At 36.5% G+C, this 243,793-nt stretch overlaps 1 protein-coding gene and 2 long non-coding RNA genes across 10 annotated transcripts; 1 reads left to right on the top strand and 2 right to left on the bottom strand.

The window, feature by feature from the left end:
- Positions 1-43,028: 43,028 nt before the first annotated feature.
- On the bottom strand, positions 43,029-81,783 carry LOC139075163 (uncharacterized). The gene is made up of 2 exons (XR_011525293.1): positions 81,545-81,783; positions 43,029-43,433 (listed from the first exon to the last, which is right to left on the bottom strand). It is a non-coding gene; the product is annotated as an uncharacterized lncRNA (long non-coding RNA).
- A 36,548-nt stretch (positions 81,784-118,331) lies between these two features.
- On the bottom strand, positions 118,332-170,903 carry LOC103546864 (uncharacterized). Of its 4 annotated transcripts, none has more exons than XR_011525290.1 (4): positions 170,769-170,903; positions 155,443-155,603; positions 148,279-148,397; positions 118,332-120,176 (listed from the first exon to the last, which is right to left on the bottom strand). It is a non-coding gene; the product is annotated as an uncharacterized lncRNA (long non-coding RNA). The 4 variants fall into 4 exon arrangements; XR_011525292.1 differs by lacking the exon at positions 118,332-120,176 and adding an exon at positions 146,263-147,023; XR_543860.2 differs by lacking the exons at positions 118,332-120,176; positions 148,279-148,397 and adding an exon at positions 154,092-154,707.
- A 13-nt stretch (positions 170,904-170,916) lies between these two features.
- On the top strand, positions 170,917-239,580 carry TMEM161B (transmembrane protein 161B). Of its 5 annotated transcripts, XM_070569753.1 has the most exons (13): positions 170,952-171,075; positions 192,143-192,246; positions 201,039-201,101; positions 203,848-203,931; positions 206,410-206,507; positions 210,214-210,370; positions 227,990-228,141; positions 228,667-228,727; positions 229,236-229,376; positions 232,068-232,181; positions 235,918-236,092; positions 236,975-237,071; positions 238,302-239,580. In XM_070569753.1, exons 6-13 carry the CDS (start codon positions 210,306-210,308, stop codon positions 238,577-238,579), a joined length of 1,083 nt encoding a protein of 360 aa, XP_070425854.1. In that variant the 5' UTR covers positions 170,952-171,075; positions 192,143-192,246; positions 201,039-201,101; positions 203,848-203,931; positions 206,410-206,507; positions 210,214-210,305; the 3' UTR covers positions 238,580-239,580. The 5 variants fall into 5 exon arrangements, with proteins under 5 accessions (XP_070425855.1, XP_008510868.2, XP_070425854.1 ...); XM_070569754.1 differs by lacking the exon at positions 201,039-201,101 and having other exon boundaries at positions 170,917-171,075; XM_008512646.2 differs by lacking the exons at positions 192,143-192,246; positions 201,039-201,101 and having other exon boundaries at positions 170,927-171,075.
- Positions 239,581-243,793: the final 4,213 nt, after the last annotated feature.

Consider the following 243,793-nt stretch of genomic DNA (forward strand, 5'->3'; position numbering starts at 1 on the left):
AAAGCACTTATCATATACATTAAAGTGTAAATACGTATGTATCTATACATATCTATAGATATTTATAACTATCTACATTCTATATTTATATCTAAAAATCTGTTTCTATACATATACATATACGTACATGCACAAAGATCTATATCTGAAACTGTATATATATGTGTGTGTCTCCACAAATATTATATTTTTCAGTACTGAATTTATTCTCCCAGTGTTGAGTCTTCCCAATGTTCACACAGCAACACATTTTAAAGATTGGTTAATTATGGTTTTCTTAATATGAAAACTGAAAACTCAACTGAAGTTTAAAATTGGGAAGAGTTGCATCTCAAGTCTTCACTGATGCCTCTTTTTTAATTATGCTGAAATGTAAATTGCAAAATAATGACTGAATATTTCATTCTGTCATGTTTCACATTGCTTTGAGAGTGTGTATGCCAAGATGGTATAAGAATGTTGATAAATAAGTGCCAAAGATTAGCCAATCACTTGTCCATTTGCTAATGTAAGGCACCTGCTCAGCTGCACACGGCTCCTTCCTGCAGGTAAACATACGCCAGCGCGTGGCCACGTGGGATTCCTGCAGCACACCAGGTGGCGGAAGGGCTCTCCTTGTAGAGAGGGACTCACTCCTGCGTTGGACCTGCTTTGGACCTCGCTGGAAAAATGAGTACAATGGAGCAGTATTGACCTAAAGAACTATTTTTAACAATAGCATTTGTAAGGAGTTTTCAGTCTAAAAATGACATGTAAAGTACGTATCTGCATTCTGTATCCTCATCAAGAGTTCTCACTCACTATTGGCTTCAACAATGGAGAAGGAGGAATTGATCAATATATCACTACATACGTTGGGACAGCCAGCCCCCCAAAGCAGTTGCTAAACTCGGTCCTAAATGAAAAGTATAGGACAGTTTTCCTAAAGTACAGGCTTTATCACTTGCGATTTCACCCATGCGAGATCACCCTTATGATTTCAGTCCTTTACTCTCACTTTAACTTGAGAAGCTTTGCAGGACTTTTTGCTAGTCCCAAAAGGTTTGCAACTTTTCAGCACAGTGCTACAGAATGTCTCCTTCTCCGCCACCTCAAATAATTACGGTTATTTTTAAGCTATTATAAACTGAGCACAGCATCATTTATCCAGGAAAGCTCTCCGGGCTTGTGTCACTTTAACCACGCTGTTCTCTCCGGCAGGTAAGACTAATCCTATAGCTTTTTAACTTCAAACCTAAAAGAGGAAAGTGCACAGCTGAGACACAAATGAATATAGTTCTTGTAACTCCAAGGGCCGTGTTGCCTTTAGTGCAATCCAGTCTCAAATGCTACCCCCTGTTCCTGGGCTTCCCTTCTATTTAGCATAACTTCTATTTTCACACACTAACACTCTGTACCAAAATCCAGCCTATGACTGGCCCCTCTGACAGAATCGTGGGCAAAGTTGTAATTATCGCTTAGTTAGGTGCCTGCTCCATTAGACGGACATGAGTCACTTTTGTTCTTTTCTTTTTTTGTCCCAAGACTCACATCCCTTTAAACTCCTTTTCTCTGTGTAAAGGGGGAAGTCTCTCTGGACTGTTCCCACAGTGTCCTCAGTCCAATAGGTTACAAAGGTACTAACACACTAAATAGAAGTGGTACCCTTGGGAAAATCCATTTCTTCTGAGGTTGTCCCTGTTCCAATGAATGAAGACTTCTTTGAGGTTACAAATATGTTTAGCAACATCTCCATACAAATGATTACAGGTTGTTTCATTCAGACTCCAAGGAGAAAGCCTCCTATCCTGGATATGCATGAGGTGATGAATACACTCTTTTGGAACAAGGAAGCTTTATTTAAAAGACTCTTTGTATTCTGCTGAGTACCCTAATGAGCTATCCAGGGTGGTGCATCAATGTGGGAGCAATCAGGGAAGGCCGTACCCTCTTTTCATTAGTCCTGCTCTCCTTTGTAGCTGTGCTTGTTGTTGACTCACAGTACTCATCATTCCCCTGACTGAATAGAAGGAAAAACATGACTTTCATTTTATGGCCCAAACCACCCAAACCATCAGCTTTTATATATGCAAACACCAGACGTAGGAACGTGATCTCTTGCCTCTATGCCTATGACAGTCTCTCCTGGTGCAAATTTTGCCACTTCAAAGATGGATGCAGAAACTATCAATTGGAAAGCTTGAGGGATATGCTTGTTTGTTAATTTCACCATGTTTAATGATCCTCAAACCCTTGGTACATCAGTTGCATATTGTCAGTCAGGTTGGATCTATATAAATAAAGTAAATAATTAAGCCACTTAGCCAGACAACTTGGGCCCCAATGCATATTTTAAGACCATATCTTTGGAGCTTGCATTATTCAGATAACGCCTCAATTCTTCACTTCATATAACACATGTAGATTTGGTCTTAATGGGAATGTTTTCTTATCCTAATAGTCATGGACTTAAATTCACACTGCAGTTCATTTATTTGAGACATAATTTATAATATACAAATTCATATTATTTTAGTAATATTGATCCGGTGGAGAAACAAAATAAAAATTAAATCAAGTTTTAGATAAGAGTGAAATAAGTTTCTTGCTTAAAATATGCAGATATTTAAGATCAGATGTAAGATGTTTTCCATGCGATTTACATTGATCATTGCCTTGAGTCTCCATTTTCCTTTGTAGGTGTAACAATAGCCTAAATTATACCCTGGCACCGTACTCGGAAACACCGCCACATCTACAGAGATCCAAGAAATATGCATCTTAGACCACATGAGTACAGATCATTTATTTTTGTAGAGTGTCATTTGTGCCAAAATATCACGAAACACCTCATGGTTGATTTGATTACAAGAAAGAGAACTAAGTGTGTCATCCTATCATCTCCTTCAGCTGGTAGCTGCAGAGAGATGGAGGCAATTTGAGGCGGAGAGCATGCTCAGTCCTGGAGCAGCCTTTTACTCATGGAACCGAGCAGCCCAGTGACTTTGTACAGCACTTAACCATTCCTTCATTTTTGTTGGCCCAGTCTACGTAATACTTTCCTTTTAAATGAGAGGCTGAAAACTTTTGGCAGAGAGTATATAAATGATTAGAAACATTGTATACAGGTAAACTCAAAAACTGAAAACACAATTCTTATACTTTTTGAAAAAGAAAATTGAAATTCTGACCTACAAATTGCAGGATGTTTTATAATCACTTAAAACCTCTACCTTTTGAGGCAAAAGGAGGCCTTGCCTCCTCCAGCCCATTAGCAGACGCTCAGTGTTTTAGGACTCTGTGCTATTGGTTTTAATTGAAACTTCAGTTATAATTAAACCGTTGTGAGTGGGGTTAGAATGCTGCTACCCAGATCGGTTTCCCCGAGTTCAGGTGCTAGAGTATATTATGAAAAATCAAATATCACATTCTCTACCAGTGCTCTGTAACTACGTGTCCACTGCATAAAATTTGAATTAGTGGTTTAAACCTCTGCCTTTAAAAAGGCAGCTCCCAAAGCAGATGAAAATTGTGTTTGAGGGTGAAGTGAAAGAAGCAATACCAAAATAGACCCCGAAAATAAACTCTCATGTGTTTTCCTGTGTTTGTGACCAAGGTGCTAATTACTCTAAAGACAAGAATTAACAGGGAGAAAATCGAAGATCCAGCGCTCTGAGGCCTAATTGTGTTTACACAGATAGAGAGAGACTAGATCGGAGAAGAAAAGAAACAACGGGGAAAAAGTTCCCCATTTAGTCTTCATAATTAGATAAGAAACATTTAAATTAATAACACAATCTGAGTAACGCAGCATGTGTGGCATATATCACATTTTAAATTAATTCTTGAAATAGTTACTAGTGTCCTACTTTATTTCAATTTTGATAAATTAGCTTACAGTCACTTTTTGATGGGTGTCCCATAAAGTAAAAATTAGTATCTCATCTGCCATCAACTACTCTTCTTGTAGCAAAATAATGTTAACATATATAAAAGGGAACATTTAGAAGAGATATCGAAAGTTGATCCTATTAATTTCTAAGTTTAACTATGGCATTCGAGGGGAAGAAAGGGATAACATGTTTTATTAGCTTTCTTGTATAGCCCTGTAGTTGAAAAACCCCCTGATTGTCCATATTTGATATAAAATTAGTCGCATTCATTATTCTTTGTTGAAATGATGTAAAAGTCATCTCTGGTATTTTGGAGTGTGGAGAAGAGGCCTGACATTGTAGGACTGCTTTTAAATGGCTAGCTTTTGTACTAGAATTATGTAAAAATTTATGATCTGCTGATTACACTATTAGGGAGCTGCAGGCTCATTGACCCGATGTCATAGTTACTTTTGGAATCCTTCACGTCTCAAGGCAGACTTTCCCATGATCAAGGGTGGTGCTTCCAAAAATTCTCTAATATGCTTTTGTCGCGATACATGTGTGCACAGGTGTGTACATTTAATTTTGAGTAATTAGGAAAACAAGCCATACGTTTGTATAACCTACTTTTTTTTTTTTTTTGAAGATTTTATTTTTTCCTTTTTCTCCCCAAAGCCCCCCGGTACATAGTTGTGTATTCTTCGTTGTGGGTTCTTCTAGTTGTGGCATGTGGGACGCTGCCTCAGCGTGGTCTGATGAGCAGTGCCATGTCCGAGCCCAGGATTCGAACTAACGAAACACTGGGCCGCCTGCAGCGGAGCGCGCGAACTTAACCACTCAGCCACAGGGCCAGCCCCTGTATAACCTACTTTTAAAAGTCATGATCTTTCAGCCTAGCAGTGAATCCAGCTACTTCTCTTAGTGTTGATTTTTTTATTTTGTATGCTTTCCCACCAAAAGACGCAATTAAACCAAGCATAGGTAACGATTGCGGCGGACTTGATATAAACTAGATAGTGATCATGTGTAAAGATCAGACAAATGATCTAGGCACAATAAAGGGAATTTAAGAAGTAGCTGGAAGAAATTATCAACTTTATTTCTAAGTTTTCTAACTTCTGTCCCTAAATGAAAGTATTGAATCTTGAGTGTACAGGCACATTTTTGTTAAACTGGTCAAAAATAAATCGGAAACGTTTCTTTTGATTTACAACTCTGTCATTAACGCATGTGTGTTGGTGAGTACATTCCTTTAAAAATATTTCTTTAGGGACTGGTTAATTGTATCTCATACTCCACTCTCCCCCCATCCCCACTCCCATATCTTTGCATTAATTTGTCTGTCTTCACAATAAGTGTATGTTTTAATCATATATGTTTAATCTAATCATCCTTTTTTAAAGGACGTATTTATGTCTCAGGAAACCAAAATAATTCCACTTTGTTACACTTCACTGAAGTATCTCTTTTTAGGTGGTATTCTTAGCAAGGCATTTTATTTACTAAATGACATTTACGCTAACCTGGAAAGGAAGATATCCATTCTTCAAATACCATCATTATCAGGCTTTAAAAAGACTTGATTGTACCACGTTAGGGTAACAGTGTCAGATTTTCCATCAAACTTTCTCCCACTGTAGTAACTGAGCATAAAAATGAACTTCGAGTGATGAAATGGCTACAAAGCAAATTAATGCAATCAAGTCTTCAGTAACAACTCTGTCTATATCTGTTAAATATTTTCAAACTATTCTAAAAAAACACACCCAGAAGGCAAACTAACAGTGAATAGAAACAAAATGGTCAGCAGCGTGTGTCGCATGTTATTTGAATGGAAAGTAATTTATCGCGTCTGAAATAAAAGCTGTTTATTCTTGTGTTTCACTGTCTGTAACAATCTTTACCATTTATCTGTGAAAAAGTGAGAAACTGTACCGTTATTAGCATATGAATACTTGACACATCAAATTGGCTGTACAATAACAGAAGGACATTTGCTATTGGTGTATGCACACAGACAAAGCAGCCATTTTGAAAAAAATGAAATGGTGTGGGTGGGTTAACCCTTTACTTATCTTTTAGGTTTCCCATTCCTGATTTTGGCCAGAACACTTTGGCAGTTAGAATATTTTTATAACAAAAAAAGTAATCAGGGGCCATTATGCTTATGATAATTATATTGATATTCACTCTACTAGAAAAATAGAAGCAGAATGACAATAAAGGAGTTTGTGTGCGTGTGTGAGTGTGTGTACATGCATGCGCGGGGTGGGGGACGGGAGTTGGGTCTGGCTAGCCGGTAGAGGGTACAGAAATGAAACAATGCCTACGTACAGTTTTATTTCATGGCAACAACATAGTGGTCCTTGGGTCAGATGTGTGAAACTATTTCTCAAAGAAGCTGCATACATAATTGAGGCCCTCCGAAGGGTTCCCAGTTGAAGTTGCCAGGCTACATTCATTTCAAAAGCAGAGCCATTTGTTATCAAATTTAAATTAACTCTCTGCACACTGAACTTGAATTTTAGAGCCCTGCTTACTTACAATTCTTAAAAATAGTTGAGAAAGGAGAAAACATGTGTCTGGAGAAAGGAAATAAGACAGTCCCACAGGAATTGCAGTGGTTCTCATGTAGACCTGCAGTGCAACTGTCTTTTACAGATTAAATTTGGAAAGTTCTATTTGGAATGACTAGAAACAAATCTGTATTTTCCCATGTAATTTCTGTCGATTGAAATTTACTGCAAAATCTTTTCTCTTGTGCATCTGTCTTTCAACTAGGTTTTTACCTTCATCAGGGTATACAACTCTGCCCCCCAGATTAATTACTCTTTGCTGTGAGATTAAAATAAGATAATTTATAAAGTTGTCCAATGTTAATACTATTTTAATCTGATATGTCAATTTCAGTTCTTCGCTGTAATGGAATACAGCTAGGTTTTTCCTAATCTGCCTGGCTGTATGCCTTATTTTAAACAAAGTTTATGCAAATCACTAGGTAAGATTTTTAGTAATTTTGGCAATTGTTGATACACTCATTCAAACAAACAACAAACAAACTCAGTGGAGTGTGTAAAATGACCTGCATTGGGACCTTCCTACAGCTACACAGAGGAGAAACTTTCCAAACTAGAATGGTGTGCATGCTTTTTTACAAGATGCACAAAGACACAATTGCACTTTATTCTCTGTCTGGTAAAAGGGTTTAAAGTTTAAGCTATCTTGATTATTGAAATTTTTTCCATGAAATATGAGTTGGAAAAATTATTTATGGGACAGACTTTTACTCCTGCTAAGTTTAATACACAGAACTAAATAGCCCATTCTGAATAATCCATGTAGTTTTTCTCTCATTTGAAATACAAGTTTAAAAGTCTTAATTGCCATGCCTTCATTCTTACAAGACATTGCTTTGCTATAATCAAGCAAACCTGTTTTCATTGTTGTAATGAAATTTTAACTTTTTAGTCTGAAATGCATAGTAAACTTTACTTTGAAGGAAGTAAAAAACAAACAAAAATTAAACAAAACAAAGCAAAAACCCCACAAAAATGAAATATCATTAAAGGCTGTGATGTTAAATGTAATCTTCCAAATACTGAAAGGCCTGTACCTAACATAAAGAACATTCTATTGTTCTATTTATTAGTAATTAGTACTTGTGAAGTGCTATCATAGCCATAGAAAACAAGAACTAATCATTCTACTGGCAACTTCTGTTAATAACGTAAGAACAACTGATAAGCAACGTGAAAGGAGAGAAGAAAGGAAGTTATGCAATTTTAAATTCCTCTCAAATTGTTGAATGAACGCATACCAAAAATGGCTGTTACTCTAGTTTTCTTTTCTACTAACATGTGTTATTTTAAAACTACAAACCATTTGCTTATTTAAAGCTCTCTGCAGCCAGAAATACTGCAAGGTTAGTATGCCCTACCAAGTGCTCTTCGAGACTCTTGTTTACTTACCGGTGGAAGTGATGTGCTATCCTTGTGTATCCATGACAACACTGCAACACAGTGGAGCAGTACTAGATCTTTTGTTTTGCGACTGCAATATGAGGTTAAAAGTAAGAAGCTAAATCTTATTAAATAGCAGAAGCTTTTCAAAAGATAAAATATAAACTTTATGGGAATACATAGGAGTTGCTTGTGGTGACGCATTTCTGCTATTTCAAAGCTTTACCCAGATCTATCCATTGACTATAGAGAGTTCTGAATGGCAGAAAAATTAGAATAGATAAAACTTTGCAAATTTTCATAGATTTTTTTCATAATCAGATAATGTGACTTGGCTGTGAGACTGAACAATTAACAATATCAGTTTTATATCCAATACTTATATTAGACTTTTGTCCTTTTTGAATGCTTCAAATTATTTTTCTTATGTAAAATTCTTTTAAATAAAACTGTTATATACTCCAAAGGATTATCAATATATTTGTTTATTAACATTTAGAAGCTATTTACTACCAACAGTTTGCCCCTATTGATATGTTGTTATTAGAATATCTTAATTAATGTGTAGAACAGAAACTTGAAAAATAACATATAAATTTTCCTTTTTCAGACTTGTTTTTGTTTGCTATAGGGTACATTTTTATTATTCTGCAGATTTGTTTAAAAAATTTTACAATTATTTCAGTGAGTCTAATTATTATGTAAATAACCATTTTTTTCCACTTGATGGCTCATTGGGTCTTAGCAAGATCATATTGCGTTTGAGGTTCTATTTCGGAATTTTTCAAAGTATGTTTTTTCTAAGTCCAAAATAAAATTTGAACTCAAGTGATTATTAATGCCTGTTTCACTTGATCATTTTATCAAGCATCATAGAAGTAAGCTTGGAGATGACTATATCTCAAAATATCTCAAGTCTTTTGGCTTACCTATTTGGTACCCTCACTATTTTGACATTCAATATCTTTGAAAATTACCTAGTAGTAGAAACACTACTGCAATGTGATGGGAAAATTTCTCATCAACATTTGCCGCAAAAGGGAGAAATTAAGTTTTAAAAAGACAAGGAAAAATAATTCTTTCCCTTCTCCTTCCTCTTCTTCTTCCTCTCTCTCCCTTTCTCCGCATCTTTTACTTCTTTCTCAGTCTGTTTCCTGCATGTTTCTCTTTTCTGAGTCTCTTAAGCTAAGCCGATCAACTCATCCCGCTCTGGAGAAATTGTGGCACACAGATGGTAGTGAACTGGTTTGGTAAACATATGTCTTCACAGGCATTGGATGTCTTGCCAGGAATGAGACGTTCCATTTTGGGGAATGAGGGTGGGAAATGCTTAACCACCTACAGATGTTTTGCAGCAAAAGCTAAAGAATTGTAGTCAAAGAGCTGCAAAATGTGTAATTTGGAACTTTTCCAGCTTTCTGTTTTTAATAAGAAAAAAGTTAACAGCTTTCCTATTCATCTCTTTTGAGAAAATTTACAGTCGTTTCCCAGTTCTGCCCCATTCTGAAGGAAGGACAATAGACTGGAGCTGAAGCTGTCCATCTGCTCCATAACAGTAATGTTATAATGGGTGCTGTCCATTTTTATGCTATTGCTCATGTGTGCCCAGGGGACTGGAACTATTTAATTCACTGATTTCACAGCTCTGTTGTGTGTCACAAAAGGTTAAAAAAAAATCCAACACACTTTTTAGCACCCTGTTTACAAGGACTCCCTGTAAATCTAACTGAAGTAACAGATTCCCACCCTGCCCCCATGCTAGCTCCCTATTTTTCCTTCTGATTTGGTGCATTCAGATAACAGGTAATAGATGGAACTCACACCATTAACGTATCCTTTACAAAAAGTGGATATTTCAAATCTGCTCTGAATGTTACTTTCAAAAGCTCGCAAATTCCAGAAGTAAATTTGAAAAGAAAGATGTTTGCCTTTAAGATCTTAGGATTAAACAACTCTGTTTTCCCAGAAGTCCAAGAATTAATGCTCTAGATTAGCAGAGAGTTAATGAAAACCTGCAGACGGAGACTGACGACTTCTATTCCTCTCCACTGGGCAGGAGGCTGAGCAGTCCCACACGCAGCTGGTGTGTGCTGGTGTTTTGCCAAGGCCGTAATGAATCCTGCACACTCTGGGGCATTTTCCTGGAGAGACGGAGGTGGCCAGGCAATCCCCACTTGGGTCCATTCTGTGGTCTTCTCAGAGCAGCGGTGTGGGGTATCGAAACTGGCACTCACGTTTGCCACCAAAGAGAGAATGTGGACGTGAAGTCAAGGATGTTTCTATCTATTCCCACCAAAAAGAGCCTCAATGAGAATGCTTCAGAATATCATATCCTTCCTGCAGCCCATTTGTGATAATATGTTTCTCTAACATTTTGGATAGTTAAAATATTAGCCATAGATAATGCACTATCTAGGTGCAATCGTCACTTACATTTTTATATCATTAACCTAACTCGCTTCCAACTATGGTAGCTATGAAGACACCTATAAATTCCCTTGAAAACCAGTTTGTGAATGGACAAGTGTAAAAGGCAGTGTGGCTCTCCTCATATGCCATTTAAAAAAATAGTATTGTTAAAAAGCGAAATTTCTTCATTTCCTTTTTTAGTAACAGTAGCAAATATTTATTTTGTGTGCATAGGTTACATGAAATTATTGGATGTTGCAGGCATCTGAAAAATATAAATTATAAGTGCTCTCTGACCTTAGAGAACGTCCATAAAATAGTATGTTTGTGTGTTAACACTTTTCAAACTCAATTTATTCGCTCATTCATTTATTCACTCATTTATAAATTCATCCAAATATTTCTTGAGAATCTACTGTGTGATAAGCACTGATTCTGAGAGACATTAACAGGGGTATCTCAAAAGATGAGTTCTGTTGTCAAATAAGTTTGGAAAACACTGCCTACTATATTTTCCTTTTTCGAGCTATAATAAGCATCTTCATGTACCAGGTAGGCCTGTTCCACTATATTAGATCTGAGAAATCTTTTAGTCCATTCATAGTTTCCCATAATTTTTGGAGCCTTTGTTTCCTCCAAATGCCCTTTCCAAAGCAAAGTAATAACATCTGGAATCCTTGAGTACTGCAAGATGAAGTTTGGCAATCATCAATGTAATACAGAGAAAAGAGCGTCAGGACTGTCCTTGTTGCATTCATTTCTAAAGGTGACTCTAGCAGACCTGTTAGCCAAAGTAATGTTAATGGGAAATCAAGGGCATTGTATTTCTTGAACATGGACACCTTAAAGAAGCAAAGTTCAGGACTGCCAGGTTGGCAGCCTAGAATCCTGGAACTCCTGGGCGCGTTGAGACGGAGACTAGTGTAGATGACTAAACTGATGTTTACGTACAATAAATTCCTCACCTGATTCAACCAGGTAGACGAAGGTAGAAGTTATTTCTTAAAAATTGTTATGATGTCTTCTGCTAGGACATATCCTTTCAACAACATATTAAATCCTTCTTAAAAATGCAGGGATGTGTTAAATTTTTAGAACTTGAGGTTTGGACAACAAATAAAAAAAATCCCTAAACTGGTCTAGCCAATGTGTCTAGATGCAGGCTAAGGTAATAGTATATTCCCAATCTTTTATTTTTAAATTTGAAAGCTTTGTTTTTACTCTATAAGAGCTAATGTTATAATGAAATACGTCTTTATGGATAGCTACTTTTTCCGGACCACACAAATTGGTGCTCAGGATAAGTGACAGTTTGGGCTGTCAATTCAACTTATGATGCTATGCTGAAAGGAAATTAAAATATGTACTTAATAGAACGTGACAGTAACAATGATATTCTACAGATCTATGTCATTTATGAAGAAAGAGGGATCCAACTGGTGAAGTTTACGGCTCTCCAAAAAAAAAGGTCTCCTCATAGAATTCTTACTATTATGTTTCTGATACTCCACTCAAAGTGAAACACATTCACCAATTCTCCAGTTCTCCAATTTCTCTTCACCTCAAATAAATCTTCCTTATAGGCCATATAAATAGAATTAAACTAGTTTATAATGTTTCCATTTGTTTTCCTGCAGAATAAACTCATTATAGTTAGTCCATTAGAAAATGATATTAAAAGATTTAATTGCCTGTGCATATTAAATATGCTTAAAATTTATGAAAATAAACATTTTGAAATTGAATAAATACTCTGCAATAATAAAAATGTTAATGTGGACTTCATATAAATCCGTAAGGTGCTGTAGACACACAGCACGACAATATACAATATGTACCTCTGTGAAGCATGTGGCAATTCTAGGGTATAGAATTTAAACCAAACGGGCAAAATTCCACTCTGGGTAACACATGTGGAATCACTAATAGATTATAAATGGCAATTTAGTTTATTTAGACAATATCTTTGGATGAATATCCCATTTGTGATAATGAGGAGAAATTTACAGCAATTGGCATGGTGTTCTGTTGGTCTGGGTATTCATCCCCAAGAGAGAATGTGTATTTGAATGCGTGTCCTCACACTTTCGGAATAACATGTTTCAAACTTGCCTGACTAACAGCTGCCAATTATCAAAAGTTTCTGTAACATGAAGAATCCAGTTGCCAGCCTGGCCCGGTGGCACAGGGGTTAAGTTCAAATGTTCTGCTTCTCAGAGGCCTGGGGTTCGTTGGCCCGGATCCCGGGTGCGGACGTGGCACCGCTTGGCAAAAGCCATGCTGTGGTAGGCGTCCCACGTATAAAGTAGAGGAAGATGGTCACGGATGTTAGCTCAGGGTCAGGCTTCCTCAGCAAAAAGAGAAGGATTGGCAGTAGTATGCTCAGGGCTAATCTTCATCAAAAAAAAAAAAAAAAAAAGAATCCAGTTGCCAATTTAACACTAATTAGGAGCATAAACAAAACTAATGATCAAGTAAACGTAATCGAGTCTCAAAGTCCTGGAGGTGCTAAGGAACCTATCCTTGCTGTAGTTCCGGTTTCTCAAGAGCTTCTGCGAGGATCCTTTTAGATTTTAGATTTGATGGCCAAGCAACGGTAAGAAGGAAAACTTGAAGCCATTTTCGAAGTCAGTTAAGCACTTTTATACAAACCCTGTGTTTATTCTCACACAACATCTATGCAAGACTGCCTAATACATTTGTAAGAATGGAGCAAAATTGCCAGAATGAAATGGGTTCAATTCAGAAAAATGAATCCAGACTTAACTTTGTAAGGTCATTTTTTTTTCAAAATGGGTTTCTTCAGTTTGAGAAGGAAAATGAGTGATTAGTTGAATTCTAATTTTCTGTGTGTTCTGCACTGGGGCAAAAAACGGTGAAGGAAGAAACCTTGAAAAATATATACTTAGGGAAATGTTGGATTACACATACAAATAGGTAATTTTTTTTCTAGAAAAGCATTAAACCACAGAGACACAAAACTTTGAAGATGTGGCTCTTAAAAAACCATTATATTATCTCTCTTCAGTTATTCTAAAAAACAAAACCAATCAAACTTCAGGAAGTAAGACGAGCCAGTCCGTGTCACCCTTCGTCCTCTAGCATCTAGTGTAACTGAGAAGGCAGAAGTTTCTGTCATACAAGAGGTGCTGGGTCTAGTGTTCCTTTGGTTTACGGATTGCTGGATTGGCTTTTGGGCTTCTTTATCCCCGTATTTCCTCTGTCTCATTTCCCTGAGCAGAACACCTATCTTCTGCTTGAGGCCACTTAAACAGAACTGCAGCAAAGATTCCAACGTCATCTGTCACCCATTTTACTTCATGTCAGTAGTGGATCAGCCACAGGACTTCTCGGGTGGCATGCTCCTGGAAGACAGAAATAAGTGTTTTCTGAATAAATCAAATGTATTTAACAAAGCTTACGGAGTACTTCACTTGACCCTGGGCAGGAGGGTCAAGAGCCCCTGCTTTAGGGCAGTGGCATCCATTAGAAACCTCTGTGATGATGGAAAGGCTCTGCACCTGCGTCGTGTCTGATGTGGCAACCACTAGCCACGTGTGGCTGCTCAGCATTTGAAATATAACAAGTGCAACTGAGGAATTAAATTATTAATTTCATTAAATTTTTATTAAGTCAAGTTTTCATTTAACTAGCCCAAAGTGACTGGTGGCTAGATGGCTTTAAGGATCCTGCCTTACTGTCCTTCAGTTACTCCCCTCCTCATGCCAGAGGACGCGTCCACTATAGTCCACGCTTCCTTTAGAGGCCAAGCTTCAGGTACCCAGAACTCCAGAATTTCCTGCCCAAACAGTCTGCACTCACTTCCAGACCTGTGTGGCCTTCTGCCCCGGTGCTCCTCCTCAGGGCAGACCTTGTGCTGGTGTACACACCCTATACCAAAGGGTGTCCAGGGGGTGGCAGTTTGCTGCAAGGGATGGCTGGGGGGAGGCAGTGTGACCAGGGCATGGACATGAAGCTGGACTCTCCCATACATGAGCATGAGGCCTCTTCTAGTGCTGGAGGATGGGACAGAAACTGCGATAGGGCAGGACAGGGTACAACTCTCCTAAGCTGCTGTTTCAGCCTATATACTTAGTAAGTTAGTGATTTTATTACAAAGCATAAGCAAGAAATAAAAAGTAATTCTTTGTACATCATAGGCAGTATGGTCCAACTACCATTCAGTCAGTCACCAAATATTTATTGAGCACTGTGCTCCAGACACTCTTGTTCTTGGCACCAGACATACAGCAGTGAGCAAAACACAGTCCCTTGGGCTGCATGACGCTTATACTCTCTTGAGGAAGACAAATAGCAAATAAACAAAATAAATGTGTGTGTAAGAAACTTAAGCCATCCCGAAAGGATAGAGTGTGAAGAGGTGTTCTTTTAAACAGGTGGTTCAGAGAACACATTTCTGAAGAAATTACTTTTGAAGAAAGATCTTAAATGAAAGGAAAAACAATGAAATATCTGAAGAAAGAGTTTTCCAAGCAAGAGAATGGCAAGTGCCAAGGGCCCTGAGGTGGGGACATCCCTGCCATGTTCCAGAGACAGAAAGGCATTCAGTCTGCTGGGAGTGCGGCAAGGTTGGTTGAAATGAAATGGGGCGGCAGCTCAGGTTCAGATCATGCGGGGTTGTGCAGGCTGCACCAAGGACTTAGGATATATCCTACGTTTTACCAGAAGGCATTGCAGCTCGCTATCAGGGTCTGGCTGCTTTTTGGAGAATAGGTAGTAGAGGATGAGAGTGGGAACAGGGAAATAGTGTCAGCAGCTCCCACGGTAATTCAGGTGGGAAATGCAGGCCTTTGATCTAGGCTGTCAACAGTGAAGTCTCAGTGTCAAGGCGTGAGCTTAAAATGACACAATGAACTTCTTTCACTCCTGTCAGAATGGCTCTGCAGCTGCATGTGTGACCTCATTTGGAAATAACATCAAAAGTCTAATTTGAGATCTTCGTGACAGTGAGTCCAGGGTCAAAAGTGCCTTCTACGTACCCTGCTGAAGATCCCGGAACTGGCCATATTGGCCTCATGGAAGTGGTGTACCTCTGTCTACGTACCACGACAGCTTCCTACACGTCAGTGGAGCGTGGACCCATCGCATCACAGTTGGTGACTTGACTCACAGCCCTGCTGTTTCCAGTGCAAAGGCTCTCGGGATCTTTCCCGGTGCTGACACGAATCTCTTTTCATTTAAAAAAGGGTACAAATTGCTCTCAAGAACTCTTCTCCCCTTCCTGCCCCATCGCTTCTCCCTCTGCCTGTGCTTTTGGGTCAGGTAGGAAGCTGTGGTCACACTTTGAAGAGGAAGGGGGTATTAAGTTACTCCAGGCCCATATTTTCCCACTACAAAGTCGGTCTCCTCCAAACAGCCAGCTTGAAGCAGCTTAGAGAGAAGCAGAAAGAAAGACTTTTCCCTCCGTCTTTTCAAAATCTTCTATAAAAGACAAGTCAAACCTTTTGCAAAAAAAGGAAAAGAGCAGTTTTGTACATACATTTCTATGCCTTTTCTAAGGTTTTGTTATATTAATTTTTTTGTATTTTTTGAATCACTCACTGTGATGTGGAATTTTTTTCCCTTCCCACTTTCGTCCAAGGACATAATATTATTGCAGGCTTTCTACTAAAAGATAAAATTACTGCCACAGTAGTGCGAAGTCACAGAGAGATCATATTCCAGATTGAATAGTTTCTGAACAAAGAAGATGTTTTTTAAAGATTCTACGAAATGTGACTTTTCGGGGGCCAGTGTAGGCAGTCTAGACACTGAAATCACGGAGCCCATCAACGGATGGGAGGGGCCACGGCTCTCCGGGAGGACCTCCAACAACATGGAGGGCAGCCTGCTGACACTTGGGAAGAGCTTACTGGGTGTCAAGCTTCAGAAGCATGAGTTTTCTTTCTCTCTTATCCCCTCCATTCTCAGTGACTTTCATATGTGAAATACTACAGGAAAAATAAAAAAACGTTTCATTTATCTTGTACTTTCAGTGTTTCAAAGTACCCTCATATCTGTTGTAACAAAACATATATGAAAGCATCTTGTAAATTGTAAAGCACTACCCAAAAGGCAGTTGTTAGAATTGTTAGTCTCATTTTTTTCTCATAAAATCCTGGGAAAGGCAGGTGTTAATGCAACTCTCATCATATAAATAAGAAATCAGGACCAGATCAGAAGACGTTAGCTCCGTGTCCTTTTAGTGAATGATTCGGGGATTTCAGAGAGCCAGTTAAACAGTCTTTGTATCAATTCTCCTCTAACTATAAAACAGGTTTGATGATAGATCTCTTTATGAATAGAAGAAGGATGCTGTGGAGCCATGAGGGAAGTGACATGTTCCAATTTGCATTTGCATGAACAAAGAATACTTTATAGAAGAAAAAAACCGGAGATGGGAGAACCGGGTAGTAGGCAGCTGCAATAGGTAGTAGGCAGTTTCTCTCTCTCAAGACAGAGAAAATGGTGGGCCTGGATGAGGTTGGTAGACATTGGGATGCAGAGAAACAGAGGAATTGAAAAGATGTTTTAAAGATAGAATTCACTGTTCTTGTGATGGATAGGGTGAGGGGAATGAAAAGAGTAGATTCTGTCCGTAATTGGATTGATGGTGGTGCTATGTCCTAAGATACAAAACGAAGGAGGAGGCATGGGTTTAGCGAAAGAAAATATGAAGTCACATTTTGGACATGTTGGGTTTTAGGTGCCTGAGGGACATATGAGCAGAGTCCGGTAAGCAGATGGATACATGAGTCTGGCATACAGGACAACAGACCTTAGCTGGAAGTATAAATCTGGGAATTAGCATATTGATGGTAAGTGGAGAAGATTCTATTATTAAACTGTGTGGAACAGGGGAAGGTGTCTTATCTTGTGAGCCATCTTAAATAATGCACAAAACTTTTTTCTATGTATTTATGTGCATTTTTCTGGAGAGAAGATATAGCTTTCTTCAGATTGTCAAAGGCATCAGTGACTCAAAAAAAAAAAAAAAAAAGCTGAGAACTCCTGGTATAAATAGTGAGAAGAGAAGACCAAACACGGAAGCACACACATTTTAAACAAATAGTCTTAAAAGGATATTTTGAAGTAGTGGCCAAATAGGTGAAAGGAAATCTAGAATCATCTAAGTCAAGGGGTGACACTGTTTCAAGAATACGGTTGCTACTGCTGATGTCAAATATTGCCAAAAGCTCAAATAGGAGAATGGAGAGGGTCCATTCGGTTTATCTTCGAGGTAGCTTTTGTGACCTTGTCAAGAGCAATTAGCAGAAATCTTTATGTTGAGGAGTGAATGAGAGGTGAGAAAGGGAACCCTCAAACCTTAAAATAAGAAAAGCCTACAGCTTAGCTGCTTCCAAAATTAATCATGAGGATTCATTTTGTATTTTTCAAAATGGGTAAATCAAGTTTCAATCTTTCTTGGACTCATTCTCTTTTCATTTTTCTTGGAAATCCTGCTTATTTTTCCCTTATTATATAGTCACATTCTGTTTCCTCTTGAAAAGTCAGGGGAACATTCTGCAAGCAAAACTTTGTCTTTAGGCCTGCATAGAAATCAAAAGCAGTAGAATTTACGTGGGGTCCTGAAACACAAACTTACAGATGTATATTTTCACAGCTACAAGTTAGCACTCAAATGATAGTTGAACTGGATTCAAATATATTGAGGGAATCACCTGGCTGGATAATGGCAAGAAACTCTGTAACTTAAGAAAGCTTAGGGCTTCCAGGCAAGAGTCTAAACTTTCCCTAATCGTGCCTAAACTAGTTGTTGTAATTATCAACCAAATGGTTTGAGGAGAGCATCCTGGTAAACCAAAGAATGAGTTGTTCAAATTTTTATTTTTCAAAAGATTGCTTTGGCATCACAGAGGCAAAACATTATTAAAGATAGCTTTTTAAAAGTAAAATTACTCAATAAAATGGATGAGGATTATGCTGAAAATGTGGTTTGTTTTTCTTGATAACACAGAGCTTTAAAAAGACACTTTTTCTATGAAGTCTATTGTGGCAGAATTAAAAATTCTTTCCTCCCTCCCTCAACATATTACCATCATAGCTCATGAAATATTTGAGTGTGCTTCCTCTTTTGTATGTCCATTTCCCTCTACTACATCTTAAACCACTTGGGAGTAGGGACTGTATCATATTCATCTTTATATCCCCAATCACTGGCATAATAATTGGGACTTAATCAATGCATTGAATGAATGAATGATTTTTTTATTATGTACTCAAATATATCTATTACTCTCATTTTGAACTTCCATTTGTGCAATAAGAATTGGAATTTTCTGTTGTTTTATAATTAGAGATGACTATTTTTCCCATAATGCATTTGGAACATTATTAATAAGACAATACAAAAGAAACTGTCACAATTCATTTGAAATGCAAAGAGTAAATAAACAGTGGTTAAGTAACAGACATTAAATGTTGCACATATGTCAAGTAATAACAAGAATGCTTGTCCTAAAATTTGAAATATTGATGAGTGAGATTGTTAGGGCATTGGAATTTTTTTAGGCTAAAAGGAGCCTGATGCAGATTAATCGTTATGTGCGTTAAAAGAAAGGAGAGAACAGTGAATTGGCAGAGTCGGCTCTACCTACAGAAGACTCCATAACTTCAACTGCTTATTTCACATTTCACAAGAGTGACTGGAACGCATGTGGCTGGGGGAGAGAATAAGGACAGTTTTCTTTGGTTTCAGTAGTTACACTTTTTATAGCTTCCTACCTCCTTGGGGATCACAAGTGGATGCCCTCAGGAAGCAGTCACTACCGTGCTAAAGCAAAACGCAGTTCAACAAAGAACAACACACATACACAGCGTCGGGCAAATTGATTGAATTGGACATTTATTTATTCGTCCAACTCTATCGTCAGTCATAGTGAAAGGGGCAATGAGAATTTTCAAAATGACTCTGATCTGATTATAATTAACAATGATGAAACCTCATTTCTGCATTCTAAAAACCTTTAATATGGCGAGATGTACTCGGTTAACACCAAAAAACAAAATTTGGATATTATACACCCAGAAATTCTTGTGGAATTTTAAAATATGGAATGATGGTCTTTAGCATGATTGTGTAGGATCACCAAGTTATGCATCTCCCTCATACTTAAGAGACTTCATTAAAAAGTGTCAAGGAATGACAGTGATCATTCATACTCATTATGTCATCACGTGTCTAGCATGTCATTACATATGCCAGGCCCTGATGTCACTCTTTTAGTGATAATAAACAAAGAGGCAATTTTAAAGATATAAAATGTGGTTTTTTTCTATAGAAAACCATGCAAATATTTATCTGCTTATTGGAATTCTGAGTGCACTTTTCTGTCTATAACATCTGCCAGGAAATCTTCAAAGAATAAGTTTGCTTGTGGAATTTCTGACCCTTGTTCTTGGATGATATACTGTGGTGTCAATAATATTTGCAGCTACTGTGTGAACAGCTTTTCCTACAGAGATGCTTAACTCAGAATCTGAGAGTGAGGAGAAGGTTCTTTTTCCCCTGATCATCGAAGCACATCAAAATGAAGTTGCTGTGATGAATTTTCCATCCTTAAAATGAACGCGCTAGGAAAAGAGCTACCTCATGGGGATGGCTTTCTGCATCCACCTCTACTTTCAGAGCAAAATGATTAGACTCCCTCCCCAATTCTCCCCGCTCACAAAAGAGAAAAGAAGAGATGATATTGAGTGCTATTTTAAAAATTGAAGATCTGAATGTATTGTCTTATTTGATCTCACTTATCCTTCCATATTTATATATCTAGCCCTGACCTCACTTGACCTCCAGACTCAACGTCCAACTGTCTGCTTGACATCTCCACTGGAAATTTAGTAGGCATCTCAAACTTAACACATCCAAAACTTGATGCTTGTTCCCTGCTCCTTCCTGCAACTTGCTTTTCCATCACCATTTCCCTTGTAGCAAACTGCACCACCATCCACCCAGCAGGGCAGGCCAAAAATCTAGGAATCATCCCTCACTTCATAATTCCTTTACATGCCATCAACTTTTCAGAAGTCTTATTAGCATTACCTTCAAAACATATCCAGAATATGTCCGCTTGTCAGGACCTCCACAGCTACCACCTCAGTCCAAACCACCATCGTCTCTCACCTGAGAGATGGCCAAGACCTCCTAAAACTCATCTCCCTGCTTCCACTTTTGCCACTCTACAGACTATTCTCCACTCAGCACATCATCTTTTAAAAATATAAATCAGAGTGTACATTCACTAAATAAAACCTTCTAGTGGCTTCCCACTGCTGTCTCCTTCCACAGTCTGCAATGCTCCATATGATTTGGACCTCGCCTGCCTCCCAGACCTCAATCCATTCCACTCTTCCCCACACTCACTGCCTTCCAACCAGAGGGCCCGTGGTGAACATGCCAAGCTCACACCTCCTTAAGGTGGTTGGATCCTCTCTAATCCACTTCAGATCTTCACATTTGGCTGGGGTTTTTTCTGGAGAGGGGGCGGGTAGGGTTGTCAGTTGGGGGTTAATCAAATGTCACCTCCTCAGGTATCTTCCATGACCACCTAATCTAAATCTGAAGCTGAAAACTTTCTAACCATTACCCTACTGTTTTTTTCTTCATAGCTCCTATCACAGTCTGATATTTTCTTTTTTAGTTTGTTGTCCAACTCACCCAACTAGAAAGTACCCTCCACAAAGATAAGCATTTGGTCTGCCACATCAACCACAGTATCCATAGCAGCTGAAATCTTTTTATCCTGGCAAATAAGTATATTTAAAAATTTAGCAATTAATAACATATACTAAATATGTTACTAAATATACCTATACTAAATATATATATACTTATACTAAATAGACATATACCTATACTAAAAATAACATCAGGCTGAGCCTTTGTAGAATAATTCATTACTAATGTTTCAACTGCAAAGGGGCTCATAAATCCAGCTGGTAGTATTTCAGTGGTCAAAATACATTGCACTAGCTCTGGGAAATGGGTCCTTCAAGTATCATAAGACACAAAATCAAACCTTTTGAGGTTGTGGTTGAGATGGACTCTTTAAAATAAAGCTGGGATGAGGTAGAAGAGGCTAATAAGGAAGCAAATATATAGAGTGAATGGAAGGAGAGCTGTCCAAAGTTCTGATGGTGAATGATAACCAGGAAAGTGGAAATTCACCAGGGGAGAACGGCATTTACGCGAATCTTGACCTAGGCTGACCTGAATTGAGCTGAGTTGAGATTAGATGAAGGCTTAGGGGAGAGGTTAAGAAGTATTCTTATGTAATAATGTTTTTCAAATACAGTAAGCATTATAAAGAGTTCTCTGTTTTGAAAGATCTCTCTCTTTTTATCATGACAAGTAACTCACAGAAGCAGAGAAGATAATACTCATAGGGTGCGTGGAAAACAAAGCCCCCTAAGCAATATACACAGTGTATAAAATTTACAGAAGGAAAGATGAGATCCTGACAACGTCCAAAAAAGCATATAAAACAGTAGACAGTAACCTGGACTCAAAATAGTTGATACCAAATTTAGAGTAAAAGACACACACAATCGATCCTAATTATCTGTGGCAACATGGCAAATGTTAACCCCGACTGCTTCTCCTCATCACCCGGCAGTCAGAATTCAATGTGTGAATTTGGAATAGAAACTCATTTCACTCTCACACAACATAATTATGAGGTAAATTTTCTGGAAAAACAATGCATGTAATAGATTCCAAAGTCAAGTGGAAGTGATTTTTAAATTATTTGCTATTTTGGGTTATTCAAACTAGCCAAACGTTGATTTTATAGCTATATCATCACATATTTGAAATGAATGAAAAAATAAATGAATTTATATACAGTGAAACATTAGATTGGGGTAGTAATTGGCTGCAAATAGAAAGGTAGGATGGTTTGATATATAAATTCTCATCTCTAGTATGAATTTATGTTTTAAAATTTATAAATGTTATATATATCACATATATACACATATAGAAAATCAAATGAATTTCAGGCTAGAATGCAACTCATAGATTATTAGTCCAATTCTTCAACATTATGGGCTTAAATATTCTGTTTTACCATTTAACGTGGACTCAAACATGTGATCAAAATTATTGTGACTAAGGAACCTTAACCCAGAGAGATTCTGGGTTTTGCTCAAGGTCACACTATTATTTTAAGGTGGAGCTGCCATGGCTCTTGGCTAACAGGGTAATAGTCCCCTAAGAAAAGTACATCACTTTGTCCATCATTAGATATTAAACCAATTTATTTAGAACTATTTGAATAGATTATTTCTTTACCAGGTGATTATTTTTATTATCATTTGAATTCCCTTTTCATTGTCGTCTAAAAGCACCAGTTAGGAAAAAAAGAAGTTTGGGCCATGTCCCCAACACTCTACTTAAAATAATTTAATAAAAATCCTAGTATTTGAAGGGAGTATTCGTAAGTTCCAGACCTATCTTTATTCTCCGGCTGACATAACTATGGTAGAACTTGTATACTTAACAAAATTATACTGTAAGTTCAACATTCTTAAATCAAAGAAATATACTTTAAATATGCTGTAAAAATGTGTCACTGTTTCATGGATTTCTTTGAACCAAAAGAATGTGTCTTTATTTCCTTCAGAATCTTTGGAACACAGAAGCGACTGTTGACACCTGATTTCCCTTTGGCAGATGACCAGATAGAATCAGCATTAACAACGTGCAGAAAATGCCAAACGCAGGGGAAATGACAAATGTGCCAGATGATTTAATATCGAGTAAAGGTAAAGGTTAACAGAAACGATCTTTTCCTCTTAGTTTGTAAAATAAGTTAAAAGTGGCTTTAGCTTTTGCAAAATCCTTTGTACAACATGACTTTAAAATGAAGATAGTGGTTTTTATAAATGTTCTGTAAAAGCACTATTACACACCTGATAGTAACCCAGCAGTTTTGGTCTGCAAATGTTTAATAGTCAAAGGGGATATTTAAGCTCAACATTTAGGGGAAAACTAAGTAATGGTAATCAGATAATGAGTGTCTTCCACCAGGTTGAGCAATCACAATCAAACCTAAGAACGTTGCAGGTATAGGCTCATAACCAGTCCTCTTTGCTCTTACTTGTCACCAAGGGAGCCTGGTGGCAGAAGAGGACAGACAAGCATGAACCCAGCACCATGCCGACTGGCAAAGCATACTAGCTATTGCCTCTGCACTCATTTTTCCCTCTTTTTTTTTTTTTAAGATTTTATTTTTTCCTTTTTTCTCCCCAAAGCCCCCCAGTACATAGTTGTCTATTCTTCATTGTGGGTCCTTCTAGTTGTGGCATGTGGGACGCTGCCTCAGCGTGGTCCGATGAGCAGTGCCATGTCCGCGCCCTGGATTCGAACCAACGAGACACTGGGCCTCCTGCAGCGGAGCGGGCGAACTTAACCACTCGGCCACGGGGCCAGCCCCTCCCTCTTTTTTTAATGAGGATATCTTAATAACTTCATCCTAATTTCAAAATTAATAAACAGCCAGTGCAGAAACTTCAAAAATGCAGAAGACCACAAAGACAAAATAAAAATTTAAAAAACAAAAATCATCACCAATCTGACTACTCAAATATAATCCCTGTTAAGATCTTGGTATCATTGCCATTAAGTGATACCTTCTATCCTGCTTTCACTTTTCTTATCAGTTATGTTATAACCAATTTCCTATTTCAGTGAATATTTTTCTGCAACATCCCTTAAATGGCTGCACGCCACTCCATTATATGGATATACTACAACTCACGTAAGCAGTCTCCGATAATTAAAGATCTAGACCTTTATTTTTTGCTGTTATTAATAATGTCAGCACATTCATTTCATTCTGAGTTATGGTTCTACCATGTAATCATAACATTAGAAAAATCAGCACATTTATTTTTGCAAAAGTTTTTATTGTCAGTGGTTGCTGTAGTTTGTCCAAGAATCTTTCTTAGCAGCCTATTAAACACACAGGCACTGAGGTTGGACTCTGAACTAGAGTGAAACTGGCCAAAAATTGTAGATTCATATGATCTCCCAATAACAAAGGGAACTAATAGGAATCATATTTTGATGCCGTTCTTGTATCAAACCACATATTTTTAAATATGATATTGCAATGTTTAGTAAAAAAGAAGCATTTAGAAAATTTCAGCAGGAAATCGAATAGAGACTGCTCAACTACAAGAGCTGTTAAAAGCAGCTAAACGCAATGATGCGGTAGAGCTCTACTCCAGTGTGGATTTAGGGAACAAAGGTAAAACCCTAGTATATACATATTCTGATAACCAGTGACAACTCCGGTGAACCGATTTCAACCATGGAATAACTGAATTTGTTAGCAAACAAGGTTTTTTTCTAATGAGTTTATTATATGTAAAACTATGTCCTGTGTTTTTTCTATCCTAAAAAATATCTTCTCACTTTACTACCCAAATTTCATGTACACTAAACTGTATGAACTGAACACACACACACACACAAAGAATTTTTGCAAATCTATAAAACCTTTCTCTACTACCTTGACGAGTTCCACTGTACTCAATTATCTTTATAAACTAGAACATTATGAATGGGGATGTTCCCATATTGGAGTTACAAAGTAGGTTAATAATTTCATATTAGATGCAGTTGCTCTTCCGGGCAGGTATATTTCATAGCCAATAACGCAAAATCAAGAAACGCATTCGAACGGAGAACACATTTTGTTGTTATCTTTTAAGAGAGGAAGTACTATTTTTTTCCCCTGGAATTAATTTCTTGACTCACAGCTGTAGTAACTTCCATTTTTCTATCCCCAAACCTAGTACAAATTCCACACATGTTATGGATCAGAACATAAGCCTTTTAAAAAAGCTATATAAACCAGCTGTTTATAAGTTTCCTTTTTTGTTTTATTGTTAGCTGCAAGTGGCTTTTTACGTAGACCCAGAAATGCAGAGACTTTTTTCTACAGCCACATCCAGCACACTGTGTGGTACAATATTGTGAGAAAAGCACATATCGTTTTCAAGATCAGATTCTTTAAAGCAGATGCACTTTACGGTAATCTGATAAGTATCCAAATGAAGCTGTACATTATCACGTTTTTGAACACTTTTTGCATTATACAGGTCATACACATCCGTTGTGCATTTTCAGATTAACGTGACCAGTGGGTAATGATGCCAGTGGCACTACAATATTAAAAACAAGAAAAAATATTCCCATTGCATTTACTCTCGATTTGGAGACACAATGATACCATCAATTTAAAAATGCCATATTCTTTGTCACCAGAATACATCTCCATAAGCAACGATTGTTTAAGACACTGAAACACTAGATCAGCATATATAGATATATAGATATCATGATGTAAGTTAAACTCACACTTTCTGATTTTGCAAAGGATTTTTAAATTATAATGACAATTTTTTAGATTATATGCATGGTGAATTTTCCCCAGCCTGTTCCCAGTCTTTATGTTCTCTAATCATCTAAGCAGAATTGCATGTGATGCACAATAAAATATTAGCTATAAAATCTGAAACAATTCTTACATCTTGATAATACTGTAGTTTAACACAAAAGTAACGCAGTCTTCCTTCTCCACTCCCTGAAAACCACAAAACTCTATTAGCCCTCTCAGTATATATATATTTTTAAAGATTTTATTTTTTCCTTTTTCTCCCCAAAGCCCCCCCGGTACACAGTTGCGTATTCTCCGCTGCGGGTTCCTCTAGTTGTGGCATGCGGGACGCCGCCTCAGCGTGGTCCGATGAGCAGTGCCATGTCCGCGCCCAGGACTCGAACCAACGAAACACTGGGCCACCTGCAGCAGAGCGCACGAACCCAACCACTCGGCCACGGGGCCAGCCCCCCCCTCAGTATATTTTTAAGAAGTATTCCAAAATTAAAATGACATAACTGGAGGGATTCTGTATGAAAAACAGTAAGGAACTTAATTTCTACAAAAGAACTCTCTTGGATTCTCATTAAACCAAAGCTAACACAGATTTGAAAATGAATAAATGAGTCAACGATTATAGTAGCCATGTAGTTTGTAACCATCAACCTGCGTTGAGTCAGATAACCTGAATATGAGTTCTAGCTGGAGAAGGGGGAGAAGGGAATTTGTGGATGTTGACTGTGCTCTGCTCTGTCCTAGGCGTTTATCCATCTCATCTTGCTTCATCTTCATGTCTCTTTCAGGCAGATATTACGTGTTCCATTTAACAATTGTGCAAACAGAGGCTCAGTGGTTTGAAGCAAACTGCTCTTCAGTGACAGTGCTAGGATGGGAACCTGAATTTGCAGGCGAAATCTGTCCTTGGCCATGATGAAATACATTTTCTGCCTCCATCACTTAAAAATGAACTTTTTGAATATTAGTTTCCATGTGTGGAAGAAGGATAAGAATGCTGCATTACCCATCTCCCAAGGTGTTTTAGGAATCAAATGCAATGTGAAACAACTTGGAAAACTATGTGGAACTCTATAAACATAGGAATGAATGGAATAAACAGTGAGATTTTATTTGCAATAACAGCCACAGCTCATATTCCAGCACAGCTCCTTCTCCCTTTCCTCTCTTTCCATTTGTTCTTCTGATTCCTCTCCTCTGATTCACCTCTTCCCTCCACAGTGAAAGTCCTTCCTTCTGAAACTGTGAAGTCACCCAATAAGATGACTGAGCTTAGACTCTAGAATGTACCCTCTTCCTCTCCTGTTTACTCTGTAGCTGACTGCAACAGGACATTGCCCCTCCTCTCCACTGAAACCACTGGTTTCTTCAGAAGCACATTTAGTGCCTTTGTCCCAATCAGGACAAATACATCCCCTTCTCTAGGGGATGATTTCATGAGCAGAATGCAGGCTGGCATCCTTGTTCAGTCAACAACTTGTACAACTATATTTGGCCAATGAACACTATTTTGGCAAGGTCATCAATGACCTCCTACTGGCAAAACCCAATGGACACGTTTCAAATGCATCTGACACTGTTGAGAATTCCCCCCTAGAACCAATCTCTCTTCCCTGTGAAGCTGATACCAGTGTCTCCTGATTCCCCTCCTAAAGCTGTGCCAGTCTCTCTTAGTCTCCTTCACAAACTCTTCTTCCTCTAGCTGGTTCTAGGTTCTGTCTATTTTGAGCCTCGTTTTTCTCACTCCATACCAAAAATGAGCAACTCATAGGGTGGCACTATATAGAGTTTGGGCCACATTCTGTAGCAGGCTGTAATCTCTGCATGCAAGGAACCACCCAAATCCAGCCCTTGGTAGTCAAGTTAGCGTGCCCTGGGAGCAAGACATTGGTGTCACTCCCATTTACATGGTCCACCCCACCTCCTGTGCACTACCATGCCCACTATTGTCCGAAAGAAGGCCCTACAGACATAATATAGGGAGAGCTGGTGGTGACAAGGGGCATCTCTTTCCTCCCCACAACTAGCGCTCATCACAAAGCCTGGCACAAAATTGGTATTGGGGGAATGTTTCACGGAACTGAAGGAATGATTCTAGCCATTCTAAAGTTTGCAAAGTACCTTCAAACTCTCCAGATCTCAGATTCCCCATGTGCAAAATTAAAATAATGCTTTCCTGGGGATATGATTTTCAGAATGAACAAATATTTTTGAACTTTGAAGTGTTATACAAATGTAAAGGTTAAAAGATTAGGAACTGCTTCTGTGTTGTTCCTTAACAAACGTGCCTAAAGTGTAATGATTTAATGACTGGAACAAAGGGTTCAATTTTCTCAGTTTTTTATTCAATAAAATAGATAACCCAAATGGTAGGAATTTATGTTATTTTCTAGGGAATTCAGTTAAGTTACTTTTATCTTGAATCAAAAAGTTATCACCTTTTAGCAATTCTATCTTTCCTGAATTCATCCTGAGGTTGAAAAATGTACTCACCTCTCTTCCGTCATTTACCTGAGCGGTACATGGAGCTCACGGCTTCTGCTCTCACCTCTGTGCTGCTGACGAGAATTATTGTCATCCAGCTTTTGTTTACACAAATCCTCTGAATTGTTCTCACCTAGGTGACCAAAATTTCCACCCTGCTAAATCCAGCAGACACTTTTAGCCCTTATGTTATTTGATCAACTGAGCAACATTCAACATGGTTGACCATTCCTCTTCATTGAAATATTTGCTTAGCTTAGTGTCTGTGCCATTGCACTCTCCTGATTTTTCTTCACATTTAAAAGAATTTCCCTCTGGACTCCTTTTCTGCATTAATTGTTCCTTGGGGTTATGTCCTGGGCTTTTTTTCACTCTACATCCACTACCCAGGCAATCCCATTCACTCTTAGACTTTTACTCATAATCTATATGTTGGTTATTCTCAAATCTTCCTTAGTCTAGACCAGTCTTCAGAGTTTCACACCAAAATAGCTGTCTTCTTGACGAAGCCAGTTGGACGTCCATAGACAAACTCAACACACTCAAAACTAAACCCATCATCTTTCCCCAGCCCCACTGCTTTTCCTGTTGTATTCTTGGCTTAATGAATGGGCCCATGGAAAAGTTACAGCTTGATGGAGGGAGAAGACACCAGTCTAGGTGTCTTAGGAAGAAGGAACATAGTTCAGGGCCTCTGCACATGCCATTCCTCCCGCCTGGAATCCTTCCTCCCTGCCCCATCCCCTGGCACCCTGCCGTCTTTGTTCAGTTAATCCCTACTAACCCTAAAGTTTCTAATTTATATGTAACCTAGTCCTGGAAAACTCTCCTGAGCCTCAAAGTCTGAGTAAAAAGCCTTTCTTACATATTTTGTCAGAAGTCAGTGATAGATACTTTTCTATCACAGATGCTTGTCACATTTTCTTATAATTATAAGCATGTCTGTCTCTGTCACTAGGCTGTAAGCTCTGTGAAGCCTGGGACCGTATCTGTTGTGCTTATCTTTGCATCCACACCTCCTAACACAATGGCTGGCACAGGCCATTTCATGCATCTACCCTTCTGCATGCTGCTTCAACTGCATCCCTCACGCTCCCACTGGTACACATTTTCTCAACTCGCCTGACTCAGGTCAGGTGTTATGTTCAATCTATATTTTTCTTGACCTCCCAGGTAGAATACATTCCTTTCTTCTTTAAGATCCCTGCCTTTCTTGGGGATTATTTATTTGTAATAATAATTTACATACATACATGTGTGTAATATTCATTTACATACAATAATGAGTTATGTAATAATCATAACTCATTTCAACTATTTTCAGTGAAAAGTGAGACTCTATTATAAAGACATAAGCAGCTATGCTCAGATACAGCCATAGCATTGGCTAAAATCTTGAAATATTTCCATAATAGTTGATAAATAGCCACTGCCTGAGTCCCTAGAATGGCCAACCCAACTACCACAGCCACTTCTCCTGGACCTTTCCATATCAACAGGAGCTAAAGAATTCATGCCTGGTATACCAGGAAGTCACCAGTATCCAGCTCCAGCACCATGGGTAGTGGTTACCAGAAACTAGAGCATAAAAAAGACTCTACCCAGGACTGATGGCCTCTGACCTCTTCTTCTCTTTGTGCATCTCCTTATAATTTTTGTTCTTTGCACACTGACTTTTCAGCATCTCTAAGCACATGAAGGCAAACCAGATGTCTAAGTCAGTTCATGCTGCTATGACAAAATGTCACAGATTGGGTAGCTTATAAACAACAGAAATTTATTTCTCACAGTTCTGAAGGCTGGGAAGTCCAAGATCAAGATTCCCCATGGTCACATTCTAGTGAGGGCTCTCTTATAGCTGGTGCCTTCTCATTGTGTCCTCACATAGTGCAAGGGACGAGGGAGCTCTGTAGAGTTTCTTTTATAAGAGCACTAATCCCATTCACAAAGGATCCACTCTCGTGACCAAATCACCCTCCAAAGGGCCCCCTTCCTAATATCATCCTCTTTGAGGGTTAGGGTTTCAACATATGAATTTGGGGGAAACACAAACATTCAGACCATAGCACGTGTCTGTCCCAACTCTCTATTCCTTCCCAACACTAGCAGAGACTGACTAGCATCTGTGATTGCTAATTTAATTCCTGAGAGAAAAAGTCTGATGCAGAATGGGTGTCAATTCTGGCCCAATAATTAGCGGCCACAGGGCCGGGTCACACGTTACAGAAATTATTGCCCATGTCCAACTCTGTGCCTGGTGGGCTGTTCTCAGGAAGGGTGCCTACACAGGGCACTCACACCAAAAGTCATCTTCTACACACCCTGAACCCTCCCCAGGCTGCTATCAAATAACCTAAAGCACTTTTCTGCACTTATTTTTTTATATATCTTTCTAATGAACTGTAAGCAGTTCGAGGGTAAAGCCTATGAGTGATTCATATGTTTATACCCCAGTGCCTAGGACAGCACCTAACACAAATGGATGCTCAGTAAATGTTCATTTAATGCGTGTATAAAATGATGGGGGGGAAGGAACTACCATAATCATCTAGACTGTTATTTCCTTAGGTGTGTTCCAGTAAGCACTCATCCTATAAGACATTTTACATTAGGGTTGGTGAACTTTTTCTGTAAAGACCCGGAGAGTAAATATCTTAGGCATTGCAGGCCCCATATGGTCTTGTCACATATGCTCCTTTGTGTTATTTTTTACGCAGCCTTTTTAAAACATCAAAACGTTCTTAGCTCATGGACTATATAAAAACAGGCAACAAGTTGGATCTGGCCGATGGGGCATAGTTTTCTAACACTTGCCTTACATGACCAAATAAGTTTGGTGTGGTAGACAGAACAGCGGCCCGCAAAGATGTCCACGTCCTAATCCTAGGAACCTCTGAATATATTACCTCACATGGCAAAAGGGACTTTGCAGATGTTATGAAGGGTACAGACCTTGAGATGGAGAGATTATCCAGACGGGCCCAATGTAATCACAAGGGTCCTTATAAGAGGGAGGTAGAAGGATTAGAGCCAGAGAGAGAAAGAAAGAGAGATTTGAAGATGCTACACTGCTGGCTTTGAAGATGGAAGAAGAGTCCACTAGCCAAGGGATTCAGGCAGCTTCTAGAAGCTGGAAAAAAGAAAGGAAACAGATTCTCCCCCAGAACCACCAGGAGGATTGCAATCGTGCCAGCTTATTTTGGACCTCTGACATCCAGAACTGTAAAATAATAAATTGTATCATTTTTAGCACTAAAGATGTGGCAATTTATTATAGCAGCAACAGAAACTAATACATTTGGGAAATATGGAAAAATATAGTCCCTTTCTTGTGTATTCATTCTGTCTATTACAGACTCTAAGAAATCTTGCTAGAGAAAACTGTTCACATTTGTTTAACAGAGAGCTTTCCAAACGAATTTTTGTCGGACGCTTGTTTGGGCTGTCCAGCATTTGTGCTGCTACCTGTACCCTAATTATTTTTTGCGGAAATCACCCCTCCCTATCCCATTTCATATGGTTTGAAATGAACCAAGTTCCAGGGTTAGGCCTGTGATTTATGTCAGTTAGCAAATGTGCCCCCAGCCACAGTGACTGCTCAAGGACGGGCACGTGACCCACTTCCGGTGGATGGAAATCAGGCCAGGAACCTTTCCGGTATTTATTGAGGAAGAGGCTCTTTCGTTTTAGATATGTCGTTAAGACAATGGGAAGGAAACTGGAACTCCTGGAACCGCCCGGGTCTCCAAAGGAGCAAGAAGGAAGGTGAGAGGTGACAAGTACCAAGTTGTATTAATTTTCTGTTGTGCCTTTATAACAAATTACCAGAAACCTACTGGCTTAAAACAGCACAAATTTGTCCTATAGTTCTAGGAGTCAGAAGTATGGTACAGGTCGCTGGACTAAAATCAAAGAGTCCCTAGGGTTGTCTTTCTTTCTAGAAGCTCTAGGGGAGAATGCATTTTCTGCTAATTTAGGTTGTTGGCAGAATTCAGTTTTTTGTGGTTGTAGGAATAAGGTCCTCGTTTTATTTCTGGATGTAAACAGAGCGCTGTTCTCAGCTTCTAGAGGCCTCCACAACCCTTGGCTTGTGGTCCTCTTTCTCCATCTTCAAAGGTAGCAACAGCAGGTTGTCATGTTTCCTTTCTCCTCTTCCACTTTTAAGGGTCTGTGTGATTAGGTTAGGCCCAGGACAATCTCCTCATCTCAAACTTTCATCACATCTGCAAAGGTAGGTACCTTTCACCATGTAAGGTAACGTATTCACAGTCTCCACTGATTAGGGCGTGGACGTCTTCGGATTCTGCCTGTGACATAGGAACTAATGATATCGTTCCAGCCAGTGAATCCGCCATGCCAAAGGCTAACTCTACCCCTGGACTTTTCAGCTCTTGAAGGGATAAATCCCATTTTTCAATTAGGCCAGCTTGAGTCGGGTATTTTTCATTTGCGCCTTAAAAAGGCTAATAGGAGCAGGCCCAGTGGTGTGGCGGTTAAGTTCGTGTGCCCTGCTTCAGTGGCCTGGGATTCACCGGGTGATCCCAGGTGTGGACATGGCACCACTTGGTAAGCCATGCTGTGGCCACATCCCATGTATAAAGTAGGGAAGATGGTCATGGATGTCAGGTCAGGGCCAATCTTCCTCAGCAAAAGTAGGAGTGTTGGTGGCGGATGTTAGCTCAGGGTTAGTCTCCTTAAAAAGAAGAAGAAGAAAAAATTTTTTTAAAAGCTCTAATAATACGTAATTTGACTTGACACTCCTGCTTTTTAAATTGTGTGTATTTATATGCCAAAGGGCTGCTGTTCCAAAGCATCCTCTTTGGGGAGTGTTGATTTTTTCTAAGTCCCTAATTTTGTGGAGGAAACAAAGACCCAAAGAGGAAACGTAATTTTCCCAAGGTCACAAAACTGTTCGTTTCTGAATCAGCAGTGAATCTCCAAATTCCAGACTCTCACTGCTCTGTTTGTCTACATGACAACTTCCACCTTCGTAATAGAAGTCTGGCTTCCCCTGCATGGCCAAGCTCCACACCTCCTTCTATGAGGACACGTCCAGTCCCTACCTGTACCCCAGCAGGCTGCCATTTGGATTTTATTTCCAATTACAATTACTGTTTTTATGTCCAGCTAGAGGAAGTCAGTTGACTCCTTGAATGTTGGACTGATTATTTACTTATTTGTTCATTCTTTCTTCTAACAAAATTACTTGACTGGCACTAATAAACCAAATTGCCATCTCATGTTTGTTAAATCTCCACGTTACTATGACTTTTCTTTTTTTCTTTTTTTTGTGAAGAAGATTGGTCTTGAGGTAACATCTGTTGCCAATCTTCCCCTTTTTGCTTGAGGAAGATCGTTGCTGAGCTAACATCTGTGCCAATCTTCCTCTATTTTATGTAGGATGCCACCACACCGTGGCCCAACAGGCAGTTCTAGGTCTGTGCCCGGGATCCTAACCTGTAACCCCTGGGCCATCCAAGTGGAGAGTATGAATGTAACCACTATGCCACTGGGCCAGCCCCTGCTATGTCTTTTATTTTGAAAGAAATGTTAGAAATCTTTAATGGTGATATTGTCATCTTTCTGTAGACGAGTGTCCGTTACTGTTTTAGTTCCTGAAAACCTGGGCCAAGATGACCTTGTTCTGTTGCTAGTGGGGAAATCTATCTGTTTTCCTGGCAAGGATGTACGAATGTACAATGGAGAAGGATTTCTCATTTCTGGGACTGAGAACAACGTCGTCTCATAGCCACTCATGACTTGCTCAAGTGGTATCTGTGATGTTTGATCCTGTTCCCAGCTATGAGCACCGGATTAAAAAAATGAAGTATTACATTAGCCTTAAATGACTACAGGAATTTTCACACAGTTATAGTCTCTGTAAAACATTATACCTACGAATTTCACTTTATACATTTTGTCATTTATTTTTGGAAAAGACATAAGCAAATATGTGCCACTTGGTGTTTTTCTCTCTTCCTAACCTCTTCTTTGCTCCTCACACCGCCAACCTAAATATATCGTGACGCTGGGCTCCCTTCCCACCTGGCAAACTCAGAACCCCACAGGCTCCTTTTCAGTGGTGGTTGAGGGCTGCTGCGGGGTAAGGTCTGTGGGGACCAGACTGTCCCACGGTGAATGGAGAAGAAAAAGCTACTCAGGACGGCACCCACTGTCCGAGTACAGTTATTTCTTTCCTTGTGTGCTCAGAGCTGCTGCCTTCATTTCAGAGAGTCAGGTTTTTTTCTTGAAATGGAGATGAGACATACAAGTTATCACTGGTCTCTGAGGCTTTGCCTTTCCCACTACTGCTAAATTTTGAAAAAATAAGGTAAGTGTAGTTTTCTTTGCATCTGTTTTCGATTTTAGCAGAGGTAAAACTGTGTGTGTGTTATCTACTTATCTGTCTATCATCTACTATCTTCTATCTATCATCCATCTACCTACTAGCTTCTGTCTATCTTTCTTTCTCATGGTTAACAAGAAATGAGATCCAGAGTCAAACTGCTTAAGTTTAAATTCTTATCTCCTCACCTACTAACTGCATGGTTCTAAGCTGGTTATTCAACTTCTCTATTCCTCAGTTGTGTCATGTGTAAAATGAGATAATAATAATGCCTTACATCTAGGGTTGTTGTGAAGATTATGAGATATTATACACAGAATGCTTGGATCAGCAGCTAACTCTTAGTAGCACTCAATAAGTGTTAACAATGTAAATCGTTGTTCTTTTTTAGTTTTTGTGAACTAAGGAAGGAGATAAACTCTAGGCAGAAGCAAAGGGAACAGTGATGGGAAAAAAAGTAGATATATCTAGGTTGCCAGGAAGAAAACCAAAGGAAGAAGCTTGAGACCGCAATTTTTTCCCTCCAGTCAAACCACAAGAAGCTATAGCGCATCCTTCCACTCAGCCCCATCTTTGGGTTTCCCATACAAGGGGATTAGACTCTGTAGCTGGAGAATATTAAATTGAGGACTTCTCTGGTCGAGAAGGCTTCTGAGAACTAATTTGGTTACCTCACTACTATGCTTAACATTATTTCTATGGGGAAATACCTTTCAGATTACAAACAAACCAAACTAGGAAAGAACTTTTGAAATGAGAACTATCAGTAAACTAGGATAGGCGAAAGAGTACATTTCCGGTTGAGGAGAAAAAAGGAATATCATTGTCATTTACATGGTTATGGTCTTGCCACCAGCATACTGGACACTTTCTGCAGCTTTTTGTAAAAAAAGAAATCAACATGAATTTTAAAATGTTAATTTAATTTCAAACAAGGACAGAAGGAACGTCTTCACTAAATATTTGTGAATGAAATATGTCACTATATTTGTCTTTCTCATGGAATAATAAAAACTGTAAACTTTTCTTCAAATGAGAATTCTTAGAGTATGTAATGAATTTGGCATTACAGGGAAATCAAGAAGTGTTTCCAATTTTAAAGACATAAGAAAAGGAGAGAAATAAGGATGATGATTATCAATCATTGCGAATAATCTGAGGAAATAATTATCCCAAAAGTGTACAGTGTCAGCTGACACTAAATGCTGTACAGTGTAAATTGTTATTTTAAATTTTTTTCGCATTTTACTTTTAGAAAAACTATAATTTAACTTTTCTTGATATCTTGATATTTACATGATAGAAAAATAGTATACTTAACCAAAGAAACACTTAATTGACATACCAAAAGTTCAGTTTTTTCAATTATTTTCAATTTTGGACAAATATCATGAACCACTATGGAACACTGGAGTAGGATATCTTTTTAAGCCAGTAGTAGCTCATGAGAAGTCTCAATCAATCAATCAACCAATCAATCATTTTTTGTATTATTGAAATACACTTCTTCATCATATCCCATTGGGTAGGTGCCCATGGGATGGGATAGATCGTGTTTCTAGAATGAGAACACTAATCAGCAAGCAGCAAAGCCATGAGATTCAGCAGAATCCCTTTGGAGGTGCAATCCCCATGTTACATCTCCACAAGGGCTCTTCCACTGCAGTAGCCAGCCCCCAAGATGCCTTCCAATGATCCTGTCTCCTGGTGTTTATGCCCTTACGTTGATTCCTCCCACACTGAATAGGGCTGACATGTAGCAAATATTATGTTGTGGAAATGACAGAGTATAACTTCCAAGTCTAGGTCATAAACAACATTGACTCTTCTATCCTCTTCTCTTGTATCACTTGCTCTGGAGGCAGTTAGCTGCTACACTGAGGAAGCTCAAGCAGCCCTGTGATGAGATCCATGTGCCAAGGAACTCTTCAGACTTTAAAGACCCTGAGCCAGAGCCACCCATCTAAACCACTTTTGAGTTCCTACTCAGTTTGGGGAAGTTTGTTACACAGCAAGAGATAACCAACATCCTCTGTCTTCAAACACCTGACTTATGGCCTGGCTGTGGCCATCATTTCTTCCAGCAACTCATCACACATCTTCCAGGGTGCGGTGATGCTTGCCTTTCATAATGCCAAATGCTTCCACCCATCTCTAATTACCTGTTGGCCTTCAGCCTCTATTTCCTCCATTTCCTCAAAGGTTTACATTTTAACATCTAGCCTAATGCCAATGGAATTTAGGTGAAACCTCCAGAACAACCATTTGCAATATTTGGTCTGTCATTATTGGCCAAAATTATTCATCACAACTAAATAAACCACAGAAACCAACAACACAGGGAAGTATCATTAAAGAAAACACAGAATGGTGCATGAATGCTGTCTAAAATCCTAGAATGACACTCATCAGATGTATCGGCTGACTGGCTGTGGGAAAAAAAAATTATATATTTTTATTTATATAAAGCATGTACCAGGCTGCCAGAATTTTGAGAGCAGAGTCAGAGAAGGGGATGGAGGTTTTCCAGTTCGGTATTGAACTTTCATTTATTTCTGTCCTATGTCTTAGCTCCAGCCTCTGCTGTCCCTGGGATCCTTGAAACCAGAGCCAGTACAGTTCATTTTCTTTGGGGAACAACCTCCTCTCTCCTGCTGGGGAGAAGGTGAAGGGTAGTGTGTGTATATGTGTGTGTGTGTGTGTGTGTGAATGTGTGCGTATGTGTGTGTGTAGGGAGGGAGGGGATTGTGTAGTTCACCTTGTCTGTATTCAAACTTTCCCCCACTCCTCTAGGTCTCAGGCCTGCACGTCACCCTCACTTGTGCATCCGGTCTCTCAGGACTTTTTGGCACACCTGGCTGTGCCCCTTTGATCTGCCTGTACTTCTCTGTCTGCTTGTCTTTCAAGCTGTTGAAATCCCGTGTCCACTATTTTGTTCTTTCTCATTTCCTTTTCTTATAGGCAAACACCTTTTTTATTTTTTGCTCTCATTTGGCAAAGGACAAGAAGAGATAAGTACAGGTGGTTAATTCATCATTTTTAAGCAAGAGCCTCTTTGGTTTTTCTTCTATAAGCATCAAGGCAATTAGAACTTTCCACAAGAGCCCTTGATCCTTGAATTCTTTTTCTCCCATCATTTGGAAAAGTAGAAAAACAAATTTACTCTTTCACCTAGTAACGTGGATGAAAAGTCTAAATAAATAATTGTCCACCATAAAGTGTTTTCCTCTTCAGCTATTTAATAGTACATTCTATGGGCACCCTCCACAACATTATTGTATGATTCCATATTTTGAGATTTTTGAAAGAAATGTAAAATATTATCAAATAGGTTTAAAATGCTATTAGTCTCTGAATAAATGTTATACTGTTCTAAACTATTTTTTTAAATGGGTCACCAAAAGGTGAAAATAAAAAAGAATTTTATAAGTAACTTGATTTTTAGGGGGGGCCCAATCTATTCCAATCTCTTTGGAACCATTTAAAACAATTAGCATTTCAAGCTCTCAAATTTTGGTATTTCTTCAATATAAATATATATATATACATATCGAATTTTTATGGAATTTTCATTTAATAATTTCTCTAAGTTATTCTCTTTGCTTGTCATCTTGCTTTGTACCTAAGGGTAAAGCATTGCATGTATGTAAATACTGATTGCTCTATTACTTGTTTTTTTACAAAAAGGTATTTCAATAGAATGTTTAAAAATATTCCTAATGTGTATGTAAGTTTAGACTATTTTCTGATCACAACTGCCAGACTGACACTCTTTCAGTCAGTTATTTATCTATAATTTCAAATTTCCCAATAGAAGTAGTCTCACAGTTTTCAGCAATTTATAGTTATTAAGATCATTGTAAAATATTTTTAGGACCCATTCTAGAAGACAAGCAAGTTTTCATCTTAGGGAAATTATAATTTAAAGTATGACAAGACAAATAAACGTAAAACATATAAGGAATTGCTAAGGTGAGGAAGGAATGTTCTCACAAGGAGGCAACAGTAGAAAGGCACCAAGTGAGGATGTGAACAGAGGTTTACCAACCTGGTTGCCACTCCTCTGACAGATGAGAATGTCACTTGAGAAAACGCCAAGGATGAAAAGCTGATTGTCTCCCATTTCAATAGTTGATCATTTCCCCGACTTTTTGTCTGACCCAGAAAAGCAAATTAAAGCAGACGGGAGATTAGGAGGAGCAGGTTCTAATGGTGGGCCTGCTTTGCTTGGGCAAGGCACCTAGGTAAACTAGCACTCATTTTTTTCATCTTTACAGTAAGGCTGGTGAATTACACAGTCTAATACTTTGAGTACATCAGTACCATAGCAATTAGTGTTAAGTGGTCAAGTAAGAGAAAAACTTAGCCAAATGAAGTCATTTGAGATGAAAAATGGCTTTCCATTCCCAATAAACCTGGGGTGCTACAATAAGACCAATAACATTATCAGCGCACAACTGGACCACTGGTTCTTCTAGAGTCAAGACTGAGCAAATCCAGGAAGTCTTCAGGCTCTCAGCTCAGCTTGCTTTAGATTTAACAGCAAATGAGTCTTTCAAATTTCAAGATGCTAAAAAAAGTGTGTGTGATATACTAAATGTTTGATTATAAGTTTGGGAAAATAAAAAGTTTGTCCTGATTAGTAACTTTTTCCACCCTTTGGATTTAATTTTTATCATAAAATGCTGGGTTTTTATAATATTTTACCTAAAGATTTGCTTCCAAAGTTGTGATAAAGACCAAAAAGATAGACTCAGATGAGAATGTAAAAGGAAGAAAACTGAAGGGTGATAGAGAATAAAAATACAGTCAGTCAACGTGAAAAGCAGTGTTTCGTCTCTATATTAATACTGCTATGAGTTGAAGACTTTAGGAGCAAGATAACTGAATTTTGAGATTCTACTCCAGAGTACACATGACACAGTTACAATGAAGTACAGACCTGGAATTTGGATGCCAGGAGTTCTCCATCCTTTTCTGGTCACGGTATTGGATAACTACCTGACCGGGATCCCGTCCCCTACCCCTTCCCCTCTCACATAGACACACAGAGGAATACTTAGAAACAGAGTGGGGCTGCCAGTGTGCCATAAATACGGTGGCAGATTTCCCAAGAATCGCACTTAGAGGAAACAAAGGAGGCAGCATGCTTAAAAAAGAAAACCCACAGAGATATCTGACCCTAACCTCGGCTATGGGAGCTAGAGAGAAGGGAAACAAAGACCTCGTTATACAGACGACATTAAAACAAACACATGTACAACATTGATAAGGATTTTGCTTAAAGGGAGAAAAGAACAGGAAGGGCGGAAAGCCTCCACACAGACCAATGTGTTTGATGAAAACATATTTCCTTTTTTCTTCTGGTCTCCTCTGTAAGACAGTGTACAAAGTGCTCCATTTATATTTTCTTTGTTTTCATCCCAAAGCTAGAAGATCAAAGAGTTAATAAAACCTCCTTGCTGTAGGAGGTCATTACAAAACTAAATGCAGCAATTCAAAGTGGAAAATAGAATGAATGCCAAGGAGATGTTTAACGAAGTAACATTCTAGATGTATTCTTTGAAGAACATTTGCAGTCTCGTTTGATTGCTTTAGAGCGCACGGGGCACAGTGCGTCCTGCGCAGAGCGAACATTGACTGATGGTTGCGTTCTGCCGAACCGCGGCCAGGGCACTTGGAATCACAAGCGTATTTGATAGAGAATTACCTCATATGGTGGAAATATTCATGAGTATTTTACATAGCAAAATAGTATTAAAAACCCCCACCTTTTTTTTCCCTTAGACCTAATTAAACGTCCAAACATAAGACATGAGTCTATTCATTTGAAAAATAATTTGAAGCACTATTTTTCCAGGAACTGACAAAGTTGGATGGCGAGATAAGGGGTTAGCTTGATGTTTCCCATTAGCTATTAAGATCCTTCTTCTTTTTCTTTTCTTCTTCTTTTTTGCTCTTCTTTAGTGCTGACATCCTTAGAATGGGAACAAATACAGAATCTAGAGAGGTAGCCCTGGAAATTGTCAATATTGCCATATTGATTTATTCAAAATAGAAAGGCTGGTACACTGGTCTTGCATTTCAAGGTGTCATGGCAGAATCTGCCATTCAGTGAAGCTATTAAATCTCAGCATTAGGACCCATTAAGTTTCTTCCTAGAAAAGAAGCACCAGAAAAGTCTAAACATCAGAAGTGACTATCCTGCTGCTGGAGCCATGGCTATTTGGCAACACAGAGGCTCACGACAGAGATCATTTAGTTTCTGACTGAGGTACAATAAAACAATTTTCTTCACTATTTGAAAACTTGGGAGCTACAGGTTGTTTTCATTTTATGGCGAAGGGAATTCTTTCCTAGGATAATTGAGGGATGGATTGGAAAACTGGCAAAGCTAGGCGTTCAGATGAATCCACTCAGAAGAGGAGTATAATTAAATAACAACATAGGAATTTAAAGATATCTGAGATTTAGTTTAAGCAATTAATTATTTGGGGCTAATAACTGACCTATTTCATTATAAAATGAAACTGTTTTGAAGTACCCTTGAATGTTGTGCTGATGCCGATAGTCTTTTTTTTTCTTTTTCCATCATTGGTGCATGTCACCTCCCTGCAAAGCAACCAGTTTGCAGATCTGGCCAAAAGGAAAATTACTGGGCAACAAAATGAAAAGGAGATGTAAGTTAGCCTGGCTGTCTGAAGACTAGGAAAGGCAGCTTCCCTCCCGCTCATGAAAGAGGACGATTGTGCTCAGTACCACTTATCCGGTGCCAACAATCTGGCAAGCCCTCTATTCAGCGCTACACCAAGGCTACAGCAAGGTGACCTGCAGTTTGGGGCCAAGGTCGGGGACAGGTCACTGCCTGAAAAATGAAACTAGTCAAAAGGAAAGAATCCTTGGAATGGTTGAGGTTAGTCACCCACAAAAGTAACCCAATCCAAGAAATGGCATCAAAAACCATTTTTTATGGAATCCAAAGTTCCAACTCTTTTAAATAATCCTACTGGCCCCTGCAAGCTGGTGCTAGGATGCTCTGAAATATGGTCTTAGGAATCAGCATTTTGTCCCTAAAATTCCTATAGAGTTCTTCCATTCCTTCATCGTTGCTTTTCAGTTTCCTCAATTCCCTCCTCCCTTCTCCTTCTCTTCCTTCTACCTCTATCCCAGCTTCAAAGCTGGAGACCAGACACCAGGTATGAAGACACTGCCACCCAGTTACCTGAAACTCTGTCTGAAAGCTGACCAGCTTTCTCCTCCCAACATCTTCCCGGTGCCTCCCTGCAAAGGCAGAGTGTCAAATACATGCCTTTATGGTGACATTAGTTGGCCATGTTATGCCATGAGTGCCCATTTTAAATAAGCCCTTTCAAGGTGAAAGGAACTTAATTTCTTCTTTTTTTTTCCTTTGTATATTATTTATGTTTTGCTAAGGAAGATTAATCCTGAGCTAACATCTGTTGCCAATCTTCCTCTTTTTTTGCTTGAAGAAGGTTAGCCCTGAGCTAACATCTGTGCCAACCTTCCCATACTTTATGTGTGGGTCGCTGCCACAGCATGGCTGATGAGTTGTGTAGGTGCAGGCCTGGAATCCAAACCCATGAACCTGGGCTGCTGAAGCAAGGCACACCAAACTTAACCACTATGCCATGGGGTAATGCTTAGACTATTTCTTTGCTCTTTTATAGCCCTTCTTATCTCACGTGATGTATGTGAGTCCTTACAGCGTGCCTGCTATGAAGAGAGGCTGCGGGATGAAAGCACATGGGTTCCTTATTTTCAGCCTTCCAAAAAAAAATCAATGTCATTTCTTCCCCTAGATGGCAAAATGAAAACATTTCACAAATAAAACTATATCACTTTAAAGATGTGAAAATACTAGGTGTACTTTGAAAAGGATTTTTATTTTAAATAGGTAGTCAGAAGCTGATAAGTACAACTAAAATGTTTATATTCATCTAGTTCCTTTTTCTAAGAAACCCCAAAATCATAAAGTTAGAAAGGGGTTAGAAAACCCTTACAATCATAAAGTTATAAGTTACTTCTCTTTAATGTATAGAAGGATGGGGAGAGAGATTTCAGCTTCTTTTTGTTTTATATTTGTTGTCAAGAATTCATATAAGAAAGTCAATTTTATACAAAATAATTTCACAAAATTACTTTTAAGAGAGTCAATTTCCATAGATCAATTTCACTAGGTCATATAATATAAGCCTTTTAATATGAGCTCCTTAGTTTTATTAGTTCACTATAAATTATTTATCTTGAGAAAAATACGTTAAAAACAGAATTAGAATGTCTGTAGTTTATATAGCTCACAGCATTAAGTTAAAATAGTATAATATATGTTATACAGAGAGAAATGTAAATGTGGCCTAAAAGAACATTTTTGAGTCAGTTTCACATTAAACATTGAATAGAAAAGTTGACTAATCTTAAAATAAAGCAACTCACTACATCACTCTGCTACAAGCAAACATTTCGTTTGTAAATAAGGATGAACTGACAGTGCTTGAAAGTGTAGTTCATCAAAATCACAACAAGAAACCAAATATTGTGAACATGTAAAATTCCATGTTTATTTAATATCCATTACATAGCCGGTTCATTGAAACCAGACTTCGTAAAGGCAAATAACATTTCTGATGAACATAAACAATATCATATAGTTGAAATTCATCCTGTATTTTCACATGAATAAAGATGTCATTATGCAAGAGTCTCAATAATAGAGACCTTGCCGTGAGTTGGCGTGGCACGTCTCAATGTTTGGAGGCAGCTTCAGCCTCCGTGAGCTTGAGAGGAGAGATTAGCAGCTGTGTGTCAAGAAGCTCAGTGATCAGCATGTCCACACTCAGCTGTCGAGGAACCTTCCCCCAGCATCTGCGTTGGTGTCCCGTGTGATCTGTGTCACGGGTACCTTCTCAGAGGACACATCCAGAGCTCAGGATGGGTATTCCTAGGATAAAAAAAAAAACGCAAAGCAAAACACTAAATCCAATATGCGGACAATGTAAAAAGACTCTACTCGGAGAGAAGTATGAGTGTTATACTTAATAATATCAATGGTTATTATTTTTATAGTTGCTCATATTTATTATTGTTTACTACATACGTACCAGGCACTGTGTTAAGCACTTAAAATTCACTGTCATAAAATGGTCACAAGAATACTTTAAAATAAGCACTGTAATTATCTCTGTTTTATAAACAGGGGAGCTAAGCTTGACGGAGGTCAAGAAAGTTGAATGTGGTTTCACAGTAAGTAGTAGAACCAGAATGCCCTTTGTAACATCGAACACAACCCAGGGAAAACCAGCAGCTTCTTGTACCAGACACTGTGGATGAGCTGATGGCTTCCTCAGAGCTGGTCATAGAGCTTTTCTCTATCTTTTCTCTTGTGTGGAGCCTGGAAAACAAAAATTCTCGACGTTCTAAAAAGACCTCTTTCGGTCTCCCTGATAATATTTTTCTATTTTCCATTTCTATTTCTCCCCATTTTTACATTTCAAACCACAATTCAGCTCTCCTTCCTCCTAGGGTTGGCCATATGATAGATAAGATGTGAGGTGAAGTTGCGAGCCGGGGCTTCACAGACGGTTTTTAAAAAGAGACAGACTCAGCTGGGCAGCAGATCTCTGATTAAAGGGTTGATCTCATGTTAAGTGTTCTAACCACACACACACACCTGCACGCACACACATACACACAAAGACACAGACTCCTGATGTTTTGGCTCCTCCACCCTTCTTTTTTGCCTATCTTGGGTTATCCAACCTCAATTTTGTTGATACATAAGGAAAAACACCCTTTCTGCTAAACCATGCTAATTTGATACTTGTGGCTGTCTATACTGATTACCTAAAACTGCTTTATAAAGTTTTGTGACTTACTGGGGAGTGGGAACAATAATCACTAATATTCATTCAATAAAAGGATAAAAGATAGTGTCATATATCTTAGGTATGGTATATTCTGTACCGTATTTCTGCGATTAAATTAATGTTGGATGGGTTTCCTTTCATTTTCAATACTGAACACTGGAACATCTGAAATAGGTATCAGTTCTTCTTGCTATCAGTATGCAGGTTAAAAAATAAGATAAGCCCTCTAGGCTATGTGCACAGAAAGAATGGCTACAGCCCTGATCAGAGGGTTCCAAAATCTAGAATTGGACTCATTGTTGGGCTCAACAGAGAAGACAAGGAGAAAATCCAGGAGAAAAAATAAATTTTTGGAGAGCGTGAGATACTTAGACAAATTTTTTTTCTATTAAATTGAATAAAACCTACTTTCTATCCCAATTCTCCGTTAGTGATTGAAATCCGATCTCCAACACTCACTGGGTGTGTGATCTTAGACAAGGTTGTTTCACCTCTCTGAGATTACTAATTGTTTTCAACCATAACATCAATGTTTTGCAATGCATCTCATAGGATTGTTTTTAGGATTAACTAAAGCAATGAATGTGAATTGCCTAGTACTGTGTCTGACATATAGAATACAGTTAACTGATTTTAATTCCCCTCCACTCCAGTTCCCAAACACCCATCCCCTTTGACAGAAGAATGACTTCAAAGAATTCTGTCTAATCTCTGAAAGCGTTTTTCCTTTTCTTACTTCACAGCCCACTCACCATATAAAGACAACATTTGGTTGGACACAGGTATTAGTGAAAGAAATGCCTCCTACTAGGATGTAAGCTTCCTGAAGGCAGTAATCATGTCTTATCAATGTTTACATTTCCCAGGAATTTGAATTTCTAAAGAATTTCCACTTAGGATATCTGAATAGAAAAGAGTTTTTGAGCCCACTATTTTACCATTTAATGATTTATCAATCCAAATGACTCATCTTTTTCAAGGTGCAATCTTGTCAGCATTTACTATCCATTAAGCACAATGCTTGAGGACTTGTAAAGCAATTGTGATCATGAACAAGGGCAAACCCATATTGTGGATGATAATATGAAGGCATGAAAATAAAACAAAAAACAAAAAATATCCTATAATATGTTGGTTGTTTACTGTGAACTATTCTCTATGCTAGGCACCTCCACACATTCTCACTAATACTCTCCACAGCTCTGTAAAATGGGCATCATTAGCCCCATAGTACAGAAAGGAAAACCAAGGATCTGAGACTTGACTGGCACCAACCAATAAGAATTCAGTGTCTTAACCAGGGCTTGACTTCAGTTCTCTCATGTTCCAATGTTTGAGCTCTTTGCACTTCACACACTGCATCTAAAAAGACATGCAGATTATGAATTTCTGGAAAAAAGAAAAAAATCAAGGAAATCATATATCTAGTCTGGTAGAAAACAAGGTTTGGAGACCTTAATTATTCAGCTCTATAACATCAAAATTATTTATTGTTAATAAAAAACAATGACAATGCCCAGTATTACCGTTGCAACATACAAAGGCCTCATTTAATCTTCACAACATCTCTGTGAGGTAGATATTATTATCTCCTCGTATGAATAGATGTTGAAATTCAGAGAGAGAATTGGCTTTCCGAAGTAACAGACGTTGGACCCACACCCTGACCCCATCGCCTAGTCGAGAGTTTTTTCTGCCATACCACATCATTCTACTCTCCGTGCTACTTTGCCTGAATTTCAGTGAAAAAAGGATGAAGGAAGCAATGAAGACATGGAATAACCACCGTCTCTGGTCCTTCTTTCTTCCATTGTCTACAATGTTTTCTGCTGAACAAGGATTCTTTTTTAGCAAGGTGTTCTGAGAAGGCATTCTGATAATGTATGGATCCAATAAAGCAAGTCTTCCCATGGAGCACGGTTGGGCAAGCATTAGAGTGATTTCTTAAAGGTCTTTAGGTCATGCTTGGCTTTCAGGGTGTCCTTTGTCTCCTCCTTAACGTCTGTTTTCAAATGAGCAGTGAGTAATCACTTTAAGGGTTCAAATAGCTCTGGGGTATTTAACAGGTGCTGGAACTTATGTGTAGGTCACCAGTTCAGATCCAAAGATACATGGTTCTCTCTTCTTCTAACTTATGACTTCAAGCAGTAAGATGAAACCAATATCTTTAAACTAGTATATTGTACCATAAAATCATTCCTCCCCACTTTGACTTAGAGGTGCTGGTGAGAAATCAACTGGGATTGTTACCACTGAGAACTAGCAGGGCAGCAACCACCAGTCACTCCAATGACACCCGATGTGTCCCTTGTGCTGTTAGAAGGAGGACAGCTGGATATAAGCAACCAGGTGGGGTGGGATAGCATATATTCCTTAAAAAGATTCTTTTTGTGTTTGTGAAAGGTGGAATTAGAGTGAGTAGCAGAAAGAGCAGCAAGGAGTAGTTGATAAGAAAGAAGATGATGATGCAAGTTTGGACTAAATTAGAAAGATCAAGAAGAATGATCAAATGAGTAAGCAGCTAAACGTGGGAAGAAAAAAAGAATCAAATGCCAAATGTATCAACTTTGAAAACTAGAAAACCCCAGACAATAAAGGTGAAGGTCAAAGCAAAAGGTAGTTACTTGAGCGCTCAGTTATAGTTTTTTTTAGAGGCAGATTCCAGACTTTTAATAAAGATATTGTAGAAAACTTAAGAGGTTCACAGTACTACACAAAATTGGGGGGGTGGGGGGTGGGTAGGAATTAGAATTGAATAATTGGTTTCGTTATGCTACAAATTCCCTAGCCATTCCCATCATAAGGAATTTCTCACAGCACCAAGTTATTCTTAATTAGCTTTCTGATGATCTTTTAGTGTTAAAAACATTGTCTTCAGGTATTATTAAGGGAAGATGCATGAATCAGGAAGACTCAATAATATTTATAGATAATATCCTGGTTCCTGGAGAGGACCAAAGATGTCAAGGTATGTCCTGCATAGCCTAGGACTTGCAAAGGCTTGTTTCTGTCTGGTTGTGCCACGTTATATGTTTCTCATTTTACTCCTTCTTGAACCCCTGACTACTATTGTGAAATGCCATATTCTCAAGACTAAACAGTCTGATTTCACCATTCTCTCTAACGGAATATTTACTAACTTAATCTTCACTATAAATCCCTGAGAAAAGATCTATTATTATCTCCATTTTACAGATGAGGAAGCTGACACAGAGAGGTACAGCAACTTCCCAAGGTCATGCGGATAGTTAGTGAAGCTGGGATTCAAACTCAGGCAGTCTTCTCCAAGTCCTTGCTCTTAACCACTACACAATAAGGCCTTGCTTGAGTATTTAATGCAATTAAAATATTTAATAGTCTTCAAAGAAGAAAATTTCAGTACAAACAAAGCTATAGGTATGTTTCCAAGTATTTAGTGGGTCCATAACTGACCTGAGAAATAGAATTGTTTTTTATTAAGAAACTATGATTTAATTCCTGATCTATTTATGTATGCAAATTATATTTTTTCCAAATAAAAAAGAATATTTTATCTATCTACATAGTGATAATAATTATAGAAAAATGAAAATTTCATGAAGAATCTAAAAGTTGTAATATTTTAAATGGCTCTGTTCAAAAAGCTAAGCTGGAGTGAATGGGGCTCCTCTTTGAATCAGGCCTAGTTAACAAATAACAGAAGACTCCTATATTCCTGCCTTCATTTCTGTGCACCGGAAACATTGTTTGTACTAATGAAAATGCGAGTTGGTGGCATTTCAAATAAGGAAACAGAGGCTGTAAACAGAGTTGAATACAAACGTAATCGGGAAAGGTGATATGAACTAAGCCATGTTTATCCAAGCATTTGGAATAACGGCTCATGAGTCCCATAGAATATTGTTCCTCTTTGAAAACAGCCATATACAGGACCCTATTGGTTCATTTCTTGGCATCTTATTCATGCTCTAAATCTCCCTGCTGGATAAGAAATCTAGTCCTTATCACTACCGTTTTTCAAATTAAGCTCATCTCTCTTGCTGGGTGCCTGGATGAAGTAAAATCTAACGATTTCTCAATTTGTTTCATTATTTTTTGAAATCAGAGTTTCAACCACTGTCGATTAGAATGACAAGCTCAAACTTTATGTCATGGTAAGTGAAAATGTGCATGGATAGGAATGTGCGTGTGTGTGCACGTGTGCGTGTGGTTTATTCATGAGCCCAACCAGAGACTATTGCAATGATGACAAAAACTTGGGAATAGAATCTGGTAAATATACTCTCTCTGAGGAAAAATGTAAATTTAAAATGAGGTGGACTTTCCTTCTATTGCATATTTATTTACCAAAGTCATAGAAAACCCAGACTCATTTTAGGCTTCTTGAAAAGTAAACCAAAAAATGATTAAGCATCTCTGATAAATGTGTGCATATGTGTCTGGAATGCTGAATATCACAGATGGAAAAAAAAGGAAACTTCCTACACTTTCCAAAAAAAAAATCTATTCTAACCAAAAATCATTTCCAGGCAATCTAGTGAGTAAAGTGTGAACATATTAACCTGAGGATTCTCTGAAGTTTTCCTGAAAGCTGCACACCTCAAGTTTCCATCTCTGGCCTTACTAGAAGCGTGAACTTTCCATCTATATATCCCAGACATATAGTGCCCAAGAAGACACCAGCAAAATGTACAATGGAGTAGTGGTTCTCAAAATGTGATCCAAGAACTCCTGGAGTTCCATGAAAATCCTACACATAGCTTATGGATGGTCTTTGTATTATGTAGGCTAACCAAATATCAGTGGCAATGGCCACCCTCTTTATTCTAGCATGAGCTAATAATTTACTTATAAGACATAGTAAAATTACATGCCAGTTCATTATTGCCTCATCAAAAAGAGCACTCATCCTGATGAATTACTTTCATGGGTATGGATGGAGTCGGAGAGGTAGGTAATGGATTCTTTGGTTTTATCTATTTGGCCTGAGGATTGAAGTACTTTTCTAGTCATGTCCCTGGACATCCACTTCTATGGCATCTTGAGATTTCCAGATTACAGAAGATGTGATGGTTTACTGATCTTGTATTCCATGAGAAAAAATTTTGAACATTCTAAAAGAGAGAGTTTTCAAGGGACTATGTGGGATGCAATTTCCATTGGATTGATTTCTCTTAATCTTGAACTTTAACCATTCCCACGGCTATAGTAACTTCCAAAAGTGAGCATGGTTCGTAAAGTCTTCAGACTGCCTTTCGGCACATTTACATATTCTTCCCAATCTCACAATTGTAGTACCTTAAGAGCAGGAATTATGGTCTTTTTCTTTCTTTCCTTCTTTTTTGTATCCCTAGCACCTAAGAGTCTGCTCCATAGAATTGGTTTGAATGAATGCATGGAGACACCTGAAGTAGATGATTTGTTGTGCAGTGACACTTGATTACCTAAATATAAAATTACTATCATAGGAAAGTAAAAAACATAATCCTAATGCTTTTTAAAAATGTACAACCACCTCACACCATACCAGAATGTCTCCTGATATAAAGGGCCCTTCTGTGACAACCTCACTACCCTGCATAATCATTTGCAAAAGAACACTGATCTCTACTTTCATATCATCACCTCCCTGCCTCACATATATGATTCTATATGAACTTAAAAACCTTCTTTCAACCCCAAGGTTTAGACCCACTAACCTTAGGTTTCACTAACCAATTCCTTGCAGTTTTATAATAGCATCTATACTACAGTGCTCAAGCATCTTACAACGTGTTCTTTCATGAGCACCCATGTTTTAGAGAAAGCAACAAGTTTGTCACCATTCAAGGATCCTAATGTCCACTCAATTCTCTGCTGGCACCTTTCTGACCCACCAGATACCGTGGAGGATGGATACTGTGAAAAAGACTATTTAAGTCATTGAAGCAAATAAACAATGTATCACATTCAAATGGCATCACTATCTTAACAAATTAGACTTCTTAAAGAACTGGAGGAGAGAATAAGTTTTTAATGAAACTATTGTAAAATTTGAGTTTTTGAAAATGAATAAGTGAGATTACATCAAACTAAAAGGTTTCTGCACAGCAAAGGAAACCATCAACAAAACAAAAAGACAACCTAACAATTGGGAGAAGATATTTGCAAACCATATATATGATAAGGGGTTAATATCCAAAATATATAAAGAACTCACACAACTCAACAACAAAGAAACAAGCAACCCAATTAAAAAATAGGCAAAGGATCTGGACATTTTTCTAAAGAAGATATACAGATGGCCAACAAGCAGATGAAAAGATGTTCGTCATCACTAATTATTAGGGAAATGCAAATCAAAACTACAATGAGGTATCACCCCACATCTGTCAGAATGGCTGTAATTAACAAGATAAGCAATAACAAGTGTTGGAGAGCATGTGGAGAAAAGAGAGCTCTCATATACTGCTGGTGGGAGTGCAAACTGATGCAGTCACTATGGAAAACAGTACAGAGATTCCTCAAAAAATTAAGACTAGAACTGTCACATTATTCAGCTACTCCACTTCTGGGTATGTATGCAAAGAACACAAAAACATGAGTGCGTAGAGATGTTTGTACCCCTAAGTTCATTGCAGCATTATTCACAATAGCCAAGACTTGGAAATAATCTAAGTGCCCATCAGTGGAGGAATGGATAAAGAAGATGTGGTATATATACATAATGCTACACTACGCAGCCATAAAAAATGACGAAATCTTGCCATTAGCAACAAATGGACAAGATGGACCTTGAGGGTACTATGCTAAGCAAAATAAGTCAGACAGAAAAAGTCAAATACCCTCCACTCATATGAGGAATTTAAACATGGGGACAAAGAGAACAGAGTAGTGGCTACCAGAGGAAAGGGGGTGGGGTGGGGGTGGGCACAAAGGGTGAAGGGGTGCACCTAAAACACGACTGACAGACAATAATGTACAACTGAAATTTCACAAGATTGTAAACTATCATCAACTCAATAAATATTAACTTTAGAAAAAAGAAAAAGTCAAATACCGCATGATTTCACTTATAAGTAGAAGATAAAAACAAGAACAACAAACAAACACGTAGATACAGAGATTGGATTGGTGGTTACCAGAGGGGAAGAGAGGAGGCAGGAGGGCGAAAGAGGTGATAGGGCACATGTGTACAGTGATGGATAGTAATTAGTCTTTGGGTGGTGAACATGGTGTAGTCTACACGGAAATCAAAATATAATGATGTACACCTGAAATTCATATAATGTTATAAACCAAAGTTACATCAATTTAAAAAGATTAAATTTAAAAAAGGTCTAAGAGATCTACTGAATACCATAGTTTATACAGTTAACAACACCGTATTGTACATTTAAAATTTTAAGAGGGTAGATCTTATGTTAAATGTTCTTATCAAAAATAAAAAAAGAGGGAGGGAGGAAATCTCTAGAGGTGATGGACAAGCTTAGGGTGTTGTATATGGTGACAGTTTCATGGATATATGCTTATCTTCAAACATATCAAGATATATACATTAAATATGTACAGCTTTTTGTGTGTCAGTCATACTTCAATGAAAGATAATTGCATAAAAGCAAAATAATAAATAAGAATTTTTAAAAATTGAGTCTTTGAGATATTTACCTCATGAACTTAAACACTGCAACTTTCATACTTCTGCACTTCTGCATAATTGCTCCCCCTGTGTGGACTATTCTTCTTTTTTTTTTTTTTTTTTTAAGATTTTATTTTTCCTTTTTCTCCCCAAAGCCCCCCGGTACATAGTTGTATATTCTTCGTTGTGGGTCCTTCTAGTTGTGGCATGTGGGACGCTGCCTCAACGTGGCCTGATGAGCAGTGCCATGTCCGCGCCCAGGATTCGAACCAACGAAACACTGGGCCGCCTGCAGCGGAGCGCGCGAACTTAACCACTCGGCCACGGGGCCAGCCCCTGGACTATTCTTCTTGCCTCCTCTGAGACAGCAACTCAGTCTTCTGGGACTATATCCAATGTGATCTCCTCTGTGAAATCTCCTCCAATTTTGTCATTAAAAGACATGCTTGTAATTAATTTTCGTTACACACATTTCTCCTTGGTCAAACTCTAAGGCCTGTATCTTATTCACCTACATGTCCATCTACATTCATCTACACGTCTACATAACATTGAGTAGAGAGTCTGACTAGCACATATTAGATACTCAGCAAATATTATGCTGCATGTAAATAATTAATGAATGCAACCACTTCTCAGAGATTTCAACTCCTCCCTAGAATGAAATGTAGAATTAAGCCACGAAAAAGGAATTCATCTTAAAATTTGATATTTTTTATTATTATTAAAGAAACCACCCTTCAAGGAGGGATGAAATACAGAAAAATTTCTCCTTTGGTCTTACTTAGGAAGGTCACATCCTTGTCCTTTCAGATGGGCAAAAATCAAACATTATTATTATTCAGTCTAATTTAATTCTCATGGTCCTGGGCTATTTGTTCATAATTATCTGCTAATAAAGAAAAGAAAAATATGTACAAGGTAAAGGCATCTGCCTTGACAAAACCAAATTCCAAACAATTCCAAGGTCTTCACTCTTTCCATGATCATTATGTATCTGAGGGGTCAGCATTAGAACAAATTTCAAGCTCCTGGTCATTTCCTCAAGCAAATATGATGAACCAAAGAATCAAATAACGTTTTCAATTTATAATATCTCACTACAAATTTTTAATTTTTTACAAATGAATTATTAAAGTTGCAAATGATAGTGGCTTCCTTTGAAGAATTATTTAAAGCTCTCTTTAAGAACTTAAAGGATAACAGAGAATAAGAAAATTCTTCTGTGACTGGTTAAAGGGCAAAAAGGTATGTGTGCTATTGAGGGGGGGTGGGCGGGGAATCTGCCAGGGGCCTTCAATTTAGCTGAATAATGTGACCCATATTTTTTTAGTAGAAGAACCAAGCAGTAGGCCCGTTAAGGATGATTGACATGAAAGATAGGAGACCACTGAGTCAGAAACCCTGGAAGCAAAGACAAGTGATTTTTTTACCAAAAAGAATCAATAACCTATATAGCTAACCAAGCTGGTTTCTCCTCTATCAGCGAAGGCATATCCTTTACCCTCCTTGAGACCTAGTTCCCTCATCTGTAAACGGGACCACTGTAACACCCTTCACAAATGATGAGGAGATGCAGACCTGAGATAACAACCCTTTCTGAACTACCTGGGAAGAGTGAAAGCTAAGATAGAGAATGCTACTAGGAGCTGTACTGTAGAAGGAACATCTGAGTGGAAGGCTGAATATTGGAGTTGATTCCAATTATGCCACAACTATGGGATGGCTTGGTGTTGATAAACAAATAAATAGCTCTTTGTGCATGATTCCTCACTGATGAAACCGAGGAGATCTCTAGGACACAGAAAGCAGCTGAACCTTCTCAGCAAGAGCAAAGTCATAAAAATCATGTGTGGGTCACACAAACTAAACCAATGCACACTGACACAGATTGCTAAAGAGGCGTTGTGCAATCTTCACACACAAATAGTGTTGCTTCTAGGCTACCCGCCTCCCTCTTTTTAGGGGAGGTTACAGCAGAGAAGGTTATAAAGATTGGCCATCTAAAATGGAATCCTAAATGGAGTGGGGTGCATGACATGACGTTCCTGGGAAAATGGCAGTCTCATGAGTGAGTCAAGGAGCTGTAAAGATGAGTTCCAGGCCCTTGTGAGAATGGTTCACAAGTGATGCGCAATTTCAAATGGCTGTCATTTCTTCTCTGCACGGATATTCTGCATCAGAAACAAGTCTGTTGATGAATTCTCAGAAGAAAATCTAAGAGGGTACAGCAGTCTTCCTTCCCTGGTGGGCTGTGCCCAGCAGCCCCCCTCCCCAAAGCCCATGGCGTGCACGGAATAAGGCTCCTTGAAATTCCCCAGAGACTGAAACTTCTCTAACAGCTATTCAGCTGAGCTCTCAGAATCAGGAATGAAAATGTCAGAGCCAGAGGGTGGGTCTGAAGATGGGAATCCTCAATACGGGACAGTATTAGTTACTTGGAAAAGGTAGTGAATTTCCTCTGTCCCTAGTTTACAACCAGGACATGATTTAGGCATTAAGAGAATCAGCCTAATTATTTCCCACTTCAACCCTTGGTCTTTATACTTTATTAATAGCTGTTAGACAACCCAATAGCACAGACGTCTGTTAGTCCCATTATTTGAATAAAGGAAACTGAGGCAGAGCAAGGGTAAGGAATTAATCCTCACCCTGCTGGAATTTTAAAATATGTTAAACGCCTTACCCTGTTTCATATACAGCACAGATCTTAACATCCTATTCATTGATTAACCAGCTTGACTCTGCTGTCCATCTCTTTTCTTCCTCCATCCTTCTGTGAGAGACAGGCTTCAGTTAATAGATATAAGTGGACAAGATGATAAGAGGAAGGCTTTGATTTAATTTTTTAAAAAATCGATAGTCCAGTGGCCATTCTGTCATGCTGAAATTTTATTCCTTGTCCTCCAGAATGTCTACTCCCCTGGAGTGGCCAGGGCATTTGGAGGCCATGAGCCTCTGTCAGGAGAAGAAAGTTGCTCCTCCATCCCTTTCAGATCTCGAAGAAATACTTTTTGTGAAGAATCTTTAGATATCACAAAACCCTCTAGAGTCCTTTTCTCAAACTGCAAGTTTAATTATAATATTTTTCAGATTTGCAAGACATATAATTTCCCCTTAATTTAAACCTTTTTCTAGTAGCATTTTAGTTTTGTATTTCAATGAAAGCCTGTATATGTTAAAAAAAAAAAAAGTATTGGTTAGAAAATTAGTCTTGCTATGTTTCCAAGTATTCAAGACTTGTAAATTTAAAACAAAAAACATTTTGATTTACTTAGGCAAACTAGCCTCAAAAGAGGAAAAAACCACTAGTTTAGCTTTGAATTTAAACTAAAGTTTTATACTGGGGAATTTTTTTCCTCTTCCCTTCTTAACTAACTCATATCTTGCAAATTGGGTTTAATTTTCCTAATACCTACGGTTCCTCTTCAATAACCTTATCAAGTCAGTCCTGTCATGGGAATGAAGAAAGAAGTTTTATTGTTTTTCAAGTTCAAGCTTAATGTGTATTGTTGACAAAGCAATGGAGAACAGGCCATTTTGATGAAAATGATTCAAACTAGTCATTTTTGGGAAATGATTCCAATAGAAGTGTGACATCCACTTGGTGAGTGGCCTGTGAACCGCAGTCCTGGCTGTGAGATTTCCTGCCCTTCTGAGGCTTCGGGTTCCCATCTGTACAGCGAGGGGCTGGTCTCCGTCTCCCCAGGCTGCGTCATTCCTGATTTCTACCCTGTCAGTGACGACAGCCTTCATGTAATGTTTGCACTGCCCTATTCGCCCCACTAATTTTTACTTCATTTTTGCCTTTAAATTAACTTTTAAAAACTTTTTATCTTAAATGTGTGTTTTAAAAGGAAGTTTTGTGTCCCTGCCACAAATAGATGGTAACTTGGAAAAACCATACAGTTTTATTAAATTTTAGTTCCACATAGTTGTCTGCTGAAGACTCTGAGCCTGAGGCTTGCCTTCTATTTCTTAAACAGGAGGAGAAAAGTGTTAGAGAGTTCTTTGTCAGCACCAGCCTGAGACTTTCTTCTTAATTAGAAGTCTCAAAAAACCTGAAATGAAGTGAATTTTCTCGTTGTGCCATTCAATATCCATATGCCTCCTAAAATTATCTTGTACGCACTAGTGGTACACATCCCGCAACCTGGGAAACACTGGGTTGAATGTTGTCTGAGGCCTCCGCCGGCTATAACAGTTTACCATACTGCAAATCAGAAATTTCAGTTTGCAGACAGCAAAAGACACAGAGCTTCATTCCTCTTCTGGTGCTTCAAAAAGCTGAGGCACAAGCGTCTTACCACAGGAAGAGCTGACTCTTCTCCATGACTCTGGGTAACTTGTTCAGACATGAAAAGGTAATGAGGAAGTGTGAATAAGGGCAGGAATAAAGAGTCAACTGGTCAACTTGATTTGGTTGTTGCAAAAGACCTTTATCTAACAATCAAATTAAAAAATGTCATTAAATCAGTCTGAACTATTTTTGGCACAGCTGAAAAGCAAATGCTGAGATCAGTTTAACAAATCAGCTGTATTGTGATAGAGAATTGAAGCAGTTTTAGTAATACTGCCAAACTTACTCAAGAGTCTCTAACTTGTTCTAACTGCCCAGTGACCATTTACATGATGAAAGTGAATATTTTAAAAACTGAAATGAATAGTTATTTCCGTTTATAATTTTGTTTGTGTTAGTATTTTGCTATAAGCTTGTGAAATTAGACACAGAGTAAAACCTCAGTTCAAAACCTTTACTTTCTCCTTTGTAGGGTGTTGCCAGAGTTACACAAATGACCAAAGCTTAGAATCTTTTTGTTGTCCAGCATGGAATAAAATGAATAATTAAAACTGACTCATGTAGGAAGTAGCAATGGGAAATTAGTGGGAAAATTCGTTGTTATTTTTTGACTTCTCCAGCCAACATAAAACACCCTAATGGCAATCGAGATATCAATATTTTTCAGTAATCCACTTTACTTGGCAGGAGCTCAAAGGAGTTCCATTCATCTGCCTGGGACTTAGAGGCATTACTTTTCATAAGGTTAAAGTTGGTGCTCGTCATTTCAGACACTCCTTTCTGAGTGGGAGACAGGTGGCTCACCCCCACCAAGGGCAGCCACGGCGCCTGCCACTGAGAGAGAGCTTCCAGTTAGCGCAAGCTTCGGCTGCTCCCTTATGCCTCCACCTGCCCCACTCCTGCTTCACTCTGCTGAGAAAACAGTGAACACAGCCCAGGCCCACAAGTTGGAAGGCAAATCACCCACAGTACCTGCAAACCAGACCCTGGATTGGGATCTTGAAATTCAGTGGTTTGGCGTTTTGGAGAGCGGTGGCCTGGGAACCCGGAGAGCCGGGTTTGAGGTCCAGCTCCACCACTAACTGTGTGGCATCGAGCAACTCCTGCCTTCACTGATTTTTAATGTCCCCTTCTCTAAAACAAAAGGTGAGAAGGGATCTATATAGACGTTTCTTGCTTTACCATCCTATGATCCTGTCTACCTCCTATAGTGTTATAGCGATATCTAGCGTCAAAAATAATGTTCAATAATCTCAGATTTAAAGTTGCAACCCAGTCTGGCAAAAGGTTTTAAAAGAATAAGCAGCATGAACTCTCATCAACAAGTCGTGCACATTATTAAGGAATTAATAATAGACCCACTATCAGACAGATATTATGTGACTCTGCTACATACTGACCTTCAGAAAGCTAAAGAATGATAGATATGGACCTAACCATTAAGCAGTTGATCTTCAAACATACCTGCATTAATATTTTATTGATTGTATTTCATTTTAATTGTAGTGTGGTTAAAATTCCAATGAGATAAATATCTTCCTTTATGTGAGAACCCCAGAGAACAGTGGCTTTGAAACATTTATCATAAAAATAAACACAGACTATTACTCAACAATTACACATAAAAATGTCTGTGAGTGACTAGAGTAATATAGGCCTTCATGTAAAATCAATGATTTACTTTGAGCTTCACAGGAAGAGCATGTTTCCCCAGATATGCAGAATATTCCCCGCCTAGACGGCTACCTGAGAAAATGCACTCTAACCATTGTTCATGTAAAGCCCTTACCTTTCCACAACAGCTCCATCCTACAGCCCCAAACTAAAAGCCAAAGACGAGGCTTTCCAAACATTTTGTCAAAACCAAAGGAACATGTTTATTTATTTTAAATTTAAGCCAAAATGTGATCATTTGTAACCACACGATTTTTAACTGTAAAATTCTTCTCTTTCCAAGAGCGGTAGTCTGACTTTAAGAAAGGTAGCAGGTTATAGTAATTTCAGTCAGCCAACACCCTGTTGCAATTTGGCCATTCTAAATAGATACGTGGTAAACTTCAATAGGAGTTTGACTCAGCTTATTATTAGTCACTCCAGAGAAATGATCTTCAGTTTGGTGGCATTCCCTTCCTCTGATTAATCATTCATCAAACTATTGGGGGCCTGCTCTGTACACATAATAATCTTCTCATGCGCATTCTTTATCACACTGCATTTTTTCCATGGAGTCAAATATCTAGCGACTCAAGCTTGGAACCATACTTCAGAGGCCCGGGATCAACCCACTCCTACAAAGAGAAAAGAAAAGGAAATCTGAAGCTAGAAACCGTGAGAAAGTATTCTACGGCAGAGATCCCAAGATCTCCTCCGCTCTCCTCTGACTCACTTTCCTGAGTTACGTCCTTTTCCACGCCTGATTTCCTTCAGCGAAGAAGGCAGCACAGCCACAAGGAAGAACATTGCCTCCACAGCCAGACTGAGTTGCTTTTGAATCCTCACTTCCCCACTTACTAGATGTGAAACTTGGCAAGTTTCTAAAATCTCTTTAAGCCTAAGTTTCTTCTCTAAGTTGGAAATAATAATATCTTACTCAAGGCTGCTGCAGGGATAAAATGAGATAACGTGGGGAAAGCTCTTAGTACTGCGTCTGCAAATGATAAGCACTCAGGAAAGTGTAGCTTCAATTTAATCTTGTCATTAGCAGAGCATAGAGATGACAGATGAACTGAGATTTATTAAGTTCCTAGTACTCCTTGGGCAAAAGGAGGTTCTAGAAATTACCCTCTCTCCATTCCCTCCCCACCCCCACCTCACTCGAGTTTCTTCTTTATGCATTTAAGAGCTAATTCTCTAGCTTGTGTACAATCTTCCCCTTCATCTCCTCCTTCTAATTCTTCATGATTAATTTTATAAATATTACTGTACATCGGCAAAACCATCAGCAGGGAAAAAGGAAACCAGTAAAAATTCAAATCATTACCTAAAAGATATTTATTAGTAGATACTTCTAAATGGTGGAATTAACGATTTGTATCCTCTTGACTTATGCTTTTTTATATTTTCAAAACTTCTACGTTGACATGCATTACTTTTATAAGAGGAAAAAAATGTATTTAAAAAAGTATGTGTGGGTGTGTGTGTAGCTGGGGAGAGTTACTTATTAAGCCCAGTAAAGATGTGGTTGTAGGAGATGGTCTGAAATAACAGGAACATGCGTGAGTACTAAAAGAAAATTATTTTAGCAGAAAGCCCAGGACTTAAAGTTAGAAGACATTGGATTAAATCCTAGTACAATGATTTAGTAGCTGTATGACCTTGGTCCCTTAACCTTTCTAAGCTTCATTTCTCTCATCCATAAAATGGGGGAGTAATATTTTTCTCCAGTAATTCCTTGAAGATTAAGTGAGTTTGCATGTGAAAAATGTATGCTATATGGCACAGAGTGAGAGCTCAGATGTGATAGTTGACTTATAACCTAAAGAGTATCTGAATGCTTTTTTTCTTTTTGTTTTTTTTTTTTTTTTTTGAGGAAGACTAGCCCTGAGCTAACATCCACTGCCAATCCTCCTCCTTTTGCTGAGGAAGGTTGGCCCTGAGCTAACATCCGTGCCCATCTTCCTCTACTTTATATGTGGGACGCCTACCACAGCATGGCGTGCCAAGCGGTGCCATAGGTCTACGCCCAGGATTCGAACTGGCGAACCCCAGGCCACTGAAGTGGAACTTGAGAATTTAACTGCTGAGCCACCAGGTGGGACCCCAAATGCTTTTTTAAAAAAAGAATTAACCAGAAAACTTAGACAGAAACTCCTGCTCTAATTAAAATTGTCTCATACATTTGGATGTTCCATCCATACCTGAAGTGTAACATGATAAAAATTAGACAATATTTTTCCTCATAGTCCCCTCCCAAAGTAGCTCCTTTTCTTCTATTTATTAGGACTGTTGATGAAAAGATCCACTTTATAGTTCCCAAGCTAATAACCTGCATTCATTCCAACCTCTGATTTTGCAGTGTTCAATCTATTCCTTGTTCCATTTGAGGTTTCCTCAGAAACACTGGTTTGATTCTACTCTTTTTCTCACCCTTAGAGTTTCTCAACCTCAGCACTGTTGACACTTTAGGCTGGATGATTATTTGTTGTGCTGGTCTGTCCTGTGCATTGTAGGATGATTAGCAGCACCCCTGACCTCTATTTTGTGACAACCAAAAATGTCCCCAGACATTGCCAAATGTCCTTGGGGAGGCAAAGCAGCTCCCGGTTGAGAACCACTGGTCTGCTCTGCTCATGTCCCATATCGATAGCGCTCTCAAGTTAAACCATAGGTCTACATGAAACTAATTGTAACGGCGACTTTTAAAAACATCTACCCTACATTTAGTTTTGAATCTAAAATTGTTATAGTGAATCTCCATGTAATTCCCTGAGAATTGTACAAGAGGATGCAGACCACGTAGCATTCATATCTTGGTTAGTCTGAATTGGCACTTCGTGTTTGCCTTGTTTAAAGGTATTATGTGTTCTTTTTTTTTTTTTAGATTTTATTTTTTTCCTTTTTCTCCCCAAAGCCCCCCGGTACATAGTTGTGTATTCTTCGTTGTGGGTCCTTCTAGTTGTGGCATGCGGGACGCCGCCTCAGCGTGGTTTGATGAGCAGTGCCATGTCCGCGCCCAGGATTCGAACCAACAAAACACTGGGCCGCCTGCAGCGGAGCGCGCGAACTTAACCACTCGGCCACGGGGCCAGTCCCAAGGTATTATGCGTTCTTAAGTGAAAAGGTCTCCCTCATCACTAAACCTCACTCTGGAAAGTAACCATTTTTTTCAAAAAATGGCTGGATTTGTTTATTTTACTTTTTTTTACGTTAATTGCATTCAATATGTATTTCTTACATATTATTTTCTTGTTTATTTACATTAGATACATATTCATTGCAGCGTAGAAGGAAAATGCAATCTGTATCTGATACTGTCTGTAATCCACACAAACATGTTTACTAATGTGTTCATTAAATGTTAAATAATCAAGCATTATGTGTTTTTTTCTAATGCATCAATTCTTGGTAGATTATCATATAGATGTTTAAGAGCGTTTTAATGATGTTTAGAGGAACTGGTTGGGGTTTTTGTGTGTACTAAGAATGAATTATTATTTTTCCTATTTAAAATAACAGGATACTTGCTCTTGCTATACAAAAATTTGCCTTCCCACAAGTTTTCTGAAGTAGATTAGCCTCAGATAATTAGGAATGCCTGCAATTCTGTTATTTGAGAATTTACTGTTAGGCTTTGTGATAAACATTTTATATACATTATCTCTTTAAAATAAACCACCTCAGCAGCACTACCTAGAAGAAAGAATAGAGAATAGATGTGAAGGAGAGGAAGATTTCATTTTAAATTTTTTAGAAAATAAGTAAGTAATTCTGGTTCTTAATCCTGAGATGAGATAAAAATCCAGCTGTCTTCATTGTAAGGATGGGGCATTCCATTCCCTCACTGTCCACTTCTCCATCCTCTGAATTTTGGCTTATGCTCCACCATTTCATTAAAACTCCACTAGCCATATTCATCTACAGCCTCTTGTGGTAAAATGGGTTTCAGTTCTCGTCTTATATGATTTCTTGACTTTTTAAAAAACATCTTTGACAATTTAGTCTTTTTTAAATACTCTATTCTCAAATGTACATCACAAATCTAGATTTCTTGCCTGATCTGCAAATCCTACATTTAACTACAGATTGGGCATCATCTGTGGTTCAATTATGCGAAACTGAATTCATCACATCTCCTTCACCCCAAATCTGCTTTTCCTCTTGTGTTTCCCATTTCAGTAAATGACTTCAGGATTACCTCCATTTCTTGAGCCAGAATTAAGGCCTGATCTGTGGTTTTGCCCTTCCCCTTATCCCTATTATCCAATCAGTCATCAATCCTGATGACTCTTTCTCTTCAGTAGCTCTTAAAACCATCATGTTTCCACCCTACTTCTGCCACCTTAGTTTTGAATCTCATAGTCTTTTGACTATTTTATGCAGCAGTTTCCTAATTGGTCCCCAGATGGCCAACTAAGTATTAAAATAAATTGCTTATTTTCCTGAATTGACCAAACACATATGCTAACATTGATAAAAGAAGACGCCTGACATAGCTGTCGGACTGTGCTTAACATTGGACCGGTATAGCAAGACTGCAGGAAGAAGGTAGTGAGAGTACCACAAAGAACAAGTGGGCAGTAGGTTCAGCTGGGTCATGGAGGGCAGCTAAATTTGATTACCAAGAGTCACACAGGAAATGCCAACGACTGAGGTAACAACAAGAACCAAGGATCAGTGACTACTGAAACAAACCAAGGTAACTGACAGATAGAAACCAAGGAGCAGCAGTGGAGGGATTTGTAGGATCCTGTAGAATATCCCGTTTCATATCCAGGCCATTTTTAATGGACCAGGTGCATACTTGCTTGTTCTTGTACAATGGCATCTTAAAAGATGTCATGCAGTCCCTTTCGTGAGATACATGGTCTCAAGAAGTGGGGTAAAATATTTCAGCTGTGTATCAAAGTAGGAAATTATTGGATTGAGTTATAAAGAATCAGTAGAAGGGCATAACTGAGTTAGTTACTTGGGGAAAAGGTAACATTATGTCTAATTATATGTCTTTTGTATCTCTTCTAACTCAACGTCATTCTAGGATGGCTTAAGACAAAGAACTTTGCCTTCATCCCGTATCTAACCATCTGTCTCTGCTTATAATATCTGCTTAGGATGCATCAGCCTTCCCCACAGTAAAATTTTGCTTACTCTGAAACAAGGTTCTGTACAGTTGGTTCTTGCCGCTTGCCATTATGTGAGAAAGTGTTGACATGAGATGTTGATCTTTGGATAGAACAGTAAATAACTTGTAAAAATAATTAGTTACAGATAAAAAATGTGTATAGCAAACGATGTCATTTTAAGTAAAGTAAATACATGGTACTTGGAATAGTCTCCAATCCAAAATACTCCCATAACTTTCCTTGGACATAGGCTGAAATAACATTTTGTTTTCCAATCAACTTAAATTTCTTGCAAATAATCCTCAGGCCCTGGGTTAAAAAAATACCTTCTCTCAATTTCGTATTTTGCAAAAATTTTAGTGAAAGTAGATAAAATTATCTATTGTCTATCCAAATGTTACAGATCTATATAAATAAAAATTTGAGGAGATCATCATATTCCTTGGATGGTTGATGAATAAAAGTGAGCACAAAGTAGAATTTAGAGATTGTATTGATTTTTTCCAATTTTAAGAAGTTTAACCTGATGTAGGCAAAATAAACATGGAGATTTGCCAAGTATGTTTAGCTCTTCATTTTGAAGTGCTAAATACTTTTATTTCCTGTTTTATTGTAGTCCCTAACTGATTTTGTGGTTTCATTGTCCTCAGGGGTAACTCTGAATTCTATCTTTCTAAAGATGAAGAGTTATGGAACAGATTATATGAAATACTGTACAGTTAAGAGTAATTAATAATGATTATAATAGCTGTTAATTAATAAATCCATTCCAGTTGTAATTACTTATAGTAGTGAATTAGAAAATGACTTTATGTTAACGGATCAATGAGAGAAAAAGGAGGGTCTTTAAGTTTGCAGGACAGTGGGTACGCGGAAAGTTAGTAGAGGATAGGGCTTATTAAAGATATCATCGAAGTGACTTGTCCATAGACATTTTCCGCCTATCTTCTAGAAGATTTTTTTCTGATAAGACTCTCCCTGTCCAAATGGTTCAGGCTGACAAGCTCTCCCAATATTTCCTCCAGACGACCTGGTAAAACATCACAAGGAGAAGCTCATTGACGCTACCTAATGATCTTATTTTCTGTGAGCTGAAAAAAAATCTATCTGCACAAGCAAGGTGATTGTGTCAGGACCTAAAAAATGAAGGGCTTGAACCAACCAATATGTACCTGTTAGATATCGCTATTCTTTATCAGTTTCTGGTGTTCGAGTGTTTCCAATAAAACCATCTCACATTTTCATCACACTTAATAGTTTGCAAAGTGATTTCACATATATTATCACATTAGGCCCTAAAGAAAATCCAGTGAGATGAGTAGGGCAGATTTTTGCCAGATAAGAAACATGGACATCTGGAATGTGGCCATGAAGTGTCATAAACATGATGCCAATTTATATCGCCCTTCAGGTAGGTAGTTGGAGAGGGAAGAGAAGTTGACTGAACATCTCAACAACAGGAAGCCACAGCTGAATGCCTGGAGATGATTCCACAGGGAGGAGAAACCAGCTTTTCAGCAATCTTCATCTCAATACCATAAGATCCTTTGGGTTTTTCTAGTAAGTCCCCAGTTCTAGGAACCTATGTACTGGGATTCCCTCTATGTATTGGCTTCCAAACAGCTAGCTTTGGATCCCTTCCCAAACAGTCTGACAGAGAAGGTGGTGTACTCATCTCTTTAGATTATATGAAACACCAGAAATCAGGTCGGGGTGGGGGCAGTGATGGGACCTCTTAAAAATCTTTTGAATTCCTTTATCAGGAACTGGTCCTGGTTAGAGCTAAAATCCTGTACTAACATAAGAAAATAATCTCATAGACACTGCAGAGAGAGAGTTAACAACATATTTGAAGAGCTCTTTTAACCCTAAGGATAGTCAAGAAATAGTGAGGGAACTTGCCAAAGCAATTGCATCTTCAGATTTGAGACAAGGTCTCGGTCACTGACCAATGTTAACGATAGCAGAAAAAAAATCATTGGCTCAATAATGAAGTGACAAGAGAGAAGGAAGGAAAGAAAGAAAACAGGAAAAAGAAATTCATGAGACGTGGACAAGGTACACAGTTGAACTTCTCTTTTTTTCTTTCCATTTTGAAAAAAATACCCAGAAAAAACAATTATAACCATTGCTGTTGTCTATAGGTTTAAAATTCAGGAGTTAGATACATTCTAATATAGGTTATATGTTTATATCCAAGATCAATGGCACTTTTTTTTTTTTTGCAATTCTTAATTCAGAAATCTAACTAAGAGACATGAGGATTGACTCTGGCCAAAAGATGGACATTTTTAAAAACTAAAATGTACCTAAGTTTCTAAATGGAAATGTTTTCCTTAACACATTCTTAATATTATAACTCTAAATTCAGAATAATAAATCATAATTGGACAAGATGGGAAAACGTTTGCATTTCAGGTAATGTAAAACACACGTATTTCTGCATTCCAAAATACATTCCGCTTGCTGACTAGATTTCAGTTTCAATTTCATTGACATATGTTTGATAAACCCAAAGTTTTAAGCATGTTCTTTTAGTAAAATGTCAATTTGCACAAATTCAATTTTCTTCCAGTCTTTTTTCCCATGTGTTTCTTGACTTTCAGCGTAGTCCCTGAGGTTCTTAAAAATTACGTAGGGCTATTTTTTCTCCATCCCTAAGATGGTCACTGATCTAACTCAAGTTATGCATCTAAAAATTTAGTTGTAAGTAAATAAACACAACATTCACTATAATAAAAATAGAACAATCAAAATAACAACGTGGAGTTATGGCTATCTTTTACTCTGTACCACAAAAGGTACTTTGATAGGTAACTCAATTAGTCATCTTCCATTCCAGAAGAGAGTTGCAATATGGTGATTTTGCACCTCATTGTGGATTTTAATAAATTGTTGCTGAAGCAAATTGAAACTGATCAGCTCACCCAGTGATATCTTCCTGAGATAAATATATTTACATAATTTCTGTTATTTTTCTAACAATATTCCCCAATTCCCCACCTCACTTCATTTTTATCACACACATGGTAGTAAAGAAAGGGAAGAGAAAATCTTTGGAGATGTTATGACAAAACACACAATTGTAAAGTTGAAGTGCTTGCTGGATGGATCCTATTTTCTCTAGAAGACAGTATCTTTCGGTTTAGGCTAGCATCCATTCTGAATGGTTGCTATATCCATTGTAATTGGTCCATTTATTATACACAGCTTTATTGAGGTAAAAATGATATATAACAAACTGTTTGCATTTAACTGTATAATTTTAAAAGTTTTTCCATATTTATACACCTGTGCAACCATCACCACAATTAAGATAATGAACGTATCCATCACTCCCAAAAGTTTCCTTAGGCCTCTTCGTAATTCCTGTCTCCTGGTCCTTCCCCCAGACAATTACTGATCTGCTTTCTGTCACTATATATCAGTTTGACTTTCTCAGACTATTGAATAAATATTTGTACCTTTTTTGTCTCATTTCTTTCATTCAGCCTAGTTATGTTAAGAGTCTTCCATGTTGTAAAAGGTTTCAATGGTTGACTTTTTGGTATTGCTGAGTTGTATTCCTCTATTTGAATATACTAGTTTGTTTATCCATTCACCTGTTGATGGGCTATTGTCTAAATTTTTAGGGTCATTAGAGCTGTGCAGGGTTAGGTTTTAGATAGACATGCAATTATGATTGCATTTGCCTACTTTTCTAAGCCTGCTTAGTAGTTCATCATAATGTAACTCTTAAAATAAGTAGTTCTGTTTCCCGAATGACAAAACATCAACATCTCATGGTTGGTATTAGATTGTTTTTCTTTCATTTGGGCTGAGTCCACATATTAAAACAGTTGATCATCTCAATCAGTCAACAAGGTGTTTGAATGAACTGCATGATCAAATTAGGAAAAATGACTGATCTGAGAGCCTTGAGAATAAACATAGCTTTCCACTGAGTTTCATTGATTCGTTCCTTACTTGCTCTTTTTTTCTATTTGTTTGCGGAAATTATCTAAAATTTAAGCATTGTTAACTTTTTAAAAATAAAAATTATTTACAGCCTTATATCTATAACTAAATCAAGAGTAAAAGAAATATTTCATTAGGGAGAAAAAACTGATTTTTATTTTATAGTTTTAAGAAGTACTTTAAAAACTAAGCACGAAATTTTTTTTCGAAATTTGAAAAATCTGTTGATGCTATTCTTTTAATTGGTTGAAGGGTATAGGACCAAGATGCAGCAGATTCTTAATTTCATTGATTGGCACTATAGGAAAATGCTCATAGTTCACAGGTATACCACTATGAATACCCAGTCCTGTAGTCCTTATTCATGTGCAATTCCCACTGGGAATACCACATGAGATCAAGAAATGTAGGATGAGACCCGATTATTATAATTCACAAGACTAATTATGACTTTGAGTTTTCCTGGATAAGCTAATTCTTTCTGCACCCTGGGATCAGTGAGCACGAAAGCAGTCTCACAAGGATTTCACTGCATTTAACATTACATGTATTTATAAATAAATCCAGAGACATTAAATAGCACTTCAGCTCTCTGTTATTTTCTTTCTCTGTGTTTTTTTTTTTAAATTATAAAAAATTTTGAATAGGACAATGCCACAGGTGTAGTTTCACTAAAAAATAAAAATAAAAAATAAGGCACACATCAATCACGTACTTTTTGGTGTTCACTCATTTGTTTCAAATAGACTGTTTATTTTTATTGGCATCATGGTGAAAAAGACTAAAGAGGGACATGGGGAAGCAAGGATTAAAGAGAACTTGAAAGAAAGGAGAACCATAGACAAATAAGAGTTGGAAGGAAAAAAGAGAAAGAGAAGGACTGCTCTAAGATGAAAGAAGGCTGGCAGGAGGGGCTCCGCTTAATTTTCTCTCTTATTTGTGGAGAGCTCTGTGAGTGACATAAAATGATTAGATATTCTTGAATGATTTGAAATCTGTGTTTGATTTTTTGGTGTGACAAATCTCAAAAACACTGATTCCAGAGTTTTCTATGATGCCACTATCAACAAATCCCCCCAACAGGCATTTTTATTCAGTCACCCATTGTACGTCTATCTGAGAGGGAGTTTCTTTGTGTACTGAGTAATTTCCATGTTGTGAGGTTTCTTGTCTTCAGTTACCTCCAGTTTCATGCTTTAGTCGGAAAACTCATAGCACTCAAAAAGGAAAACTCAAAGCAATATAGACTTTTGTGCCTTTTACAAAGAATTAGAGCTGTGTGCCCCTACCAATATAGCGATATATTATATAAGGTCAATACTCCTTTTCACATGCCTCTAACACAGATGCATCGTATGAGGTGGAACAGCAAACACTGAATCACTCTGGTAGAGATACACAAAACAAGTAATTACCGCTGGTTGCAGAAAAATAATTATGCAGTTGTGTGATGAGAACCAGTTTTTAACTGGGAGGAGAAATTCTACCAAAAAAGCATGTGGAAAAGCTAAATGTTGTGCTCTGGAAAATAAGCCATTCTATAAAACTTCCTGCTGCAGCTGTATCATCCAGAAGAGGTACCATACTTTTTTTATAATGGCATATTGCACGCTGGATGTAACACAGTGTGCTCGTCTACAAGGCATGTATAATTACTGCTATTTTCTGTGGACTTTTCTGCCAAAGTGACCATGTTTTCTACTATCAATTCATCTAATATTTTAGCAGGGATACCCTTTATTGTCACTTCGTGCTTACCAGGTGGTCCTTGATTATGATTCACTAGATGCCTAGGATCGCTAGCTGTTCTTCCTTGGAGTCAGCTATTACTATCATAAATGTTACCGCATCTCCTCTGTGTCCAAGATACATAAAATAACATTCAGTATAGGAAAAAAAGCTCACTAGGCTTCATTTTAATGCAGCATATTTTTCTTTACATTATATAAGACACCAATGAAATGTGTACATTTCTACAGAAGGTCTTTATCTCAAATATCTACAGTGAGTTCCCTTTATGCTGACATATACCAAGCCCCACAGAAGCCAAGAGGATTTTGTTTCTTTACTGTTAAGAAGGGCTGTTCTGGGCCCTTTAACTAAATCCACCGCCATGAATGAACTTAGAGCAGAAACAGCAAGTACAGCTACATTTAGGCTTATATCAGCATTTCCGTTTAACACATTTTAAAACTAAATTTAAGTAATGTGGAGGTTATGACATGAAGTGACAAAACCCAAGCATGTGAGCTGGATGCAACTATCTTCAGCCAGGCTTCCTGGGCCAGCATAGTGAAGTATATGGGCTAAAGAAAGAGGCTCAGCTCTGCCTCTGAAATTCCAGGAGTGGGAAGGCTCTTTTTAAAGTCTTAATACTAAACTTATCTTATCTATATACCATAACGGCATCTGTGGCCAGCAAACAAGCCCACGAAGCTTGAGGAAGTTTCCATCCTAATCCTTTCAATTGCTTCTTGCTGCTTCCTCCCCTCGCCCCCCACCCCGAGGTTGCATACTGGTCTCCACACCACTAGAAAATGAAAACAACAAACAAACAAGACTTCCTTTGGGGCAACTTCTATGGTTTCAAGTGAAATTTAACTTTTATGAGCAAAGCTCTGAACTTGGTTTAGTAATTTGGGGCCAGAAAAGAATGGGTCAAGATAAAACCCTTAGAAATCTGTTTTATAATATGACGACCAATGTAAACAAATGACAAATATATCTACATTGAGCATATCTGTATACATCTATCTCTACACTCTTGTAAAATACAGAAACTTTGCTGAACATTCCAAGGGCTCTATATTCATTTTAGCTTATTTATTATTGCTAATATCTTTGGGATACTTATCAGCTGTAAATCTATCTTTATCTCCTCATTTCCTAATCAGTTCTAGAGCTTGATAGTAAATACACATGTTGGTGTGATATACTGCATTGTCATTAATAATAAATTATTGTATACCATATTCTAAATGTTTTAGTAGGCAAATATTTTCCCTTAACAATTTTATTGATGCAGTATAACCAAATATAAATTCTTAAATTGTATATATTGGAGTTTTTAATAGACATTAAACATTAATAAATATTTTCCTATTTTGCAAGTTTTTCCATTTTAAAAGAGGTAAAGTTTTCTTTTAAAACTTGGAAAAATAAATATTTGCTGCTAATCTTATACACTTATTCAGGGTTTGAGTATATTAGTGATTATTCTGGTTATTTAATATTAATAATTGCTCTTGCAAAAAAGTAGATCTACTCATTTGGGGGATTGGGTTTTAAATATAATGTTAAGATTAGGGTGATTAAGTACTTTGAATTCTTAAGTATTCATCTTAACCACCTCTAACAAATCTAAGTTGAATTCTTTTCAAAGTTCTTCTAAAACCATTGTTGGTTTTATTTTGTAAAATCTGCTTCAAAAATTAGTCTAGCACTGTGAATGAATTGCTTTTAATAGAGAGATGGGGAAAAAAAGAGAAGGGGAGATTCAGGAGGAGAAAAATGTCAAGTGAATCAATATGATTAATTAAATTAAATGTGGATTCATAAAACTCATTTTCATAGATTTACACAATATATTCACAGTGACATTTAAAACATGTTTTGAAAATCCCTAAATAAAGTCCCATGTACATGAAGACATTCTCCATCTTTAAGAAATAATAAAAAAAACTTAACTACATAATAGAATCATATAACTTTACTGCCAACTACTATACATTTCAATAGTTTTTGACAGATAAACAGGAACAATTTTAATATGTAAAATTTGTAAAGGAAATTATATCTATTTTTGCTACTTTCTGAGATGTTTATGCTTAATCCAATAGATAATCTTGACTACTAATGTAACCTAAATAGTTTTCCTTATTTTAAATTCATATCAAGTTCATTTTGGTGTAAACCCATTAAGTTTACAACTCTCTTTGTAGTTCTTCTAGATAAATTGTTAAACTTAGCAGGTCAAATATTTATGAAAACAAAAGTTAATTTTTACAAGTTGTGAAATCTGATGTAAGGGAAAGGAACTGGTTCTTAGGTTTCTGAAATACATTGTTTTTTAAAAATTCAGGTAATACAAAGTCAAAAGTGGTACCTTAAATCTACTTACAGAATTAACATCTATGAATGATAACAATGACAACGCAGTCTTTAACATGGCACACATCTCAGATGAGAGATTTAGGGGAGAACATTCAGCCTCAGACAGTGCTTAAAGGCGTAATTTGTACGTAAGTCAATTTCACTTAAGAAAATTAATAGTCTTTAGGTATTAATTCTGAGTTGTTTATGATTGCTTCTTCCCAAAAGTCTATTCACGTTAGTGAGTTTCTCCCCCAACCCTGTGTATTTCATATTAGTATTAAGACTTTAATTCCTGCTTTTGCGAGGAGTATATTATATTGCTTTCCCAAAAATTCAGTCATAGCTCAAGCCATTTTAACAAACGACAATTTTTTTCTCTGTAAAAAAGCTTCCAAGATAAAGATTTTACATCACAGAGAAAATGGAGGAAAATTGAGAGAATACTTTATTTCCTTTAGTAGCTGCTATTGATGATGAAAAACAAGGAAACAAATGTAATTGGGAAAAAAAAAAAAACCCAAAGGAAGTTTCAAGTATCTCAAATGGGGGAATATTCTGAGTTGTAAATAGCTCAATTTTATTTCTAGAACCTGAAATATGTATCCCTGCCCACCCCCATCCCAATCTTGCTTCCAATTTCAATACTTCAGCCTTATCAAAGTAAACAAGCTATTGTGGAATAGAAACCCAGCTAGGTTTGAGGGCTGCCGCCACTTCCCTCTCTTCCTAACACAATTCGGTGCCAATAGCTTTTGGAAAAGGAAAGAAAGAAAGGTCTGCTCGTGTGCTGTGTGGAAGTAAAGGGGCAGAGGGGCATCACTTCAATCTCCTGCCTCTGGTCCTTTCTCACTCTCGCATCTCCAGAGAAAAGAGATGCTCTTCATTCACAAAACAAAACAAGAAAATCTCTATAATTATTTTTGGCTCAGCTCCATTGAAATTCATTCTCCTGGAAGCGTCTCTGTTTTAGATTAAAACAATGCTTAGAATATTCATTCTCTGCTCTGTCTTTCTTTTTTTCTCACTCACTACCCCTCCATGCCACCCACCCCCAACCTCTACCCACCCCTAGGCCCCCCATTTTTCTCTTGCTTTCTTATTTCTCAGTCTTGGTTTCTTTTGCTCTCCGTCCCTGCCTTTGGTTATTTTTTTTTTCTCAGTCAAACCAACATCAGGCCTCAGACGTTGTCAACATCAATGCCTACAAGTGCCTACTCAAGGTCTCCATGTTCAGTGTCAGTTGTTCAAGTATCATACCTTCTTCCAACCAGGAAATTTCCCCAATCCTATGTCACTGATTGTATCTTATGATTGTTGATTTGTGATCTGATGTTTCAGATCACAACCGAAAAACAGATCACTTCTAGTCTTATCCTGTTCAGTAAAATTGGGAATAAAATTTACTTTCTCTTTCCTCCATCCCTCTCTTCAAGACCCAATCCTCAAAAGATGGGTAAAATCTTCATTGGGAAGAGTAGGTGGTAGTTATTGAGTTACAAGGGTAAAGCATGGAAAATTGTTATTTTAAAAATCAAAATTCCATTATTTAGCCACTGATCAAATTTACTGCACGGAATGAGAGTTTAACTATTAAAAAACTGTTTTTTCTATCGCTAACTTAATGTTCAATTTTTTTTCCTTAAGGGCACAAACTTTTATACCATTGTCCTTCTTGTTAAGGCATAAAATTTCAGCAAGTGGAAAATAGAATTCCTGCTCCAAATAATGTGTATGTATTACAGAAGTTATCTGTGCTACGAAACATGGGATTCTCTTTCCTGAAACAGTGGATTCATTTGAGCTCCTATTACAAGGCAAGAATTTTACTTATAATGACTTACATTTTCGTGGAATCCCAATTTCTTATACCTTACAATTCTTAGCGACTGTAGACAAAAGTTGCTGATAAATCTTTCACAGAAAGAGGTAGATCTGATACCTACTTTCATTAGCATTAATGTGTCTTCTTCTTATTCACTTTCTAACTGTAATAATTAATTTGTGCTCGATTCAAATTCCAGATTGTTTGCAAAGGCATCCAAACTTAGTCCCCATCACTGGTGGAGTGTGCATCCTGTTTAGGGGTGCATTCCTGCTTCTTGGAACAATGGATGTTTTGTGTGAATACTGTAATCACATGTAAGTCAGTCCTAGCCTTCTTGCACTATCTTGACAAATAAAACAAAATCCTGACAGTTGCCCAGATGTGAAACGTCTCTGGGATTTCCTATGTGCTCAATAACACTACAGCAATCGTGTAAGCATGTATTTAAAAGAGGTTGGGAATCTATTTCTAAGGCCTCACGAGAATCTGATTACTGAACTCTATTTGGTTTACTAAATAAAGAGAGGGAGAGAGAAAAAAAAAAAAAGGAAAACCACACACACTGCCATTAATTACAGTGTAAACATTTAATAAATATTCTTTCTTTCTATCCTTTGCCCTTTTCAAAAGGAAAGGTGGTAATTTACATGTACGATGCCTCTTTCCTCTCATTGTTTTATTTCTTTTCTTTCTGGCTTTCTTTTACTTCTGGAGAAAAGAGGTGGACATGTTTGAGAAGACAGAAATGTTTATCTAGTACATTTTTTTTCATATAAAAAAGCAGCCTAGGCCCCTTCTACTTTGCCTTAAGACCTTTGTTAAACCACTAATTCTGGAAGCTGCATTTTAATTACAAAATATTGTAAAGGGAATACAGTAAGAATGTACAACCTTGATTCTCAGCCAAATGAGAGGAAGTTTAATAGCAATGTATGGTTGCAGCAAGGGTTATGTTTGGGATCCATATGCATGTTCAACTCACACATTCAGGCAGTGCAATAAAGCAGGGAAAAAACAGCTGATACACAAAAGGGACCGTCTAGACAGTACCCCATCAGTCTGGCTAAATTTGGTGCTGGCATTCCCAATGGGATTGTAATATAATTGTTCTGGTGTCTGCGTTCATTCCCCTGTCAAACACCATTCCAAATATACATCCTTCTCCCCCCAAACCTCTTTCTTCCACAAATATGAAGCCCACACTGTGCCATACTAGAGAGGATGTTAGATGGCCCAACCCCAAGAAAACATTATAATTTAGCAAAATCACGTTGTTTAATTCCCTTAAAAAAAAACTCCCAGTTACTTCCTAACTCCAAATAGAATTAATTTCAGCCAAATTTTAATAATTTAAATTAGAATATGGAAAAATTTAAATGCAAATACAAATAACCTTGAAATATTAAGCACTTTAGATGAAAGCAAATGGGTCTCTTTACCCCCTTTATATTTATTAACCTCTGTTAGAAAATTTAACAGAAATCAGAGATGTGAAAGTGTAATGACGGACACAGATCATAAATTCTAATGAAGAAAAGGCTAATGAAAAAAAGTGTTAAGCAAAAGCACTGAAAAAAATGCAAACTGTGTATTTTTTTTCTTTCTTGGGTTTAAATGCCATAATTTTTTTTCTCTTTAAATATCTTTTGAAAGTTCGACTTCTGTTAACTTACATAGGAATGATTTCATATATTTGGCTTTTTAAAGGGGAAACCAGAAATATTTATCCACTGATTTGTAGTAACTACCAATTAACATTTTTTAAATATTCTGGTATAACATATAAAGAAAATAAAAAACTACTACTTACAGAATTAAAAAACCTAAAAAGCCCATCATTAAAATGAATAATACACACACAGATTATTGACAAATATGCTTTATAATCTAAAGACTTCTGCAACATTAAGATTAAAGCTGTCAGATTCCTTTTTTTTTTTTTAAAGGAAAATGCAGGATTTTGGATTGCTATGTAATACAATAACCAGATACACTTATTTCATTTTCTTTTCCAAAGTGTCACCTCTCGGCATTGTTTAGATATTAAAATTGACCGGGAAACCGATTTTTTTAATCTTTTTTTTAACTCCAGAAAAATTATCTTGGGAAAGAGGTTGGCTGTTTGCTTTGTTTTGCTTTATTAATTGTGGGTCTATATTTGTCCTTCCTATTTTGGAAGTTAATAATCCTTTCCCTCATCCTGTAAACAGAAATTTGTCTCCCATCTTTTAGCACTTTTGAGATGCTAGATTAGGGTCCCCAGTGAGTGGAGAAAGTCTCCCCACCCCCATCAGGGACCACTCTAACCGGAGCAAATTCAAAGCAAATACTTCAGGCGCTAGATCCTGGCTTTATCCAACTTCAGGAGGCTGAGAGACAAGCACACCAACCCAAACGGGGCACACGAGAAATGGCTGTTCAGGAAGAAGCAAGACACAGGGCCTCAACTCGCACAAAGACTGAGCACAATTGCACAGAAAATCACCCCCAAAGCGATCAGGACATGTTCAGATATGTTTTACAGACGTCTTAAAATTCTCACATGGAAACGAAAAATTAAAGATTATAGATGTCTGAAAATTCTCACGTGGAAAGATAAGATGAAGAGGTTGTATCCTTCTAGTTTTAATTTTTAAAAAACAGTGATTTCATATTTTTTCCTTCTTTGTATGAAATTATTCTTCTGACTTTGCACATGGACATGAGAAACCCAGGCATTAAAAAAGACAACATAATAAAATTTGAGCAGTGTCTGCCTGAAGCTGGGTGGTTTGCTTGTGATTGTTTTTTATTCATTTTATTTTATTTTTCTACAATACGTACTGGTAGAAAGTGAAAGAAAGGCAGGCTGTAGGCATTTTTGAGATGAAACAGTGTAGCAAAATCTGAGTTTTATACTTGGTTTTCAAACTATTGAAAAATATCCTATGAGACCTCTTAGGTCTTAACTGGATTAAAATGAATATATTTGTGCTCTGGCTCTTTTCAGCTAACTAATGTGCATGTGAATTGATAGTGTGCGAGGGAGCGGGTGAGAGCAAGTGTATGTGACACTGGGAGAGGATGTGGGCTCCAGGCTGAGGGTGACTGTGTGAAGGAGCGTGCAGGACGGTGTGGGCTGCCTCCAAAGAGTGAGAGAAAGGAGAATGAGCAGGCCTTGGGGTCTAGTACGTTTCGTCGGGAGCCAGAAGACAAGCTTAGCTGGGAGACGAGGAGAGAGGAGAAGGGTGGTGGTGAAGGGAGGGTGGAGAAGGGGGTGTGGCGTGTGTGTGTGTGTGTGGCGTGCGTGTGCGTGTGTGTTGGCTTTAAGGTTTCAGTATGGCTGAGCCTCGGATTTTTGTTTTGTCGGTTCCTGGCGTAAACAGGCCGGAATTTCAGGTTCAGGTGGGAGTGCAGGCAAAGAGATCATCGTCCGAGTTTCTCTTTCTGGTCCTTCCCTGTGGTTGCTGCTCAGAGCATTGCTGCTGCTACAGAGAGGGTGTGGGGGGAGCAGCAAGGGATGGGGTCTGTCTGCAGCTGCCCCTCTCACACTTGAATAAAAGAACTTTTTTTTCAGGGGTAAGGAAGCTGTGAATACTTTTCCCAATAAGAGATGAGGCATATTGAAAACTATATTAAATTACCCTGATTAACAATTTAGCCACGAACAGGGCAGCTTTGGGAGATCTCTATAGGCAGGACTGGGGGCTATTCATGCCAGCAGCTAAGAGGTCGAAAGGTTTCTGAAGTTCACAGGCTCAGAGCCTTTGTTATGCTAACAGACAATCTCAAATCAGCTGCCTAGTGGAGTGTGAAATATAAATGATTCCTTGAGAACTTCCAATAAGTTGTCACTCTTGCTCTCCAAATACCAGGACAGGCTGCTAATTTCTAGCAGGCCCTTTTGCAACATCGCTAGCCCTAAATGAATGCCTTTGTAGTTGAAATAATCTTTTCAAGGGAGCTGTCCTATCATCATAGCCCAAATGCATCTTGGTTTTGACTATTAAATGAAAATCAGGGCTCAGCAGTCCTTGACTTTTCCAAGCGCCCGATGTTTGGGAAGGGTGGTGGCAGCTCTCATGCACAACAAGTTAGCACCCACTGCAGGAGGGCCAGGGCATTAATAACAGCCTGCGGCCTCAGGAGGTACCCCAACTCTCACCCCCACTCCCTACCGGGAACAATGCTCCGGGAGAGATTTACGTGGCTTCCCTCAGGCTGGACTACCTTCTTCTTTCAACCACACCAACGTTTCTCTGATTTATGGACCCTCTGTCCAAGAGGACAGCCAGCTGACCTGCTTGCATCTGACTGGTCACTTCGAAGCATCAACTTTGGAGATGGATGTGTTCATTCTTCAGGGCAGGCGAGGCCAAGGGGAAGAGGGCAAGGTGTGTGTCCAGGCCATGCCCCTGGTACCAGACGCCTGTGGATATTATTTTATCATTTTCCCATAAGAAGGACACGAACACGGCTTATGATCTTGGGTGTGACCTTTGAGCACGTTCAGATGGATAGAAAGAAGGTCCTGGGTCTCTGAGTCTGAATCACAAAGCTTTCTATGTAAGGAAAACCACTCCCCATTCCAAAACCCAGACAAGTTGGGGGGAGCAAGAATGAGAATCCATCTGGGAGAGTGTGCCCAAATTAAACATTCTAGTAAGAAAGGACAAAACTAATTTATACAAATAAAGAAAACAAAAAAAAAAGAGGCCAGAGACCCAAGGATATTAGAAATCCACCTGCATCAGTCTTCACAAAGAAAGGGATAAAACCTTCCCAGTGATAACTTGGGTCCTAAAAATTTTGATATTTCTGACTCCATGTCCTCAACTTCTTTGCTGAAATATAAAAAAGGTCCATAATATCACAGAAGTCTCCTTTTTTTCTCAAACAGAGTAGGTTTGATTTTTGGCAAGGAATGTGGAAAAAAATCAAATGGACTATATTTTTTCAATATATTCTTAGGGTAAGTTTATGAACATATAAACATATAAAAACAATATATTTTAACACGTCCTTAGGTCACTTTATAAATCTTAAGGGTCCAGCTCTACAGAAAAACAGGGCCTTGAATCCCTCCATCTTCTCCTTCCTCTAACTACAATGATTTAAAAGTATTACTAACTACAGTGACTTAAAAATATGACATCAAAAATGTTTGCGCAGTTCATTTTGATTGGTACAGAAACTGGTTTAAGTAAATACTTTTTTCTGCCTTAGATATACTGCCTTACGACTATATATTAAAACATTAATCAAATATAAATAAGAGTGGTGGTGTCACTTGCACCAGTTTTGAAATCATCTAGCTTACATGTTTAAATCTGGTTTTTTAAAGCCAGGATACAAAGTACAATGGTCAAGGGCTCTGGGATTCAACTCAGAGAATTTGGCCATCGGAATAGGAGAGATCGTTTAGGAATCAGCCCATGATTTGTCTTTCAAATTCTTATTTGTTTCACTTAGTAAAGCAATCTGCAAATAATATTGGCTAGAAAAATGAGTTCAGATTACTGATATTAAAAGAGTAAAAGTTTGTGGTTTCTTCTGCCAAATACCAGAATTAGACAATAATTCATTATTGATCCACTCACACCCTTTGCAGAGAGACTTGGAGTCCTGGTCATCGTTACTTCAGAGAGAGCAGAATGACTGGCTTCAGATTCACTTCCAATTACACAAAAAAGAAGGCAACACTGACAGCTGAAAGTTCAATGGATGTGACACAACTTGCTGAAATTTACTTTTTCATTCCCTTTCCATTTTTAAAAATTTAATTTAATATTAAAATGTAAGTATCTACATGTTGTTGACACATGCTGGACATTCACAGGAGAAACACCTTCCCTGAGCTTCCAAATACTTATTTTACCACTTCCAAGTGTCCTCTCTCTTTCCCGTCTTTAACACATCAAAACAGGGAAGAAAGCGCTTTTGTGTTATAACTACAGAGAAAACATTTGAGAATGTGTCAATGCCGTGAATGCCAGCACCAGTTTGGGGGTTGGTTTGTTTTTCCCCCTGCCGTGGTATTTCTTTTCCCTTTGCTTCTGCGGTCTTTAAACTCTGGCCACTTTGAGAAAAGCAATGGTTGAAATGAAAAGTTAGGACAAATTGCATTAAACCTGTGTGTTGTCAGAATATGAGCATGATAAAAGCAGTGTTGGGACATTACAGAGCCAGAGCAGCTCTCTACACACAGAAAATATAAATAAAATTAAAATAAAAGCTGGTCTTTTTTTTCCCTCTTTCTTAAATACTTAAGATCTAAGAGAAAGGGAATTCCTGTTTAAAAAAAAACAAAACAAGTTTCCAGGGTTGCCATTTCTCCGTAGTGGGGGTGTCTGAATGTGTGTTTATGTGTGTGTTTGGGGAGAAAAGAAAGAATGGGGGAGGAGGAAAGGCAGATAACTTTACTGACATATTAATTCTTTAGATAGCAGTAAATGAATGGTGCAAATAGACATTTGTTTCCCTTAATAGGTTCTGTACAGGTCTCTTACAAGCTGTGGCATATGCTTCATTTATATGTATATTTATTTAGAAGGATCGAGAATAATAGGTGTAGTTTGTCTATAGTTGCAGTTATTATTTAAAGTCCAAAGAGGTTACAACTTTTTTCTACTCCAAACATGGATACAGAGGTCTCTGGTACATGCCTCCTGCATTATGTTGAAGGCCAATTAAAAATAAAAATAATATTCTTACTATCGAGCTTAAGAGGAGAAAGAAGGAGGCTAAAGGCAAAATAACTCCAAGATGGCTGCCTCTTCCTTCTTCCCCCTCCTTACTGCCCGTTTCCCACATAGAAATTAATGTAATATTTTGTTTAGAAATCACATTGTAGGTCATTTGCAAATGAGGCAGCCTCTGAGGCACCAACATCTGCCTAGAATATTCTCATGATGCCATCGAGGTATGGAGAGAGATTAAAATGCAAACATTCAAATGTATTTAGATTTGTACACAGTGACTGGACTCACACACATACACACTTGAATGTGTGAACAACACACACAGCTGCAAATGGAATAAAAGGCCAAAATCCCTCTTAATTCTTAGGACAGAAGGGCAAAGGAGGGTGCCAGGCCACCACCTTCCTCCCCAAAGGTTCGAAAATGCACTGTTCATGGTCTGGATTCGATCTTTTAAAAAAGATATATCTTACTGATGACTCTCTCATTAGGCGGACTTCTGAAGTCTGGGGAGACAAGATTTCCATAAATTATCTCTCTAACTCATCTCATGCTGGTGCAAAATGCAAAGCTAAAATTGTTTTTTTTTTTTTTTGCATTTTTTTAAAAGAGAGAGAATACCAAGCTAACCAGCTTCCTGACTAACATGTTAAAGGATTAAGATCGCTAGTAATTCCTGCCATTAATTACAATAAATAAATATTCTCAATCATAAAATCCCACCCAGAAAGCCAAACCAAAATAATGTTGAGGATAAATAAAGGTATAGTTGGGGCTTTATAACAGATTTATAGCAGGTGACTGTGTAGATTGGAGCGCACTAGGCATACAACAAAGCAAATGGTTTAGTTCCTAGGAAATATATTAAAAGGAAAAAAAAAAAAGAAAAAAACCCACAGCCCTTTATCTAAAAGCCATCAGGGACAAGCACTCAATACAAGTTAACAAGCAGGAACTGATAAGATAACATTTATATGAGGTCAGAAGTCAAATGCCAGTCAAAGGCTTTTAACCTCTTGGGTCATAAACAGGAATAGTTAAAAGTGAGAGGTAGTTATTTATCGGATTTTAAGGGTACCTGATCATTGCCAGAGAATCACCGATGATGAAACTAATTAGGATTTATAGAAAAAGAACTTTGTAGCTGTTCAAAGAAAATTAACCTACAAACCCATAATTCTTCAATTGGTAGGGAGAAAAACAAACAAAAAAACAGTCCTCTTTTTGGGGCAAAAATAAATCTAGCAATTTAAACAGCCTTAGTAAGGGACTCTCTCTCGGAAACAATAATTTATATCTAATGTATGTATTGATTAATATATGGTAAATGATATACCTTATAAATTCTGTATGAATAATCTAACAACAAAAATAAGCATCACATTACAGTTTTTGTTCTTTTTCTTTTTCTCCCCTTCAGACCTCCTAAATTAGACAGAATATAACCCCAATATCACAATACTTCTTGCCTTCAGAATGCTATCATTTAAAAATTAAAATATATATATATGCATTCAAATAGCAATCACTTTAAAACATCAGAATATTGAAACTGCTTAATTAAATTTTTATCTTAATCTAGCCAGAGAAGCAGATGTCTCTTCTTTTATTTGCTGTCAGAATATTTTCCTTTGTTTTGATTTTTGTCCTTTTTTGTCTTTTTCTAGGTTTACATTCCAAACTCGCAAACAGTTCCTGGCCCCAGAGTCCGTGCTGGCTTATATTTTCAAAGCATACCACCCCCTTTTTTCTCTTTTGCAATAAAAGAAAGCAGATCTAGATATTTCTTTCTAGAGAGAGATAGAGGGATTGTTGTTAGGCCTGCTAAGGCCCACTGTTTCTTTAAACAGAGTCCACAATACACTAGGCGAACATTGTGGATTTAAAATGCTTTTAAATATTTATCAGAAGTATTTTATCATCATATTCAAATGACACCTGGAGTGCACTCACCTTTATTGACAATCTCTGTTCTGAAAGTCCATTTGCTTCCTTAAAGCCCCCCAAGCAGAACAAGGACTACCCGTTTTCATTCAGTTAATGTTTAGTAAAAAACCAAGCAACCTTAATCAGCATGCTGATTGCATCGTCAACTAACAAATAATTTACTACTCTGAGCATTGCATTCCATTAAAAGCTCATTAAATTTTCTGTTCTCCAATGGGAGGTTTAGCTTTTGAACTGCATGCTTTTGCTTCGAATGATCATTTATTCAATTTTTGCAAAATGTTGTGGTTTTTTTCCCAAAGTATAGGTGAGCATTTCAACACCTATAGACCGCAGACATATGGAAACACAGCCCAGGGTTTGAGAATGTTCCATCGGATTTATAAACTCTATTTAATAAAAATTCAACATAATCTCCAGCATTTTTAGGAAATCCTGAAATCACTGAGTGTATCTCTGCTTATGTGTGACCCAAACATAGCTTCAGAAATATTAATACATAATATAAATAACAAATCACTTTTTTAAAGCTTAAATTTTCCTTTTCCACCACATTATAGCTATTGTTATTTTTATTATTTTTATCCTTGTAAATAGCTATTTTCTACTGATTCAAAGAGGAGCATGACACCACAAAGCCCTTATCATATTTGATGCCAAAACTAATACCTCGGGTGTGTGCATGGAGGGGGAGCCTAGTTACCCAAAGAAATCTGCATTTTATGGGGTTTACACATTTCTTACAAACTCACAATCCCCTGAATTATTTTCATGCCCAGACTCGTCTAGGAAAGAGTCCCTTTATTATTTTTAATTTAGGGAAATGTAGGAAAATATCAGCCCCCAAATTAACATGCATCTTTGGATTGCTAATTGTGCTCATTGCAAATTTGGGTCATTTTGCATGAGTGACTCTAATGTAGGGCTGAGATTGCCACGCAACGCAGTGGATTCCTGATTCCCCACGCTAATCCCGAACTCGGTGATTGTGTCAGGTGCAGTTCTGTATGCTCTAGCAGCTGGCGCATCCTCATCAATGCAAATAAGGCAACTCCTACAATCAGAGCGTCGCAAGTGTGAGGCCTGATTGCTGAGGGCAGGCGAAAGCCCTACACAGACTCTCACTTTCAAATCACGCTAAGTGACAAGACAACTGCAATGTCCCTCCAGTTCAAAATCAACCTTACGAAAACAAAACAAGAAGAAGAGGATGGCTACAAAGAGGAGGAAAACCCTGGTGTTTGGGAAATGGACTCGTTCAGAAGGGCTTTATTTAGATACAGAGATAACGCAAAGTGCATTTCAACAAATAATTCTTTAGTTCCTGTTCTGTCCAAGATACTTTGTTTTAAAGGCTGCAGGGGATGCAAAGGTGAGGGAGACATGGTCCCTGCCTTCAAGGAACCCTACCATTTGATTGCAGAAAATTTTCAAGATTAAGAAAATAACAGAGTTATTATTGAGGCTCGGTCACCAAAATCTTAAATGAAAATCGTAAAAGACCTTTTTAGGGGAACTATGTAGAGATGGCATTATGGCATAGATGTTAAGAGCAAGACTTGAGAAGCTTCTGGTTCAAATCCCAGCTTCACCACTTACTTGCTCCAGTTCTTTCACCTTTCTAAAGCTTCATGTCATCCTCTGCAAAATGGCAGTGACCTGAGGACCTACCTCACAGGGCTCTCAGAGGAAGGAGTTAAGTATGTAACAGACTTGCCACAGTGCTTGGCACGCAGTAAGCACTCAATAGTGTCAGCTGTGACTATTATTATTTCCTCCTTAACATACAAAGTAGAGCAAGGAGGGCTCCAGAAATCAGTGTGCCACAGTGTGAAAGGCATTTCTTGGATGTCTCTCTAAATTCCCATTTTACATGTAGCATTTACCCCGTGGAAGTGAAAATACTGTGAACACGAAAAAGCCCTGCATGTCTCAGTGGTGTCTGGACAACCCTGGCACTCGGAACATGAAGGAGAGAACAAGAAATCCCTGTGCTTTTCCTTTTCTTCTTTTCCAAACACGTGTGCAGACTTCCCTGCATTTCAGCCCCACCCTCTTTATTTTACTGCCTAATCTATAAAGGAGGATTAACAGCAGCACGCTGCTTTGGCATAGAGCAGATTCTGGGTGAGGACCTGGAGGGAGAGTTTAATGAATACAATTTTCTAGCACTGTGAGTGCATATTTTTAGCTACATGCTGGGCTCCAGTGTTGGCTCTGGAGACAGATGAACAGACTCTTTGATCAGACTTGGGTGTTGCTCCAAGAGGAAACTTTTTCAGAAAGTAGTTGGAGAAAAATGTCCTCTGTTTCCCTGATTCCTAACTTGCACTCTATAGATTCAGATTCCAGATAACTGGTCCCAATAAATCGCATTACAACATTGAGATAACCATTGTGGGAAGCAAAGGCACTTCTGGGCAGGAACGGATCCGCTTGCTCGCTGAAGAGGATGGCTGGTGCTCCAGCGTGCAGTAGCCACCCTTCCTCTTTGGAGAATAGGCTAGAGGTGGTTAACCCTCCCCAGGGAGGCTTGGCCTAGACAACATCATAGACACCATATCCCCCCTGGAGTTACCAAACAATAAAACCGCTTCCTTTGCCAAACACAAAGAATGGTCTGGAGTTGGATATTAGCAAACAGCAAACCATATAAACAAGAAAGGGACGGAGACAGGGAGAAGGAAGAAAAGGAGACTAAGAGGAAGGATGCAAGAAAGGAAGGAAAATTACACGAAGAGAAAGCGTGAAATAAAATCTCTTTTCTGCTTTAGTTTGCCAGGGAGAGGGCAGCCATCCAGTCTTGTCTTGATTTTAGCCAGTGCCATGGCGAGGGTGGGGAGGTGGAGAAGATGGGGTTTTGATGTAATGCCCAGCAGGGCAGGGATGAGGCGCCAGGGCTTCTGGAAATAGCTGAGACTTGAAGACCTTGGCATTGGGAGAGTGTGAACAAGATGATGAGTGATTTGATCTCTTCCATTCCTGCTCAGGACCCTCTCCTTCTCTTTCTAATAGGATTAACAGATATTTTCCTAAGCAGAAATCAAAATGTGTCAAATCATCTGAGACAGTCAGTTTGTTCACAATGCCCACATTCTCGCAGTACTGATGCAGCACTATTCAAAAACAGTTTCATTTCAAGAGCTACAATGCAGCGGAGAGGTAAACATTTATCTTCATAATCTTACACTCCTTTCAGACTGCTTAATTTTTCCCAGTGATTTTCCCCTCCTCTTTCACTCCACCCCCAAGCTCAGCTTCAAAACATTTAGTACAAAAAAGACACGACTTCCCCAGAGGATTCGGGTCTCAGTGATCCTGATGATGCAATGTATGCTCTCCATTATTCCTGGGAGCTCCCTGGATATGTTCCTGCATCCTGCCTCACAGCTTCCGTGGTCCCTCTGTTTGCATCACTTACAAATCCTCCTCAAACACCTGCCAAGGTTATCACCACCTCTTCCTCCCACCTCATCCCAAGTTATCAGGACTCCGTCCCCACCCCACTCCACCCCCAACCTTTTTTCTTTTATTGTTATTATTGCTATTATCATTCTCTCCACTAGCGCAGCCCTCTGCGGCTCCTCCTTAGGGAGACATTAAGTTGCCTTCCTTTGTGCTACCTTAAAACTGCTTGTTCTCCTCCAGGTCCCTTTGAACACAAGGACCAGTGTCACCTTTGGAACAATGAATGAAAGTACTTAGAGTGAGATTCCAACTTCACATTGTTGGCATTCCTGAAAATCGCATGCATTTTCATTCCCCCCTCCTCCTTCCTTTTCACTGAGACCCCATCAGATAGCAGCAATTAAAAGCTCTGAAATGAATAGAAACAATAGCTACTGGTGTGTTTTATTCTTAAGATTTGAATAGGAGACATTTAGCAAGCAGAAAAAAGTCTCAATTTTTTTCCTTTTTCTTACCACTTGTATATTTAGTATACACATATAGATAGTTGTTTTTTTTTTAAGTGAATTGCTGACAGTATTTGCTGTAGTAGCATATTTTCTATTGATACATTTTAGGTGTCTATTTCACCGTAATGCTCTTTGTGATCATGATGTCAAAATATAACGAATCGGTCCATTGTACCTGAAAAGTCCTCTCTACCATTTTCCCTTCCCACCTGTTAAAATCCTACCATTCTGCAGGATCGAGTTCACACCATATTTCCTCCAGGAAGTTGTCCCAGATCCTTCCAGGAGGATTCTTCTCCCTCCTTCGTGGCTTCCACGTGTTTAAGCCCCTGCTCTGGCAGGAGTCTCCTTTGTATTCTGACTATTGTGGATGTCTGTCTGCACAACTAGACTATGAGGCCTGGAGGACAAAGAACGTTATGTCCTCCTTTCTGGACCCTCTGTCACTCCTGGGAGAGTGCCTGGCTCAGCGGAGGGGTTCTGTCACCTGAGGATGAAGTATGGATGACCGCCTAGCCTTCTGAACCTGAAAAAAGCCCACCAGTTCCTTTTCGGGATCCCTTTGGATCAGGGGGACATCAAGCCACTCCTGGCCCACTTTTCTCACTCCATTTCTACTTATATTTGACAATGATTTTGAGACTTCCTTACATTAGAATTTTTAATATTTTTTCATCTAAATGCTCATCTTTAGTAAATACATAACTAGATGGATTGTGAAGTGAGGGAATTAAAAAGTGCTATCTTATATCTGAGAGAATAAATCATTTATATTAGCTCTTCTGTTTCTAGGTTGGTCTGGAATTGGCAACAAATACCAAGGCATGCCTACTCTCTGACATAGTGTATTCATTTATTTAGTATTTTTTTAAGAGCTCTGACAAGTTGTTTACTGTGAGCCAAATGTCAATTAGCATTGGCCTGAAAAGGAGTTGCCATGCTACACGTGTTTGTATTTAGTTTTCGCATCATCCTGATCATTTTGGCTTTTACTTGCTCAAAGTGTTTATCTTCAAAGACTCACCACCACCATCACCACAAAAAAAAATCCTACTTTTCTTAACATTTTCGTAAAACCATACCTTGTTGGCAACCCTATCATTACAGTATTGAATTTTTCTCCTGATAAGGCAAATGACACTTTAGCCTTAGTTAATGTAAAACAAGAAGGTGTTAATCTCATTTTCAACATGTCAGCTCTTCCAGGTAGTGTATTAATACACAAGATCCCCTGCTGGCAGACTCAGCAGAACCTTTCTGGCTGTGAAGGGAAGTCCAAACCTGGTAATTTTTGCTTTCCTTTATTGTATGTGCTCAGGTCTGCTTCATTCATTGAAAAAGATATATCAGTAGCTAAATGCATATAAAGAAACAAAGGGACGTTTGCAAACTATTGACTTAACTCTGTACTCAGACACCATGATAGGTTTGTTTTAAAATATTCACACACGACAAACATTTGGCTATGTTTGATGATAAATAGCAACCCGGTTAGGCATATTTAAAAGACCCTCTGAGATCTACGATTTTGCAGCAGACAACTCCAGCCCAGCGTCACATTTGCTCTGTTTAATTCGCTTTCTTTAAAACAATAATTTTAAAGAATTAAACAATGAAAAGTGTGGACTACGTTGCAGGAGGTGTTACAGAATTTCATATCCCACAAGAAAAATTTATATTCTCGAAGTAATATAGGAGTGAAAGTTTTTATTTTTGTTTTTTCTTCAGGGTGTAGAGATAAAAGAAGACAAGGTTTTTGTGCTATTGAATTGGTGTGGACAGTGTCAAGAAAATTTGTTTTCTACAGAAATTTTTGGGAGATTTTGGGATTTGTCCTACTTACTCTATTCTACAAACACTAAGAGGAGTTTTTTAAGGGCAGTTTCAGAAAAGGTCAGAGAGAGTAAAAAAGAAATCAGTAACTATATAAAAGAATATTAAAAATATAAGCTTTCTTATTTGTAAATATGATTAATAGGTTCTAAAGAAAATGTCACATGCTTCCAATTTAAGGAAGAATTAGAATTGACATTTTAATCTCACATAGGAATGGGATTTTATGTGGTTTTTAAAAATCATAGATAAATAGATTATAGATATTGATGAGCTAGTAGTTCATTTGAACTAAAAATATGAGAGAAGCAGAAAGAATATAATGGGGTGCCAGCATAGGCAAACAAAATAACATTTATAGGGGTGGGCAAGTGAAGAGCTGTGGCTGTGCAAACAGATGAAAGCCATGGGGCCCTGGAGGCGCCCAATCACCACGGCTTCTACCAAGTTGAGGAGACGTTTGAGAGGGGAAATAACGATGATGACACTTAAGAGGTTAATTTTTGCACATTCCCTCCCCTCTGCTAGTTACACGCTCCTGTTTCATGGCTGGGAGAAGTAATACCATTCCCACTTTACAGATGAAGAAATGCAAGTGCAGAGAAACTGAGAGTCCTCGGAGTCATGCAGAGTTACGTGCAAGCCCCAGGCTTGTTCTTCTTCTTCCTCTTTTTTTTTTTTCTTTTTGAGTTTGAGATGGGGGCTTGGAAACTGTGAAAAGAAAGGAAGAAAGATAAACCAAAAAGTGTGAAGCAAAGAAGGGAGAGTCCCTGAGGAATTCCGAGCTGTCAGATCTATCCAGAAAGATAAGGCAAGGAAAAAGTGAGATGATAAGAGTTTTTTCTTTTATTCCTGTCCAAGTTAACAACATGCACGGTGCCTCTTTTTACTCATCTCCTGTCTGTACATATTTTCCCACATACCATTCTATAGTCATATAATTCATTTCCTTGCCCACTGGGTCAATACTTTATCACTTTACCAGTTTCCTTTTGTAACAGCTTTTTATACTCCTTGCCAGTGAAAGTGTACCCCCAGAATAAGAGGATAACAAAAAGTGGGTGGGAGAGGCCCGGTAAGCAGGGTCACTGTTAGAGCTACATCTTGATTGTTCCATGTCCCCAGTGGGCATTATTATGCATTTCCCCTTAAGCATGAGGCATGTTATTGTCTATGTTTAGCCTTTACCTGGAACATGGAGGAACTCACTTAAAAATACAACAGGATTAAATTCTAGCATTGTTCATTGCAACCACGTAACTGATATTTTATTTATTGCATCTTAAATCTCCTTCTGGAAATGTAACCCAGTTATAACCTGTGTAATTTGTATCGTTGTTGACATTTTCATTTTCTTTGAAAACAATTTAGTACACTTTAATTGAAGATCTTAATCCTTACAGATTAGCAGATTTGGGGTAAGATGTGGAAATAGTTGGAGAAAATAACTCTTCAAAGCAGTTGAATGACTTACACAGGATCACACAACTGGCTGAGTCTGAATTAGAAATTTGGACTTTTGCTCTAGGCCTTGCATCCTCATGCTGCAAATTCAGTTCAGTCAGCGCTAAGTGCCATGGAGCACTGCACTCGATTCCCTGCTTATGGGCTTACTCTTTTATAGGGATTTCCCAAAGAGTTCTAGAAGGAAATTTTTAAAACATCTTTTGGAGGAAGGAAAATTCTAAATAAAACACCCTGAAGCCCAAAACAAGCAACCCTATCACGTATTTCTTGTTAGGCAATAACATAGATGAAGCCCAAGCAAATGTTTAGTTGTAAGCAGAGAAGAAAAAAACCCAAAAAACAATGGCCTCACTTTTCTGTCTGTCAAAATAAGTAAGGACGTAGGTAGTTGAAGAAAAACATGGGCACTAAGATGGTTTCCTTACTCAAAGCTGCCATCTCCAAATATTCTCTTAGTCAATCAACAAATATTGAGTACTCCTTTCCTGTCAGGCACTGTATTAGAGGCCTGAAAGTGAACAAAACAGACACAATCCCCACGAACTTGTGGAATGCCTGGGAACGAATTCATATAACTGTTCTGCTTTCAAAATCTAAGCAATTTACTTATCAGCCATTCATATTTTAGAATGAATTACTTGAGGTGAATATTTAGTTTTCTTGGTTCTTTGTTCTAGGAGGATATTAATCAGCAATAGCTCAGTTTGATTGTTTTTGGTGAGGATTCAGGACAGTAAACAGAAGAAGAGCAATAAAAAGTGAGAGCATGGAGAACTGGGGGAGACATACTCTAACGTGATGCCACAGCAGAAAGTTTATTACTACCTTAGGTTCTGGACATCTAGAGAAAGGTGGGCAGGAGAGTGACCAAGGAAAGCTTTGTCTCCTTTTTACCTAAGGATTCTTGTAGCAAGTTCTTGACCCAGGAATCTGTCATCTTATAAACTTTCTTAGAGAATTTTGCATTTTATCAACTTTGAGTGATATCTGCAAACATCACCTTTTAGACATCCTTCATGGGTGGTAGTTCTAGCCCCAGAAAGATAAAAAGGAAGACGGTTGTATGCTCTGATAAGACTATATCAAAAGCCAGAAAATTGATATTTGAGGTAGGTTTATAGCAGTTTTCTTGGCATTTTTTCACCAAAGTACCCCCTAAATAGTAGTAGAGGTGGCAGTTTTGGGTGGCAAAACCTCATCAACAGAATCACACCAGTGCTGGCAGGGAACAGGAGGACTACTGAGGGTAGCCCAAAGTGGCAAGCCTGGAATGTCTTTCAAATATTGTGGTTGTTTTCCTTGAAAGTTTAAGAAATTGTTTTATACTACCTAGTAATAGGTCCGTGTCTGTTTTACAAGAAAACAGTGCTTTAAATTACCTGTTATTAGTGAAATTGACTCTCTGGGAAGAAACGTCATGATTACTGTGTGGGTCCCAGTCTGCCTGCATATGCCTGCACATGCGTGGGTACGTCTAGAGGGTTTCCCAGAGGAGGCTCCTAAATGTGAGGTTTCAGTTGCCTGAGCAGTCACGATGCCATGATTCAGTTTAATTGGGTGCACTTCAGATTTGTTTGTAAGGGTGATTACCTATCTCGGGATTCCTATCTGTTTCTGGAACCCCAATCATCCAGGAATTTTTCCATTATTTATACCTGACTGCCAGTGATATGGGCTCAGATAGTCAAGACAGGTGGAAAATACATGGCCCAGCCTTCCAGGTCAAAAAAGCAGCATGACATCCTAGGCGTGGCAATGAGTTTGGGTAAAGCATCCTTGCCGGCCAGGTCCTTTATGGGCTATTGATAGAGTTTTGCTATCTGAAACTTCCTCTTCTGCCACCTGACAGAGAAGGCTGGGTGTGACCCAGTAGGGAGCACCTGAGAACTTGATCCAACTCTGCCATTATCTAGGTCCGTTATCCCAGCAATACTCATTGAGTATGTGGCAGACATCATTTGAGACTCTGGGGACATAGCAGTGAAGACAGACAAGGTCACGGTGGTAGGCACAATACTGGCCCCCAAAGGTGTCCACGCTATACTTTCGCAGAACTTGTGACTATGTTACCTTACGTGGCAAAAGGGAGTTTGCAGATGTGATTAAGGGTATGGACCTTGAGATGGGAGATTAATTTGGATTATCCAGCTGGGCCTAATCTAATCACACGGATCCTTAAAAAATTTGAGAACCTTTCCAGGCTGAGAGAAAGATGAGACAGAAGAAGGACAGATTGGAAATATGAGAGAGGCTCAACTGCTGTTGCTCACTTTGAAGATGGAGGAAGAGGCTATGAGCCAATGAACGCAGATGACTCCTACAAGCTGGAAAGGGCAAGAAAATGGATTATTGTCCTGAGCCTCCAGAGAGGATCACAGCCCTGCCAACACCTCGACTTTAGCCCAAGAAGACCTGTCAGGTTTCTGATCTCCAGAACAATAAGATAATAAGTTTTGTGTTGGTTTAAGTCACTGAATCCTTGGTAATTTGTCACAGCAGGAGATCCTCATTCTCTTTGTGTTTGTGTTCTAGTAATGCAATAAAATAAATACAATACAATAAAAATAAATATAAACAACAGGCAATTTACATATTCTAATAAGGCTGTGATGGAAATGGACGAAGTAACATGATGGAGACTGTCATGGACACAGCTGAAAACTTTTCAATGCTTTGGGAGGGCTCCACTGTATGAGTTCGGTGTTAAGTAAACACTAGTTCCCTCCACAGGAGTTTTTAAATCTGTCTCCTTTGCATCTAGTCTAGGGCACAGACATATGACTTGGGTTCCACTAATCAGATACAGCCATGCCGGAATTTGAATCAGAGGCTAGTAATGCAAAAATGGATAGTTTAGGTAATTTCTCTTCCTCTGCCCCACCCCCAACCCCCTGCTCCCTCCTGTAATAGCGGTCAAGGCTACAAGGTAATACATGGCACAAAACCACCAACTTGTTCTTAGCAGCTTGAATTAGTCCTTTATCAAATCAGCTCTGCAACATAGTTTTGGATGCTAGTCTGGAAGCTTAACTCAAGCCTAGCTCTCCAGCCCTTTCAACAATTCAGTAAGCCACAAAATATCTTTTTATTAAACTCCTTTTCTGTTTAACCAACTGGGTTCACCTCTGATTGCTTCCAACTGAAGGCCCTGATGGAAATCGACAGTAATTAGAAGAGACCAAGTTTAGACATAGTGGTCAGGCAGGTCTTGCTGAGAAGGTGATATTTGAACTGGGACAGGAAGAATGGGAAAGAGCAAGTAATATGAACAGTGGCAGGGAAAGCTGGAGCTGAAGAAGGATGTGCAAAGGCTCCTGTATGGAGCTGGGGGTCCAGCAGAGAGCAAGACAAACAAGGCCCCTACTCTGATGAAGTTTACCTCTGGTGGGGGTATTTAGACAGTTAAAGGTAGGCCAATAACAAGTAATATAATTTCAGATAATGATAAGTGTTATAAAGAAAATGAAAGAGACAGTTATAGGCTGCAGAGAAGGGACTATTTTGAATAGAGTGGGCAGGAAATCCTTCTCTGAGAAAATGACATTACTCAGAGACATACACGACAATTCATGACTTAGAGAAAACCCCTCTAGCACACTTTGGGACACTTTGCTCAGGGAAGTGAATTTCATAAGGGTTCTTAAAATAAAAACAAATATTGCAGGGCCAAGCTTAGGAATCTTAGGAGAACCCAACAGACGTTAAAATACCCCTAAAAACAAAGATTTTTAAATGCCAGTTGCTATAATCTTTTTGATATTGTTCTCGACCTTAAACTTACCATATATGTATGACTACATTTTTAGGGAGATAATTCCCTACATTTTAACATTCTTTGACAACTACAAATTAGCTTAAATTTTGCTTTGGATAGTGGCTAAGTGAACAAGTACTAAAGGCAAAATAAAGAAGACAAAGGCAATGTTGGTTCTTCATCACTTTGTCGGAAGCTCTTCTGGTTTGATGGACTAGGCTGTCAACAATGGAATAAAGCCAGCACTAACGGAAAGAAGCTTCAGCTTCAAGCAACAGTATTCCAAAATAATCTATCTGCAGGTGGAAGTTGCTGATTTTATGTGAGCATGAAAAATTAATTATCAAATGAAAAGACATTTACTTCTTTCAGAGTCCGTATATTTATTGACAACTAAATGTTCTTTCTCTCCCCAGAGGAAAGACCCATTCTCTAAAATTGTTTAATCAATTTACTGACCTGAGTCAAAGCTTTGGGGGGAAAAACACAAATGCACTTTCTCAGATAGATCCCAGAAAAGATAAGGCAGGTGGGTCTTTGATATGTTTGTTGTTCAGTAGAGCAATTATCTAGAATATCTTTTCCCCACAAAACCATAAAACTTTTCCAGTAAAATGTAAACAGACTTACTGGTAAATAGCACAAATTGAATACATATGTCTACTTTTACCTTCTTCCCAAACCCCAGAGAGGACTGGAGATCTAGTCTCTGGGGAAGGGGAGACACAGGGTCTCTTAGCTGGATGAGGATTGAAGGTGAGGACAGGATGCTGAAAGCAGGAAAAATAAGTAGAAATATGAGCGCTAAATGTTGAAAACCCTAGCCCTTTGTACCTACCCACCTTCCAAAATAGTAGTTGACAGACTTTTACCCTTGGCCAGGAGATTGGAAGATCTTTCCAAAAACAGTTTGACCAGCTCAAGATGCAAGGGTTAAAGACACTGACATTCTAGGCTCCCCAACAAAATAGCCAAGCCAGATCGCACCAAAGTAAAACTGTTGGATAAGCTTCTTCTCACTTCCGGCCCAACACCCTTACACAGACACACAGACACACACACACACGTGTCTATTGTCTTTATCATCTGAGATAAATCTCTAATTTGAAAGGTAAAGAGACCAAAACAAAGCCACAGATAAAAGCAACTTGGAGGAAACCCATGCCCTACATGGAGAAGAAAACTCCAAAAACAAAAGAAAACATAAATCACATCATTTGTATCCTCAGAAGGATAAAGTAAAAAAAAAAAAACCAACAAACAGATATTGCAACTATGAAACAAGGATAGGATATTATAACAAATTAGAACATTCAAAGAACAAAACAAGCTATTGGAATTTAAAAAATATACACGTGATAGTAGAAATGAAAAACAGATGAGAAGAATTGGTAGATACAACTTTCTGAAGAAATTTCCCAGAAGATAGAACAGAAAAACAGATGAAAAAAATGTATACACGACCAGCCCAGGAGATCCAAAATCCAAATAAAACAAAGAACAGAAAAAACAAATGGGGGTGGGAGTGGGGGAGGGGGAGATGTATTAGTCTATTGCTTCATAAGAAGTTACCACAGATGTAGCACCTTAAGACATCAGACATCTATGGTCTCACAGTTTCAGCTGGGTCCTCTGCTCAGGGTCTCACAAGGCTGTAATGAAGGAGTTGGCTAGGGCTGGGATCTCTTCAGTGGCTCAGAGTCTTCTTCTAAGCTCATGCGCTTTTTTTAGCAGAATTCATTTCTTTATAGCTTTACAACTCATGGTAGCTTGCTTTTTCAAGGCCAGCAAGAGAGACTTTTACCTTTAGAGCCTCTTTTAAAAGCCTCTCCCACCAGGTCAGGCCTCCGCAGGATAATCTCTCTTTTGATTAACTTAAAATCAACTGATTAGGGATCTACATTACATTTGCAAATCTCTTCACCTTTGCCATATAACATTATATAATCATGGGGTGCTATTTTATCCCCTTTGTCATGTTCTGTCAGTTAGAAGCAAGTTAAAAATGCTATCTACAGTCAAGGAGGGGAGATTGTAGGCGTGTGTATGCCATGGAGTGGGAATCATGGGGGCCAGCTCAGAATTCTGCCTACCACAGGAAGAGAGGGAATCACTAAAGATATAATACAAGACAATTATTCAGACCTGAAACACATGATTTTCCAGCTGAATGCCAGCAAAATGATGATGATATATCCACACCAGACTTTCAGAAAACTGGACCACAGGAAGATCTGATAAGTTTCCAGAGAGGATGTGCCAGAAACAAAGGATCAGAGATGAAAATGGCATTGAATTTGTGAATAGCACTACTTAATTCTCGAAGGCAATGGAGCAATACCTTCAAAATTATGAAGCAAAATTATTTCTATGCTTGAACTTTATACTTAGAGAAACTATCAATTTATGTTGGGGATAGAAAAAAAAAAGACATTTTCAGACATGTACGATCTCAGTTACTTCCCATATACCTTTTCTCAGAAGAATGCTTGAGGATTTGCTCCATCAAAAAGAGGAGAAAACCAAGAAAGAGAATACAGGAGAATTAGCAGAGGAATAAGGCAAAGGGAATCCCAAGATCATGGTAAAGGAAAATCCCAAACAACCATAATGCAGGGTTGAGAAAGCAACACACCCAGAATGGGGAAAGTTGGAAGGCTTCAAGAAAGATTTCTTCTGTAAGAAGAAATTGAGAATGGGGAATAAAATAGACGGAAAACTTACTGCACCTTAATGTACTTGAGAGAATTTAGACAATTGACATAGATTTTGGGCTTCAATTAGTAATAAGTCAGAGAAAACTAAGAAAACAACAACATAAAATGATTAATTCAAAAAGTTGTGCAGGAAAAGGAAAGAAATCCTGATTTACTTGACAGCATAGCTATGAATAATGTTTACATGGTAATAATAATGTCAACATAAAATTGGGGTATAAATATATATGGAGAACAGGGAATGGGAAGGTTGTGCGTGAGCTATAGGGGCATGAGGAGGGAAGTGAGCTAGATCTTCAAGTTCTATTGCAATAGACCTGTAGATAATACTTAAAACTGTGAAAATAAGAGTCTATGCAGCATGCTATTTGGAGACATGAAGGTAAGGATCAAAAGATCAGCCAAAAACAGTGGAAGTACTTTTGGGAAAGAGGAAATAGAACAGGGAGAAAGAAGGCAGGAGACTGCCATTTCTCTATAACAAGACTTATAAATCTATTTTACTTTTAAATTGTGCATATATATAATTCTGATGAAAAATACAAACTAAATAAGCACAAACAGAAATGATTAGATAAAGCAATCATCTATATAACTGCTTTACTTTTCAGACTAGATATATTGACCATTTAATTCCTTATATAAGTTCACTATAATGTTCATTTTGATGTTGTGTTTTAAAATCAAATTTACCAGAACTTAAACATCAAGTGAATGTTTACTTTCAAAGCTGTCCCCTTAAGAAGTTAGACACTTAGTCCAAAGTTGTTGCAACTACCTGAAATATTTTTGGAACTGTGTTTAGAATTTCAAAGCCTGTGGCAAACTTCTTTAAATAACTTCAAAGGTGTCAATTCATGGATTTAACATTTTGAAAGAACCAGGAATCATTTGAAATCACATTAGATTTGAGTGGTCAAGCTGGCTGAAGCTATTCTGGGTAAAAATCAAGGTATGAAGATAAACTAATACCACTGACTTTTTGGATGGCTTATAAATTAGCTGTAAAGAGGACTTTAAAAGGGGAAAGGATTCCAAAAGTATTTTGTCTTTGATGCATAATTATTACAAGATGTGTATGAGGCTACATTTTTAGGAAGGTGCTCCCATAAAGAAGTTAAGGATGTTCTTCATAAAGCACACAAACAAACAAAAATCTATATTAGAAACCTGCCAAGTGATTCTAGGGGAAAAAAACCCAAATGAGATAATATTGCTTACATGTGATAGGTGCTCCTCTCTCTTCTAAATCCAAGTAGGATTGACCCACTCACCGAAATTAGCAGAGCAACTTACATAACTCTGATTTATTTTCTCCTCTCAGTGGAAGAGAGATGACAAGAAGTAAACCTAAGTCTTTGAAGGACTTCTACTTGCTCCTAAGTTATCTAAGGTAAGTAGAACAATTGCTGCCTCACTCTAGTATTGCCACACTGATGAATCCAAGACTTCCCTTCCTTTCTTAAATAATGAATGACATGGCTAATGTGGTATCAAAGCCTTCCAATCTTTCTCAGAAATGCTTAACTGGAACTCACCAATAGAGGACCTCTGCTACCCGCTGGTTGGTTTTGATCACTTTCTCAACTTTGATGACCTTGTGGGCACACAGCTTTGATCTCTACTGAGTAAACTTCTTCAAGCTTAAGAGAATATGACCTAGGTGTTGAGGAAACTGCTGGCTGTCCACTACTCTCCTTTCCTCTTGGGCAAAAAGAAAGACTGCATTTTCCATCCCATCATGTGGATAGGTGAGCCAATGGATTTGAGTGGAAGTGCTTCACCAGGCACTTTCCCCTGCTGCCGTCTGGTCACAGACGGTGAGGAGGACCAGGGAATGGTGGAACTAGAAGTTGGAAGGAGCCTAGGATCCTGGATGAGCTGCCCCTGCCAACCTGAGCAGCTGCCCTGGACTGTTATATAAGGAAGAAATATTTTCTTTAAGCAAATTTGAGTATATTCTTTAAGAAAATTTGGGAGGCTCTTTGCTGCTGTTTTCATTAACAAATAAACTGGCTTTTCACCTGGAACAAGGAACCTAATTTCCGACCCTTGAGACTACGTACATGAAAGAACCTCTCTTAAGCCAGAGCTTCCTACCTGAAATACACAACACGGAAGTATCTGCTTGTTTTAGTTTTAGTACATATAACTCTTTTATTTGGTAAATTATTTCGCAAGGAAAACTATACTACCTAGAAGTAAATTTTTGCAAATAAACAAATAGAAAATAAATCACTCAGTGCATTGCTATCCAAGAAATAAAAGTAGGCTGTAGTCTCAAGGAGACATGATAGAAATATAATTAATGCAAAGGATATGCATAAATTAACATGTTGAAGATTATTAGAAAGAAGAGTGCATTTACACAGGGGGTTGTTTAGAGTAGGCCTCGTAGGCAGCAGAGAAAAAGGAAAGAAGCCTATGTGGCAATAGACTTTCCTTGGCCAGTGTAGTGTCTTTTTAAAGATAGAAGTGAGATCCTGGGGTCAGAGATTAGCAGGCAACAAGGACACAAACAGTATCATTAAATGGCTCTTCCTTAGAAAGGAACTGGAATTTGTGGATGGAGAGAGAGCAGAGAAGAAAGTAGGGGAGAAAGAGAAGATGGCCAGTCAGCAGGGCAGAGTGGAATGGGAAGATTCAGTTTGAATTACCTGCACTGTTCACTCCTCACGCTCCTCGGATCTTCAGGAAAAGGCCATGTGAGTGGGGTCTTATTATTATGCTTATTTTATTATTTTCTTCTAGAATCCATGGTTTTTTTAAGATAAACTTTCTATTTTGGAATAGTTTTAGATTTATAAATGAGTTGTGAAGATAGTACAGAGAGTTTCCGTATCCTCCACACCCAATTTTTTCTATTACTAACATCTTACATTAGTATGGCACATTCCATACAATTAATGAACAAATATTGATATGATATTATTAAGCAAAGTCCATACTTTATTAAGATTTCCTTAGTTTTTATCTCATACCCTTTTTCTGTTTCAGGATCCCATCAAGGATACCACATTACATTAAGCTGTCATATCTCCTTAGGTTCCTGATGGTTGTGACAGTTTTTTAGACTTTCCTTGGTTTTGTTGACATTGACAATTTTGTGGAGTACTAGTCAGGTATTTTGTAGAAGGTCCCTCAGTTGGAATTTTTCTGATATTTTTCTCATGATTAGACTGAGATGATGGATTTTGGGGAGGAAGACCACAGAAGGAGTATCATTTTCATCATACCTTATTAAGAGTACATAGTATCAGTACTGTTGATACTAACCTTGATAATTTGGCTGAGGGGATGTTTGTTAGGTTCCTCCACTCTAAACTTCCTTTTTCCCCCTTTCCATATTGTATTCTTTGTAAGGAAGTCACTACACATGGCCCATACTTAAAGAGTGGGGTGCTATGTTCCACCTCTTTGAAGGATGAGTATCTACATAAATTATTTGGAATTCTTCTGCACAGGAGATTTAGCTATTCTTCCTATTTATTTATTTAATCTTTTATTATATATACAAATATATACATATCAGTATGGACTCATAGCTATTTATGTTATACTTTCAGTTACAATCCAATACTACTGTATTTATATAGTTGCTCAAATGTTTCCATTTTGGCCACTGGGAATCCTGTCAGTTAGCTCCTGTGTCCCCTTGACATATGTTCCTTATGGTTTTTGGTTTTGCTTTTGGGTTTTCAGCACTTCCTTACTTTTTGGCACTATAGGATGCTCCAGTTTCATCGTCTACATTTCCTGCCCCAGTCCTAGAATTGACCATTTCCCCAAGGAGCCTTGGTTCCTCTTATTGGAATGGTATTAGAAACCAAGATCTGGGCACTAGATGTGCTGATTTCTGCTGGGGTGTTCTTGCTTCTAGGTTCTCTTAGCTAACAGAGCAAGGAAATATGCGTGTGTATGCTAACCAGTGTATATACATATCTATCTATATTTATATTAACATGAGTTCACATTGAAGTTGCCAACTCAAATTCATTACACATGGATCATTCTAGCCTTCTCCTCTTGCTGATCTGTAACTCCCACTCCACAAGTGAGAAACCTGGTTCCCACCGTCTATTATCCATTTACTTAACTGTTCAATTCCAGTATACACATATACTGGTTTCAGAATTGTTAACCTCTACCCCCACAAGAAGCCACTTAATCAACTAGGATATAGAGCTTATGTACAGTTGCTTTTGCCTTTAGTCTTGCAGACTTTACTCATTTCCAAAGATTCTTAGGTTAGCAACTTATTCCCCTTTAGTGACTTAGCAACTACCTTTAGTGAAATTGTTTCATACATTTGTAGTACAATTAGATTCTTATGTCATGGTCCACATTCCATCCTGGGATACCCTGACCTCCTAAAAGATTGTTTAAAATATACATACATTAAGGTTCACTCTTTGTGCTATGGGTTTTGACAAACGCATGGAGTCATGTAGCCACCATTACAGTAGAATGCAGAAGAGTTTCACCACCTTAAATATCCCCTGTGCTTCTCCTAAACAACCCTCCTTCCTCAAAAACTGCTCACAACCACTGATCTTTGCACTGTCTCTGTAGTTTTGCCTTTCCCGCTATGTTATATAAGTGAATCACATGTTATGTAGACTTTTCAGCATGACTTCTTGCACTTAGCAATATGTATTTAAGATTTATCTTTGTCTTTGTATGTCTTGAGAGCTCGTTTCTCTTTATTGCTGAATAGCATTCCATTGTATGGATGTATAACAGTTTATCCATTTGCCTATTGAAGGACATTTTTGTGATTATGAATAAGCATTCATGTACAGGTTTTTGTGTGGACATTAGTTTTCAAATAAACTGAGTAAATACCTAAAGTATGGTTTGCTGGATTATATGGCAAGTCTATGTTTAGCTTTGTAATAAACTACCAAACTGTTTTCCAAAGTGGCTGTACCATTTTACATTGAGAGTTCCTGTTGTTCCACATCCTCGCCAGCAATTGATGTTGTCAGTGTTTGGATTTTAGTCTTTCAGTAGGTGTGTAGCCGTATCTCATTGCCGTTTTAACTTGCATTTCCATAATGATAAATGATATTGAGCATCTTTTTATAAGTCTATTTGCTGTCTGAATGTCTTCTTTAGTCCATGCCTCTTTTTAACATAGTCTTTCCTTAGAAGGAGAGATATATAGTTGACTTAGATTTCATGTTTTTTAGTTACAGTCATATTTGAATTTATCCTGAATTGTGTTTTCAGAATGCTCCAAATCTCTGTCTCACCTTTAAACGTAGTACCTTGGATTACTTCTAATGGCCAAATCTCTTTCTTTAATTGTAAATTCGTATTAGTCTAAATCTCAGAGGGCAATCTTATTTCCAAATTCTTAAAGAGAGAAAGAAAGAGACAATTTCATTGTTGCCTTATAAAAGTCGTCCATTTCCTTTTCCCTTTCTTTAAAATAATATTCTAACTATAGCTATACTTTAAATTATTTTAAAACTGATTGACCTCCATCATAGGTTTCATTTTATTATCCTAATATTTTCTTTTAAGCTTTTGTTTAGTGCAGTGGTTCCCAAACTTTGGTGTGTATCAGAATCTCAAAGACCCAAAAAAGAACACAGTGGTGGAAGCTGCTCATTAAATTAAGAGAGGGCCTGGGTTTTTGTATTTATATCAAGATCCCCAAGTGTTTTTGATATCAACCAAAGTTTGAGAACCATGGTATGGTGTTTGGACCTGAGTGCCAATCTAATTCTGAATAGAAAACACACAACTAGCCTGTCTAGACACTGATAACAGCTTCAGAAGCCAATTCTGCTATCTTTTTTCCTCCTCCACCTAATACTTCATTGGGTTTGTCTGCAACATTTTTGACTAGAGTTGAAATAAATGTAAAATAAACAAATTTACATTACAAGATACTATGAAAAACTGGTTTACTCCGCAGAGTTCACCAAAGGAACATTTTTAAAACATCTGGACACATCATATCAGGTTAAATTAAAAGTGTTAAAAGATGTGCCCCAGAATTTGCATTTTAACAAGTACACTATAACATACAGGATAGATGATCCATACATCTGTTCATATTACTGGTTCGCTACTCTTCTATACAATAAAAATTAAATGGCAGTTTTTTTTTTTTTTACAGCAAAGCATTAACCCAAATTGAGAAGACCAGACTCAACAATACAGCATTTTATAACCAGAAAGCAACTATTTCTCAGATATTTTTTCTTTAAAAACTCAAGTCTTCACATGCTTTGTGTTCTTCTAAGCTATGGCTAATATTCAATATAACTTAAGAGGGCACAGTTCCGTTCCAAAGAAAAACTTCATCACATCAAAACATTATTTGCATATTCATAAGATTCCACCTTCAGGCAGAGACATGAGCTCTTTTTCTTGCAAACTATTACATCAATAGAGGTATACAAATAAGCATCAAGAAAAATGCGAATAAGGATATTAAATGAAAATATGTTCACTCGCCAGTGCAGTTTAATATCAGGAGGAGAGTATGCTTGCTTGATTACAAAGTAAATTTTAAAGGGAAATAATTGTGCTCATTGTTCATATAAATATTTAATCGCCATTATTACTAATAATTGCTAATACTGATTAGTGTACTTCTGAACAATTGTTTGAATTTGCTAGAAAATACACTAGCATGACTTTTTTGAAAAATATATTCAAATTTTACCTGAGGGGCTATTTTTTTAATCAAAATAACACAACAAGGCATAGTTGAAAGCACTTTGCTTTTTCAAAGGTCTCTCCAAACTCAATTGCAATCCAGAAATTAGTATCTTCCCCTGAAAATATCAAATGCTTGAGTCTCCTTTGCCAGTAACTAGATTATACTATTCATTTTATTGGTAACTAATGGTTATTCTTATGAGATATTATATTTCCTTAAATTTTTGCTCTGAGGATAATTTTATAATCACTACTAGGCAAATATAAATTTTTTCCTCCTTTTAAGAAATTTAAATTCCTCCTCTTAATCTTATTTTCAGCATATTTGGATGTATTTAAACTTTATCCTTAGTCAGTCAATCCATATCAGATAATTTCAGTCTTTCCTTCAAGTTAAAAAGGATCTTATTCCTTCCACTTAATACTAATCCTGCAAAGCAAGAAATACTTGAAAACAACCAAAATCTTTAATGGCTTTGATTTGTTAATCAATGAAAAATTTCAACTATTTCTGCTTGACCCCATGGAAACACTAACTGTTACAGTGTGGCATAAACAAAGCATTTTGAATATCTGTAGGACACAGATCCTATTAGTGAAGGAGAAGCTTTCTAAATCAGTTTTTGTGTATAACACTGATAATTATTAATTTACTGATTAGGAACAAAAGAGATCGCCCATAGTTAAACAAAAAGTTGACTTCCTTAAACATAATCATGCTATTCAATTTCAACAATTCTAAAAAGTCAGCATGAGGCGAGGCTCTCCCAATTTCCGTAAACTAAGGCGACCCGAAGTTGTAGCTAGCTTAAGAAATCAGACAGCCTGCTGCACTTCGCCAAAATGCCGACTTGTGAGGCCCAGGTGAGGATTCATTGGTGTCTACACATAGAGCTTCTTGAACCTTACACTTTAAAGTCGGGGGCCACCCAAGTAAAGCACTTTGAGGGTCAACAAAGTCCTCTGGCTGTATTTTCATCAGAATTGAGGGTCAGTAGGTGGGGATGCCTTGCCTCAACCTCGGGATGCAAGAGAGAACGGGCAAGAGCACTTCTGCACAGCTTTCTAAGGCAGTTGCCATCAGGTTGTTAACTTGCTGCCTGGCCTCAAAGCACATCGTACTGATTTTATTCTTTCCATGGGTTCCTTGTGAAGCAGTCGAGTGGTTTTAAAATTCCATTTCTGACCCATAAAAGCTCTGGTGATCCTGTTCCTGTGCTCTTCACAAGCTACTTTCCCCATTCATATGCCGTAAGTACACGTCTTTTGTTCATATCTATTTACTAGACATATTGAAAAGGACTTTAAATTTTCTTCAGTACACATCTAGAACGGTTCTCTCAATTTTAAGTTCTCATATTCATGCTTAGACTAATATATGCAGGCCACAAGTGAGAAAATAAACTACATTTCATTTAATTAAATTCTGATTGTCATTTTCAAATACTAATTTTAAAGGATTTAAATATAACTGAACTGTAAATACTTTTTTAAACAAAATAACCAACTCAAATGATACATAATGAAGAAAATATCCAAAACTCTCATATGTATTTCAAAAGAAAGAAAGGCCTCTACTGGGAGGTATTGTTGAAACTGTGTAAGTGTTTAGTCATTAAACCAAGTCATAACACACTGCTGGGCTTTCCTCTACATCCTGTGATTCTCAGCAAGAATCCACTTTTGCTCAATGACTATTTTTTTAAATTAATTAATTAATTTTCCTCAGCATCAATAGCCTAGTTTTTATCTGTCACTATGCACATGTGCCCCTTTACCCCTTTGACCCTCCCCCCACCCCCTTTTCCTCCATTAACCACTAATCTGTTCTCCTTATGGACGTGTTTGTTTATCCTTCACATATGAGTGAAATCACATGGTATTTGTCTTTCTCTGTCTGACTTATTTCATCTAGCATAATGCCCTCAAGGTCCATCCATGTTGTTACAAATGGCACTATTTTGTCTTTTTTTATGGCTGAGTAGAATTCCATTGTATATATACCACATCTTCTTTACCCAGTCATCTGTTGATGGGCACTTAGGTTGCTTCCACATCTTGGCTATTGTGAATAATGCTGCAATAAACATAGGAAAGCATAAATCTTTTTGAATTGTTGATTTTATTCTTCTTTTTTAAATTAATTAACTAATTAACTTATTTTTGGATGTACATCATAATATATTTCAAATTCTGTGTAGATTACATCATGTTCACCACCTGAAAACTAATTATAGTCCATCCCTTCACATGTGAGCCTAATCACCCCTTTTGCCCTCCCCCCTCCCCACTTCCCCTATGGTAACCACCAATCCAATCTCCAATGCTATGTGTTTGTTTGTCATTGTTTTTATCTTCTACTTATGAGTGAGATCATATAATATTTGACTTTCTGCCTCTGACTTATTTCCCTCAGCATAATACCCTCAAGGTCCATTCATGTTGTCACAAATGGCCAGATTTCATCATTTCTTATGGCTGAGTAGTAGTCCATCGTGTATATATACCACAGCTTCTTCATCCATTCATCCCTTGATGGGCACCTAGATTGCTTCCAAGTCTTGGCTATTGTGTATAATGCCGCAGTGAACATAGGGGTGCAAGTATCTTTACGCCTTTGTGTTTTCAAGTTCTTTGGATAAATCCCCAGCAGTGGGATAGCTGGGTCATATGGTAGATCTATTCTTAATTTTCTGAGGATACTCCATACTGCTTTCCATGGTGGCTGTACCAGTTTGCACTCCCACCAGCAGTGAACAAGGGTTCCCCTCTCTCCACACCCTCTCCAACATTTGTTGTTTCCTGTCTTGTTAATTATAGCCATTCTGACCAGAGTGAGGTGATACCTCATTGTAGTTTTGATTTGCATTTCCCTGATAGCTAATGATGTTGAACATCTCTTCATGTGCCTGTTGGCCATCTGTATATCTTCTTTGGAGAAATCTCTATTCAGATCTTTTGCCCATTTTTTAATTGGATTGTTGGTTTTTTTGTTGTTGAGCTGTATGAGTTCTTTGTATATTTTGGATATTAACCCCTTATTTGATATACAGTTTGCAAATATCTTCTCCCAATTGTTAGGTTGTCTTTTCGTTTTGTTGATGGTTTCCTTTGCTGTGCAGAAGCTTTTTAGTTTGATGTAGTCCCATTTGTTCATTTTTTCTTTTGTTTCCCTTGCCTGGCCAGACATGGTACTTGAAGATATGCTGCTCAGACTGATGTCAAAGAGCATACTGCCCATGTTTTCTTCTAGAAGTTTCATGGTTTCGGGTCTTACGTTCAAGTCGTTAAACCATTTTGAGTTGACTTTTGTGCATAGTGTAAGGGAATGGTCTACTTTCATTCTTTTGCATGTGGCTGTCCAGTTTTCCCAAGACAATTTATTGAAGAGACTCTCCTTTCTCCATCGTATGCTCTTGGCTCCCTCGTCAAATATTAGCTGTCTATAAATGTGTGGGTTTAATTCTGGGCTCTCGATTCTGTTCCATTGATCGGTGTGTCTGTTTTTGTGCCAGTGCCATGCTGTTTTGGTTACTATGGCTTTGTAGTATATTTTGAAATCAGGGAGTGTGATACCTCCAGCTTTGTTCTTTTTTCTCAGGAATCCTTTGGCTATTTGGGGTCTTTTGTTGTTGATTTTATTCTTAACTTAGAAAAGAAAAATGACTTCACCATTGATAAGTAAATTAAAAGTGAGCTTCAGAGGAACAGTAGCCATTTCATAAATGAAATGGAGAGAGTCATTTTCATACTTGGGTGTCAAAAGATAAGTCCCAAATCTGCCATTTGCTTGCCTAAAATGCCTAAAGTTACTTTATGAATATTCATATATGAGACTTTATTAAAACTCTAAAAATTGGGTTCTTTACCCCCCAAATTTGCAAAACACCAACTTATTTGTGCCTATGCACCACATAAAAGAGTTTTGGTATTTTAGTGCCAGAACAAGAATGATTAGTTGAAGAGGGAAGATGATTTATGAAACAAGTTAAATGTATGGGTTTGTGTGTGTGTTTATGAATGAACATATAGAGTTATCTGTTACATTAAGAGGAATTCCTGCTGACTTTGATTACTATCTTACATGCAGGTGTAGCTGAAAAGGCTATTTCATAATCAATAACATATTTAGAAGTATAGATGAGTGAAGTCTGGTTTGTGGCTACAGCTCTTTTGTAGATTCTGCTGCTGTTTGTGTCTTTGCCTCTTAGACTCCATCTACTCCTAAAGGCAGAGTGTTCTGATCACCAACACCAACATCCACAGACCATCTCCAGGGAGGCCATTTGGCAGAGATCCAGGCATATTCTTCATTTTGGTTAACATGCTGTATAGACAAACTGAGCTGGTTGAAAACTTGTTGTCAAAATGTTCTCTGACTTACTATATGACGATATAAAGAAGCTATTTATAATTTGTAACTTAAAGGACTAAGACAACTAGATAAGTTGGTTTTTCCAAGAAAAAAAAGAAAGAATTTCAGAGAATTAGTTACTGTTATAGACTGTTTGTTTCCCACCAAAATTTGTGTGTTGAAACCCTAACCCCCAATGTGACTATATTTGTAGATAGGGCCTTTATGGAAGCAGTTAAGGTTAAATGAGGTTAGAAGGGTGGGTCCCTAATCTGAGGGGATTTGTGTCCTGACAAGAGGAGGAAAAGACACCAGAGAGCTCTCACTTTCCTCCAGGTAAAAACACATCGAGAAGGTGGCTGTCTGGAAGCCAGAAAGAGAGCCCTCACCAGACACCAAACACGCTGACACCCTGCTCGTGGACTTCCCAGAAAAAGAAGAGTCATTTGGAAAGTTCTTTGGAATCAGGTCTCCCACGTAGGCCCCTTTATTGATATACTGTGTTTAATTTCTAAAATCATCCAATTCCAGAAAGAAAACAAAAAATATTAATACATTTTACACAAATTTACCTTGTAGTCTTTTTAATTTTATTTTTCAATTAATTTTTTTTAAAAAATGTAATAAACATCTGCCAAGCGCCAAAACAAAAGTTAGGACCATCACGAAAATCTATGATTCACCTTGTGGTTCTCTACCAACCCATCTCCGAATTGAGATAGGCTTCATGCTACTTCCTATTTCATAATTTCCTTGCTTTCCTTTGTATGTTTTAGTGCACTTGTAAATAGTAGTAAAAAGAATGTTTTATTCTGTTTTAACTGTATAAAAAGAATATCAAACTGTATGTGCCCATCTCTACCTTTCATACCAAGTTATATTAGGGAATGAGCTCTCTTCTTTTATGCCTTTTGTGAGGTTAAGTGGAGTGGAGAGTGTACAAAATATCCTTGCATCTTGGGCCTTCAGTCATACTCCCAATGCTCCTTCAGGCACAGTGATCTTTCCTAGCACAGTCAACAACTGTGCATAACCAGACAGAAATGAAGATGATTAGGGAAGAAATTTGCCACTTGGGTCACAGTTGACCTAGTCTGCCACTAGTTTGCAGAATCGTGATTGCAGCAGTCAGGTAAACACTCACTTGATCTAGATGTCCATCCATAACAATGTTTGATGGGAACACTCAAGAGAACAACACAACTCTGTGGTTATCTTAAATATAATTATGACATCATTTATAACCCTTCATGTTGCAAGCAATGAAAATCCAACTGAACTAGCTTCAACATTAATGAGGATTTACTGCATCACCTGATTGCAAAGTAATATAGATAGGGTGGGCATCATTGATTCATTGATTCATTGACTCAAAGATATCAAACAAAGTTTGCTTGTTTTGTTTGTTGGTCTCTCTTCTCTGCCTTCTACATTGTCATTTTCATCCTAAAGTTAGTTTCTCTTGTGGTGGCAAAATGACTGTGGAAAGAGAGGGCTGGCTTTTGGAAGCTACCACAGAAAAGTAAGGAATCTTCTTTCTTAGAAGCCCCAAAAGAGCCAACCTCATGTCTCATTGGTTGAATTAGGAAACTCTTTATAATACTTTACTTCCTCCAATATTCTCTTCAAAATGCCTGTAATTAGTTATTTATTGCCCAAAATAGCTTCTCTTTTGACTTACATAACTTGAATCTGTTGTCTTTAAAAACTACACTCAGTAATGTATCAAAATTGGTGCAACAATTATAACAAATGTGCCACACCAATGCAAGATGTTAACAATAAAGGAAACAGTGGGGGGAGAGGAGGTGTAGACTTTCTGCACAATTTTTCTGTAAACGTAGAACTGTTCTAAAATATGAAGTCTATTTTTTAAGAAACGTACTCAGAATCTCCAGCTAGTTGCCTTTGTGTTCTGCACATGGTGGTGTTCTAGAATTGTCTTTCCACTGTCTCCTTTGGCATGAACTTCCAAATTTATTCCTAGATGAACCCCCCTCTCCAACCTTGGACAGCAACATGGATATCACGATACTTCCTGTCTAGCAATATTAAATATCCTCCCAAGCTATGCCAACAGAGGGTTAAAATGTGTTACTCCTTCATTCCTAACATCAATATTACCTAAGTTTATTTCTCAGTGAAACCGCCAAATGCACAATCTAACAAGGGATATGTTCAAGTTATATCTCTTCTGACATTTTCTGAATAGTGTAATGATTGGACAAAAATAAAGACTTGTGGAAAGAATGAAGTAAGAATACATCTAAAATGTTTGTAAGCAATTCCTTGATTATTATTTTTAATTTGTTTTGGCTTTGTACATTCAAAAGAACATAGTGCTTATATTTATTTTTAGTTGGAATACTTTTTGATTAAGCAGAAGAATATCAATATCCTGAGGTATAAATAGCTCTAGCTGAAAGCAAACAAAGGCTTCTGGGTGCTATGTAGCACAGAGCCAATACAGTTATCATAAATTTCACTTCTGACAAAAGACATCAGGGTTAACAAAGTTGTTTAATTTGCTTAGGCAGGATGAACCTCGTGCCTCTGCAAATTATTTCATGAGCTTTATGTTGAATAATGCTCTAGAGAGATACTTTTTTCTCCATTTAGACCCGAGTATGAGTTAGCTTCTAGTTTATTTCAAGTGCATAATATATGTGAAAAAGTGCTTGCAAATTAGAGGAATTATTATAACACAAGTCTGCCTTAAGACATACAGGCTCTCAAGTTAAACAGGAATTACGTTCTTTAGCTAACAGATTTATGGAAGGTAATGAAATTTTGCTACTGGGTAGTAAGAATAGACTGCATAGTCTATTTCAGTGGAGAATCAGAAAAAATAAGTAGGAGACAATGTTGAGAAAGAACAATGAAGTAGGAGTCAGAAGCCCTGTATGACCTTGAGCACTTGACTTCTCTAAACTTTAGTTTCCTTATCTGTAAAGTAGTAATTCTAGGTCATATGATTATTAGGATCAAATTATTTAATAGATACAAGTGCGTTTTGTGCCTTTCAAAGAGCTATATTAATTTGAAGTGTTATTATATAAGAGGTGGGAGGCTACCCTATCAAGGCATGAGAAATAAGGTGAAAAAAATATTCTATGATAGATTGGGTAAGCTGTGTTAAGGAAGAAAGTGCTTGCTAAAAGTCTCTATAAACCCAGGTAAGTGTTCTGGGAACCACCTCATGCTGTGGGTAGAGCAAACTTTCTTAATCAAAGTACACATGAGAATCACCCAATCCTGGTGAAAATACCAATGCCAGAATCCCATGCAGCATGTGTATTTAAAATAGCAAATAAAGTTCATAAGTGATTCTGATTGATTCTTATTTAAAAATCATTGGTCTAGAGTAGAGGTCAGCAAATTTTTTGTAAGAACCAGATAGTAAATATTTTAGCCTTTGCAGGCACATAATGTGTATGTCTTATCTTTCTTCTTGTTTATTTACAACCCTTTAAAAATGTAAAGAAAGTTCTTAACTCCGCAGTCATACAAAAACAAGCCAGAGGCAGAATGAGATTTTAGAGAATGAAAGAACTCATATCATAGTTTGTAAATTAATGTGTTACATATACAATATATTGTAACTACATGGATGCTTATCTTTTTCATTACTGTGAAACCCTTGAGTATAGAGCCTTGTCTTATTCACTTTGTATTCCTGGAATCCAGCACATTTCCTGGCACCTAGCACATCACAGTCACTCAGTAATTGCTGGATAGATGAATGAAAGAGAGAAAGTATATTAAGAAAGATTAATATTAGAGACTATAGCATTTGCAAAATCTATTCGTTGATAAGAGAGATGATAGTTTCCCAGTTAATTTCACCAATATAAAAAGTAAAAAAAAAATCCAAACTCCAAAAAATTCTACTGGCTGAATATTAATATGTGTTGACATTGACTATGTTAATCAGATATTGGCAAATAATCGATTTTATTTGTTGCTTGGAAGAAACATGGTCTTAATTTTGGGGTACTTTTAGGAAAATGGAGACTTGTTTGTTGGGTGCAATATTTAGGAAACTTTCTCTGGAGACCATATCTGGGGATGGGAACGGGAACATAGCTTTGAGACAGTTGATCTCTAGCATGAGTGATGCACTTAAGGCTCTGGATTAGTAGTACTGGATATACCAACTTAGTCAAGTCTTTAAACTTGACTAGTCACATGAACACATTGATTAATTCAGAGCTATTGATACTGAGAGTATAACATGGTGGTGAAGTTGGACATATGACAGTGGGTTCATAGTCATCTAATTGACTTAAAATAGGTCTTTTGAAAATTTATTTTCCCGTTTTATTGAGGTATAATTGACAAGTAAAAATTATATATATTTCTAGTGTACAACATGATTGTACAATTTGATATACATATACGTTGTGATATACGTATACCTCAATCAAGCTAATTAACATATCCATCACCTCACATAGTTATCTTTGCGTGTGTGTGGTGAGAATATTTAAGACCTACTCAGCAAATTTCAAGTATAAAATACAGTATTATTAACTATAGTTGCCACACTGTACATTAGATCTCCAAAACTTATTTGTCCTGCATAACTGAAACTTTGTACCCTTTGACCAGTATCTCCCCATTTTTCCTGTCCCTCAGTCCCTGGAAACCACATTTTACTCTCTGCTTCTGAGAGTTTGACTTTTTTAGATTCCACATACAGATGAGATCATGCGGTATTTGTCTTTCTGTGTCTGGCTAATTTCACCTGGCATAATGTCCTTCAGGTTAATTCATGTGGTCACAAATGACAGGGTTTCGTTCTTTTTTAAGGCTCAATAATATTCCATTGTATATATATACCACCTTTTCTTTATCCATTCATCTGTGGATGGACACTTAGGCAGTTTCCATATCTTGGCTACTGTGAATAACACTGCAAGGAACATGGGAGTGCAGATATCCCTTCTAGATACTGACTTCATTTCCTTTGACTATATACCTGGAAGAGGGAATTACTGGATCATATGGTAGTTCTATTTTTAATTTTTTGAGGAACCTCCATACCGTTTTCCATAATGTTTGAACTAATTTACATTCCCATCAACAGTGTACAAAGTTTCCCTTTTCTCCCCATCTTACCTAGCGTTTGTTCTTTTGTCTTTTTTGATAGTAGCCGTTCTAATGGGTATAAGGTGATATCTCACCATAGTTTTGATCTGTATTTCTCTCATGATTAGTGATGTTGAACAATTTTTCATATACTTGTTGACCATTTGCATGTCTTCTTTTGAGAAATGTCTATTTAGGTCTATTGTCCAATTTTTAATCGGGTTATTAGTTTTTTTGCTGTGGAGTTGTATGAGTTCCTTATATATTTTGGATATTAATCTTTTATCAGATGTATGGTTTGCAAATATTTTCTCCCGTTCCATAGTTTGCCTCTTGCTCTGTTGATTGTTTCCTTTGCTGTGCAGAGGCTTTTTACCATTTGTCTATTTTTGCTTTTGTTGTATGGGCTCTTGGGATCATATCCAAAAAAATCATTGCCCTGAAAATAGGTCTGTTTTATGTAGTTCCGCATCTCGGCCTTCTGGATATAAAGATCTGATCTTTTATCTCAGATCAAACTGAATGTCTGCCCTCTTGATCTGATTACTATTTTGACTGCTTCCTCAACTGAGCTGCACTGTCTTCCTTAGTAAATCTCTTCAGTAGTCTTAGAGCTCATATTGTCTAGATTTCTCTTCAAAATAGCTTTACTCTGTCTCACAGGCCAACATTTATCTGGATATTTGAATACTAATTCTCAGTTCAAGTGGACAGTTCTTTCTGGATTGCTGCAGTGGCCTTCTAACAATCTCCTGCTTCTAAGATCAATGGCACCAATTCCTCATGTTCCTTGAATACACCATGTTTATCCTCCCTCGTGGCTGTTCCTTGGCCTCAAAAGCCTCCTTGATTTGCTAAGTATCAGTTTAGATAGTGATAATGTTGAACTTCAACTGAGCCCTGTGCTCCTGAATTGTTCCCCCCACTCCAACTCTTGTATTCCAGGAAAAGGCTTACTGCAAAGAGCCAACCTTACTCTACTTAGATGAGACTCACTGATGCCCTCCTTGTTTACTTACGACAAGACCAGGCCAATGACCTTTCAGATGTTTGCAGATCTTAAAGCCTGAGCGTTCTCACTGTTGAAACAGTCCCTTTCCCCTGATTGCAGTGAATAAAGTCTTTACTCCAAAAGGATTTTCTAACCCTAAAATTGGGTTAGATACTCCCCAGACGGATTCCCTAAGGTCATGTGCTTATCCTTATCAGAGCACTGATCACACTAGGGGACAGGCCTGTGTTCTTGCCTGATTCCTCACTAGAATGTGAGCTTCATGAAGGCAGTCTCTGTGTCCTGTTTACCTTGCAGCCCTGGTTCCTCATAGAGTTCTAGGATATTTTAGAGGTGCAGTTAAGACATTAACTACTTAATTACTTAATTAAGTTAACAACCAGCTTTTTTGCCTGTGAAGAAGGACAATTGGTCTGAGCACCCATTGCTGATCAGTCATTTCCATGGATGAATAAACTGGGGGTGAGGAGGGATGGTCACAATGGAGATTATTCCTCTGCTTCTGCATAGGAATAACATTCACACCCAGAAGGAGCTATTTAGATTAGACAAAGGTTTGCCACCCTTCACTCTCCCTTGTAAAACTATGTGGGAAAGCAATTTTGATTATTGTTGTAGAGGCCATCAGTTCTAGAAAAATATCCCAGAAGAAAATGGGTTTTTTTATTCCTTCTGGCTCAGAATAATGACTTATATACTTCTGGAGATGGAAGGAATACCAGCTTCAATTTATCAAACACATAAAGTGTTAACTGTGCCATTTTATTGAAACTTTATGACACACATCACCAAGATATGATTTATATTACACCAGAAATGCTGCTTCCTCATTCCCCACTCCAGTCAAGAGATCCAACCCAGCCTCAAGGACTTCAGCTGAAAGCCTCCAGGTAGATAATAAAGGAGGCTGGTTCCTAGGTTCAGAAATAGTCCCTGACCTGAGTCAAAATGTTTTTAGACTGCCAAATTTTGTTTTATTTGCTTGTTTCTCTTGAGGGTGCTCTGTTCCTGTTATTCAGATTCCTTGCCTAAATTCCTGATCTATTATTAATCCTAGTTAGATCCCTGGCTTTCTGATCCTCAAACCATTTGCCTGGAAACCTACCTGATCCACCCCAGTGTTTTGCGGCAACTTAGTCTCTCTCAGTTCTCACTGTCTGGGCCTTGAGACACTACCATCAACATCTAATCCATCCATGCACCTCACATCCGTAGCTAATCCTGAACCTGATGGTGGTTTGCTCCAGCTCATACTGACGTACTACATGCTATTCTGCTTCTCCTTGTGGCCCCTCCACGCTCACCAGGGCCCTTTGTTGGCTACTTGTCTTGGACTTTTATATACTGCTGTCCACAGTTCTAGGAATGTACCACATAGTTCAGAAACAAAATATCTGGAAAACATCTACATATTTTAATTAATTTTAAATTTAATCAAAGTAATAATGTACATAGTTTAAAAAGTCATTGGAGAGTACAGTGTGAAAAGGGGAGGGGGGTAGTAAATTTACAGTGGAGAAACTTGACAAACACTACTTCCGTCAACTGATCAAGTCCAACGCCAACAGTGATAAGTCATGTTGACAGTATGTACCCTTGAAATGATGTAATGAAAATGGCACTTTCCTTCTGACATCTTGTTCCCAAAAGCCCACAACCCCAAAATAATCATGAGAAAAACATCAGACAAATGTCAACAGAGAGGCATCCTAGAAAATACCTGAGCAGTATTCCTTACTGCTATCAAGGTTATTAAAAACAAAAGAAGTCTGAGCAATTGTTTCATCCATGAGAGCCTAAACAGATACGACCATCAAATATAACGTGGTATCCTGGGTGGGATCCTTGAACAAAAAATGGACATTAAGTAAAAACTAAAGAAATCTGAAAAAGGATGAACTTTGGCTCATAATAACATACCAATACTTGTTCATTAATTGTAAGCAATGTACCATACTAAAGTAAGATATTAATAGTAGGGGAAATTGGGTATGTGCTATATGGGAACTCTCTGTATTATCTTTTCAAGCTTTCTGTAAAGCTAAATTGTTCTGAAAAATAAAATCTATTTTTAAAAAAGGAAAATCGCATAAATAAATTAGATGATTCAAAAAAATATGAAAAACAGCAGTTCCTGTCATCACCCTCAAGTGACAATCATTTTCAATTCATTGAATTATTTTCTATGGCTTTACTATATTTCTAATAATATCCTTTTGTGGAAGTTTTTTCCATTTATCCATGTTGTATATGAGCCACTGATTTCCTGTGATGACAGATAAGGAATTAGCTCTCTTCCACCATGTCCCTTCTTCCCATTATACTTATGTCTCAACTTTTGGCTAATCCATATTCAGTGCTCATATTACTATAATTATGTAATCTTGTTCACTGTTGAGCTAAATTGTGTTCTGATTACTTTTCCTTTATGATGTACTGTTGCTTTTTCTGAAATTAATAATTCTTTCTCTTTTTTTATTTGCTTGGTTCTCTTTATACATATTGCTAATTCTTCCCAAATGTTCCAAAAGCTACATAGTTAAACCCTCTTGATATTATTTTCCAGAATAACAGACATCGGAAAACCTATCAGTTTCATTTTGTCCTGGCACCTCGCTCCTGCAAACCTCCATTTTATTGCTCTACTCTAAGTCCATGCTTCATCTATCATCCAGGACTTCTCTTTCTTACCCTTCTGGCGAATTCCATGCTTTTCGGATCAAATATCCTCTTTCTTGGTTTACTTTCTCATTTAGATGTAGCACTTCTTTAGTATCTTTTTTCCTTCCTTCTATTTTTTTTAAGATTAAGATTCTATTTTTATCAATATCATGCATACACCTAGTCTGAAAAGAAAAATAGTTTTACAGGTATGTTAGGAAAAAGCACTACCATTTTGCTTGGGATCCCTAAAAAACTGGGTTCAAGGGAAAAGCTTGTGTTCTCTCTCTATTTTTGTGGTGCAATCCCAGGAATCTAGTAGTGAAGGAAAAATAAAAGAAAAGGAGAGAAAGAGAGGAAACAAATAACAAGGGGTTCATTACCTATCTGGTCTCAGCTATGTGGTAAGCGCAGCTTTTGCTTGGTCTTGTGGATATCTTCAGAGAGGTCATAGGAAAATAAAAAAATTTATCTAATGGTTCTTGCTTTCCCTTGGTCAAAATTTGCTCCACTGAATACCAATTTCTCAGCATTTCTAGATTGTGACATCTAGCCTGTCCATGCAGCTGCTGGGAAAGCCAGAACTGAGGAATGTAGTGGTGATATCAAAGGTTTAAGTCACAGTGCACACAGTCAGCAAGTGAGTGGGTCTATGCTAACGGCACCCTCCACTTGTCCACCAGGAAGCTGTACCTGCATGATCCTTACCAAGCAGTAAGCTCCTGAGGACGCACAGGTGCTGAGCTGATCAAGTGGCCTCTTGTACTTAATTGGCAACAGAGATGAGCCCAGAGGAAGGAGGTGAGAGTTTCCTTCCCCAAGGTGGTAGGCAAGGAACTTTTGGGTTGCTCCTATGAGCAACATAAGGAACCAGGAGTAGACACTGCATCAGTCTTCACCAGTGGAGTAGGTAGAATGCCACAATGACATGGTCCTGGCCATGGAGTTCAAGAAACCTTCCTTGCATGGTCATCAAAACCTTCTCTCCATGGCCTATGAGAATGCAGCTGGTGTCAGAGGGTCTAACTGAACAGTCTAATATCAAGCAAATTGCTGGTGAATCCAGGGAGCTCATAAATTTGATATATCTCACACCTGCATCCCCACATCTCTGTTGTCCCTCACAAATGCAACCACTTTTACCTCTTTTTGTGTGTGTATGTGTGAGGAAGATTGGCCCTGAGCTGACATCTGTGCCAATCCTCCTCTATTTTATGTGGGATGCTGCGACAGCATGGCTTGACGAGTGGTGCTATGTCCAGGCCCAGGATCCGAACGTGTGAACCCCAGGTCGCCGAAGTGGAGCACTCACACTTAACCACTACACCACCAGGGCAGCCCCACTTTTATCTCTTTAAGCTGATTATTTTCATATTTACTTCCTTTGTCTCTAAATGATATGATTGAAATGCCAACTCCTGATTTCTTAAGTTTGGGGAATTTTTCTCTTAACTTCCCGCTGAAGAAGATGACAACTTAGTTTTCTTTTTACGCCTGCTTGCACCACATGAAAGCACCCTTCAAACATTCACCCTACACTCATCCTGCCAATATGATGTAATTTTGGATAAAACAACAATCAGTGCTTAACTTATCATTTAAACTATTGGGGGGTGGGACTTCCAGAATGGCAGAGCAAGGACTTCTGAAAATCTACTCTTCCATAAAAGCAATCAAAACACAGGCAAAAATTGTCAAAATCAACTTTTTCAGAACTCTGAAAATTAACTTGAAAGAATCCAAGTAGTGTTCATTCAAGAAAAACTGCTGAAACTTGATAAGAACAGTAAGCTTTGTAGCATTTTAACTTGGTCTACTCCCATCCTCCTTTCCCCAGTTCCACAGTACCCTTGAAAACCAGAAGCCCAACAGCCAGTGAAGGGGGCTGACCAGGTGTGAAGCCCCTTAAAAAATTCCATCCTCAGAGAATTGTCACTATTTGACATGCCTGGAATTTCCTGGAAAATCCTTATTTACAGATTTTGTCATTATTTTACTCGACTCAGAGCCTGTTCAGTGGCAAAAGCCCTATCCTCAAGGTGTTTATCAAAAACAATCAGAGGAAATTGTTGAACATGGAAGCTGCCCAAGGCAGAAATACCAGTTGGGGCAAACAAGAGGACAGACAAAAGACTTTAAAAAAAACTCTCAGAAATGAGATGTTCATAGGGAGATTTGAAAAGCTCCAACATATTCCTGGGAGTCTAGAAGTCCACGTGCCTGTGCAGGATTACTTGCGTGACCAGAAAAGCCTGAGAACACCTTTATCTCTCACCTCTGTCTGATCATGAGGCCCTGTGCAATCAGAAAGTAAAGGCTAATGCAGGGTAGTAAATTGCCAGAGCCCCAATATATACACCAAGAGATCTAAAGCAAAAGGTGGAAGACTTACTAGTTCAAGGCATCTAAGGAATTCTATGTCCAATCCTTAGCTGACTACAAAACTAATCAAGGAGAGATATCAGGAACTAAACAAAAGGTATACAGACTTGACAGAATTAGTGCAGAAAAGTCAATAACCAAACAAAAAAATAGCAACAAGCAACTATAATAAACCCTGGAGGCAGTAGGTACCTGGTTTCCAGAATTGTCACATTATATCTTCTAAAATGTCCACTTTTCAATTAAAATTATAAGATATCCAAAATAACTGAAAAGTATGGCCCATACACAGGGGGTAAAATACCTGTCATTAATAGAAACTGTCCTTGAAGAAAGCCCAGATATTGGACTACTAAACAAAGACTTTAAATCAGTTATTATAAATGTGCTTGAAGAATGAATGGAAAACATGTCCCCAGAACTAAAAGAAAGTCTGAGAATGATTGATGTTTCATCAAATAGAGAACAATAATGAAGAGATAGAAATTATAAAAAGAACCAAATAGAAATTTTGAAGTTGAGAAGTACAACTACTAGAATGAAAAATTCACCAGAGGAGCTCAACAACAGATTTGAGCCTGCAGAAGAATCAGTGAACTTGAAGATAAATCAACTGAGATTATTTAGCCTGAGGAACAGAAAGAAGAAAAACTAATAGAGCCTAAGAAACCTACGGGACACCATCAAGCATCTATCATAAGCATAATGAGACTCCTAGAAGGAGAGGAAGGAAATGAAGAGGGAGAGAGAATGTTTAAAGAAGTAATGACCAGAAACACCCCAATTTGATAAAAAAAAAATTAATCTATACATTCAAGTTGCTCAACAATCTCATTAGGGTAAACTGAAATTGATGCACATTTAGACACATCATAGTCAAATTGTCAAAAGACAAGGACAAATAAGAGAATCTTGAAATCAGCAAGATAGAAATGAGTCATTGTTTTATTAAGATTATGATAGTTAACAACCTTGTGGAATTACAGTTGTACATTATTATTAGTCATGTTGTAGGTACACCACTTCACCCTTAGTGCCCTCCCCCCACCCCCCCTTTCCCCTGGTAACCACTGATCAGTTCTCTTTTTCTATATGTTAACTACCACCTATGAGTGGAGTCATACAGAGTTCGTCTTTCTCTGTCTGGCTTATTTCACTCAACATAATACCTCAAGGTCTATCCATGTTGTTGTGAATGGGACGACATTGTCCTTTTTTATGGCTGAGTAGTATTCCATTGTATATATATATACCAGATCTTTTTTATCCAATCATCAGTTGATGGGCACTGAGGTTGGTTCCATGTCTTGGCTATTGTGAATAATGCTGTGATGAACATAGGGGTGCGTGGGACTTTTGGAATTGCTGATTTCAAGTTCTTAGGATAGATACCCAGTAGTGGGATGGCTGGGTCATAAGGTAAGAAATGAGTCATTTTAAGGGATCCTCAATAAGATATTCAATTTCTTATCAGAAACTATGGAGGCAAGAAGGAAGAGAGATGACATATTCAAAGTACTGAAAGAAAGACTGTCATAAATAATTTTATATCTGACAATATTATCCTTCAAATTATCCTGAAAGAATCTGTGACTAGAAGACTTGAACTACAAGGAATAATAAAGCAAATACTTCAGGCTGAAATGAAAGGACACTAGACAGTAACTCAAATCCACACAAAGAAATAAAGAACACTCATAAAGGCAATTATATAAATAAATATGAATGATAGTATAAATGCATTTTTGGTTGTAACACTTTTCCACTCCTATATGACTTAAAAGACAACTGCATAGAGCAATAATTATAAAACTGTGTTGATGGGCCTATAATATATAAAGATGTAATTTATATGACAATAATTGTACAAAGGAGGGGCTATATTGGAGCAAAGTTTTTGTGTACTAATTGAAATTAAATTAGCATTAATTGAAACTACATTGTTTAAATTAAGATGTTAACTGTAATTCTGAGGACAACCACTAATGAAATAACTAAAAAAAATAAAAGAAATGACAGGTGAATTGAAATAACACACTAGAAAACAACTATTTAACATGCAAAAAAAGGCAGTAGTGGAAGAATAGAGGGACAAAAAAGACAAAAAACAAGTAAAGTGGTAGACATAAATCTTATCTTAGCAATAATTACATTAAACATAAACGGATTAAATACTCTAATCAAAAAGCAAGGATTGGCAGAATGGATTTAAAAAATAAATATAATCTAACCATGTGCTGTACACAAGAGACACACTTTCAAAAAACAAATAGGTTGAAAGTAAAAGGACAGAAAACATATTCCATGGAAACAGTAAATAAAAGAGAGCTGGAGGGGCTATACTAATATAATTTAAACACTATTCCTAGGTAGGCCAGGTAGGAGACCATGATTACTCTTCCCTTACTGATTAACTTCCATTAGTCTAGAACTAGTAATTGTCTTTTCTTATTTGCATAATTTTCCATGTATTTATCTATGATTCCAACTAAAATTCTCACAAGTTGTCTAAATCTCCTTTTAAAATGTTCAGATGCATCAGATATTTCATCAATTTCATCTTCCTAATGGAGTTTCTCAGAGCCTTCTGCCATGCTCCAATAAAGATGGCTTACTCTCAACACCTGCATTTTTCTTCTGAGGTCTCCCTTCAAGAGCACCATGGTTAATACCTCCATCTCTCTGGTGGGTCGGAAATACTATTTTGGTTTGCCAGGTCTTCTCTGTTGGTTTATTCCCTCATTTTGGTAGAACTCAGCCTCCAGTAGCTTCCTGGGAAAAGGGAACAAGGAAAAAAAAATTTTCAAAACTTACTTCTCTGAAATGTATTTATTCTACCATGAAACTTGATTAAAATTTGGCTTAGTATAGAATATTAGGTTGGAAGTCATTTTTCTTCAGAATTTTGAAGGTTTACCTCTATTGAACTTGAATTTCCTCTATTCCAATGAGAAATATGCAACAATTTAAATTTTGATTCTACGTGACCTATTTTTTTCTTTGTAGAACAGCGTCTCCAGTGTACTAAAATTTTACAACGCTATGTCTTTTTTTTAGGATTTTTTTTTTTTTTTTTTTTTTGCTGAGGAAGATTGACCCTGAGCTAACATCTGTTGTCAATCTTCCTCTTTTGTTTTTTCTCCCCAAAGCCCCAGTACATAGTTGTGTAGCCTAGTTGTAAGTCGTTCTAGTTCTTCTATGTGTGATGCCACCACAGGATGGCTTGATGAGCAGTGTGTATGTCTGCGCCCAGGACCCAAACTGGTACACCCTGGGCCACTGAAGCAGAGCGCAGAAACTTAACCACTTGGTCACAGGGCCGGCCCCACAGTGGTAGGTCTTGATATGAGTCTATTTCATTTATTTTTGGGGGCACTCTGGGGGCTCTTTTTTGTCACTTCCCTAAGGATATAAGGTAAAGATTTAGCTTACATATAAAATTTGGTGATCAGTGCAAGGCACACAGGAATAAAAAGCAATTAGCAAAAGGTAATTCTCTCCTAGTCACTGATCTAGAAACACTATAGACAGATAATTCTTGGTCAACTCAAGAAAGAAAGAGGTGTTTAAAGTAAATCAATGGATTGTTTGTTTTAACAGATCTTCAGCCCAAACTGTAGTGACTAAGGCAGTGACATATATAAACATATTATTGTGAGGTATGAATCCTTTGTAAAATTTTGCTAAATCTAAATAGGATTGGAATAAAATTTAAGAAAATGTGTTCTATCATTAAAATCCTATTGCTCAAATTTTTTCTTTTCTTCTTCTTTTTTTCCTGAAGCTGAAATCAAAGCATTCATCCGAAAACATACTACTGAGTGCATAAAACATAGTGATTTTTTAGAAGATATGCTGTATAAGAAAAAGGAGATCATGAAAGAAGAGAAAAGAACATGTTTAACTTGAGAATTTGGCAAATATTTTGATTGGATATTATTTTATTTGCAGTATTTTATCTCTTTAAATTTTGCAATATAAAGATAAATAAATTATATGTGGACAGTAAAATATTTAATGTCAGCTTTTCCAAAATACACTTTTCTCCTTTACCAATCTGTGAAGATTGACAAAGGGAATTTAACAAAGACGTTTTACTCTTTCTTTCTTATCTCATTTTAAGAGATAAAGCTGGTAGACACCCCTATAGTTAACTATATTCTATTCCCAAGTTACTTTAATTATTAGATTAAAGAATGTCAATTCCTAGAGGCAGTAATACTTCAACAGTTTATTGAACTTCACCAGAGGGAAAACACTCCTAAGGATATGGTTCACCAGGTCTGTGCTCTCAACCGCTGAGTTTAGACATTTATCTAGACACTAAATAAATGATACGAAGCTTATGTAATAAATAAATGATACAAAGTTTAGAGGAAAATTCTGAGCGAGAAATTTAACAAGTGCATAATTAACTTTCATTATCTTGATGTTACTAGTGAAACCAAAGGCTAGTAAATGCTGAATGAGCCTCAATTTTTAAAATCAGATATTCTTTGAAAAAGAATTTTTGGTTGCAAGATTTAAGATGATTATATTTCTAGATTCTCAAAAAATATTGAACTCTCTTATTCAATCACATAAAGACTGTTAATTTGTTAATTGCATAATGAAGTTACTTGGTTAAAATAGGAAGGAAAAGAATCACAAGGTGAAAAAGGAAATGAAGTGGTAATTGCTACAGAAATTTGGGGAAAAGGGGGCAGAAGTTATCAAAGATTTGGGAACCGCATTTTAACACCAACCTACTCAAGAAACAGATATGAGACTGGAAGTCCAACTGAAAAATATTTATTTACCTGAATCACTACTGGTAACAATGTGCCATTTTGAATGAAGAGTGCTCACCTCAATATTCTGACGTAGTTTTACCATTTATTGTCACGTCTAAAAATTTAAAAAGTCAAGTTGTCCTGGTCTTTTGAATTTAGCATTTAAATCCTGAATTCCCACCAAAGGGTACATGTTCTTCTGAGCCGGAGAGTCCTAAAGACTTAAGATTTTAATTCTGTCTAAAAGGTGAGCCTCGGCCTTTTTCTTCCCACTTTACTGTCCTCCTCCCACGACAGAACAGTCTGCAACAACGACCGAGATGATGAATTGTACAGAACCTAAATTAACTCCATGAGCCTTTTAAATGTTGATTTCTAACTCACAAAAGCACACTCTCATATGAGAGGATTATACCACCAGGCTTCAAATAACCACATGAATGACTCTATTGTGGTGATTGTATTAAAGTGTATAACTGGACTGAATGGCCACATGCTCTTGAAGGTCATAACTTGTGAGGAAAAATTAGTTAAAAAATAAATCTGCAAGGTGCTGCCAGGAGTGATCTTCCAAACTATTTCATAACACACAATTCCTCCGGGTAATATTCACCATGGAAGTTGTTCTCTTCACGACAAATGTCTGAGTCGCCCATGAAGGTCTTCCCTTGCCAGTGCAAAGAGAGCAGAATGAGAGAGAACTCAAACTTATGTAGTTCTCACACTGTAGTTTTCCAGACTTTACTAGGAAAATCTTCACACCTATAGGAAAACTCAAAGAATAGTATATTTAATTTATTATAAAAGTGTTTTATAATTGTACTTTTAATATCCTTTTAATCTATTATTTATAAGATTTCATATATCCAAGTGTTTGAGTGTTTGTTCAATCTTGTTATTAATTTTAAATTTTATTGCTTTATAGTAAAAGAATGAGGTCTGTATAATTTTCAGTTTTTAAAATTATCAGTATTTTCTTGCTGGTCTAATTTATGATCAATTTGTTCAAAGTACCGTGGATTCTTGTAAGATAAGTTATCCTCTGTTCATGGGGTACAAATTTAAATATATACATATATATATAACAATTAAACCTTAAAAATTATGCTCTTTAGATACCATTATAAACTTATTAATGTTTTATCAACTTATATGAAATACTAATTGTTATGGCTTATTACTTCAACAGTTTTGTTTTGTACATCTTGATAATGTTCTATGCGCAATCACTTAGGTCTGGTATAAAGTCATCCTTTACAAAAATAAAATAGTCATCATCTTTGTCCTGTTTAATGCTCTTTCCTTGCCTTAGGTTCTACTCTGACCTGCATTAATAATATAACATCTGCTTTTGTTTCTTTTGTCTTTTTTTTTTAACTTTATCTGAAACAGTTTAACTTTAAAATATTCTTATTTTGTTTGACAATGTAACTCTTTGTAAAGAGAATATAAATGACTTCATATTTTGACTCAGTCTGAGAATATTCATGTATTTTAATTGAAAATTGTAAGCCATTGATAGTTATTGTCATAGCTGACATCTTTGCACATGTTAACGTGTCATTTGGATTTCATTTTTACACTTCTTTGATATTTCCATTGATTTCTTGTTTTGCCTTATGAAAACTAAAATTTACCTACTTAGTCTGGTGATTTTAATAGTATCCATTTTTTAATTCTACTCATGATTACCATTATGTTAAATAAATAAATCTATGTTTCCTTAGTAATTAATGTACTGAATAAAATAAAATATGTAATACAAAGAAATCAGTATCCTCATCCACCCAATATCCGGATTATTGTTACATGTTTCTATACTATGTCTTTTTTCCAAAAAGTGATCTTGCCTTCTTGTTTTGAAATGATTTTAACAATCTTTTTAATTCTGCATTTCATTGTCTTTGGTATTTACAACTAATGCTTTAATGCCATTATTGAGTTTTATATTTTCTTTGTCTCTCATTTAGCTGAAACACGTCTTTATAGTTTATTTAAGGAGAATAGATGAGTGACATATGTTCTAAGGCCTTCTATAACTGGGACTTATTTTTGCTGCCTTCACCCATAAATGACAAATTTGTTTTTGTCTGGAATTCTTGAGTCTCAATTTCTTTCCCTCAAAAGTATAGAGGTTGCTCTATTTTCTTCTAGTTTATTATGAGATGTTTATTTTGTTTATTATAAGATGTCAAAGGCAAGCCCAATTTTCATTCTAGAATAGGAAATCTGTTTTTTTCCTGATGCTTTTAGGATCTTTCCTTTTGCTTAGAATTCCCTAAAGACATGGGAGTATATTTAAATAGTAGTCTCTTCTCATAGTGATTTCTTTTCAGTAATTTTGCCACCTACAAGATGAGCTTGTTTGATCCAAATATCCCAGTATATCTTCAGACCAGAAATTTTCTTCTATTTAGGTCTGAAGTTTCACTTAACTTTCACTTGTTCTCTTTCTTTCATTGTTGGCTCTCTGTTCTCTGCCTTCTATTTCTAGGATCTTCTCTTTCGTAATTTAATTTTTCCCTCTTTTCTATTATAACAGAGTTACACTAGTGTATCCTTCTTATTTCCAAAACATTTTTCTATACCTGCAATTTACTACTTACAACAGTTTTTCAATTCTGCAGATGCATTTTTTTGTTTCTTTCTGATCTTTCTTTATACAACTCAGTTCACCTGGTTCCCAGTCCACTCCCTTTTATCCCATATTTTGTCTCATCTTTTAGTTCCTGATTCACAGAATCTAAATTTTCCAGGATTTTTGGGAACACAGGAAAAAGCTTTCTAAAACTCCTGTGGTAATGTTCTTTGAAACTATGCTGACCATTTATATCATAATGGTAATGTTCTTTGAAATGCGAATTTATACCATAAAAATGATGTTTGAATTTAACACTGCAGAATATTTTCATAGGCCTCATACTGTGTTTTTTTCCCTATACATTTATGAATTAGGAAAAATCTATCTGGTCTTCCTCTCTAGTAAATGACATCAGTCTAATGTATCCTTGATGAAGAGTCCTAGCTTCCACACTATTGAAATATCACCTCTTTATTTGTATTTTAAAAGGAAGGTAGAGGAGGTTGAAAGGCCAGAAAAAATACGTTTGAGGAAGCCATTATCTGAATTTTTGGTAACTGGAAAAGACAGATTTATCTGTACTAAGTATCAGCACATATACAAGCTAGTGACTATTCAAACACTATCTGGTGTAGGATATAGAATACTAGGAACAAAGTAGAGGAATCAGTATTTGACCCAAAACCAGAAGACAAGAGAGCAGACTGAGATAGAATAAGTACTGCCGTTACTAAAAAGCTATACCCGACTGCAGGTTTCACAGATTCTCTAACAGAGAACGATTAGAGTAAATACCAAACAATGCAGCATACTATAAAAAGTTTTTTATAACATTGTTACTTAAGTTAATTGTCTGATAAACTTTGTTTTTGGTGAGGAAGATTGGCCCTGAGATAAGAACCATTGCCAATCTCCCTCTTCTTTTTTTCACCTGAGGAAGATTAGACCTGAGCTAATGTCTGTGCCAGTCTTCCTCTGCTTTGTCTGTGGGCTGCCTCCACAGCATGGCTGATGAATGGAGCAGATCTGCACCCAGGATCCCAACCTGCGAACCCAGGCTGCCGAAGCAGATTGCATGCAACTTTAACCACTCAGTCACAGGGCTGGCCCCTAAACTTTTTTTAAATAGGCTTTATTTTTAGAGCAGTTTTAAGTTCATAGCAAAATTGAGTGCAAGGTACAAAGATTTCCCATATAACCCCTGTCCTCACACTTGCATAGGCCACCCCCATTATCAACATCCCCCACCAGAGTGGTGCATTTGTTACAATTGGTGAACCTACACTGACACATCATTTTAATTAAGGTTCATTCTTGGTGTTATACATTCTGTAGATTTGGACAAATGTATAATGACACATATCCACTGTTAGAGTATCATTCAGAGTATTTTCACCGCCCTAAACAATCCACTGTGCTCCACCTATTCATCTTTCCTTACCACTCCCTAAACCCCAACCCCTGGCAAACACTGACCTTTTTACTGTCTCCATAGTTTGCCTTTCCCAAAATGTCATATAGTTGGAGTCATATAGTATGTTAGCATTGTCAGACTGGTTTCTTTCATTTAGTAATATGCATTTAAGTTTCCCCTATGTCTTTTTATGAATCATAGCTCATTTCTTTTTAGTGCTGAATAATATTCCATTGTCTGGATGTACCAACCACAGTTTATTTATCCATTCACCTATGGAAGGACATCTTGGTTGCTTCCAAATTTTGGTAATTATGACTAAAGCTGCTATAAACATCCATAGGCATGTTTTTGTGTGGACATAAGTTTTCACTTCCTTTGGGTAAATACCAAGGAGCATAATTGCTGGACTGTATGGTAAATGTACATTCAGTTTTGTAAGAAACTGAAAGACTGTCTTCCAAAGTGGCTGTACCATTTTCCATTCCCACCAGCAATGAATGAGAGTTCCTGTTGCTCCATATCCTTGCCAGCATCTGGTATTGTCATTGTTCTGGATTTGGCCGTTCTAATAGGTATTTGGTGGTATCTCATTGTTGTTTTCATTTGTGTTTCCCTGAAGACATATGATGTGGAGCATCTTTTCTTATGTTTATTTTCTATCTGTGTATCTTCCTTGGTGAGGTGTCTGTTAAGGTCTTTGGCTCATTTTTTAGTTAGGTTGTTTGTTTCTTTATTCTAAGAGATTTAAGAGCTCTTGTATATTTTGAGATAATAGTCCTCTATCAGATATGTCTTTTGCAAACATTTTCTCCAGCCTGTGGCTTGTCTTTTCATTTTCTTGATAGTGTCTTTTGCAGAGCAGAAATTTTTAATTATAATGAAGTCCAGCTTATCAATTTTTTCTTTCATGGATTGTGCCCTTGGGGTGCTGTGTGTAAAAAATCATTGCCAAACTTAAGGTCTTCTCACTTTTCTCCTCTGTTATCTTCTAGGAGCTTAAGAGTTTTGCATTTTACATTTAGGTCTGTGATCTATTGGAGTTAACTTTTGTGAAGGGTGTAAGGTCTGCGTCTAGATTCATTTTTTGCATGTGGAAGTCCAGTCGTTCTAGTACCATTTGTTGAAAAGACTGTCTTTGCTCCTTTCTCAATGATAAATTGATTATATTTATGAGGTCTATTTCTGCTCTCTATCCTGTTCCATTGATCTATTTATCTATTCTTTTGGCAATACCACACTGTCTTGATTACGTCAGCTTTATAGTAAATCTTGAAATCGGGTAGTGTCAGTCCCCCAACTTTGTTCTTCTCCTTCAACATTGTGTTGGCTATCCTGGGTCTTTTGCCTCTCCATATAAACTTTAGAATCAGTTTGTTGATACCCACAAAATAACTTCCTGGGATTTTGATTTGGATGGTAAGGAATCTGTAGGTCAATTCGGGAAGAAGTGACATCTTGACAGTATTGAGTCTCCCTATCCATGAAAGTGAAATCTCTCTCCACTTATTTAGTCCTTCTTTGATTTCATTCATTAGAATTTTGTAGTTTTCCTCATATATCTTGTGTATATTTTGTTAGATTTATACCTAAGTGTTTCATTTTGGGGGGTGTTAATGTAAATGGTATTGTGTTTTTAATTTCAAATTTCACTTGTTCATTGCTGGCATATAGGAAAGTGATCGACTTTTGTATCTTAACGTTGTACTCTGCAACCTTGCTATAATCACTTATTAGTTTCAGGAGTTTTTGGTTGATCTTTTGGATTTTCTACATAGATGATCATGTCACATTTTACACAAAAATTAATTCAAAATGGATCACAAAACCAAATATAAAAATGTAAAATTATAAAGCTTTAAAAAAAAATAGGGGAAAATCTCTGGGATCCAAGGACTACGCAAAGAAATCTTAGACTTGACATCAAAAGCATGATCCATTAAAAACAAAAAGATAAACCGATTTGATCAAAATTAAAAACTTTTGGTCAGCAAAAGACTATGTTAAAAGGATGACAAGTGAAGATACAGAGTGGGAGAAAATATTTGAAACTACATATCTGACAAAAGATAGGTGTATCCTTGACAAAAAGATATTCTGTATACAGAATATATAAAGACCTCTCAAAACTCTCAATAGTAACAAAGTAAAAAATCCAATTAGAACAATGCTAATGGCAAAAGACACAACAGGAAATTTTACCAAAGAAAATATACAGATGGCAGATAAACACATGAAAAGATGCTCAATATCATTAGCCATTAGAGAAATGCAAAAAACCACAATGAGATATCACTAAACATTTACCAGAATGGCTTAAACAATAGTAACACCAAATGTTGGCAAGAATGAGGAGAATCTGGATGCTTCATACATTGCTGGTGGGAATGTAAAATGTAGATTAGTCGTACAGTCACTCTGGAAAACAGTTTAACAATTTCTTAAAAAGCTAAACATGCAAATATTTTCCAGCCCACCAATGCACTCTTGGGCATTTATCCCAGAGAAACGAAGACATAAGTTCACACAAAAATCTGTACACAAATATTTATAGTAGCTTTATTTGTAATAGCCCAAAACTGGAAACCCAGAAGTCCTTCAACAAGTCTATGGCAAAACATCCTGGTACATCTGTACCATGAAACACTACTCAGCAATAAAAAGGAGCAAATTATTGATACACTCAACAACCTGGAATAATAACACCAGAGAATTATAACTATGCTGAGTGAGAAAAAGCCAATGACAAAAAGTTACAAAATGTATGATTTCATTTATATAACATTCTTGAATTGAAAAAATTACAAAAACGGAAAATATATTAGTGGTTGCTAGGGTCCGAGGAGGAGGTAGGGATGGGTGGGAAGTTGGTGTGGTTCTAAAGGGATTCTTGTGGTGATGGAAATGCTCTGTATCTTGACTGTACCAATGTCAATATTCTGGCTGTGATATTGTACTATACTATACTATCTTGTACCAGTACCATGTTACCATGGGGGGACACTGGATGGTAAATGGTGCACTATATCTCTGTATTATTACTTACAACTGTGTGTGAATGTATGATTATGTCAAAGAAAAGGTTTAATTTTAAAAGAGGATTAAAACAAAAGGATATTTGGACATTTACCAAGAAGCCACAAAAGTGACAAAATGGAAAGATTATGTGGCAGGGGTGGAGAGGGAGCAATATGAGATGGAGAGAGAAGTGAATCTTCCACAAATAAGGAAATGCCTATGGGGAGCCTTCATGCTTACACTAATGTAAATATAAAGCACAGTTAAGTACTTGCTTAGGTGAAATGAACTGACTCAGGGCCTGCAGTTGTGACCTACTAAAAGATTTTGTCCTCAGAGAAGGAAGGCTAGAATGTGAATCTCAAATTGATAAGCACTCTTTCTCAAAGGCTTGGTTTACTCACCTTAATGTGAGACCTTGAGAATAAGACCGCATCTGAAACTTCTAGGATTTACCTTGACTGCAACGCCATCTGATTTGCCGAGAGGTCATTTATTTTGCAGTTCTAAACATATAAACTGAAAACTGTTGTGAATTGGGAATCCTGCCTCTTTCACCTCTTGTTTGGCTGGCGCTAAACAACTATAACAAAGCAGAATTTTCTGCAATTATTCGTATAGCTTAATGGACAAATTGATGGTTTTTTCTCCTCTGGCCTCTTCGGCTGCCTCTCTGCATTCGACATTACTTAATACCCACTCCACCATTAAATTGCTACAGTCCTAATATGATAGTTCTAATATGATAATAATGACTAATCCCTACTGAGTACTTACTGCATGGCAGGCACATGCCAGGCACTATTTAAACACTTTACATTTATTAAACTCATTTAATCTTCCTAACAATCCTATGGGTTAGATTTTGTTATTGTCACCATTTTACAGATGAGGTACAGAGAGGTGAATTAATTTATCCCAGGTGACACCTGTGCTACAAATAGTGAAGCCAGGAAACAAATCCAAGTGATTTTAACTCTTACTCATACTTTTAATCACTGTGCTTATTTGCCTTCCCTGAATTGCACTATATAGTGAAGGATAAGCAAGTCCTCTAGCGGGTGGCCCCGTGGCTGAGTGGTTAAGTTTGTGAGCTCCGCTTGGGCAGTCCAGGGTTTCACCGGTTCGGATCCTGGGCGCAGACATGGCACTGCTCATCAGGCCATGTTGAGGCAGCATCCCATATAGCACAACCATAAGGACCTACAACTAGAATATACAACTATGTACTGGGGGGCTGTGGGGAGAAGAATAAAAGATAAATTTTAAAAAAAAAAGATTGGCAACAGATGTTAGCTCTGGTGCCAATCTTTAAAAATAAAAAAGAAAAGTCCTCTAAACATTCTGTGATACAAATACAAGATGTGACAGATTCTGACTAGTTGTACCTTGCATTTTGGTACAGCTGGGTTACTGAATTTTGGCTAATGGTATGTGGGCAAAAGTGATATCACTTCCAGGGCTGACCCATAAAATCTTCACACTATGATTTTCCATCTGCTTTTCCATCCTTCGGTTGAACAGGAAGGATTTCAAGGACCTAGAAAAGGGCGGAGCTCTCTGATGGAAGGAGCGCGAATGCCTGCATTGCTGCTGACAGAAGAGCTGCCTAAGCAGGAACATCCACGTTGGACTCATGCTTAAGTGAGAAATAAACTTCTATTGTTTAAACCCATTTAAATTTGGCATTGTTTGTTCTTAGCCAATCTTGAGTAAACACAAGATGTTATCAGTAGTATTACTATCGGAGTTCTCTTCTGTCTGTAGCTGTTTTTCTTGTCTCATGGCAAACCACACCCTTAATTCCCCAAGTTTTTGTTCTCAGTGCTCGTCTTTATTCTTTTACTCACCGACCTGCTCTGTTATTTTGTACTTGAATACTTAGTTCTACATGAATAAGTCCCAAGTTTCTCTCTCCTTCCATTCCTCTCTCTTGTAGAAGGTGTCTCTTGGTCACCTCCATCTAGATGCCCTCCTTCTAGCCCTTCAGACTAGGAATAGCCAAAACCTACATTGTCTTCTTCACTAATTTGGATACTGCTATCCCTGCTTCTATACACCCAGACTGGGAATAAAATCTTGAATGTGTCTTTGACTTCCTCTGTCCTCTGTCTTTCTCCTCACAATTCAATCAACTATCCTAATATTCTCCTTCTACAGGTCCTCTCTTTCCTGGCCTTTCTTCTGCATGTCTAGTGTCACTATTTTCAGGATTGCTAGCCTCTCCTGAACTTTGTAATGTCCTTCTAACTGGAATTTGGATTCAGATCTGCTTCATTCCAGTCTCTTTATTTCCTCTATAATCAAAGTTTTAATCTAATCATGCTAGAGTTACCAATGGCTATAAACTGCAGTCATAATTTTAAATGTCACAATTTAATATTCAAAGTCATCAAAACAATAATAAAATAATTTTTAGTTTTATCTCAGTCTCCTATGCCCCAATATATACCTTATGCTTTAGCTAAGTAGTACAATGTGAATCTAAAGAGCCCAAGGCTTTTTCAACTATGTCAGGATCTTGCTGTTTCCATCCGCACTTCTTGGTTTACCAAATAGTGCCCTTTTGTCAAAGTCTATCCAAATGCCACTTCATTGATGAAGCCTTTTTAAAAAGCACCTGTTATTATTTAAAAAATTAAATGGACAAAATAACATAATGAACCCCCATGTACCCACCATACAGCTTCAACAATTATCAATTCATGCCCAGGCTGGTTTCAGCTGTACCCCTACTCACTACCCAACCTTTTATCAGGTTCCAAGCTGAATGTAATCTCTCCCTCCTCTGTGTCTCTTTCTCGCAGCACTAATGATGCTATGAGCATTTTATATCTAATGGCATACATTTTATACTCTCTCCTAGATTTAAAGTCCCTTGAAGGTAAGGTCTGCGTGTTGCTGCCCTTCAGCACCTATCCAGCACAAAATAGTGCCCCGAGCCTAATAGGAAAAACACTAAAATTTTTAAATTTGAATTGAAATATCTAATGCTATTTTAAAAGGAGTTATTTTCCCCAGAGTTAATAATCGGATCTTTTGACAAAATTATCTCTATACAAAGCCAACATGAGCACCAATCCTATTTTTAAATTTTCTGAGAAGGAGATCCATGTGCTTCTTTAGTAATCCAATGCCCTGTTTGGATTATCTCAATAATCACTCAATTCTATGCTGAGCCTTAGCTCAGGGTGACATTGGATAAATCATGTGGAATTAGCATAGTGAATATATTCTCTTCGCCTGTTTCCTTATTAACAAATTGCATCTTCCCATTCTAGCTCACAAGAGAATTATGAGATTAAATAGGGTAGTCACCTACTGATTATGCAAGTTAAGAACCAGTCAGAATTTCTTCTTTGTCCTTCTAGATCTGTTGTCCAATTTTGTGTTTTTATTATTCACTAGCTCTCCCCTCAAAGGATGATGCAAAGGGAGAAAGAGGGCATTAAGCTTAAATTATTTAGCAGTGGGGTCAGTAAAATATTTGGCAGGGTAGTAAATTAAAGCCATTAACTAAAATGAAGATCATCTGCCTTTCATTAACATGAATGATAAAGAATCATCTGTGAAGCATTTTTAATTCCTTAGAGAAAGTCTTTATTTTGTTTACTTTTGTGTATTTAAATGTGTGTGTTTTTATAATTGGATATCCTTAATTTCTTCAATTTTGATATTTCATTGATTCAAGAATTTCATCATACCTTAAGAGGACATACAGAATTGAAACATGAACTTCACAAAATCTTTCACTATGTTTCCACGATAATTTCTAATGTTGAGAATGAAATCGTGTATTGTATTTAGTTTCTATTATGCTTACATACACTTTGGAGTGAAATACTAAATCCAACATTAAACCAAAAATGGGATTCTATAAAAGACTATGCAAAAGGCTCTATCCGAATAGTGACATTATTATGCAAGGTTGATGTGAGGGAACAAGTCATGTAGGTAACAAGTGAGCCTAGAGAATTACCCAGCATTGTCATTTCAGCATGTTTGTGTAGTTTTCCTCTTATTGTGTGTGCAGTCACTCTGATAAAACTATACTATATTGGGGGAGGGGTGAGAATAATGATACATTTTGGTGGAATGGACTATTTAGAGATTTGCAGAAACCTAAGGACACATGTTTGTAAAGGCCAGGCTAGTTCATCATTGATGAGGGATTATAGAGGACTGGAGAAGTCGTCTAGTGCAGCCCTCTTTATATGTGTTAGATAATGCCCTAAAATTATGCAGAGAAGCCTTGGGCCATACTCAGACATGTTGGGTGCCCTGACCCCATCTCCACGTCAACCAGAGCAGCTCTGCTTTCACTGGTCTTAATGAAATATTGTATGTGGTTGCTTCTTTTTCATTTTTAAATTTAAGTGCTCACTATTAAAAATTTTGAAAATCACTGATCACATTTACCACCATCCCCACTTGCCTCTGCATAAGATTTCACATGTACCCAAAGAGTTGCTGACATCTCAGTTAGGATCCTATTTTTGAAGTCCAAATATAGATTATACAATGTAATATTAGTACGTGCCTGAGTTAGACATTGTCTTTTGAAATCTTCATTTCAAATTCTTTAGTTACTAGTTCTTCACACTAGGTAAATTATTAAGTTCCTTTCCTATTCTAACCATAACCCTCCCCACCTTTCCCTTTAATCTTCAGTTGGTCTTTACTGCTTACCAAATTATGGGCAACCTTTGTATCTTGGCATCTGCAGTCCTCAATTCCATGAGAACTCTACCACTGCACACTTGTATGCGCCTGGGAGTGGAGTGGAGTTGAGGGGCCAGAGCAACGTCTCACACGTGCTGTGTTGAATTAAATCTCATAGCAAAATGGCAAGCAACCACATCTCTGCTATTGTCTGTAATGCTTCCCATTGTTAGCCCCAAGTAACAATCTTTTAAAAACTCTGATTGAGGGAGAAAAATGTTTTATTTTTCTTCTCTAAAAACAAAAAAAGTTGCTTAAATTTTTATGGCAAGTGAACATGCATATTTCTTAGTTCTGTATTTCTTCTGTCCTTCAAGAAGTAGCCTATTTCCTTCCCATTTAAAAAATATTTTTCAGGACACACAAGCAATATACTTAACGTTAAGTCTGAGGCATGTAATAAGGTTCATAAATGCTGAATAAACCACCAGTTTGTTTACTTTGTGAAATCACATAAGAAGATTAAAATATGGTTATTTGTTTTAATGTGTGTAAATTTAGTACTTCTAAAAGATGCCAAATCAAGGACTGAAATCCTTCATTTATGACCCAGACAAATAAAATACAGAGCTCTATCACAGTTGTTTATGCTATTAAGTATTCTGTTTTATTTTAAGAATGCTTTAGAGAAGGCATTCTTCACAATAAAAGCCAAGAAATTTTAAATCAAAAGTTTAAAAACCATGTGGTACATTTAATTTAATGCTAACTATAGCTATGCAAACAATTAGACTTACTTCTTTTCTGTTTACTTCTATTCCTAGAAGATTTCTAAGAGAGTCTTAGTGACCAATTTTCTAGACACAGCTTGCTGCTTATCAGCTTGCCTCCATTCAGTAATCATTAGGCCATTTGGATGCATTAAATAGAAATACGATATATGACAGATTTTGATAGTGTATACAATTTACCTTAAATACTTTCTGATGATTGCCTAGTCACTATATTTATGCATATTATATCTATATTTATATGTGTCATATAAGTATATATAAATATTTTAGAAACTATATTATAGATTGAGTGAATGTTATGTGTCTTCAATTATAGTATAAGTTTTTCTTTTTCTTTGAATGGTTCTTTTCAGTTTATTATATGAATCAGCTGTACCAATCACAGTTAAACATAAAAACTGGCATTGCCTTTACATTGATTACCCAGATTGGGGGAAGTGGCCAGAAGGGAGAGTGGTGCAGAGGGTCTGGAAGCATGGAAAATTGTGAGAAAGCACAGTGCCTGGGCCCAATAGTTTCTTCACAAACTATAATCCAATCAAGTTCTCCTTTGTATTTGCAGTTATTTGAGGTTACATAAATATTTGTTTAACAGATATTATCTGGCAATTGCAGAGTCCACTTTCCTTGACTCCATTCAGCCAGTTGTTGAACTTGATTTGGAATGCCTTGCCTTGACCATCCTTCAGGTGGTCACCTCAGACTGCTAGAAGGCCCTTATATTCTCTGTCATGTCTCTTTCCCCTGAGTCTATCAGCTTCATTTTCCTGTGCACACCTGTATTGTTTCCCTAGTTGGATTTTAAGTCAATTGAAAAAGAATCGTGTCACATTCTACTCCTGTATAGAAACTTGCACTAGGTTGTGGATGGTTGTACCTGGATTCTAGCTTATAAAACTCTCCAGGCGGAATTAGTCTTCAGAGAGTAGTGCTTTTTCTCAATTTTGGCATCAATTTTATAGTTTTATATAGGTTTAACCATTGGAGGGAAAAGGATAGATATATTTTGAACCAATGATCCCATTTTTACAAGAGAATTTATTTTATAATTTCCTAGGTAGGCAAAGTGACTGAAATAGTTAAGAATAGACGCCAGGTGTCCTGCTTCTCTTTTACTTTCAGGCAAATATCTCAAATGCTAGATTTATTCTGACATCGCATGTGTAGGATAAGTATTGTGCACACTGAACATGAAGTAGTGCATATTATTAAAACAAGCTTTTATACCTCACACTGTAAAATTTGCAGCAAAAATGGCGAAGAAAAGATTTATAGGTATTAGTATCAAGCTTTGCTATTTTAAATATACTTCTACTTAAAATTACTATTCTAAGAAAGACCAATTAGAGTAAGACACAATCATAAGTGAAAAGATAGTAGTACCTCCCTTTGAAGTGGAAAAAAGTCCCCTTGGTCCCACTAGGGAGTGCTGACTTGGAAAAACTGGTAGTTTGACACTGTGAAAGAAATAAAATTGTCTTGAACAAAGGTGAAAAGGGATTATATTTGTCAAGAAGAGACTCCTACTGGATGAACTGTCTGAGGGCTGTGGCATGTCACATCTTGTCGTGGAGAGTTAATGACTGGTAACGTTGAAGGAATAGGTCTTTTGTCAGATCATTACGGCAGTCCTAGTTACAACCGCCTCAAGATGTAATGACTGGTTCAGATAAGGGGCCAAAATACTTCAGGAGAAACATGACTCAATCCAATCACCTTTTCCCTGATTAGGAGAAGGAAGCCAAGGCACTTTTACCTAGAAAGCACTCAGGGTGAGCCCTCGGGTAAGAACACAGAAGCTGCTTTTAGTCCTCAGGAAATGAGGGCTGAAGAATTTGCTGGGCCTCAGATTCTGTGAATGCAGTAGGCTATACTTGGCTCAGCCTTCCTCTACTGTCAAATATACTCTTCTTACCCAAGCACTCTGAAAGAGTGAGAAGAAAAATTAAACCAGTAAATTGAATGAGGCTGAATGGAAGGTGTTCTTACTCCTGAATTAAAGAAACTTTTATTGCTCCTTAGAAGAAAGGACAAGATCCTACATCGTTTAGGTTCTTCGAGAATGTCAGGAAGACAATAGGGAAATTGTCCTTTCCAAGAGTGCCAGAGGTCAAATCTAATGCCTAGGTATATTATAGGGGCATCAGTTTTTCTCAACTATTGCTGCATCCCAGATATTGATGTGTGTCTAGAACTCATCTACTAATGTTAACCTGAGAAGGACACAGAAAGACTCCCATTGAAAAATACACCTAGGGACATCACTAGAATAGAAAACCAATATTCTTTTAAACTGCACTGTTAACAGCTAATTTTAAAAGATATTTTCTTCTTTAAAAAAAAAAAAAACATAAAAGTTTAAAATGAGACCGTGCCTAGTTTACTACCCAGCTCATGATAGGTGTTCAGCAGGCGTTACTATCCTTTCATTCCTTTTATTCAAAAAGAATTAGTATCCTTCATTCCAATTATAAAGCATGTCAATTATAGAAATTTGGAAAATTCTAAAAAGCATGAAGGAGAAAACAAATCACCTTATAATTCCATGACCCAAAGGTAAACACTTAAAATACTGTTTATTCATTTTCTTATCAACATTGTAAATACTTCACATAAAAAACCATCTACCAAAATTCTCTTTATGATTCTACCAATAGTAGATTTCAGAGCTAGAAGTGATACATCAAAGAAATACAGATCTACTAGTGAATTATTTCAGAAAGCCATAGCTGCAAACTGATGGAGTCACTTAAACACCTAGATTTATCAGACAATGCATAAGTGAGGAGCATGTAACAGAATGGTTATGAGCTTTAAAATTAGGTTCCACCTCTGGCAAAGGGAGAATAGCTCCTATACAGCAAACTGTTCCACAGATAACATTGATAAAATGTGGACAAAATATCAAAAACAACTACAGGCATACCTTATTATATTGGTCTTCACTTTATTGTGCTTCACATATACTGCATTTTTCACCTTCCATGCAAAAAGGTTATAACTCACTGAAGGCTCAGATAATGGTTAGCATTTTTTAGCAATATAGTAGTTTTTAATTAAGGTATGTACATTATTTCTAGACATGATGCTATTTGCACCCTTAATAGACCACAGTATAGTGCAAACATAACTTTTATATGCACTAGGAAACCAAAAAGTTCGTGTGACTCACTTTATTGCGATATTGTCTGTATTGCAGTGGTCTGGAATGAAACCCGCAATATCTCTGAGGTACGCCTGTATCTGAAGGCATGACAATATGACCAAAATCAATCAAAAACTAGAGGAGAATGGAAAAATTGATAAAGTTAATGAGTTTCCTGCTTTTTTGGCCAGCTAGTGCCTTGCTGGGTGACTAAAAATTGGACGGAAACCTGCAGTCTTACTGGCTTATAGAACTATATTCAGTTAGCCTAAAAATTATGGATAAGTAGATACAGAGGAACAAAAACCTGAGGGGAGAAATGAAAACAAATAGTAAAGTGGTAAAATTAAATAGAACCAAAATAATAGTTACATTAAATATAAATTGGTTAAAAACTCCAACAAATGGCAGAAATTTTCAGAATGGATAAAAAAGCAAGACCCAACTATAGGCCATCTAAAAGAGATTTACTTTAATTAAAGACATAGAGAGGTTGAAAGTTAAAAGATGGAACATTACATAAATCATACAAACAATAGTCAAAGAAGGCTAAGGTGGCTATATTAATGTCAGATGAAATAGACCTCAACACAAAGGAAATTAACAAAGAGAGGGATAATTCATAATAATAAGAGAATCAATTTATTAAGAAGACATAACAATAATAAAAACCCTTCAAAACACAAGTAAAAATTGACAATTAAATGAAGAAATTGACAAATCCACAATCACAGTAGAAGATTTAACACCCCTCTCCCAGCAATTGATGGATCACCTAGAAAAAACTGAGTAAAGATATAGATCTTAACACTACCAATCACCTTGACCTAATTGACATTATAGAACACTACACATGACAACTTCAAGAATATCCGTTCCTTTCATGTACACATGGTATGCTCACCAAAATAGATCATAAGCTGAGCTGTAAAACAAGTCTTAATAGGGGCCAGCCCAGAGGCGTAGCAGTTAAGCTAGTGCACTTCTCTTCAGCGGCCTGGGGTTTGCAAGTTCAGATCCCAGGTGTGGACCTGTGACCTATGTACCGCTTATCAAGCCATGCTGTGGCAGGCGTCCCACATATAAATAGAGGAAGATGGGCAGAGATGTTAGCTCAGGGCCAGTTTTCTTTAGCAAAAAGAGGAGGATTGATGGGAGATGTTGTCTCAGGGCTAATCTTCCTCAAAAAAACAAAACAAAACAAAACAAAAAAGTCTTCATAAATTTTAAAAGACTGAATCTTGCAAATTATATTCTCTTATCACAATGAAATTAAATTAAAAATCAATAATAGTATTTTCCCCCAAACTCAAATATTTCAAATTAATATTGCATGTTTAATTAACCCAGTGGGTCAAAAAAGAAATCGTAATGGAAATTAGAAAATATTTCAAGTTGAATGATAATGAAAATACAACATATCAGAATTTATGGGATGTAGCTAAAACAGTGCTTGGAGGAAAAATTACAGTTCCAAATGTACATGTTAGAAAAGAAGTTATAAGAATAGTAACTTAAGTATCCAAGTTAAGAAGCTAGACAAAGAAAAGCAAAGTAAACTCAAAACAAGTGGAAAAAGGGAATAATGAAAATAAGAGCAGAGAACAATAAAGTGGAAAACAAATAAAATTAACAAAGCAAAAGAAAAAAACAAACAACAGCAACTCATTGAAAGGAATAACGAAAGTGATAAACTCCCAGCTAAACTGAGCAAGATAAAATAATACAGCAAAACAAGTTATCAGTGACAAGAATAGAAGGTGTATCAGGGCAGATTTCAAAGACATTAAGTGGATAATAACAGAATATTATGAATATCTTTATGCCAATAAATTTAACAACGTGGATGACAAATTCTTTGAAAAATATAACTTATTCAAGTGACAAAAAAATGAAACAGAAAATCTAAATAGGTCTTCAATTGAAGAAGTTGAATTTTTTATGAAAAACCTTCCCACAAAGAAAGCTCTAGGCCCAGATACGTTCATTGGTGAATCCTATCAAACATTTAAAGAAGAAATAACACCTGACATATACAAACTTTTTTTTTAGGAAAGTTAGCAAGAGGGAGCACTTCCCAAATAAATGCTAGCTATTTTAAAAGCAGGGCAACATAATTTTAAACTGAGAAACTTGTGACAAGAGAAACTAAACATTTGAGCCTATAACAGAGCAAGAACATATGTGTCTTAGTCCATTCAGGCTGATATAACAAAATATTACAGACTGGGTAGCTTATAAACAACAGAAATTTCTCACAATTTTGGGGGCTGGGAAGTTCCAGATCAAGGCACCAGGATGGTCAATTTCTAGTGAAGCCCCTCTTCCTCGCTCATAGCCGGTGCCTTTTTGCTGTGTCCTCACATGGTGGAACGTGCAAAGGATCTCTGTGGGGTCTTTTATGGCAGCACCAATCCCAATCACGAGGACTCCACCCTCATGACCTAAGCACCTCCCAAAAGCCCCATCTCCTAATATCACCATCTTTGGGAGTTAGGATTTCAACATATGAATTTGAGGGAGACACAAACGTTCAGACCATAGCAGCATCATTTCTAGTTTATAGATAAACAGCAAGAAAAGGAATAAGGAGAGTTAGCTGCAAGGCTTAATATTTCATGTTTTCCTTTTGGATTTTAAAAGACAACATTTTTTCTTTCTTTCATAAGTTGAATAAGTAATACACATCCATAGTAAAGAAAAGAGACAAACAACAAAATAATAATAATAAAAGCTTCTCAACAGTTACAAGAGTATAGAGAGTGAAGGGGAAATCTCCTTCCCTCTCCCTCCACCTACCATCCTCTAGTCTCCATTGCCTTTCCCCAGAGTAACAGTTTTCAATTATGTTTTAGTCTGTACAGTCATATCCTTTGCATACATAAGTAAATATGCATGCATTAATATATATGCCTATCTCTTTAAGAAATTTCCTTAAAATGTAGAATAGTTGAAAATTTTAAAATATTTTATTTGTTAAATTAATCATTTGACCACTTTGTTTCCTCTCTGAATTCCTCTGTGATACTTCTCAAGACAGGTGGCACCAGGTAGCCATGAATATTTGGGGGATTTGGCCAGGGGGCAGTTGAGTCAAGGAACTCATTTCACTTGGATTTAGGGGAATATATTTAGGTGGTTCATAGTCAATTTGCGAGTAGTTACCGTTTCTTGCTAGTGCCCCCCTGTAGTAAAGGACTTAGTAATCCTCCTTCCCATCGTGCTGACTCACGGGGGAAAGCTGCAGAGCCTAGGGTTGCGTCATAATGCGAGCGTTCCCCTGGTACCAAGCACTGGAGGTTATGTAGACGGTGGGAGTGGGAGCATCTTTGAGATATACACAGCTAGAAGACAGTTTGTGGGTTAGTCTTCCAATAATCAAAAATGCAAAATTGTAAGAGAGGAAATGTAGGGGAAAAAAGTACTTTAGAAGTGTCCAGGAAATTAATAAAAATATTATGTTATTTTTCTATATTCTGTTATGTTTGTGGAACTTCTTTTTAAGATTTGTAAAATTTAAAAATCCACAAATTTTTTTCTGATTTCCCTTCTCATTCTAAATAAACATTTACTTTCGCACTCAATTTTTAAATTTAGAATTTCAAATTGTTTTAAAGAGGATCCCCCAAATTATGTAAGTTTCAGGCTGTACAAAAATTGGATCTGCCCTCTTTTAACTTGTGGGAGAAAGTAGGGGAAAAGGAAGTGAAATTGATCAAGGGCATGATACAGATGCTGCTTAATTCTAGACTTCAAGAGAAGATACATATAAAATGGGGGTTAAAATGTAAATATGTAGGAGCAGAATAAAAATAAGATGTGTAATTTCTAAACTATTAAAACAAGAAAGAAAGCAAGCTTATTAATTTCACAAAAGGCAAGAAAGAAAAAAGTAGTAAATGGTATAAAATAAAATGGCAGGAATAAATATAATCACAATAAATACAAATAAGTTAAATCCCTCTAATAAAATAAAGCCCTTGTCTAATTGGGCTTTTAAAAAATCCAGCTATATGCTTTCTAAAAGAATGAAGGATAATGGACTTCTAAATTATGTTGAGATACACTCAGTATCAGAACAACAGAGACAGTTAATATCAGAATCACCTAGAGAATTCACTACATTAGAATCAGGGAGCAGACTTTGGGGATAAGGAGCTTTCTTTTTCAGGACCCCAAAATGTTAAGCAGAGATGTTTGGCATATCTGGGTACTGACACTTGGCTTGCTTCTGGAGAAAGAAATGGAGCACTGAGGAACAGGGTGGAAGGTACATTTACTTCTATTCTTCACCATGTATGTTATATGTCCTTTTGAACTTAGTTTCTTCATTTCTTTGTGTTTGATGTTTTTACCAATTGAGAAATTGTTCACCAATTGTACAATATTAATTGAATTATTCACTCAAATAATTAATATGTTTAATAGAATATTTAGGGGAAGTCATCAAACATATACAATTACGTTATTTATGATAAAGGTGCAAGTCAGTGGAGGAAAGGATGATCTTTTCAATAAATGGTTCCAGATCAATTGGGTAGCTACATGGGAAAAAATGAATCCTGATGCCTTCCTCACATTATACACTAAATTAACTCAAAATGGATCAAAGATCTAATGTGAAGGGTAAAACAACAAACATAGGAGAATATCTTCATGACCTTAAAGCAGGCAACATTTTCTTAAAATACAAAAAGCACTAACCATGAAAGAAGGACTGATAAAATAGACTTCATTAAAATTAAGAACTTTCGTTCATCAAAAGACACCTTTAAGAAAATGAAAGAAAAATCCACAGAGTAAGAGAAGAAAAATGTAAAACAACTATTGACAAAGGACTCACATACAACACATTTAAAGCACTACTATAAATCAAAAAGAGAAGGACAAACAACTCAATGTTTTGAAAAATGGGCAAAAGACTTGAATAGACACTCCAAAAATGTAGATGTCTAAATGGTCAGCAAACATATTAAAAAAGATTCAATATTGTTATTTATGAGAGAAACGCAAATTAAAACCATTGTCAGATACCACCACACACTAAAGTTTTCAAAATCGTATGCTACTACTCTTGCACATTGCTGGTGGGATGTAAATTGATACCATCCCTCTGCTCCTATCATTTCTGATTCCCCTCCATCCACTAACAAATTGTTGTCCTGCCACAAAATTCCTTTGTTCCTCACAAGGTGATAGATTTTTCACACACATAGTTTTTCCTTTATACTTCAACTGGCAAATATCAAGCATATAATAATAAAGTCTATAAATCTGCAGCAGCCTCCTTTATCTGTTCATCCTACCATTACTTTCTGTACATTCCTTGGTTCCTAACTACAAGACAAAGGCGCCTGTGTTTCCTCACTTATTAATGGAAGGAGCCTCAATCTATCATATTCAATCTAACAGGTAAACAATATGTGCATTGATGAGTGAATTACTAGGAGAAAGGACACGTGGTGAGCGCTTCAAAGTCAGAAAACTTAAAATTTTGTATTACCCTCAAGGTGCTCTGAATATACTAATCACTATACAAGTAGAGAATTAATTTAGGAGGAATATGGTCAGAAAAGAATTAATGACCAGGATATTTAAGACAGCGAAGCTGTTTCACATTCTAGGCATGACAGGGGAATGACCCTCCTACTTTGTCTGAGTGTCACTTTCATTCTATCTCATCATATAGTAATGTATTTTCTTTGTTCTATGGTAAATGCCTAGAGCAGCAAATGAAAAAAAAAAATCCACTTCTTTTTTCTGTTTCTCCTCATAGTCATCACACATTGAAATCACCATTTTCCATGGCCTGAGTTTTCCCTGTAGCCTCTCTTTGAACATAGTCTAGTGCTCTTCCAACCTTTTCTCTCCACAGCACTCCTGTAGTCAAACTGGAGCTTTCAGGAGCTAGGTTACTTCTTGGTCTCAGTGCTTTCAAAATTCACTCTCAGGAAAAAGAATTCATAGAGAATTCACTTTTTTCCACAGTTAACTGCTTTAAGGAATTATCTTTTAAAATGCATACAAATGAATTTCTAATGGTGGAATTTTAAGGTCTGACAAACTTGGTAGAGAAATGAAGGTTGGTTTTTCAGGCTAGTAACCTTCCCTCTAACCTTTTCTCTGCTCCTTATAACTCTAACACATGATTTCTTTTCCAGTAAAGCTAGTTCTGTTTTCAACATACTACAAATATAGCTATCTGATCCATCCTTAGTCCCATGTAACTTTGATCTATTTTCTTTCAGAGGTAGCTGCTTCTCAAAAAGCCAGGAGGAACTGGCAAAGCTTGAAAAGAGTTCTCTTTTTTTTTTTCCTCCCAGACTGAAATGACATAAGTTGCAAGAACTGGGTGATCTGTTTCTCTGGAAAGTACAAAGTGTTTTCCATTGTTGGTAGTAAACAAAGAATAGAATGCATCACTGGCAACACTTATCTATAACAACCCTTTGGTTGATGACCTATTGCCCAAATTAATGGCAGTTTACAATGGACCTGTTTGTAGGTGGAGATCCAGAATATAATAAAATGCCAGCATTCACAACTTCTGTAGAAAGCATTAGCAGCTAAACAAGGTCCAACCACTGCTGTCTTGCACTGAGTGTGAAGAATGTTCCCACTGTCAAATAAGAAGAGACATCATTTCAACAGTTTATAACATACGGTGTTCAAAAATTACAAAGCTGCAGCTTTTACTGCAAAGTCAGTTTAAAGTCAGCACCTCAGAGTATGGAAGGTCCATAATCCAAAGAGATCAATAGTATTATATATTGTGTTAATATGTTGCCATTATGTGAAGTACAAGTAAGTAAACAATGCAAAAAACTCAGAGAGAGATGGTGGGTTGAATTCTTTTTGGTGTGTAAACTGTGCCCTAGCAAAAGATAGGTATAGAACTCTCTGAGACTCTCATTTAATACAAGCTCTGCTTCCTTGGTCTTTTTGCATAAATAGTAAATTACCAAATAAACACCAATGATATGGTGGTTAACATTAGCATCCTTACACTTTAGTCAAAACCAGACAAGCCTAAAAGACATAAACTCTGCATTCAATTATGTCAAAAGACATAAACTCTGCATTCTTTGACACAGCTTCTTGTTTTTACATAGACACTTGAAATTTGATATGTACAAGAAAAGAATGAACTTATCCAAGGAACTCGGGGCCATGGCCTGAGGGACTAGCATGACAAAAGGAACAAATATATTAATAATAATTGTTCTTGCAGCTGCCATATATAGTACTTACTGTGTCAGGAATGGCTTTAAGTCCTTAACGTATATTAATTTATTTAGTCCTTGCAAAACCCTATAAGGTAATTATTATTCCCAATTTACAGAGGATAAATCTAAGGAACAATGAGGTAAAACTGTTCCTAATATTACACAGTTAAAAACTGCCAGAATTTGAACCTAGGTACTCTGGCTTTGAAGCAACATTCGTAGACACCTGAGTTCTTTCAATTAATTAATCAGTTATCTAGACCTTAATCAAATATTTATCAAATATGCACTATGTTCTCAGCATTGTGGTAGGCTCCAGGGCATACATGAATAAGTTAAACCAGATATGGTACTTGCTCTTATAGAATGTAAGGTTTAGCACTGAACACAAACATTAATCAAATAATTACACAAACAAATGTAATATTTCAATGTGATAGGTGCACAGAGGAGGGATGTATAATGCTATAGGAGTAAATTAGGGAGATTGGGGAAAGTTTTGCTGAGGATTTGACATATGCACTAGACATGAAGGATAGGCAGACTTGAACTAGACAAAGAGGAAAAGGAAGATATTTCAAGGCCGAAGAAAGACTACATGCAAATCCTCTGTGGTGAGTGGGAACCGTAAGAGTACTAGTAATTGAAGGAAGGCCAGTGTGGTGGGATCACAGATAGCATGAAGGAGATGAGTGCAAGACCTCGCTCAAAAGGTTCGTAGGTCCATACCTGGCAGGCTTTTGGTAGGCCATGCTAAGTTATGTCTTTGCCTTATGGTCTTTTCCAAGCACTGTAAGATATCAAATGGAGTCAGGTGTGGTGGTAGAATTACATGAATAGATTTGTGTTTTTAAAGGATCACTCTACCTTTAATTTTGACAATGGGATGGAATAGGACCAATGAATATGAATAAATGAGAGGAAGATTGTTGTAGTGGTCCAGGTGAGAGATGAAGTTAGCCTGGACTGGATGGATGATGGTGATAAAGAGAGGTGAATAGAATCAAGCTATAGTAGGCAGAAAAATCAATAGGACTGTCTCGCAAAACAATCTAAGCTAATTTGGTCATGCATAACTGTTTTGTTCTTTTTGACGGATAAAAGTAGCCACCAATTTTTGAGATAAGTGAGGGGGGTGGTTACTTTGACAAAGCCTTGCTACTAAGTTACAATAAAAGCAAGTCTCAGACCAAATTCTGTCATATAAACAGACATTTTTTTTTCAAGCAAATATATGTATTTGTTTACCACACTTTTTTTATTGAAGTCATAATAGTTTATTACATTATGAAATTTCAGTTGTACGTTGTAATTTGTCCGTCACCATATATATGTGTCCCTTTAACCCTTACGCCCACCCCACTAACCCCCTTTCCCCTCTGGTAACCAGTAGTCTGATCTCTTTGTCCATTAAACAGACATTTTTTAAATAAATAGTTATTAACAAGGAAACATACATACAACAGTTGATACAATCTCTTCTATAACCTCAATTAAGTTCCAGATCCCTGTCCTTTTTATATACTGTGATGTACATATGATGTATTTATTGCTGCATAACAAATTACCCCTAATTTAGCTGCTTAAAACAACAATAAATATGTATTATCTCAGTTTCTGTAGATCAGGCCTAGGTCAAGTTGGCTGGGTAGTTTTGGTTCAGGGTCTCTCATGAGTCAAGATGTTGGCTGGTGCTGTTGTTGTTACCTGAAGACTTGACTGGGGCTGGAGGAGCTGCTTCCAAGATGGCTCCCTCATATGGCTGGCAAGTTAGTATTGTCTATTGTCTAAAACGAGACTTGAGTTCCTTCCCATGTGGATCTCTCCATAAGGTTGCTTGAACAGCTTCACAACATGATGGCTGTCTTCCTTCAGAATAGATGATCCAAGAGAGAACAAGGCGGAGTCTGCAATGTCTTTTAAGATTTAGCCTTGGCAGTCCTCTGTCTTCATTTCCAGAATATCTTATTGGTTACACAAGTCATCTCTATTCAATGTGGGAGGGAACTACACAAAGAGATGAATACTAAGGATCATTGGTATTAAGGTAGTTGAGGGAAAATTTGAAGACTGGCTACCATATATGACTACGACATGCATGAAAAGTTCACTTAAGGCAGATATGGTAATATTTAGAGACAAGATTCAGACAGGAAGAATCCAGAGGAAGCTGTGACAAATGCTTTAGTCATATTTGTCTTGAACAACACTGGAATTTTGTTAATTAACATAATGACTATTAGCAATGGGTTTTCATTGGTGAAATTAGTGTTGTTTAAGGTATGTGGATTAGCTAATCTATTTTAGACATTCCACTTTTGCAGAATAGGGTTTAGAAATTTAGCAAGCACTATAATCTGTATTCTTAGGAAAGGCACCAAGGTTTGATCCCTAAAATGTCCTGTGTCCATCTATTGATTCAGTGGATTATCAGTTGTATTGAACACTGAGATGGATTCCACCAACACCAGATTCCTCTTCAGGACTGAAGGACTTGTTTGTCCAGCTGCTATGAATGCTGTTGGCTCACAGCCCCCCAAGCTGTCAGCTCTATCCAGGAATTACGTTAGGTCGCATTTAGTCCCTGGGGGCAGTTTGTATCCAATGACTGGTCACTGATGGGTATGCAAAGGCCCAGCCCCCTTGTGTCAACTTAGAACACCTCTGAAGGGCCCCTCTAGCTTTGGAGCAACCCGTAGGACTGGCTTAGGTTTTGTTGTAACTATATCACAGCCCAATTTCTCTCTCTGCCCAATCCCATATTGCACCACAAATGTTAATTCCAAAAGAAGTCCCTAACAAATTTTTCTGCATGCAAATCTCTATCTCAGGGTCTTCTTCCCAGGAAACATGACCAGAAACATCCATGCTTATTTAGTGAATTGAAAGACTGCATAAACAAATGTATCCTTTTTTATTGGTTGGTAACGATTAATACAAGGTATAAATTCGAGATAAAGGAATATATAATTAAAAGCATTATTATTCATTTAGATTAGAAATTTGAGATCTTAAGTTGATGATAGAGACTAACAGAATAAGTTATTAATTGAAATGTTTATCATATTAAATATTTTCTTATTGGATAAGCTGACAACTTATATACAGCTATTCATCTGCTGTATAGAAAGCACAAATGACTACAAAACTTTTAATATAGTCAAAGTTAGTATACAGATTCTATCTGCCAGGAAAGGCTAGATAATGCTGCAGTGATAAATGATACCAAAATCTCAGAGGTTTAGCATGTAAAATGTCTTACTCAGGCAACTTTGCTAAGAGTCCAGGAGTTTCTCCACAGCAGCTCTTCATATAGCAGCTCAACATGCCAGATCACTTGCTTCTTCTGGTGTCTCCATCTCAAGGTGATGCCACAGGGCTCTTGGTGCCAGGAAAGACAACATGTGGAATCATGTACTCACTCTTAAATGATTTGGCCTCCAAATAACACATCACCTCTGGTCACTTTCCAGCAGTAGAACTAGTCACATGGCCCTGCCTGACTTGCCGAACTAAGAAATGTAACCTTTTACATATCCAAAAAAGGGAAGAGAATTGAAAATACTGGTGAACAGTGGTAATGTCAACACAAGAACAGTCTTACACTGTCTGAGAGAGGCTAATATTTTAGTATCCATAAGAATCATCTTATAAGAGAATTTCACTCTTGGGATAAACTCTCTGTATAGATATTATCCTAGGACAGGAATTAAATTTAAGCTCCTCTGTTTATTATGCAATTTGAATGGAAGCAAGTTTAGTTAAGTACAAACAGAGAGAATCAGCAGCTAAAGTAGAACCTGGCAAGGCATGGACAGTCTCTTCAGTCATAAGAAAAATAGTAAAATATAGATCACATTTGAGTGAGCTGTGAAAATTTATGTAAAAACCTTTTTCCAGAGGCTTCCTTGAAAATGTGATTGTAAAATTTAAAAACAAGAATAAAATATAAATAAAAGTGAGCTTTGCCTGAATTTACTTTCACATTTGACCATTTACTCCTTTAAAGAAAAGGAGTAAAATTACCATCAAGTAAGTACACCTCACACCCTTATCTCTACAGCATTCTTCAATAAGAAAAGTGTTTCATATGAAAAACTTTCTGTATTATTGACTACAAGACAGTTCATAGCTAAACATAAAAAAGTCAGTGAAAACAAAAAGTGAATGAAGATACAATTTCCTTGCTTTCCAGAACCTTGATGCTAAATATAATTTTTTTTTACTGTATGGTTCTATAAAATGTTATCACATGTAATAGATTAATGTAGTGATCACAATTAGCATACAGAATTATTCCATCACCCCAAGGTTACTCCTTCATGCTACCCCTTTATAGTCACACCCTCCCCCCAACCCTAACCTTTGACACCACTGATCTGATCCCTATCACTATAATTTTGCCATTTTGAGAATGCTATATAAATGGAATCATACCATATGTAAACTTTGGAGATTGGCTTTTCAATTAGCATGATGGCCTTGAGATCCTTGCAAGTCATTGTGTGTATCAAGTTTGTTCCTTTTTATTACTGAGTAGTATTCCATGATGTGGATGTACCACAGTTTATTCAATCACCCATTGGAGGATATTTGGGCTGTTTCTAGTTTTCGGCTATCACAAATAAAGTTGATGTGAACATTTATGTACAGATTTTTGTATGAATGTAAGTTTTCACTTCTCTAGTAGTTAGGTTACTGGGTTTTATGGTAAGTATATGTTTAACTTTATCAAATATCGCCAAACTGTTTTCTAGAGTGACTGTATCATTTTACGTTCGCACTGGCAAAATGTGAGAGATACAGTTGCTCCGCATCTTGTCAGCACTTGTTGTCAACAGTATTTTTTATGTTAGCTGTTTGAATAGTTTCGTAGTGGTATCTCATGGTAGTGTTAATTTGCATTTTCCTAATGGCAAATAATGTTGAACTATAACGATATCTTACGCTTACATAGTGTATTTTTATAAATACTTTTTTAAACATCTTCATTAATTCTCACAAGTATAGTGTGATGTATTTCAAATGATAAAAGGCTGATATCATGTAAATTGGAAAGGAGAGCCAAATGTAATTACACCAATGCAGAATCAAAATAATTTAAAACTCAAAAGGAACGTGGAGGTAATTTAGTCAAACTTCCCCATTTTGCGGAGAACTGAGTTCCAGGGAGGTTAAATAACTTCTCATACAGCTGGAATCGTACCAAAAAATACACTTCTGATACTTGAATCTCTTCTATGATGTCCAACAAGTAGGTCACAATTTATGCTTGAATCCTTCAAGTGACTGGAAATTCACTCATTTTTTGTCTAGTTCCGTTAGGCAGTGTTTCCTGACATTGAGCTGAAATGGCCTATAAACAAGTAAGCAATTCTGTTAAGTGTTTTGACATTGAGCTGAAATGGCTTACTATAGCTCCTGCCAATGGGTCTAGTTTCATCCCGAGACTTTCCTGAGGAAGTGTGGTCCCTTTTCCACATGACAGCACTTCAGATACTTGAAGACAGCCATCGTGCTCTCACACATATACTACAGGCTAAACATTCACATTTTCCTCCAACCGTTCCTTAGATGAGCTTCTTTACCATCCTTCTTGCTTGTATGTAAACTGCTCCCAGATTTCTTACAGTACAAAATGCTAAAATATTTCTAGTAACAGCCACAGTATATTTTCCAATTACTTATACTCACTATAGGAAATAAGGAAATTTCCTTGCCTTTCACTTGGTGTATTTTCTTACATCATTAAAAAATATTTGTAAATGTATCAAAAATTTTAAGCTGAATACTCTATTTTTAAATTGTTTCTTTTTTAGATGTGTTACATGCACATGGCACAAAGTTCAAAAATGTCCAAAAGGGTTTACAGTGAGAAGCCATGATCCCTAGCCTTCTAGTTGAATATAACATAATAGAATATAATATTGCAGACACCTTCTTTTTAAGACACATAATTCTGATTGTGACATTCCATAATATGCCTACACGCATCTTTTTAACCATTCATCTTCAACTTTTCTGCTATTATAAATAATGCTGTTATGGACTTCCTTACGTATACTTTATGTATATATTTTAGATTCTTTCTTACAGTAGATTACTAGAAGATAATAGTTGCCTTGCATATTGACTCGTATATAAAAACTTTCCAAAAAATTACCATATTGTGTTTGTACCAGCAGTACATAAGTGTCCATTTCATCATGCCTTTGCAAGCGTGGAATACTATGATTTATTGATTTTTTTCAAATTTGTTGTCTTATTCGCTTACAATTGAGAATGAATTTTTAAATGTTTTTATATCCTCTATTGGCTATTTGTATTTCCTCCTTTCAGTGTTTAAGTCCTTGCTAATTGTTTAGAAAATCAATTTGTTTGAGCTAGAATAAGAATACCAGCCCACTGTCCTATTCTTGGCAAATGTTATTTTTTCCAGCTAATTAAACCGTTACATGTGGTGTTTTGTTGGGTTTTTTTCGAGGAAGACTAGCCCTGAGCTAACATCTGCCAATCCTCCTCTTTTTCTGAGGAAGACTGGCCCTGAGCTTACATCCATGCCCGTCTTCCTCTATTTTATATGTGGGACACCTACCACAGCATGGCATGCCAAGCAGTGCCATGTCCACACCCGGGATTTGAACCAGTGAACCCCGGGCCGCCGAAGTAGAATGTGCACACTTAAGCGCTGTGCCACTGGGCCAGCCCCTGTTATATGTGTTTTACATATGGTGGCTGCCGGTCCTGGCCAGCCCTGGTGGTCTAGTGGTTAAGATTTGGAGCTCTCACTGCAGTGGCAGGGGTTTGTTTCCCAGTCAGGAAACCACACCACCCAACTGTTGACTGTCATACTGTTGCAGCTGCATGCTGCTGGTGATGCTGAAAGCTACGCTGCCAGAATTTGAAATACCAGAAGGGTCACCCAAGGTGGACAGGTTTCACTGCAGCTTCCACACTAAGACAGACTAGGAAAAAGGACCAGGCCACCTACTTCTGAAAAAATTGACCATGAAAACTCTATGAATAGCAGCAGCACATTGTCTGATATAGCGCCAGAAGACAAGAGGATGGTGCAAAAATGACCAGCAGGGCTCCATTCTGCTGTACACAGGGTCCATAGGGGTCGGAATTGACTTGAGGCACTAACAACAAAGTGCCAGTCCATCACAAACAATTAAATGTAATTAATTGTTCTTTGTTTTTCATTTTTGCTGAGGAAGATTCACCCTGAGATAACATCTGTTGCCAATCTTCCTCTTTTTGTATGTGAGCTGCCACCACAGCATGGCCACTGACAGAAGAGTGGTGTAGGTCAATGCTTGGGAACTGATTCCAGGCCACCAAAGCATAGTGTGCTGAACTTAACCACTAGGCAGCCAGTGCTGGCCCCAATTAATTTTTTTTTTAACTTTTACTAAATATAGGGCCTTACAAAGGACATTTATGCTATAATATATCTCTTTACAAGTCTGTTTCACTCACCAGATTTTAAACTTCTGCAATCCAAGGACAATAACTTAATCATCTTTCTAAAGCCTAATGTAGACATTTACACAGAGTAGATGTTCCATAAATTTGTGACATCTAAATGAGTGAATAAACTTAAAAATCCCAATTTTTTTGGGACTCTGTTGGTATGGTTACAGACTCCCAAAATTTTATGAATTCTGACTATCTAGAATTTAGCCCAGAGTCAACATCAACCTATATCTAAGGTTTGTAAAACATCTTACCCTTTCCAACTTTGAATTAGATAAAAATTTCTTAATATGGGTTCTGTATCTTCTCTCAAGTCAATGAAATACAGTGTTGACCCAGATAGGCACTGTGGTTCTACACTAAAAACCTCTGGAGAGGCTGACCACCATCCAAGAGTAAGTACCCTTTGGGTGTCAAGTCATTCCCTGAAGGACTATCATCTAGCCCTTTTTCCTTTCCTACTTACTCATAAGTATATGATGAAAAATGTGAACAATGCCTGTTGGACACAGATACATATTGTCTACTGCACATTATTGGTGTACTAGTCTAGTAACCCTGTCAGGAAGAAAATAAAATTAGGTAAATTCTGGTTGGTAAACCCATACCGTATTTGATTGATTACTGCTTTTTCTTATAGATGCTCCCCGAGCATCCTTTTAAGAATTCCTTTTAGAATCTTGCCTAGGATCACTGTGGTCCTGGTGCAGGATCAGAGGTGTTAAGGACTCTCAATTGAATGAAGTCTCAGTCAAGTAAAGAGTGAAGATAGAGGGGGCCAGCCCCATGGCCAAGTGGTTAAGTTCACGTGCTCTGCTTAGGCGGCCCAGGGTTTCGCCGGTTCCAATCCTGGGCCCGGACATGGCACCGCTCATCAGGTCATGTTGAGGTGGCATCCCATATAGCACCACCAGAGGCACTCACAACTAGAATATACAACTATGTACCAGTGGGCTTTGGAGAGAAGAAGAAGAAAAAACAAAAAGGTTGGCAACAGATGTTAGCGCAGGTACCAAACTTAAAAAAAAAAAAAAAAGACTGAAGGTAGGGTTTCCGAGTGACATGGATTTCCATTCTACGTCACTGGAACCCCTTTAGTTGTCCGTGATCCTTCCTCTATTTCTGACGGTTTGAGACTGCCAGGGAATATTGAAAAAGTACTTTTTCCTATGGGTAGTTTTGATAGGATCGAGTAAAGTATTGGCATACAGTCAGCTATGTGGGGAATGGAAAGCATTTGTCAAACAGAAGCTCTCTCTGAGGACATAAAATACTCCTTGAGGGCACTTTGAATATTGGATTGGCTGCCACACGGCATCCTGGTTCTGGCAATGCACAGCAACCCTGTCAGATTTCTTCTAAACTCTGGCAATCTCTGTCCAAGCAGAGACTGTGTGGTCTATAATTTGCTGACTCCACTCTGGTTCTCCCCTCCAAGGAGTCCCTCAGACCTTCTCCACACTCCACCGTCCATTTCACATTCCTCCATTCCCTCCAACCCAGAAAAACCTAATCTTTCTAGAGATATTGCTAGATTCTCTTTAAACTCTGTGTATAAACTTAATAGGGCTGACATAATAAATATATACAAATTGGTGGTTTAAAACAACAGAAATTTATTCTCTTAAAGTTATGAGGCCAGAACTCTGAGATCAAGGTGTCAGCAGGGCTGTGCTTCCTCCGGAGGACCTGGGGGGAATCTGTTTTTTGCCTCTTCCAGCTTCTGGTAGCTGTCAGCATTCCTTCACTTGTGGCCTCATTACTCCAATCTTAGTCTCTGTGGTCACATTGCCTCCTTTTCTCTGTGTCTTCCCTTCTTATGTCACTTAAGGATATGCATCAATGGACTTACAGCCCAGCAGACAATCCAGGGTGATTGATCTCCTCATCTCAACATCCTTAACTTAATTACATCTGCAAAGACTCTTTCCAAATAAGGTCACACCCACAGGTTCCAGGGATTGGGACATGGACATGTCTTTCTGGGTGCCACCATTCAACCCACCAGATCTTGCTTAAGGATACAATTTTTTCCTTCTTCTTTCCAATTTTACCTCTTGAAGCATTGAAGAAGTTCAAGAAATCTGTTCTTTCCTCATCACCTTAGGTTTCAAGACTTGTGTCTTCACTTTAAGCACTTTGGAAAATTCAATCTATTCCTTTGTTTCAGTTGCTTTGTTTTGAAATTCCCCCTTCCCTGGGCGAGTGAATACTATACCAATGAGAGGGAACATTACTGAGTCAAAAAGCAAATAATTCCAGGTTTCAAATTTCTACTTTTCACCCTAAAGGCAGACATTTGCCCATGTTTAGTGTTCTAGCACCTATTCTGTTTCCCATAATTCTTCAAAGATGAGGACAGTTGTTCTCAGGTCTCATTTGTACTTTGCCTCCCAATGACTGCAATATAAGCCATTCATATCACATAATATAATCTAAACTGGAACTGTTAGGTACTCTTAGATTTTCTTCTCCTATTTGGGAAGAGTACTGCTTCCTGTCAATATTTATACTACTATTTTGAGTAATATTAATAAGTTGCTATTTATTGAGTCACTACTGTGAGCCTGGCTCAGTGTTCTGAATGTGTTGCCTCCATTACTCAGAACAATCCTAAGAGAAATATATGATTATCTCTACTATACAGATGAGGAAAAGGAGACCCAGGGTAATATAACTACTAAGAACTGAAACAGAGAATTAAACCCAGGTTTGCCTGAGCCCACAAACACACATAGTTCTTTCTATAATGTCGCCCTACTTCTCAAGTTCTCTTTGTACAGAATGAAGCACAATAATATTTAGGGAGTTCTGCTTTCTCTGTCAGCTCTAATCTTATACCAGAAACTGGAAGTGGACTTTTCCCTTCCTTGATCCTCTTCTGGCTCTGAACAGAATTTTAAAATCCCGTTCTTTGTCCTCTCTTAGCATTTTTTGCAAGTCTCACCTCATTTGGGGGCTTCAGGTTTCTTGACACTATCCTTTAGGGCCCATGTTACCTTCTGATAATTATCCTCAGTATGTGGTTGTTTTCTCCCAAGGTTTCTGTCACTTCCAATTAGCCAAGCAATTCTTCCTTGTTGGTCAGAATTAGGTTCCCCAGTTGCTCTGCTGGGACATCAAATCATGAGAAAGACGAATCAAAAATGTTTTGCTTTTAGCCCAATGGAACTTTTAAATGTGTCCAACTATTTGAATTTTCTTTTTTGATTGTTACGTTGCTACAGGTATCGACAAACAGTATACTGTAGGGCATTTTGGTATCAATAATGAATTCTTTTATGAATAAATGCATGTGGCAGTATGTGTTTGGAACCAGTTTTAAACCTGTCAAATAAAATGCTCTAAAGCAGTTTCAAGTTTCCCATTATCTACATGTACACCTGGTCATTCTAACACATCCCTTTTTCTCATCCCCCACTTAAGTTCACCACATGGAGAAACATTTTTTATTTCTAATAAACTAATTTATTTGTGTATTTCATTTTGAGTGTAACCCCAGACCAGAAAGTGGGAGGTGGGGTGGGGAATATGACCTCTCTGAAGTAAAATATGTCACAAAGTCTATGAATTAAGGTCACAAAACAGAGGGCAGTGAATTTCAATGGGAAAAATATTATACCTTAATTTTTGCTAATCTCTAAGTGAAATTTAGTATTTCTTTCAATTGTGAATAGGCAGTAAATCACAGTGTTATCAGAAGTGCCGGTGACTTTTTCACCCATAAAAATCACAGATGTTTTCCCATCACATTACTATAGTTGTAGAAATCTCAACATAAAATTGGTGTTCACTACTTTAAAATTATAGATAATATTATACCTTTTGCTAGAGTTTGTTATTTGATGCATTAATAAAGAAGAACATACATACACACTTCTGTTGAACTTACTGTATTTTAGTATAATTGGTTTCATTTATGATTCTATGCATATTTTACACAGTTAAAACCTGATTCTAAAAAGGGCTTTATAGGCCTCACCAGACTGCCAAAGGAATCCATGGTACAAAAAAGATTAAGAATGTCTATTATGGACTTGGGCATTGTGGTTAAGAGCACGTAGTCTGGTGTAACATTCCTTGGGTTCAAATTATCTTCTGTCATTTATGGTACGACTTTGGTTAAGTTACATATACTTTTTGTGCCTCAGATTCTTCATCTGCAAAATTAAAATAATAATACCCACCTAAAAGCCTTGCTATGAGGATGAAGTAATATCTGTAAAGGGCTTAACACAATGCCAGGCACATGGTATGTTATTTATCTCCACATCCACCCAGATGATAAGGGCTTCATTCAAATCCTACTTACATTTGTCCTACATACAGATTTTTTTCTTACTGTGTTGTCACTGGCTAAAATTTAAAATTATTAAATGTTGGGGCTAGTTTCAAATGAGCAGTTGTAATACACCTGTGTGATATAAGGATAAATGATACAAGGAAGGTCCATATGCCCTCAATCTAGATTAAAGGAAGAAAAGTTACTTTAAAAAGGATGAACATATAATTTATTATCCAAACCAGAACCCTTCTGAGAGTGAAAGAGAGTGCTATTAGTTACTATACCAGGAAAATCGGCAAATCAGGACTGTTGAGGCTAAAGCAACATATATAATCACACTTTGATGTTCCTTCTGTATTCCATCTCTTTCTCTCTGCAGCTAGAGAGAATCACTATCTTGCTTTTGTGGTTACCATTCTTTTGCTTTAGTTTATAGATTTGCTTCTATGTTTGCACCCTTAAACAAGATATTTACTTTTATTGGTTCTTTAATTTGTAAAAGTGGACTTCTACTGTAATATTCTTCTGTGAATTCCTTTTTTGCTCAACATTGTTAGAGATTCATCCATGTCCAAGGATTTGTAATTCTTTTTTTCCCACTGTTGTAGTCTACTGCATGAGTATACACAATGTATTTAACCACTCTACTGTTGATGGACAGTTGGGTTGGTTCCCTTTCACTACACTAATAATACTGTTATGAATTTTCTTGCTCATATATCCTGGTACACACTTCTCCTGGGTCATAGAAGATGTACATCGTCAAGTTTGTTAGATAATGCCAATTGTTTTCTAAATTGATTATATCAATTTATACTCCAACCAGCAAGGGATAAATGTTCTGGTGATATTGTCAGACTTTTAAATTTTTGCCTATGTGGTGGGTGTGAAATGGCATTTGTTTGCGGTTCAACATCTCTTCAGGTTTCCTCCTCTACAAATTACCTGTTTGTGGGGAAGTGTGGAGAGCATTATCTATCTTTTTTTTTTTAAATTAAATTGTGGGGCCAGCCTGGTGGCACAGCGGATAAGTTCGCACATTCTGCTTCAGTGGCCTGGAGTTTGCCCGTTTGGGTCCCGGCTGTGGACCTACATACCGCTTGTCAAGCCATGCTGTGGCAAGTATCCCACATATAAAGTAGAGGAAGATGGGCATGGATGTTAGCTCAGGGGCAGTCTTCCTTAGCAAAACAAAGAAGAGGATTGGCAGCAGATGTTAGCTCAGGGCTACATTTCCTCAAAATTAATTAAGTAATTAAATTGTAGTAATTCTTTACACAGTGTGAATACTAATCCTTTTGCCATTATGGGTTGTAAAGATCTCCCAGTTTGTGACTTATCTTCTACTTGCCTTATGGTGTCTTTTTTTTAATAGAAAATATTAAAAAAATGTATACAAGTATGCAGAATAATGAGCTCCCATTTATGAACTGCCCAGCTTCAATGATTATCAACTCATAACCAATCTTGCTTCACTTACACTACCACCCACTTTCCCTATCTCTTATTATTTTGAAGTATATCCAAGACATATCATTACATCTATAAACATTTCAATATGTATCGCTAAAAGATAAGGGATCTTTAAAAATTACTATAACACATAAAGTAATTTACAATAATTCCCTAATATCATCAAATATTCAATAAGCATTCAAATTTCCAATTATCATAAATGTGCTTTTTTGTTTGTTTGTTTGAATCATGATCCAGATAAAGTCCTGTGGAAGCTGGCCTCCAAAATGGCACCCAATGGTTCTCACTCCCTGGTATTCACACCCTTGTGTAATGCCCTCTCACACTGTATCTTGGTTGGTATGTGTGACCAACCTGTTGGCCACATATCTGTGTGATGGTATGTCACTTGTGAAGCTAGGTCAAAAAAGACATAAAAGACGTGGTAGCTTCTGTCTCTTTCTCTTGGATTATCTGCTTTAGGGAGAGCTACACAACTCTATGGAGAGGCATATGTGGTGAGGAATTGAGGTACTCTGATAAATATCCAGTGAAGAACTGAGGCATCCTGCCAATAACCAACAGAGTAAACCATCTTGGAAGTGGGTCCTCCAGCACCAATTAAACCATCAGATGATTGTAGCCGCAGCCAACAGCTTGACTGCTACTTCACAAAAGACCTCAAGCTAGAACCACTCACTTAAGCTGCTCCTGGATTTCTGACCCTCAGACACCGCATGATATAAGAAATGTTTGTTGCTTTAAATACTATGTTTCGGGATAGTTTGTTATAAAACGTTAGAAAATTAATAAAGATTTTTGTACCTGGAAGTGGCTTACTGACATAACAAACACCTAAAATGTAAGAGTGGCTTTGGAAGTGGCAGTGGGCAGAAGGTGGAAGGACTTGGAAGAGAGTGTTAGTGAAAGTTTGAAGAGCCTTGAAGAAATGGTAGACACATAACTTTGAGGAGGCTGTAGATAAGGTCTTAACAGATTAGAAAAGTCTAATTGGAAACTGCAGGAAAGTGGCAGAAAGTTCAGCAAATTTGTCACCTGCAATTATGTCCAAAGTAGAAAATATGCCTAATGAATGGGTGATCTAGTTAAGATTTCCAGCCAGAAAGTTAGATGTCACCTGGTTTCTTCTTGTTGCTTATAGCAAAATGTGAGGAGAGAGGAAAGTTAAAGGAAGAACTGTTAAACAAAAAGGAGCCAGAAATTGTGGGATTTGAAGATTCCCAGCCTCTCCAGGTGACAAATGATGTCAAAATTAGGAAAGGAAGGAGGGACAAATCCAGGGCACTAACAGGAAAATACAAAGTTGAGGGTATAGTTGTAAAGCCCTTTAACACCTCAGAAAGATCTAGTGTGGGGCCTCAGAGTATTTTCATTCAGACACAAAGGGTGTGCCTCACAGGACCTCTCAATCAAATTTCAAATCTTCTAACAAGTTTATGAGTGTAGTGCATCAAAATCCCAAGGTAGAGGTTTTATATGGAAGGGATTTATGAGTGTTGCTTTGTCTAATGGCATGAACTCAAATAAAATTCACAGGAGACCATAAAGTTTATAAGAGAATTATAAGAATATAATTTTTAAAAAAGACTTTTTAAAGAGAATTATATTAGCATGCTGTTTGCCAGCCTGAATCGAAAGAGACAGAGAACCAAACGAAAAGAGCCTTTTGAACATCAAAGCTTCTATAGGCAGAGACAACTACATAGCTGTAAACATGGAAAAGGAAGGATGACTCAGTGGGTGAATCCAAGAGACCAAAAGGCAGAGTTAAGCGCCATGGAGAATTACTCTCAGGCCTTGAATCCTAATCAAGTAACTGCCAAGCCATGCTCAGGTGGCTTTCAGAATTTCTGTGAACCTATGTGCCTCATTTAAAATACACAGGTCTATAGAGCTTATCACATCCATTTTCTAGTAGGTGTGTGGAGGCAGATACTCTGTGTCTTTAGTTTATGGGTCTTCAGATCAAGAGGAACTCTGTTTAAGGAGCTGCGCTTAAGGAAGTACACTAAAAAGCCTCATCCACACCTGGACTTGATCAAGATTTCTAGACTTTGAGCTAATGCTGTAAGGGGATGAGTTTTGGGGACCTTTGGGAGAGGATAAGTGCATTTTGCATATTGGAAGAATGTGAATCTTTGGAGGCCAAATTATGGTAGCCAGCCTCCTGGTATTCATGTTTTTTTGTGCAGTTTCCTCTCACACTATATCAGGGGTCATCTGTGGGACTAAGAGAACACAGGAGAAATAATGGTCTATCACTTTGAGTGAGTTTGGCTTCTGTTTCTCTGTTGAATCACTTGCTCTGAGCAAAGCCAGATGTCATGTTGTGAGGACACTGAGGCAGCCCTGTGAGTGACCCATCTTGGAAGTGGATTGTCTATCACGAGTTGAGCCTTCAGAAGACTGCAGTACTGCAAACACATGAGAAATCCAGGACCAGAATACCTAACTAAGCCACTTCTGGATTCCTGACCCTCAGAAACTGTAAGAGATAAATATTTTTTAGTTCTAAGCTGTTAAGTCTTGGGATAATTTGTTATACAGCAATAGATAACTAATACAGGTTCACACATTGCTTCATATGTCTTTTAAGTAAGCCTCTTTTAATCTAGTTTTCTCCATCTTCTCTCTTGCAACATATTTGTTGAAGTTAATTTATCTCACGATTTTCCATAAATTGGATTTTCCTGATTGCATAGCCATGTTGTTTAACACGTTCTCTACATTTCCTAGTATCAGGCTCAATTTCTTGGGTAAGATTTTTTAATAGCTGATGGTGTGTTTTTCCACTAAGAGGCATGTAAAGTTCCCTTGTTTGTCAAGTTAGCAGCTGTTGATGTGCAATGAATAAATCCATTTACTCATTAGGAATCTCAAAATGGCAATTTTCTAATTCTACCATTCCTTCTTCATTTATTAATATGTGTATGTAGAGAAACTCCCCCCCCCACCCCCACCCCCCATTTACTATTTGGTTACCTGTGGTACAGCTCATATAGGAAAGGCAGGACAAATGCTTGATTAACTCCTTTTTTTAAAAACTTGTTTTCAAAATACTGAATTGATTCCAGTGTTGGCCAACTAGATACTTTTTGCTAGTTTTACTATCATTATGAACTCACAGATTTAAAGACATTTGATAGTTCTAATCCATTGCATTTGATATGTTCCAACCTGGGCTCAGGTGAATTTCAGAATTTCTATGAACTTGTGTATCCTTATTGATACTCAGATTGTCCGATCTTTGGCCAGTGAGATGCTTTTCAATTGTCTCCTGAGTCCACTGGCATGATCCTGGAAGCCTATGATAGCTTTCTTGCTATCTTGAACAACAAAATGTTACAGGCTCATCTTTTACATTTCCTATGCCTAAGTGAAATCAAACACTACCCTAAAGGCTTATGGTTTCTTTTGAACAGAGGCTTTTAATGGTTTTGAATATACAATTCCTTCTTCCACACAGAGCTTGCATTTCCCTACCATAAGGTCATAAAGATATCTCGTTATCTTGTCTTCTGAAGGTTTAATAGGTTTTCCTATCATATTTAAATCTTTAATTCATCTGTAACTGATTTTTCTGTATATGTTAAGTAGTGAGGTCCGGGTCGACCCCGTGGCTCAGCGGTAAAGTTCGCACGTTCCGCTTCTCAGCAGCCTGGGGGTTCGCCGGTTTGGATCTCAGGTGCGGACACGGCACCGCTTGGCAAAAGCCATGCTGTGGTAGGTGTTCCATGTATAAAGTAGAGGAAGATGGGCATGAATGTTAGCTTAGGGCCGGTCTTCCTCGGCAAAAAGAGGAGGATTGGCAGTAGTTAGCTCAGGGCTAATCTTCCTTAAAAAGAAAAAAAAGGAGGAGTGAGGTCCAATTTCATTTTCTTCCATGTGGACATCCAGCACGATTTATTGAAATGCTCTTGCTTTTCCTGCTGGCCTGCAACGTCACCTCTGTCTGAAATCAAGAGTATAAAAGTGCATCTATTTCTAGGCTTGTATTCCAGGATAAATCAATTTTTCCATCCCTAATACCACACTACCCTAATTACTATAGCTTTAACACATTTACCGAGATATAATTCACACACCATACAATTCACCTCTTAAAGTGTATGATGAGGTGGCTTTGTTTATTCACATATCTGCAACCATCACCAATCAATTTTAGAACATTTTCATCACCTTAGAAAGAAAGCCCATATCCTTTGGCTATCACTACTCTAATGTCCCCATCTTCCTAAACCTCACCATCCCTAAACAATTACTAATCTATTATCTCTATAGATTTCCTATTGCAGACATTTCATATGAATAGAATCATATAATATGTGGTCTTTGGGACTGGATTCTTTCACTTAGCATGTTTTCAAGGTGCATCCATGTTACAGCAGGTATCAGTACTTTATTCCTTCTTATAGCCAAATAATATTCCACTGTATGGATATACATTTTGTTTATCCTTGGATCAGCTTATGGACATTTGTGTTGTTTCCACCTTTTGGCTATTACGAACACCTATTAATATAATTTTTATGTAATTCTTGCTATTGGACATGTCAGTTCTATCTTAAGTCTTCTGCTTCTGGACTATCTTGAATTTCTTGACCCTTTGCTCTTTCATATAGACTTCAGAATTAGCTTCTCAAGTTTCTGACAAAACTCATTTGGGATTTTTATTGCAATTGCTTTCACTGTATAGGGGAGAATTGCCATCTTAACTCCAGAGTCTCGTAATACTTGAACATGGTGTATTTTTTTATTAGATATTTCTTAATGTCTTTCAATAACGTTTTGTGATTTTTTTCCCCTTAAAGGTCTTCTATATTTTTTAGCTTACTCCTATGTAATTAATATTTTTAAAACAATATGGTAAACAGTATATTTAAAAAATCATTTAAAAAATTGGTTTATAATATGTATAAATTGCAAGTGTATGTCATTTCAACTTCTGTATAGACATCATGTTCACCATCAAAAGTCTAGTTGCCATTTGCACCATTCAAATGTGCCCCTTTACTGCTAACTGTCCCTTAAAAACATCACTTTCTAAGAGTTCATTTCTGCTGGAGAAATGCAATTCACTTTTGTATATTTTTATTACATCCAGAATTCTTGCAAAGCTCTTATTTTAACAACTTATCTGTAAATTACATTTCTTCATTTCTAATCTTTATGTCCTTTGTTTTTATTGTCTTACAATGCTGGCTGGGATCTCCAATATGGCACTTGTTTCTGATTCTAAGGGATTGCTCCAAAAATTTCATCTTCAGATATGTTTATTGTAGGTTTTATTGACTTAATAAAGTTCTGCACAATTCTAATTTGGCAAAAGGTTTTATCCATGTCTATGTTAATTTTTTCAAAAGCATTTTTTTTTTTTTTTTTTGCATCTACTCAGACAACCATATCGTTTTTCTCCTTTAATCTTTTTGTCCCTTTAGTGAGGAAGATTTGCCCTGATCTATCATCTGTTGCCAATCCTCCCCTTTTTGCTTGAGGAAGATTGTCACTGAGCTAACATCTCTGCCAATTTTCCTCTATTTTGTATGTGGGATGCAGCCACAGCTGGCTTGATGAGTAGTGTGTAGGTCCACACCCAGGATGCGAACCCATGAACCCCAGGTTGCCAAAGCAGAGCATGCAAACTTAACCACTACACCACTGGGCTGGCCCCTTCTCCTTTAATCTTTTAACATGTTAAAATACATTCCTTGGTTAAATTCAACCTGATCATATTTATTATCGCTTTTACACATTTGCTGGGTTATGTTTGCTATTTTACTTAGGACTTTTGCCTTTATCTTCATGAATATGATTGGACTTTCTCTTACTGTCCTTATTAAGTTTTAGTGTCAATGTTACAGAAGCCTAATAAAATGAATAGAAGAGTGTTTTCTCTTTTCTATATTGTGAAATGGTTTGTCTAAGATTGAAATGATTTGTTCTTTAAATGTTTAGCAAAACTGTCTGGGCAATATATTTTCTTTTTGGAAAATTTCTACTGATTCAATCTCTTACATAGCAAGCAGACTACTCCTATTTTCTATTTCTTCTTGAATGACTTTTGAAAAGTTACATTTTTCTGAAAACTGTCTACTTCACTTACTATTTTTTCATTTAATAAAATTGTTCATGCTATCTCCTCAATCTCTACAGCATTTGTAAAAATGTCCTCATTTTCATTTCTAATCTTTGTGTCTGCTTTCTTTCTTGAGTAATCTTGTCAAAGATTTATCAATATTATTAAAAGATACAACTTTTGACTTTGTTGCCCCTCTGTATTAAATATTTGCTTTTTGTTCCATTCATTTCATTATTTTAATTTTATTTCCATTATTCGTTTCCTAATCCCTGAGGTTTAGGGCTGATTACTAGCTCTTTAATTTCCAGTCTTCCTTAAGTAGTTAAAGTTTTCAATTTCCGTGTTAGGTACAGTCATGCATTGCTTAATGACAGGGATACATTCTGAGAAATGTGTCTTTTGGCGTTTTTGTCATTGTGCGAACAATGTACATGTCACAGCATGTACTTACACAAATCTAGATGCTATAGCCTACTACATACCTAGGCTATACAGTACTAATTTTATGGGCACCATTGTATACGTGGTCCACTGTTGACTGAAACGTTATTTGGCACACGACTGTACTGTTTTAGCTGCATTCTCTAGATGTCGATATGTAGTATTTTTGTCATTGTTCAGTTTTGAATATGTATTTTCTATTTTTCATTGAGAATCTTTATTTGAATTTGACCCATCTTACATGGAAATGGGATTCTTATTTTCCAAATATATGAGGTGTTCTAGATTTCTGTTATTGTTAACTTAATTATACCTTGATTAGAAAACGTGATCTAAATGATACCAGTCCTTTGAGATTTTAACACTTTTTATAGTTAAATTTTGTAAATGGTTCATGTGTACTTAAAGTATTTTTCATTTCTATTTTTAGTAATGATGGACTAGATAATTTAGACTAGTACTTCTTCTGAGGACAACTAGAAAAGCTAGACAAAATATAAAACAAACATCTGAAGGCATTAGAGACCTAATGAGGCAGTGGAAAATCCAGAAGAAAAAACCAGAGTTGTTGAACCCAGCATTTATGATAGCTTTTGCTTTGGGGTATTTGCTGATTCCTGAGAAGATGGCTGAGAAGCTGAACAGAGCTTCTGATTAACTCACGGAGTTAAAAAGACAAAAATTGGAGTTCAGGGCCTGCTCTGGCAAATTCTACAGGCTTCAAGTTGAGACCTTAGAGGGTATGAACTAGAAGTATATCTGCTCAGATTTCAATCATCTCAATCACTGTCTAGATTAAGATGACTTTAGATTACTAGTGTCCAAAGCCCTTGCCAGGGCACATAAATCCTTTCTGTAGAAAATATCATCATTTTAGACTTCAAACTATAATTTCTTCATATACTAGTTCTGACATTTAATCAAAAACAACATAACATAAATCAACAAAATTTTATAAATAAAAATAACTCAAGTAATATAAAATAAAAAAATGTAACATAAAATTAAATAAGACAATATGGTAAACAGCAACCACAACAAAGAAACAAAGAAGCTTCAGGCAATAGCAGACCTCATAGTTTCTAGACACAGGTTTTAAAATAATTATGTTTAATATGTTTGAGAAAATAAAATATCAAATTGAGATAGATAACTAGCTACATAACCAGAAACTAAAACAGAACCAAACAGAAATGCTTGAACTGACAACCAAAAAGATAATAACTGAAATAATAAATGCTTCAACAGATATGTTTAAAGCGGATTAGAGACTATTAAAAAGAAAACAGTGAGCTGAAAGGTAAGAGTTATCCAGAATAAACCATGGAGAGACAAATGAACAGAAACATAAGGGATAAAGTCAAATGATCTAACATACATTTAAGTGGAGTATGAAAAGGAGAGGAGCGGGGAGAGAGTGCGGCAGAAGAAGTATCTGATGAGATAATAGCTGAGAATTTTCCAAAACAGGATAAGGACATAGATCTCAGATTCAGAAGCATTACAAATCTCAAAAAGAAAACAAACAACAAAACAAAGAAAACAACATTTAGTCACATCATCGTAAAACTGCTTCAAATTTAAGACAAACATCTTAAAGGCAGCCAGAGGAAAAAAGAGATTACCTTTAAAGGGGCAAAAATTATTTCTCAAAAAAATTACAGAAGCCAGAAGCAATGGAATCTATCTTCAAAATGATAAAATAGCTGCTAATTCAGGAAAAATGTTCTTTGAAAATTAAGGTGAAATAGTTTCAGGAGACAAAAACTGAATTTGTCAGCAGCAGACATTTACAAAAGGAAATACTAAAGCATGTTCTTTAGGAATAAGAAATATGATCCCAGATGGAAGCTCAAAAACTCAAGGAGTCATGAAGCACAACAAAGTAAATATCTGAGTAAATATAAATGCACATTAATTGCATAAAAATAATAATGTCTTGAAGAATTTAAGAAATATATATTAAGTCTATACAACGTATACAACGTGGGGTGGGGTGGTAAATGAGGATAATGTGTTCTCAGGTCCTTATATTGTCCAGGAAGTACAGTTATTAAAATATAACTGTCAAGCTTATGAGGTGCCGGAAATGAAATAATTGAAAATAATCAATCTAAAAGAAGGAAAATAACATAGGAGAGATGGGACAAATAAAGAGCAAATAATAAGACAATAGGTTTAAATCCAAGTTCATTAGTAATTGTGTTACATGTAAGCAGACCAAACACTTCAATTAAAAAAATATTAGAGTAGGTTTTAAAAAATGTATTATTTCATATCACTCCTCAGGTTAAATGCTTTTTCCATTGTACTTAGAATAAAATCCAAACCCTTTCCTGGCTTTCAATGCCAACATAATTTAGCCCTTTCCTACCCCCAAACTTATACTTTTCTCTTATCACTATGCTCCAACCAGGCAGGCCTTCTTTCCTTCCTAAAATATTCCAAGCTAGTTCATGCCTTAGAGTTTTGCATTATTGTCCCCTTTGCAAGTAATGATTTCCCCAATATCGGCAAAGCTGGATTCTCCTGCCAAACAGCAGCTTAAACGGCACTTTCTTAGAAGCTTTCCTTAGTCACCTGATCTAAAACAGTCATTTACTTTAATTTCTTGCCTAGGACCATTAGTATCTTATATTTTTCTTGTTTATTTACTTATGGTCTATTACCACTAAAATGTAAATTCCCTGATAGTAGGGACAATGCCTGCTCTATTTACCACTGTTTCTCCAAGCCTAGAACAGTGACTGGGACGCAGTAGACACTCAAATATTTAATGAATGAATAAAGCTAATTTAAGTTTTTAAACAGATAGGTACTTTTTTATGGCTTTGTGTATTTACTGCTTTTGATGGTGGGTGTTTAGACTTTCCTGATACCAAAAGGTATCAAATGATATCAAGGTTACTATGGTAACATGTAAATAAAGGAACAGTTCAGAGGAAGGCTATTGAATTATTAAAGGTTTGCAATACCCTTCTGAAGAACAGGTTTGTTTGTTTTTGCCAAATTAGAGAGATGAGAGTAATATAGGTGGATGTTACAAAGCATAATTTCGGGGGAGGGGAAGCTCCTTTCATCCTTTCTTAAGTAAAAGGAAATAAATTTTTAAAAAATTACCCCCTTACAGAAAGGTGGTTTTCGTGTGGTCATTCCAGGAATGTTGAGTTATATACTTTGGTTATTTCCTTTTTTACTTGTTTCTATGCTTAGGATTTTTTCCTTGTCAAAGCAATTATAATAGTCATAACTCTGCATCCAGCTCTTTATCTTAGAAAACAAACAGTTTCCATTAGAAAGACTAGCCTGATGACTTTTAAAAATAGATAATATTCCACTAAGTATATATGATAGAATTTGATCAATCTCTAATTGCTAAAGATTGTTCCTGATTTTTAACCATTATAAGTATTGCTACAAGTAATATTTTTGTCCATAAAGCATTTTAAGAGCAATTTAACTGAAGTGATTTTGTCCACAACATTCATTTAAATAGTATTTCTTAAGGGGAAGGGGGCGGGCAACACAAAAAGGTTCCAGCTCTCCAGGTGTTTATGTACAATTAGGAAAACAATATACATTGGGGGGAAAATGACAAAAGCACCATATAACAACCCATATAATAATCATATTTATTAAATGTAAGAAAAAGTGCTGGAAATTTCTTAGAGGAGGAGCTAATCAGGAAAACATTTTACAAAGACCATGAGGCTGGACTTTGAAAAAGTGATAGTTCTCAAAGGTTGAAAATGTTCCAGGTCACTGTGGGTGTTGAAAGAGGAGGTAATTTTGTGTTAGTGTTCTTAAGTACTTGAGAACAGTTCTCACTCAGGACATTGCATCTCATCACAAAGCTCTAATACTAAGCAACCAAGATTTTTATCAAAGATTGTACTCCTAACTCCCTTGCCAAAACTACCAAATTTCTTTTTAATCTGTCATCTATATCTTTTTTCCCTTTTCATAATTCTCCCCTTTCTTTATACCTCTGTCAAAGACTCTCATCTATTTTAAGTAATGGAAATAGGTAAATCCCTCTACTTCAAGGCAGGTAACCGATAGAAAACATTATAAGTATTCTGTGGGATAAAAAAGACTGGGAGATGCTGCCTTAAAACATTTTTGCATGTATTTTAATTTTTAAAAAACATTACTTATAACAGATTTTTCACAATGAAAGGGTCATTTATCAACTTGCCATACACCAAATAAGAAACATAGAAGCCCACAATCTATTAAAAATAATAAGCAGAGGGGTGGGCCGGGTGGCATCGTGGTTATGTTAGCACACTCCTTCAGCGGCCTGGGGTTCACGGGTTTCGGGTGTGGACCTACACACAGCTGGTCAAGCCGTGCTGTGGCGGAATGCCATATACAAAATAGATGAGGACTGGCACAGATGTTAGCTCAGGGCCAATCTTCCTCACCAAAAATAATGATAATAATAATAATAATAAGCAGATAATGAATACTATGATTTCCTTTCATGGTTTTACTCTGGCAGGAATGGATTCCACTTTGATCATAATTTCAGTCTTACAGTCACATAGGAGACGCTCTGTGAACCTCAATGAGGCTGTCAGGTTTAGGATGGATCTAAGAACCACAGCGTCAGAAATGAGAAGAGCAAGACTTCACAGCATGTGTTGTCACTGGCAGACAGATAGCCACTTTCCTTCTCCACCTTTTCTTCCTCAAGGATAGCAGCTGTTTCCCACAGGTACACCAGCAGACAACTCCAATCCCTCTCTATCACACTTAGCATGTGCAGATGCCCTGGGGCTTGTTAATTTACAACCTAGACCCTGTACAGCAGAAGTGGAACCCTCAGGGAAGTTCTGGATCCATGCTCAGCAGGATGTTTCACAGTTTCCGAGCTCCACCCCAGCTCTAGCTGTTTCCAGTGTTAGTACTACTTATGATTCCTACATCTTCTCTGTCATACAATTAACCACCCCCCCAATTCAAAGTAAAAACAACTCATACATTCAGTCTCCAGCCCCCTTTCTAACATAAAGCAACTACCCTGTGCATGCTTCTTTGAGTGGCTCAGAACTCTGACTCCCACGGTTTTTCACCATTTATAGCTTGGATCTCATGCTCTCCAGGTACTTTGATAAGGACAGTGACACTTAACACCTACAGCCACCCCTGCCTGCCCAACCTTCTTAACTTCTTCTGAAGCTTCTCAGTTTCCCTTCCCAATTCCAGCTTTAAGATAAAACTAGATACTATGGCAAAACAGACCCCATAGATGAAACTGTAGATCATCTATCATGACCGACTGGAGCAAGGATCCCCAAGTTGTCACATTAATTTCCGGGTTAAAGGTGCTGTGTATATCCACTTCAAGCCTGCCTCCAGTACTATAACTTGTTATAGCCAAATAAAAAGGCAGAGAGAGTTGACAGGTACAGATTTCGGAAAAAACAACACAAAATTAAGACTTATAGAGGAGTTCCACTTTTTTCCAGATGATGAAATATATTTTTTAAACTAAAAGGAAACGGTCCATTTCGGAATGCATTAAATAGGCAGAATTCTCCTCCTGGTTACTCTGCTCTTGGTAGATGTCCTTCTGGCTTCAGCTGGTATCTGTGAATAGCGAAGAAACTTCTCACGATCAAATTCCCCTGCCCTGAAGAAGGGCAGAGTTGGAGGATCCCCTAAAGCAGGTCGCAGAGACGACAGAGGGACGGGTCTGTGGAGATCTGCAAAGTCTCCAACAAGTGAGAGCCGGGGAAACGAGAAGGCAAAGGGAGAAAGGGCGTCCTGAGCTGAGTCAATTCCGATGTGGTCTCAGCACGAGCCCGGCCTCACTGTGGTTTTCCAAAACCCCCAACTAAATCCGCCGCGTCTGGAGTCGGCCCCCACCTCGCTTACCAACCTGCACCTCCACCACCTCCAGGGCGAGGAAGCTCTCCGACCCAGACCACACGCCTACCTCAGGATCCCGGCACGCGCCGCAACTGCGCGCCGCCCGCCCACCTACCTGGGCTGCGCCTGCGCCTCCCCGACGCGCTCTCAAGGTCAGCACCACCCCCCGCCTCTAACCTAGATCCACGGAAGTGGCCGTAGAGGACGTCCTGCGTATCCTCACCTCTGCGTGGCGTGGGGTCGCCAGCGCTCAGGAGAGGGGCGGGACTTCCTGTCCCGCGCGAGAAGAACTTCCGGCAGAGCCGGAAGACCCTCTCCCTCGCGGTGTCGAGAGGTTCCCGGCTGCAGGGTGGGGAGGGGACGTCCGGGAAGGTCCCGGCGACTCCAAGGCGTCTGGTTCACGACCTGTCTTTGGTGCCATGGTGAGTCCTTGTGTGAGGGCTGGAGTAACAACAGTGGGGAGGAAGGAGCCGGGAGGTCAGTCCTGTGAAGGGAGCCGGTCGGCTGCCCAGCTGGGGATGGAGCGGGCGGGAGCAATGAGATGAGCCGCGGGGCAGGACCCACCCACCACCTGCCCCAGAGAGCTGGAGCGCCTGGGCCCCTGAGGAAGCAGCACCTGTCCTGCCCAACCGCAAGATCTGTACAGGAGTACGGAGTAGGTAGCCACAATGTTCGTAGCCCATTCACTGTGTACGGCGCGTGGCGCCAGGTGGTCCCAGAGTTGACCTTGCCCGATTGATCATCTCCCTTCCCTCCTTCTCAGCTGCAAGGCAGTGGCCAAGAATTTCAGGCCTTAGGGTGCCTTTAGCCTTTCCAGATGGACACAGCAGATCCCCTTCTTGTGGAGGATCAACACTTGTCACTTTAAGAAACGGCAAAGTCAGTTTGTCTTTCATGCTCAACCCTTTTGGAATTGGAAAGAGTGTCAAATTAAAAAATCTGGATTTAGTAAGGGGAGACTTTATTCGAAAGGAGTATTGCAAGGGCGTGAAGAAAGGGGCTATTGCAGTAGGGAGAATGTAATAGGGAATTGTTAAGGAGGAGTTGTATCTTGTTTCAAACTGAAGGTGCGCCAAAGTTCAGGGACCTAGGGAAGAGGATCTTAACCAGAGCTGGGGTACAAACATTTTGTTCCAATTGATCTATGGGGACAAGCAAAGAATGAGAATTTCCAAGCTCTTTGTCTGGCCTTGTCATAGGTAAATAAGGGGAGCATCCACGAGTCTTACCTAAGTCCTATGGGGACAGGCAGGTCCTTGGAATAAGCAGTTTCGAGAACACAGAAGGCTAGGGGTGGAGGGATTTCTTAACCTTTGCTGTTTTCTGAGATCACAGGGGTCCTGTAAAGTTCAACATTGTCAGTTACTTGTCTAAAAGATTTCAAATCCTTATCTGAAGGGGATTCTGTCTTGGAATTTAGCCACAGTTTGCCATGCTTTTTCAGGACCAAGTGTTGACATCGTTCAGCTATTGTGTATGATGACTGACTTTTGAATGACTTTTAGAAACTTCACTGAATGTGAAACAAAAGAACTTACAAATAATGTGGTTCCTCGTGTTCTCTGCCAGCTAACCTATGACTCTTTTGGGCACTGTGTGTGTGTGTTTTTAAACCTCAGTGAATAATACAGTTTGTATTCATTAAGAGTTTTTTTTTTCTTCCCCATCTGTATCAATGAAATTAGACAAAGATAGGGAACAGTAGAACAAGAAGAAACCAAAGTTAATAATTAGCGTAACCACCCCGGAACCCCTAATTTTACAGAAGGAAGAATCTGAGGTCTAGAAATAGGCAGTGATTTACTAAGGTAACAATAGTTTGGCATAATCTGAACTAAAACTCAGATTGCTACTTCTTAGACTTAAGTTCAGTCTTTGACATCTTGGTCTGAAAAATTGAAGATAGAGTGTAATTAAAATCCTTAAGTTTATAATAGTCACAGAGAAGTTGAATGTGAACTTATTCCCAGTATTCTGTAATACTAAAAGTAGAACTCTCCCCCTGCCAGCTCAAAAAAGGTAGTTTTGTTTTAAGCCAAGGTAAACAAACTCATGCTGTTTCTCAAAATGTCACTTAAGAGAATGTCACCTAGAGAATGCCACCAGGAGCTAGGTAGTTGACGCTCTCCATTCTGGTATTGCCTATATTTCTGAGTTAATTAACTCTGCTTTAAATTTCCCAGCTGTGAAATTGATAATGTTTGTATGTGCAAGTGTGGTCAATGCTTGGAATCCTTCAAAAGAAAGAATTTAGCCATTAAACAAAATGAACAAGGGTTAAATTTATTTAGGATTCAGCTTGGTTGAATTGAGAACTTTTGCAGGGCTTACGCCTAATGATATAATGAAAAGAGTGCAATACTTGAACTCAGAAGACCCAGATTCTGCCATTATTAGGTGTATGAATTTGGCAGAATCACTCAACTTAGATAAGAGTTTCAGTTTCTTCCTAGATAAGAGAGGTGAGACTTGGTGGGGATTAAAACACCTTCTAACTCTTTTATTTATGATTCTATGACTTCATTTAGGACTTTTTTCAGGATAACTATGTTTCTGATTAAATAAAATTTAGTCTGATTTCTACTCTTTTTTTCTTTGCCATTTTGATTTCTTTTATCATTCTCCTTTTCACTTTTTATACATTATGTAGGTAGTACTTGGAATTTTTGTCCATATGTTTGTCCAGGTATTGCGCTACTATCTTAAATACTATGTCAGAATGGAAAGCAGAACCTTGGGACACCTTGATTTTATTTTTGTTTTAATCAATATAAATTCATTCTCTTCTCTTATTGTCCGATACATTATGTAGATCAAAACTCAATACATGCCTGTGCATGTAATAAATTCCTCCTGTTGTGAGCAATGACAATAGGATTATGATCCAGACTAAAAGTATTGAGTATTCACTCCTTTTTTTTCCTTTCATGTTCTTGTGAAAATGGACAGTCCATAGAAAATTTACTGAAGGAATAAAACTATTTGTTCTGTTGTACTTTTCTTTTTTGAAAATTACAGATCAACTCTTCAATCAAATAGCTATTGCCACCATTTAGGCTGATGTGTGGGAGAAAAGTAGATTGGAGCTAGCTCCTGGAATTGTAGATATTTCATGGTTTGTTTTATCTATGTACCGTCCTGTGGTAACTTTTACTGCTGGTATCGAGCTATGGTCTGTTGGGAAAAAAGGTTGTAAACCTCTGCCTTAGTCAATCAGAATTAATGAGAAAGTTTTCTTTTTGGCAGGTAGAGAGAGGTGTTAGGAAGAGGATGTGGTAAATGTTATGAGAGAAATATGTGTTATGCCCTCAAAGAGTACAGAGGAAAGAAATTAATTCTAACTGGGGGGAGGAGGCCATGTAGTAGGTGATTTCAACTGAGTTTTTTTTTTTTTTTTTTGAAGATTTTATTTTTTCCTTTTTCTCCCCAAAGCCCCCCCAGTACATAGTTGTATATTCTTTGTTGTGGGTCCTTCTAGTTGTGGCATGTGGGACGCTGCCTCAGCGTGGTTTGATGAGCAGTGCCATGTCCGCGCCCAGGATTCGAACCAACGAAACACTGGGCCGCCTGCAGCGGAGCGTGCGAACCTAACCACTCGGCCACGGGGCCAGCCCCCGATTTCAACTGAGTTTTGAAAAGTGAGTTAGGACACTAGTTCTCAAACTTGAGTTTGCATAGGATTTGCTTGTGATGCTTGCTAAAAATGCTTATCTGGGCCCCATTATTGGGGGATGGAGTTTCAGAATCTTATTTTTAATGAGTTTTACAGTTCAGTCTGAAACTGGTGGTCCTTAAACCATGCTTTGAGACAACTCTAATGCAGACATTAGAGACTTTGATAGGGATATTGGAGATTTGTTGGTTACTTTAATTTGTGGGTTACTTTAATTGATTTTTGAATGTTGAACTAGCCTCCTATGCCTGGAATAAATCCCACTTGGTTGTGGTGTATAATTCTTTTTATGCATTGTTGGATTTGATTTGCTAATATTTTGTTTAGGATTTTTGCATCTGTGTTCATGAGAGATATTGGTCTGTAGTTTTCTTTTCTTGTAATGTCTTTGCCTGGTTTTGTAACAAGGTAATGCTGGCCTCATAGAATGAGTTAGGAAGTATTCCCTCTGTTTCTATCTTCTGAAAGAGATTGTAGAGAATTGGTATAATTTCTTCCTTAAATTTTTGGTAGAATTCACCAGTGAACCCATCTGGGCCTGGTGCTTTCTGTTTTGGAAGGTTATTAATTGTTGATTCAATTTCTTTAATAAATATAGGCCTATTCAGATTGTCTGTTTCTTGTGTCAGTTTTGGCAAATTCTGTCTTTCAAGGAATTGGTCCGTTTCATCTAGGTTATGAAATTTGTGGGCATAACATGGTATTCCTTTATTAGCTTTTTAATGTCCATGGGATCTGTAGTGATGTCCCCCCTTTCATTTCTGATATTACTAATTTGTGTCCTCTCTTTTTTTCTTACTTAACCTGGTTAGAGGCTTATTAATTTTATTCGATCTTTTCAAAGAACCAGTTTTTGATTTCATTGATTTTTCTCTATTGGTTTCCTGTTTTCAAGTTCATTTATTTATGTTCTAATTCTTATTATTTCTTTTCTTCTGCTTACTTGGGATTTAATTCACTCTTTTTCTGTTTTCCTAAGGTGTAACCTTAGGTGCTTGATTTTAGATCTTCTTTTGTAATACAGTCATATGTTGCTTAACTACAGGGATACTTTCTGAGAAATGCATCATTAGGCCATTTTGTCATTGTGTGAACATCATAGACTGTACTTCCACAAACCTAGATGGTATAGCCTACTACACACCTAGGCTATATGATACTAATGTTATGGGACCATATATGCAATTTGTCATTGACTGAAACATCATTATGCAGCACATGACTATATATATATATATATATATATATATGTGCATTAAATGCTATAAATTTCCCTCTAAGCACTGCTTTTGCTGCATCCTATAAATTTTGATAAGTTGTGTTTTCATTTTCATTTGGTTCAAAATATGTTTAATATCTCTTGAGATTTTCTCTGACCCATGTGTTATTCAGAAATGAGTTTAATCTCCACATATTTTGGGATTTTCCAGTTATCTTTCTGTTATTGATTTCTAGTTTAATTCCATTGTGATCTGAGGGCAGACATTGTATAATTTCTATTCTTTTAAATTTGTTAAGGTGTTTTTATGGCCCAGAATGTGGTCTATCTTGGTGAATGGACATGTGTAGCTTGAAGAATGGAATCTGGTCAGATTTCTTAGTTAACCACATGGTGGCAGAGATGTGAGCTTCTTCTCAGTTCTGTGACTTTTCCTTTGGCTTCTCTCCTTCATTACTTCTTTCCTAAAGAGGCTTAGTTCAAATAATAGTAGAGACTTGTTCTCTTGCTTAGCATTTGGTTGATTTGAGGTTGATTTTTAAGAGTTGTTTATACTTTGGGCTTTGGCTCACTTTTCAAAATAATTTAGTTCTTTTGTTTGCTCTGAAATAAAAGCTTAGAGCAAATTCATTTGATTTTAGAAAATCAGAAGATATTCTAAAGTGTTCATTTATGAGAGAACTTATTATTTTCTTACTGTTGTGCCATGTTACTAAGTCAAGAATGAACACAGCTTACCCCACAGGAACTTTGAGGAAACAAACTTGTCTGTAAATTGCCCTCCTACTCCTTCTGTATACCCTTGAATTGCAGTAAAATATAGTCTTTAAAGTTCTGGTGAAATGAACCTTCTCTCAGTTTTGGTTGAAATGATTGTACCTTTTGCTTTACCAAACATTTAAAAGTCATGCTGTTATCTCAAAAGCATTTGTCACTCATTCATTCGTTTTTATTAAGCACCATCTGTAGATCAGATACTGTTCTTGACAACAAGGATATAACTTTTTATAAAACAGAGACAATCTTTCCTTTATGGAGCTTATGTTTTATTGGGAGAGTCTAATCATAATCAAATGAGACATAATATATATTAGTCATGGTAAATGCAACAAAGAAAAATAAAGTTGAGTAAGGGATAGAAAATGATTGGGGTGGTTATTTTAGATACGGCATTCAGGGAAAGCCTCAATGAGGAGGTGATATTAGAATTCATATATATATTCAGCCTATATGTCTGGCGCCGATAAGTACATATTTATGAACTACACCCTAAAAAATTATTGTAGTGTTAGGCACAAAGCTCATGTTGTTTTTATCTATATAAGTCTTTCAATAAAGTTATATAATTTTTCCAAACAGTGAACAAGAAGATAATACAAATTTTTCTTTTTTTAAAAAAACCCTAGAGTAGTAGGTGATACTATATTTTATTTAATAGATTGTTTTTGTGCCACATACTTTTAGTCTTTTTAGTTATTGCAGTTCTTGAGAGACTACAACTCATTCACTCAAAATATCCTAATTTTACATCCATATCTTTTACTTATATAAAACAGACTTAGTAATTCTGTTGTTAAAGTAGGTTGAATATCTTTTGTGTTTTGGCCATAAATGAAAGATTTAGAAGAACCTGAAAGAATTTCAGCTTTTGATACTTTGGTGTTGAGACTCAGGATCTTAATGTCTGATTATAATGTTTTGTTTATTTTTTAAAAATCTTTAGATATGAAAACCAATATGCTCATACACAGATATCCTTACAGATAACTTTGGGAAAGGTACAATAAATATGTAACTTTGAAAGTCTGCTTGAACTAGAAGTAGATGACCTCTGTAGTTTAACTCAAGGTTCTATGATTCTGAATATGTGAATTTGTGAATATTGTGAATGTACATTTAGTTGAATAGTTGAATATACACTGAGAAGACAAAGGAGAGAATATTTAGTTTGTATAGTGTTCAGGAAGAGTTTCAGAAAGGATTGGCTGAACTAGGTCTTTAAGGGTAAACAGAAGTATATCAGATGGATAAGAATTTGAATTTCACTTTTCCTCAATAACAATAATGGCTACATTTACTTAGCAGTTATTTATCTACTCATATTAAGTCATTTAAATCTTTTTGGAGTAGTTAAATCTTGGGGTTTTTTTTAACCTCCTAACTTTTTTTACTTACTTTTTCTGTAACATCTGTTTTACAAATTAGAAATGGAGGCATAGTGAGATTAAAGAAACTTGTCCAAAATCATACAAGTAGTGGTTTGTGGAATTTGACTTCAACCCAGGCTGTTTGGCCACTGTACTATGGTCAGTCTTATTATTTATCTTTGGTCAGTTTCAACTTATGAAAGGATTGAATTTCAAAAAGATTTTCCTATGGAAATAATATAATTGGTGATTGTATTTCTAGGAAGTCCTTCCTGACCCAGGGACTGTAATACTAATGATATATACTAATATCAGTATATATATACAGTATACAGTAGATATATACTAATATAAGTATACTATAATACTAATATTATAGCTCATATAATGTTAGAGAGATTAATTATTACTGTTAGGCGTAGCACTAATGACAGGCCTTTCTAACTCAGGTGCCAAGCGCATCTGACATTGTTGGCAGTAAGTCACAATAAAGATTCCTTCATATTCCTTCCATTTCAACAGCATCCAGTTAAGGCAGACCTTCACCCTAAAACATTAATTTCTCTTAGGCCTGGGGATGGACTTTTGGTAACACCGATAAGGTGAGGAGCAGTTAGAGAACTGGGGATGAGGAGCTGTGGTCAATTGGAATTCCTTATCAGTGTAAGCATTTAGTGTGTCATACTTGTTCCAAGCTGTCTCACAGTTAGCCCGTTTCTTTTCCTGAGGCCTCTAAGGATTGACTTGTTCCTTTTCCTTTTGCTTGGACTACCTATTGTTTACAACTACAACTTTGTTTTCTCCCTGAGTTGCAAAGAAGAATATAGTCGTGTGGAGTACCTTCCCTTCCCTTCCATACATTCAGCATACACTGTATAGATTTTTACTGCCAGGAGATTTTTAAAAATTTTTATTGAGATCATAATAGTTTATAACATTGTGAAATTTCAGTTGTGCATTGTTATTTGTCCATCACCATATAAATGCACCCCTTTACCCCTTATACCCACCCCCCAACCTCCTTCCTCTCTGGTAACCATTAGTCTGATCTCTTTGTCCATGTATTTGTTTATCTTCCACATATGAGTGAAATCATGTGGTGTTTGTCTTTCTCTGTCTGGCTTATCTCGCTTAACATAATACCCTCAAGTTCCATCCATGTTGTTGTGAATGGGACAATTTTGTCTTTTTTATGGTTGAGTAGAATTCCATTGTATATATACCACATCTTTATCCATTCATCAGTCAGTGGGTACTTGGGTTGCTTCCACATCTTGGCTATTGTGAATAATGCTGCAGTGAACATAGGGGTGCATAAGTCTCTTTGAATTGTTGATTTCAAGTTCTTTGGATAAATACCCAGTAGTGGAATAGCTGGGTCATATGGTATTTCAATTTTTAACTTTTTGAGAAATCTCCATACTATTTTCCATAGTGGCTGCATCAGTTTGCATTCCACCAGCAGTAGGTGAGAGTTGCCTTTTCTCTACATCCTCTCCAACATTTGTTATTTTTTGTCTTGGTGATTATAGCCATTCTAACAGGTGTAAGGTGATATCTCAGTGTAGTTTTGATTTGCATTTCCCTGATGATTAGTGATGTTCAATTGCTAGGAGATTTTTAAAAGTCATCTTCCCATGTTACTTCCAGCTGACTGTTAACTATTTATTGATCATAAAGATCCCTTAGGGAAGATGTAGGTGCTCTAGATGATGATGAGTCCTTGCAATAAATTCTTGGAAGTAGAGAGGTCTGGACTGTGAAGAAAAGATGAGATGGAAATACTAAGGGGCATTGGAGAGAGAAAAGGAGATGTTTCTCCACCAGTGGGAATTACTTATGAAGAAGGTACTTCAACAAGCTGTTCTGCTCCATGTTATAAATACATGGTTATAGATTGCCATTGCTTAATGTCATGAATAAGGCACTATAAGCCTATGGCTGTTTTCTTTTTTAAATAAGCTTAATACTTTTGTTTTTGTGATAAGTAATAGAAGGCTTTTGAAATATTAATCTGAACTGCTTATTTTTTTTATAGTTATCTAAGTCTGCCCTTTACACAGTGCTCAGCTGATTTTTGTTATCTTTTACCTGTTGCCTGCCACTGTTTGCCCAAATGCAATGATCCACATGAAAAACGCAATGCCATAGTTTTCTGCTTGTTTTCCTGAAAGAAAAAGTCATGTGAGAAGATTCTACTGCACCAAAACTTCATTAACTTGAATGTTAAGTATTTCTATCATTTCAGAAGACTTTGGCCGTTTTTATGATGAGTATAAGTGATCAATTAGAAAATGGTTCCAATTCTTGGTTGTTTATGGGCATATGTGTTTGAGTATAAGTGTTCCACGACTAGAATCATTTGTTTCTGGATACAGTCTTGCTTAAAAGAGAAGCCATGATATTTTTCCTCAAAAGTTTTGCTTTTTTTTAATAGTTAAACTTATTAGAAGGATTTTACTTCTGTTTAAATTTATGTTTACTGCCTTGCCCCTACCTTTCCTTATTAGGTTAATTGACGTTAGGACAGTGGAGCCTCAGTGTATCATTTATTGTTTGACTAGGTCAGATGTTTAATGTTGAATATACCATTCTTTTCCTAATTCAATAGTAAGACAAAAAAAGGAAGTAGAGAAGAATCTGGATAACTGGAATTAGAATTGATTGCCAACAAAATATGTTTTCTGATCAGGAGGGACAGATAAGAAAAAAGCTTTGGTAACATTCATTTTAATGTAAGTTAACTTTGAGACGTTAGTTTGTTAAGGCTAAAACTATTTTCTTTTTTTTTTTTTTTTTTTAAAGATTTTATTTCTTTCCTTTTTCTCCCCAAAGCCCCCCGGTACATAGTTGTATATTCTTTGTTGTGGGTCCTTCCAGTTGTGGCATGTGGGACGCTGCCTCAGCGTCGTTTGATGAGCAGTGCCATGTCCGCGCCCAGGATTCGAACCAATGAAACACTGGACCGCCTGCAGCGGAGCGCGCGAACTTAACCACTCGGCCACTGGGCCAGCCCCTAAAACTATTTTCTAATTTGATTTCAACTAACATTTATTGAGTGCTTATTCTTCATTTTGATATAGAGAGTTTCTCAGTCATTCATGCCAGAAGTATTTAAGGTCATCATAGTTCTTTCTCTTAATAATCACTAAAAATATTTTCAGATCTTAAGCAAATGAATCATTTAATAAGAGAGAATTGGCTAGGTATCTGAGATAAATTTAAAAAAAAAATTGTAGCACTGTTGGCATTCACAAATCTCTTGAGAGAAATTCTCACAAACCCCTAATTGAGGTGAGAATGCTGGGCAGTGGGCTAGGTGTGTTCCTTTATGTTAACTTGGAGCGATGATCTCCTTTCAGCTCTCCTGTAAATGTTGGCTCATTTAATCCTTATGAGGAAGGGATAATTATTTGTTCTCATTAGCAATAACTACACATCACAGGCTTTGATGGTGGTTTAGAAATGGTAAATATGTGAATGCCAACAATCTATTGTGTATATAATTAAAATATTGAAGTCATCAACAATGAGATCTTCTAAGATTTTGGAGATCATTTGCCAACTCTTGTCATTTTGCAGGTAAGGAATGAGCCCCAGAGAAGGCTTGTCTAATTGCTGTGTAGCTAGTTAGTGACAGAACTGCTGCGATCCTAGTGTGCTTAATTGTTGAATACATGAAAGTATTCGCAATGAATGCATCTTTCTAATAGTTAACATTAGGAGTGCACAGTAAATTCTCTTGGCTTTTGTATATGCCTTAAAATTTAGAGTTAAGCTGGAATTTTTATTTTAAATTTATTTAATGAAGCTTTATTAGTGCAATACCCAAGTTGTAATTTTTAGTTTGTTTAAAAGAAAGTATTTGTAACACATACGTATTACATTAAATAGAGAGGATTATCTTGTAAAAATAAATATACCTCTTTCTCTGAGATATGTAGAAAGCACAATGTATTGTCTTTTGATCTTAAAGTGAATAATTTTCTTCTTTATGCTGAAGTTCAGTGTTTGACACATAGTAGGAACCTGAATGTAGTGAAGAACAGTGGGTAAATTTATGCTTTATCCTTTTATTTCATCTAAAAGGTAAATATTCAACTTGTATTGAAAGGCTGCCATGCTAGACACTTTCCTAGGACTGGGGTTGGGGCTGAAACAATGAGGTGAATACAATATTGGTGGTATTCGTCTAAATTGGTGGTCACAATTGAGCATGATAAAGGCTGTTTTGGAGTTATGCATATATTTTTTAGCAAGGAACATTTTATAGAGGAAGTGAATGTTGAGGAATGAGTAAGGAATTAGTCTGAACACGATGATTTGTAAAGGTTAAATGTAAATGTATTAGTTTTGACTAATAGCTTCTTTGAGTATAGGTCTGTAAGGATATTTCCTATAATGTCAGAAAATATAGTAGAGTGGCAGAATTTAGGGATGCCTTGTTCCATGGAGCCTCTTGTTTGTTATGCATGGCTTGACTAGAGAAAAAGAGACTTGTTAACATGTTTAAAAATATTTCATTCTTCATCATTTTAAGGACTGTATGGTGTTACTTTATATGAGGTATATATGAGATATTGCATAATTTATTCAGCCTACTGTAACTGGAAAATTATCTTTTAAAATAAACAACTATTAATTTCAACACTAATAAAATGGTTTATGATTATGTTTAATTAGACTGCCCTCTATTCCTGTGAAAAAGTATCTATCCTTGCCCTCTCTTTGTTGTTGGTCTTCCACTTTGCCTTATCAATTTATATTGAGGAAAATGTCTTCTCAAGTTTATTTTTAAATTTAATCAAATTCTTAGAAATAGCTTTATATCATCATTGTCAGCAGAAAGTCTAGAGCTGCTGTTTTTGAATATAGTTATATCACATTCATGCATTCTACTGTGTTTTAGGTCTAATTAAGATATGTAGGAGGTACCTGGGAATTTCATTGAGGGTTTATGATTTTTGACCTTAAAGTACTTTCTTGTATTTTGTGTGGCAAAACATTGATGCTGGCAACCAAACAATTAAATTTGAAAACCTATGTGCTTGAGTTAAAATCATAGTTTTTGATAATTGTGTTTTATAGTTCCTTTTCTCTCATTTTACCTTCTTGTATATATAATTCTATTTCTAGTTATAATTTGAACTTCAGTCATGTGCTGCATAATGATATTTTGGTCAATGACGGGCCTCATATTTGATGGTGTTTCCATAAGATTAGTACCGTATAACCTAGGAGTGTAGTAGGCTATACCATCTAGGTTTGTGTAAGTACACTCTGATGTTCTTACGACGATGAAAATAACCTAACACATTTTTCAGAATGTATCCCCATTGTTAAGTGATGCATAGGACTATATGAAATTGCCATTTTGTAGGTCAAAGCAATTAAATATCTGTGATTTCATATGATGCAATCAATAAATCTATATTAAATTTCAGTAGATGGCCTTACTAATATTTTAGCTGCTTTCTTACCAAAACCTTTTATTATTTTCATTTCATTTATTTAGCAAAGGCTCCTTTTCTTATTTTCAGGCCTGTTTACTGTGTTCGTAAGGGCTCGACCTATGTTATAAAACTGGATAAAGACAGGATAGCCGTATAACCAACCCTGGGATTCTAGAGGTATTCTATGGGCAGGAATTCTCCTTGCCCATTCATGATTGTTTTATGCTGCTTTGACCTGCTTTGGCATTATATGGAAGAATTTATCTTCTGGATTAAATCTAGACAGCCCTCAATCCTGTTAAAGAACTTATTGGAAGTAATCATCTTTCAACAATCCAGCTTTGATCTGTCAATCCCCACAGTTCCTCAGACCTTTCTTCTCAGGTTCTAGCCCTCCTCTCAGTCACATTGACAAGATCCTGACCTTGGTGTGGTTATTCTTCAAGGTCTCTCAAACTTTATCCGCTCAGTTTTTTAATTTAATACATCTCTATACCTATTTGTGCTTCAGTTCAGTGGGATGAGGTCTCATAAAGTTAACCTTCAGTTTAATGCCTTTGGTCTCATCTATTTCTGATTCTTAAGTGATTGAATTCCCACATTTAACTTCTTTCTAGAATATTTATCACCCCCCTAACATTGGTTCCTTCCCTTTTGCCTAAAGCATGTACATTTTACCACTTATAAAAATCATATTTTCATATGTGAGCCATTTTAGTGACCATCAGATTTTCCTCTTATTGCTTAGTTTCTCCAAGGAATAATTATGCCCATTATTTCCATCTTATCTTTACATAATCACCTAAGTTTTATCCTTACCTGCTGATACTTTTCTTGCAGAGATAATTACTAATCTCATGCCTGATTCTTTTTTTCCTTCTAAAGATCTTCTTAATTCTTTTTGATTTTACTCTTGTTTTTGAAGCTGTTTTGTTTTAATTCAGGCTCTTACGCTGTTGGTTGGACTATTTCAACAGATTTCTGATGTAGTTCTTTGATTCCAGTTACTTTTACCCCTTTACTTAATTTTTTCCACTATAGTGGCAGTGTGATCCTTTCAAAATATATTTGGTTTGGTTACTTCCAGGCTTAAGATTCTAGACTTATTTCTAAGTACCTGCAGAAAAGTCCATTGTGTGCAGCCCATACCAAAGTCTGGTCATGGGGAACTGTTCATTATTTTGGATCATGCCATTTACTCTCTTTGTACACATAGGTCCATCATCTAAACTTCTCTTCCTTTTCTGTCTAACAGTGGGATCCTTTTTTAACTTTGTAAGACTAGTTCAGATGTCACCTCTGTGAACCAGTCTTTCCCAGTTCTCCCATGTAGATTTAATTACTCTCTTTCTTGGAGTGCTCCAGTAACATTGGCACTGACCTCTACCATACCACTTATCACATATTACTTGTAGGTGGCGGTTAACACTTTAAGAGTTTGATAAAATCAACACAGGATAGAAGAAATGAGTTGTCCTCTCACCTTGAACTTAGATATGAATTGGTTCCAAGACCTAAGGTAGACTAGATTGTAGCCAAATCAATGGTATTTACATATCAAAAGACAGAATAATTTTTAGATAGGTTTTTGTCTAAAGAAAGAATATATCAATTGGAAAGTAGTTTTATCAGTTTAGAAAAATAGTTTAAATAGCCAGAGTTGAACATATTTATCTAGAACTATTTAGGATTGAGAGTACTTTACACTCTAGAGGACTATTCTGTATATTTCTTCAGACTTCATTCAGCACTGCCTGAATGAAATATCTCTCAGTGCTGCCTTTTGCTCTAAATCACTACTCACCAAGCAGTGTGCTTATCATTTGAGTTCTGGTGTATCATTAAGACAGTAATTTAATGGAACACTTAGTGAACTTGAACATCTGATGCACTTGGTAGTTATGTTTCGCTGTAAATTAGTTGATAAAACTCTTAGAAACCTGATTATTGCCAGTCTGTCTTGTGTAGATTGATTGTACCAGCAAATAATGTTTTCTGCATTTTCTGAAAAGCTGAGGATGCAGCCAAGATGCTGTCTTTGGGAGGCCTGTCTAAGGCTTTTAGTCCGCTACCTTGAGCTTCCCTCAGTCTACAAGTTCCTGTCAGTAGCTGTAGGATTCTACCAATCACCCAAATGAGCACATCCTGAAATAAGCTTTGAGACATTCCTCAGTCTTATTCTATAGTTGTTTTCCTTCATGTTCAGTCACACTCAAAGTTTGATTGGTTGTCTTTTGATGTACTTTTATCTTTGTTCTTTCTTTCCTAGTTTCAACCAAGTGTAGGTTTTCTCTTTAATTGATCAATATATTGCTGTCTAATTTTCTTTATATATTACTTGTATCATTTCATCCTCCTATTCATGCCTGTTTAAAAGTCTTCCAAGGTACTTTTTAAACACCTCAGCTAAATGTGTCCTCTTGGTTTTACAGACTTTCAACAGTCTAAAATTCTGTCTTCATCTTATTTCTCACAACTCTTTGCTGTATACTATAAAGTCGTCTTTGGTTAAGCTAGGCTTTTCGCTGTCCAGTGGTTACGCTGTGTTCACGTTCGTCATTTGCCCTGGAATTCCCTTCCCTTTGCTTTTCCATTTATGTAATTTTGGTTTCCATCTTAGGTCTCATCTACTCTATGAAGCTTTCATACCCACTTTTTTGAATTTTTATAACCCTTTGTTTATAGTACCGTGCAATTTTTTTTTCCTGCTTTTTCTTCCCAAATGCCCCCAGTACATAGTCGTATATTTTAGTTGTGGGTCCTTCTAGTTGTGGCAGGTGGGACGCCGCCTCAGTGTGGCCTGATGAGCGGTGCCATGTCCACGCCCAGGATCCGAACCCGCGAAACCCTGGGCCACTGAAGCAGAGCGCGTTAACTTAACCACTCAGCCACGAGGCTGGCCCCAGTACTATGCAGTTTTGTGCCCCAATATTGTCTCAATATATTTGTTTTTACCTAATATGATAATTTTGGATTTGAAGTTTTGTTAAGACGGATACTTTTGCATTAATGGCATTCATTCATTTATTCATTCAACAAATACTAAGTGCCTTGAACTATTCTAAACAACATTGCTCTAAGTATTTGACATATAACAGTAGTGAAACACAAAAATCCTTTGCCAAGTTCCTGATAACAGCCAGCAAGATGTTGGATGCATGTTGGGCAGACAGCCTGTATTTGTTAGTTAAATTTTTATTTGCTGTTTCTATTTATAGGTATAAATAGTTTCTATATGGCATAATTTGGATTTAGAGTGATTTTTAACGTCGTTTGACCAAGAACCTAACTCATTTGTCACGTAATGTGTAGTGATCTCTAGTTCTTATCACCAAAGTAAGAGAGGCTGCACCCCTACTTCCTGCAGTACTGCTACTACCTTTAGTACAGGTCCTCTTCTCATGCCCGGACAACTGTCTTAATGCTGCTGGGCTATCCCTCATCCATTCTTTACATGTATCCAGAGAGATTTTCTTAAATACTGATCTGATCAGATTACTTTTCATGGGTTTCCTGTTGCCTTCAGGTTAAATTCTAAACCTGCTGGTTTTGCCCTTCAGTATCTGGTTTTGGCCTCCTACCATCCCGTTTGAAGAAGGTATCACTGATGGGCCACCAAGCTGAGGCCGCTGGATCTTGACTCCTGCTTTACCTTCCAAAATGCCCTTTCACAGCTTTTTGCCCCTAGTAATTTCTCTCTCTCCTTTTGCTGTGTTCTTGTAGAAACATCTGTCTGTGTTCTTAATGGTTCATTTACATCCCTAGTGGATTGGCTGTTCATTGATGGCAGGGACTGTGCTGTTTCTCCCTATTGCATGCAAGTGGCTCAATGCTCAGCACGTGTAATTTGTTTCTTTTCTTTTTTTCTTTGAGGAAGATTAGCCCTGAGCTAACTACTGCCAATCCTGCTCTTTTTGCTGAGGAAGACTGGCCCTGAGTCAACATCCATGCCCATCTTCCTCTAATTTATATGTGGGACACCTACTACAGCATGGCTTTTGCCAAGCGGTGCCATGTCCGCACCCGGGATCTGAACTGGTGAACCCCTGGCCGCTGAGAAGCAGAATGTGTGCACTTAACTGCTGCGCCAGCAGACAGCCCCTGTTTCTTAATAAATGTTCACCAAATGCACTGAATCAACTTAGTGGAAAAAGCATTAGATGGAAATTAGAGGTCTGGGTTCTGGATAAGAGTGTAACTGGATAGTTCTATGATCTTGGTTGTTTGGACCCTGATTTCCTCATTTGCAAATTGTTCAGAGATAGTTTGTTTAAATGTTCAAAGGATGAATTCTAAATTTTATGTGAATCTAGGTTGAAATAACAAAGTTTATACCTTTAAATTATTTGACTATCTCAAAGAAGTCTGGCTCTGCATGTCTAGCTACCACTAAAATAACGTGTAAATAGCTCAGAAACAAAAAATAGGCAAGTCATTGGGTAATACCCTCCTTCCTTTTTCTCCCTTCTAACTTATTCAGGGAGATGGTACTTCGAACCATTTGAGGTGGTCTGAGTCCCAACTATATATGTAGGTATGTCTTCTAATGGTAAACAATGTGTGCTTTGTTTCAGTCTGCTTATCAGCAGCAGAGCTAGTTTAATGAAACAAAACAAAATGTCAACTCCACTGAAGTTGACACAGTAGTCCAAGTTTGAATTTTAAAATTAAACCATGTTTATATTTAAGTTTTAGGAGCTTTATTTCCAATATTGACAAGCAAGATAAAATATTGCTATTTGATATATTTTATTTCTTGGAGAGTTGTTTAGTTTTCCTTGGTAAGAATTTTTTTAACTTACCCGGAAACAATTACTGACAGAAATGGAAATGATCATTCTTCTAGAGACTAAAAGCAAATAACTTTTTCTTGCTCTTTATGGCCTCAGGTTAATAGATGTGGAAAGGTTGAAACCTAAGTTGCTCCAGTGTTTTACTTTTCTTGGGTGCTTATGAGCTATTTCATAAATGACTCTCCCCAGTTCCAGTTATCAAGAGAATCAGGGCCTAAGGGCAGTGGATCTAGACAGAGACCATCTCTTTAGTCAAGTTATTGTTTTGAAGCTTTAATAAAACCATTAAGGCTACTTGAGTCAATGACCCATCTGGTTGTGTGTTTGAGACTTCAGCCATGATAGACTTTGTATCTTCACTGCATCTCTGCCCAGTTTAACAGTTTTGTTTTGTAAAATTTATGTTTGTTTATGGTTAAATTTATTTAAGCATTCTCTTTTAATTAAAAGTAGTGAAATATTCAGGAAATTTGATTTTTAAATTAAACATTTCAAAAATTCTGCTTTTGTATAAACTGAGACGAACGTAGACGTTAAGTTGGGCAGTGAAGTCAGGTTATTACAATGGTTAGTTTTTAAATTTCAAATAGTATCTCTTAGTTAATGAATCGAATACTTTGTTTTAATATGTTAATCCCTGGCATATACACTGTAATTAGTCAATTGAATAGTAATGTCTCAAAAGTTGATCTGTTTAGTATTAATAGTGTATTAATAGTATTAAATTGATAATTTGTAATTCTGTAAAATGATTGTAATTTTGAAAATATATTCCGAGGACTCTTTCCTCAGCCTATGTAAAAAGGAATAACTTTGGTGAAATATTTTTTCACGTAATTTAAAAATTACCTCTCTAAAAGATTAGGTAGATTACTGTATTGGGATAAAAGTGATATATTTTCTTTCAATATCATGTAATAAATAGTCATCTAACAATAGAAACATTCTAGGAAAGATTTATTGACTTCTCTTAGAAAGTGGGAAGGAGACTTCTATTATATAATAATATATTTAACATAGTATATAGATGAAGTTTGAGAAAGTATTTCAGCTTCATTTAAGAAGCCGGAAATGGTATAGTAAAGTAAAAGAATGGAGTGAGGTTCCACTTTCGCATTGAACAGTTTTCAGTCAAACATTAACCACAACACTGAGAATGTGCCAGCTCTCCTATGGTGCTTTCCTCTCTCAGGCTTGGTCTCTCTAATTCATACTTTCCCTCCATATTCCATCAGTCTCGGAATACTGCAGCAGTATCTTTAGAACCCATTTCTCTTCTGGGTACAGAGACCACAGCGTAATTTAAAGCTTCTTTATTTCTGGTCTGGATTATTGCAGAAACCTAGTTGATATTCCTATTTCTAGTTAATATAGTTTGCTAATTTTTAATAGTTTTTACCTTCCTGTGCTTTACATCTTCAATAGTGAGTCTGTTAGCAGTATCTCATTATGCTTACTGATTGGGAGTAAGAGGGGAGAATTCGGCAAAATGCCTCTCTTCCTCAGTTCATCACATTCCATCATATGTATCTTCCAGATCAGTCCTTCTGAAGTGCCATTTAATACCTGTAGCATTTATTAGATGTAGTAAGATATGATTTCTGCTATTAAGGAGCTTACACTCTAATAAATTGTCATATGTTTGTGAGAGATTGTACTAGATGACCTTGAAGATTCTGTGATACTATCATATTTCTTTAAGGCTAGCTTGAGGTTCACTTTGTCCACAAAACTTCCCCTGACTAAAGAATTATCTTTTGCTTTTAAGTCTATAATCTCAAATAGACCAACCTTCTGACATACTTGCTAATATATTTCTTGGCCTTGGTCTGCCTGAAAGAGTTCTTTGTCATGGCGTTCATTGTATGGAGATTGCAGAACTTCTATCACAAACTACACAGAAAATAGGATAGTAAATTCAAGTGATAGGAAATGTGAAACAAAAAAGGAATAATGTAACCTTTGATGGTAGATGAATATAAAAGTGATCTGAACCTTAACCCAGTTGGTAGAATTTAAGGCATTAAAATATCCACAGTAAAACCATAGTTGAGGTGAGTTTTGAAGACATTTTGACAACAATCCTGTCTAAGAGCCGATTTTACTTCCTTTTTTGGAGAACTGTGTCTACATATTTGTTCTTCTCTTTTAATTTGGCCTTTGGTCTTTTGCTGATTGGTCTATAAGAATTCTCTCTCTATATAATGTCTAATAAGTAAAATATCCCTTTGTGATGTGAGTTGGAAATGTTTTTTCCCAATTAGTGTTTCAACATTGTCTATATTGTTTCTCTATGCAGAAATTTGATTTTTTTGTTAATAAAATTCATTTTTTAAAAGTTTTAGTTTCACAGCGGAATTAATTGGAAAGCACAGAGTTCCCTTATACTTGTGTCCTCACACACATACAGCCTCCTCTGCTGTCAGCGTTCCACGCCACGGTAGTACATTCGTTACAGTGATGAACAGTCACTCCAACAATTTGTTAAAATCAATGAAATTTAATTTTTTCAAGTTATTTTTTAGTCTTTTTTTATCACTTAGGAGACTGGTGTCATTTTTTGAAAGGCCTTCTCTATTCTTGAAATTAAAAAAAAATGTTATCCTATAATAGTAGTGATAAAAATGACAATGATAACAAATAGTACTAACACATGTTGACTGCTTACTCTGTACCAGACACAATTCCTAACTACAGCTTGATTAGGTGGGTTGAATTATTAGCTTCATTTTATGGAAGAGGAAATAGAGGTATAGAATGTTTAAATAACCTGTCCAAAGTCACACAGCTAGTAAATGGCAGATTCTCTCCGAGGCAGTTTGGATTCAGAGTCCATGCTCTTAAGCCAATATGCTATTCTGCTTCTTTTTAAACATTTTAATATTTTTTATGTACTTGTATTAGGTTGGAGGTAGGGATTCGACCTTGTTTTTGGACTGCTTGATTAGAGGACGAGCCAGCAAAGAGAGCTGTGAAGAATTGATCATCAAAGTGGGAGTAAAGCAATGGATGTGGTAGACCTTATGGGATACTGCTGAGAATTTAAGATGAGGAAAGACAATTTGGCAAGATGAAGTGATCTTGATGGTAGAGGTTTCAATGGAATGGGCTGAAGCATAAGTCAGATGGGAACTGTGTGGGGATATAAGAAAATAGATACAGTGAGAGCAAGTCTTTTGAAAAGTGGCTGTGAATATGAAGAAGGAGGAGTGCTGTAGAATAAGGGAAAATTATTATTTTTTAGAAGATCAAAGAGACAGGTCTTACAGTGCTGACAGGAAGGATTTAAATAGAGCAGAGATTAAAGAAGATAAAGGAGGGAAGTGCTTCATTAGTTGAGGTTCCTGAAAATCAGAGAGGTTGAGCTCTGAAGCACAGATGCAAGGATTTGCTTTATCTGGAAGATGCACTGTTTTTTCTAGAGGGTGCAGAAAAAGACAGGTGCAGCCACAAGTGATTGTGAACTTGTTGGTGGCGAGTGAGAATCCATATCTGATGGTGTTTTTATTTTCTCTGTGAAGTAGATATACTCTACTGAGTGGAGGGTTGGAAATTTAAGGGAGGTTAGAGGTATGAGAGGACAGGGTTTGAGTTATTCATGGAGAATAGGGGAGAGATTAATGAGAGCAAACTAAGGGGATTTTTGGACGTTGTTGAAGGCCCACCCACTGGAAGTTGGTGATGACAGCATGAGTGAAATTTTTTTTCTAGTGACTTTCGGGCCTATTCTGCCATCACACTTAATATAATTAGTGCCCTTTAATCATTCACTACCACCCTAGAATAAAAAAATAGGCAAAGTTCTTTTAAAGTTTGCCAAGCTAGTGTTTTAAGTATGTTGAATAGAGTAAATTTGGAGAAGGATGAAAGAAGTCACTACTTTTCACTTCATTTTGATATCTTGAGGTAATGGAGAACATTTCTTGGGAATAGATTTTGAATGTGTATGCTAATTAATTTAACTTTTGTTTACATGGATGTGACCCTTGGGTAATTTGTAGAGGATTATGAGATGAGATTAAATATTTTAACTTTAAATGTATGTGGTCTTGAATGCTTAAATGTCAGAATAATATGCAGTATTTTAACAATAAACTCATTTTTCTTAAAGTATAATTTTCAAAATATATAGAAAATTTTCCAGCAACGTCCTCAAATCTAAATTCATTCATAGTTAAATTTGTTTGTTTGTTTTTTTACACAGGGTGTAATAGGTATACAGCTGGTCGTTACCATGGTGATGGCCAGTGTCATGCAGAAGATTATACCTCACTATTCTCTTGCTCGATGGCTACTCTGTAATGGCAGGTAAGGCAAGGATAGGTTGATTGTAACTGGCACTTTCGAATCTCTATTTAGTTTATCAGGCTGATTAACTTATTAGAAGTTAAGCACTAATTCCTATTTCCTAAAAACATGACGAAGGAAAGTTAGGAGAAAAATCTAGCTTCCTTATTTCTCTTATTTGAGATATTAGTAGTTTGTCTGTTTAGCACAAAGGTAATAGGGTCCTGGTCAGTAATTCAGGACCCCTCTTCTTCTTCCCTGTCCCCTTCTGTCCATGGCCATTGAAAATACCATGTAACTTTTCTAGTTGGTTAAAAAAAAGTTGGTCTATAGTGGGATGAGACTATAAATTGAAGTGCTTAAATATTTTCACTATTGTTGAAAAATATTACTCAAAGCGTATGTCTTATTGTTGGTGGCTCAGTTGAGAGTTTATTTTGAGTTAGGAATTCTTTGTTTTACTGCAAAGAATTTTAAACTTTAGCAAGGAGGGGTGAAGTTATTTTGTAGGATTTTAATTTTGTCTACTGTACTACAAGCCTTACTACTCTTCCCCCCTCCTTCCACAAAGGAGCTAAATTGCCTTGCAGAATTTGTACAATAAAATAATAAAATCAAAAGTAGAGAAACTAAATATAGGATATGAGGCAAATGGAGGGAAACTCTGCATCAGAAATACAGGCCAAAATCCTGTGTAATTGTGAAAGGTAAATTATAGATTTGGTACCATGACTATAGTTTTACTCCAATTATTCATCTCCGATAAATAACCAAATTGTGTTACTGATTTGTATGTCCATTTTCTTTTGTCTAGACTCTTTTGAAATTAGGAAACAATGGATAACTCTCATCCTTCCAGTGATTTTATATACTGCAAGATAAATAATAAGCTTTTAATTCAGGGCCATTCTATCCACAAAGCTTAAATTTCATCAATAGAGTTTATGTTCTCATATTAACTATTTATATTCTTCTTCTCTGTGCTTTATACTTTTTCCATAACAATGTTGAAACATAGAAAAATACTCAGACTGCTTAAAAATTTTTTTTTGAACACTGTGATATATACGCAGAATGTGTGAGAGAACAGCTGTTTAAAAACGTCTATTTTATTAGCAAAATAAATAACGACTAAAGTTTTCTTGAAGTGGAAAGCCTCTATCAGAGGTATTTATAAGTGAAAAATCAATCATCTGTGATTAGTTTTTAACTAGGTAGGTTTATGCCCTCTGCAATCTTCTTTACTTTTTTTGCCTAGCAAAGTCCTTTTCCATAGCTCATTAAAGGGTAAACCTCAGCTGGCAAATTATCATTATCTCTAAATAAATGGAAACTGATAAGTAAATAAACCAGATAAAATACATTAAGGTAGCTTATTTTCTACCACGAGTTACACATTTCTAGACTCTGTTTATGATGAGTCTCCAATAAGACTTCCAGATCTCCTTTTGGCTGTAAAGATCTTGGCAGTCTTGTCCAATTTTAGTCTACAGGCATTTCCATGTTCTTACATAATCTGCTTTCCATTTGTTTCTATAAAACTTATATTCTCCAATAAAACCTGAAACTCCAGAGATTAAAAACCTGATTCTCTTCTCTTTGTTAATATTGGAATAATATCTACTGTCTACTGTACTAAAGACTACTTTAAAGTCTTTACTTTTTTGACAAATATTAAGTATACATACTACTGATTTGAGGGAGAGCCCAACCTTTACAAATAGACATGAAATTAATATTTTTTGTGATTTGCTTTTATAAGCAGATTAACTTTAATGTTAATTAATGCTGTCTCTATTTTCAAATTGGGTTCCAAGGATACCAATCAGAATTTTCCAGCAATAGCTGCTTTTCTGCTATAGAATTTCATTTCCTATTTGTTTTATTCTGTGTTTTTAGGATCATCTACCTTTCTTTAATGTTAATCTTGAAACTTTTAGGTCATGAAGCCAAATTGCTGAATGTTGTTGCCTAACATCATTGAATAAGGTCATTGATTGTACATTTTTGGGATAATTACCATTTTACCAACCTTCTGTGATATGAAGTGATACTGTTTTAATTTTGAGAAAATCTAAAATTCCTTCTAAATTGCTCATGTAAAAATCTTATTGATCAGAAATGACAGTTTGCATTTGAAACTATATGATGCTGCTGAGTTGTAGAAAGAGAAAAATGTGAGAGCATTCTTTATCATCTGTAAAATGTTTAAAGGAATTTAGGGGGAGAGGCTCATGAGGACTTTTAAATTATGAATAGTATAGGATGACTTGGGAGTGACTATATTGACCAGAACTATTTAATAGAACTATTCAAATGAATAGATATGTAGATACCATGATAGGGTAATCATGAGTAAGACAGAAGAAATTTCTTTTTAGTTTCTGTATATATTGTCTTAATATTTATTCCACTAGTATTGTATCTTCAAATTGTAAATAAATATCCATATTTTTCTTAAAAGTTATAGCTTTTCGTTTTGTATCATATACATTAATTTCTGTCTATGTCTCTCATTGGCCTCTGTCTCTTTTGGAATGGAGGGTTTGAAGTGGCACCTGGTTCTATTATGTTGACTCAATGAGTAAGCCTGCCATTTTCCTGCAGAAGTCAGTACTTTGAGGGAATAAGCAATTTTTGCTTATAAATTAGCAGCCCGTTGATTTTTAATGTAAAAAACTTGACTAGTTTTCTAGGTCTCGTTAAATAACAACATTGCCATTAGTATTGTAGATCTCTAGTTTTTTAAAAGCTGCGCTTTGTTTAGCCTGGTTTAATTCCATTAGTATTCCTTTGTAATATTATAAAACTCCCTACTGATAAATTTCTCATTTGGATCTGTACACTCTGAGCTAGGTAGGAAAGGAGATGTGTTGGGGCATGTTATGACCTCAGAAATCTCAGTGTCTAAACTTAAGAAAAGTTTTGCATTCAGTTTCCTTAGACAGGAGTCAGGGTCAAATGAGGGAATCAGAGAGGAGCTGGGCAAGCCATCTCGCTAGATCCTTCACAAAATGATGTTTCAGGGATTCAGCTATCTTTCAAGTGGTGACTTAAGGTTCCTTGGCTTATCTTATGGTTCCTCTGTTCCTCCTGCTACCTTGGTGTCCTCTGTTAGATGCTCTGCCAGTTGGCAAGTAAAGAGAGAGTGGGCTATGGATCTTTCAGGAGATTTGAGAGGCCAAGCTTAGAAGTAGGTATGTCATTTCTGCCCATATTACATAAAGGGGCCTTCTGACTAGTACCGGCCAAAGTGCAAGGGAGATGGGGAAGTGTAGTTTTCCTTGTACCTAGAAAGTAAAAGCAGGATTGGGGAGTGCCTAGTCCTTCTCTGCTGTACGTGATATTGTCTCCATTTTTACACATGAGAAAACAAGTTTTAACTTTACTCACATTCACTTATCAAAAAATGAAACAGATCCAGGCCTCTTACGCAGAAGTCTGATACTCAGTCTGGTATTTATTTGATTTATGGCCAGTCGTCAACTTGAGACCTTGTCCTAGAGCTGACATACTTGAACAGAGTTTAGAATTTGGTGGAGGTAAACTTTTCTACAACCACTATGACTTCTCTTGGCAGTTTACAGAGTACTTTATTTAAGATTTTTTTTCTACCTTTTTTTTCGTAGCTGCACTTATTAGCGCTTTTGACAATACCCTTCAGGTTGTAGGTGGTCTATGGTTTCTCACTGTATTATTATGGCTTTTCTATGACTACATAGCCACCTTTTATTCTAAACTAAATTAAAACACATCAGCAATGATTTTGATTACCAAAAGCATGCTAAGGATGAAGTAGAGCTTAATAAATATTACCTGTTGTTCAAATTATACCTCTTGCTTCACCATTTGAGATTAAATTTATTCCACATTACTAAATTATATTTTGTATTCAATTCTATTAGTTTTTTTAATAGACAAATATTTTTCTTCTAGAAAATGTTATTAGTTCTCCTTTTTTATGTGACCTTTTATATGACTTTCAGATTTTGTTAAAGGGATTCTCGCTTTAACAAGAACTTAAGTAGCAAGATTTCTTCATCCTGTAAGCTGTGAACGTCTATTATTGACCTTGAGAAACTCAGTTATGACGTGTCTGGTGCTCTCAGGTTGCTCCATTCCTTTCTCCCTTACCAAAGGGAAAAAAAATTATGGGAAGTTGGTTTCTCTGTACCTTTAGTATGAACTGCTTTCCCTAACATGAGGAAAACTTGTTCTAACAGTTACTTAGATGATCTAAAGATGTTAGTTCTTTATCATGTCCAGCATACCACTGATTTGTAGCCAAAGTGTTCTCTACTTTCTATTGTAATTAAAGTTCCTTTTTGTTTTGAAGTTTGCTTGGCCCCTCTTTTCATGGAGAGGTAAGTGATAGGTTACATTCTTTGTACATTTGAATAGTGGGTTTTGCATGAGGATTAGGGTTTTGCTTTTTCTTCATAATAGCTTCCTTGCTGAACCTGCTTTCCATTTTCCTGATTGTTCAGCTCAAACCCTGTGCATTTTTCTCTACCCCTTTGTTTCCCTAGGCTCTCACTTTGGTCTGCTACTTCCCTTCATATGTCCCTCATAGAAAACATGTTACAGTCAGATTTATTCTGATTTTGTCTCATCCTAAATTGAGTAAAGAGGGTCTAACAACACCTTCATATTCAATTGGTCTAATTCTTTTTGCCTGTTCTCTTTTGCATGTTGCCTGATCTAAGAATCTGCAAGTTCCCTTGGTGAGAGAAACCTACTATTCAAATGCACAGTAGGTGGGACCTATGACCTAAGGGAAAGGTTTAAACCTTCAGCTACTACCCTTATGGAATGCCTGAGTCCTTGCTCTCCTTGCCTTAGCTGTCTTAACTACCAGTTCCAGAGTGTAATGATATTCTATTAAAATCTCCAATAAATAACAGGAGAAGGTATATATACAACAAATGATATTTTAGCTACTTGTACTGAAAGGTTTTCTAGATTTTAAGTGGTATTTGTTTTTTCTTAAGTTGATTTTTTTTTCCACTTGTCAAAATTAGGGAGATTTAGAGTGGAGATTAAAGTACTCTTTGGTGACCTATGTTGTGTACCCTGAAATAGAGTTTTGTATGATTATTTATGTATTAAAGCTTTTTTGTTTACTTATTTATTTTTTGTGAGGAAGATTGGGCCTGAGCTAACATCTGTTGCCAATCTTCCTTTTTTTTTTCCTTGAGGAAGATTGTCACTGAGCTAACATCTATGCCAGTCTTCCTCTATTTTTTATGTGGGGTGCTACTACAGTATGGCTTGATGAGCAGTGCTAGGTCCACACCTGGGATCTGAACCTGCGAACCCCGGGCCTCCAAAGTGGAGCACGTGAACTTAACCACGACAGCACCAGGCCAGCCCCTATTAAAGTTTTTTAGCTTGCTCTCAGTACTAAGCTTTTCTATATTTGTTTATGTTCAGATTTCCATTTTAAATTTCTGAAATTTTTACTTCTGAAAAACTTTAAAGTGATTTGCTTTAAATGACATTGCTGCATAAATTTTTTGAAGCATCTAGGTCAATCCAGTCTGTATTTTCTGATACATATTTTTTCAGTGCTGTTGAACTGCTTTAGTAAGAAAGGTTGTGGTCATTGAAAAATTATTTCAATAATTTAGTGGAGTGTAACACCAGGTTGTCTTTATTATCTGAGATACTGCTGACAATCTGAACGTAAGTAGAAAAAGCCACTGAATAGTCAAGGTAAATGTCATAAAATACACTGAAATCAATACATTTAATTTAAATGCAAGAGGTTCAGTTTTTTAGTGAGATCCTATTAATACTTACTCTTTATTTTTTAAAAAGTTTATTTTTTTCCATAGCAAATAGTCCATGCCTACAATATAGAAAAAGATGGTAAATTGATAACAAGGAAAAATAAGAGGGGATGGACTGTGTTCCCATGAGCCAGAGACAGTCACTGTAAATCTTTTTGTATTTCCTTCTAATCTTTTCTGTTCATATTTTCCCCTCATGGTTGTGATTATATTGTGTGTACAATTTTACATCCTATTCCTTTTGCTTAACATTAACATAAAGAATTTTTCTCTAATTGTGTTTTGTAACTATTATTATTAACTGCTACGTAGAACCCTAAAGCTAATAAACTTTTATATCTGTCTTCCAAGCCCATATTAGAAAGGCATAGTCACAGTACCGCAGTTGCAAGCAGATTGCAAGTCATTTTGCTGAGATAGACATATTAACTAACAGCAAAGGACAAGACTAAAAATTGAAACCAGAGCTTGAAGTATAGTAGATGGGAACCATGTGTTATGGAATCACACTGTGTGTGAAGTGCTGACTGTTGAGGAAAATTGTGCAGCTCTACTTCGAGGTTTTAGTTTATATTCATGATCTTAGACCTTGGGTGGCCACTCCATGCTGCCTGGTAGTCTTTGCATACTTCACTTCTCAGACAGCTTTTTCAACCTAAATCTTTTTCCAAACTTATGCCGGCCTCAGCCTCGCTCTGAGCTCTTGGGACCAGAGCTCATCACTCTCATCTTCACACCACTAAAACCACAATCTTAGTTACATGTGCAACCCCTCTTTGTTTCTCTAAATGTTTATATATTTTAATTTTGGCCTATGGAGGAAGTGTCCTGTCAGAGGCCAGTTCCTGCATCTGTGCTTTGTACCCCATTACCTCTGATTTTCACCCAGACTTTGCTGCTTTGGCTGTTTCCTCCCTTCTGTGTCATTAATTACTTCATTTCTGTTGAGTTATTCCTGTTAGCACAGACTTAAAGGAAAAATCTACCATTAAAAGTAATAACAACAACAAATAAAGAAGAGTCACAACCTTGCCTCCCTTCCTTCTTATAAAACAAGCCCCTCCCATCTCCATTCCCTAGTTTTCGGCTTATTTCCCTGTTTTCATTTTTAGCCAGATCTTTTACATGCGTTGTCTTCATAAACTCTACTTCTCACTTCCTTATTAACTGTTTAGCCTTCTACCATGTTTTGTTTTCTCCTTAGGTGATCTTATTAATTCTTACGGATTTAAATACCACAATTACGTAATGACTCCAAGTTATCTCTGAGCTCTAGGTTCTAATATACAGTTGCCCTCTTGATATTTTCACTTGATGTCTCCTAGTTACTTAAAAACTCAGCATGTTTAAATTCTTGGTTTATTTCTGCTCTAATCCATCACAGAAAATGTCCCACCATCTTGCTCAAATCAGAAATGTAGATGTTATCCTTCATTTCTTACTTTCCTTCACTCTCTACCCATAGTCCATCAGCAAGACCTGTTGATTTGATATCCAGCATGTATCTCTCTGCTCTTCTTGCCTCCCTCTAATTCACAGAGCAGCAAAAGAGATCTTAAAATGTATTGTTATTTCTCTCTCCTGCCTTGAAAGCGTTATTTTAGCATGAAATTTAAACTCCCTAGTGTGACCCAGCAGGCTTTGCATGTTCTGTTCCTTTCTTAGCTCTTCAGCCTCCCTCATGTGTTACTCCTTGCACATGGTGCTACTGCAGTGTCCTATTTCCTTTCATGCCTTTGTGCTTTTGGACGTGCTGTTCTCTGCCTGGAATGCTCTTCCCCTCCATTTTTCTCGTCCTTTAGGTTTCCTGGATAAATGTCGCCTCAGAGAGGTTTCCTAACCTAATACCAAGGTTCCTCTCTCATTCTCACCACTTGTTTGGTTCTTTTGTGTGGTATCCAATTTATGGGTTTTTTGTCATTTTTTTTAATTGGTTAAATTCTGCCCCAACTGGAATAAAAGCATCAAGAAAGCAGTGACTTTGGCATTATTGTGTGTGATTGTATGTCTATTGTCTAGCACACTGCTCAAGCATAGTGGGCTCCGTAAATGTCTGATGAATGAATGAATGGATGGGTGGAAGGATGAGTAACAGACTGGAAGTGGCCCTAAGAGCCCCCAGCATCCTTAGATTTCAACTGTGAACAATAGTTGTTACTAATGAAGATGACCTGAATTGTCCAGTAAGAAGTGTAATAAATGTAATCTATTTTAGAAAAATGGGTTCACAAAGTAGTATTAAACAAGCTTGAGTATATTTGAAAAGAAAATGGGTCCTAGAAAATATAAGGGTCTTAAAATATTTCATTATTATGGGACTCTAAATGTAACCTAAGTTTTCGTATTTCTTTCACTGATTATTTCTCAAAGCTACACAACTAATTTTAGTCTTTATACATGAATTATTGCTTGTGTTCTTCTAAATGTTATGCACTCAATTCTCATCATTTGTAGATTCAATATTTGTGATTTCCCTACATGGTAAAATTTATTTGTAACCTCAAAAGCCATACTTGTCTTGCTTTTGAGTTTGTTTGTAGACATATGCAGAGTGGCAAAAAATTTGAGTGGCCCATGTTCCCAGCTGAGGCCTTCCTGTTTCACCTCTCATGTTGTAAACAAGTATGCTTTTCATGGTTTACTTAATGCCACATTTTTCACAGTTTTGCTTTTTGTTGATGACCTTGCTCTTGAAAATGGCCCTAAGGCATCGTGCTAACGTGCCTTCTGATGTTCCTAAGTGCGAGAAGGCTATGATGTGCCTTATGAAGAAAATTTGCTGGAAATATTCTCAGAACTCAGGAAAATACTATACTTATGAATACAGTTATTAGATAAGCTCTGTTCAGGCATGAGTTATAGCACTGTGGGCCATGAATTTAATGTTAATGAATCAACAATATATATTAGATAAGGTATCTCTAAACAGAAACACACATAAAAACAATGTTACATATTGATTGGTTGATGGAAATGTTGTAACCAGAGGCTTGCAGGAACCTAACCCTGTATTTCCCCTAGGAGCAATGGTTCACTGTTCGCGGAGACTTTATAGAACGTTACCGCGAATAGCAAGAATCGACTGTAAGTTAAAATTCTGAACTTCAATCGAAATTTCAGGAAGTGCCTCTTCACCCATGTTAATTAGGGTTTAGGGACTTTTCGGTTGGGATATATATTTTATTCTAAAATTCTTGAACTAGGAGCAGAACTAAATTCATTTTGGCTCAGTGATCCTTTTTGAGCACTTACTGTATGCCAGTAACTGTACCAGTTTTGAGTATACAAAAACAAGTTATTCATAAAATTTTCACTCCAAGAATCTTTCAGTTAGGGGAATACGTCATTTTAATCCACCTGCTCTGATAACAACTGGAGTTCAGTTTTGACAGTAACTACCTGGAGTTAGCACAGACCCCACAGGTTAAAGATGAAGTCCTCCACAAGAATGCCCAGGCTTCAGATGCCAGCTGCAAGTTCTTGGGATTGCCAGGCCACATGTACTTCTGACAGCTGGCTACCAGCTACAAATTAGGACATTCCTAAGACCCCCCAGGTTCAATAATTTGCTAGAATGACTAGACCTCAGGAAAGTGCTATACTTATGATTACAACTTTATTGTAACTATTGCACATAAGATGAGGTTTGGGAAGGACCACAGAGTTTCCATGCCCTCTCCTGTGGAGTCAGGGCATGTCCCCTCCGGGTACATCAGTATGTTGACCAACCAGGAAGCTGTTCTGAGCTTTGGTGTTCCGAGATTTTATGGAGCTTCATTACGAAAGTATTATTTTAAATCATTGGCCATGTGATTGAAGTTAATCTCCAGCACCCCCTCCCCTTCCTGGAGGTAGGTGGCTGAAAGTCATGACTCTAATCACATGGTTGATATTTCTGGTGACCAGCCTCCATCCTGAAGCTATCTGAAGTCCTCTGTGAGTCCCTCATTATTATAACAAAGACACCCTCCTATCACTGAGCAAATTTCAAGGGCTGTTGAAGCTCTACCAAGAACTGGGGACAGTGACTAGATATATTCTTTATTATACTACAGGGAGACTGCCTTATAAACAGTAAAAGGTAGATTAAGAGTTTGTCAGGGGCATAGGTGTTTACAAGCAGAGAGAAAAATATATGCAAAAACACCAAGGGATGAAAATTTGTGGAATAAAATGTCATTTAGTCTAGGTAGAATGTCATGTTCAAAAGGAGAATGGTTGAAGGTTGAAGTTTAATGGTGAAGTAAACGATAATCAGCTCATGAAAGGCTGTGGAAACAGCAGATCACAAACCTTATACACATTTGGGCCTTGTAATGTGTGTTAGAACTTTAATGGAAATTTTCAAACATACACAGAGTGGACAGAATAATGTAGTGAATATATAATGAGCACCTGTACTCATCACAATTAATAGCTGATGGCAAACTTGTTTCATCTGTGCTCCCCTTCATCTCCCCTTCCCCCAACATATATTCTGTAGCAAATATTATTATTTCATTCTTAGATATTTCAGGGTATATTTCTAAAATATATGAGCTTTTAAAAAGTGCTGTAATCCCATTATTACAGCTGAAAATTTTTAACATTTATTTCTTAACATCATCAAATATCCATTCATTACTCAAATTGCCAGTTATTCAGTTTTTAAAAACAGCAAAATCAGTTGCTAGCATTTTTAAAAGATTGGGATACTTCCTTTTAAAAATTGCTCTGAATTTTTGTAATTGAAAAATTAGAAGGTCTAGCAATACTGGGTATTTTGTTTCTCTTTTATAACAACAGGACCTTGGTCAAGGTTCTTGCATAGCTTCCTTCCTCACTTTACCCTGTGAGAAGTTTTGGAAAGGATTTAAACAGACATATATCTTGATAAGATTTGCATTATGGAAAAATAACAAAAAATTTGATCAGAATGCATTTAGGAAAGTGTCCAGGGGAAGGCAAGGAGACCAGTTAGAGAGTTGTGCTATAGTCAGAGCTAGAGAGGAAGACATGCTAAACTAAGGTCTCAATTCAGATCCTTGCAAGAGAGCAGGCAGTTTTAGAATTTTAAGAGTTAAAGAATAGAGTTAATGATAATATGTGGAGAGGACACGTTGAAGATAAAGCCTGGATATCAAATTTAGGTGGCTGGTAGATAGGAAGTTCAAGTGAGACAGGAAGTTGAGAATGAGCAGGTGAGTGTTTTGGAGGGAGTAAGTGATTTGCTGGGGTGTTTTGATGGTGATGAAGGCGAATACACTTGGTGGTTCTTGGAGCCCTGACCAAAGAGGGTTAGCGAGAGCCAAGAGGAAGGGGTTTTGTAAATGCAGCAGTTTACTCCAAGTCTTATACACATAAAGTTTGAGAATTCTCCAGCAAAAGTAAAGGAGGGAAAGAAAGGAAAGGAAAGCAAAGACTACTTGTAGTTTTGAGGGCAAAGGACTCTCTTTTTAAGATAAACATCAATTCCTTCTATGTAAGTAAAGGATGGTTGGAGAATTCTAATGTGCTCCTGCCAGCTTGCCTGCAGAGTTCACCCTATCTGCTTTGAATAGTAAGCTGATATGATCTTAATATATGTTAATACATTGTCAGTTGTAAGAAGTATACCTACAAATAGCATTGCAGGGTCTGGCATCTAGTAAGTGCTTGGTAAGTGTTTGCTGGATTTGAATCTAAACCCTTATAAGGCTTTAGCAGTACTATCTGTTTCAGATTAGAGTTTTTCACCTGATACTTCCCTGCAGTTTCTTCCCAAATAGGAAACTCAATAAATATTTGTAGAATAGTTGAGTAAGTCTGGTGATTTTAATTGCTTTATTTAAAAGAATTCCTCCTTTCTTAGTTTGAGGTGGTATCAACATCCTACAGAAGAAGAATTAAGAATTCTTGCAGGAAAGCAGCAAAAAGGGAAAAGCAAAAAAGATAGGTAAGTTATGTTTTTGAACTTATAAAGTGTGAAATATTTGACACAATTTATGTCAATATAGTTTTATACTTTGATTAAAGGAACATTTACTGATTATGCCATAAAGAGTTGATAGATTTGAGATCAAAACCCATGATCTAAAATAATATTAAATCACCCTTTAAGAAAAATCAATATGTAGTAATCTAATATAAAAGCACAAAAGTAATTGTTTTACTTAAGAATTGTTAAGTTTATTCTTCGTGTTTAAATTATGAAAACAATGTAGCCATCATCTTAAAATTTAGTGAGAGTTGGTGGGGGAGAAACCCATAACCCACGTCTTTATCCTACAACTCATTTAAAGATACTAGTTGGTTTGGGTTCTTTTCCAGGTTTTGCTACCCCTCAGTATTATGATATTGGGTAAATTCACCTGCTTTTGACCTCTGTTTCCTCATTTTTTTAAATAAAAGGGATGGACAATAAAACAGGTTCCATTCAGCTGCTGAATATTATATCAATGTTTAAAGTTTATGAAGAAAACTGCCTGTTAATAAACCTCACTGAATGGTCTATAGCAGCCTCATCTTTAAAATGGAAGGACCAAACATAGTAATTTTGAAGGATCCTTCAAGCTTTAAGATTTTATCTCTCTATTTAAATTGAATTCTCAAGGAGAGTGTATGTTATTAGCCCCTTTGAATAGGCTTTAGTTTCCTCAGCTGGAGAGGACTTCTTAGGACCTGAAACTGTGGTTCTGAAAAATTATAAAATGTCAGTGACAACAAATTGTCACCAAACTTCTCATGTATATCATAAAAGTTGTATTAACCTGGGCTAATACGTTTGTGCTAAAAAAATTCTTTAAAAATTAATAATTATTTGGCCTGAAATTGGAAATTTGAAAAGATTGTCTTTTCTGATCTTGCTTCCATTCTCTTTTTCACTTATCATTACATATACACCTTGAAGCTTTTTGGAATATTAACTGTAAACCTGCCTTCTCTGTATTCCGATAGCTGTGTTCTTTAATAAAATATTCCTGCCTCACATTACAATTTCCAAAGCACTTTTACACACAGTTTTACTTAATCCACACAGTAACTTTGAACATTAGCTATTAATTTAATTTATGTTTTACTAATGAGGAAGCTGTTGATCAAAGATGTTAAATGAGTTGTCCAACTTCACATAACTATTCAGAGTCAGACTTTTAAAATCCAGGTTAGTTTGTAGTTTCTGTGATTCTTTTTAACTACTCCACATCTGCCTATTCAGAGCTACTATGTTCAACGTTTGTAACATCTGGTTATGTAGTATAGCATTTATTTTACAACCATTTGAATAATTCTTCTATGCCTTGCAGTCAATAATTTTGCTATTTTTACAATAAGTTTTATATGTTGAAATGATTTACATTTACAAAAAGATGCACTAACAATACTGTTTTGTTCCAGGTAGCAATAATTATTTTTTGATTTATTGACATGAATTAATATTTTTACTGAGGTTTTCCCAGTTTATATTTGTTCAAGAATAAATGCAAAATTGTTTCTTGGTATTGTAATTAATGTTACTGAAACTTAGTTTATTACTTTCTATATGTGTTTGGTTGTCTTTAAAAATTAAATCTGGGAATGATACATGTGCACCTGAAGAATTCCGTTGTTTTCCTCTATTCGTGATTCTTAGTAGAAGCAACTCTGAGTTACCCTTTTATGTTTCTGAATTTCTCATGCACATAAATCTTAATATTTTCTTCAACTTCGGATTGTTTATAGCTACAGATCTATTTATATGTATGTATGTGTCTATATGTATAATTTCAAAGGGAAATGCATTTTGTCTTCATTTGCTTTTACTCTGGTGCCTAAAGAAAGACATGTTAGATTGTCTTTAAATCTGCAGAAGAGAGAGTAGGAGAAAGGGGGTGAAATACTACACCAGGAATCCAGATTTTGTTCCTGTCATTAATTTAGATAATTCTTTCTCTGATAATGTGTATATTCACATAATAATTTACATCCACATTTTGTAGTCTTCTTTTTAAAAACCACTTTTGAGGGGCTGGCCCAGTTGCATAGTGGTTAGCTTTGCATGCTCCACTTTGGCAGCCCGGGGGTCACAGGTTCAGATCCCAGATGCGGACCTAGCGCTGCTCATCAAGCCACACTGTGGAGGCATCCCACAGAAAATAGAGCAGGATTGGCACAGATGTTAGCTCAGGGCTAATATTCCTCAAGCAGAAAAAAAAGAGAGAGAGAGGGGAAGGTTGGCAACAGATGTTAGCTCAGGGCCAATCTTCCTCACAAGCAAACAAACAAACAAACAAAAACACTACATTTGAGTACCTTATCTCATTTTTGATGAAATATTAGAAATTCTGCTTCTTTTCCACTGTGAAATTTAAAACCTCTTTTGTAATTAGTTTGATACAAGCACTTGGATAACAGTGTAAGTAACTTTTTTTGTGTGTCACTTGTCTGATTTTTATAGGAAATATAATGGTCACATTGAAAGTAAGCCACTAACCATTCCAAAGGATATTGACCTCCATCTAGAAACAAAGTCAGTTACAGAAGTGGATACTTTAGGTAAGGGAAATCTTGGTAAAATAAATCTCAGTTTTATATTATGTTAGTTAAACTACTTTTGTTTTATTTATTGTGGCTACATTTTTTTTATTGTTTTTCTAATCATTAAGTCCATTATACAGAATATGAAATCTTTCTCAGCTTAGAAGCTCAAAATGACTTCATTTGAATTGAATTTCTCTTTTGATTTGCCTACCTAACTTGTAGTAAGCATTATTTTTCCCATTTTTCAGAAGAGCCTGACTTACACAAGTTTGCTACACACTTTATGTTGAAATCACAAGTCAGTTTTCATTGTTTCAAATTCTAGACTGTTTGCCGTCTATGCCAGTCTCCTTTTATAGTGTGGCTTGCAGAAATGCATTTGTATGTTTGTGTTGAATTACCTGTATTTATAATAATTCAACTTTATGCTCGTATTTAGTAGAAAGGAAAATGTTTTTAGAATAATGAACTGGATTAAGACCCAGAAAACTTGAATATTCAAGATTCAGTTTTACTTGTTGGTTATATCTGAATAAGTCATTCAGTTTTTTCCCAGTATGCCAATGTTTATAATTATATAATAACTGTAATGATTTTAAATTGTAAATGAAGTTTATATGAAATTATTCAATATTAGAAGAGAAAGGCATCTAAGGTAATATTATTTAAAACACTGGTTTTCAAACCTAGCTGTACATCAAAATCACCTGAGGAGCTCTTTAAAAATAAAAATTCCCCGTACTTATCCTTAGAGATTCAGTAAGTCTGGAGTGGGTTCTGGGAATTTGTATTTTTAAAAATGCTCCAAGTGGTTCTGATTTTTGACCAGGTTTGAGAACTAATGGTTTACATAATAAGTAAGGAATTAAAATGACACATTTCAAAAAAATAATTTTGGTAGTGTTGTATATATTATTATGTACTTTGGTCCCTCTTGGGTTAAATCACACCACGCTAGAGAAGCCTCAATAGATTCATCTAGCAACTTGTATAGAATTTATTTTATGATACAAAGTGCCTTCAACATGTTTGAAAGTTGATTCTACGTCTCCAAAGATTGTGTGTATACGTATATGGAAACAGTGTCCTGGAACCCAAAAATGTCAATGGGGAATGATATCAATCAATTGCCTAGTATCATTAAGAGTGTTAAGACTAGTTATGTCATCCCCTTCTTTTTTTTGAAACTATTTTCCATGCAAAATTTAAAACATTGACAAGCACTTTAACTTTTTGATTAGTTGTCGTACTTGTTTTACTAACCCTTTGTGTGCTTACTTGTAAAAATGTTCACAGACATGTATAAATACAAGAATATGTACACACTCTGATTTCTACTGCAGATTTTTGTCATTTTTACTAGTAACTAATGTTTATTGAATAATTATCAGCTAATTGACTTTAATAATAGCTTTAAATTGTGTATCAGACGTTGTTATAAGTGCTTTACTAGTATTAACTGGCTAGTCCTCAGAATTCTATGAGGTATATAGCTATTATCAGCCATTTTTTTCTTTTAAACTCATTGGATAGAGAAGTTAAATAACTTGGCCAGGGTTACACATTGAATGTGGTAGAGCCAGTCAATGAGAACTAGGCTATTTTAATGAACTTAAAAAATTGAAGTTAGGGGCCAGCCCAGTGGTGTAGTGGTTAAGTTCATATGCTCCACTTCAGCACCCTGGGGCTCATGGGTTTGGATACCGGGCGTGGACCTACACACCGCTCATCAAGCCATGCTGTCGCGGTGTCCCATATATAAAATAGAGAAAGATTGGCACAGATGTTAGCTGAGGGCCAGTCTTCCTTTGGGAAAATAAAATGAAAGAAAGAAAGAAAGAAATTAGAGTAACGTGGCTTCAGCACCCAGCTTATTCAATATTTTGTTTTACTTGTACAATTTTGAGAACTAATTGCAAATGGTACTAGGTTAACAACTGGCCACATAATATCAAAAGGATTTCACTTAGAGTGACAGGAAGATGTTTTATGTTTGTCTTTATGTAATCCTTTGTGAATGGATGGTGTGTAAGTGTGTTTAGGTAAACGTAGAGACTTTTCTGCCTGAAGTTTAGGTATTCTCAGGAGCTTAATACAAACCACTGGGTTTGATAAATTCTAAGTTTTCTTTCAATGCCAGTATTCTATTAAAAGACACATACATAGTTATATTATTGAATACAAAAAGAAGAATATAATATAATATTTGGGTTAAATATATAGCCAAGAATATTTATAATTTGTACTTTTGTTGAATGTATATATTATTGATATCCCAATAACTATCTTGAAAGTCTGTCTCAATTTGTACTAGCTATCTATTTTAAAAACCTCTTAAAGAACAGAAGCACATTTGAATGTTACTTGGCTGTTTGCTGTAAGTTCCCTGGAGGAAGCCTGTCTAAGTGTGGGCAGGCATGGAGAATTAGAATGCTTACTTCAATTGTTAATAAAAATTGATAACTTTTAGATAAATGGATATTTGTGCATTGGTTCTATCGATTTCCCTGTCTTCCTAGAAAGCTATTCAAAAGGCTCAACTGGGCCATTTTTGAGGGGAAGGGGATGTCTGGAGGGTAGGAATCCTGCAACTACTTTAGAGTAAATCTTTCAGACTGATGTTCAAAAACTATTAGGTCTCTCAGAAAAAAGGCTAAAGCAGTTAAAGTAACTTTAAGCAAATTAAGAGTGTTAAATTAACTTGAAGCAGGTAAAAAATTGACCCAGTCATAAAAGGATTTGGAATTTTTGCTATCACCTCATAGAGATGTAAGTTTGATTAGTTTGTTTTGATATTTTAAATGTCTTACTTTGAGTAGTATTTGGTTTTTAAAATACTTTTTCTGTAAATGTGTGATTTAAAAATATCCTCAGGTATTAAATTTTACAACTAAAATTTTTCCAAACCAATGTAGTTCATTTTATTATGTGCCAGTCAGAACATAGGAATTGATGTTTATGTCCGTGATTTATGTCTACATTTTTAGGAGGCCTTCTACAAAATGATGTTGATATTTTGGACTACACTCTGGCAGAAGTAAACCTGAATATCTGAAATGAAAAGGGAGATGGAATCATATTTACTTTCAGAGAAAGCTAATTTTAATGTAAACCTTTAAGGATGGAATAGTTTGTTGAAGGGGTATGGTTTTATGGAAAATCGACAGGCATTTTATCAGCTTTTCTTGCAGAAACTGAAGAGGGAATAAAAAATGTATTTATTTAATTTATTATTTTAATCTGTAGTAACTCACAAAATTACTAATCTTCCATTAGTGCAGTTAATATCTGTAACATAAAGTTTAACTCTCATCACAGAAATGAATATAAGTAAATCCGTAGTCCACTACATTAAGTTGTATTCTAAAGTTAAAGTGTCATAGCTCATTCTTAAAAATTTGTGTAAAAAATAACAAATCGCTAAGAAAATACCAACTCATTTTGCAATCATATATTTTTAACAGTGATTTAAATAATTTTTGGTAATCATTTCAGGTTTATTTTAATTATTTAACTTATAAGGTATTAAAATTTAATGTTGGATGCCAACATTCTTGATCTATTTCCTGCATTTTTAGATTCTCATATTTGCAAACTTTATATTACAAATCACAAATACAATGAGGTCTAGCGTGTTTAAAGCTATTTATAGATAAATCCTCCTAAGCTGTTTATGAAAGTTTAAGTAAAACTTTTCCTAAAAAAAACCTTTATTTTTCAGCGTTGCATTACTTTCCAGAATACCAGTGGCTCGTGGATTTCACAGTGGCTGCTACAGTTGTGTATCTAGTAACTGAAGTCTACTACAATTTGATGAAGCCCACACAGGAAATGAATATCAGCTTAGTCTGGTGCCTGCTTGTTTTGTCTTTTGCAATGTATCCTTCAAAACATCATTAATATTAATTTATGGATTTGTTTTCCTATTGCAACTAACACCATTAAATCTCATCTCTGTTTTGAAAAAGATTTTAGATTATTAGAGAATTTTCTTTGTTTAAATCCTCTTTACTTAACTGAAGAAATTTTCAAAGGAGAAGTATATAGTTTAAAAAGTGAAATATAAGAAGAGATACCAGTACTTTGCCTTTCCTTTTCTATCTGAGTCTCATGTCACAGAGGAGTCACTGTTACCTCTTTTAGGTATTTCTTTTGAAATTTCCTTCGTATGTTTAAATATTATGTGATGATGATACTTCTTTAATTTTAGATATTATTGCAGTTTCTCCCCCTTCCTTTTCCTTCTCCTATTCTTTCAAAATAGTAAGGAGACAACTTTTTTATTAAATCACTTGTTTTTAGTTATGCTTATGAAAATATTATTTATAGCTAAGCATTATAGTGTCCTGTACCTTCCTTGAACAATTTTTCTTCCTATAATATAGAAGCTAAACTCTTGTACAGAATTCCGAACCTCATTAGTTCAAATACATCATTTCTATTTTGTTTTCCAATGGAAATTTCCTCCTGAAGCCTTCGGTTCTCTAACTTCCTGCACAGCTGTCATCCTGGGCTTTTCTTCGCTGTCTTCCTAAGAGTTCCCGGTGCCTCCTTTTGGATCGCATCGCTCCTCTTCCTGGGTTTACTCTCCTTTTGGCAGAGTGCATTCTTCTCTAGTGTCCTCACAAAAGGTGGTAAAGTTTTTTTGAAATCTTTATTTTAATTTCCCCCCATCTCAATTCATAGTTTGGCTCAATACAGATTCTAGGAAAGAAATAGTTTTTCCTCAGAGTTTTGAAGGCTCCTGAGACATTGGATACCCTCTTACTTTTAGCATATGCCTCCCCTTCCCCCTCTTACATACACCCCGTTGAGGCTTTTTCTCTTTATCCTTTAAGTATTCCGAAGTTTCATTATGAATTAAGTTCTAGGTTGAGCTTTTAAGTCTGGAAGCCCATTTCCTTTACTGCTGGGCAATAGTTTTGTTTTCTTTTTTCTTATTTTTATTAAAACTAAACATTTTCCCCTCCATTTCCACCTCTCCATAGGCAGCTTCTTCCAGGTCCTTTCCATTTGACATTTTCATCCGTATTCCATATGCATACAAGGCCACTGCTTGACTTTAGTTTCAGGCTTTAACTCTTGTCATTTCACTCTGGAAATGAGGACTTAGCACATCTGCCTGGGCTGTCACCTACTGCTCTTCATTTCCCATTCCTCTCATCTTTCGAATATAGTATGTCATTTTTTAGAAGAATATTCACTGTGTTATCATGTATACACTATTCATAGATAAATACTTGTCTTAATTTTCCATTTGCATTGTTTTCTTTGTACATATCATAAATTCAGCCTCAAACTCTTCTGGGTCTATAAATCTCTCAACATGTTCAGAAGCTTCAGGTGGTATATCAATTTGATCTTTTTAGTGAGAGTTCTTCTGGAGCCCTCAGATAGGCCCTGGTCTGGATTAATTAACCTTCCCAACTGATGTACAGCTAGCCTCCTGGAAGTACCAGTTATCTTCTTAGGGATTCTCTTTGCACATCTTGAATTGCAGCTCTTTTTCTTATATTCCATGTCTCCCTCTTACTTGGCTTACTTTCTCATTTTGGTGGAGCATATCCTCCAGTATTATCTCCAGAAAGGTTGCATGGGAAGTGCATTTTTTGTGACCTTGCATGCTTGAAAATATTTTTATTCTACTTGAACATTAATTGATCTTTTGATTGAGAGTGAAATTCCAGGTTTAAATTCATTCTCTTGATAACATTGAAAACATTATTTTATTATCTTTGAAGTTCCATTTTTGCTTTTTAAGAATTCCAATTGCCATTCTAATTTCTGATTTTTCATATATCATATTTTTTTCTTTGTGAAACCTTTACCGTCTTTTCTTTAGCCACTTATTGTGTTGAAATTTTATGATGATGTGTTTTTTCGAGGATCTGTTTTTATCCATTGTGCTGGGACTTTACCATTCTGGAAATTCACGTTCTTGACTTCTGGAAAAATTTTCTTGAATTATTTTATTTGTGACTTCCTTTTCTCCATTTTCTGTTTCTGGAATGCTTATTGTTCAGATATTTGATCTCCTAGACTGATTCTCTAAGATTTTTATCTTCTTTCTCTCATACATATGTTTATGTTTGTATTTCTGTACTTTTTAATTTTCTGGGAGATTTTCTCAACCTTTTAAACCTGTGTTTTTGTTTTTAATTTCTGCTATTATTTTTAATTTTCAAGAGCTATTTTTCTTCTACTTCTCCCCCACTGTGGAGTCCCTCTTGGTTTATGCTTACATTATCTTCTAGTGTCTGAGATACTGATAGATTTTGTGAAAGTTTTCTCTCTGCCAAGTATCTTTTTACTCTAAATTGATTTTATTTGTTTGTTTGATCTGGTTGCTATCTTTCATGTTAAGATTTTTCTTAGAAAGACCTGGTGATCCATATTTGCCTGTTTATATTTAAGTATGAGGCACTAAAAGGCTGAATGGAAGCTCTGAGCATGTGGTGAGGCAAGTGGTTGGATCATCTGGATAGGTCAGAAATCATCTTTTTTACCCTCTCCAAAGGAGAAATATCCAGACTTCTTTCTGGTGGGAACAGTTTGAACTGGTTGCTTTTTACAAGTACTTCCTTTTACTAATACTTATTTTTAATGCCTCCTGTGACCCCCGACACACGTGTTTATACTTTCACCCTGATGTGGAGAAGTACATGGTATCTGACCAATTCCTTTTCCTTTCTGGGAGTTCTGCAGTAAAATTAGATTTCATCTTGGCTTTCTCAATGAGTTTCTACATTCTGTTTAGTCATTTACCACTGAATCCGCCTGCTTTTTAGCTTCCAAGATGTTACTGCTTTTTCTCTTCTTATTCATTGTATTTATTACTGAAAAACAAATTCCTTTACTGTCATTTTGGTGGGGATTAGGGAGAGGCCAAAAGTAAGTCAGTGTGTTCAGTCTGCTATTTTTATCCAGAAGTTCTGTGTTGTCTCTTTTGTGTGATTCTCTGTTTTCTGTCTTCTTTTTCAAGAGCTCTTGTTAGTGAGATGTTTAATTTCTTTGAATGATTCTTTAATTTTCTTATCTCCCCGTTGCCATTTATTTCATCCTATTTTCTTGATTTTTCTCTTAATTTTCTCTTCTAACCATCTGTTGAATTTTTTATATCAACTGTTGTTTTTTTAATTTTTAAGACTTTTTTTCTTTGAATGTTCTGTTTTCAGAACATTTTTGTGTCATGGATGTCTATATTTCTAAGGATATTAATATCTTTTAAGTTTTAGTTTGAACTTTGTATTGTTTATTTTCTGAGTTTCCCTCTCCCCTTTTTGTTTTAATCACTGTCACGTTAAAGGTTGTTCTCAAATGTCTTGTGATCTTTGAGTATCTGTTTATATTCAGGAAGGAAGCATTAAAAAATTGGAAGTTTTTATCCAGCCCTTTGGTGTAGTGGTTAAGTTCAGTGTATTCCACTTTGGTGGCCTGGCTTCACAGGTTTGGATCCCAGGTGCAGACATGTACTGCTCATCAGCCATGCTGTGGCGGTGACCCACATATAAAGTGGAGGAAGGTTGGCACATGTTAGCTCAGGACAAGCAAAAATAGAGGAGGATTGGCAACAGATTTAGCTCAGGGCTAATTGTCCTCAGCAAAAGAAAAGAAAAAAATTGAGAATTTTGTGCAAGTGGCTGGAACTTGTAGGTTGGTGCGCCTTTTAGTGGATGATTGAGTGGAGACCTGGCAGTATCCTTGTGGGACACTAAATATCAGTGTCTACAGGTTGTTGGGCCTATCATTTGCTCAAGAGAAGAGCTGTCCATTCTCCCATCTGTGGGAGCTGTGCTAGCTTTCTGTTGACTCTTTTGGATTGATTTAGATATAATTTGGACCAGAATAAAGCCTTAAGAGTTGACATTTTCACAAAGTATATATTGTACTGGGTAGAAATAGTGATCATGTGTGTCAGTTGATAAACATCCCCAGTTATCCAGTGTTATACTAATTTCAAGAGCAGATAAATTCAAGCATTTAAAACATTACTATTTAATTCTATAGTATTAAAGATCTGAAAGTACCGTTTAGTCAGAATAAAGTCCCATCCCTAGACGTCATCATATGAAACACACTAAAAATATTTTTAACTTGGTAATTAGCACCAGCTTACTATATGTCATGTTACTTTTTCATACTTTGAATTCTCATGTTCTCTGAAATACTGTTTATTGTGGAATATTCTTGTCTTTGCTTCGTTTTCTTTGTGGTTTATAGATATGGTGTTAAAATAGCATTTATGGTATTTATGTAGAAATGTATTATTCTTGATATCCAGTTTTATTTAATGTGATGCAGCTCTTAATACCTACTTACTAGAGAAATTAGAAAAATGTACTTCTTAATAGCTACTCAAATTGTTGTTTATGTGAATAAATTTCATCTTTCATTTCACTCAGTAATGCCTAATAATGTGAGAGCAAAGGTCCGACACAGTCTTTAGCGGTGAACTGGCTCTGCTTAGTTTTAAGTAGTGCACTCGTGAAAGGCACCAAACAATAGCATCCCTGCGGGAATCTAGTAGCTGGCTGTCTCCCCATCCCAGAGAAGATGGAAAGTGCTGAGGGGCTTTAGAATCCGAGCAATTTTCTGCCAACTGTGACCCTCCACAAAGGGGGTAGGAAAGAAGAAGGAAAGTAGAATCGTGTCTGTGTTTGGGTACGTGATTTTCCTTCTAACTTGCAGCATGTGAGAAAATGACCTGCTGCCTTCAATGGCATGCAGGAAACCAGAGTTAAATGCCAGCTATCCAGATTAACACCAAGGAGGAGTCTGTTTATAGCCTATCTTTTATCTTTGTTATAACATATCTGGTATGCCTTTCACACCCTATGAACAGAGTCTAACTGCAGTGACCTCTGTCTGGCTTCTCTTTATTTTCTTATTGTATGTGCCTACTTATTAGTCAAACACATGTCTCCATTGATTACATAGGACAATAGCTCCACTTATTTGCAGTCACACATACGTCAGTTGATTCAAAAATTCTCTGCAGTTGTTACTGATGAAATATCCTTTGTTAAAGTGGTCTCAAAATTAGACACACATAACTTAAATAATTGGCTCACTTAAAATTGAGGAACAAAATTGTTTTATTTCCATGGTTATCCCCTTCATCAGTTTTGTTCTACGTACTTATGTAGGACAACAGTTAGACTTTTTACAGAATCTTGAAAGTTCTAAAAGCATGAGAATGACTTTTTTAAATGTATGGCACTAAAACCTTGAACCCTGGAACCTGAGACGGAGCCATCTCTTTTCATCAGCCCAGCATACTGCTTCAACTGAGTTGTACATGTATCGCAGCTATCACACCTGCTTCCAATCTCACTCCCCAACCCAAACTAATTCTCACTCAGCTCCGTTTTCTTGCGCATTTATAATTCTAACCACCTTATTTGACCAAGTCTATGTGTTCCAATTCCATTTATACAAAGTTACATGGTATAGAGAAGATAAAGGATAAAGAAAACCTTACCACGAGGATGAAGCAGTTGTAGTAATTGTCTTTCCTGTGTGATGGCCCATGAAGTCTTAGAGTCACTGGAGAAACGTCTGCTGCTTTTATAATATGAAGCATATCATTTTCATTATGAATAAAGGAAAAGTAAAAAGGTAAAAATGGTACTTGCAAAAAATCCAGAGATCCTTTGGTAGAAGTAAAACTTTTAAAAATTAAATACTCTATAATCAATACTTTTTTTAAAAAAAGAACCTTTTCTTATGAATGAGCTGTATCACAGAGTAATATTGAGTCAATTACGTGAATTTGAGTGAGAAGAAAGCTATTCCACAAAGAATGATAAAGCTTCTCAGTAGTCCTATTATATTTGGTTAAAGGACTGGATCATTAGTCACATTTCCACAGTGCTTGTATTTTACAATGTGGATGGTTTAAGGTACAAAACCCTATTATGTATGTTTTTAAGGCTGTGTTTTAAATTCTTAATTTACCTTGGTTGCCAGACATGCAAATTTTATACAAAGAAAAAAGTTGTGAATGGTTTAAATTGAAATCAGTTTTGAGTTTTCCATGTTAAATATTCAGTTCTATATGTAGATTTGTAAATTAGAGGTCTACCAATTAAATGCTGTTACTTGTTTGCTGTAAGAAATAGACAACTACAGCAAACTAGCACAACTTAGTCACCTTTTCTAAATTCTTTAAAAGATTCTAAATTACTGTATTCTTACTTTACAAAAATGTTCTGCTTTAGGTGACTAGGAAAAATGGAACACTAAACCTTGAACTGAACTGCATAAGATATCACGTCTCCTAGTGAGAAAGAAACAGTCAAAGCAATTGAATCTGAGCCAAGGGCCTTGTTCTGTCTTGGAAAGTTGTACATAGCATATTGTATCAAAGCTTGTTTCTTTTACAAACTTTTGGAGCTCTTCTGTGATGTTAATGCTGCCAAATTATTCACCTTTCAGGTCAGAAACCTAGCGTTCTATAGGGAACTCACTTGGTCCTATCTCGGACCATATTTCTGTTTTATTAATTTATAATTAAGTAGGACTTTTTTTTTAGCTAGGAAGTTATCATTTTCCTTCTGAATCTAAAAATTTAAGGATAACGTTCATTCTTTTATTTTAATCCAGAAGATTAGTTAATAGTTATTTTTGTTTGCTTTTGCTTTTTTTTAAAATAAAGCCTGTCTTTTATGCTTTTGAAAATCTTTGGCTATTATTTCCTTCCGCAAGCTGGCTAGGTTGAGGCTGGCCATAAGCTTTTTTGTGGGATGGGTTTTAAACATGCACAGTAGTTTTTTGCTTATATCAGAGAGAATTTTAGGTTTTGTTTCTTTTCTCTTTAACTAAAATAAAGTAATTGAACTTTCATCTCTAAGAAAATAGGAAAAAACATTTTAGTTAAAAATTACCCACGTTGGTTGTTTTGTTTTGTTTTTTAACATTGGAAGACAGGATTGGATTATTTATGAAAGGATTTAACTTGATAGATCATAAGGATTAATATACTTATTGCTGGTTTTCAGTGTACATACTTGAAGCAGCTTCTTGGTGTTGTTTCTAAGTTTCTTTGTGGTGAGAATGCAAAGTATAATGTATTTTGAGTATTTTGGTTGCTTTTTCTTTTGGAAAAATAGATGTGGGAGATTTAACCATTTGAATAAAAAAAATTAGGTTTTTTTTATTAGCAGTCGCAAAAACAATATAATCTTTCACAGAATAGGAAAACTTTCAGTTTACGTGAAAATCACTTAGTTGAGTGGAAATCTGATCTATTTATAAAAGATCATAAATTTTGTGAAAAATTTTTGAGAAACTTCTGTGTTTATTCCTTAGGATGCCATCCATTAGGTTTGTGTATTGACAACAGAATATTTCTTAAAATATAATCTCTTTCTATTTCTTTCCTTCTCAAAAAAAATTGATAAAATATCTTTGAATAATTTCAAGATGTTAGGGTATAGAAGACATTTTCTTAATATGAGAATTGTGTCTTTAAGGCAATATAAGTACACAAACGAAGTTGAAACATAGTAGTGCATTGATAAGTATATGTTATTTAAGTTGTTATCTTAGATCTGAGAGAAATTTATCATTTTAGAACTAGAAAGTAAGCCTGTTGACTATCTGAAAGCTCTGCTCTCCAGCTTGAAGATAAATATATTTAAAATACTTCCTACTGAGTACATCTTCCCACCTGTCCTTGATTTTTCTTTCCTATTGTAATTTTTGCATTTGCATCTATAAATTACGGCCTAATTCCAATTGTGAAAAAATGTTGATATTAAATTAGAACTTTTAAAACGTCCACCATGTGGCAGAGAAAAATTTATCCCACCCCTTACATTCTCTTTATTTCAAGGGTTGGGATTTTGTACTATAAAGCAAAATAAATTAACACTTAAAGTAGGTGGTACATTCAGCTAAGACTGAGGGGTTAAAGAGAAAAAAAAAATTGAAAGAAAATGACTATTTGCATCAGTTTTGCAAATGCAGTTTTGAATATTGACTAATATTCTTTATGAATGTCTTAAGTTATAGAATGATCTATAAAAATAATAATAGATAAAAGTAGGGAAAGAGTTTACTCACAGTGAAGGTACTTGACCATTATTTCCATTAAGTCATAAGTAAATAAATGCCATATTTTTGCCCAGTGTCTTTTGTTATATGTATCTGTAAATATAGAAGCCTAATTTTGGTATTATCATGTTATTTACATTCTCATGTTGTATTTATCTACAAAAGGGCAAAAATAAGTATATTCCATTTACTTGGAAATTGTGGACAATTTGTGCAGAAAGAACAGATAGGAAGTAACTTAGAAAAATTTTGTTTTGAAACCCATTCCTACAATATTTCAGGTGTAGTTTATTACTTATTTTTCTATATGAATAGCATTGTTAGTAAACATATTCATGGGATTAGAACATAAAAGGGTTTTTCTTATTTCAAAAACAATTTGTTATATAGGTAATACAGAAATTTGATAAGTAACTCGAAAAGAAATTTTGTTTCTATTTTAGCTAGAACAGAAAGTCTTTTGTGAGATCTCAAAGTTACCACAGTTGTCAGTGAGGAATTCTAAATGGAGTACCTCAATGTAGTTATTTATCCTGTCTCTCAAAAAGAAAAAAAGCCAGATTTATATCCTGACACGTCTAATGCTAACAAAATCTGTCTTCTTTTTAGTAGGTTTTTGTTTATTCTGCTACCATGTACTATGGTTTGGACTTACTTATATATTAATTGAACAAAATACACATTGCTCTAAAGTTTGATAGAACAAGAAGTTGAGTTTTGAGTTTGAAACAAATGAAGATTCTACAAAACAGTCTCCCAGAATAGACTTCAGTAGGCCTAGCAGATCTATACGTAGCTTCTCTTGGCTGGGAAGGGACTGTTAGTTAGGCACTGAGGTTATTGCTGGAAAATACTCAGACTTTTTCTCTTGGTTAGAGTTTAACTCTTAGAAAAGCTACCTGTTTACTTCTCTATAAAATAGGCTAAATATTTGTTCTGTTCTGTTCCAGGTATACATATATCAGGTCTTTGCCAGTGGAGAACTAGATTGTATTGAAATCGTAAGGTTTTATGATGATAGTGTTTCACAAGCATGGGAAACATTTCTAACAGTTGGGTTAATATTAATCGTCATTTTGCTGTATTTTAATTCATAGGACATGGAAGTAATCTCAGTGCATGAGATTGAAAAGGTTAGTAAAATATACATTTGTGCTTTACACTGTGAATTTGTATGTAGTTCAGGTTCTATTAAACTCCAGGACATAACGTACTTTTTTCCGGAGTAGAGGGGTACGTTGTAGATCAAGATTTTATTAAAATCTCGATTGAATTTTCTAAAATGTTGACTTTTATCAAATATGTATACATAGTTTATACAGACAAAAAGTGCAAAAAGTATTGTATTAAATACCATGAGTCCTCTTCCCTACCCCCTTGCCACTTCCCATCATGTTTTAACTGTTTATACTCACTTTTAAAAATCTTCATATTTCTAAATATAATGCTTATACTGCTGACTCTTAATTCATCAATTATGGTAGGTGAGAATTTTCCTTTCTTAAACTATGCCGTCTTCTGTGCTTTCTCTCCTTTGTGCTCTTAGTGTAGTTACTTTACAATTTTTGCTAAAATCAGTATTCAGTGATTATTATACCTATATAAATATTATTCATATGTGAGCATTATAAGGTATTGTAGCTTCTTTTGCAGTTTTTTCATTAATTAATGAATTTTTTTTAATTTACTTAGTTTTTCTTTGTGTTTATTATTAATTCCACTAGCTTTTCAGTATAGTTTCCCACAAAGTTGCTGATAACTTGTATTAGTTACCTTCTTCCCCCCGATGGAGATCCCCTTCCTGGAGACCTCCGTTCTCTGGCTTTTATCTAGTCTGGTTGCCCTTCATGCCTGCTGCACAACCATCATCTTGGGACTTCTTTTTGTTGTCATCCTCAGAATTCCTTTTGCCTTTCTCCCAAGTGTAATTTCCCATTCCAGGATTCAGCGTTTTTCTCTTTCTTGGTTCTTGTTCATGTTTCCATGGAGCTTTCTACCAAAGTGTGCATGTGAGGCAACTAGTTTTAGACTTTCTTGTTTATTTGATTGGTAGTTTGGTTGGATATAGAATTCTAGGTTGTCAGTATTTTTCTTCATAATTTTGAAGACATTGCTTCATTGTCATCGACCTCAAAAGTTACTGTTAAGAAGTACAATGTTGTGATATTTAATCTGTTGCACATGACTTGTTTTGCTTTATTTTTTTTTTCTCAGGAAGTTTTTACAATCTTCTTTATTTATCTGGTTTCTGAAGGTTCATGATCACGTACCTTGTTAGGAATCTTTTCTCATTCTTTGTGCTGGGCTTTTGGTAGCCTCTTTCAATTTGGAAACTTCGAGTTTAGAAATTATCTTTTATTATGTCTTTGATAATTTCTTCCCTTCTGTAGTCTCTCCACCCTCCTGGATTGATCCTCTCATTTGATCACCCTTTCTGCTTTGATGGAACTTTTCCTCAACTTTATCTTTCAAACTTATTTTTATAATATTTTATATTTAATATTAATATTAAGTATTTTTCTTGTCCTATTTTTAATTTTTCTGGGCATGTTTTGATATCTAACCATTGTTTTTTCATAGCATCCTGTTCATGTTTCAAAGGTGCATTTATCTTTGTTTAGCTTTATGAAATATAGATGTATCGCATATATATTTATGTATAGAAATGTATATGTGTATCTATTTTTTTTTGTATGTGAAACTTATTATTCTACTACCTGTATCATCTCTCTTTTCTCTGAGTTACTTTTTCTCCATTGTTAATTTTCTCTCTTGTCTTTTACATAAGATGGTATGTCCTAATACAAGAGTTGGCAGATTGTGGCCTGCTGTATCTGAGTTGCATCCTGTTTTGTACAGCTTTTGAGCTGAGAATGGTTTTTAACATTTTTAAAGGGTTTAAAAAAATTAAAAAGCAGACAGAAGAATATGCTACAGTGACTGTGTATGGCCCACAAAGCCTTAATATTTACTTTCGGGTCCTTTACTGAGAAAGTTTTCTGATCCCTGCTCTGTGTCTGGAGATTCTTGTCTTTTCTTTCATATTTAAGAGTCAGACACTAGGGGCCGGCTCCATGGCCAAGTGGTTAAGTTCACGCACTCCGCAGTGGCGGCCCAGGGTTTGGATCCTGGGAGCGGACATGGCACTGCTCTTCAGGCCACGTTGAGGCGGCGTCCCACATCCCACAACTAGAAGAACCTGCAACTAAGATATACAACTATGTACATAGTTTGGGGAGTTTGGGGAGATAAAGCAGAAAAAAGAAAGATTGGCAACGGTTGTTAGCCCAGGTGCCAATCTTTAAAAAAAAAAAGAGTCAGACACTAAAAGCGAATTGGGAACTCTGTATGTAAGTAGGACTTGATTAACTTCACTGAAGACTAACTTGGTAAATCTCAAGCTGGTTTTATTTATGTCAGTGTCTATTGTTTTTCTTTGGGGCCTTTTACTTTCACTAGAGGAGAGTCTCTAATCTCCTGTCTGGAGTGTGGAAGTCTGCTGCACGCGTTTCAAAGCTGATATACGTTTGAGTATGTAGACTTTCACTTAACTTTTCTGTTTTCACTACAGTTGCCTTGATCTGAACTCTGTGTACCTCAGATTCAGTTTCTTCAGAGGTTAAATCTTAGTCTTCTGCTGGAGCCAGAGTAGAATTTGTTACCTGGCTGCACAGGAAAGTAATGGGAGAGGGGAGTTGGGAATCCAGTTTCTGCTTATATGGAGGTCAACTCATACCTCTATTTGCAGCTCACACCATACTGCTGTGTTTTGTAGAATCTTGTATCTCCTAGATTAAACTTTCATGGAAAAAGATTTAAGCACACCTAGGAATTGTATCCAAAGTATAAAATTAACTCAGTTTTTTAACATCATGTAATCCATTCGTCCTTATATTACTTTTTGGGATTAGAAGTTATATATGAGAGAGAACTATAAAGAACTCTAGTTTTCAAAACAGCCCTCTGAAGTGGTAGATATATTAGTTGCATTTTACAAATAAAGAAATTGGAGACACAGAGAGGTTAATTAACTTCACATGGAGGATCACATAGTTAGTAAGAGTAGAACCAAGATTCAGCCAGGCATTCTGGGTATACAGAATGCTTTCTTTACATCTGTGTCGCACTATAGTTCAAGATAGCATAATATACTTGGCAAGTGAATTACAGTAATGAGTGCTTTGCATTCAGAAGAGAAAGAATGGTCTGGCTAGAGAGGTAATGGTAAGTTTCATGAAGGACATGGAGCTTGAGTTGAGTCTTTGATTAGGTAGAGGGAAGGGAAGAGGGTAGTTCAGATAATAGGTTATGATCCAAGATGGTATAGCTGTTGTATTTAGGAGATGGTAAATATACTCTTCTGATTTAAGTGGAGATTTGGGGACTATTGAATGAAAGCTTGAACATGTGAGTGCAGCCAGATCATAGTATTACATACCAGAATATTGTATGTGTATTTTACACTGTGGGTTACAGGAAGGTTTTGTTCTAATATGGACTCAATGCATTTACTTAGTTTTAAAATTTATCCAGTATTCAATGCAAATTGAGAGTGCAGGGATTATAACATTTTAGGTGTTTGTGGTGTAGGATTATATTAGATTAAAGTATTAGTGATGTAAGGAAGATTATGCTTTATGCCTGGATTAGGTTGCATCTGATTTTGTTTTTTTCCTTTAATGTTGACATATTTTGTAATTTATTTAATTGTTCTGTGGTAACAGAGTTTGGTGGTAGATGTAATGTTTGAGAAATTTCGTTTTGTCCATTTGATATCACTTTTGGCTAAGAATGTTATTTTGCTTTTAGTGTAAGTGAAGGAGTTGGAAATTGTCGCTATGTAGATTCTAGTATCCATTTTCAGTAAAAATGAAGCAATATTTTCCAACCTGGGCTTAGGGCCCTCAGGCAACGAGAGAGATCACAGCTAAATCTCAAAAGCAGTTCAGTTGGGGTTTTGGAGTTTCTATATTTTGTTTTTTAAACCATATTTCTTTTTTCCTTCTTCTCTCCCAAGTATCTAAGTTCTTCCTTACAATGCCAGGAAAGAGATGGACCTCTAGTGTTTGATACTAGTAAAAGGAGTCACCAGCTTTGTTTCTTTTACTTTTAAGTTTTGGAGAAGAGATAAATGAGTAAGGAACATGCGATTTTAAGTATCCTGGGGAGAAAAGTTTGAGCATCTGTGTCCTAGAATCTTATCACCACTCTTCAGCAGTGTTTTGTGTTTCATGAACTCCATCTCGAATGTTGAAAGTTAGATGAAGTTTCTTTTAAGACTTCTATTGTTCCTATCTTGCTTTCTTGGCAAACTTCATACTCAGGGATAGGCTCTCTACTCCGTTAGGAGAAGAACTGCTGTTTGCCTGGGAGCTTCAGTAGTCCTAATTATCTAAAAATCAGATCGTTTTTCTTTGTTGTTTGCTTTCATATTTTTCACACTTAACCTGGATTCAACTATTACTAAAGTGATTGCTGTCACTTATTAATCATAAATATAAAGAGGTTATGCTTTTAAAATTGAATAATTTTAAAAATTATTGTATAATAGACTCATGTGTATAAAACTTTGTTTTCTCCATGAGGAGAAGTTAGGAAGCTTAAGGGGGAAGCCTTAACTTTATAGTTTTTTTTTTTATTAATTGGACGGCTAAAAAATAAATCATAACATAAATTTAAACTACATCGTGTTAATTACTTTGGTTAATTAGAAAACTGTTCTAACAGATTGTGCAAGATGGTTTAGATTAATGCTTTCTAACCTTTTTTCTGCCTGCACACACAGCTGGCTCCTGTCAGAAGCACCTTTCATTTCAAACATTATATTTTCACTCAGGTTAACCCGTAATGGAATGGGTTTGCACTGATGGCGGCACAGTCCTGCCTATATCCCTCTAGCTGGAGACTCTTGGTTATTCTCAGGGCCCTGTCCTGGGTATAAAGTCTTTTTACTTTAAACAACTATAGACTACTAGTGTTTGTCTTTAATTAGAAAACATAAATATAAAAACTCTGAAAAGATTGATATTCTTATAGAAAAGGAGAAAAAAATAGTGGTAGGATGTATGCAATAATTAAGTTGTACAAAAGTTAAAAAGAATTCACATTATATCTTAAAATGACGTGGAAACTAAATGTGCCTTAACTTCCCATTAATCATTTTAATTGAAATTGGCGTCCTTTCAATTTGAGAATCCTACTTAAGCTTAATATTACAAAATCATGCCAGCTTCTAACAGGGATGCAGTGTACTCTTATTGCTTATAAATGATTTAGTGACTGTTAGCCAAAATAGGTAGAAGATTGACAAATATGTTTAGGGAAAACTTGTACAATAATGTTAAATGATTTTAGAAAGAATGTTGATGGAATAACATGTGGAAATACCAGAAGATAGTTCAGTGCAAAATAAGAACTGGAATATAAATATCACTCTTTAAATTCTTACTATATGAGTTTTGCAGATTTATAAGACGACTATTTATTTCCCTTGTTATAAAAATAATTTAGCTTCTCCTTTCCCCTAATGCTCAATCTCAAAGAAAAGCTGACGTCTGTTATTTGGTGGATCGGCTTTTTTACTTCAGTAGAGTTTCAGATTTCTGTATTGTTCTGTGACCAGAGTACTGCAGAGTTAAATTGAGCAAGATACCCTGGTGTTAGGGGGCTGAATATTTGGTGGGGCTAATAATTTTGAACTAGTGGCATTTGTTTATTTATTAGTTTTAGTTCTTACATTAAAGAAGTAATTTGTTCAAATACTTGACCATTATAAATATATAACCTGAGTTATGGTGAATATAAGAAGACATTTAGAATGAAAGTAACACACTTGGTAAATGTCTTGAGAAAATGTACGCTGAAGTTCTATATATGTATTTCTGGTTATATGTATCCTAAAGCATATATTAATTATAGGAAATATGAAAACATGGAGAGGTCTTTTTAATCAAAAAGTTCAGAGGTTATCTAGCTTTTCATTATCTGCTTTAGTCTTGTCTTACCAAATCATATACTTACAGAATATAGCATTATAAGTATTATTATTGTTATAATATTCTATAAATATATTAAAAAGTTGAAATCAATTCCTAGTACAGCAGTTTTTAGATAGTACCTCCAACTTAAATGTAGATTGTATTCTAAAAAACTTAGAAATAAAATAACCTTTTTTTAGGGAAATGATGCTATAAATGGCACCCGCTGCCCCCACCCCAAGATTAGCCCATGAAAGTTCCTTTGGTCTATAATGTAGCATACAAGATCATATTTTTTTCAAAGAAAACAGTGCTGTTGCTAATGAGTAATTAGGGAAACAAATCTGAGGAAGTATTTATCTTGAATCGTGGTATTTGAGAAAAAGCAGAGAGATTTGTGTGAAAGGGAGATTAGCTAGAGTGGGATTAACTGAGGTGAGAACAGTGAAAGTCAGGAAAAGGCATGATGCCCCCTGACAAATGAGGTGCTGCCGGCAAGGAGGTTCATAAGGTTACTGCCCTCACACAGTTTTGAGAGCCTGTTGCCCCTGGAATAGGGGGATAAAGATGAGCTGTTCCTGTACTTCATATTTTTTGACATTTTAGAAGGGGGACTATCCTTTATGAACCTTAGGAAAACAAAGGTTTAGCTTTTATAAAACCCGAAAATCCCTTAAATTTATAACCATGAATAGAGAATAATTTGTATTTTCATTATTATCACCAATGATAGAAACAGATCTTAAACTGAAACTTTTTCTATATTGTTTTTTGACTTTGAGTATATTATCCCAGGGAAAATGTTTTTGAGATCGTTCTTCAAAAAGTCTGTTTACCATAAAAGCATGTAATTAATACTATTTCAGCTTTCCTAAACTGCCATGTAAAACATTATTTCTATGGCAAATTCATTCACTGATTGAGTCCTGCTGTGTGCCAGGCACTCTTCTTGGTGCTCTAACTACAGCAGTGAACAAGAGACAAGAATCTTTGATCTCATGGAGTTTATATTCTAGTACAGATTTATTTCAAGTTCCATTTGAAAGATGCCAACATTTTTATTACCTTCAGGTTGGCTTGCTTCAGGTGGGTGCCTGAGCTGGAGCAGCTGGAAGTCTAGTTATATCCAGTACCCTGATAATTGAGCATGGGTAATAATATATTAACCATTTTTAAATAGGGCAACAAATGACAGCTTCCTTTTAAGGAACAAGGACTAGAGTCCTTATCCCTTGCCCAACTGTTCCTGAGTAAGGATTCTTAGGTTTGTGAGAATATTTGAGCCATTTACCTGTCAGGCAGGTCTCTTTTTAAGATTTCATGTGTTACTGCTAAACTACCGTGTGACTTTGGTGCTGTGTACAGTTTTGTAAAGGCAGTAGAATAAGTTGTTGAGTGAACACACTCTGGGTCCAGACCGCCTAGGCTTAAATCCTAACTGCCTCTGGTCTAGTTGTGTGATCTTAGGTGAGTTACTTAACCTCAGTGCCAGTTTTTTAAAATCTGTAAAGTAGTGATAATAGTTGGCTAATGTGTAGATGAAACGAGTTAACTGGTAATGTCTAGCACTTGCAAGTACTAAATAAGGGCTATCACTATTTTCCATGCTTCACATATAGTTTATGTTAAAATTACTTTTCTAGATGTTTTTGCCCAGCACCTTATTTTGTTTGGTGAGTTTATGCTTTCAAGGAGAGCAATTTGGAATAACGGAAATCTGAGTTCTAGCTTTGGATCAGCCACTGATTTGATCTTGATTTGATCAGTTATTAAAGGGGGTTCAGATAAAATGATCTCTTTAATATTGTCCTGTAAAATTAAAATATTTTAATGATTTTTAATAGATGAGCATGTTGAACCTTTGGCTGTTTTTGAATAGTCAAAGGGAACTTGTTTAATCATACTGTGAAATGGTGATCCCAGATACATAGTTTTCGTACCACAGCTTATCAGTGGCTGTTAGTATCTCAGATTTTGAATTATTGGGTGATTTGCAATTGATTCCCATGATGTGTGTTTAATTCTAAATATAAACAGCTTGACAAACCTGCCCAATAAAAGGTTGTTCCCTAACGTAACCTCTACCTTGGCTTTACATGTCGCTGAGAACCTATTTCATAAAATTATTGTCATAACCTCCTACTAAAATTTGAGTCAGATAAACTAGAAATACATTTTTTCCCTAATTACAATTTAATTTGTGTATTGTACTTTTCATTAATTTAAAAATGTTATAAACTTCACTTAGATTTGTTTTGTTTTTGTGTCCTATTTCCTGGAAGACTATTCAGACTTTCATTAGTTTTTCACTTCCTTTCAAAGGGTACCTTGTGAATAAGCATGTTGTAGAATCAAAATAAATGTTATAGTCAAATTTTATTGGAGTTCAGGTCATGTAAAGATGGCTGTGTTTAACTCCCACCAAGTTATCTGTGGTTTTTTCCTGAACTTTTCATTCTGCAGCAAAGTTCTGTTTTCATTAACTACACACTATTTTAAAGTAGAAGATGGTGGTGAGAGATCAGTCTGTGTTACTTTTGGATTTTTTTTCTTCGTGAAAGCAATGGCAGTCTTGATTGTAACAGAAAACTACTTGGAATTTGGACTTGAAACAGGTAATAATTTTATACAACTTTAAAAATCAGTTTTGCTTTATCTACCATTAATATTTTTTACTTCCATATTTGAGTTTTATTTCTGATAAGTTTTTAAAATTGGATTTGAGGTGTATATTCTGTAATGTTCTAAATAATTAACTTTTATTGTTCTTAAGATCTTCCTTTTCTTGTTTTAGCCAAGTTTTTCTGTTAGCTTTTTCCAAAAATACTGTCCCTTCCCCCTTTTTCCTTACAGTTAAATGTTTCCATAATGCTGAAGTTTACTCACATAGATGAAGACGCAAATTTTAATGCAAATTTTATGCACAGTCATGGAATGTACAAATATCAAAGGAATGTTTTCAAAGACTGTTCCTGCTAATAACCAAATTTTATTGCATTATGGCATACTAAATTAGCACATGAAAGAGCTAAGCTAGTCACTTCAAAATTTAAGATGCTCTGTTTTCTAGCATTTTATTTCCAAAGAAAGATTCTGTATTTTACCCCTGTGATAAGAATAATTTTCTTTTTTCCCTACAGGGTTTACAAATTTTTCGGACAGTGCAATGCAGTTTCTTGAAAAGCAAGGTTTAGAATCTCAGTAAGTTTTTTTAAAAATTAAACATTATTTAAATTTTTCCATTTTTAGTAAAACAGCATTTAGTATAAATGGTTCTTTGTTTTTAATCAGTGAAGAGGTCTTTCTTAAGTAGGATTGTCACTTCTAGAAATAGCCTTACCCGTAATTTTTACGAGTATAGTATATTGTATACTTAATATTTTTGTAGAATTCTTATTTGGATTTGCTTTTACTTGATTTAATTCCTCTACCCCCAGATGTTAGACTAAATTTACATCTGAGTCACATATTAAATTCTATCTCAAATGTGTAGGTTGGATTGTTACAAATGTGGCTAAAGAGATGCCTGATTTAGTTTATAGTTCACTAAAACCCATTATAGAGAATTGACCAAGAGCTGTCTTTCTGTAGAAGTTTACTTTTATTACTGTTATTGTTGTGGTTTTTAAAGTAATTGATCAGAAGAAAGGAAATTCCTAGGAAGTTAACCTAAAAAATTTATCAGCTTTTTAAAAAATTTTGTTTCTAGGGGTCCTGTTTCAAAACTTACTTTCAAATTTTTCCTGGCTCTTTTCTGTTCGCTCATTGGGGCTTTTTTGACATTTCCTGGATTACGGCTGGCTCAAATGCATCTGGATGCCCTGAATTTGGCAACAGAAAAAATTACACAGTAAGCGGAAAATGTACATAAGCACATGCAGATAAATATATGTTTTCCATCTTAATGAAGGTATATTATTGCAATGAAATCATAAATTATTGTATTGAAAATTAATAACCATTTGATGTCACACTACTTCCTCTTTCTACTATAAGCAAGTTTCTTTTATTCATTTCTAAATTTTAAGTCCTGTGTTAAAAAATATATATTTAATCAATTACTAAACTTCTATTATACTTGTAAAAATGGAAATATCAATATTTATGTTCTTTTTAGGTTAGAGGTCAATGTTTATGATATTGTAATCTCTACAACTGGACTAAGGATCCATGGAAATTTCCGTAAACTCAAACATTTTAATTACAAACATTGTATTTAAATTTTATGTAAATAATTTAGTGTTTTTTATTTAAAATATTTAAAAATTTTTTGAAAGTAAAATCTGTATACATAGGAGATGTTTGTTTTCCTTAAATTATTGATCTGTTTGTAAAACGTTAAAATTATACATTATTTTACTTGGGGATAACTAATATTGTATAATGTTAAATATCATAGGTTACTTTTAACTACCAAATTCTATTTTAGTTCTCAAATGGAGAAATTATATTTGAATTTCTATGAATAGTTCAGAGCCCATTTACTATATTCTTCGTGGTTGTCACAGATTTTTTTTGCTGATGTAGACACCTTGGCAGAACTACAGGTTTCTATCTCCTTCAACTCGTATCCAGATCCAAATTCCCGTCTCATCTTTTTATTGACGCCCACGTTGAGAATATTCCATTTTGATTTATGTATTTATAATCATTAAGTTTCTCTGAGTGATCATATTTCCTTACATTTCTTCTCTTTAAAACCCTATTTTTAATGATGCTAATTCTCTGATCTTTTTACATTCTTATCTCTCTTACTTATGTCATTTTCCTTTATTTTAATTTTGACAGTCTTTTTGTTTTTTTCCTTACCTCCATTTTTCTACATATGCTTTGTGTGTGTGCTTACTTATTCTCACCTCCCACGACACACTCCCTCGTCCCTCTTTTTCCCCTCCTTTTACTCAGCATGCTCTTGGCTACGTCCTGCCTTTCTCCCACCATCCTCTCTCTAATGGCTTCTTTTAAAACAAAACCTGATTCTCCCCCTCCTCTCTATACAGACACTTCAGTCCACTAACCCCAGTGTTATGATTTAAATAAGCTGAAAGGGTGGGTGGAGGGGAGCCCCTCACCAGCTACTGAAACCGCTGTGGGCTGCTCCTTGATACTAGAGTGTTCCCTAGCAACACTGCATATCTAATACTGCTGCTTTCTTCCCCCGCACTGATGGTTTACCCAGGCTGTGGGATGAAAGAATCACTTTATAAAAACATTTAAAGCATTTAGTGATGGTTTGGAGTTGGGGGGGGCACATTTTACTTCCCTTTTCAGTAGAAGGTGGCTTCTTTTAAGATTTTTCCCTTTGGGGATTTAGAGTTTTATTTTCTTTTTGGTTTATTGCATTGTGTTGTAGCATTCTGCCTTGATACAAGGGTGTGGGCAAGCTAGTTCTGTTGTGAGAGTAGCATGACTGGCACAAAGAGCGGCGTGCTCCTCACCCCATGGCCAGGCACTGGTACTCGTATTAATGCCAGGACTTAGAACCCGAGTTCCACCTTTCCCTGTCAGGTGTTCAGGTTTCCTGACCCAACCCTGTTTTGTCACGTAGATCACTATCATTTAAGCTATTATGATATTTTAGTGTGCGTGTGTGTGTGTATGTATTTTAAATCCTCCAGTTTAGCCCTTCAGCATGGTTGATAATGAAAGCAGTACATGGTAATAAAATAGTCTGAAGAATTTGTCTTTTTCTAAAATAAGAAAAATCTTTACCAGTCATCTGTCTCTGTAGGATACAAACTTGGGACAACAATTAACAATGAAGTTACAGCTCAAACCTGAAACCTTTTGCTCTTTTAGGTATACTGTCTTATCAGGAGTAATGCAGGTTTCCTTGGTTTGTGTACGATAGGGAAATTAATTTCAGATATTTCAGATATAGTCATAATACTCTTAAGAAATAAAAATATGTGAATCATTTATGATTTTGCCAATCATACATTATATTATTATACATGATTGTACATGATCATTGCATATTGAAAGATTCCTCAGTTATAAGTTGCTGTAGTAGGTTCGTCTGCCATATATCTTCTGGTATTATGGACCTTGCTAATCACCATCTCTTACTTATAAATAATAAGGAGACACGTTGTTTCAGCTGCACTGAAAAACAGCAAAAGAAGACTAAAAAATCCATTGGATCCATTAACGTTGTAGAGTTGAAAGAATCATTTAAGGACCTGTGTGTTAGTTCAGTCAGGGATGTAGAAGGGGATTGTGACAGACACTAGAAGAGAGGTGAGCAGACGTAGAGTGTAGTGCTAGGTCTGCCCCTAACTGTAATATTGCCGTGAGCAAGTCGTTTAACTTTCCTGGGTCCAAAAGTTCTCTTCTGAAAAATTAAGATAATGAGGTAGTTTTGCAAAGGCTCAAGTCAGCATTAAGTGGTAATGATGAGTATAAAATAAAGGTGACAGTAGTACCTTAATATAGAATACTGAAAATTAGTTACTACCTTCATTTTGTAAATCCCAAGTTTCTGTGTTTATTAGTGTATTTTGTTTCTGGATATTTATATTAATTTCTTACATATTTTCAGAACGTTACTGCACATCAACTTTTTGGCACCTTTATTTATGGTTCTACTGTGGGTGAAACCAATCACCAAAGACTACATTATGAACCCACCGTTGGGTAAAGAAAGTGTCCCTTTGTAAGTATGGATATTTCAGGGCTAATTTCTGTTTCGTTATATAATCAAAACTGTTTTCAAAAATGTTATATATTCTATTTAAGTTTTTTAATGATAATATTAGGACATTGTATTTTTTTAAAAATGCATAGAAATTCTAAAAGATGTGTTATAAATTTGACCAGGTCATCATTTAACCTTTTGTGATCTTCATTAATGAATGTGAATGTGAAGTATTACCCTGCACTGATATTAACTTATACACTTGTAAATTTTTTTGCTTTCTCACTTAATGTCCACTTGTTTTGTGACATTTTCCTGTTGTTGTTGTGCCTGTTTTTAAGATATCCTCTGCAGTTCTTTTGCTTTTTCTTAATTGTGAAAGTTAATGGAGGAAAAAATGAGTAGTATAAATGGATTCATATATTCATCCCATGTAAGAGTTCCTGAAATTTTCCATATTTTCCTCACCCTCTTTAGTTTTGTTTTTTGGTAAAGTAGTTTTTCAAATTAGAGGCGTAGCATTTTTACCCTTGAATACTTTAGTATACACCTCTAAAAAATAATATTTTCCTACGTGACAATAGTGTCATCACACCTATCAAAATGGAAAAATAATGCCTTAACATTATTATCTAATATTAGGTCATTTTTCTCCAATTAGACAATATTTTAACAGAGAAGATAGTAAAGAAACATAAAAAAAGTTTATTAAAAGGCATTAATAACTGTATTTGATAAGTTAACTCGTTAGCCTCATGGAACTATGTTAGAGTAATAGATTCAGACAGAGCTGGTTCAAACCCCAGTTCTGATCCTCACTAACATTGAGGATTGTTTAACCTCACTGAGCCTCTGTTTCCCCATCTGGAAAATGAAGATAATAGTATCTCCCTCACAGACTTAACATTGGAATTAAATGAAGGAACACATGTAATGCAACCAGCTGGAAGTAAGGGCTTAATAAATGTTCCTTTCATTGCTTTGCCTCATCAAAACTAAAATAGAAAACCTTGACTAGTCATTGACTCCACAGTATACATTTTATATTATGTATTTCTTTGAGATCCTGGTACAAATTTTTCTTGGAGTATATAATCAGTGATGACCATGACTTTTGTGGGGGTTTTTTTCCTGTTAATCTTACTGAACTAGGGAAGTACCCGTTGAAGTTACAATGTTTTTTTCCCCACATGAATAAGCTTTATTGGTAATTTTAACTTGACAGATTCACTAAGTATTTAAAAATAATCCTAAGGATTCTCAGGTTTTAGACAAACGTCTTCTAACTCATGTCTTTAATACTAAAAGCATTCCCAGTCCTTCCTTGAAGTTTAGTCGTAGAAGTTCGATTTTATACTCCTGTAATTATGTTCTCAATTTTATGTTTGCCTTAGTTTAGTTAGGAAAACAAGGAAATTAGCATTTATGATGCATCCGTCATATACCAGTTATTATGCTAGGTATGGATACTTCACATATTCTATCTCCTTCATTCTTACAGTAATTCTCTTTTGTGATTGCTATTCTCTTCCCATTTTATAGATGAAATAACAGACTCAGAAGTTAAATAATTTGGCTAAGGGTTATTCACCCAGATTTGGTGTATATAAAGCGTTAGTGGTTATACCAACATTCATTTCCCACTTTTAGCCAGACTAAACTTTGTGCAGATTAGCAGTGAAGACTATGCTTAAAGGAAATGGGGATAAGGAATTTTTTCTTTGGGTGTATATTAAATTGTAGAAAAATTTTGTTGTATATGAAGATCTAGGATCCTCTTCTATAGCTTTATTTCCTTTGTCCCATCCCCATTTCTGACCTGTTGTATAAACAATGTAAACAAAATTGCAGTCTTATCTCTGCTCTATCCTATTCTTTTTTATTTGTCAGACCATTACATTAAGTGATTAGACAGAGATGATTTTAAATTTTTGTTTAAAATCCAAAGCCCATTTGGTAGATTGAGAAAGAATGACTGCTCATCAATCAAAGAGAATGAGATGAAGAAGAAAGCAAGTGACAGGTCTTCGTCTGTCGCATGGACTAAATGGTTTGTGGAAAGGTCTCTATTTGTAGTCAGAAGGAAAAATGGTTATAATGCAGTTTCAATCCAGAAATGTATTTAAATCTATCCATGTGTTCTTATTTGACATCAAAAAAATAAAATGTGGGCAAACAGAGTCCATATGTGCTTGTGACCTTGTAAGAAGAAAACCAAAAAGAGAACATATACGGAGAAACCTAGAATGGCTCCTAGAATTTGGAGAAATTTCTCCTGCCTGTTCTTTACCCATATATTTTGTCCCAGCTCAGGGTCCTTTCCTGAGTTACCCCATCAGATCAGTTTTATCAAATCTTTATGAGGTTGGTTAAATAATCTGAATTAGAAGATCCTATTTAATAACTGTTATCCTAAATCCTGAACTACTCATAAACTGAGCGAATATTTTTTGATTCACTGCCTTATTCCATTCCTTTCATTCCTATTATCTGTCACCCTCAGAGTCTATATAGTAGCTGTCTTCAGGATGCTACCAGTCAAGTGTGTCTGCTACACATCTCCAGGGAGCAGAGTATTGTCTGTAGGCCCCTGGAAAGGTTCAAGGCTGTGGGTGGCCTTGTGTCTTGTGTATTGTCAGTCTCACATGACTGACTCCTTAATCTCATTGTTCATAACAGTGGAAATGTGTGGATAAAAGATTAGGTCTTTATCCTTCCTAGCCAACAGTGCTTTTCCATTAGAATTTTATGTCCATGTGCACTCATGACCTTGTAAGAAGGAAACCAAAAGAGAGCATACATAATAAAGCCTTTGTTCCATCCGCATTTCTGACCTCCATTTCATAAATAGTTCAAACAAAACTGTACACTTTCACATCTTCTCTGCTCTTTCTGTTCCCTTTACTGTCCTTCAACTATATTTCCCCCTGGCAACTTCTCTTGTATTGTAGTTTTAGTCCCTTTTCTTGGTGTTTAATCTGCACAGAAGAAAGGGCTGATGATGGAACCTGTGTTGAGGAGAAGTGTTGTCAGATTTTTTATCTTTGCCTATTTGTTCTTATTTATAGCCACCCATTCTACCCTCATGGTCTTAAGAATTTGAGGGAGAACCTTTCAAATCCTATCTGGCAGATTACTCCACGTATTTCAGCAGTCACGTATGAAGTACCTACTATGTACTAGAGATTAGATGCCAAACATGGTCTAGTCATTACTTCCAAATTACCCACAACGTCGTCTTTTATCAAAGCAGAAGACATGGCCTTTTAAAACCATTAAACCCAAGAAGGACATTCAGAAATTACTTTCTTTCTAAAGTCCTCACCCTAGTCTGATTTCTGAGAAAATGTCCTCAGGGTACATCTTTTCACCTGGAATCTCCTGTAGTTTCCTTCTTTCTATCTCCTAGTTTCCAGTTTAAGAGTGCCCAACTTCTCTTTTCATTTCACAGCCAATTTTTTTTCCCCATGGAAGAGGGTGGATAGAGAAAAGCATCCCAAGTTTTTGGTCTACTTTTTTCTTCTGGATATCTGTTACTACTTTATTTTCTTGATTTGTTTGTCTATCTGGTTCTAGTATGCAAATGAGAGTGTTATATGGGTAATCTAGGGCAGAATGGAATACTTTTATATCTCCAAGTATATAGCTAAGTGTAGATTTCCTATATCTTATGTGGTGAACGTTAATACAGTATAACTAGCATGCTAGCATATTTTGGTCTTTGAGAGCACCATATCAACTTTTTGATCTGTAGAATGACAGAAGCTACATTCGATACTCTGCGACTCTGGTTAATAATAGTGCTGTGTGCTTTGCGGTTGGCCATGATGCGTAGTCACCTGCAAGCTTACTTAAATTTAGCCCAGAAATGTGTGGATCAGATGAAGAAAGAAGCAGGGCGAATAAGTACGGTTGAGCTACAGAAAATGGTAAGTTGTATACTGTGGTGTGAAGAATAGCAAATACTGTGTTGTAAAAGAAAAGACAATTTGGTTTATTTTAATAGATAGTAATTTTGTCGCATAATATTCTTATTGTAAATGGGATAATCTTAAACTGGCCCATATCAGACAGACCTTGATCTGATTTTGGTGCTGAGTGAAGAAAAGGTCTCTATTCTTCCTGCCTTAAATGTTTTGGGTGTCGTACAGCTGGGTGGTAAAAAGCTGTGATATGTCTACTGTTGCTAAATGGGACCCCCTAATTGATTTGAAAAACATTACAGCATATTGTCCAGCCTTTATGGCTTAAAGGGCAGGAAATATTAGTGACTAAATTTATTCCTTTTAACAGTATCCCAAGTACTTGGACATGAAATGTAAATATTTAACTTAATAGGAATTTCAAAGAAGGAAATTTGATCTCAGTCAAATATGTTGATGTAGAATGGGGATTTAGTGTTTTTATTTATGAGGAGTTTATACTTATAAATGACTCTGCTTGTTATTATTTAGTTTGATGTTTTAGATGTCTTTAGAGATTTTAGCATTTTCTTTTGTATTTGAAATGTAAATGAATACACACCATTTGAATTTAGTGGTTATTTTCTCCAATTTATATTGATCACTTAAGAACTGTTTTTAAAGAATTTATTTTAGTATTATCACATTTTGAAAAACTTCTATTTAAGTTGAGCCTTTCTGAAGTCAGTTTGGGGGCATTTATGAATTGCAAACTTAGTACCATTTAGCTTCCTTCCCAGGAAAGGATAACTTCTCTCTTAAGCAACTCAGTTTGACAGTTATATGAAAATTTAATTCACTTATAATGTGTCAGCAGTATTAGACACTTAAGAATGTTGTTGGTTGCAGGTGGCTCGAGTCTTTTATTACCTGTGTGTCATTGCACTGCAGTATGTGGCACCTCTGGTAATGCTGCTTCACACAACTCTGCTTTTGAAAACACTAGGTAGGCGTGCCCTGGCAACTGGGAAATGTTTTATTTTCTGTCTATGCTTAATAATGCTTTTTGTTACCTACAATGTAATATGCCTCTTAAAATCGTTTCTCCCTAAAAGTTTTAAGAGGAAACATGGGAAACTTTTAGCTGTAGAAGTAAATTTGTCATCTTGATTTTGAAAACTCAGGACCATATGGTTTTATAACGTTATGCTTTACTTACAAGAATTGTTTGCTAAAGGTTAATTCCCAAATTTACTAAGTAACTTGAGTGAGCACTGTTAATATTAGTTATTTTGTGTTATAAGAGGATGATTTAAGATTTTGTTAGGGCCTAACATTTAAATTATTACAAGATAGGTAATTCTATGAATTACAGAATCCTTTGGTGAGTTCTACTTGATAGCTCATATCTAAGATAACATATTATCTTATGACACAAGATAACTTATGTCCAAAGATTAAGGATTTCTCAACAGAAGAACAAAGTTCTCCTATGAGTCTGTGCACTAAGCTGTCGAGTCCCTGTGTGGTGTTATTCAAGAACTGTCTGTTGTTATATTGATCGTTTCCTTTTGCTTAGTTCAGGCAGTCTGCCAATGTGGGAGTTTAAGAAGCCCAAAGGAACTAAAAGTATTATTTGGGTGGGCTTAGTAGATAACATAGAGCTGGTGATAGATGTAAGTGTGCTTTAGGAATCTATGGCACGTAAAAGACTAGTACAGTTAGATTATGTGGCTCATATCCTGTCCAACATAGGAAAGTCTATGATAAAACAACTTCTGGAAGCTATTAATAGTCTCTCACATTGAAATCATAGATAGTTTCTGAGAAAGAAATTTATTCTGATATTCTAGGGGTAGAAAAGATTTCTAAGAAGTTATTGAGTCTGTCCCTGTCACTCCAGTAGAGGTAATTGATTCATGTGTTATACAAGGAAAAGTTGTTTTTATTATTTTACCAGATTTTAGTGCAGTTAATTAAAATAAGTTAGACTTTTAGCTTTTATGTGTACTTTTAATGATAAGACCAGATTGTGGTCTGGTCACATTGAGTTTTTTACCAGGTATGTAGAAAGATTATTATTTTACTTTATTTCAGCATAAAATAATTTTTTATATCATTAAACTTTTTGTTCTTAATTTCAAATGTAAGTTAAAAGAATTTCGTATTTTTTTTTTAATAATAAGGTTTGGAATTAGTTACTCTTCAAGTTTTAATTGTGTCTTGAATTTTCTAGGTAATCATTCATGGGGCATTTATCCAGAACCTGTCTCTACCTTGCCAGTGGATCATAGTCTGCCCTCCCATTCTGTTCACTCTGAATTACCGTCTGCTGATGGGAAGATGAAGGTGACCGTTACGCAAATAACAGTGGCCCTGAGCAGCTTAAAAAACATTTTCACTCCTCTGCTTTTTCGAGGACTTCTGTCTTTCTTAACCTGGTGGATTGCCGCTTGCCTCTTTTCTACAAGCCTTTTTGGGCTTTTCTATCACCAGTATTTGACTGTGGCATGAATCTCAGTTAACAAAAGGATATACTTTGAACTCAAGTATTTGTGCCCTGGAAGGGCTGGCGAAAAGCAGAAGAAAGCAAATACAAAGGAAAAAAAACATATCAGAATATCTTGTTTTAAATGCTTCCTCTGTATTCTCAGGGTGAATTAATGGTATATTATTTAAAATTATGGAATAGATTGTTACTGCTATACTGTGGCATTGGAATTTTAACTCCTTGTATTAAGAGATGTGAGAGGGCTATCCACAAGGGTAATGCTTCTGATTACCTTGGTTTACAGAAACCTCCAGCAGACTTTGAAACTTCTCATATGACTCCAGTTATTGATTGATTGCTCTTAATGGTATTAAGGTACTGTTAATATTCATAATGGCTGCCTATAGAACAATCTTCAAACTGAGCCATGCTTTAGGGGAGGGAAAGGAGCTCAAGTCACTTCTGTTGGTAATATGTTAGTCATTCTTCAGATGACAACAAAATCCAACAGAAAGGGAGAAATAGCTACTGTATATTACAGTAAAGAAAGCTGTATAGTAATTTTAAATTTAATGGACATGTACATGCTTGATATCTACAAGTACTGCTGCTTGAGAGTGGCAAGAATCTTGTTTTAAAATGTGTTCTGTCCAATTTGAGGGATCTATTAAAATGATTGGCTGTATGATCATTTGCAATCTTGCTGTTAGGTTTGGGCCTCCCATCTTTTATTTTATTCTATGATCCTAAATAGTTCTTTTTAATAGTCTAAAACTATTTATCAATATTGATCAGACTTTTAAAAAATTACTTTGTAATCCTGCTGACTACCTGTATGTATTATATATATATATATTATATATTAAATATATAATATATTGAGATTATAAAAGTTGAAAATATTGAATCATTATAATATTTTAAGTTGCTGAATGTATGTTAAAACGTGATTGAATGAGATGTATTTGTATCTAGAAATTTTGTTTCTTTTTGGAATGAGATTAAAATACATTTTGAAAGTTCATCAGAGCAAGCAATTTATTTGTGTTGCCTATGTGTGAGCGTACTTAAAATTTTATAAATACACAGGTGGTTTTTCCAAAATTAAAATTCTTTTTCTGTCATTTTCAAAAATTAGAACCTTTCCCATTCTAAACAAGTCTATAGGTATCATTTAAGCCTATATTAAATAAGGCTTGTTTTAAATTTGTAGTATTTAGAATTAGAAATACTAAATTTTTATTTTACAGGACAGAAACTGAGGTCATTTGAATGAAAAATTCAAATGAAATGAAAAAACAAGTTAAATTCTTTTTGATGCTTTTTACATCTAAAACTCAAAATGAAGGATTACAGTTATAAAGGGGATGAATATAAGAGAGAAACAGATTTTTTTTAAAGCAAATAGTAGAATTTATAAAAAATGTTCTTCCATATACTATCTTGAGATGCTATATATTATGTTTCAGTGCTATTGTTGCTATTGAAGGCAATTTTGAAACTCTTCTTTTGGAATACTTAAGGCTTGTGGTTCACATTCATTTGAATAATCTCAGTACAGCAAATTCCTGTCTTTTGGTGTAGATTAAATATTTTGGAAATAACTGATATATTAACTAAGACGGAGTGATAAGTGCTTAAGTTGTATAATACTCTTTGGTTGGAAGGAATTGTGAATATATCCTAATGATAGTTCATGTGTATTTCCAAGAGAAACATTCCAAATATGTTTTGAGGTATATCAGCATTACTAGAATAACTGTCTTATAACAAACTTACAGCAAAGTAGGACTTTTATTTTGTAAGTGAAAGTTCTCACATGTTGGCCTTACTTGAAAAGAATCTCACCTGGTATTTATAACTGTTCTTATTAAGGAGCTACATTTAAAAAATTAGAACTGAAGTTATTACTTTGAGTTTCAGAAATGGTACAGAGGAATAATATGGGAGGAAAAGACATAGGATTCATTATTGGATGGAATAACATGTATTTCTAAAATACTAGTGATTCACTCATTTTAAACTTGAGTTCTCCCTAAGTAGAGTGTGAACTTGCACAAACTGCACATTAACTTAAGTAATGAGTTTTGTTTAGGTTTTTTTAGCCTTTCAAAGCAAATTTGATGAGAATGATGGTTATAGCTACTAACTGGTTTATTTAAGCATCTTGTCTTTGTACCAAGAATTATTTTCTGTAAGTGTGTAAGAGTTTGTACTTTATGTAAACCAAATAATATTTTTTTAATTGAGATATAATTGACGTATAACATTGTATTAGTTTTAGCTATGCAACATAATAATGATTTGATATATGTATACATTGTGAAATGATTCCAAGTAATATTTTAATATCCTAAATTAGGCCAGTAGAATTCTTTTATTTTTTTTTATTGGACTCTAGCCATTATGAATGCTTCAGAGGTCATTTATTTGTATTATATATTTTTGCCAAATTGACTAGGAATCCTTATAATCTTGCTTCGTATGATTTGTGGAATTTTATTTGACAATTTGTTTATTCCTGCCCCCACCCTACACCCCTTGCCCATTGCACTGTAATCAGAGCTCTATTCTCCCTCCTACCCCTGTTGATTTGTCTGAAATGAAAAGCATGTAATTTTATCTTAATATCCGCATGTATTTTGATTATCTTTGGTATTTTCCCCAGAATTCTAATGGCTATGCGTAAATGACCAGTGCATCCAAGCATAATGTGCTCATTATCTTATTGTTTCTGATATAAATATCATTGGTAAAATAGTGACGTTTCTTCTTGAGTTATGATTCTAAAGAGATGTTCATCCGTTAATGGAATCGATAGGTCCAGGAAGCAATAAGTAGAATTCATTATGAAATCTATAATTGGAACTTCACTGGATAGATTTTATTCTTTCAAATGAAAGATTAAATTCTCAGAACTACAAAGCACAGTGTCTCAACATTCTCTGAATTTATACACACTTTCTGAGCCATCTCATACTTGAAAATTGTCTATCATGGTATATGACTTCTGTTCAGCAAAATAAAACTAAGTGGTTTTTGAATGTGGATCATCCTGTGTCTCCACAGAGCTTTAGGTGGCTTAAAGAATCAGATTTAAACACACTTATGATCCTAGAGCTTGAACCCAGTGTCTCAAATAGTTGCACAATCTCATCTTTTAAACTCCCACTCATCTCATTATCTCTGCCCTGGGTTTATAGCTGAGTCGGTTGTGTGCCATGAAAACTCTGACATGGACACTAAGGATGGTCAAAAGGCTAATGTCCACCTTTCCCTTCTTATTTAAAATGGTAAACATATTCACTTATTTTTGTTTTCTTCTTAAGACAAAAGAAAAGCCAGATACAGCCTGTTCAAATGCTTGTCCTCTGTTACTGTTGGACTCCTTTTTTAGCCACAAACTATTATGTTGGTTGGGCCAATCTTTAATGATTCAAAGAGCATATACTTTTTCTATCCCATCGTTGATGTTTTTGTTTTGTTTCTTTTTTCTATATAACTCCCTGTAGGTAGTTCTTCACCTCCATTCTCCCATTTGGCAAAAAACTATTCATTTTCTTAAATGAAGTAGCAGGATAATTTTGTGCAAAGAATGTTAGTCTAAGAATCAGGAATCGTCTCTTCTCATCCCATTTCTCCTGTAATTAGCTCTTTTTTGCGCTTATTCAGCATTCAACCCATACTAATTAAATAGAACTGAATTATCATCACTGTTGACCTCAGTTTTATCACATGTAAAGTAAAATTAAGAGTTTACGTTAAATATATAGCTATATATTTCTAAATCTGATATTGATTTCTCTTTGTGTTAGCGTGGGAAAAATGAATAGCTATTTTTGGCTTCAGGAATGGTTACAGATCATGTTAATTAAAGGACATTCATTTATTGTTAGTTAAAAATTACTTCACAAAGAGTGTTTTCTCCAGGAATATTTTGGTTTGCACTCATTTAATTATTCAATTAATATTTATTGAGCGCCTTACATATAACAGTGAACCAAACGTCAAAATCCCTGCCCTCCAGTCTAGTGGGGCAGTCAAATATAGGATATGTTAGCTAGTACTAAGATCTAATGAGTGGGGGGTAGGGGGAATCAGGGATGGAGGAAAATGAAGTTGGAGGATAGGGATAAAGTTAAAATTTTATTTAATTAATTTATTATTTATTTATTATTTTTTTAAGATTTCATTTTTCCTTTTTTTCCCAAAGCCCCCTGGTACATAGTCGTATTTTCAGTTGTGAGTCCTTCTAGTTGTGCCATGTGGGACACCACCTCAGCATGACCTAATGAGCGGTGCCATGTCTGCGCCCAGGATCCGAACCCGGGAGACGCGGAGCGTGAGAACTTAACCACTCGGCCACAGGGCTGGCCCCTAAAGTTAAAATTTTAAATAACATCAAGGGAAAGCTTCGCTGAGAAGGTGATTTCTGAGTAACGACTTGAAGGAAATGAGGACCATCGCAGTGTTTTTTTCTTATAGGACTGTAGTTCATTGGTAGACAAAACACCCTGATTGCTTGAACTTTGCTAATTGTGAGGTCACTAAAGGATTTTTTAAAAAGGGACGATATATATTTCTCTATTCAGTTGGTGTATTGTACAAGGATTATAGCCATTGAATTAAAAATGCTGCTTGTTTGCTAATAAACAGTAAAGCATACAACAAATATAATCGTGCGAGTCCAGTTTTTAGAGTTTTTCTGTCAAGTGCTTTTTAACCTAATTTGCACATTTGCATTTCATTTCAGTAGAACTTTTAAAGACTCAAAGGGTTTCAAAAGAACTGCAGGACCCTAGAGCAATACAATGTTTCTATTTGGCAGGCAAATTTTAACCACTGTTCTTTAATCTATCAGATAATCTGTTACACAAAGGTAATTACACAAAAGGTAACAAGGCTGAGGACAAATTTGGATTACTAACATCAAAATTTTAAATGTATAACACAGTTTGAATATGTTAAGTACCAACTGCTGAAGTATTAAAAATGAAGATGTATTTTTTTAAATAGTACTCGACAAAAATTAGTTTTAACCTCTATTTTATTTGGAATGCATTTTTCTTTCTGTAATTTTACACTGAAACAATCTGTCCTTATGAATAGAAATTTCCAAAAGACTAAACAAATGAAACCATGTTAGTGGAATTGCTTTAAATAAGTAGCAATGATAGGATTTGGAATTAGTGTAATTGTGTTTATGTGTATATTTACTTGTTCTTTCATTTCTATAT

This window comes from Equus przewalskii, chromosome 13 (assembly GCF_037783145.1).
Source record: "Equus przewalskii isolate Varuska chromosome 13, EquPr2, whole genome shotgun sequence".
NCBI lineage: Eukaryota > Metazoa > Chordata > Mammalia > Perissodactyla > Equidae > Equus > Equus przewalskii.

Excerpts from the sequence above, each read along its gene's own strand:
- TMEM161B (XM_070569754.1), top strand. Across the intron at positions 206,508-210,213 it reads TACAGAAGTGGATACTTTAG|CGTTGCATTACTTTCCAGAA; the intron begins GTAAGGGAAATC and ends TTTATTTTTCAG. Across the intron at positions 232,182-235,917 it reads GGTAAAGAAAGTGTCCCTTT|AATGACAGAAGCTACATTCG; the intron begins GTAAGTATGGAT and ends TTTGATCTGTAG.